General features: G+C 39.4%; 2 protein-coding genes across 5 annotated transcripts; both read right to left on the bottom strand.

Moving 5' to 3' along the window:
• Window positions 1-13,595: 13,595 nt before the first annotated feature.
• Window positions 13,596-77,154, bottom strand: PTPRB (protein tyrosine phosphatase receptor type B). 4 transcript variants are annotated; one of them, XM_021528962.4, is made up of 34 exons: window positions 76,987-77,143; window positions 75,322-75,711; window positions 66,159-66,397; window positions 60,763-61,039; window positions 53,539-53,817; window positions 52,934-53,191; window positions 51,885-52,148; window positions 49,243-49,512; window positions 47,209-47,469; window positions 44,803-45,069; window positions 43,219-43,482; window positions 41,638-41,901; window positions 40,434-40,697; window positions 39,523-39,786; window positions 38,425-38,694; window positions 37,539-37,802; window positions 36,437-36,700; window positions 35,785-36,066; window positions 34,346-34,624; window positions 32,316-32,465; window positions 30,864-31,107; window positions 29,583-29,689; window positions 28,983-29,082; window positions 27,500-27,583; window positions 27,379-27,396; window positions 27,191-27,272; window positions 26,642-26,732; window positions 25,418-25,494; window positions 24,475-24,609; window positions 23,286-23,408; window positions 22,920-23,083; window positions 21,678-21,813; window positions 19,160-19,280; window positions 13,596-18,282 (listed from the first exon to the last, which is right to left on the bottom strand). In XM_021528962.4, exons 1-34 carry the CDS (start codon window positions 77,039-77,041, stop codon window positions 18,260-18,262), a joined length of 6,630 nt encoding a protein of 2,209 aa, XP_021384637.3. In that variant the 5' UTR covers window positions 77,042-77,143; the 3' UTR covers window positions 13,596-18,259. The 4 variants fall into 4 exon arrangements, with proteins under 4 accessions (XP_021384637.3, XP_021384636.3, XP_085425942.1 ...); XM_021528961.4 differs by having other exon boundaries at window positions 13,596-19,280; XM_085569816.1 differs by lacking the exon at window positions 34,346-34,624 and having other exon boundaries at window positions 13,596-19,280; window positions 76,987-77,154.
• A 623-nt stretch (window positions 77,155-77,777) lies between these two features.
• On the bottom strand, window positions 77,778-222,203 carry PTPRR (protein tyrosine phosphatase receptor type R). The gene is made up of 14 exons (XM_021528964.4): window positions 222,008-222,203; window positions 207,791-208,095; window positions 146,519-146,632; window positions 143,317-143,472; window positions 134,970-135,080; window positions 130,619-130,881; window positions 106,542-106,728; window positions 101,075-101,159; window positions 95,208-95,287; window positions 93,766-93,903; window positions 87,493-87,603; window positions 86,145-86,302; window positions 84,025-84,138; window positions 77,778-78,992 (listed from the first exon to the last, which is right to left on the bottom strand). Exons 1-14 carry the CDS (start codon window positions 222,069-222,071, stop codon window positions 78,899-78,901), a joined length of 1,980 nt encoding a protein of 659 aa, XP_021384639.3. The 5' UTR covers window positions 222,072-222,203; the 3' UTR covers window positions 77,778-78,898.
• Window positions 222,204-288,358: the final 66,155 nt, after the last annotated feature.

Here is a 288,358-nt window from a genome sequence, read left to right on the forward strand (position 1 = left end):
TGCCAGAGAAGGAGTCAACTCCTTGTAGGGCTGTGGGTGTTTGCTGCTGAACTGCCCATCCCAGTCACACCAGCTCCATAAAGGCCACCTCCGAGGGGATGCTCCAGAAACCACAAGCAGTGTGACCATGCAGTCTTTCTGGGTCTGCTTTCTCTGCTTGCCCCACCTCCTTGCTGTGTGTGATGGGAGTACCAGCTCTAGCCCCCTTGCTCAATATGGAGAACTCCATATTTCTGGCAGCCTCCCAGAGCACATTTTTGTGTGCCATAGTCAGGGGCTGGGGCCAGAGCAGTTTCATGGCATTTGTCATTGCCCCCGCAGGGCTGTCCCCCCCAGGACCAGCTGTGCAGCTTGGCAGCGCTGGAGTGCAGCAAAATGGAAAAGCCATGTGGCTAGGTCAGGAAAGTGAGTGATTACTGGCAAAGCACTTTAATCTACATTAACGATTCCGCAATTCTAAACATACCGTGTGTTGTACTAATCTCTGATATTCTTAGTGTTATGTGTAAATACCTTGGGGTTCATTGTGATTTTAACACATAGGAGAAATATTTCCTGAGGGTGAGAAAAGTGCTAGATTTGAAAGCCTGAAAGCTTAGTTGGCACAAGGCATGATGACAAACCTGTTTCTATTGCCCAGGGTCCTTTTCAGATTAATTGTATTGTGAGTTTTAGAATTGATTTCCATAAGACCTCTTGTAGACACTGTGGTGCCCAGTGATGAGGCTGATGCAGGGCAAGGGCAGCAGAGTTACTGGAGGTCATTTGCTGCTTTCTCTTCTCACTTGCTATGTGACTTTTGAAGTGTCCTCTGGTCCCAGTCCACATTGGGGTAGCTGTTCCTTCAAAGCAAGTTAAGGAGATATGTTTGTAAGGGTAGGAACTTGATGCTTCTTGGCACATTACTCTGTATGAAAGATCGAGTTGGCATGCGTTCAAGGACCTCCAGTCCTGTAGATGAAAAATATCTCTTGTAAGAAAAATTTCCATTGCCTTGTGTTAAGCATCACCATTTTGAAGGTGCCTGCTGTCCAGCTCGCACTGGTACCTCTGTCTCAGCCTACAGAAAAGAATAGTGCTGGGTATCTTGGGTGCAGAGAGGCTGAGAGCTCTCAGCCTCTCAGAAGAAAGCCTGCAAGCTTCTGAAAGAGCTGTCCTGCAAAGGACACTGAGTTTTGTTTCACTTGTGTCTCACTGCTGTGGCCTTGTTTGCATCCACTGTGATTCTCTTGCCTCAACAACCCACAGAAACACTGCACTGTGTGTCTGATTTGGGGGTTTGGTTGCTATTTTTTAATATATATTACTTACTCTCACTCTGCAAATCACGTAAAGCTGAAGTCGTAGGGTGGTTTGGTTATCTGGGTAAGGTAATGCCAAATTCTCTTCATTTATTTCTCTTTGCTAGCTTCTTACAGTTAAGAGGAATAAGCCTGATTTCCTACATACATTTGTCCTTTGTTTTCCCAAGGGAGAAGGAAATACACAGTGACACAGATTCATCATGAAATTTTAAACCAGTAACTTGGGGCTCACAAATCCAGATTAACAAAATCCTCTCTTTCTTTGCTTCTGAAGCTTTTGTGAGTGAATCTTACAGCTGGTTCTCTGAGCAAAAGGCAAGAAGAAAATTGAATGAATGCAGCTCACTTGATTGGCAATCATATATTTGAATCTGTTGGAAATGCCTTTTGCAAAGGCCTCTGGAAGAAAGTAATGGCTACAGAGATGATATTTTGCTGAGAGATTAACACCCCAAGTTAAATATCAAAATTGGTACCCAAAGACCAGCAGTAGGTCTATGCCTGGCATAGCAGTATCTGATTCTAAGGGGAAAACTCAAAATCCTAACATTTAGTCTTCTGTCTCATCCCATCCCTCACTGATTTAGAAATGTCTTTGTAATCCCTGTACTTGATTGTGGAAGCTGGGGATTTCCCTCTAGCAGATTATTCACTGATTTCCTCTTTGGCTTTGCAGATTTCCAGGTTTTGTAGGGTTCTCTGAAACATACTTGCAGCCAGAGTGGCTGCTTTTCCCAAAGCCATCTGCAGAGTTGGCTTTTGTATTTTATTCAATATTTATATGCCATTGCTTTGAGGAATTTTGTTCTGTCATGCTGTCTACTGCTCCACTTCAGTAAAACCTGCCTGCTCTTTCACGTAGTGCAATTAAATTAATTTGTTTATACAGTATCTCTCTCTGTTAGTTTCTTACCCTCATTTTAAAAGTTGTAGTAATAGAAGCATTTTTTGTCGCCTTTTTTCCTGCTTATGTGTTTCTGTGTTGTCAGGAACAGATAAGATTTCACAAAGTTAGAAAATGTAGGTGTTGAATGAACAGCTTAATTCAAACTCGGAGCAGATGAGGGATGTCATGGGAGAATCCAGGGGCATTTTAGATCTTTATCCATAATCTCTGCTATAAATGTAGCCCTTTGACAGGGGTCCAGCACAGACTGCTGAATTTGAAGGACTGTTTTCAACTCAGTAGGCGCTGCAGGATGAAGGTTGGGAAGTGCAGCGGGGAGGTAGCCCAGGTCTCAGTTTCCAGACTTCCACTTCCAAGTGTGTTTTGAGGGATTTGAACAGAACAAAGACATCTGCGAGGTGTGAGAGTGCAGAGCTCTCCATGCATCTGCTGTGCCCACCCAGCCCCGGTGCTGCCATCTGGGTTTCCCTGTCTGCAGTTTGCTTCTGGGAATGCTCCTCACTGGGTCAGCTGTGGTGCCATGCCCACAGGAGCAGGTATGTCTACAGAGGGCTGCCACACAGCTCAGCTCATTCCTCACACAGCACAAAAGCATCCATCAAATGTGTGTTATCACGTCAGAGTCCAGCTGGGAAATGTGGAAGGGGAAACACTGGTCAATGTTTAAAACCTTTTAATAGATAAAGTGGTAGAGCTTCAGTATTCTTGAAGAAGTGTCTAATTGAAAAATGAAAACTATTTAAAATTGGCAATGGGTATGATCTTACAGATCAACAGTGTGGATTGCCTGTGAGCAGAGGGGAAGTGCTGTGCAAGAATCTTTGCTCAGCACTGCAAATACGGGAGCTGCCTGTCAAATCAGGGCTTCTGCAAACTTTAGTCTAAATGGCCAAAGTATCAAGAGCAAGCACATGGAAGAGGAGACACCTAAACCAGTGTTTAATCAGAAAAGAAAAACACTCCTGCCATGGCTTATATTTCAATAATCAGATGAGAGACAGCACAACTGAATTTCTAATTATGACACCTATTATATCATGCAAATACGGTCTTTCAATCCCTGATAGAAATCCCATAGCCAGGGTTATCAAAAAATCAGCTTATTCCCATGTGTGGCTTTCCCTGAGAATCAAAGCCTGTTTGGTTTGGGGTTTTTTTGCCCCTCAGCGTGGAACAGCTGCTGTTCCTCCATTAACTTTCAATCAGAAACCAACCGCTTCCCTTTCTGGCATCTTAAGAGGCTGCTGTGCTGATCTGTCAAGCTAACAATCTTTGCTGCAGAAAGCATGAGCAGGAAAACCTCTGAGGGAATATGTGTGCAATTAATCATACTGCCTTGTCAGGTCACAGACCCACTGAATGAATCAGCCCCAAAGTTTGGTATTTGAGAGGCTGCACAATTGCCCTTCTGGTTTGATAGGTGAGCCCAAATGCTTAATTCACAGCTCTTTGGTGGTCTAATGGTTTGAAGTCTGGTAAGCCAAAAAATCACTCTGTCTGCATTGGATACATGACTAGAGATGCTATAAAAAGAAAAGAGAATAGCTTATTACACTGTATAGCTGCAATTTGCATGTAAAATTAAATTATAAAATGTGTTAGCGTGGCTGTAAAATTGCATACACACCTACAGTACACAGTCTCCAAACAGCACATACAGCAATCAATCAAAAATAACTCTTCCAGAAATTCAATAATACTTCTGACACTGCAAAGCAAATGCTGTAATTTAATTTAATGAGCTAATGGAGCTCAAACCTTACTTTTAATAATATAACTTGTTCCTAATGTTTCAGCTAGCATAAGTTCTATCCTTGTTTTTATTTGCATGCCAATTGCCATCTACTAAAAGCAGTTGGAAAAAAATCAACCCATAAGCTCCTTCACATAACTGCTTGCTCAGCAACTGAGGGTTTCTGGACAAAAAACTTCAAATATTTGGACCCCATACAGCAGAATCAGTTCCTTTCCCCTCTTGCAGCAGGCTGGTTTGTTTTGTGGTACCCACAGGAGAGGGAGCAGGGCAGCCACCCTCTCTCCACTGCTGAGTCCATCCAACAGCATCTCTAGGATGTAACATCTGGCATTTGCCAGGGGCCTGGATATCAGGAGCACTGCTGGGGTGTCGACAGTGGGGAGGGAGCATGACCCAGGGGCATCAGGGAGAGAGCTCCTGCCTAAGGCAAATGGGAAATTTTGAAGGGGCATGGGTTTGGCAAAGAATGAAATCTTCCATGGAATCCAAAGGGCTGAACTATATTTTCCTGCTCTATTCCTCTGAAGAATTGTTTGATATTATTTAAAATTACTGTGAAATTTTCAGGAAATCTGTTCATAGGTAAGGGGAGAGTACTTCAGAAGGACCAAATACACAACAGTTAGCACACCTAAAGAGCAGGAAGTCTAGAGGCTTACTATTTTTTTTCTGAAAAATCATTAAAAATGGGTCTGATACAAAAGGAAAAAATATATGGAGATTATGGAGTTAGCTAGTGTCTCTTCCTTTTGCTGGAATAATTTTAAATCCTTATAAAAAATACAGAGCATATGTTATGAATCTGCAAGTATCTGGAAAAGTGAATCTCAGGCAGTAAATGATTCTGCTTTATTAAGCATAAATAGTGTCCTCTGAACTTCCCTGCTTTTTTGCTAATGGGACATGTACGAGAAGCAATAAATCATGAGAAGCATTTAAAATATTATCTCAAGATCTTATTGATAAAGTTAATTTAGTTCAGGCTGGCAACAACAGAGCAGACACTGAAAATGGGCTGCAGAATTGTCAACAGAAAGCAATAATGAAGAGCGAGCTGCCAAGCACAGGTGTGGGATGAGGTGTCTCAGTAACTATTTTTCATGATATCAAATGGCAAGATAAAGGGCAAATTAATTGCATTTTTAAAAATATGCCAGATCAGGACATTTATGAGCTCCAGTTTGATGGGCAGGTGATTCAATAACAAATATAAGGAGCTAAGAATACTAGCAGAATAATAAAATGTCTTGTCTATTCTTGGAAAATATAAGGTAATAAATAAAGATAAAAGGTACAGAGCAAATGTTTTGGTGGGAGGAAACATCTCAGCAAGCGAAACTGTGACTGTAAAACCTTCAGATAGCTGCTAAAAACCACACTGGTGCTAGCTCACCCTGGGGTTTGATGGTATTTAGCTGATGTTTTGGGGCTGGAACTGTAGCCTTTTCTCCAGTAGCTGTCACTAGGTGACATTTTGGGGACATGTGCGGGTGCCATGTTTTTTAACCTATTTCAACCTGCTTTTTGACCTCTTTTGCTTAGAGAAATATATTTCCCATTCTTTTTTGTGTTGAAGTTTCTGGTAAGTTGAGAGCAGTGTTGCATATTTTGCAGCAATTTGGATGTTTTTTGGTGCCTGAGGAAGGATGTGAAACAGATAGAACGCAATGGAAATAGCCTCATCCTGTCTGGGTTCAGGTAAAGCAGAGTAGCAACTTCTACTACCAGCTTCAAGCTCTGCCAATGCAGCATCAGAACCACCACACTGATTTTTGTTTCCAAAAAGCAACACAATTCTGCTGCAAACCCATGCATGGCCAGAGGACCCCTGCCTAAACTCTTGCCAGGGTAAGGAAGCTTCCACAACTGGATGCAGCAAGCAGGATCTTGCTGGGGGTGAACATCTCATTGTTCACTGGTGTCAGTGTCAACAGGTTTGGTGCTAGGTGGGGTTTTCCTCCCAACTTATTTTGGGCATAAGCCATATATTCATGCACACAAGCTACTCAACAGTAACCTGTCTTCCTCACTGACAGGACATGCATGTGTGCCCACAGAATTCTTGCTATGCCAATCAAAACAAAATTGAAAATGATTTAGGCAATACTCCATGTTTCAAGTCAGTTTCTAAATTATGCCTTGACCTATACTGAAACTTTGTGGGAATTATTTGTTTCTGTTTATAGTACCTATATATACAGCCCATTTTATAGGAATAGAGCAACTAATGCACAGTGGAAGCTCATTGCAGGGCTAACTGTGCCTCAAAGTAAGATGGATTGGAAGTTCTTCCTTCCCTGCATCCTGCTTTTGGAGTGAGACACACATGCTTTACTTTCCCTCCATTGCTTCCTTGTTAAGCACCCTCTCTCCAGGCACACAAATACATATGTATTGTGCAGTAAGTGTTTACCAGACTCATCATTATTCTGCATTCATGCACACTGAGCTGTCTTTCTCAATAATTAGCTTTGTAATGATCAAAGACATTCTGTGCCGACTAGCATTCCTCCTTGTTTTATTGTTCCTCCATCGCTCCTCTCTAACTCTTCTTATGTTACATTTTCAAGGTTGCTTTTATTGATAGCCAAAACAAAATGGCAAAATTAAAAATGAAAAGCCAGATTGATTACCTTTATATTTATTTTGCAAAGACATATTAAAATGAACTTTTTTTTTTTGGATGTACATTCTGTGCTTTGCTAAATAACCTTGAAGACTGTGCTGCCAAGTCAAGAATCAAGAATGGCTATTAGCAATACTCATTATGTGGTTCAAAAGTGTTTTGATAATTTGTCCCTCTACATTTTTGAGGAAAAAACTACATAAGAGCTGCAGTCTTGTTGACCATGAAGCATTCACTTCCTCTTTCACAAGAGTAAATTTCTGGCAAATGTATCATATTAAAATGTGCTCTGTCCTTGTATGAGTAAGAGGGCTGGTAGTAGAGTTATTAATTAGAGTTGGGTCTCCTCACAACCCCAAGAAGCCAGAATTTTTTACAGGAAGTTGAATTGCTACATGCAGAGGTTAGATTTTATATGCAAGTCTGGACACTGAAACAGACAGATATGAACTGCAGGGATCCTGATTCCTCAACCTCTGCCTCAGAGACTAGCCCAGTTCGTGTCCCTTGCTGGAGATATCTGTGGGAAGACGCAGGTTTTGTGGAGCAATTCAGTGTTTCTGCACATCAGCAGCCCAGTTAGGTGCCTAAAGTGCTCTGGGGAAACCAGCTGTGCAGGCCAGGGTGTGAGGCTGTGAGTGGCAGGGCTTGCTGCTACTTCCACTGGATGCTAGCTTGACAATGCAGATGTGGTTCTCCATGTTGGCAGGGGTTGGTGCTCACACATCTGAGGGAAGGGAGACAGCTTTTCCTCCCTTTCCATCCCTCCCCCCCTTGCTTTACCCCTTACTGTTCCTCTGAACAATATCCTCGCAGTTTGAACTAATTTTCTTTGAACTGCAGGCACTGCATAACTCATGCTTCTGCCTGTTATTCCATCCCTAAACATCTGCCATTATTTATCTGGATGGTTTAAACTCTTTATGTTCAATTTATTAATCTCTCTGAGAATTACCTCCAGCTTTGTGTGGAAATATGTTCAGCAGTGGAAACAGCTGCAGGGCTCCCTAGCTCCTCTTGTGAGGGATTCCATTATGAGGAGACCTCCACCATTCAGAGGGTGGGATTTGATGACTGTGCCATTTTCCTGGACAGAGGCCATAGCCCCATCCAACACAAGCTAGAGCAACCTCTTTTACCACCTACGTGTTGAGTAAAGATGCTCTTAAAGCAGATCCAGAGGCAAATGTTATTGGTGAACACCTTTCCTCAGTTATGTTGGAAAAAGAGCTCCTGTTCTGTCCTGCTGGACGTGCTGCAGTGGGCTCCCACTGCACAGAGCTCCTCCAGCATGTCTGGGGACATGGCATTTGTGCTGCCAGCAGCTGTGGCAGCTTGTCCTCACCCAGCCTTGCCCACCGTGGTCTTAAATGTAAGTGAGATGGGGAGAAGGGGCTTAGAGCCTCACACAGATTAATGATCTCTTGTTTTCGGTGTCTTTTCCCTTTACATTTCAGACTTGTGCCAGGCTGAAATGCTTGCTTCAGGGCTCCATCTTGTACAGATCCCATATTTCCTACCATTGTCAGTTACCAAGGACCAGGTTAGGTCACACTATATTCTGCGGCAGATTAGACCAGCTACAATGGTCATGGAATAACTTGATTTGGATACTTAATTGTGAGTATCAAGTTGAGGGCTGGAGGGCCATTCATTCCTTCTGCTTAAAGGTCATTGCAGAAGCAGCCTTTGAAGTTCAATTACTTCAGAGCCCATATACCACCCAAATCTGTCTGTGTCTCTGCTGTAAGGTTTAAAATGCACCACTGTTTTCTCTAGCATCTTGCATGCCATCTGTTTTCCAAATCACTTTCCTAAGCTGTATAATTTAATTACTGAAGATAAGAACTAGGGGGGGGGGGGGAGGATATGGAGAAAAATGGGAAATTTGTTTGTGAATCCTCTGCATTCAATTCTCCCTTTCAGTGTGTGGGTACTAGAAGATGTAAAGTAGCACTTCAGGAACAAAGGGGACTTGGTCACACTAACAAGGCTCTCAGCTTCCCCAGAAGGTTGATGCAGGGAACAAAGTCTCACCATGCCAGGATTTCATGTGCCTGGCATAATACAGGGCATGAACCAGTATCCATTCTCCTCCTTCGATCCAGAGCTTTTCCTTCACTTTCGCTGGTCCTTTCCTCTTCGAGGCTGGTCATACTGTGACCAATGGGAAAGTCAGTGTTAAACTAGCCTTTTTCAAGCCCATCATTCCTGTTCCTCATGGGGATAGGTGACAGTCTGGAGGCTGAGGTGGGCTGGAGTCTCATTTTCCGGGGACAGCCTGGAGGGACTTGTGAATGGAGATCATGTTTGGCCAGAGCAGCTGGACTAATGGAGTGGGAAATGATCTCAGAAATGAAGAGAGTGATATCTGACAACTCATGTCCTGTGAGCCCATGGCTGCGTAAAAACATCTGACTCTCTCCCAGAGCAAACTGGGGAGATTAAAAATAGCTATTTGTTTTTGTTGATGACAAGGTAATTTAACACAGGTCACTTACCCAGTCTGTTGCACTGAGTGGCAACACACAGAGAGATGTGGGAACAAGTGGGCAGCACAAGGGCTGCAAAGGAAGAGGTGGGAGAGAGCCACTTCCTTGGGGACAGCAGCTTCCCACACAGAGAATTCCAGTGCAGCTTTCCCTGGAGGCTGAGCAAGGAAGGAGAAATGGGCCTCCCCTTGGTGCAAGGATCTCATGGGAGAGGTGAGTGTGCTCCTGCACTGTGTGAGCTTGTCAGCTGAGTCCCCCACTCAGAGCACAACAGAGACTGTCCCCTGTGATCAACCATATGGTCCTTCACAGGCTTTTCTTTTCAGAGAAGAGGAAATAAATAAAAGATGTCACCACAATACTGCTGGAGGTCTTTGGTGGCTTTATCCTTCTTCTTAGCTGCCTTCCTATCCCAGCATGGATACATGTGTGTTTTCCCCCACTGAAATGGATCAATCTTCCCTAGACAAGAACAGAAAAATTCACACACCATCTTTTCTGTCTTCTCTTTTTTTTTTCTGTCATGGACTCAGTGCAATAAGATGGCTAGATCTAATCCCAGCAAAGAAAACACAAATCCATGGTGAAGAATATTGCCAGGTCAAGGATCTGAATACATACTTGACACTACCACTTCTTTTTGGTTTTTCCCTTTTCCAGTTTTGTAATTGAAAGCTATGGCATTTTAGAGGCAAGATTTCACCCTGGGAACTGCTGGAGGATGCTGGGGGAGTTTCTTGTTCATCAGAATGTTTACAGAAAATTTGTCACAGCCTGACCAGATCTAATTGGCTTGATGTGTAAAGAAACAGGCTCCTTGGATATTTTTAGTACTCTTCAACCTTTCTAGCACAGAACTGTTGGGCGTTAATTAATTCCAGTTGTCTGACAGTTCATTCTTTCAAAGTTGAATTCTGACAAATAATTTAGCTCCAGGTGTCTTTCAGATCCAATGATAAGACAACAGGATGCTGGCATTTATCATGTGCAGTGTCTTGAGCATACATTTTCTCATGTTTGATACTTTGGACATTATATATCTCTTTATTGCCTTTGCAACTATCCATCTTTTTCTCCTAGTTGTTTCATTACTGGAGCTTTAGTCATTGACAGGCAGGAGAAATGCCCCCAATTAACACATGGACCTTTTGGTAGCTGTCTTTTATTTGTACATTTTTTCCCTAGCTAAGATGCATGGAGCATTCTGAACATCTTCACTTTGCTTTCTGCATCCAATTATTTTTACTCTGTGTTTTTACAGTGTAGCTCCATTCATACCAAACCTATTTGGGTAGCTTTACTACAGGCCATATGGTCTCTATTTGATTTTCCAGGACGTCTGGATGTTCTTATCCAGAATGCCCCATGTCTCTTCTTTAATTTCAAGATTCTTTACCCTCTGTGGTATGGAAAACAGAATTGGAGGGCCTTCTTCCTATGCTGGCCACACTACAGCCTCAAGCTCAATTTGGGCAAAAACTAGATACATTTATCTTATGTATCCAACAAGACTCAGATTTTGTGATTATAGTGGAAAGAGTTAATTTTTAAAAATTCTATTACTAAGTTTTCAAAGTAAAAATTTCTGAGCTGGAACAGGAGACAAGGATTTAAAAAGAAAGAAAGAAGTACCAGATCAAAGCCAAATTTATGCTCCTGATAACTCACCAAAGGGTGTTTTTTTTATGATGTTGTTACAGTAGCCTCATATTCAGCTTTGTTTAGCCCAAGTTTTGGACCTATGAATGAGGATGCACTTGGGCATTGCTTAGTAAAACATAGATAGTTTTAATGCTTTGTGCAAACCAGCTCAGCCTAGACAGATACATAGAAAAACATCCATGAGATCCAACCTTTGAAAAAGGGCTGCTGGGATACATGGACCCCCAGGAGGGGTTCACCCCTTTATGCCTGCCCTGTCCTTTGGAAAGAACAGTTCCTCTTATTGAAAAAAAGGTTAAGATTTGTACGGGCAGAAATACCCAGGTTCGGGACCCTTCCTGTCCTGAGAGGACTAAAATTGCAGGTCTCAGGTGTCCCCTGTGAACAAGGTTTTGTGGCCTCATGGATGTTGGGAAATCTCTGTCTTTATCCTTGGTAAGAAGCAGCTGCTCCACCTGCTACTGGTTTGGTTTGGCACATCAGCAAACAACCACCAAAGGCAAGCAAGGACACTGTGTGATTTGGCAGGGATTTTGGCATGAGTGTGCAAAAAGCTGTGTGTACAATGATGTCTGGCCAAGCTGCCACAGCACTTGCCAGCGGTGCTTGGAGCCTGGCATTCGGCTGCTGCACAAGGCCATGGCTGTTGTCTTCTTGGCCTGGCTCTTGGCACTGAGCACGTGCTTTGGGCCTCCGGAGCGTAAGATCCCTATGAGCCTTGGGATGGGGACACTGTAGAGCTGGTGTGTCCCCACCACGCGCCTCTGCAGTCCCCACCATGCGCTGCAGCCGCACAGCTCAGTCACTGAAGGTCTCAGCATGGAGGGAGGAACACACCAGTGCTGAATGCCAGCTGGGCTACCTCAGTTTCCTCTCTCCTTGAGCCCTGAAATTATGTGCACCAACCTGGAGCACTCTGTTGGCCAGGACATACTTCTGCCACCCTTTCTGACTGGGAATTTGAGTCAGGAAGGGTGGGGAGGGCATCATCCAATTGGGCTTGGAGCATACTCTCCCTATGCTGACAGTGGGGACCCTTCCTGGTCAGTGAGAGCCCTCAGGGGAATTTTAGCCTCTTTGGGAGGCCTTGGGACCTCTGCAACAGCAAAGCTGTGGGTGCTGAGGTGATGCTTTCCCTGGAGACTTAAAGGCTTTGAGGTTCACAAAATACTTTGCCCTCTTGGACCAAGGTGCCTTTGTGCCTGCTCCATGCTGCTGACTACTACTCCAGATCTCTGCAAGCTGGGACCACCTCTCATCCCAAGAAAAGCTGCTCATTGTAGCGAGGTTCTACACAATGCAGTAAGCACCCAGCTGGGGTATAAAGAGGATGCCAGGCACCTGCAGGAGCCAGACCCCAAGAAGCTGCAGCTTTGGCCTGAGGAGAACCAACAGCTGGTCAGTTCCAGGTGGAGGCCATGGGTGGCTCAGTGACCAATCCAACCCAGCCACGCCATGGCTGCCTCCCGACCTGCCCACGGCCTGTGCAGCCACTGCAAAGCATCCCCCAGCCCCACAGAGCACTGACCCTGGCAACAGGAGTTCCTGCTTTGGAACATCTCCACAAATTGACTGAAATGCTTTTTCCCCTCTTTTTCTCCTGTGGTGTTTTTGTTGCTGTTGATGTTGTTGTTGTAGTTTTTACCACTCCAGGTTGGGAGTGGTATTGTACCAGAGTGATGTGCAAAGCCTTGGCTAGTAACATTGGAAATTTTCACTTGTGGCATTTGCTGACATTCCAGCACTGCTATGTCCTGCCTGCCATAAGCAGCTAAGCATCCTGCCTAAGCAGCTATTTCTAGGGCTTAATAAAGCAACTGATAGTGAAGACAAGCAGGGACAGAAAACTGAGATTAGGGTACAGGAGATGACTTTATCAGACTAAACCACCAGCTCATAGGTATGAAGCCCAGGTACAAATCAAGTGCATGTAAAAATATCAAAGTTAAAAATTAGATTCTGGGGATATTTAAACAGGAATCAACCATGCTCTTGTTGAACTAGAAGAGACTATTTAGTTTCCTTTCTGTACCTCGTCAAAACATTCTTATCTATCCTTGTCTGCAATGTTGGCCTTGCTTTTCTTGTGTGGAGATAGTAACTGTACATTATTTTATCTTTATCACTTCTCTTTTGTGTCTACATCGGTTTCACGACAGAGCAGAATTCAGAGATAAACTTTTATATCACAAAGAAAATATCTCACAACTGCCTCCGCCTTCACTACACATCCCTTCAGCAAATAGTTCACAGTACAAGTCAATAAATCATCCCTTCTTTTAAGTAAACTTGACTTAAACACTTCTGTGACCAATAAGGAGTAACTGAGACAGAGCATTAGCAGTAAACACGCTACTGCCAAGCACCCTGACCCCACAAGGATGGTTATGCTAGTGGTTAAGATCTGTGGAGAGCAGGAGGAGAAGAAATACATTTGTTAAAAAGCATGGCTCAGATCCTCGAGGGGCAGGCAGTGATGGAGCTGCAGTGTGGTGCTAATTGGTACAACTGCCTGGAAAAATGTCTCTAAAACAACAGGCACTCAAGTTCAAGACCCACTGTGGTTTCAAATATCCACTGTGTAACCAAGACAGTACCTGGCTTATTAAAGGAGGGCACAAAACCAGAGAGGAGAAGAGAACAACGGTATCTTTCCACATGGACACTAATCTGGCCAGTGGGCAAAAAGAGGCCAGAGCCTCTTTTTCCCCAACAGGCTGAGGCTTCTGATGAATTTAATGTTCTCTGAAGACTGTCTAATTTGAAATCAAACTCACTTATGACCTTTTCTCTGAGCAGCAGGACAACAAAATCCATAATGAAAAGCCAGTCAAACAGAAGACAAGAATGTGATTTTTTAAATGAATGTTTTATTCATGAAGTATTTATAAAAATGTGTAAAATACACTCAAATATTTGATTTTTTGACTGTAGCTAAAAATATAAAAATATACTTAAATGCATAAATTAAACTGACAATAGTAGCACAGTTTTGTGCTCACCCAGTGTTTGTTAGGAACACAATTATAAGTAATTATATTGCATATGAGCAAGGAATAAATACTGAAAATGTTTTTCAGACACTTTACTCCAGGCACTGGCAAAGAATTTATGGCTAGCCACATTTCAAAATGGTGGGGTTTTCTTTATAGTGTACTGTCCTGCTCTAGAACAATATATATTTAACTTCCTAATGTTACTTACAGTATTTCTCTAGCTTTCAAATAAACCAACAAAAAATTAAACTGTCATGGATATTAGACTACTGGCATTGCTGACACTTTCTGTGTCCCGATTCCACAGTTTTTTCTCAATTAGCTAGTCCCTAGTCTCCAGTATTTCCTGCTAGCCTTAAAAAAAAACAAAACAAAATCCCAGTTTGAACCAGCTGTTGATCTGTGAGGTCACTGATAACAAATCAGTTTGCTTTGCCCATAGAAGTGCTACCAACAGGTTGAGAGTTTGATTTTATCAGTGTGAGGGAGAGAGTTGAGGGCATGGGTTCTACAGAAAGTTGCCCAAGTGCCCAGCTAGGGTGAGCACTCATTTCAATTGAGAGTTATGGCATCCTGGGGTTACAGGTCCCAGAGCTCACAGCTCCAGAGCCCAGACATCTGTGACAAGGCCATGAAGGAGTGGTGGTCATTCTGTATTGCATTTTATTTACATAAACTGTACGTCTGAAGTACTGAAAGAAATCTGAATAAATGTTAGGCACCTGCCAAGGCACACCTTGGAGCTGTGGCTGTGGTAGGCTGTATCTCTGACCATCAGATGCATTTCTTGGAGAGAGATGCTGACAGAGTGATTTGATGGCTATTGTTCTCATCCCTCTAGTCCACATATTAAATTCCAGGCTGAGGAGCACAGCTAAGTGCTCATGCTCTATCTAGTGTTTAAGTTTGTGCTTTCAAAGTCAAAGTGTAAATAACCATATACAATACATAATATAAACTTAAAGCTCACACATTTTCTTTTCTCTGTTCTACAATTGGAAGGAAATTCATAGCATATTATGGCACAAAATAATATTTATGGTATTTTAGGCATTATTTATTGCTAAATAACTATAGCAGCAGAGAAAAATGTATAAAGTTGCACTTTTTGACATCTTCACAGTATGCCTATTTCTCTCACCCACTTTTCTGTTCCATTAGTAATAAAAAATATCATTTATCAACTCCAGCTATGTAAAATCTATTTTTTCCCTACAATCACTAGTGGATCTTGTAATTTTATTGCACAGATTAAAAAATACTTATTACGATTTTTTCATTATTAAATAACTTTCAATACAAAAATTTGAATTAACCTAAAAGCCCAACCCTGCAAGTGCTTCAGAAGTGGAATGGTATTTTCTTGAGGCAAGCATTCCAGTTGACTTTCATGAAAGTACTCAGGTAGCTTTGTGGACAATGCAAAAATTCAAAGGATGGGCTTCAAGTGTGCAAATCTTAGCTTATGGATCAGCAACAACATTAGCCTTGCTTTCTAACATTATTATTGGGAAACATCAAGAAAGGGAATTCTGAACATCATCAAGGACATTCAAAAGATGTCTTTTTCCTTAAGAGCTGTCTTTGTTCAGCACACAAACTCCCTCAAATGTATTCTTGTTACATTAACAATTTCCCATCAGTCCTGTCATTCAGCTTAGAGGCACAGTAAATACAACTACTTATACTGATAAGTAGGTGTTGAATATTAACAAAATGCTACATAGATACTTTTTTACTTTTTCTCATTGGATTTACACTGGTTTCATATGAGCAGAATTGGCTAGAGAGCAGAACCAGAGCAATAATGTGTGTATAGTCTCACGTGTGACCTACTTGGGCAGAAATGTAAAGCTGCTCAAGAACATTGTGCCAGAGTGTTTAAGGTCATCTGTCATGTTATGAAGTGATGAGGAGGAAGAGGCTTATGAACTGTGTCCATTATTAGCTGAAAGAAAAGATTAAACTAGCTGTCTGCTATGAGATAATTTTGGGTATGCACTATAAACTCTGTAGCTGCAGACAAGGGAGCTGAGAATGATAAAATAAACCGTAGAATGATGTGTGTCTTTCTGAAAATGAGGAACAACATGCATACAGAGCATACAATCAGACTTTTGCCCTCAGATCATATAGTATTGAGTGAGCTCCATTTCCCTCAGCATTAAAAAATGACACAGTGATATAGAGTGTGAGGTAATTTATAGGGTACACTTGGTGTGTGTTAACAGTGTAATTGTACTGCTGGTAACTAACATGGTGATCTTCGTTCCTTGGCTACCCCTGCAAAAAATAAAGGACCAAATGCAGTGCATGTAACACAACAGCAGTTTTCACAGTGCCTTAAGGGCACAAGTTATTAGCCTGATCAAGAGTTGATCTAAAGCTGCCATGCTTGTTTGTCCTTGCTTGCTAACCTAGCCATCTAGCAAAAGGAAATAGAGAAAAGAAAGCATCTAAAGAAAATGTTCACATTTTTTTGTGGTTTTGCTTAGACTTTCCTCTTTGAAAATGTCTTCCACTCCAACACTAGTTCTCTTCTTCTTCAGTTTCCATTAACGGTGGTGAATTTAAGGTTTGTGTGGTACCAACGAGCATGTGCAGGAGGGAATGAGCAGTATTTTTATTCAGAAACACCTAAAAAGAATAAACAAGTTTACATGTTCTAAGCAGCTGTAACAGCTGATTTGAAGGGTGGCTTCTGAGGCATGTGAGGGTATTTGGTCAAGAAAGGATGAGATCCCAGATGGAGTAGGAAGAGTGATTATCAGGCTGTTACCTTCTCTAGGAAAACTAGAATAACATGGATATGCACAGTCCTGCTGTGGCACTGGAGTTCCTCAGTTAGGCACTCAGGCACTCAGTTTGCTACTTACTGATTCTCAGAAGGCCTTCAGAAATATTTATCTTTCTCCAAAACAGAAGTGGAATTTAAGTACTTATCTTCAGCAATAAGCTAAGTTTTCTCTATGAAGAGTATGGGTAGATATATGAGAAAAGAACTATGAAGCCCTTCCTTCATGGTGTAGACAAACTATGTATTGTCTCTTCACTATTTATTTGAGGAGCATTTTATAAAGATAAGTAATAGCTCAACAGTGTTTAGACCCTTGAATAAGATGCCTCTATGCAGAGGAGAGAGAGGCTGCGCATAATCCACTTGGCTGGGGCTAGGCAGGATACCTGGTAAGAGCTCTTTGACTGTACTTCTTGCTATCATTCAGTTCTTTTATTCATACAAAATTAAGTTGATATGTTTTGAATTTTAAACATGTTTTCAGTAATAAGCCCCTGCCTGGGGGCATGGGGGTTGGAACTAGATGATTTTTAATGTCTCTTCCAACCCAAAACACTGGGTGATTCTATGATCAGGACAGCCCTGCCAGCCTACATTCCTTGATGAGCCTTCTTCCATTTCAACTGCCCCTGTGGTGGTGACATCAGGTAACATTCCACATGCTGGGGCCAAGCTGTCCCTTTATGAAAGCAAGTGGCATTTGAAGGATACCACCACTTGGGGCAAAGTGCAGCTTTACTCCAGGTAAGTATACTGTGGGATATATACATTTACATGTCTTTGTTTCAATGTTTGCGATCTCTCTATTTTTTTTGGCTGTCATGGTACGGCATTGTTTCTGATGAGCTATGGAAGCTGCCATACTTCACATCTTCACAGGCCTGTTAACAAAAATGTCTCAGGAGCATTTTTGAACACCTCTCTTAATTAAAATTTTACACATGTTAAAGTGCATAGACACAAGTTGTGGTCTGATTCTGCTCTCTTAAACCAGTGTAAAGAAATCATGATGCGACCTGTCTCCCCTCAAAGTATTTGGTCAGAGAAAGATTTGCTAGACTTCACCGCAGCGTGAAGTTGTTTGCTATTTTTCTACTATGTCACACTAAACTGAAACAGTTGCTTCTAGTGAGGTGAACCCTGTTTGACTCAGTTGTTAATGAGTTCTGTAAAAGGTATGCCACTGTGATATGGGTTACTCCCATTTTTGTCAGATGAAAAGCAGTAAGTTTAAAGTGTAGAGTAGCATTGTAATTCCTACACAGGACTACTGTTCCCTTGCTTAATAGTAGCTTATTTCATCTCACAAACAAAGAAATATTTTTTAAAAATGAGGTTCTCTGTATAGGACTTTTTCCGTGTCATGCCAATAGCGCCCCAAATGCAGCAGTCCTGTTAGCCATACAATTTAAAATAGTTTATGTAGAATAGTTTTTTATAAACTGTGATAAGAAAAAATAGTATTATCTGAAGCATAATATTAATATAAACAACATAGAAAAAATACATATTTACATAATGCCAAAATACAATTATATACATTAATATCTATTACATTTAAATTATATATATTTAAAAAAATTTACCAGACCAATAAATTATACAGTGTCAACCAAAAGGTCTGGCACCTTTCTGGTGCATGAAATACATACATAAAAAAACCAAAACAAGATCCCTAGTTAACAAATGTGTTCATAAAAGCAGGTATCTCTAACATTCTTAGTGTCTTGAATAAACAGCATCTGAAAGCAAGGAAAAATGAGATTAGAAAAAGTAAACCAACACAGATTCAGCAGTGCTCTGAAAGGTAGCTGTGTGGCAGCAGCACTGGCTAGTGATGGATATGACAGCTAAATTCAGATCCCACATCTGCTTTGTCTCCTCCAAGCCTGTTCTACCTGTATATGACAAATCCTACAGGCTAGATCAAGAAAATTATTCGTATTTCTTACTATATAATCCTAATTCCTAACATCCAAATTTGTAGAATTACTGAGATCCTTCTGTCTGGACCCTAAAAATTTCTACATCCCTTAAGAATCAGCTCTACAAGGCACAAGGTCACCACTGCTTACAGCTTCTCCACACTGGTCCTCTGGCCATGGGCCCAGGAAGTGAAGGGCAGTGCTGGTGCCAGGTTTGCTACTCCTGCCACTCTCATCAGCAAGGGACTGGATGTAGGCTAGGAAAAGGAGCCTACAAGAATGGGGAGTCTGGGGATAAAGAAAGAGCACAGCTTAGGGCACCTATATTTTCTAGTCAAAGCAGATAGGAAATCTTCCAAGGCTGCCTGTATTGTCAACAGCAGATGAGGGTGATGCAGACAGAAATTGAACTCCATGCATGACAGAAAAGCCCAGTAAGTGCTGTCAGTGTTCTCAGTTGCTTATGGATAGTGAGAGCATAAAGGTAAGGTGGGAGCAGGAAGTGATGTTGTAATAACTATTAATGGAGAAAATAAAGACACAACTGCAAGAATGAAAAGAGCAGAGGGAACAAATGAAGGTCCAGGAAGTAAAGAAATATCAATAGTTAAAGACAGAAAAATTCCCCCTCGATTATACTGTCAGTGAGCTACTACATTTGACACATTTTACAATTTGATAAACTTGCAGTTACCTCTGTGATACTCTGGATTCACATTTTCATATATTGGAAATAAGGGATTTTCTTGTTCACTGCGAAGTTTTCTGGCTCTTAGCACATCTCTCACACATTGATGTAGATACACATATTGACACTGCAAAAAATTTGTTTTTAAGATACTGAGGAATTTTGTAATTTAATTTTCTGTACTGCAAAAATCGTTACAAGCTAGCTCCCTCAAAAAATTAAGGGTGGTGCTAAAAATTAAAATATCATTCTAAAATCAATCTCCTTTTCACTCTAGTAATACAGTAAACTTTTGTGATCACCTCTTGTTAGAAATAACACAAGTAAAACATAAATAACACAGTATGTTTTGACAAATCATGCCATTAGTGAAAGCTTTAACAACTGTAAAGTACAATTTCACATGGTGCTGTGTTGGATAGATACTATTTCTGAATGCCTTGGTATAAAGTATATGTAGAAGAATTAATATGCACAGGGAAGCATGCAGGAAAAACAGACTATCTCCTCATTTTTCTTTTTGTTCTGAAAATAAATATTTTCCACAGAATTTTATAATAACATAAATATTTCAGACAACAGTGAGAAACCTAAATCTCAGAAAAAATCAGAAAAATCTCTGAAAAAGCTATTTTTTTCAGATCCAGCATAAGTTTTAAGATTGTTTCTGATTATATGGCAAATGACAGTCTTTTCTGAAGATTGCCTTTCATAGCATGGAGCTAAGATGACATTCACAACCAAAGTAAGGAGGGTCAGCATGTTATTGACTGCTGATTAGTCACCAAACTATCTTGACAGAATAGATTATTAAACTTTCATGCTTTGCTACTCTTTGTGTTTTGTGACATAGGTCATAATAATCTTTTGATTAGTTAACATGGTACCCAAAAGTCAGGCCAAGCATGTTTATATATCAAGGTGTACCTTTTTAACATTATCTCAAATACATAGTTTCTCCAATAAGTAGATGTATTTTCTCCCCTCATATCTTTGGCCATTGCTCTGTGTCTTTCAGTGTTCTGGCTCTGGGAAAATGAGGATATCTGCCTTTATGCACATGCAGCTGCTCTCTCTGCAGAGCAGAATCCTGCACCCCACCCACCAATACGCTGGAAAGTTGGCCAAGCATGGAGACTTTCTTTGGCACAGACATTTTCAACTGGAATGGTTACAGCTGCTGTAGCGTACTGTCTTTTGAGCTGATGCACAGTTTTCCCTTGCCTGTCTTCACTTCCAATCCCTTGCCTTAAACAATGTTGAGCCAAGTCTGAAGCAGAGGCATTGTTTTATTGCTGCTGTTTTTCTGTGACTGAATAATGTCACAGAAAATATTGTCACAGTATGATGGTACTCTGTGGCCTTTGACTTTTGTGTGGATCTGGCTGCCTTTTAGACATCATGTCAAGCTCAAAGCATGCCAAAGTAAGGTTTTGTACCACACAACTTTACTTGTTCCTAAGTCAAATTTAGGCTCTTGAGGTAGTTGCCTCTTTTTTCCAGATAGGGAAAAAGAGCCATCCTCCTGAGATGTCTGTCTGCCTTTGCAGACTATGGATGATGGGAATGTAGGTGAAAATGCAAAGACTAGGCTGGGAACCTGTCTCCCCTCCAACAGAAGGTCTTCTGTGATTAAAATATTTCCAGGAGCCCCTTAGTTTTGTGTTCCCAGCTGGGCCTCTCTTTATACCCATATTAGACTTTTACATCTATCAGAAAACGCTGTCACTGACATATTGGTTTCCAAATTGCAGCAAAGAGCTCCATTAGTATCAAGCTACAGGCAGATGCATCAAACTTGTTCTCATTCTTCCATTAATGGTTCACAGGGAAAATGTACAGAGTAACTCCACAAAACTTTATTAAATCAGCTCCTAAATATTTACCTCCTATCAGTATAACATTATTTTCTTACCATTTAAAAGCACGGAAAGAAATATAAAATTTTTATTTTACAAATGTACTTGCTTTTCCATAGCATGTTAGAAGAATGCCAATCAACTTTCCAAAATCATTGTAATGAAAATGACAGAGCAGCTCAATAAAACATAAACTGCAAAGGCACAAGGTCACAGTGGCCAGAGTTTTAAAATCACATACATCTAATTTTCTGTCCTGCATTCCTCTTTCCCATTATGTCAACCTATCTGTCTGGTTTAGGCTTGTCTTCCAAACCCATCCCTGAAGGACTTACCTTCACTTAAAGCTCATTTACTGGGCTCTGCAGTGAAGCAACTGTGAGCCGTTCTGTGCCTGATGCATAATGCTGCTGGGATGATTATAGGCCAGGGCACAAAAAGAGGAGAAATCTACAGGAAGCATAACTGCAACTTGCTATGGTTTGGACCTTTCTAAGAGAGCCAATGGAAAAAATCCTGAACTGGAAGTTCTCACAGAGCTAAAATACATCTAGCTCATATTTCACAGTGGAGTAAGTGCAAAGTGCTTTGAGAGCCTTTAAGATAAGACTGATTATTACATACTGTAGCTGTTGTTGCTGCATAGCAGGCTATCCAAACCTTACCTCTGTCTGAACCATGTGAATGCGGTGAAGCCTTAGATCATGGACTGCTGCATAAATGTCAACAGTGTCCTTCGAATCCAGCTGTTGCAGGATTCGGTCCAGTGCAATGAATGTGCCAGTCCTGCCAACACCAGCACTGGAAAAAAAAACAACCCAAGAGATTTAAAAGCATATGAATCAAAACATTCACTATCTTCATGTGATACTTCACTATCTTCATGTGTAAATTTCAGATCTCCAGGGTGAGAAGCAAATTGTTCAAATGGCACCTTTGGGCCTTTATAATACTTTATAATAGAATTTATTTAGGAAGGAGGAAAGAATAGTAATGGTAGAGGGATCTCTGCTACTTCCTGCTTTGCTTTCTGCTTTGGATTAACCCAGTCATTGAGATACATTGAAAGACTGCATCTGACTCTAACTTTGAAACCTCTTCTCTCCAGAGATGCAGCTGTGGGACACAGGAGACATCTGACATGCTGCAGCACATGCTGTACAGGCAGACACAGGCAGAGTCATGTAAGACACAAGCCTCAGCCCATATAATGGTGGAGGTGTCAGATACTACATTCAGGTACTTCCAGTGAACATATGGGTTTATCAGAATACACAGTACCGACTGCACTCTTTCCCTCTCTGTAGCCCTATACTCTGCTGTAACTGGCCAGTGGATAAGACAACAGGCAGTTCAATTTTATCATTTTTTATGCAGGTGTAGGGTTGGACGACAGAACTGATGGAAAACTGCAGCCCTGTGACTGCCAAAGATGGAAAAAGCAGAAGAGCATGAAAAGGAAGTAAGAAAAGGGAGTCTCAGTCAGAATGAGGGAAGGATGGATCCATCAGCTAGTCTCAACATCCACATATAGTCAGATTCACCCGTGTCTTACCTCTGAAATGCCCCTTTGTGATTCAAATGTTGGGCCACAACAGCAGCACATGGGCATTTAAGAATGCAAATGTTAATGAGCAGTGGTAGCTGCTGACACTTTCGTGCTCTGCAGTGGTACCAAAGAGACACAGTGGCTCCCTAAGAATAATTTTCAAGCCATCTCCAGGGTGAAGTTGTGGGTGAATGCATGTGCCTTAGCACTACTGCTCTGATGTATCTGGAAACTTAAGACCATCAACTATCTCCCTGAAACTGTGGCTGCCCATAATCTAACAGTGATGAAGATTTGGGATCTTCCCAAGGGCAAGCACGAAGGCTCTGTGTCACTGACCTTTTGCTGCTGCACATACCTGCAGTGTACAATACTTGGTCCTGTATCTGGGGTCCTGTTGATATAATCTCTTACAGTTCTGACAAACTGGATCAGGGACTGGGTGGTCTCTGGCACACCATGATCTGGCCATACAGTGTAGTGGAAGTGACGAATGAGCCTCGTTGAGTCAAGCTGCTCTTCCTGTTGGGATTCAAAAGTATGGGTCATCAGGACAAAAGAGAAAGGGACACATAGAACAGGTACCTTCAGAGAAAATGCTATAACTTCGACCAGCAGGGAGTCAGGCATGATGCAACTGTAGTACAGCAAAAAAAACCTTCCTAACTTAGCCTTGCAAGTGTTTTAAGCCAATTAATCAGGAAATAAAAAAATGCAAACATACACTGCAGATTTTAAACTCTCGTATTGTCCACTCTGGGAGCACTGATTCAGACAGCATCTCAACAATCAGGTCTCCATAGTACAAGGAATCCTGGTCATGGGGCCAGTACTGATCACACTTTACCTACAGGGACACAAGGAAAGACAGATTTAGTGGTCAAAACAGCTACAAACAATGCCACCATCCTGCACTGGCAGAAGCAGGTTTCAGACCTCTTGTGCCTGAGGATGAAGGAAGAAAGGCAGCAGCTGAATTCAGAGAGAGATGCCACTCTCTGCCATATCAACAAACAGGGTCTGGCATGGGAATGGGTTAGCATAGGGATGGGAAGTGGAAGTTCCCATAATTCATTTGTGATGGGGGGAATGGGAAGCACTTCACTGATACCTTCTTATAGGGCATATCTTCTGTGCCAACTCTTCTCAAATCTCTGCTGGAATGAGAGCTGTGCCTCCAGTGCCCCTTGCTCACCTCTTGCTGAGACATTGCAGTAGGGTCCCACTTGGAACCAATGAGATGCAGAAGGATACAGATCCTATCCTGTGTCAGCTTTCACCCTCTCCTCAGGAAAAAATGGTAAGCTGAGAGGAAGTGACCCTGTATGAGCCACTAGAGGATCACTACTTCAAGTTTGTTTAATCTTCTTACAGATCTAGTTGCTGTCTTATGAAGGGACAGGACATGGTCATACCTGGGGAGGTATGCTACACCTGCACTTAGGAAGAGTGTAAGTGCATGAGTGGTCTCTTTGCTAACTACATCACGGCTTATATATCAGAGATAATTTGGTTTATTTACTGATCAACATTTGCTCTCCAGAGCTTATATTTAAAGTAGAAGTTGATCAGACTTGATGTGATAAACAGGCAGTTTTTTTTGGTGGATGTCCTTCTGCGTGCTGAAGAGAATTGTCTAATGAACAAAGTCCTGGATTAGAGACAAGAATCACTCTGTTCCTAATTCTAGCCTTGACATGCTGCATGAGGATACACAGCCTGTGTATCCTCACTTCACAGCCTTAATCTATCTCCAGTCTTTATATTATACCTTTTCCTTCATGCTGTGTATCTCCATGACTGGGCTCTTTTTGGCTTTAGTGTGATGAAAGTAAGAAGCAAGTAAGTTTTAACAGATGTTAAAATAGACATTTGACAGACATTAAAACAGACAAAGAAGAGTCACCACTTACCCGGCCCTTCTCAACACACTGGGTTACCATGACAATATTGTGAACGTTTTGCTCCCATGCCATCTTCCAGAACTCATCTTTGGTTCCAGGTAAAGGGCCCTGAGTTGCTATGTATTCCCTGCGGAAATTATTGCCCTGCAAATAAAAGAACTCTATTAGTTTCCAAAAAGGCAGAAAAAAAATCTTCTAACAACTGAAAAAGCCTTGGGGTTGCAGACAGGGCACTGCAGCAACCCTTGCTGGGACAATAGTTTTGAAAGCTAAATTGTTACCTTAGACCTGAAAGCAAATTACTGATTGGAACAGAGAGAAGGAAGAGAATGTGGCAGTTTACCTAAATACTGCTCCTTTTGTGACAGTCAAAGCTTTCCATTGTTCTTTTACGTTCAGCATATTCTCAAGCAATTTTAAAACTGCTAGGGGTTTTCATTTTATTTATCATTTTTAATAAACTAGCTGAGTTCTGGCTTGAAATCTGTATTGCTAAAGCCACTGCTATTATCGATCATAACTCTTTGGCAAAAGGGCATTATTTTAATTTCAGCCAGTTTTATCACCCCGCAAGGTGCCAATGCTGTCAGGATGAGCTACAGCTCCACAGTGAGGATGCCACCTGCAATGATAGCTACAGTTGTTGTGGACACTGTATAAAATCAGAGACCTTTAAAAATATGTCCTTGGCCAATTAGACTTGCTATCATACATAACTACAGCAATGCAAGAAGGAGTCCTTAAGTGCTGGGTAAATCACTCACAGTTAACTTAATGGTAGTCAGACAGAGTCTTTCAGCACACCCACAAAATGAGTTCTTAGTTTTTTAGCTCAAGTGAATCAAGGAAGGGGGAAGGGAGCCTTGACCATCCAGCTTTATATTCAGTTTTAGATGAAGGAAAAATTATGACTGGAAGGAGGACTGTAAAACACCACCTTTGAGTCACTTACTGGTATGTAGCTTGCATTAATGTAGTCTGAGCAAGGGTCATCATCCACATTGGAAAGCTTCACTCTTGATGTATCATCTAGCAAGAAATTGATTACAAGAGGCTTAGGGCTAGGTCTTTATTTTCAGTCCCTCTCAGCACTTACAGAAATGCGTTTGTGAAAGGACTGCCAGCACTATTACAAGATTTTATATGAAGAGTTAATTTATAAGGAGTAACTGCTGGTTTTATTGCCTCTTTAATCTGTGAGTCCTATGGAGTGTTCCAGGGTCTAGGAGACAGATGGGAAAGAAGGATGCAGTAAATATACTGAATTTCCTCTGCTGAGCTGTGTAGGATTTGTTATGACAACAAAAGGGCCAAAACAGCATCCTCCTTTGATCCTAACAGCAGTATGCTGTACTGGAAAGCAGAGCCCATCTCTGCCCTTGAAAGAACAGTTGCACTTCAGTGATATTATGAACTAATGCTGAGCAGGCCAAACATCTTCTGTAGGTGAAGGGCCCGCTGTATAGAAACACAGAGTGCCTGAGCTGCCAGGACAGTGATTTGTGAGATAATGCCATGTTGGATCTCAGTCAGGTGTCATTGCTGGCATGAGCAGCCAGGACACAGGAGAGGATGGGCTGCCAGCACATGCCACATGCATTAGTGGGGATGTGGAGCAGTGAGTTATGTGGTATTCCTTATCAATGTTCTACCTCCAAAATGACAGGAAGGAGATTAAAGGGGGAATCTCAATGAGAGACAGGTCTTGCCTGAGAAGAACAGGGTTAACTTGACACATGTGTCTTACCATACAGAATCACACAAGCTCAACATTGTATAGTAGGTTTGATGTGTACTCTGAAGAACAAAGATTTGGCAAGGTTGTCAAAGAGCACTGAATGGATGATACCATGTATGTAAAAAACTCTACTGTTATTTCTACTATCCTTGTTATCAGCAGTGACTGAATGCCCCTAATAGCTGGAGCTTTTTCTCCCTGGACTGAATGCTAGTCATTACACCTCTAGTGTGAAATTAAATTACTGGGCTGTGTGAAGCCATTCAGGGCCATGCATCATCTACCTTCTAGCACAAGAACCTGAGCTGGCAGAGATATTTCATCTAGGACGGACAGGAGGGAAGGGATTGGCTGCACTCTTTTCCACTAGGCTTGATGAAAGCAAAGTGAAAAATAGCTGGTGTGATGCAATATTACACAACCAAAGCTAAAACTCACAGGGCAATATATTATTGTATCGATTTTTCCCCCTGTTCTCTGGCAGAAGTGCTATGTCACATGTCTGGTTTCGACCCACATCTTTCAAGTCCTGCAAAAAAGGAATAGGAATAAAATGTGAGGTTAAAATAATTAAAGGACAAAACAACACAAAGGGAAATAGTGCCCATCAGCTCTCAAAGGCCATGGACAAAAAACAGGTACTTCTTTATAAAAAAATCAAACTGAAATTACATAAGTAATCATACTGTTCTAAAGCAAGTGCATGGCTGTCAGGTACCTTCCATACTTTATCACACAGATGTGCCATACAAACAAATGCTCCTAATCTCAGCCAGACATGTATCAGGCAGAGGCTGCCAAACAGAAGATGCCAAATGAAGAGCTGGTTTCTAAACAAAGACAAGTGGAGTTCAAATTAAATGCTCCACCTTTTTGGATTTGTGAGAATAAGACAAACAAATGCAGGCCTTTCTAATACATTAACCAGTTGACTCAGTCAGCCCACCCCTTCACAAGGCAAGTCCTTTGCCTAGGTTAGGATCCCACCTCATACTCCTTGGACAGAAGGTAGTTGGAGTCTGCTTGAAGTTTGGTGAAGTGTGCTTCAAAGTGGCTGACTTTGATCGGACTGAAATATTCAATAGGAGGAAGAAAATCACAGGATGAATCACGGTCATAATTTATCCAGTTGGTTACTAAGAAGTTTTTTTAGGTATTAATTTTTTCTTTTTTACCTGGAAGTTTTCCGGTACCTGGAAATTATTTCAAAAGAAAAATAAACACTTCATCAGTAAGTGATCAGATGGGTCTGTTGTACCATAATGCTATGTTAAAAAATCAAACTTTTTACATTACCCTTTCTGCCCCAAGTTCAAATGGACTGACAGTGGCCTGTCTCGGCGAATGTTCAGCCTTGCTGTAGGTCTCTCATGGCCATTGCTGGAACAAAAAGGAAGGTATTCTGTTATATCATTAAGTTTTGAAAATGGTAAGAGTTGGCACTAAGTTATACTTTCTTAAATTTATTTCTCACAGTTTTGCTGTATTTTAGCTTGGCAATAGTGATGTGGGGTGCATGCATGGCACAGGTAGTAAGACATTTTTCTTGTTCTGAAACACACGCAGCCTGATCCATCACTAAGGAGGGTGGCCTGTGCTAAGACGGACCCTAAATCTATTGATTTTCTACATGCAGAGGAACACAGAGATAGATTTTCAGAGCTGTAAAATGTCTACAGCTTCCAGCACATTCACTCTGCAGACCAGGCCTGTAGCAGATGACCACATTCATGGCAGGAATAAGTGGCATAACCACAGCAGGCTTTGGGAAAGCCACAGAAGTGGTACTTACTCCACACAGCTAGTGTTGCCTTTCATCTTTTTACTGCCATCTCCTCCTTAAAGACATCTCTCTTAGAGAACACTTTTTCTTTATGTCTGATGTGGGAAAACCATACCAGTATGACTGTCATCCTTCTGGGTGTATAACTTACAACGAGAAACCATATTCTATAATGAAGTTTATACATTTTGTCTAAAAGCTGTGACTAGTCAGAAAACAGGGTTTTTTCAATCTGAAATTCTGGCATATGAAAAGCAAATTCAAAAACATATCAGCTTAATTGTATCAGTAAAAGATCTGAATTTCAGACTTGCAGTGTTTCTCATGCACTGGAAATGTTGAGGTTTTTTTTCTAATTTCAGAAACTACAAAGAATTTCACATCTCTCAGTCATGCAAAATAGTTTAAGTGGATAAAGATCTTTTCAGTTGATATACTGTTTAATTTTTGAAAAAGATGCAAGTTCACTATTTAAGATTCATCTGTAATGTGAAATATACAACTATAACTGACAAAAAATCAGAAGCAAAGTTTGAGCTAATCTTTTGGACAGTGAGGTAATGCTACATCTCAGTATTTTTGAATTGAAATGATAAAGTCTAAATGATCAGCTTCCCATATACAATGCAGATGCAATTAATCTGAAACACTTCATTTTTTGATAAAAGACATTTTTTTCCCAGAAGATAAAAGTTTGAATGATAAACCATTTGTTATTCAGAACTATTCAGATTTCTACTGCAAACTAAAAGTTACAAGGATACTCTATGACATAATTTTGACCCCATTTGAATTAAGTATATATTGATTTCTTAATATGCAAGACATTAGTTTTATACTTAGTGTGTACAATATTTGGGGAAACATATATTTTATCTGTTGAACAATTCAGTGCATCCATCCAATTTTTAGCTATGCCTAATCAATTTTATTACTTAAATGAATATGATTTGACATGCCTTCAATAACAGAGACTGACAAAAGGAGTCAGCTTACCCAACTTTTTGTCTGCAGACAAATAAAGCAGTAACAGCCACCAACATCACAATCAGAAACAAGCCAGCACTCACACCTTCAATAACTCCAAAGAGAGGCTCTAAAAACAAAACAGTGTATTTATATATCTTGAGGAAAGAATCAAAAGAATCAGAGAATCAATAACTTTCAGGGATTATGTTATTATCAGCTGAAGAAAATGGCAATACAAGGAAATGTAAGGCATTAAAACACTTAGCTAAAACCTGGCCTTGATCTTCTGTCCTCATTTTTTCAAACCATTAAAATTTTTCACCCTCAACCACAGTAAAAGAAAGTAAAAACATCATATGGGAGTGGTTCTCTTGCTTTTAGAAGCTTTCTTGGTGGTAGCCTCACTAAGCATTTTTCCTGTTCTCTACTTTCAGCAGCTCTGTCAAACAGTCCTCTGAATTTTCCAGTAAAGGTAGATAAGCCAAGTCAGCTTCCTCTCAGAGCAGCCCTCAGGAAATCCACAACAAGTTTTGTTCCACTCCTTACAAATAGCTCTAGATGCCAGAATATTCTTAGGCACAATATATAATCACACGACACAGTCACTGACAACAGCCTGCAACTAACCTGCCTCTGTAGTGATCGGTAAGGAGAAGAAGGTGTCTGCAAAGAGCGGTTTAGGGAGTTCCTTTGGGTCTTCACTGAAAAGCTGAGTAAAAGCTCGTATGCTGATTCTAAAAAATACAGTAAAAAAAATGGCTCTTCAAATGTTCAGAACCAACAGCAGAAAAGTAAAAACTCATTTGCCCCTTTGAGACAACAAAAACCTTTCTACTGACCACAGATAATTCTTAGACACCTGAGTTAATCGATCTTCTACTTAATTAATAATACTCATCCCTGAGTTAGATACAGGGGAGCCCAGCTAGTGCAGGTGGAGGGCTCTGAGGTACCCTGGCAGAGGTAACAGATGGGGCTGTGGCTGCTGGCACACACAGCCTGACCGTGTCTAAAGGCAGGACTAGCAGAAGCTGCACAGGAGAGAGGACTCAGAAATGCTTCTCAGAGGGGACAATGCTTCTCTTCATTTGGCAGGGCACGACTGTGATAATGGATAAATGTTATCGCCCTCTTTGTTCTCCTGGTAACGTGGGTATTTTCCAGACTGTTGTTTTGGGAAATGTGCCCTAATGAGAACAGTAGTAGCCTATAGTAGGCTAGCACTGTTTTATTGATGACGAAGAAGCTGAGAAGCACAATGGGCGCTCCTTGGCATGTGCCTTCTGTTCATGTGGCTTTTCAGTGAGCAGCTTGCAGATCTCTTGGGACAGTATTTGCCTGTGGGAGGGGGTGTCACTGAACCATACTGGAGCTCATGTTTGGTCTCACAGCCAGTGTAACTGCAGAGGCTGGTCTTGGCAACCATCCTCTTCTATACCCTACAGATAACCTGGACCTAGCTCTGGAGCCTGAAAATGGTGCTACAGGATAAAATGGTCTCCAGGTTTTTCTAGCTCGTTCCAAAAGAACAAGTGGGGTAATTCTGCCAGACTGAGTGAAGCATGCTTGTCTTCTTCTGTTAAGTACTCTTCTAACTTAGCCAATCATCTTCAGTCTTTCCAAAGAAATGTTGAGCAGTGATAGGAGAGCTTCCCATCAAGTTGAGGTAAATAAATAAACCTATTCACTGCACAGAGTTTTGTTCATAATTAAGCATATCATTCCCATGTTAGTGAATGACTGGTTCTTACCTATGGAACAGGGGTATGGATGAAGCTTTTATAAATTTGCAGTGAAACACAAAGAACATTATACAGTGCAGTTACTAATCTATTGATGCTCAAGTGGATCAGGCACCCAGATGACACCAATAATGCGACAGAACACAACTACCAGTATAAGTCTAACCTATACGCAGTTCGAGGCTTTAGAGGTCCATCGCAGAATTTCTGGTGATCTGGATCACACTTTCCTCCCAGATTTTCCATTTCTCCTCCAAGCTTAATGTCAAAGCTTTTATAGTCACTGTCAGGGTTTTCAGCACAGCTACTGGCAAAATAATTTGTCTGGTAGATGCGTATAGAGTCATTGTGTTTGTACTCCAGGTAGGAAGGTAATGGGTGCTGCTCATCAGGCTTTGGTCCTTCACTACCTATGTCATGTGCAGAGAAAGACAGACGGTTTAGATGCCACAGCAATTAATGTGATGAGGTTTACAGGCTCAAGCTCTTGACAGACATGTTCTTATCCAACTTTCTATTACATGGAGGCTACCTCATGAATACAAAGCTACAATGGTTAGGGTACCTTGTTTCTCATACCAACTTTTCCATTATTTTTTAGGCAGATTTCCTCACAAGTCCTCAGTGCAGCTTCTGCTGCAATAGGCATGCACACATCAAATGTGATGACATTTTTTCCTGTGCTGTTGGTGGGAGTTTTTGTGATCCAGACCCCTGGATCCTACCACTAGCTATATCAAAAAGCAAGTAAAGAACCCCCATAAACTGACAATTCTACTGTATATAGAGAAAAACGACAGGAAATTACAGGGGCCCCTGAATGTAAATTCACAATATTGGAAGAGACTCAGCTAGGAAACGCTATGGCAATGAGTAGTGTCTTTCTCAAGGAGCTTTATAGTTTGCCCAAACATCACAAAGCAGACAGGGGAAATATTATCTGTTTTTTTTTCTAAGGGCTGATGGACAGAGAGATTAAGAAACTTTCAAAAAGGTCACAAAATATATCCTGGTATGCCAGTGAATGAAGCCACTTCTAAAAACACAAACTATAAATTCTTGAGACATGTATCTTATTTGCCAGACACGTCTCAACAACAGGTCAGCTGCAGAAAGGGAGCATGTCCATGCATGTCACAAGGACTATTTCTGTTCTGTTTCATAGTACTGCATGCAAAGTCATTTTCTTCAGTTAGCAAACATCACCTGGCAGACCTGTGGCTTCTCAGCATGGCTGAGACTTTCCAAAGTGGTTGCCTTTTAGTGTTTCCACCTAACATTTAAACTACCTTTAGAAATCTGTGCACAGCGAGGCACAGGTCTCTGTTCACTGGCACTGGCAATCAACATAAGCCTTCGACTACAAAAATTGTCTGAACATACATGACAGTGTAATCTAGAGTACTGCTTCTGTCTGAGCTCTGTAGTTGCTACAGACTCTATGAGAATAGGACTCCCTACATCCTCCAGCTAGGGAGGAAGTAGGGATCCAAAACCTGTGCGACACTCAGCCATTAGACGAGGAGGAACTCTTTGCTGTGCAGTGATAAGGGATGTACTTCCCCATGTAAATTTTATTGGCTACATAGAGAGAATAGCATTAAATCATGACACTTACCATCAGCCTCCCTCACAACCACGGTAAAATACTTCACAGCTCCATTAGTATCACTAAACCAGCTGCAGTTAAAAGTAAAGTTGATGGAGGATTTGGTAATCAGCACCTCTTTTTTGTTCACTCGTACATCTGGAGGTGGCTGAGGAGGACCTGAGTAATTAAACAAATAGAAAATAAATACAAAATAAAGAAAAAACACCTATGTATTTGCTGTGAGCTAGAAATAATAAGGAAAATGCAATTTGTAATAAATCTCAGTTGCCTGGACCCAAGTCTCTGATTCCATTCTCTTTGCAATCAAAAAAGTGTCTTCACCTCGCACAGTGAAACTGCCAGAACATGAAACAAGCCAGCAGTGTGTTCACCATAATAAGAATGACACCTCCTCAGTATGAATTCCTGCAGAAGCCCACATGGAAATGCATTAAAGTCATGTCAAGCCTATGAAAATAGAAACTGTAGCTGCTGAAAACAACACAGGTTTAAGCCAAGTATGTGAAGGCCACTTAACACCCTCACTACAGAAGTTACCTATCTTAAGCATCTATATTTCTGCTTTCTTTTCCAGAGGAACAGCCAAGGTTAGCAGACAAGCACTCAACTACAGAGTACCATTTTCTAGACTGACTGCAAAATTTCCATAGAAACATCCTTTGTATGATACAAAACCATACCTTGAACAGTGACACAGTAGAAGTAAACTGGAAAGTGAAGTACACAGGTAAGAAAGTGCAGCAAAAGTGGGGATTTTAAGGATCTACATTGCAGATTCTTTTAAAAATCTGTAGTACTGAAACTATATTGCACATACAGGAAACATAAAAACCGTAAGCAGGTGGCTAAATTTCAAAAGCTTTTAGAATGCCAAAAGAACCAAAAATTCATACATTTATATGATTTTTAGCTTGACCTCTTACATCTACAAAGTCTAGCTGCAATTTTTTGTGTTCCCTTGAGGTGGGGCATCCAGTGTTAAACAGGGAGAGCAGCAGTGTCCAAAACAAGTAAGTGACAATAAACAAACATTAACATAAACCGAGTAAGAATAAACATGATCAGCAAACCTTCAAACAGGACTCAGTCTCACTTCTTGTGACATGAATAACTAGGTCTTACATCTGGATTTGTAGTGTCCTTTGTGATAGATGAAAGAGATTAAAAGGCAACTGATGGGCAAAGGAGAAGGTAGTTTGGTGACTGAACTCTAGCTTAGCTCAATAGCTCCCAACGCAAGCATAATTTTTATGATCTAGCATTTCACACAAACATGGCTTTTAATAAGCAGCTACAGAAGCATCCCTGAATATAGGACTCCTGGCCATCCTCTAATTTTTCAGTTTACCCCTGGAACAGTGCAGGCCTCTGTATTGTGCTGTGTCACTGAATCCTGAGGTAGTGCAAAATCTGGGGCACCTCTAGGGTCAGCAATGGCAGGCTATTGACTGCAGTGATGCCTGGCAGTGCAGAGATACCAGCAGATGCTACTGATACACTCCAGTCAGAGAAACTGAAAAATTTGTTTCAAAGCACATGCTATAGAAATCTGGATCCTCCCTCAGGTAAAAGTCCTACAGGTGATTCGGTCAGGTAGCACCTCAGAAGAGTCTATAGACACTAAAAGAGAATGCAGTACTATAATCCAATATCCTTACTGATGGATATTTGTGCTGAGGATGGCTACCACCAATGAGGGGAAACAACCAGATACAGAAAGCCAAGCAGTGAGCATGAAGACAACTGAGGAAGACAAGGCATGTGATGATGAGGACAAAGTATTTATGTTTCTCAGCCTATATTTCATGAATGAGCCAAATAATTGGGTCTGGCAATGTAATGAGAGGCAATGTAGTTAAAATCCTGCATTGTCTGTCACAATGGGGACAAAAGGATGGCTTCAAAGTCTACTTTGGCCACCACTCCATACATTGGCAATTGTGGAGTTCAGAATTCCTTTTACTGTCTAAGCAACATGAGCAATTGCTTATTGCTGCTCAATGCCTGTCTTCAGGGCAACTCTGAATTCCACTTACGATCAATCATTGTGATGGTGCTGTCTTCAACCACTTCACTTGTCATGTCTGCAGAATGCACCTTGATGGATACCAGATATCGCTTGTGGGGAACAAGGGTCATAATATTAAGTAGAGATTTGTCTTTTTCTATCCTTTTAGAAAATTCCACTTCACGGGTGTCCATCTTCTTGCACTCAACGCTATACCCATCAAAGTCAGAATCGGGAGGAGTCCAGGAACACGCGATGGCAGTAGAGGTCTGGGGCCGACAGTGAAGGCTTTGTATCTTGTCTGGCTCTAGAGAAATGTTTAGAAGTTGAAACTCAGTGGGAAAAGGGACAGGTGTCATACACTCTCTGCTCCCACTACAGCTCCTAGATTCTACATCAACCATCAGATTAGAGCGGAGGCTGGGAGTCAGAATTCCCAGTTATCCTGCAAATGTGTACTGCCTGATTATTATGTAAGGCTGTCTAACTCATTTTAGCCATCTGAAATCAGATCTAGTGACTTCCGCCCCATCAGCATTGTGAAGCTCCAGTAATTAATTGTGAAAAGAAGGAAAAAACTCCTAATTGATGAAGTCTTAACATGAACAGCAATACCACAAAGAAATGGATTTCTAGAAAGTTGTTACAACTTATTTGAGGGCTCCATGTGGTCGCTTCTATCAGTCAGTACTGATATTGTCATCTCAGGATTGGTTTCCTGGGCAGCATGCGATGTGTCCATATTACTAAAACATAGCATAGAAATATGCTTCTTCCATGTAATACGGGAGCACCTTTTATATTATACAACATGTAACAAAGACAGGATTTCACTCTCAGATGGCAGGCATCTACAATTAAGTGATTAAATACAGGTGAAATTTTAATTTTTATGCTCTATTAAAGAGTACATAGCTTACTAAACATAGATGTCAATTTAGAGTTGAATCCCATCCAAATGACATGAGGATTTGCCACAACTCAGTTATCATGTCACTTTTTCAATTCAGCCTGTTACTGAAGTTACTAGAGACAGCTAGAGATGAAACAGATCCACAGATAAGGGCAGAAATGCAGAGCAGTGAAACACTGATTCCAGTTCCAAATCTAGTACAGCACAGTTTCTTTCATCCTTCCTGTCTTATCATTCAGAAACATGATTATTTCAATATACTACCATCAAAGAAGTTTGGATATTCAGCCTTATCTTACCCCTGAAACTGATTCATTCAGGCTCTGCAACCAAACAGCTTGACTCTGGATGTGAAGATTATAAATGTATGTCCATTATCAGTCTTTAAACAGCTGACCTTGCACACAGCAAGGGCTTAGAATCTAGCTGAATTCATCATTGTCATTCACAAATTTATTAATAGAAATTACTGATTGCATAAGGAATTGGTAATATTTTACAGATTTGCATCTTCTTCAGCTGAGTGCTAGGGTGCAACAGAAATTTTTACTTACTTGTTCTCACACTTGCAGACTGTGACTGACTGTATGTCTTCCAGCTGTCGCCACTGACAGTTCTGACACTGAACTCATAGAGTCTCCCTGGTCGCAGGCCATAGATGATGCGTACTTTAGATCTGCTGCTGCTGTAGGGATTGAATACTGTGAGGGGATCCTTTGGAAGCCACTGCACCTCAAAATCATCATAGTCTGTCCAGTCTGGAGGACCCAGCCAAGTGATTGATAAAGAAGTGTTTGCAACATCAGTAAATGACACAGTGTTAGGAGGGCTGGGTGCTATGCAGAAAGTGGGGAAAAAAGGAGAGAAAAAAAAATTCTTACCAAATTTTTACAGAAGACAAATAAAATGAAACATGGATAATTTTCTTCATGCATCACAAAGTAGTTTGCATTATCTTGTATACACAGCCAGTTAATGCACCTTTGCTGATGATGGTGACTTTCACAGTTGTAACATATTCCTGAGCCTTTGAAAGAAAAACAGTGCTGACTGCTTTTCTTTCATATTCCATTGTTTTAATGCACTTAAGATTATCTTTCATCTTTATACCTTCAATGACTCTTACAATAAATCCTCCCTTAAAACAAGTCTGTTACATAGTTGTGAACTAATTAATTCAAACAGATGGGACAAAAAATCCCATACCTGTTCTTCCTTCAGCATTTGCTGTGTTGGTCAGGTCACCACTGTGAGTCACAACAACTAAAGTATACTTTCTGCCAGGAATGAGCCCCTGGAAATGCCACTCTTCCAGGTCTTTCCTTTGCTCAGTTTCTTTCTGTGTCCCATTTGGGTTGTAAAGATTCAGCTCATAGAAGTCAACATCTCCTGCTGCTGGACCCCAAGTGAACCACAGACTGTCCGTCATGTTTCGGTTGGATGCCTTGAGACCAACAACTGGGGCTGGTACTGAAAAAAGGAGGAATGAATATTACTTTATGTAGAACATCCTTTGGGTGAGAAGAAGCAAAAAGGTCAAGCAGACCTTGTACTTGTCCTGTAATGATAGTCATTTTATAAACTAGACAGCCACCACAGCTGGCTGAAAAGCAGAAAGCATATCTCAGTAGCTTCCTTTATTATTCTGAACTGCCACTGTTACCAAAAGAGGTTGCAATGTTTATAATTGATAGTTTTGCAAATGTTAAACAGCTTTTTTCTAGTCAGTTTTTGGAAACCCATTTCTGAGGTAGCTGAAAAAGTGCACCACTGTGCAGATGTAATCCCACAGATGGGATCCTATATGGTGCCACAGGGGAATAAAGAAAGTTTTCACAGTGTCAGAGCTGCTGGAGCTTCTTAGAAAACTCTGCTTCCCACATGTGGCTGAACAAACACAGAGCTGCAGCCATAGCTTCCCATGGGAAACAAGTTTTATTTCACTGGTAGACTGCCTATCCCATTATCCCTACTTGCTTTGCTTTTCTGCTTTTTCCACTCAGGCCAATATTGCTTTTAGAACAGGAGACAGCCATTTTTCTGCTTAAGGAGCATACACTGGGATGTCTTTCTTCTGACATGAGCTCCTGGGAACTGTTGTAGGGTTCTTCACTTTATGTTTCCTGCTGTAACTGCATCATTCAGAATTTATCTTTTTATATATCTAATGCTTTTTACATATTAAGAGCTGATTCTGATACTTCTAGCAGTTGCTCTAATCTAGTATGAGCATCAGACTCAGACCAGCTCACTGGTGTCCCCCATGAGTACCACACTGGAGACAGATGGTTTTCTTAGATGTTCTTGCCTGTTCTTCCATAGACAGATGACTCGTTAGTGAGGTCTCCACTGTGTGTAACAATCACCATTCGATACATCCTGCCTTGACGCAGGTTCTGGAATGAACACTGCTGGAGATGCTGCCCTCCTGAAATCCTGTCATGAAGGGACTTGTCTGGATTGTATAGGAAGATGTCATACGAATCAAGCTCCCCTTGAGAGGTGGTCCAACTGAAGGACAGTCGGTCAGTGGTGTTCTCTGTGACTTTCAGATTTGTAACAGCTGCTGGAACTGAAAAGAAGGATAAATGTAAGAGTAAATATCAGAGTCTAGGCACTAAGCTGAACCTTTAATAAACTCATGGCTGTTACACATTTCAATTAAGCCACAAGTAGCTAAGTAATATCAACAGCAACTGTCAGAAACGGAGGAAAGTATTTATGAAATGACACTGAGTCTCTCCAATACAATATTTTAATGAATGCCTGATCCTTTAAACTGTGCTCACACAGAGCTGTCCTCTAGCTTCTACATGAAACTATAAATCAGTAAAGACTACAAGCAAGACTTGGCCTTGAGTTTCGAAGTGTGTATTCGCATCAAATTCTGCACCAAGAACCTTGAGACTGTGAATTAAAAACTTGGTGACAATAAAGCATTCAGATATTTCCACAAAAGACAGAGGGAAGCATTCAGCATTTTGGTTTAATTTCCTTATTATGAACCATGGTCACATTATTATTATAATAACTTTCAGATTCACATGCAAAGCATGCATCAGGAAAAATGATGCATAAACATCCAGAGTTTGTACCTTACTAGAATTTTTGTAGAATCAAAATATACAGATGGTTCATGTATTTAATGATATCTGACTGAGGGAAGTATAAGTAAGCCAAGATGTTCTAATTACCCGTTCGGCCAACAGTTTCTGCACGCTTACTGAAGAGTCCACCACTGACTGTCAAAACTTGTATTTTATACTTCTTGCCAGCTAGTAAATCTTCAAATTTGTGCTGTTTGGCAGTAGCTGGCTCTGATTTGTTACTCAGGAGGATTCCTTGCTCATTCAAGAGCAGAATGTCATATCTTTCGGCTACACCAGGAGCTTTCTGCCAGGTTACTAACAAGGAATGACTGCTGTAAGCATGATGGGCTAATAATTCCTGGACAGAGGCTGGAACTGGAAGCAACAATTAAAGGCAGAATATTACCAGGTGAAACACAGATCATTCAATACACAAATCTGAATAAAGTAATTAACAGAAAAGAACTCTAAATCTTTTCAGGTTCACTTGCCGGAAAATAAATATCTATGCATATGTTTATGCAAACAACTAATTCCTGGACATAAATACAAACAGATGAAGTTGTAGAGCACCATGGATATCTGAACTGGGAATGGAGAAGCAACATATATATATATACAGACTACCATGAAAAGATGGAGAAGGAGAGTGCAATGAACTAACTGAAACAGTTAAGAAAGGAATATGAAAAATAAAGGAGGGGTAAATTGGTGCAAAACAGTAGCCCAGAATAGAAAATGTTAGCCAGCTGCTGCTGCACAAAAGTCAAGGCCATAGATAACAAATGCAGGTGCTAAAGAGAGAGGATACATTAAAAACAAGGCATTGCATTGTTTCATTCTGACACCCTGGATACTGGGGTTCTGCTAGAACACAATACTTGCCTACATGGAGTGGATGTATGTGTCAGATGGGTACAGGCATAGGAAATGAGAGGGATGGGAACTGCATTCATCCTATGAAGGAAGACACTGGGCTGGACTAGAATTCCATGCACATTCACCCAGGTAAAGCTACTGAAATGACACATCTCACTGGTATTAACAGACCCATGCTGACATCATGACACGTGCTTCGAGATAAAAACTTCCCATGAGTGTGAATTTCCCCATGCCCTATGGTACATTATTAAGCAATATTAAAACAGGGTAAGTCTCTGGAAGATATAATGCAACTTTCTTGTTGTCTCAAGAAAAACATACTTGTTCTCCCAAAAGCTGCTAAACTGTTGTGCAAGGTGCCACTGTTAGATTGCACCACCACCTGGTACTGCTCCCCAGCTTCCAACTTGTGAAACATGTGCTCAGAGATGTGTTTGGAGACACTCTGAGAATCCAGCTGATGGTTTTGTTGAAATATAGTCACTGTATAGGAATCAACATCTCCACCTCCAGGGGTCCAGCTCACTTTCAGACTGTTTGTCATGCCATTAGGTGACACATGAATGTTTCGGACCTTGCTTGGAACTGGAAAAAAAACAGGGAACAAAGAGACACCTGTTCACTAATTTCCTGTTCGACTCAGGCTTCCTAATTTCTACCTATTTTATGGCCACAGAAAAATGATTCAAAAGAGAAAGATCATTTACAGGTACTAGTCATGTCATTTGTGGGTAAACACAAGTAAAGTAAACATTTGTGTGGGATTATTAGAAACACAATTCTATGTATTACCTCCCTCTTGTCTACATGATGCACTAAAAACACCTCAAAATATGAAAGCTTTTTAGGTACCCTCAGTTAGTTAGCCATTTTTCCATTAATAACTCAATCATTCACTTCAGGTAGGTAAACAGAGGTGTAAAAAAGGTAAATTATTTAACTAGAGACACTAAGCAAACAACTGGCATGCATGGGAATAACAGAAACCTAAATGCTGATATCTCAATACAGTTCCCATGCAACAAACCAGATTTTCTGCCAAAAATCAGGTATTAGTAAATATTTTTATTAAGCATGGGTGTTGGCTAAGTACTAGTGTGATTTCCAATGAAATCTGCTGTCTCTGAGCCACTGTTACATAAGCCTTGAATATAATAACAGCTCACACTTGATCTTCAGTGGTTCATTCTAGAAAAGCCTAAACACATTTTAAATACCACATTATATCTTACTTGTCAGGCCTTCTATGAAAGTAGCCCGCTGTGCATCTCCACTGATGGTCAAAACAAGAATTTTGTATAGACGTCCTGGAGTCAGAGCTGTGAACCAATATTCCTCTATGGTGTTCCCAAGGAAAATGGGTGGGAAGATCTTCATATCGTTGAAGAGGAGCTGAATCTCATACTTATCAACATCCCCCTCAGCTTTTGACCAAGTTACCTGCAGATCTTCTGTGCTCCTGTTACTAAGAGTCAGTTCCTTTACTGACTCTGGCACTGAAGAAGTGAGAAGAAAGATGGGAAACTTCTCAGTACTTACTAAGAGATCACAGCAAAAAGCTAGCAGCTCTTAAGTCATGCTTCTGAGCTACAATTTTTCATTCAGTTCCCCTGAGAAAGCAGTAGATAGCACTTATTTGGGTAGTTTACACCTGAATCTAACACTGGAAGGTCCTATTTCAGAACAGATGTTCACAATTTATCAGCATAAAAATAACAAAATAATAATGGAGCCTGCAGGGAGTTTATCTAGCCAACAAAAACTGAGTAAGATCTGCATGTACAACAAATAGAGAAAAAAGAGGCCTGAGCTAGTGTCAAATCAAGGCAATCCAGCTGCATGATGTAGCACCACAATGCAGTTTCCAACTTGTGCCAGACACAGGTGAGTTATTTTTGCCCCATGCTACATCTTTGTTAATAAACTGCTGAGTTTCTCAGCATGAGTCCTTAACTTACATACGGTGCTAGGTGAAAATTGCACCCAGATCCCTGCTGGTTCCCAACTAGCCACCTTACCACTCTTGCCCCATGCTCTCCAACTCCAGTGCATGAGGTAATGTGAATAGAGGGAGGTCTAGCCTATCTTCTGTCCTATATATTTCCATGACCAGAAAAAAACTGTTCAGTACATTCTGGCATAATTTAATGATAAATACTAAACTCCTGTGGAAAACTGCACAACTGTTTCTTTGGCTTTCTGTGTTTCAAGATCTGCTTTCCAATTTAATAGCACAGGTCTCTCACTTTTTGCTTGTTTGTAACTTAAACAGTGGTCTTAAACGAAATACTGTTTTCTCTATTTTAAATAATACACATTCAAAGAGTCAGAGTCAACATTCAACATTAAAAATCATATGAGATTTTTGTTCCTGGGTATGATAAATAAAAAAAATACCCTGGGTTGTCTTAGAATGTTTCCAGGGTGCTTACTTACTTGTTCTGCCATAGACTCTTTCACTAGTTTCATATTTCCCACTCCTTGTGCTGACTGTGACACTGTACTGCCTCCCAGGGACCAGACGGGTGAACACACATTCATTTTCATCCTTTGGGACACTTTTTGTTTGGATGAAATCATTATTGTTACTGATGATCACTTCATAATTATCAAAATATCCAGATGCATGTAACCAGGATACCTTCAAGTAGTCACTTCTGGCTGAATTGCTGACAGTAAGTCCCTGGACACTTGAAGGGACTGAAAGAATAAAAGATGCAGAAACTTCCTGAAGTAACCAGAGTTGTGGCAGAGAACTGTATTTCTGGTAGTTACCAGAGTTTCGTGAGGAAGTTGCAAAAAGACAACAGTGTGGATTTAAGTAATAAAGTAGTATCTGCAGTTTCCAGGCTGCTTTACATCTTATGACAATACAATGGTTTGCCTTTCTAATTTTTGGAACTTGCTCGGTAAGAGTAGTGAGTGCCACAGACAAACACTGATCCAAAATTTGGTTCTTGTTCTTTCATGGCTGTCCCTTGGATTTTCACATAGATAATGAAAAGACTAAAACCGCACTAACTTGATACTCTTTGTTACTTTTTTAACACCCCATACAATCTTTCTTTTGTTCTACTGGTTTACCAAGTGTAAAGTCTCAGTTTTTGCCAGTTTTGAGAAAGTTTTAAAAGGTTCTCCTCATTATTGCCATCCCTTTCTGAGATTTCTCCATTCCTCTTATAATATCCCTGAAAATTGCATGACCAAAACCACAGATGTGTGTTACATTACCAAAACCAACTGACATGGGTGTTACTCATCATTGTGACACCTCACTAATATTTTACTAATTAGCCTATCTGATGTTCCCCCCCCACCTCAGCCCCCTGAATTATCAGGCTAGCCCAGAGATCCAAGGCTTTGAGGGCAGGAATATCAGGAGATGGCAAAGATTTTCAAAAGAGGCTCTTACCCCGATATATGTTGGTTCAGCTTTCTTTATTCTGTGGTGTCCATGTGGAGAGCGGGCCAAAAGAGAGTGAACAGGAAATGTCAGGGGTCTATATAGACTTTGGACAGGGAGGGCTTCCCTGGTCTCCGCCAACCCCGTTGGGGCAGGAAGGAGGGGTCCAGGGTTATCTTGACCAGAGACACAGGGTCCCGGGGAAGGGGGCACAGAGTGCCCATGAGCTCATTTTAACACCTATCCTTTTCTGTTCTTTCAGTGCCTGAGTAACTTTCTGAGGAGATGCTCTGCAGGATGTACTTGAAGGGCCACATAGAGGCATTAAGGGCAGGACAATACATTTGAGCCAAAACTGATACATAATTTCTGTTCACTCATAAGGACTGACATGACTTTTATTCATGCTAAAGCATTTTTTGCATGAAATAAAGCAGCAACAAGGGCATAAGAGTAAAACTAATAAAGCTGTAATTTTATGGTTTGATCCTCCAACCTCTACTTTCATCCCAGTTTGGTCAGATATTGATAAATCATTGGTAATGGTTATACATTAGCCATTACCAACACAACAATGGTTACAGTGACTGTACTTGCCCAGAGCCACTCTTTACCTGTTCGTTCCTGGCTGAGGGAATAGTTTTCATACTTTCCACTCTTTGTGGTTATCATCACATCGTAAAGCGTCCCAGGAGTAAGGCTGCTGAAGGAGCATTCACTGAATGATTTGGAAATGGTGAGAGTCTGAACAATCTTGTCATCATGAGAGAGTGTTACCAAATAACTGTCTACATCTCCAGAAGCTGGCAGCCAAGAAACACTGAGGTAGTCACTCCGACCTGAGTTATTTACTGTTACTCCAGTTACACTGGAAGGAACTGTGCAATAAAGAGGAAAAAAACAAAAAAAACATTAACTAGCTAATTCTTATTTTTGTGAGTATCCCTATAATGCCATCCCCTGCAATAAGCAGTCTCCTCCAACTCCTGAGAAGTTCTGCACTGACTGCCTCTCAGCAACATTCACCTGCTTTTTTAAATACAGTGAAGGAAATTTTCCTTGGTGGCCTGATCCCAGCTCTTCTAAAATCCTAGAAGCTGAGTTATCCTCTCAAATTGCCATTCCCAGTAACAACAATAACTGGTGAGGCTGGTAAGAGACTGAGGCCCACAGCTGCATCTTTCATTTCCAGCGGGTTCTCTGACGCCTAGTGGACAAAACATGAATGCCTCTTGTTTTTCAAGCCAGCAAGGTGAACTCAAAGGCTCTGCATTGCCAGAATTGTCATCACTCAGGTACAAAACTCAGTTGTTACAGGGGCAGAATTTAGGCATAATGAACTTCCAAATGTTCACTGGACTCTGCTGCACTAAATTTATTTATCTCAACAGAGAGGCTGGTAAACAGCTGTCAGAATCAAACCTGCCCCCCCCCCGGGATTTTACAAAATACACTTATATACTTTAAGCCTTTTAGTATTATTCTTCTCCTTTTTTTTTTTTTTTTTTCCCCAGGTTTGTTTTGCTTTTTCACCTTGAAAATAGTGGTTTTCAAGGAGAACATTGCAGAAAACTGCAGAATGCCTGGCACTTGCCAAATTCACATAATGGGTGAAATTGCACTATATCGCCAAATTTCTCCTTTAAATATCCACTTAGCTAGTATTACATTTCATGACTCTTTAAATCTAAAGAATTTGATGTAACAGTAAATCTTGCTCTATGAAGTACAGAAGGACCTCATAATAACTAATTAGCCCTGGTGGACATTCTTTGATGCTGGATTAAAGAAAAAGAATGGGTTGTGAGAGGCTGAGACACAAATTCACCCCACTACCTTTAGGCAGGTTCTTGACACACATAAGTAAGGAGCAATCACACTACACCACCACTACATAGCCAGTGGAACAAGAAAGTCCCTTCCAAGGAGTGATTTGCCCAGACAGTTGTTCATTACTCTCAGGGCATATTTTTGTCTTTGTTCTAGAGTGATCCTGCTGTAGAGTTCCCACTGTAGTTAGAGCAGTTAGCTCTCTAAAGCTATATTTACACAAATCTGGACAGACAGTGTGCACATATGGAGCTATATGGACGAAACTCTCATTTTTCTGAATTTTCAGTGCAGTGGCTTAAACACAAGACCATTCTTTCAGATAAATTCAACTACTAAAAAGCATTCTGGAGTGCTTTCCTTTTTACCTGTTCTTTCCTCTGCAATTGTTTGCCTTGAAGATATCCCTCCACTGACAGTGGTGACAACAACTGAATAGAGTCCTCCAGGTTTCAGGGGATAGAAGTGATATCTGTTAGTTTCACTGGGAACAGTTTCATTTTTAATGACAACATTCTCATGAATCAGTAGCACTTGGTATGAGTCTACATCTCCCAGTGCTCTTGTCCAGTTGGTGAACAAGCTGTTGGTTGATCCCTGACTTGACACAGTCAGACCTGTCACTTGGGCTGGCACTGAAAAGGAAATTGTCACACTGTTACTGAGGAGAAACAAAATTAAACAAAACAGAATCCCCCAAAGAACACAAGTTTAGTCACACTGAGGAAGTGCATCAAAAGAACATTCCAATTTGCAGCCAGACTCAACAGGACTAAAAATACTTTAACTGGGGACTGCTTCCTGTCTGGGATGTGGTCTATGGGAAACTAAGGCTCAGAAAGGTCTTTCAGCCTTTAGCACAACTTTTCCCAGTCAGATGAAAATGATTCAAGATGAGGGAACTGAAAGAGATGGCATTTTATAAATACCATCAAATAAAAGCCATCAATTAAGGAAATAATTCAGGGTTTTTGATGACTACTTCAAATATAGTCTGTGTCTTTAATTTTCCCTTTCCTCTCCCATTCCCAATCTTTAATTTCTAATAAATGGCAAACTTGTTTGAAGAATACCTCAGGCACAGTAATCTCTACTATGCCAGACTCTTTAATTTTGGGGATAACTGAGATGCATGGTTATAGTTTAACTTTTTATGTAAGAACATCTGCAGCATACCAACTTTTATAGCATCAAAAGATGAATTGTTAAACATAACATTTATCTAAGCATAAGCTCATGAACTTAGCAAGAGCAAAAAGGATAAAGAAATAACAAAGGAATGCAATATGGAGCACAAAGTTTACTCCAAATCCTCTTTTTAAATTTGGTTTGACAATATTTGGTCACAGCAAGGAAATACAATTACTTCTAAAGATTTCTGTTTACATGACCAAGTACAAACTGAAATAAAGAAGACTAACTTCATAAAATGTGAATGCACTCTTCTGTTGTTTTTTATCAGCCTTTTTGCACACATAGTACTGGTTTAGTAATCATTAACAAAAGCTTTAAAGTTAGGCACAAAGCTGAAGAAAATACAAAGTTGACAATAAACTCGATCAGAAATCCTTCCTGTTTTATAATGTTCTCATAACATAGTTAGCTCAAACAAGACACTAAAGTGCCACATTTCTGTTCTAAATGCTCATTTCAGTGCTCTTTGCAGGTTTCACTGGATGCTGACCAGTCTGGGATGGAAGTAAGACCTACTTCTGTCATGTTTACAGCAATATTTTTCAAGCTTAGTAAGCTGTCCTGCTTCAGGGAAGATTCAGAGGTTTGGAACACTTATTAAAACCTATGTTCTAGTTAAATGTTTGTTCTTTATAACTCAATTTCAATGTAATATTGACACAGAAACAGTGCCTAATGTGTTTTCAAGTGAAACTAGTGAAATGGGACCTTTATGCCTGAATAGGTCCCCTAAAGGGGTGTAAGTCAGATGGAAGTGAAATTCCAGCTATCTAAAAACATAACAGGGAAATCAAAGTACAAGCTAAACTTCTTAGGTCTTGGAAGGAGTTACAAAATTTAAATAAGGACCAACATCAGCCCTAAGCATGCTTTGATTCAGACACAAGCAGCTTGTTTTTCCCTGTGCTGTGCAAGGCCAGAGCTGCATTTGAAAACTTTGCTTGCACTGGAGATGTTTAAGTCAGTACTTAAACAGAGTAAAGCAACCTGTATGGTTTAAAACTTGCACATGTGCACAAATCACAGCCTGCAGGGGGTAAGAATGGGACCTTCCTTTTGACAGTCATCATCCTCAGTAACAAACACATATTCTGGAATCAGAAGAGCAAAAAGATTCAAAACACATCTTTCAGGTCACATATGTGACCTTGTGCCTGTTAACCTTGAAATGTTTCCCCTAAAGTAACATTTTCCTGTGTGGTGATGTTTCTCTTTTTCCCAGATGATGAATGCTTTGCATCAAGGAAGTGACCCTCCTGAAAATACACAATGAAAATTATTCTTCTTATATGGAATCTTGTGCTAATGTAGACTGATTAGATATGACATAATACTTCAGAAAACTGTTTTGCCAGGAATTACACATCTATTTCCCAAAAATCTTAAATAAATACAGCAAGATAACTGACAGTCAGAAATGAGATTCAGACATATAACTTTTTTACTGAGGAAACAAACTTAAGATCAAGACTTTCAAGACTTAGACACTGAGTTAATTAAGTTCACTACAAAGCAAAAAAAAAGTTGTTAATAAAAAAGTTGACAGAAGTGAAGATTAAAACAGTTTGACAAGATGATACCTGTTCTTCCTTCTACTGAAGTCCAGTTGCTTAAAGTCCCACTAATAGTAGTGATAGTAGCTGTATATTTCCTTCCAGGTATCAAGTCAGTGAAAGTAAATTCCTTAGCTTCTTTTGCAAGTCCCTTTTTTACAATAGGGAGCTCACTGACTTCCAGAGAAACCACATAGCTGTCCCATTCTGCAGCAGGGGTCATCCACATGACACTAAGTGAAGATTCATTAGCATGCTTCACACGGAGCTGGAGAACAGGCTCTGGAGCTGGAAAAACACACAGATATCACAACAAAAACAGGACTGTGTAGTGAGCACACGTCCTATCAAGCTGTTGTAAGAAATGTATTCTGTAAGACATAAATGTGACAGCAACAGAGTATCTGCAATCAAGAAGAGATTTGTTACCTTTCTCTAAGAAGTCATTCTTACAAACCTAGTATTTGTGCCCCTCTTCCAGTAAAGGACTATTAGCAGCAGACTTTAGCAATGCACTATGGCTGTAATGCTTAGGTTTAAACTTACATCAGGATATATATTTTAGTGCAAATGGAAAGCAGGGAAGGCGGTGAACTTCCTCTTGAACTCTGGGTGCTGAACAGGGATATAAGACATTTGTACCATAAATCAGATCTACAGCAATGCACTTCTAACAAACAAGGATGCAAATTAGAATCAGAGTGACATTGATTTTGCATTGATTTATACCTAAGTCATGCTAAGAGACACTTCAAACTTACAGGGGCATAAAAGAAAGAATCCAATCAGTGAATTTCTCTGTGTGTTTGTGTGTGTGTGCCTGCATACCCAGCAAGGATGTCTTGCCTAATATAGTCCCTGATCTGATTTTGTCCCTGTCACATTGAAATACAACTTATTTTCCAAGTCGGTGAGTTAATGCAAGAGAAAACTGAGTCACAACGAGATCTAATACCTACACTTCATAACAGACACATTATTCACCTCACTGTGGGTCAAACACAGTCATGATACACCCACTGCTGAATATTATTAAATGGACCATGTTCTAATCACAGAATCATAGAATCACTTAGGTTGGAAAAGACCTCTAAAATAATTGGGTTCAACTATTAATCGCTTAGCTGAGTCAATTAAAAGTAACACCATAAAGTTAGATTACTTGCAACATATGTCAAAGTAAGGAAGATGAGAATGTATCTTGCTCTGATCAAGTTTGCTACAAGTCAGAGAAAGCTTCAGTTCTGTAGATTCTACTGGTCTTGCTGTTGTGCAAAATTAACAAAATTAAGTCCTCAGGGAATGACAGAGAAGGGTATAGTAGAAAAGGCAGGACCCAGGAAGGGTGAGGATAAAGTAGAATGGCATTATCCTGTCTCAAGGTAGACTTGAGTATTGCCTGTTATTCCTACTCCAAGTCTTCCTTTCCTCTGAATTGCACTTATTCTGCATTCACTGAGCAGAAATTCTAACAATTATATGAGAATTATTTTTTAAAATTTGAAGTAAATCAGATGTGGTTTTAACTAACACACTGCAAAAGAATTCCACTCAGGTCCCTGCAGTATATATGGATTTCCTTTGGAAACAGACTTGGAACAGACTAACCCATTTTCTTTATGGAGCACAAAAACAAGAACTGGGATGTTAAAGGGCAGCCATACTAAGATACACCTTAGCCATATGGCTAATATTCTTTACACAGACTGGCAAGGAAACATACTGATGAACAATACAGGAAAGTCTATAGTGCTTTCTTTAAGACCTTAACAGGGTGCCCTACAATCAGCTACAAAATATAGCAGTGAAATGAACATGTAATGTAACACCTGAGTTGTGACAGAATCATGATATAGTTCCCAAAGCCTTCACTAACAAAACATTTACTACTAAAGTAATCCCGAAAGCTCTCACAGAACTGCTAAAATTATTTCTGTAGTTTACAAAGGGAGCTCCTTTTTACTGTATTAATAGTGAAATTAATTTGTGGATTCTCAAGTTCTCTTCCACTGTTCACGGGGCTGAACACTTTGCACTCTCACAGTACCTAGGCAAGCATACCTGTTCTCCCCGCACAACTAGTCTTGCTCTGCAAATCGCCGCTCTCCACAATGACTTCCACGCCGTACTCCCTCCCTGGGATGAGGCCCGCATCACGGATGAGGTACTCGGTGGTGTCCTTCTCGAGGGTGGTGTTGAGCACCAGGGCTGAGCGGTTCCACAGGAGCAGGTGGTACCTCTCCCAGTCTCCCGCAGGGGGCACCCAGGTCACTCGCAGAGACCGCACCCAGCCACTAGCACCCGCCTGCAGCTCCGAAACTTTCTGGGGAACTGGACAAAGTGAAAAAGCAGTTCTGAAGTGCGGTATTTCTGGTGAGATGTAAATGTACTGGCAAAACCTGTCCCGCAGCACAGCTATTGTACGTGTGCTTGGATGCTTGGACCAGCTAGAGCAATGTGAGCTATCTTGTTGCAAAGGTCGGCTTTCATTTTAAAGACAATTTTTACTCTTTCCCACACAAACCACTCACTTATTTTCCTGCTGGTTTCTGACATCATAAATGGGCAACCCCTCTAAGGGCAGGCAAAATCTCCCCTGTACACTTCCTGGATGCATCTTGCAGTTTTCAGTCAGGTTCCCTGTTGTTTCCTGCACTTAAGCTCACTTAGAAACTGTCTATCAATTTTTCACTGCTAAGGTTGAAACTTCAGTCTCCATAGTCCCAATTCTGGTATCAGCAGCAGAAATGCAAAACCTAATGGCTTCTTTCACAGAAACAGCTTCGACTTTGTATGCCCTAATTCCTCCCAGCTGTAAAAGGCACTGAGTTTAAGACAGAGTCCATTCAAGCATCCACTTGATCCTGTCCTGCACTTCAAGGATCCTGAATTTACATACCTAACCTTCTCCTCCCTAACCCTTTACTCCTGCAGGTCACATTGGACCACTGAAGCTTTTCTGATTTTCATGGAATAATTTAATATTAGCCAGGCCAAGCAGAGACTAGAAGACAGATGCAGACCCTTAGGAGAGTATACATGTAATTCATATTGTAGATACTCAAGAGGTCAGCACTGGAGCCCTGAGACATCCACAAGTATTAGCTGATAACTTAAAGGATAGCATCATGTTCTTATCTAGCTTAGTTAATACTTAATTGATCAGTATCTAGTAGAGGATTGAAACCTCTTTACCAGCACCATAAAATACTCATCGGTTTCACTTCCCAGAGGCATAGCTGGCTACCAGACCTAGAACTCCCATATGCCAGTGAATATGGAAAATGTGTTTAAATTTCTGAGTGGATAAAAGCACACAGTGCATTGTTAGGAAGTACAGATTAACTTACATCATAACAAATAAAGATCAGCCTCGTCAGGCTGACTGGACATCATTACAACTTAATGGCATGAAGTTTCAGTCTCTGAGATGTCCACACTTCTTACCACAACATTTCTTGGCTGGTTCTGCTGCACCCTCTCAAAACACAGTAATGTGCATTATGTTCTTGGGCACCTGGCTCTCTCTGTGAGTTACAGAGGGACCCTAAGAGTCTAATCCCTTCAGCATCTGTAGACCTGACAGTCTGGACTTATGAATTTATCTTTACTCCACAGAGCTTCTGCTGAAGTGAATGTTTTCAAAGCTCTTGATGTCTGTGGTAAAGGAAGGAATTGCTTATGATTAGCATCCTTGGAAATAGGACTTGTAATCCCCAACTTTAAAAGCACTGGGTCTAGGTCACAAAGCTGGGGATCGGTGGTGTTTAGTGAGGGCCTGAAGTCCTCCCTTTAGATTGAAATGGTAATCTTAAAGGACTTTAATAGTAGGCTAAACAAACAAAACAGACATGTATGTAAACCAGCCCAGTTTTGTACTTTCTGGACATGAAAGACTTCTACGGCTCTTCCAGCCTGCACTGAGAATGGGGTATCAGCTAGGTATGTCAAGGATGTGACTTTCACAAGAGATGTTTAATTGTAGACAATAAATATTTTCTAAAACAAATACTCTGATCTCTTACACAAACATTTTCTACCATTTGGTTCTGAGTCTGCTAATAATTTATGTATGCATTCTTCACCAAGTTAGAGATTTTTTTACCATCTAACTTTTGCTCAGGCTAGGCTGGTGTGGAAAAGATGGCACACCTCTAAGGCATTATCACTTCTGAAAGAAGATAAACTCATAGCTCTATCCCAGCTGCCACATGCTTTTATTAATCCATGCTGTTTATAGTAAAAAAATCTGAGATGTCAGCTTTTCTGGTTTGCAGATTTGTGTCTGGAAGAAGGAATAAGACTAGACCTTGCAAAATTACTTTAAAGACTATTAATAATTTGACTACATGCACACTTTCCCATACTGTAACTCAATTTATGTAGTATGCTGAGCTGAATTTAAGACAACAAAGTTGGTCAGAAGTGCAGCAGTATGGAACAGCGCTGTAACAGACTAATTCAACTATAAGATCCAAAAGAAATTCACGACTGTTGCCTGATCACAAGATAAACTGGAGCTGCTTTTGGCTGTCAAATTAACTGTTGCCAGAGAGTCAGCAGGGGGTATTCCTGAAACAGTATTGTGCTCTTAATCTCATTTTGTCTGGAATCCAAACAACTTTGTCTCTTACAATGATTTGCTACAAGGCCAGTGTAGGCAAAAATTAATTACAATGTTCTTACTGAAGCAGAAGACTTACATGTCCTGCCAGTTGCCATCCGATCGGTGAACAGTTCACCACTGACGGTGCGGGCAGTAATCTCATAAAGACGTCCTGGAGTTAGCTTGTCAAACTGCGTCTCTGTGACTGGTGGCTGCAAAGTTTTGACTTCTTTAACTGATCCAAGATGAGACAGAGTGATATTATAGAAATTGAAGTTTCCTGAAGGTCTTCTCCACCTAACTTTTAAAGCATCTAAGCTGCCATCGTTAGTCACCATCAAATCTAAGACTTCAGCTGGAGCTAAAAAAAAAAATTAGAAAGAGAATAAAATACATCCACCACAAAACATACAAGACTTGCTGCCTCCCAAACTCCCATAGTTAAGTTTTGATTTTGAATAATTATATGAGATGGAGTATGATTGATTTTGCCTGAACAGTGAAGTCTAGTCACAGTGCACATCACTTCCCTAAATTACTTCCATTCCCTAAATCACTTCCCTAAATGCCTCCCATGCAAAACCACCACATTTTATAAGATTTCTCTAGAAGAAATTGTATATTACTCTTCCCAGAAGTTAAGGAGTGAAGGCATGACCCCCTTTTTTCCCTACATAAGTGTTTTAACCATTGGACCCTAGGAGGATGCCATCTTATCATTATCTCTATGACCACAGAACTCCAGCCCAAAAAATATTCCTGAAAAAAAAAAAAATTCTATAACTCTAGTTCTGTGAATCAGTATTTCTTCGTGAAAAAACAAAACAAAACAAAACATCCATAAAAACCCATACCAAACCAACCAAACAGACAAAAAAAAAACAACCAAAAACTGAAACAACCCAAACCACCATTTAATTTTAAAATTCTTAAGCTACTTTACATTTATTTCCACTTCCCTTTCACACTTTTTCTACTTTCATTTTAGCCTCTAAGTTTGCTGCAGTGGTAACTTAGGGAATTAAATAAGCTTATGGTGTCTCTAACTTGGAACACAAATAACTTATTATTCTGAAATATGTCCTATAATACTATTAGATTGTGGTCTTATCTTCTTGTTTGTTGTGATGAATTCTGAAATCATACCTGTCCTGACTGTCTGAAAACTGCTGCTCTCCAATCCTGCAGCCTGGGTTATGATAGAGAGGTTATATAGATGGCCTGCTGTAAGTCCTGAAAAGGTGTAGGAGGTCAGGGAACCTTCCTGGTGAATCTCGTGAACTGGTACATGATTATCCAGCAACAGCAGCCTGTAACGTTCCACATGTCCAGAGCCAGAAGACCACGAAACGTGGATAATGTCTGTCTTGACACTGACCTGAACATTTTTCACAGGAGATGGCACTGTTGGTATAAAAAGAACATATGCTCAAGGCCTAATGGTTATCTCCTTCATTTCTGCAATTTTGAATTACTCTTGGAATATGCTGGGTTTCTTTAGGGTTACTGAAAACCCAATCCCAAATACAAAATAAAAATGAGACTCTATTCTTAGCAAACAATTTTTTATGTCAGTAAGGGATTAATATTTAATTTCTACTTATAATCAATAGATACTTCATATATATCTATATATCTATATATATATAGTAATGTAGAAGAATTGTACCAATTTGCTAATTTCACAATGCAGAAGTACAGAATACTGTAAGTGGTTTTACTTAAATGAACTACAGGAAAAGAAGTCTTACCAGTGGATCCACTTATGTGAAGTTCTGGTGTAGTCTTATTTCCAGCAACAGCACTGAGGACAATGTTGTACTTATTCCCAGGAATGAGACTGGAAAATGTATTTTCTGTTTTTGAAATTCTTCCTGGTATGGAGACTTCTTGTATCTTTTTATTATCACGATCAAGTAATACTAGGTTATACACGTCCACCTTTCCTGAGGAAGGATTCCATTGAACATGCAAGCTTGTGAGTGTAGTTTTTTCCTTATTAATTTCCAAATGAGATGGTGGCAAGGGATCTGTAGTTCGGAAAAAACCCAGAAAACATAAACCACTTCTTGCTTTGGGATCGTCTGAAATTTTACACAGCAGCACGAGAAATTTTCCAAAACTCTCATTTTATCATCATGCTGCCAATACTTTTCAAAAAGTTTTTTCTTTTTATTTATAAACACTGTGCATTGAAGCCATTCTACAAGAGAGCCTGGAAGAACTCAGAAATATTACTTTTATGTATTTGCACACACTCACACACACAGACATATATATAGCAAAACACTTCCACTGTGGGTGTATATTGCAAGCTTGGAAATTTGCTGATAATAAAACTGTAACAACTTTAACAAGAAACAGCAAACATGTAAACCCAGTGCTTCAGTGTAATGTAGCTTTATAGATGGCAGCAACAGCTTTCATTTACTAGCACTCACCCTAAACATTTTATTAGTTATGGGCATGAGCATTTATACAATTTAAAGGGCAATGATCTTTTGTCTTTAGTATTAGCTTCAACAACTTCAAATTCTGATAGAATATGCTTCTGCTTTGTTGTTGTTCTGTTCATAAAAATTTTAAAAAATCCAAACAGTACATTAGATAAACCTTAAGGAAACAACATTGGGATTACTTCTCTGAAACTCTCAGCACTCATTATGTTGCTTTTTAAGAAGCTCTCCAGTAAAATCACCTGTGAAATTAAGATACACTCTAAAGGAAAGGCAAAGTGACCAAACCTATAGAATCTGGTTGATTTTATACTCCAGGTGCATTTCATCACTCACAAGACTTCATGCATACCACACAAAATATAGATGTACTAAGGTATTGACATTTATGTCTTCTAATAAGGTTAAGAAAATCCTTATTAAGAAGGTTATCATGAAATAACCCAAAGCAGTGCAATCAAGCCTTCCTAAGTTGGGACATAAAGTTTCCCAACAATTTAGGAATAAATTTGCCTACCACAGAGTACACTCTATGCTACTCTTTCCTAGCATTAGACCAAGAGTATAAAGTGCATCCAGACTGAGAACTGTGGTCTCTGTAGGAACAGCACCTCAGCACACAAAAGAATAAGATTTTTCCAATACAGTCATTGCTGCTTGGTTCCCTGAACAAAGAAGATGAAAAAGTGTCAACCACATAATTAAAATATGCAATGTAAAGGCTGAAAGGATGAAGCTGAACCTACCCCCCACATACAAATACATAAGTAGGAGGGTCTTAGGAGCCCTTATGCTGCTTTTTCTTCAAATTCTGGATGGTTTAATCAATTCCTACAAAGCTCTGCTGAGAACAGAGTAGTGCCAAGTTTTGGTGGTATACTTTGTCAATCAAATACATTAGGAATGTCAAGGAAGCATCTCCTTCCTTGGAAACATTCAAAAACTGACTAGAGATGGTCCTGGGCAACCAGATCCAGGTGGCCCTGCCTGAGCCAGGCGCTTGGACCAGATGACCTCCAGAGGTCCCTTCCAACCTCAACCTTTCAGTATTCTGAAAAATACTGTGTCCCTTTGAACCTATGTCTCTGCTTAAATTCAAGTTCTTTATTTGGACTACAAAGATGTTAGTGCTCTTCAGAAAAAGAAATGAAAATTAAACAAATTGATTTACATAATCAATCAATAAAACTATATTTTCGTGACTGCTTTCTTAAAGGCCAAACTAAGTCTGCTTAAATATGAAAAAAAATCTGAAAAAAAAAAAAAGTACTATTAAAAATCAATTAAAAGACCAAGCACATCAAACTTCAGGCCAAATAGTTAAAACTTCACCCAGTTACAGCAACTGAACCATGAGGTTTTAATGAAAAGTGTCAGGAAATCTTAACAATAGGCTTGACTACCAGCTCCACCTAAAATATATACTAAGCCACTAAAGACTATTATCTTGGCAAAAGTGAATAGTGGGGGTATAATCTTGTTCCTTGAAGGCAATTGTTCTAATCTGAAAGGTCAGACTTTGGAAGTCAGAAATAAATTCCAGCACTATATATGGTCAGATGCACAGCCAGCTGAAAAAGTTTTATTTGACTGACATTGAGAGAACAGTCATGATAACTATCAAGAAGTTTAACCCTCTTTCTGACTAAGTTAGAACAAAGTCGACTGTTCTTTAGTCCTGTAAAAGTAATCACCATTGTCATCTGTATTATTTGCCAATTTTGACAAAAAAAGATAGCTGCATTTTTAGAAGCGCTTTTACTGTCCTGGGTAATCTGTCTTCTAAGGTGCATGAGCAAAGAAGAAAGTTGCGTGCCTAGAAGGTGAAGTTCAGAAATTCAGACTTTATCTAATCTATCTGGTCCAGAAAACAAAACACTCAGTGCTTTTTACATCCGCTAGAACAAAGGAACAATGAGACTGGGAAGTGCCTGGGCTGAAAGAGCCCTGGATGGAAACAAACACTTAAAAAACCATTTACATTGTTATACAAGTCTCTGTTGGCAATGATACAACACCGATATATCACAGAAATAAAATATTTTCATCAAGATATTTTTATACCATTTGACACTATACAAATTAATGTCCCCTGGTTTACAAAGGCATCTTCCAGAGACTTAATGATCTTTGAATTCTATTGCAACTCTATTTTCACTTTTGGGGAAGATGATATGCTTTCTCTGCACAGCTGCTGCAGATCCAATTTATAGATATGGCTATGTCAAACTGCAGTTTGACATGACTCCCAGATACAGACTGTAAGCACAGAAACACACCTGCCTTATACAGGAGAAAACAAAAACAACTGGGAGATATGAGCCCAGGACTTAATAATGTGCCAGTCTCAGTTACCTTCCTACCATATTATCCATTTTTCCTAGCTTTCCCTCTTCATAAAACAGTAACCTACTTCATAAAGATTTTTCTGAAGATTAAGTAAAGAGGTTGATTTCATTGTCTTTACTAAACACAAATATGCATTTCTTTGGGATGATATGCAACTTAGAGAATCTTTAAAATACGGTTATTTATTTTCTTCTTGTACTATGTCTTTGAAATGATGACCATAACCATTACATGATTACGGATGATAGGTTTATACAGCCTACAGTTAGAGCCATGTCACGTGTTGTTCCAACAGATGGCTAATAAATCAAATTTGTCCTAAATAACTTAAAATTTACAGGAGTGAACACATAGCCTGGGTATGCTTCTGCCATTTAGAGAGTTACATATTAGAATAAAAAAACACTCCAACAGTCTGTGTCTTGGAAGATGAAGTTCTATCTTCTTTTCATTCAAATATTTAATGGATTTTCTAACAAAAAATTATTTACTTGTAGTTCTCTCAGTACAGGAGCTTGGATTGGGTAGCAACATAACATAGTACTGCAATATTTTTATTTGTTTGTAGAGAAAGATTTTGAAAATGGCATTTATAAGTCTATTTTAGAAGATATAATTGAAAGTGGGGTAATTGCCAAATTGTTTTCCATGGCTCTCTAGACCAGCATCTCTAATCTGCATTTCAATTCTGAATTGAAATTCATAAATTTAACTGTATTTTAGGATCTATTAATATACTACTGTTTTTAACTAGACTTAGTCATTCGTTGAAATAGTTATAGCAATGCATAGACATTTGGAGGTTTGAGAACTTAAAATGTATCTTACTTGTAACTGGGAAAGACAAAAACCTACCTCTTTTGCCATACATCAATTCTTAATAACAGAAATAGTTTTACTGAGAAAATGAAGAATATAACGTGAAATGACTGACAGGTGCATAGCCCAGCTTTACAATGTCTGCAGCATGCTGACTAGTATGGTTTTATGTGCTGTTTAATGTACATATGTATATCTATATCTATATATGTGTGTATCTTAGAAAAACCCCAACAAATTGTAAATATTAATATGAAGCAAATATGCATTCTTGGGCCTACTAACATCTGTAATCTCAGTTTTGCAGTGGAGAATTTCTCTGTAACTCCAAGCTGATAAATGATGTTATCATATTTTTCTTCCTTTCCTATTCCACCAAAATAGCACAAATGTCCCCACTGTGTGTGTTTCCATGTCTATGCATACATGGCTTATGAAGTGCATATGTGACAGTATTTTCCATTTTTGATTACCTATTTTAATTCTGCTCTACTAGATAAAATACTTGCTGTTTTAAATTTACAATCCACAGATCACAACTTCTTGAGTAAAGAGAGTCACTTTAGAGAACTAGTCTGGATTCTTGTACCACTATTTCATACATCATTAGACTTTAGATCTAGGTATCCACGAGTGAAATAGAAGCTGCTTCTCCATGAAAGATTCACAAGGGTGAATCTGGTGTTACTTGAGAGTTTATGGAATCTTCACAAGCTGCACAGTTATTCTATTGGAAATATCAAACTTGCAAACAATAGATCATTATTTTAACGTGACATTATATACCTAAAAGGCTAATATGGTCCTCTCCAAGCTTTTACATTACCACTGCAACTGTGGCATGCATTATTCCTTGCTTTCACCATGAGTTCCTAGTCAGAAAAGATCACATTCAAAATTTAACCAAATGTTTTGGATTTTAAGTGCTTAGCTACTCAAGTACTTTGTATAAGAAACTTGATGAAACCTGAACTCAGAACTGGCACACAAAAATTTTTACAGGATTGAGTATGAGCAAAAAGCTAGTTTCTGAACTAGGTATATAAACAAACCTGTAACTTTCTCACACTTTCTCATGTGTATTTATTGCATCAAGATGATACAGATACTCAAACATCGTTTTGCAAAAATAAAACACATGAGATGGGATTCCTTTCCCTTCAACCAACTACACTTCAGCTTCCTGGTCTAACCTAGTCTCCTCTGATAGCCAGTGGAGAAAGCACCTTCAATGACCATCTTAGCCCATCTTCCTTAGGAAGGGAGCCTCACTGACCAAGGTCAGACTTCATGGTTTTAGATAGTCCATGATAAATCAGTTCCAATACCATTGAAATTGGTGGAAATTCTGTTTACAATATGGCTGGAAAGACTGCTTATACTTCCATATTCACAGGACAATTTCCAGGAATGCATGCCTATGGACATTCAGCCTTAGTAGATAGTAAACTAAAACTACTGTCATCAAGTTACAAAGGAACAGGTGAAAAAGAGCTTGCATGAAATTGGTTTAAAATGCTGCCCCTAGTGGAAACATAAGAGGAATATCCTCCCTCATTCTGCATTGAAAAGCTTAGAATAGACAATACAATACTGGTTGTTCACAGGCATAATGTAGAAAAATTCTTTAAAAAAAATGTTAGGGCTAATTGTGTATTTTGAACACCATCAAGCAGTTCAACTCAAGGAAAGCAAGGAACCACAGAGCAATCCGAGTAGCTCTCTGCAGGAAACATTCATGGCTCCTCTATTCTTATTTCGTGCTTTTGACTGACCTCTGCTATCCAAAATCTAAATGTAAACCTCACTTCAACTATGGTATACCAATTATCAGTATTTCAACTTAAACTTCAATCAGACTTTTCACATTGATGTCAGCTTCATAATATGACTCTAATGATCAGCTGTTTTCAATCACTTTAATCATATAGCCTTGAAAAAAATCTATTTAGTGATAAAAAAGTCAAAAATGGTATGTAAAAGCTTCTGTGTTAATGGTTATGCATTAATCAAAATGTGCTCTAAAGTGGTATCTTCTCACCTTCTATGCATGTGTTCAATAATAGAACTATACAGAAACGATGATGATTTATACCTGTCTCTCCAATAACGGCTAATCTATTATTTCAATGTTCACATTACAAGTCATCAGTATCAATATTAAAAACAATCAGCATGATGCACAACAAATTTAAATCACTGTCTACACAGAAACTATTACTCAAGGACGTGGTATAAGAAACTTGATGAAACCTGAACTCAGAACTGACACACAAAAATTTTTACTAATTGACATGACTTGTACTTAGTGTATAGATATGACACCAGCAGACTTGTCAATAGATTTTTTTAAACTTGAGTTACCACAGCAAATTAATGGAGAGTATTTAGTGCATTTGTATGGTTAATGCAGGAAACAGGCTCTGACAGAAAGCAACATCTCTAAACAGGTAATTGTGAATTACTTGGCTGCTGTAATCCTCAATACTAATATTAAGTACCTCTCTAAAATTAACACCTTAGGAGCAAATCAGAGAGATATTTCATGATGGACTTTATTTAAGATATCTTTGTTTTGGGTCTTGAACTACTATCATTAAGAGGTTGAACAGTATTATATTTTATCATCTTCAAAAAAGCACAAATACAGGTAGAAAGAGGCCAGTTGTACCACTGCAGCTGTTGTCACTCAATGTTGTCCATTGCTTCACAGCTGAATTGTTCACATGCCCACACAAACACGAATGCAGAAAGGGGCTTTCCTTGGCAGTCCTCTGTCAGGCTCCTGGACCATTCCCTACAGCCAGCCATGGATGTGTCACTGTAAGTGCTCTGTACACAACTGTGTATCATAACACCTCACTGGTGATATCCAAGGAAAATATATAAGAGTGACGTTTCAGCCTTACTTTCCGACTTTCAGACTCTGGTTAGAGAGAATAAAAGTATGGAAATGGGCTGAAAGTTATCCTTAAAGTAGATTTACCTGCTATGAAATAGATTGTATTTTAAACACAGTAAATAAACTGCCAGCTGAGGAAGTATGAATACAATGCATTTACATGAGCACAAAGGATGTTATGGGCTACTACTCAAAAAAACTTTTTTTTTTTATCTTAATATCCTCACAGCCCCTCTTTTTTCAAGCCTGCTGAGTCAACTGTCGGTAGGACTTACTTCTGGCAGCGGGCTAAAGAGAACTCAAGCGCAGGGCTGCTATGTTCAGCAAACAGTGTCTACTTTCAGTAGCTGTAAATGCACCGCTCTCCTCCTCCTCTCGGAGCCGGCCGGAGCAAGGGGAAGAAAGAGAAAAGCCGGGCGTCCCTCCCCGCGCACCTGCCGCGCCCGTACCTGTCTGCAGGGAGATGTTGAGAGCCTCGCCGCCGGCGAGGGGCTGGATGCGCAGGTGGTACCAGGTCCCGGCCTCCAGCCCCCGCAGGGTGCAGCCGTAGGTGCGGTTGCCCGCGGGGAAGGGCTGGCAGCCGGCCGCCTCCCCGTCCTCCGAGCGCCCGCTCAGGCTGAAGTTGCAGGCGCGGCCCGCGGCGCCCCAGCGCAGCCGAACGCTCTGCCCGGCGACGCTCCGCTCCGTCAGGTTGGCGCTGCATCCCGCTGCCTGCTCCGGCGCGGCCTGCGGAGAGCGGGAGAGATCTGAGCGCCCCACCAGTGCCCCCGAGCTCCGCTCCCAGCCCGTCCCCGCTGTGCCGCTGCGGGGCGAACCTGCCCGTGTCCCCCCGGCTCGCCTGCGACCTGCGAGGGACCCTACACCGCCCCCCTCCTCCCGGCCGCTCACCTTGGTCAGGGCCAGCGCGGTCCACAGGGCGAATCCTGCCCCATAGCTCAGCATCGCCGACAGTTTTTAACGCCAAAAGCCCTCGCGGGGAGGGGAAAAGGGGAAGGCACGGCGGCGCTGGGGGGATCCGAAGAAGCGAAGTGGCGGCGGCGGGCCCCGGGGGCCCCCGCTCCCCGCCGGGCTGCGAGCCCTGTGCCGGGCCGCCCGCCTGCTGCATGCGCTCGGGGCTGCCCGGCCGCCGAGCCGCCTCCCTGACACCGGCGTGGGGTGGGGGGGCTGCCCGCCCGCGGCTGAGGAGGAGCGGAGGAGGCGGGGGAGGCGGCCGCCGCTTCCCACGCTGCCATTCTGACCCGAGCTGACTTTCCCGCAGCCCTTCCCGCCGACTTCCGCAATCAAGAGGCGATTTCCTCGCGTCCCGCTGCGGGGGCGAAGCTCGGCGGCTCGGGACCTGCCGCCCACCGGGCAGGCCACCGGCCCCGGGGTGCCGCCCCTCTCTCCTTAAGGATCCCACCTTCCTCCCGGCTCCTCTCCCACCCCACCTCCTTTCCTTCCTCGCTGCTGCTTCCTCATGTCGTTTTCCCCGTGTCTCGTCTTCCCCAGCGCTCCCCCCGGCGCACGGGGCCCTTCGGCGGTGCCGCTGTTGGGGGCGGCGCTCTTGTCTGCTGGCTGCGCCTCACCTAGCGCTGCCTTGCCTTGGCTCACGGCTGCACCGCCTCGCAGTGTCTTCTTGCCTCTGCCTCAACCTCGCGGCTGCCTTGTCTCATGCTGGTCTTGCCTCATTCCCACCGTGCCTGCCTTACCTCACGGCCCTTTGCCTCCTGTGGTTCTTTCTCCTCCTACCTACCACTGCTCTTGAGCACCTTGCCTCACGCTTTCTTCATGCCATGGCCTCCATTCACCTCGCACCTGCCACCCTTCACAGCCGTCCCACCACCCGGCCCACCCTCCTCTTGGCCTCAGCTGTCAGTAACCCACCAGTCCAGCTCCCGTGTCCCAAACTGATGTTTTTAAAGGTTATCTTCAGACCACCAAGGCCTCCATTCTCTCACTGGCCATGTGGCACTGCAACCAGAGGCCTTGCATCCAGGAGAGTCCAGCAGAGCCCAGCTGAGCTCCTGCCTGCAGCAGCAGTCTGTCTGTGAGCGGCCAAGTCATCTCTGTTTTCTGTTTCAACTTGTGTCCTTGAAACTATTCCTTCCCACATCCCCTGAATAACTCCCAAGCTAAAATTACACATGCCATGGAAAGTGAGAAAGTCTCCCTGTTTTCAGACTGCACCACTAAAGCTGTGTGCAACTACAAGTTGGCTACTGCCAAAATGAAAACTTTCCATTTCTGTCATGCATACCCATTTCCTTCTTGCTTACATTTCAGCCTCTGAGAACTCACATGTCAGTGTGTACATGGGGAGACAGAGAAGAAGTGTAGACAGAAGCATTTTTGCACCTCAGATATTAAAATACACAATAGCAGCCATGGAGTGAATTTGGGGGTGCACAAAAGAGAAATGGACATTTAATTTCTTCAAAGGGAATGGTATTTTTCTGCAACTTTCTTTGCTGCATTATGCGTGTGGGGTTTTAACTTTTAAAAACAGTACCTCAACCAAATTCAACACCATCTCTGTATCACTTTTGCCTTCTTTGAGGGAGAAAAAGGTTCTAGGTTCTACAAACTTTAGTCTGCCTTTTAGGGGAGCTGCTGCTCTAGGATTTTTCTGGGCACTAGCCTGTCAAACAAGATGCAAATATCTGTAAAACCTTAGCTGTCCTTCTGTTATGAAACCAAAAGTCTGAGCGCTCAAGGGTGTTACCTGCACCTACAGAAAACTTAATCTGTCCCAGTGGAGCTCCACGCTTGGTCCTAGGGACATGGTACTCAAAGTGTTGTGCTGTACTTTGCAAAACTGAGGGTAGTTAATAACTTTATGATCATTACCTTAAGTGGCAATAAAAATCTGTGTTGGTTATTACGCCACAGAAGAAAATCTCCTTAGGAAGAGATGCTTTACATACTTCAGACAGAAGGAGGAACCAAACCTCAAAGATAATTATGCCATTGATAGGAAACACAAGGTGTGTTTCTTAGAGCTAAACTGGGACTAAAATGACATAGATGTTTTGTAATCATTTAAGGTAAGAATTTTACAGTGTGATTTCTTCTTTTGGTGATAGTGATTTGAGCTTAACAGCATAAACCACACCAATACTTTTCCACCACTGGAAAAGTGCAAATCTGAAGGCTTATTGGGATGTTTGGATTACTTCAAAACCCTCTCTGAAGATTAAAACATTCAGGGTAATCTGCTTTTTCTTGAAAAGTAGCTCACATTATTCTAAGTATTTTTTAAAATATCAATGACCTGAACTTCCAGGGAAGATATGATTTGGATATTTAGAAGTAAGTTGTTTAAGTAGATATAATAAGTAAAAGGAAAGAGAAGCATAATCAACACCGCAAACATAAAATTCAGGACAAAAAGTGGAACCTACCACAAAGAAAACTAAGATTTTTGGAAATAAATACGTGTTTATCTCTCCTAGCTAGCATAAGATAATTTGTGCTGGAAAATTATATTACTGCTTCTTAGAAGTGCTTATAATTCAGAAGTTCCTGCTTTATTACTCTTATTCTTGCTATCATAAAATCTTTAATTTTCTGTATTAGTAGGAAAGTACTGGTTTATTACAGGTTTTGAGACCTCCTTCTGTATGTTATCCTGCAAAAGTTGCTACATGGTTAAGGTCTGACACAGATGTCTATGCCAACACTGGAATAAAACATGAGGGGTCCAGCATTCACTGGGGGCAATGTATTTATATAGAATAGTCAACATAATGCAAGTAATTATTTCCAGACTGTTATTGAATAAATGGGCTTTTAGTAAGTCAGCAGTTACACAGCCTTTAACACTTACTGACCTGTGTGGCAAGCCAAGAAATTAATTAAACTGAAAAAAGAACTGGAAGTGAGTTTTGGGAGTTACCGGACATGTCTCTAATAGCAGGCTCCAAAGTCCCTTTCAGACACTTTCCCAAGGTTTCCTGACTTTTTTTTTTTTAACACCAACCTCTCTGTCTCTCTAATCAAGAGGAAATGGGCTTTGCATAGCTTTTGTCATGGATTCAAAGTGCAAGCTGCAGTTATACTTGAAATCCATGGCAGCTCTAAACCAAACATTTTGTTCAATTGAAATGTCACTATTGTCCCCCCCAAAATGGGTATGTGCACAGCCAAATAACAACATGGCTTTACTTCTGCAAACAAGAGGCCCCAGCCTGGGCAAATGGAGTTCATAGGAGGTATTGTCTTCCTCACAACAATATTCAGCACTTAGTCTATGTATTTTCAAAGTATTGTGTTAAATCCAGTTAATACTTTAAACATCCCTGAAATTTGAAAAAAAAATGTTTTTAATTCTATTCTAAAGACTGGGAAACAGAGAGGGAGGCCAAAGATTTTAAGTTTGTGTGTCTAAATTGGTATATCTAGATTCAAATGTCCAGAGCCAGTTGGAAGCTACAAGAGAAAGTTATTACTGATTTTTTTTTCATAAATATGCTTAGAAAGCTTATCATCACAATTCTGTTTTGAAAGTTTTGACCTAAGCAGCTTGTTCAGTGCAGATGATGCTATTCAGGAGGTGAAGTGGGGTAGAAACACAAATGGCAGTAGTTTCTGTTAAAATGGTGACATTTGTCTTGCTTTGGCAGGATTATGTGGTAGTGTTGGAGGCAGTTTGGGGAATACCTCTTTTTATAGGACATTTCCATTTGGAAGGAAAAGTATTCTGTGGGGAGGTATGCAAATGAACAGAGGCCATGAGGAAACAAGCTCAGCCTGCATGCACTGAGCCAGAAAGATCACATTTAAAAAGATCTGCATCAGTTGTGGAATGGGGTGCAGTGTGCCATCCTTGGCTCAGTCCCTTGCCCTCATCAGCATCAGAACAGCAGTGTTGGGGTCCATAAACCATCACCTTTGTGGACTCTGACATTCTATCCACAGCCTTCCTAAACATAAAACACATTTCTTAGTCTTATCCACTTCAACACACAGTAGTTACTGAAGCATATTTGCCTGCCCCAATACATTGAGTGTAGCGTGGTCCTCTGCAAGATAAGCTCACAGGGGATTTAGGGATTTTCAGTTCTAAACCACTATGTGATAACAGTGATACAGGGACCAATAATGTCCTGCATGCTTTAGTTCTAACTGCCTGTACACATTTTGCCAGTCATGATTCCAGATTTGCTCTCACATTACTGAACTGAGTCTTGCAGAAAAGGAAGACTGGAAATTGATTTGGAGCAAATGGCCTGCCAGGTGCTCCTTCTACAGCTGGGGCTGGTAGCCTTATTCACCTTCTCTGCCAGGACAGTTAGAGCAGAGACCAAGTGTCTGTGTGTTTCCACTCTGCCTATGAGCCAGTAAATAAGCTCACCATGGCCAAGTCTAGGGTTCCTTTTGAGGCCAGTTAAAACATTTGTATTTCTCTTGCTTTGATCTGTAAACAATGTATATAATTATCTGTAAATAAGGTCATTGCATGCTGTAATTCTTAGCATGTAATTAAAGCTAAACTATCACATCATGCAACAAATAATACCAGAGCCTAAGTCCCTGAGAGCAGATACCCAGGCTCCTGTGAGTCCTGCCACATCCAGGAACTTTCCATTGCTTCTCACATATCCTGCTAATACTTCTCCCAGTGCAACATGTGCACCAGGATTGGGCTGTACAGAAGAAGCAGAATTTTTCTGCAGCTGTGCTTCTAGCAAAGGACACTGTCAGCATGAACATCAAAGCAAAGCATCCCACCAAAAAAAGAACAAAGCTTAGTCTTTTAACTGATTTTTTTCAGATTTGGTTTGTTGTTTTCTTAAGCCCACTTGTAATAGCTATCAGGCTCCACAGAGTGGAGCAGGCTTTGTAAAAATCAGTAGTTCTGTCCTACCTCTTCTGTAGTGCTAGAGTATTGAAGAGTGGTTGTTGGAATCCAGGCTTTCTCTGTTACTGCAGATTTCAAGACTAAGTAGAGGTTTTCGACGGAATTTTTACTGAAGTGTTCAGTCACATTTTTGATGAACATCTCTGTGCTACTTTTCAACACATTTTCAGGCCTAGAAGTTACAGCATTTGAAGAGGGGGATGTAGTTATAGTACTCCGCACAGAAGTGTCTGCATCTTGGAGATCTAAAACAAACAAAGGAATATGATTAAATTCACCTCAACATTTTTATAAAGAATTCATTAACTTCAATAAACGTGGGTGATACAATTTCCAAGTAGTTGAAGTGCACCTGTCAATTCTATAAATTTTTTGTTTTCAGTGCAAATGTGTTCTTGCATTAATACCAAAACCTACAAAACACAACCAAAAAAAAAAAATAATGTCCCCAAACACTCCCATACCATTAATTTTACATGTAGTCTCTCAGTGATTCTGAAGGGAAGAGAAAGGTTGTACTTTGTCATTAATGGCACAAGTTTTTTCATTTGCAACTTTTTCACTTGCTTGTATTTATCAAATGGCACACAGTACCAGCTTTATGACCCTCTCCCCTCCTTTCTAAGTGCATTGGCCAGATTCAGATCTGCATTTTTTTGGTGTAAGTTTAAAACATGGCTTTGTTCAGTATAATTTTTCAAGATTTTTTTTGTCTCAACATAAGCGCTCAAGTTAAGTTTCTTGTGCCCACATGAACATTTCTCTTGCTCTCTAAAATCAGTCCTATGCTGACCCCATGCTAATCCCTGACTGCTGCCTTCCCAAGGCTCAGCTAATGATCTGTCACTTAACTGAAGTATCTGTAAATATGGCAATGGGTTCGCTTTTTTAGTCACGTATCCTTCAGAGAAAGCCAAAGTTGCAATTAGAGCTCAGGAAAGATTTTACTACACATTTTTCCTCCACATTTTCATGGCTCTTCCTCCCCATTGGTATGTATTTAATATCCTTTCTTTGTGGCAGTGAGGGCAGGGTTCAAGCTGTGGTGGCCTCTACATCTGGTAGCATCACATTTCAGCTAAACTATTGGAATTACTCACTGGCCCCTTCTCACAAAAAGCTGCCCTGCCATTGCTGTAACACAGCTAATGTGTATTGGCCCGATGCCCAAGATTCTTTGTCTGTCCTTGAACTGGGATCTCCAGCATGACAGAACCTTGTTTGGCTGCTGAGCCACTGGGCTGGTTGCCATTTATAACAATTTTAGCCCACAAATCCTTTAAAAACAAAATAGTGACTGGGTTAAATTGCAGCAGAAGCTTTCAAATGCAATTACTTGGTGTGCAATTATGATGTCGTAGCTGAGCAATGTGTGATTACTTCTTACCCAAAGGAGCAGTGGGTGAGCTTCCACAAAATCAACATTATCAGTTTTTTCTGTATATGTGTAAATATATGTGTTAACATGTTTATGGAAAAAAAATTGCAGCACTTTGATTTGCACAGAAAAAGTGAGATTGTAAATCCTAGTAGGAGGCATTTCCATGCAAATGTTTGCTGTGCTTGACAGCACAGCGCATTCACCTGGGACATGGTTCTGGAACTTTTTGAAAAGTAGTGGTTTACTGGAATAGGTTGGTATCCAGAGTAGAGATTTTCCTTCCTTTTATCTAATTGTGCTTCTCTGGAAATAAAAATTCCAAGTCTCCATTAAATTACAAAAATAGTTGACTAAATATTTTTTCAAATCAAGGCAGTGAAAGCAATACTACAGATCTAATTCTTCTCTCACACTTGTGCAAATGGTTTCATCGAAACCTCAGGTCTTGTCCAATTCTGCACAATCATCTTCATGCTGCTGCCTCTGCATAAACTCCCTGTAGAGAGCCTGAGGTGCAGACTCTGCTGTGGTCTCATGTCACATACCTTCATGGTTCCCAACAGAAGGACAGGAACCTTGTGCTCAGCTGCTGCAACAAACCCATTAGCTGACAAAAGTCCAGACAGTCTAGATTCCATGACAGTCATTGCTCCTGGAGATCTCCTATTTGTTGATGGTCTCTGAAAGTCTATGGTAGGCAACTAGAAATCCTAGCCCCAAGGACTTGGAAAGAGATCTATGCCTTTCAGATATCTCTGAGATATCTCTCTCCTACTTCAGCAGGAAGTAGAACTTACTGACAGAAAACAAAAAACGGGTATATCTGCAGTCAGCAATCTCTTAGAAAAAAGGCCATACAGTTGGGCTTCTAAATATATATTTACACACCCAACATGAAAACACACTAAAAAAAATCTTAGCTTAATTTACAGAAAAATAGCAGTGATTCCAGCAGGAAGGCATTTGCATACCAGTGCAATTGTGCTTTAGGAAAGCTGCTCCTCCATAAAAAGAACGCTTGTGCTGCCAGTGACATTTGTGCAATTCAGCAGCCAGGGAATAACTGGCATTCTTGGTGCAGGAGCTGAGGAGGGAGCTCAACAGTCCTGGAAGCAAAACACTTGGTCCTCAGAAAAGTTCCACCATCCCACAAAGGTTCCATGAACAAGGATTTGGTCACTGCATCACCCAACCTTTCATGTTAATAAGCTTCAGGCTATTCTGGCTTTCCATCTAAAAGATCTTTCCCAGAAAATACTGGTTACAATCTGTTGCCTGTAACCTGTGGATAGAAGTGACTTGTGTGCAGAACTATGCCATAGTGGAACTTAGATATATGTACTAGTGTTTTCTATATATCCTACAGTGGACTGACTAATGGGGTTCATATCTGTTACCCATTTTAAGAAAGTCAGAATCCATGTTTATCTTCAAAGTAAAGCCACTATTGTGATCCTAGCATAAGGACCCTCATAGCCCTTCTTCAGTAGCAGGCACTTAAAAAAGAAAACTGCATATTATAAGGCCCATGTAGCAGTTTTCTACACAACTTGAGTTCCAAATTTTTTTAACCAGAAAAAACTCACCTCTTATCTGGACATTTGTGAAGTACACAGAAATCTCAACAGTGGTATTTTTCAGATGTGTTTAGCATTGTTCCAGCAGCCTCTTTGGAAATCAGTCATAAAACTGTTCTTGGGAACAGGACAGCAGCACAGACACTGATGTTGATCACTAGTGGCTGCATGATACACAGTGTGTGAACATAATATTGTAATAATCAGTAGCGCACCCAGGAGAAATGATGATGTTCTAAGTGCATATTTCATCCACAGAGTGTACTGCAAACCACATCCATCTGCACAGCAGCAGACAGCTTACAAGGAAGGGACTTCCAGACTTTTGCATGTATGAATACCAAAAGTTCTGGTTAGTTGTCAAGAACTGAGAACCCTACAGTGGTGCTTTCAGCCTTAGCAGAGCTGGCACAGTGCAGCTTTCTGAAATAGTTCACATTGTACTGATCTGCCTACCCTATTAGAGCACAGCTTCAGAAAACTAAGGCTGAACTGCTAGTGAAACATAATTGAATCAGATATTTAGTGTGTAAGATACAAAATACTCCATAAAACTGCATCTAATTCTCTGCAAGACTTTAAACAAGAAGGGGTTGCTTTAAGATCTCTTAATGTGCAGGACAAAATGAATTTCTTTTACCTAACTACTTGTAAATAAAAAAAACATAATTCAGATTCCTGTTGTATGTTGAAGTATGACAGAGAAACAAAATCCTCTGAATGTCCTTTCTTTTCCCTTCAACGTGACTTTTAAAACCTGCAAAATCGGTGCTGCTTGAAAATGTTTTCTTTCTTTATTTGAATGTTGTAGAAGTTAGAATAATTTATATCTTATGTCAGAGAAGTCGAATGTCTCCAAACTCCAGTCTAATCCTGAATTGCTCTTATACTTGCTTGTTTTTGAAATGCTGAAGTAGCCACTGAAAGGTTATTTCAGCATCAGTTTTAGCAGAACATCTATATAACTATGATGATAACATCATTGGTGTACCAGCCCTATTTCTGACTCTGTGGGTAGTTCCAGCACACCCTGAAGTGAATTTTTGGTCACTGTAAGGGGCATCTGGATTCCACTAACTCTATAGATCTACTGAAGAGAGCTCAGATACTCAGGAATTACAGAGACACCTAGGTGTGGGCATCCAGGGCACAGGGAATATTTCTCTGTCTGCTTTGAGGGGTTCTGACCCCCAGAGAAATACTGTCTTTATCCTTTGCCCATAGAGAGAACTTCCCAAGACTTTGAGATAGACTAGAGTCTACAAAAGTGTGAAATGGGTAATAGAGAGTAGTATAGCATATCACTTGTGTGAGAAATTTAGGTTTTGGGATTTTTAGTATGGTGTAGATAGGAAGCAAGATGGGGGAATTTGGGTGTAGTCCCTGTCTTCTTCTACTACTCCATTTTCTGCAGTGTTGGTGGCACAGGGTGATTGGTCAAGGAAAGCACAGTGTAGAGGTTACATGGACAGTCAAGGAATGAATTATTGGTAGATAAGAAATAATTTACCTTTTAAGAGTTAATTGGATAAAACCACTTTAAAAGACCTTGAAACTGTACATTTCAGGGCCATTTTGAAGTGCTATTCTAGCGTGCTGAGCCTGTAGTGGACAGCTTGCAAAACTTTAGATAAGATAACAATAAACAAGAAGCTGAAGACTGAAGAAGTCCCATGAGTCTCCTTCTTCCTGGCACAGAACTATTACAGGAGGTTTCCCCCGCCATTTGGGGAGACCCCCAGAAAGGCCCAACATAAAACAAACATCAGTACCTAGGTCTTGGTTCAGTTGCCTAAACCTAGTGGACTCTGAACTGCCCTAGGGCATCTGAAGCGTCTGCTCAGGCTGTCATAACACATACAGGAGACCTATGTCTTTCTGGGCTGGCAGCCAGAGATCAGGTGGAATATTGTGGAGCATCTTAAATGACAAAAAGCACTTTGTTGAGATAAGTGAAAGAATCACTTCAGATACCTACATTTAGACACATGGAAGTTCAAACCCACTCCAGCTTCTACATGAAGGTCCACACAAAATAAAGGGGGAGAATATAATAATGAAAAACACCAGTATAATTGTTTGGAATTGTTATCTTTGTTAGCACTAGCAGAAGATGAAGTCATAAAGCAGGACATGCCTGATTGCTCTGGGAAGCTGTGCATATTGTTCCATTTTTTTCCCTATGAAGGTAGCTGAGCTGGTTTTGTTCTATATTCTTTGTGCTGTGACTCATTAAGACTTTGAAAATTTACAAAACCCAAAGACCTAGGCTACACTTCAGATTTTTCCCTTTCTTTTTAGAAAACCTAAACCCACATTTATCGTTGAGCTTCTATCAGTATGCTATTGGACTTTGTACAAGGTCTTGTAATTATGTCCAAGGATCTGACATTGATGCCTCTCTTTGTCAAGGTGGAGCTCAGCAAAAGTGGTCAGCCAAAGAAAGAAAACTCAAGAAATTTTTGATATTTCATGGGTTCACATAAATGTTAGCAAACTCTTAAACTTACAACACCCTTTAAAGTAACTTGAGGAGATTAAAATTAATTTCAGTGGATGTATTTTTGGAAAAATATTTTGGGTCAACTTAAGGGTAGAAAGAAAATATTGTTTCTCACTGTTCTAATTTATGCTGAAGAAATTAGTAAAAATTATACGCACAAAAAGCTACAACCGGTAGTGAACTTATGTATCATTATTGCAGCATCTACAAACACTAAAGGTGTAGAAAGCTTAAAGCCTAAAGATACTTAATTTACATTATTTCAAAAATAAGTAAGAGTTTCTGCCTTTTCTGTGCTTCTGCCACCTTTTTCCTGTGCTTTTCCACCTTCCCCAGAGTCCCAAGAAGATGCATTTGTCTTCCCTCCCTATGTTCTGCAGTTGCTACTGCTGCTCCAGTGGTTCAGAGCATGCTTGGAGTGTGCACTGCTCTGGTCTCTTCTGTGCTCCATCTCAGCCACTGAAGCATCAGCAGTGGGATGTGAACTTAGCTGAAGTTCTGATTATGAAGCAGCTAAACTGAAAGGGGGATAAGGGGAAAAGAGAAGCTTATGTGAGAGAAATGACCCCAGACAAGAACCAAGGCTAGGAAGGAACAGCATAAACGTCAGATGGCACATCAGACTTCAGCTCATACCTGGTATCTGGTATTTTGTCTATTTCAGGCTGGAAACAAACAAGAGATAGAAAGATGTTCTAGTTGTTATTCAAATTCCTTGTTCAACATGTTTTGTATCTTTGTAGATCCCACTATGGTTCTTCAGTGCTTGGCACACAACTGTAAGTACACCCTCCATAAAATCAGCTACTCTTTTTGAATGTCTTGGTATCCTTGGATCTGGCTTGTCCCTACCATGTATGATATGATATAAGAGAAATGCAATGAAGAACATCATATTACAAAACAGGTAGTGTCACCTGCTGTATCCAGACTGCTCTACAGCCTGTGTGACAGTCTCTAGAGCTCAGTGCATAGCTGCAGCATACAGCTTGGCCTTGTGTCTACTCATTTGAAGTAATTCCCTACTTAGTGAATAATCTTTGCCCAGCAGTGGTTTTGAGGTTTGCTGGTAATATTCAAGGTGCCACATAGCATTGCATCTGTTCTTAGTTGGATATTTTATTGAAATTAACCTACCCAGAACAAAAGCTTGTAAGAATTGCTTATGCACTTTAGGAGTGACATCAGTGTTAGTCTGTCAGCATTAATGGTGGGTATTTGTTCCACAAGTGTTATTTACATGCAACATTCTTTGTTCTTTTCAGTCATCCTGACTCTATCTCTTCACCTGCCCCATCTTTTCCTCTTGCCTGTTTCTATTCCTGGTTTCTGAGCTTAGAAGTTCTGAACCCAACAGTGGGCTGGTGAAAAGCAGGCTTTAGCATTACAGAGATTTTTCTCTCTCTGCCCAGAATGTCTTCATGAATTTGGTGGGAAATGAAGTCTCACTTTCTCTGTTGCTTTATGACCATTCTTCATTTTAGCTGTTTCAATTAGAGAGTGATTCAAACTTGATTTTGTGTGAGAAGGACTGTTTCCTGCTAGATTTGGAATTACCTCTGAGTGAGCAGAGATGGGCTACATTCCCAAATTGATCCTGGTTTCCACAAACAGTCATTTAGATCAGGACTGTTACAAAACATGTAAATCCAAACACATCTCAGATGGCTGATTTGAAATCCAAATCCAAGCTCAGACTTTCCCCAGGCTCAGAAAAATAATGTTTGATATTTGAGTAAGGTCCAGAATAAAAGGTACTTGCAGCTATTGGGTTTGGAGCTTGTACTCTATCTGGGTGATGTTTGAGATGCAATTCAGTAAGCTAGTCCTATGCCAAAATAAAACTCTTTTTATGAGTACTGTGAAAATAGAGGGTAAATTATAACAAAATGTGGTCTTAGTCAGGAGTAGAAAAACTCCAAAGATTTTGTTCATTTTTTTCTATACTAGATAAATATAGACCAAATATGTTATTTTAGGCAGATCCACTTCTGCTTGTATTGAAAGCAGATAGATGTTCTTGGAAGACTAACGTTACACATTTAGCATTGAAGATTTTGACATGCATATGGATGCTATGATCAGAATTGGGGGTATTAGATATTGCTCTCATAGTACTTACTACTATTTGAAAAATTAATCTCTTTGCACTGCTTCCACTTTATATTCCTATATTCCTAAAATTCTTAGTTAGGTATTGAGGATTACAGTGTTTTGTTGATTTTTCAGCAGAACTTCCCAGACCTGTCAAAAATAAGGCAAGTAACACTCTTAGAAAGGATTTGCAGGCCTGAATATGGAGAGAATTTCAGGAAAATCAAGGTAAATTAATTTAAGAACTGAGAACAGTAAACAGATGAGAAGGTGCTTTAATATGCCATGACAATTGTCTTAGTGCTTATTGGTCTTAAATTGCTTCTTCTCTTAGGATGATTAAGAAAAGTGTGTAAGGTTACTTTAACTTGGTTAGGCCACACTCCATCCAGCACACTACCTGTGCACCTCATCTGAACTGTTCCTAGTGTCTTTGAATATGCAAGCCATACACACCCCCAGGGACTTAAAATGATTTTGCCTGTTTAATTTCTAACATATATGGGAGGGCTGGGATGGCATCATGGACACTTTTTCATTTCCCGATTCTGCAAGCTATCCTTTCATACATCCACTCAGATGAGTAGTCCTGGTCCTATGAATAGAGTTCTTCAAGTGCAAATTTGCTGAAAAAAATTATACTCTGCCTTACAATAACTAGGAGTTCAGAAAGGATGAGGATTTGTTTTAAACATTCTTAAAACTTGAACATATGCAACAGTTTTAAGTCACAAAACTGATTTTTAACCCTGTAAAGACAAGAATTGACAGTAAAAAGATGCCTGTAGGTTGTTCTTATTTACTATGAAGAATTACTTAGTAGTGCACAAGAACAGTATTAACAAGTTTGCCAGGAGGGATTGACAATGGGACATTGAAGAAAGCATTATCAAGCAATATTCAAACCACTGTACCTTCCATTTTGCCATGGATATAGTAACCCACAACTACACAGATATACTGCTACATGTCTGTAGATATGTGCACAGACCTTTGCATTTCAAGGTACTATTCCAAGAATTTCTGAGACTTTTTGTTCAACTCATTAATCTCAAGATTTTGAGTGTTCTCATATATATGGCATCTAAGAGCAAAATTACACTGAATAAACATGCAAATGTGCTAGCCATGACTGTTCGAATTATGCATTTAGGTTAATCAGAGAAATAATTGTGCATGTGTTGGATTTTCAGATGTCTTCTTGCCCTTGACAGATTGAATCTGGATTTGTATGATAAAATGAATGGGGAGGAGAACTTCTTTGCATCCACATTTTTGAAAAGTACTAGGAATCAGCACCCATAGTTTAGAAATGGAAAAAGGAAATGACACAATGTTAGTGACCTGAGGTTACATATATAAGCACATTGATCCAAAGATTGGGAGTAGACAAAAGGAGAGACATCCTAAAAATATAAAGTGGATTAAAAACAACAGTTGTGAGAAAGACAGCACTAGTCTCAGCTGTTCTTTAATAGTTCTCAAAATGTTTTTCAACTGTGAAAAACATTCTTCTGTATGAATAAAATATCATAATTTTTCACATTTGAGTTAGCATAACAGACATTTTTGTTACCAAAACTCCCAGGATATTTTCTTGAAGGAAAAACTCACCTTGCTTTGAGCACAGATTTACATAAACAGGTTTTCCTGTCTCGCTGGCTTTTAGCTGCATCCACGTATGAAGGTATTTTTTACTCCGCTTGGCCATTACCTTCTGACCTTGTTTTGTGAGGAAAAGGGAGCTGTTGGCCACCTTCAGGAGCCCATCCTCGTGGCAATTCCACCTGACTGCCTGGGGACAATCAATGATGACACTGCGAGATGACAGAGCAGGGCGTGTAGAGATGCTCAGGCACTGGGCAGACTTCACATGGAGGAGCCTGTCATCTGCCATCCACTGCCACTTCTGATTCAGGCTGGTCATATTGCACTTTTCCATAATGACTCCTCTCTTTTCTGAAAGACACTGCTGTTTCTGGACATGGATAATCAGAAACCCTTCTGGAAAAAGAAAATTCCAGAAAAATATGATTGATTTACACTTTTACTTGACAAAAAGCAAATTCTCAATGATTTAAAATAACTGAGCAAATAAATCTTTCTTCCCATTTTCTGTGTGTTGAACATTTAATGAAATTTCCCATAAGTTGAACCTATTTTAAAAAACCTTCCAAACACAACACTTATGTGATGCATGTGCTGGTAATGTAAATAAGAAAAATGCAAAACCCCAAGCTATTGTGGCAAGGTTCTCTTGACATGCATTATATATAAAAATAAGAAAAAATTAAACTGGATATAAAAGAAGTCCAAGAATTATTAACTTCAAACATCAGTTCCTCATTTCCCCTGCTGGAAAGCAAACAGATCTACATGCATTCTCAGTCTCTGTTTCAGTTTTACAACACAGACTTTTAAAAATATAATTTCCTGCCTAAAAGTTGTTTTAGTAAAGTTCATAATGTTTCTAAGGGAAACATATAGGAGGATATTCACAGATCTATGTGTCTCTCAATGTCTGTGTTACAGGAATGGGGGTTCTTTACTGATAGGAAGCACATCTGTTTTACTGGATTTATTCCAATGTCTCTAGCTGTTAGCTTTGTGACGATTCCAATTCACGTAAGATTAGCTCTCTGTGTCACCACACTTAAAGATCAACACCAGCTACTCAAATGAAGAAAATTACAGAGCATTAATCAAAACCCCACAAAGCTACCAATGCAAAACACATACTTGTAACAGAATGCAGAATTGGTTATTTCAAATGCAGCTTCCTTGCCATATTGTGTTTAGGTTGTTCGTTGTTTTTAGTCGCAGTTACTCAGACATTTCCAGCCCCATTAGTTACAAAGTGCTAAACCAAATGTGCATTTATTTCCCTCAATTGATGTTGTCATTCCCCTGTTTTTACAGACCTGGTAATTTTCTAGCTAAGCATTACAGAAAGTTCTTGTATCTGAAATTTAATGAAGTATGAATAAAAGATAGGAATCTCCTGTCTGAAGCATTTATCCCAAAAACTCAGCTCCTGGATTGTCTATCAGGAGATCTTAAAAAAAGAAGATGTATCTCCAGCATAGAAGAAGACAGTTTATTTTCCTTTGGAAAGGAATCTAAACAGAATGGGCTGTGTTGGCCCTGCCCCTCATTCCTCTGGTACGAAGCCCAGAGTAGAGGTGACTTGGTTTCTGTAAGTCACTGGCTGTGCCGGAGGGCTCTGCTCAGTGGCAGAAAGAGCAATTTGGCAGAGGGGAAGTGGGGAGAGACACTTACCTGAGAATGCCAAGGCAAGACAGGTAGAAACCAGGACGTGAAATAAAGAATCCATTTTCCCTCTAACAACTCCCCATGCTTCTCTTAAAAAAACCCACCTCAGATAAGTGAAGCGAAGGCTAGGAAGGAAATGTGCCTTCACGGGGGAAAAAGTCAGTGACGAGCACTTCCTTCTATTCAATTGTTTAGGGGGGTTTTACAGTACTTTGTCCTTTTAATATGATTCTTCACTTTACTAGTTGGTTTATTTTGGAAAAATACAAGCAAAAGAGAAGTTTTCAAACACCTGGGAAATTAAAAGAGATTTTGTTGAATTTCTTTAGACTAAAAGAAAGGGGATCATACTTTTGTGTTATTTGTTGCATGTGAACTATTACAAATCTACAGGTGCTGACTAAGTATATTCTATATTATTCAGGGAAAAACATGTATTTTTTGTAACTCTACACAATCAAGCAAAATCTCAGTATATTTCTAACTCCACAAGTTCTAAAAGCCAAGTGGAGGGTGGGGAGGAAGGGAAAGAGGAGGAGGCAAAGCTCTGCCATCTGTAGCAAGTCTTACAGAAACTCCCCCTGAGGAATCAAGTGATGCTGGGTTTGCCTTCCCATCAGGTGGTACACCTTGCTCCATGTCAGCTGGGGATTGCCTGTGCCCTCTGGATTGGTTCCCAAGTGGTCAGAAGCCATGGTGCAGGCTGACCAAATTGTGCTGGGCTGAGCCTGTTTATAGGGGTACAAGAGTGTATGTGCATTAATTACTCTAGGCAAGAACAGACACTTCAGTTAATATTTTATATTTAGGGTTGTTTATTAGCAGTATGAAGCGAAGTCAACATCACTGCATTAAAAATCATTACACCCTGTAAACAGATCTCCCAGTGCTGTAAGCCATAATGCCAACTTCGTGTATCTCTTAAAAACAAACTTTTACTGAGCAATAAAGGAAACAGTCATAGCAGCATTTTCTTTCTTGTATAACCTGTCATGGAAGAGTCCATATCACTAAAGGTATCTATCTCTTACTGAAAGAAATAGACCAGATAAACAACATATGCAAAAATTTCTGTATTAACAAAAGACAGACAAATATTTAAAATCCTTACCATTTAATATATGCTACAAAGTTTCTTTTAAAAGTAGAATGACTTACACAATTTACAAATACACTGGATTCAGGTCTGTAGCAGAAGCGTGTTCTAAGACAATCAACAGTTTAGGGTAAATACATATACACTGAATAACAGACATTGTGCTCTGCAGCTGCTCTGTAAGACCTACAGTAAGTACACATTTAATAGTTAATAGGATGAAGAACATATATTTCCATATAAAATATTAACTGCTTTTGAATATTTTCAAAAGCAAGATTAAAAAAAAAATTATTATCTCCTTTTTTAAATCCATAGTTGAACACTTGCAATTTTAGCAGCAAGAATATTATGTGGCCAAGGAACAAGCTCACCACATAATCAGTAATAGCACTTTACAGTACAGTTGACAGTCCATTCACAAGACAGTTTGCAAAACGTCAAAGCTTTTATACACTTGTTAAATATTTCTTCTGTAGAAGTCCCAATGTCCATCTGACTGTAGCAGGAGCACATACATACATTCCATATGGCAGATATCAGCATTACAGAATTAAACCCACCTTTAGATACATAGACAAAATCCATGTGTAGTTTCAGTACAGTACCTTCTTTATAAATCATTTTTGGGAAGCTCACGATACATTCATACATAGTAAGGGTCCAGCAATCTCTGTACTTTTGCCAAACCGTCCACAATCTTTTCAGAAGCTGGCCTCAAAGCCGTCTTTCCTACTGCAGTAAACGCCTTGAAGAAGCTGCTGGTAGGTAATGAAATAAATTACCTCAAGAGACTGACATTTGGTTTTACCCTCCTCAGCTTCACTGGACAGCTTCTGCAGAAAGTCTTCTTTCATACAGACTCAGTGCATGGTGCACAAATTCATACTGCTCGCTGGTCTGAACCATTCCACCCCTGGAAAGGAAAAAAACTGCACTGAAATCTTATTTCTTAAGACTGCAATACCCTCTAGCTCCTGCCAGCCCCATGACCACCAGATGACACAAGCCCTTTCTTAGTTTTTGACTTACAGTTTGCTTGAGTAAGTGGAAGATATTTGTCAGAGAAGAATTACATTCCTCATAACTTATGCCATACAGCACATGCCCCACATGAAAAATTCCCAGTTCCATCAGAGTAAGAATTAGAGAAGAAAGCATCTGGCATCTACAGTGTTAAAACCTACATTTCAAATTCAGTATGTTAAAAGAGAATTTTGCTCAATCACATGGGCATGGAAGGCCAGAGACATGGATGCAGCATTACCACTGATGGAGCAAGGAAGTATACAGAATCTGGCCTTTCATTTCTGTCCTTTACTAAAAATGTAACCTTCTGTGACCTGCAGATGGCCTGTGCAGAGAACAGCTCTTCCTGTCCTCTTTCTAACGCCTACAATGCATCCTGTCTGAACAGCCACCACCTACAAAATTTTACAGTGGTGAATCATTTCACCACCAACAATGCAAAAGAGTTTAACCTAACCATACAAAGAACTAGTTGCAGCCAGCTTGGATGAAATGCTTACTTTTTATACATTCACCTGATAACAATCAATTTTTCAGGTCTAAGTATGAGGATCAAGTCTCACATCTCCAGTACCAGTTACAGTGTGGAAGGAAGGGGATGTCTTACAGGAGGCAGATGTGATAGGAGTGTTATCATTAAGCTCTGAAATTAAACTGAGTCTTTCTGTCAATACTGAGGTACTTGAGGTCTCCCTTCTCATGAAGCAAGGCCTCAAGTTTACTTAATTCCACTCCTGTTATCTCATCTGCCAGGGTATTCAAAGCTATCTACTCTGCTTCTAGAAACAAGCCCTTAGTTCATCCTCAGTGTACCATGGAGCAGCCAGCAGCTAGCTAGCATCCCTTTGGGATGATGAAAGACTAAATGGCTTTAGTGAGAATGAAGACATTAAGATACATGTCACATCTAGCTTCAGTTAGATCTTAATTGAAACATTTAAATTTGCAAGGTATTTGGATCCAGAGCACTGTTGGAGCCAGATATCTTGCAGGAGCAGGTCTGAAAATCTCATGAGATCCCTAACAACAAATATAGTACTGATACACTAAGCTATTTGAAAAATGGTAAGTAAAACTTCCTCAACAAGCATTGTCCTTCAGAATTAGAGAAGGTCATCTACAACCACAAGGCCCTTTAATTTTCTTCAGTGCTTCTGGATGGCTAAATGGCTATGGCAGGAAAATAATAATTAAAATAGTATCTACTTCTTTAAGCAAGTGACAGTGGTCTGCGTTCCTCCATTGAGCTCATGCAAATATAGAACATCTTCTGGTGAGCCTATTTTGCTATTCCTAGGAATAAAGTCACAGGTCCTTAAATGGTCCCACCCAACCCAAAATGAAACACTCATAGCTTTGCCAACAAAGGCATCCACAAATTTACAACTCTTGGCTGCCTTTTGCCTTCAGCTGCTTTCCTCTGTGCTTGTCCCCTGCCTGGAGATGAAGCGAGATATTAAAGGTGATGGGAGGGCTTTGCTCTAGTCTTCTGTGCTGCCTAGTCTCCTTCCTTCCTCCTTGCTGCTGCATCCTGCTCTGCCCACGCAGCTCCTTCGCAAACAGCTTCCCTCCCTGCCTTCCTCATCAATGTTCCCCCAAGATGTTCTCTAAGGGAGTGCACTTCCCAGGTTAGATGTGCTGTGTAGAAGGGTGGGGGAAGGGAACATATCCAGGGAGAAGAACTTTCTACAAAGGGCAGGTTAAAACAATTCTGGCTGCACTAGGCTGTTTGTGATGGTGATCCTTGCTCCTTCTTCTTCAGTGCTGAAGCAACACACAAAACCCCAGGAAAGTGTGTGTAAGACTATGGGGGCTGAACCCAGCATCATGGCATCTGACCTGTGTTAGCAATTCAGAGGTTATGATGCTTCTGAACCTTGTATGGACTAACAGTCCATATGTCTGTCAGCTTAAGGGCATATGAGTCTTATTCAGTGGTTTTGACAACTTAGCCTTGTCAGTGCCATTATACATGGGATTTACTGAGCCATAGTACCACAAAATGGTTTGGATTGGTAGGGATCTTAAAGACCACCTAGTTCCAAACCCCTGCCATGGACAGGGATACCTTCCCTTAAGATGAGGTTGTTCAGAACCCCATCCAACCTGGCTTTAAATACTTCTAGGGATAGGAAGGTAAAGAATTTCTTCCTAATATCTAATCTCTATTTACTCTTTGTAAGTTTAAAGTCATTATCTCTTGTCCTATCATTGCAGACCCTGGCAGAAAGGCTTTCTCTGTCTTTCCCATAAGCCTCTTTCATACTGAAAGGCAGCAAAAACATATCCCCAGATCCTTTTTCAGGATGAACAATCTCACCTCTCAGACTTTCTTCATAGGAGAGGTGTTCTGTCCCTCTAACCATTTTCATGTCCCTTCTCTGGATCCACTGTAGCAGGCCCATGCCTTTTTTCTCCTGGGGAGCCCAGCGCTGGATGCAGCTCTCCAGGCAGGGTTTCACCAGAGCAAAGCAGAGGGGCACAGTCCCCTCCATGGACCTGCTGGCCACACGGCTTTAGATGCAGTCCAAGGTACACTTGGCTTTCTGGGCTGTAAGTGTACACTGCCAGCTCATGCCCAATTTTTCATTTACCTATCCCAAGTCCTTCTTAACTTCATTCTTATGCAAGGCTCACATTTCATAGCAGGGAATTATCTGTGATCCCAAGACATTGGTTTGTGGAAATGTTTGTGTGGAAGAGCATTTCAGGAGGAAATTTGCTCAAGGAGGGAGGTTTCCTCTCCTGTGTCCCTAGTGCCTAGAAGGGATGTAGCCACAGCTACAGCACCTGTGAATGTGCAGCCTTTGTCTATTTGCTAGTCCTCACTGCCAGCTACTCTGTGAGCTACTGGGCTCTCTGCTTCTTTGAGACTCTTTGGGCTAGTGCTTGGAAGAAACAGAACCTGGTATCCTGAGGGCTCAGGGACTGTGACCATCTTTGCTTGGGTAGCAGTGAGTGTATAAAAGGTCCTTTACCCTGCCCTCTGGCTTGCTGCTAGTGCAGCTGCATGCAGTCTGCTCCAGAATGAATGTGATGCAGGGTTTGGGATTATTTTTTTTTAACCTGAGGCCATTAGTCAAAACACTTAAACAATGAATTGACGCACACTGGAAACTCTTTTCATCCTGTCTGAGGAGCCAAGAGCAAAGTTATCGGATGTCATTCCAAGAATGTGCCTTTAAGGTTAAGAATGTGCAAAGTTTCTCGATGTCACAGTAAGTCTTGAAGATGCCTCACATCAAATATTTCCTGTTTCTGTTGCAAAATATAAAAAACGAACTGGGAATGAAAGCAAGCTGAGTAGACCTGTGAGTCTGTCTTTTTACAAACTCATGCAGACCATGGCTGTATTTACATCCTGGACCGATATTTTGAGTAGATAGCCAGATTTCCATTCTCTTTCCAAATTTATCTAGGATACTAATATGTAAAAGAAAGTTCATTAGGCAGATCCTCTCAACAAAATTGTGTTCTCAGTCAATAATGCTGAAAATCTGGATTGTTTTTTATGTCTGAAATAGGGATATTAAAAGAGGCAGCTAAGACCAGAGTTTGCTTTAAAAGCAATGATAAAAAGATTCTTTCATAATAGAAATACTAAAATGGAGAAGAACTCTTCATACCTTTCTCAATAAGACAGCTATTCAGAAAAGAGGTTTGGAAATTTGTAGTTGGTAATTTAAAACAGAGTAAGCATTTTTCCCTCAGCTATTCCTTCTTATTTTTTTGCTGAGATTTTTAGGTCAATAACTCCCCTTGGAGAATTTTACACTCCAAGTGGCTCATGTTGCCCTGTAAAGATCATATTACAATGTTGAGTATGATGCAGCCATACGGGAGGGGAAGGCAGGGGAGATGACCCATAAACACAGTCAACTGTATGGATTCTGGTCTTTCTGTACTTCACAGTTCCAGTACCTTTCAGAGCTCTTCACAACACAAAAAATTCTGTATTAAACCTTTGACCTAAGATCCTTTTCAGCATTTGCACCCTATGTATTTTTTTTTTCATTTAAAGAAGACATGCATGTCAGAAGCAGTTAGGATACTTGCAATGAGAATAAACAATTTATGACCTGTACCTACAGCAGGAGAGGAGACTCTTCTATTCTTGGTGCAATCCTGTCTATTTGCTTTATACAAAATCCTGTTTTTCCAAGCAGAATAAGAAAGAAAAGTACAACCCAACCAACAGTTTCCATTGTGCACAATACCCACATCCTCCTGTAAAACACAAATCCCTCTTCAGCCATGGTTTCACAAAACAAAGCACTCTGCAACAATATTGGCTTACACTGTTCCTGCTCCCAAGCTGTGAATTCAGTCAGGGAATTGATCTGACTTCAGAAAAGTCTGGAACAAATCCCTTGGTATTTTCTTAGGCTGGGTAAATTTGCCAACTCAATTCAAACGGACCCCCAGCACAGCTGAGGAAATAGCAACAGCACCAGATTTGTCTTTCTCCAGTGCTCAAAGAAGCTACACATTCAGTGAGCCTGGATTTCTTTGTCAACCCAGGCTCAAAGAAAATCCCTTGTCTCCAGATTGCCTCACCTCTCTTGTGTCCCAATGGGATGATGCAGACAGCAAACAGAAAATTTTAGTGGAGGAAAATAGAAGTGGCAAGTGCCCAGCAACTACATGGTTGTCATTTCAGGGGAATTTCATTCAATGGAAGTTTCACCCAGAAAACAATATGATTCCTTATTCAGGACCTAAATACATATGTTACCTTGATTATTCAGTTAATGTGATCATAAAAGTCATCACAAGCAATGGCAGCCATTTAATGTAAAGTAACATTCAACTGTGGAAATGTTTTCAGAATCATTACAGAATAATTTCTGATCATTACCAAATCATTTTGGTAATGATTTCAGAATCATTGACTGATTTGTTGTTCTTTTGGAACTCACCGATCCACTCGTAGCTGGCAGACAATGCTCAATGCATCTACAACTCCCTCTTCCTTTAACTGCTGACAACCAATGGATGTGGCAATAAAACATCCAGTTCTTCCTATACCAGCACTGAAAAGAAGGCAAAGTTTAATAGTGGAATGAAGTTCACAGAAGCAGGAATAACACGGAAAACACTAAATATTATGAAAATAGAAAAAAAAAAAAAAAGAAACTTGGAATTGCTAGAACCTACAGTTCCTGGATGCATGTCCAGCAAGGCTGACTCCTCAGCTCACTTTTATAGAGAGAAATGAAAGTGTGCACTGTTCCAGCAGTCCAGTTGTGGGTAATTGTGAGGCATACATTTTTTTCAGATTGCATACAAGTGTATGGTAAGAAAACCAAGCTTCATTAACACTACAAAATCTGAGCATTCTCTGGCCCAGTCCGAGCAAATGATGAAGGTATGTACTGAAAAGGAGAAGCCAACCTAAAACTAAAATTCAGTAGGTCTTTATGTTTAAAGTCCTGAAAGTATACAGGGGTTCTGCTAACCATACCTCTAACCTCATGAAGGCAAAAAGGACCTAGATCCATGCTGATGAAGTTAACTCTCCTGTGATTCTGCAGGATGGTGAAGGACTTGGTGCTATAGCTCCCCAGGATTTCTTGATGCCTACTGGGAAACAGCCAGTTTGGCTTTTTTTTTTTAATTGTTTATTCTCAACAATTTTGAGAATCTCTGCCCCACTCTGTTTCTTGCTTAAGTAATGTGGAATGCAGTGCACCTCATGGCTTTCATGCTGAATGGCAGGAAAATTGGGGGAAAATGTTAAAACATGAATTTGGGGTCCAGGTCTTTATAGCCCTCTCATTCAGACAAAAAAGAGAAGAAACTGACTGGAAAATGGAGTGTGAGATTGCAGACTTTTAGAGTGAATGTATAGACAGCTGAGTTGTGACTGAAGAACTATGAATTTTAACCACAACTGGGATGATATCTTAATCATAATTGAGCTGATATCTCTCTTAAATCACTAATAAATTCCTGCCCATGCTTACAGACCTTACTGTTATATCATTCATCTCAGAAGACATCCCATTCTTCTGAAGAGCTTTATTGCTGAAGAGCCATACTAGAAAAAGGACAATCTCAATAGCTATCCACAGATTTCTGCATTGCTAGGGAAACTACAATCTCTGATAAATACAGCTGCATAAAATTGGGAAAGCTGCTTATTAATCACATTCTAGTTTTCAAAAATTATGGGTGGTTCAAATCTATCTTCCATTTCTCTAAATCTCCTAAATATAGAACTGGAAAGAAGTTGTTCAATATGAAAAGTCCTCATTTAATGTACTTCTAGGAAAAAAAAAAAAAAAAAAAAAAAAGTATTATCCCAGCTGTAAGAGAGGTATCATCACCATTATGAGACAAACCAAGTAAGAAAACCCTGATTTTATTTTTACTTTCTGTTTTGCTTCATCTATTTCTTCCCACCAATATAACAAATCCAGTGCTACTTCCTATTATTTAAATTGCAACATGGGGTAATGAACCAATATAATGCAATAAAATAGAATTAAACTAGAACTATTAGAAGGTCATTCTCTGGTGCATTATAATTTGTATAAATAAAGCTCTATTCTTGAGTTCTGAAGAACACTTTGTTCTTAATATTCAACCAACTGCTTTTGTGAAATTGTTCATAAATTCTATTACTGATGTGTTTTGATCTCCAAATTTGTACCTGATTCTTGCTCCTCAAAACTGACTTGCTTTGCAATATGGTTTGCCTACTGGTCACCAGGCACTGCATCTGAATTAGGCATGTAATCATGGAACAAGACAAAAAAGTAAGCAAATCATAAATAAGAAACAAAAGGAAAATAATTTTTCCAGCTGGTCTTTCAAAAGAAGAGTTCACTAGCAGAAATAAAGAACAGCTCAAAAGTGATCTGCTAACAACAAGGGAACTCTTTCCAAAACTCATATCCTCAAATATGAACTTAAAAAGTCAATTAACATGAAGAATTTTGCTTTTCCCCAAACACATTTTTTAGGAGGACTATTTGATGCAATTTGCTGTAGCCTTGCTTTTGGCAGTCACTCGAGAGAAACACTGGCTAATTACCTGCAGTGCACAACAACAGGCCCTCTGCCCAGTGATTGCAGCCTGTCCTTTTCCACATCCAGAATGAGCTGCAGCAGAGGCTGAGCGCTGTCGGGGGTTTTGTGGTCTGGCCAGGATGTGTACCAGTAGTGCTTCACACTGTGGGACTGACTCCCTTGCTGGAAACAACACCAAGATTTTGTATGAACACTTGTATTTGCATTTCTTACATTGTTATGGTAAAAAGACAGTAAAAATATTAAGAGAGATTAAACAACTTTTTATATTAGACTTGGAGGATGCAACTGTGGATGGAACTGATGTGCTTCCAGACACCCAATTATAAGAAGGGTTTGTGCACCTGAAAACTTGGCTATTTCTTAAGTTAAGTTCAGTTTTCTGACTACTGACTTTTCCAGCTGTGTAAGTTCAGTTCATCTGACTACTGACTTCATGACTGTATTGTCAGTCAGGAATTGTCAGATGCCTGTGTTATATCAGCAACAACATCTAGAGATAACAGCTTGATGTGGGCTTCTGAATTTCTAAATTATCATGTATTTCTACCTTTTAAGGTCACGATAAGGTTCTGATACTAAAATTACAAGGGTATTGAAGTTCAAGATGCAGAAGAACTGCCCTTCTAGATTAACAAGATATCCCAGTTTGTTCAGTTATTCTCTCCAAAAGAGTCTGCTACTGCTTACTTCAACAAGGGGCTAAATATGGGCTGGGGTAATTTGTATTGGATGATATAATTCTGCTCACTTCTCAGTGCTGGGGCTGAAACACTAAATGTTCCCAATAATAACTAAATGTTCCCAATACATTATTTATTGTAATGCTCTTCAGGAGTAGCAGGTCAATCTGATAGAATGAGAGCGTAATATGGGGAATGTAATTAACTCAGAAGAGGGGCATCTGTCTTATTTTGCACAATTAAAGTTTAGTGAGAACCAGGAAAGTATGGAGATTTCTTTATATACTTCTTTTTAGCTTCTCAGATAGGTTATAATTGCACTCAACACACAACATGAGCAGCATATCTTTTTTTAGAACAATGCTATGCTAGTTTTGTCATTAAGTAAAATCCCTTTATTTTGCCTTGACAATGCTAAAAGGGCCCCAAAACAAATGCAATTCAAGAGAGTGAAACTTGCACTCTTTTTTGAAGCCTTTTCTATTGCCAGAGTCCTACAAAGTGGCAATACAATAAGTATTCCGGTACTTTGGTCTCGACCCTACCTTGCAGCTTCATTGCTCCTCCTGTATAAATTTATACCCTTAAAAAAAGCCAACACTTTAACTGCATTTTACAATAAGGATAAGAGAGCATTGTGAATGATACTTCTCAGATGCAGATGATTACCTTTATTGTAAGCTGACGGACAGTGTAGTTTTTGCATTCTTGCACACTGTTAACAAGGACTTCAACCTTCCCATAGATTCCTCTTTTCTCCGGCCAATAAAGCACACATTTCTGGAAAGCAAGCATCAGTGTCATCAACAAACTGAATTCTGGAGCAATATTCATATCTAATTTTTACACAGAATGTATTTTTCTGCAAAATTCAGATGAGTTCAACTGAAGTGCTATTCATATCAGAAGTATTCCTAGATAAGATTTTGCAGTTTTTACTGTATGACTTAGGCCTGGTTTTCAAGATCTGAGTTTTACAGTATAGAACAATTTGCACAGCTGTTTTTATTCTTAAAAGCTCAGTGAAGTTCAGCTATAAGAATTATTTTCCACATTCAAAATTAAAGAGGTTTTTCTTCTAGAAAACTCTAAAGTCCAACTTTTGAAGTTTCGTGTTTCCAAATGGGATTTCCTTCTGAGCAAGAGATTCAGAATTTGTCCCCTGATCACAAGGCTTTTTATTCTATTTACTCTCCTTGGCCCTGATACAAGAAAGCATATAAATGTGTCCTTAGATCTTACTAAACTCAATTTGACTTAATGTGCATGTTAAAGTATTTTGAAGAACCTGAGTTGTTTTACTATATAACTTCCTGGAAATTAGTGTTAGAAAAATTCTTCAGTCTTGCTAGAGCTACACAAAATTGCATGCAAAATTCTCAATTAATCAATAGTTTTACACTATTTCGGCAATTTATCTGACAAACTTCTACTAAAAAGGAGATGAAGAACTAGTATGTACAAGACAAATAATTTTATTTTCTCCTTGCAATAGTTTGCTTATATTCAAGTCTTCAGTATTCATTTCAATTAGAGTATCTCCACAGGCTATATGAAAACAAATATCTCTGTTGTATAAATACTCCTCTAGAAATGGATGCTTATTCCCTTAAGAATGTAAGGTGTATGAAAGCCACATTTTCTGAAATAATGCTGCCCAACTCATTCATTAAATAAAAAGACTCCCCAACATTTAAAGGAAACCTTCTATTTCAATATCCAATACACATGTATAAAAACCAAACCAACTAACCAAATAAACAAACAAAAAAACCCCAAACCCCAAGAGAACAGTTCTACAATAATAGGAATCCTTGAAAGACCTTGCTTGTATTTCCTCACAAACTCTTGCTGAAGCAACTGGTATACATGTAGATAGACAGTAGCCTACATTATGCAGCAAAATGAAACCATGCCTTTAATATAATTAATTTCTATAAAGCATAACTTCCAGTAAATACTGCTAAAAATGACCCAGAAAAACAATCAGTGGAATGCGAGGCTTTACCACCAGATGTGATATTTGAGTTGCTACTCGATAACCCAATAGTGAATTGAACTGAATCACCTCAGTTGTATAAATACTTTCCTAAAAATAGATGCTCGTTACCTTAATAGTGTAAAGTGTGTGAAAGCCACATTTCCTGAAATAATGCTGGCCATTCTCACTGGTTTCGTTCAAATCCTGTCTTTTGCAGAACTACTCGAACATCCTAAATTTGCTGTCTCCCCGAAGAGATCGAGAATGGCAATAAAATACTCAGAAATTTGTATGAAAAAGTGAGTTCACAAGTTCCACAGTCGACCCATGTGACACATATAGTTACTATCATCTGCCAGATCTGCAATTCATGCCCCTCCCTGGGAGTGTAGTTTTCAGTGCTAATATGGGAAAAAGAAAAGTCTAAATACACAATTGTGCCCTGACAATCAACAATAGTTGAGTAAACTCCTGAGACTTCTTGATAAATGTGAGCATGCAACGCTCACTACAAAACCTTTAGGCACTCCAGAAGAGTGTTTTTCTTGACTCTTTCCCAGAACTAGAATTGGCAACTTGTGTTGGGTGGACAATGAACTGTGGCTGTTCATTAAAATAACTTTCATTTAACATTCTGTCCACTTTTAGTGAGATACAATGGATTATTTTTAACACTGTTGCTGTGCATCCTTTAAAAATACTGTTTGTTGCTGTTTTAAAAATAGCCTTGAAAATACAGGTGGAATAACCTCAGGCAAGCACTTCCAAGGAGTGGAGAATTAACATGTTTTTAAAAGTTAACTGAAAAAAGGGAAAAAGATGGTGGTAGGAGGGATAAAGATATCGGGTATATAGAAAATAATATACAAAATCTCAGGACCATAACAAAAAAAAGTAAACTGCTTCAAGATGTTATTTGTACATAAAAGAAAATTCCTCTCTGGTAGGCACATTTTAAACCCATTCAAACATCTGATATAGTGTATGAAGGGTCTGGTGTCCAGCCTAATGTATGCAAGTAGTAAAATCTCACTGTACACAGTATTTATCAGAAACAACCAAACATGGCCCCTCCCTAACCCGAACTAAACATTCCCTGACAAACAGGAAGTTTTTACAAAAAACATTCTCTCGCATGGCTTTTAATTGATTTCAGCCTTTGTCCTTCCCCCTGCGACAGGGCTGCAGGCCTGGGCTTCCTTCCATTGCCTCTCCTGCCTCCTGGCATGCCCCATCCCTGCCACTGGGTGCCAAGCTTCATGGGACTGCCCCTGAGGTGGATTTCCATAACTGAGTGGGATCTGGCCCTGCTGTGCTCTGGGGCTGGTGCCTGTGGTTTATCACAGTCAATGTTTTCAACTAGCCAGAACTCTGCCTACTGCAGCCTGGTCCCCAGTTCTGCCAAATGGAGGAAGGCTGCCCCAGGTGACATGATGTTTACTGCTTTACATTCTCTGGATTTGGACCCCAAACAAAATTAATTTTAAAATTCTCAAATATTCATGCAGTTGTTTAACTCCAACTCTTCTTCTGGGATATTTCTCCACATAGAAATTTACACGTTAAAGGTCCCAATAACACAGCAGTAAAGAATAATAACAGCAACGATTCAATTCCAGAATCCCTTTTTACTCCTGCCCTCTATTTACTGTCACTACTATCTCAAGTATGAGAGGTACACTTTAAGAGGGCTTGCAGGATTTGGCTTCATATGCTGAAATCCTCACAGCACCAAATCTTCCTAAGTTCTTCTAAAACCTATCTATGGTACCAATACTCAACTTAGCTAATAAGTAATCTTCAGAGAGGCTTATATGAAGTATGTAAAAGGTAGGATTCCTGAATTCCAAAATCTACTTGGCTGTACATACATAAGGGTAGGCCATATATAGATCAACCAGGAAAATGTTACATGAGACATGAACTTTAAAGAGTGAGTTAACAAGGTTGTTCTAGATAAGTCCTGACAACAGGATTTGCATTATCTGAGTAATAATGCAAAAGGAGTATTAGTTCTTTCTTCTTGCAGAATGCTGTACAAGGTTATCTACTTATGCTTCCCAAAATATTTTTCCTGTTTAATAGCTAATGTTGCTAGTATGTTTTGAAGGCAGAATAAATGCTTATTATTGATGTAGTAAATAGATCAATGACAAAATCAGCTGATACAACAGAAGTGTATAAATTTCTCTATGAAATAATATATATATGTCTGTGACATTCTTACACCCTATGTATTATCTAAATTTCACTGCTCAGTTGTTCTGACTAAACTCAGTAATATATGAAAATTGTATGTGCCCTGTGTGTAAAGGTTTGGAGGATTGTGTCCTGAATATTAGTACAGAATTAGAGAGTCTTAAGAGATCACCTTCAGTTAGTGATTTATCTCATTCTCTCAAAGTGATATGATCACCCTCTGGAGCTGACTACTGCTCTTCAGTGACCTCAAAGGGTACCTAGATCACTAGATGAGATGTGATTTTCCTCATACTAATCCCAAAATCATGGCCTAGTTTCCAAGTTTCTCACCAGCTATTCAAGCAGAAGCTCCTTTGCTGTGGACTCTCCTTGCACAGGTAGATTTTCAATTTGTTCAAACATTCTGCAGTTTTAAGGACAGGTTTTACAAATACTGCATGTTTCCTTTGTACAGCTGAAACAAATATTTTTCTCAGCACTCTACACTCATATCTTCATCCATCTTGCAAAAGCTCATACTTACCACAGCAAGTCTACACCATTTTTTCATCTGATACATAGAAATAACCCTATAGTAACCTTTATACACCATAATTTCACACAATTCCCATCAATAATGCAAATTTGTTACATCAATATCTTGAACTAGGACACTAATGTCTCAAATAATTTTTCTTTTGCAAAATAAATTAATTTATTATTGAGATTAAGGTTTTTTATGTGTCTCTCCTTTGAGAGCTCCTACATTATACATTACTTCATACATTACAGCATATCATAGCTCAAATGAAGGCTGACTGCTGTTATAATAACTGAGGAATACAGCCTATACACAAGAGTCAAGTATGGAGGTTTGTTTGTTCAGGGGTGAATGTGGATGAGTGGATAAATATGCTTGCAGATATGTCTGTATGTCTGTATGCTGCAGATATACCTCCCTGAAAATGATGGAAATAAAGCAGACCACAGAAAAGAAAAACTACCAAGAGGTACTATGCTAAATAAAATCTGCTTTCGCCTTCTCTATAGAGAGCAAATATTTTAGCAGTGAAGATCATATGCTGAGCATGGCCACTAAGAGTTTGCTTTCTTTTCAATGGCAAGCAAGGTATCAGGAGGAACCTGCTGACAGTGGGAGAGCTCCTAAGGTTTCTAGACAGGACAGCTTGCACAAACACAGCCTCTCTATATAGCCTGGGAACAACTTGAGATTCCTCACCCTTTCTATGTGGAGGAAATTGCCACTGGCAGGCACAACAATGCCTATAAACACCAATGCCTAGAGCCTGCGTAACTCAGGTAAACACAGAGCTTCCTGACATGATGAAAACCACTGGGCACTTCTTTCAAGTCATTCTTCTTACACAGTGTCAGATGTGAGTGTTTAAACAGTCAGCATTTCCTCAGTGAAATATTTACTCTTTTGTTCTATTAGCCTGGTCAATTGCTATGCTTTCATGATTAATCTTAAATGTAGGATTGTGAACACCTCTTTGAACAGTCTAGTGCAAAATGGCACCTAATTTGGGAATTGGTCTTGGGACATTTTACAGGACCAACCTACTTTTCATATACAGTTTCTTAAAAATCCCCTGGATTTTAGGCTCACATTAGAAGTCCAAACTCATGCTGAGGAAGAGTGAAGCAACAGTTAAGGGCTGAAGAAAGAAGAATATGTCTACTGAGTGCACATTTAAATGGGGCAGTGAGTTTGAGCCCTGGGAATGCACTCAGACTCTTGGTCCTTGACCACTCAGACTAGAAACTTTGCCTGAATAAATTCTATTGCTCTACCATCATGCATCTGAGTTTGAACAGCAGGGGTGTGAGTGTAGCAGGGGAAATACAGCCCTGGTGCTTACATGGATTTGTGCTGAGATTTGATTGAGGCACCGACCTGGAGCTGGGAATCCTTACTAAGTCTGGACTCAAGAAAAAAGTCCATCTCCTTTATTTCTGACTCTCTCTTGTCCACAGGCCCTGTAAACCACTTATTTAACATTCAGTCTTCCATAATAGGTTCTGTATTGACCTTCTACATGGGAGAGTGAAATTTGTTCCTAATTTTTGGTAGTCAGAAATATGGGTGCTGGCACTATCAAGGAAAGCCTGACAAAAATTTACATGATTACTAAATAAAGATATTGAAGATATAGTTCGGAATTGATGCAAAAGTCATGGAATGTATAACAGGCAGTTAGTTGGCCATTTGCCACTAAAATACAATTGTCAAGTCTAATTGATACCAAGGTAAAAAGTATTATTTCCATTCTGTCTAAGTTCCTCTGTGGTGTTGGCATCTGCGACCCCAAACTGTATTTCTGGGATGGTCCAGATTTGTAACATTGGGAATGTTTTGAATCCCTGACATTATAGCAAAGTGCAAACTTCAGCCACGTCAGGCAACTGGTAATCATAACATTAACCATCTAGTCTTTATATACCAGAAAGTAAAAAGAAGTGACCAACATTGAAAGTAATAAAAAGGTGACCAACAGAAAAATGAGGTGTTTCTTATAATGTTAGGAACCCAAAACCACAGATCTAGAAAATGGAATTCTTTTTTGTAATACATAATGTCTTACAGTGGCTATGCTGTTGCACTTGATGTATTTAGCTACCCCTCATTATTTTTCACATATCTTATTAACAGATCATTTAAGAACTAATTATCTGCTAGCTTCCTTCCGTATCTTCTAAAGTCCCTTCTATAGTATGCAGCCATAGGAATAATTTATCAGTTTTGTTACTTGTCATACCTCATTTTTTTCTTTCAGCTTTGTGATCATAACAATGACAGGGCTGTCTTCTTGCCAAACCATCTGCCAGAAATCATTCACGGTATTAATCATGGGTCCCTGAGTTGCAATGAAAGCCTTCTCTTTACCTCCATATCCCTAGTTTAGAAACAGACACAAAAGCATTTACTTTTAATTCATGTGATCAATAAATATTGCAGGTCAATGAAAGAGCAGAAAGGGCAAAAAATTAGTCTGAAGTTAATAAAAAATTTGAACTGAAAGAAGTTACAACTAAACGTAGAGAAGATCAGAATTTTTTCAGTAAAACAGTTTTTCAGTTTTTTCTCTGGAAACTTATTTGATGAACTTAAATGGTCCTGAGAATACAATCATTCCTCTCAAATTTCTCTGCTTACTTGGCTTCTTTTAACTAACTCCATTCTTCAAGTTATTGGGACTTTCCTCATCCAGTGGTACTTTAATCTATAATTTAAATTGTAGCAGTGTTTTCAAGCTAGTTTATAGTCAATAAGCCACAGGAGAGAAAAGAAGAACTATAAAACTGGTATCTACAAAGTTTCATGACAGGAAAATCTTTAAAATACATGATTGCTTGTGAAGTCAAAGACAGCTATGCATGTTTTCTGAGGGAGAAGTGCCTTTATGAGACTTTATAGGAAGGACAACATATATAGGGAGCATAGGGAGTTCCAAGACACATTTGAACATTCAGGATTTCAAAGAAAGGTCAGGCAAACAGTGGAGAAGCAGAAGAGAGGGCAACACCGCATTTTTAGGGAAAGACAAAAAGAAATGGAAAAAACAAGACACTCCTTCCTATTTTTTTCTGTAAAAAGAAAAAGTTATGATTTTGTGCAGTGATAGCGTGCCCAACAGTAATGAAGGAGAGAGCCTGGCAATGTCTGAAGCGAATGAGTGAACGGAAAGCAGCATAAGGTGGTGTGTCAACCTCTCGCCTTGGGTCTTCCTTTTGGGAGCTTTTCTCCATGACAGCTGTTACTCATTGCAGGAACCAGTGGCACAAACTGTCTTCCAGCCACTCACCAATCTGCCTGAACATACTTTGTTCAAGACAGGTCTGTGAGGACCCGAGCAAGCCCAATGATTTTGTATACATGGATGTGAAATTTCATTTCATTGCTGGGTTGCATTTTTTTCCACAGTTGTTGACAGTTCAGCTGGTGTAATGCATGTGTTTCTTAATTTTTTTAATAAATTATTATTTTTTTTTATTACAACCATTTCTGTACATTCATGACTATGTGGTCTTTGTTAGAAATGGCTTATGAACTATCTCTATCACACATATGTAAACAAAAGGATTTGGAATTATCAATGAAGATGGGTAACAGTAAAACAAGTGACACCTTGGCAAAGCCAGCTATTCACACGGCACATAAAGTATTTTCTCAAAAGTACATGAAGAGTACATTACTTACCCTAATGTAGTTAGCATTTATGTAGGTACTCAAGGAGTCAGACGGATTTTTTGGTTTCAAATACACTCTGCTTAGGGGATCTAAGAGCACAAGGAAGATAGAAATTAATAAGAAAACCCATGTTAGAAGATTTCAAAAGAGAATCAAAGACTTTCTGAAGGGAAAAAACCTATTGTTATTTGTGGCTGTCAAGCAGTAAAGAATTACACACTAAATTCTTCTCTCTGCAAAGGATCATCACATGTAACTAAGGCACCCCTGTGCTGCACAGTGCTGGGCTGTGCAGAACCATCTCAGTGAGCTGTGGGCACTGAAGCAACACTGCCAGACACAGGCAAAGCTCAGCGAGGTCGAGTCTGCCCATGCTGCCTTCGAACTGACCTGCCTACGCTGTCACTGAAACCTGTGTCAATGGCTCATAATTACACCATGTGACAATGGCTCATAATTACACCAAGCACTTTGAACTTGGCTCTGGTACTTTGGCCTGAAGCTGTAGCGTTCAGTGACTGGACAGTTGGATTTAAACTAAGAAAATATTCCTCTGCCTGGGATGAAATAACATATACTGTTTTATACCAATTCATGTTGACTGTAAGGGGCTAGACTAGGTAATCCATAGTGTCCCCTTCAGGCCTGTGTCCTCATCTGACACAATTTGTGACCTTTCATGTGTACTGGAGTAGAGACACAATGCCAAAATAGAGGAACATTTTTTTGTCACACTCTTCTTTCCTTCAGTCTTGGATGTTCTAGAATGGAGTGGGGGCCAGTTCTATTGAGTAAAGAATTGGGAGTTATTAAATCCCTCCTGGAAAGGAAGGTTTTGCTTCTTCATTTGTGATGATGAGACCTCCCCACTCCTCACCCCCACCCCCCTGCCATGTGTTACCATTTTGGAATTAAAGCAGCATATTCTCAAGTATGCACTGTAAGGGGGAATCAGGCAGGGAGCAAGATGCCCATGTTGTGGCTTTCTAGTGACACACTTTGACACACTTTTTCTGAAAAAAATATTCTGCTACTAACAACATGATACAGAAATATTTCTATACTGAAAAAATCTTTTCTTCTGGCAATTTGCTTAAATACTTAGTTATAATCAGCAGGGTTTTTTGACAGTATACAGACACCTATTGGTTTGGAAATAGTGTCTGGATAGCTCCTTTGCTGAGTGCAATCTAGGCAATGTGTTTAAAGATACATAGGTAGGCACTGAGCTGGAAAGAGATAAAAAACACTGCTTAGTGTGTAGCCCTGCCATTTACACAAAAAATATAGAACTGATATATACACATATGCTACAGCAAAACCTAGTATGTTCAGAGTTGCTTCTGGATTTGTTTTGTGACTTTTCATCTTCTTCCTAAGAACATGATAAAAACTTTGCAAATCAAAGGAAGAGGAGGGATGATCCCAAACATACTTTATGTCCTTTTCCCACTGGAGGTCACAGGAGCACCTCAGATACGAGTGGAGCCTTTGTAGAACCCAGGATAATGTTTTGAAAGTATGTTTCTTAAAATATGCAAATGACTGCATAAAAGTCTGTACATGGAAGTCTTATCTACTGTGGTTAATAGCACTAGCGAACCTTAATTAACTTGTGCTAAAATATCTTTGTACTAGCTTTCCAAACTTTTTTCAATTAGAGGTTTGTTTTTTTTTTTCCCCTTAACAATATGAGGACAGGAAACCTCTCATTTCTTTTCAGCACAGAGTGGTTATTAGCCATTTCCACAAATGCCTCAGGCTATGTGGCCTTGAAAAAAACACCCGCTTCCTCTAGCTCACACAATGCCTCTGATTCTGGTGTTGCTTGACCCCTACCTTAAAAAACCTCTTACAAGCAGACCCAACATCCAGTTTAATTACTATGTCTTGAGATAAATCCCTCTGTTACTAGGGAGCAGATAAATTGGCTCCACAATTTCTGAGACCTCCTTCCAACTCCAATCAATGAAACAAACACTGCTTCCGAACAGGAATCTTTTCTAAATTAACAGTCATGATCAGTTATGAAATAGGCAAGTGCTATAAAGTGAACTCTGAGAAGAGGAAAACCTGAGCAATGCTAAAGATCCAAACCCACTAGGCAATAATCAGACACAAATGGAAGTCATTAGCTTCCTCTTGAATGACGAATACCTTGCACATAATAATCTTATCCTTAAGGATGGCAAAGTCTTGGAGTCTGAAGCTACAGCAGGACAGATGTTGACTGCAAGGCTGAATTCATCAATGTCTATAAAACATCTGAAAATGCACTGGTGCTGCTAAGCACTTATAATTATTAATAAAATACAGTTTTAACTGAGGCAAAATGACTGCTGTTTTTTCCCATGTATCTAAGAAGTCTGGAATAGTTCTTTCAGTAGACTAGAAGGTGCCTCTTGTAACTCCTGTTAATGTTGTCCTGAATTTATAATGTTGGAGGAATAGGAGGGTATTAAAGGGACTGTAACTTGCCTCCATGAGAGTGCCTGGTGCAGGGAACAAGCAGGGTTATATGGTACTGGACAACCTCCTGCCATGCCATGACTACTGGAGAATCATTCACTCTGTGAACTCCACTGGTGCTTTCATTAGGGAGTTGCAGTCAGGACTAGGGAGTGAAAGGCAGCTCAAAAATTTCAGCATCAAAACAATGTTTCTTCCAGCATCTGTTTATATGCTTTCACAATAAAGTGCTTTGATCATATAACTTAACTTTCCCCTTGTCTTTAGTGGACTGTCAGAGCCAGTGTTAGCACAAGTACTTCAAGCAATAGATTGTGGAATTCTGGGTCTGACCCCCTAAGTTGTTTCCATCTTCATGTTAGTGTGAACCTGCTGTTCTGCCCAGGATGTTTTCATGCATACTTTTGACTTAAGGTTAGTCTTCAGAGAGGGATAGGGAATGGTAAACTAATGGATGTGTTGCACATACAAAGATACCCACAGAATAGTGATAAACCACTTGCTCCTTTATAAGCAGAAGTCCATGCATACTCTGAAATACCATAGGAATTCTGCTTCTGGTTTGAGATGGAGAAGTGAGACAGGAAGTAGGAAATATATAGACCCAAAGAAGTAGTGGGAGATATATAAGAAGAAGTAGGAAGCTGAGGTCCTGCCGCAGTGACATGTAGTGGGGGGCTGCAGGAGACAAGCAGGCAAAGGTGAAGATGTGGAGTAAGAGGATGAGGAATGAGTAGCAGGGCTGCTATTCTGCCACAGGAATATGGCTGTGGTGAGAGACTGGGAAATTTGTGTGCAGGATTGGAAACCTGCTCAGAGGGTGTGAGAAATACTGTAGACTGGTAGCAGAAGTGATGCAGCTGAAGATACAGAGCAGGGTTTAACAGGAACTATGGTGGGTGGGTGGGGTCACAGAAGGAAGGATGGAGAAACACTGATCTTAAGGAATTTAGCCACTCAACTCTGATCTCACACTGGCCCCTCAGTAGTTGAATTAGAATATTATTGTAATGCAAATAACACTTAGAGAACTTAAAGCGACAGCCTGGTGTTTGCATAAGAGTGTTGGCTATGTTATACTGCAACTAAAACATCTGTCATAGAAATGTAACATCTCCTGTACTTTGTAGTTTTCCATACAGAATAATTTTCAATAGGCATTAGTTGTATTTCACATGAGTGTGTCTGGCTGGGTGATATCTGCTAACATAAACCTGCCCTCATGCAATTATCTGTTGGAATGGATAAGGTCATGGAATTTATCTCTTAGAAAATGAGAATATCCACTGTAGCATAGAGGGTGGAGCTGGCAGGACTGGGCATTTTTAGGACGTGACTTGTCATCACAGGTGCCCCGATTCAGGAGACGCACCCAGTACTGGGAATGGAAAAGCTGATGCGGGTGACAAAGCAGCGGGTGGATATCATCTGAGCAGGAAACCAGGAAAGCTGTTCTATTTAATCACTCAAATAATTTCCAAACCCTCTCAGACTGGGAGTGGGGTGTGCAAATGTTTATTATGAGCATGTGTCTCAATCCTCAAAATATTTTCTTTGAAAAAACCTGGCGCAAACACACAACAAACCTCCTGATTTCTGCCAAGGACAGTTACAAAGCGCCTGTCAGTGGGCAGCGGTGGTGCACACCAGCAGCATGCTTGGATTGAAAATGTGCCATGGAGCTAGCAGCACATCCCAGCTACTGGAGGTGAGGATGCACAGGCACACTGGTTCTCAAAGCTCATCAGCATTGAGCATGGCCTGGCTGTTGTGTCCCAATTCAAAACACTTGCTACAGTGAAACTGGACTCATGACATTTGCAAGGCTTTGCTGGAGGTGAACCTGATGGTGGCTGGGGCAGTCTGGACATGAAATGCTATGGGAAGGGAGAACTCCTTACAAAATCTGCCAGTCAGGCAGAGAGGGGCTGGTGATATCTTGTCTCTCCTGCAGCTGATGGCAAAAGTCCTGCTGTCATCAAAGGGGTCAGGATTTCACTTCTGTGTACATCCTGTTGGCACTGGGCCAGAGTCTAAGGGATGCTGAATTGTCTGATTGTTGGCATCTAACTTGTATTACAGTTACCTTCTGTCTTTAATTTCCTTCAATATTTCTTGACTGAACTCGGGTTCACACAGCTATTGGTTACGATAGATAAACCAACCTTGAACACGGTGAAAATTTTACTGGAAACTAAAGAGAAGCAAGGACTCCACACAAGCTTCTTTCCCAGATAAATACCACATTTCTGAGATTAATCTAGAGGTTGAAGGCCATCAGCTTTCATTAGTTTGACTGCAAGGCATTGGTGTGATAAGAACAAACCATAATGTTTTCAGGTTTGGTGAGAGAAACCTCATAATTGAAGATTTGTGAATTTGAATGACTAACATATAACACAGACCCGCAAGGATATTCTAGAGATGTTTAGAAAGCAAACTTCTAGTTGATAGGATATGCTGTCATTTTAAAAGTATTCTTCATTCCAAACCTAAGCAAGGGATTTACATTTTTCTGTGGGAATGTTCTGTAATATTTTGAATCACTGAACTTTTTCACTTTAGTGATGCCAAAAATTATGAAACTCAACTATTCATGTCTATATTTAGTGTAATGTTAAAACTTCTGCAACCTATTTTGAAACGGAACACAAAACAAAATGTTTAATAAAAGAGAAATGGAATATCTCATTATCCACTAACAAATGTTATGAAAATAGCTGCATTTCAAAGAAACATGTATTTTAAAGGAAAACTATTCCACTGAGAAGTTTTCAATCGCCTCCAATTGTATCAAAGCAATTGTATATGAAAATATATACAATGAAAATACAGAACCAGTATAGCAAGGCAGCAACAAGTTAAGAGCAATGAAGAGGCAGCATCAGGAATGTAAACAGATTCCTGCAAAGAGAGTTTAGTGCATGGAGAAGAAAAAAAGCAATCACCAGAGGACCTTTTAAGACAGAAGCCCACTACAAGACAAGATAGGTTACACCTGCTTTTTGTAGTCTGGGTGTTTTCAGTCCCAAGTATCTTGAATCAACCAGAAGGAATTCAGTGACTGCAAGATGGTTTGGGCTATGATGAGGAGCTACTGCAAAGTATGGCAGACCTCACTGTCCCCATCCACCTGAGCTGCCTTTTAGAGAAAATCAGCATAAGCCAGGCTTGCCCTTCAGCACGTGGCTGGGATGCTGCCAACCTGTGTACCTACTAAGGCATTGAGTGAGAGTTCTGCATTTGCCAGTCCTACAGCACTGGGCTTCTGTTAATTTCTACATGGATTACAAATACAAGTATGAATGAGTACACAACAAGCAAATATAAAGACAGATTTTCACAGCAATACATTCTCAAAGCAGGACTAAATGTCATAGTAGGAAACCATGGGCTAGCTCACTTACTTGGCAAAATTGTTTTATAGCGGTTTTTAGTTCCATGACTTGGGATGTCAATTTCTTTGGGATCCACAAAATTCATTGGTATTTCCTATAAAAAATAAATTAAATCAGACTGATGTTCAAAGGAGACATGCAGGAAATTATCACCAGAAGACCATCTGCTGTTACACAACTGTCTCTTAACATCAAAGTTATTAAGCAAAAAAGTGGTTCCCACCTCAAGCCTGTCAACACCCTTCCTTTAATAAACACAGGGAGATCCATATTGAAGGGGTGACTTCCAAGGAACACTTCTGATGAATTATTTAAAAAAAAAGTTTTTATGGGATTAAGACCAAGGTAAAAATTCACTAAAATTCACTTCAGAAAAATGGAGTTCAAAAGTAAAGTCCTGTGGCAAAAAAGAGCAATACTTTACATAATTGGGGCAGGAACTTTAAAAATAGTGAAATTTTAATATATGGCAAACCTTAAGAAAATTTTGTGTTAAGCCCTTATCAATGAAATTCAAAGACCTCACTTGCCTTTTATTTAAACTACTAGAATGAAGTGCCTTAGTGTTTTGCATTCAGACTCAAAAGTAATAAAATTCTGAAGCTATTTTTTTTCTTAATTTTTCATGTTTTAGTGACTGATTTATATTGCAGATGTGCAAGTAACTAATGTGACAGTTTCCTTTAAGTTTCAAAAATATGCAAATTATAAACTCCTCATAACTTAAAATGACTGGTTTTGAAAGTTTTTGTCATCATGAAAAGTAAAAATCTGCAAAAATTGCAATGAACAAAATATTTAACTTGGTTTAAGGGGGAGTAAGAACAATTTTGATTTTGAGGTCCTGAAAAAATGTTTCTACAGTTGAAAAAAACCAAACCTTTTAAAAAGGCAGGATGAAACATGCAGGGGTTGGTGGGGTTTTTTTCATGATTGTGGGGGATGTTTTACCAACTAAAATAACCTGGCAAAATCACATTAAAAATGCTTCAGTTTACCCAAATCTTCATTACTATGCTGATTTTTTTTTTGTTTGGCCACCATTATTCAAATTGTCTTATAGTCAGCTGGAATTCAATCTTCAATAAATTAATACTTCTACTTAAAAGAACTAGAAACTTGGAAACATCATGCTAGCCTGGGACATTTAGCCTAAGAGACAGTGACATATTATGTAATTGCCTCTTAGAGACACATAGGAGCACGAGGACGCTCTGTTGGCTTGCATCACTGGAAAATTTACTTAAGGATTTTCCTCCGAAATAATTTGGTTTCTATTCTAGAGGTGCAGGCCTACCCAATACTTTGGTACAGCAGAGATACATGGTCCCTGTCCTTCAGACACAGGCTGTGGTCCTGCCCAGCATGACTGACCTCTGCAGGGATTTTTTTTAAAGGACCAGGGATGAGGACTCTAACAGCTTGTCAAGCAGGCACCCAACAGCGGACTTTTACATGGGTTCACCAAGCAGGGGAAGTTACACTTTCACTTTACTGATTGAAGAGATGGCCAAGTTAAGTAAAATTTAGATGGTTCATATTGAAATGCTGTGATTTTTCTCCACTTCCCAACTTGGCTTCCAAACATCTTACTATGTGAGGTTTCATCTGTGTTGATTTTTATTTTTCTACCTTCTCTGCCTTATGCCCATGCATTTCATGGACCTTCCTTATTCTTCCCCTCTCCCTCACTCAGTTTCTTCCTTGATCTCTTCTTGGTCTTCAGCTGGCTCCTCAAAAGAATGACTTGCTGTGACAGGCCAACCAAAGTGTTGCTGCTAAGACACACCTTCCTTGCAGGTACTTCACCCAGTCCTTTTTCAGATCGCTGTACTGCCATCCATATGATGGCTGTCCTAAATTCAGGATCTTCTCACTTCTAAGACTTCATTCTTACATAATGAAGACTTTATTCTTACTTCATCCCCACTACCTCAGGCCAAACCATCTCACCTCTGGCCTGCGTCTAATGCTGCTTCCTCATCCACAAAACTACAACATGAGCTCCCATACTCACCTTATATTCACCTCTGACTTCTACTGCTTCCCAACGGTGACCTCTGTCTGAGATTTACCCTTGGCCCTTGGGCTCCCAAATGTTCTAACTGGATGACCCAGAGCTTCCCTAGCTCAGTTCTGGCTTAGTACAAACACCACCAATACATGGCCTCTGAAGGCTTTTGGTGCTAAACTATGCATCAAGTGAGAGAGAGCAAGACACTAAGCTTGTGCTCAATGGGATCTCTGTCTGTCAGCTACAGAGACTGGAAAAAGACGCGTGAGGAAGAGTCCTCTGCCTGCCCAAGTGATGGTGGTTGGTGAGGGTCTTACAGATGAGTGGCTGCCTCCCTTACTATGCCTGCTGAAGTTTTTTAATAGCTCATCATTTGGCGAGTTACTAACAGATGCAAATGCCACCAAGTTGAAAACAGAAACACATTTCTTTGGGCCAACCAGGACCATTAATAACATTAATCACTTACATCCTGTAAACACTTTCTAATCAGTGGTCTCCTCCCAGTAGTAAGTAGTTGTGAGTCCAAGGGCACAGACAGAAATCTGACAATACACCGTGGATCACAGCCACAGACAAGTCACTTATTCTGAAACTGGCTGTGAGAAAAAAGAGATTATTCCAGAAAAAAAGATCAGGATAGTATGGTGATAAGATTCCTGCTAACAGGGAAGCAAATAAGCCCAGCACACTGCAAATAGCAGGAACGTGCAAACTAGTATACAAACTCTGTAGATGTATATAGGCAATATATATATATATATATATATATATATATAATTATTTTATTAAACATATATATTTAATTAAATAATTGCAAATAATGCACAAACTGGACACATTCCCGTGCTCAGTCACTTGCATGCAATTATAGATGCATATGCATATTGTTCGTGGGCTGGTTTCCCTCTCTGAGTGATACCTTCTAATAGCAGCTATTCTAGCCACATTAGGTTTTACGTGCTATTCATACACTTGAAAAAGTATGATTTGGATCTCTGAAAGCATTCAAGAAAATGTAGTAAAATTTAGGAAAATTCAGGCAGGTAGTCATTATACTCATCCCTCCTATTTTTGAGGACCTTATTTTATAGATTTAATGATCATGGCAGTGTCTCATGCAGGACTGTATTTTTTGATATTTGGGTGTTTTGGGAATGAATTTTATCTTCTATCACCAACTTCCGATATTCTGTCCTTTGAAGAGTAGCAACTCAGGCTACTAAGGAAAACATATATGCTGGGCAAATTATCTTTCTTTCTCCTTGCAAAACAGGTATATTCTCCCAGCCAAATATACCCTTTAATGAAGTAATATCTCTTCAGTTGTTAATTTAAAAAATAAATTAAGAACTAAAAATAACCTGAAACTATTCATATTTTAATTTTCCACTGAAAACTTCGACTGTTTCTCTACTCTTTTCATATTTGGAAGCTTTTCATGAGAGCTAAAACTCTAGTCTTCAGAAGACTGCCTTACTGTCTTTCTTTAGCTAGTTAAAATGAGCTGTGTGACCACAATGGCTGAGGGTTATGTACTGCATTCTTTGCATGCCTCAAGTTCCTACTTGAGCTATTATCTGTGGCAAGGAACATAGCAAACAGATACTGTTCAAGAGCGTCATCTTAAAACACATTTCTAAAAATGGTTTAAAAACAGAATAGATGAGTCATGACCTTTTCAATAAAATTCTGTGGAAACACTGAATGGCCAAAGCCATGTTGTGCCCCCCTGAGGGACAAATAAAATGTGACTCTGTCTCCCCAGAGCTGTGCACAACTGCTATGTGAGACGATTCGAGTAAACAGGATTCTATGAGGTGCCAATTTGTCTGTACAACCTGTCTCTTAACATGGGGGCTTAGGCATGATGAAGTTATTTCTTCTGACTTTCCTGCCTAAGCAGAAGAACCTATGGCATAACTGGTGAGAAAAGTATGTTGGATGATTGTAATTTTTTTCTGTGTAGACTGTCTGTCCATGTTTTGGTAAAAGAATTGAGGGATTTACTTTTCTTAAGCAAATGACTTTTACAATAAACCTTGGATTTTAAAGGCAATTGAAGGGGCTGCTCCATAGGATGCAATTATTTATAATGAAAAACTATTTCTAGAGTAAGATGGAAAACGTCATTGGTTGATTCACATGCACAAATTGGAAACAAAAAGAAACCTAAGGAGTCATGTGCTCTGGCCTGTTTAATTTTAATTCCTTCCAGTTTCTCTGATTTAGACATCAGATTTCTAGACATACATGTCTCTGGATCAATTCTGGAACACTTCTGAAAAACTGCTACTTCTGGCCCTCTGTGTCCTCAGCTGCTGCATCACACCTCTCCAGTTAATACATCAGAAAGTGCATATATGGACTCCTTTAGGATTCCTGGATGACTACTAGCTTACTTTTATTAATTTTATTGATTTGTTATAGCATCCTTTCCACTAATGCTTCACTCTCAGACAGAACTTCTAGTGATCTGCTTGAACCTATCCCTGCTATAGATGTAGGAAATTGCTTAAGTTCTTCTAGGGTCAATGCAGATACAAATAATGAAGTCACTTCTCATCTACTGGTTCAATTTCCTCAAATCACTTTTCTAGCATTTTGATCATCAATTGATGATGATTCTTTAGTAAGCGTCGTGCTTTTGATCTGTTTAAACATGAAGTTATGATTTTTTAAATTCAAAATTTTTTGTCCTGCCTTACTTAGCTTTCACATTCAACTGGCATCAGTTTATGCTCTTTTCTATTTCCCTTGTAAAATATGTCTCCTTTTTTCTGACAGCTTCTTTCATCTGAGTGTTTTGGAATACCAGACTTTTTCGGGTCTTCTTAAAGTAATGTGTTATAATGTGTTTTCCCTGACTGAGTTTTTCTGCTCTGACTTTTTTCCACCCGGCTACTTTCTTTATTTTAGATTCTTACCCTTTTTACTAATAAATACACTTGTAAAACACTTAAGGGATTTTTTTCTTGAGTATATTAGGCTGCTGTATGGCCTGCTTATTAAAGGTATTTTGGACCTTGGGAAAAAAGTGTGGATGTCCCTATCTGCTCCAAAAAATAATTTACAGTGACTAAAAATTTAGTGCTCAAATTGCAAACATACATGGTGTTTACCTGGGAATAAACAAAATCTTCAATTATGACTGTGTTTTCATCATAGTCTTTATGATCTTGTTGAAACTGTCACAGTGTTACAGTTCTGACTGTTTGCACTGTAGCTCTATTATAATGCTTAGCCCATCTATGATGGGACTTCAAAGCAAGAGGAATCTATATTATCCACGGATAAAACTGATGCCTCTGTCTTTAGTGCACCACCTTGAATCTCTCTAATCTGCCCTTTGGAAACAATTTGTACCTTGGCATTAAAGTGCCACCCGATTATTTTTTCGTAACAGTTTCTGTTGTGCCACAATGTCAAAAATCCTCGTTTCAAGCATGTTGTTAAACTCACCATGAACTCTGTTTGAAGTAAATGAGAACATGCAACTGTGTCTCGGAGCTGCTGCCGTGTCAGGATGCGGCCAGCTGACTGCAGGTATTCCATCGCTACTTTTTCTCGTGGTGTTGGCACAGTGACGAAAGGTTCAACACTTCCCAAGCTGCTCATATCCAAAGTTAGTGAGACATTGGATCCTCGTCTGCATTAGAAAATAATTCAAATGGTTATAGGAGATCTGTGTTACTGTAGATCCCATACTCATGAAGCTGATCCTGAGTTTTTTATGCACCATGACTTTCTCTATAGTCACTGATGGATTTGGGCATGCAAAGACTCCAAGACTAGTTTCACTGGAACCACTGAGCAGACAGAAAACCAAGTATATTCTACTTCTTCAGTCTAACAACCAATGCTGCAAAAATGTGTGCTGGTGGCAACTATTTGAATTCTTCTTAGAAGCAGAAACAGCTCCCTATATGCTCTTTATTATTATGAATGTCAAATGCAAAAATGTTATTTTGGTAAGGAAGAAATATTTCACAGAGAAAAGTACAGGGGATATATTTCTAACTGAAACACTTAACAGTGTGAAATAACTTCACAGTTATGTCAGGTGCATGTTGAAGAATTTATTGATATTAAACATACATAATGGAGCAGGAAAATTTTATAAAAACAGCAGAAATAAGTGAAAGGCAGAGTAAACAGTGGGACTACCAACACAGTAGACAATGTCTCAATGTAGAAGGGAAGGGAGAGGCAATAAACCACAGTAAATTATCTGTGTCTGAGGAAAAGGAATGGTCACAGACTTAAAAGGGGCTTTTGAAATGCCAAACATCTCTTACATGACTATAAAATTTGTAACATTTCCATTTCTACAGGAAAATAAAGTTGGATTCAGTAACAACCTTCAGCCATGAAAATACAAATAGACCACACTTGTATGGGGCTTGGTATGAGCCCTATTCTTTTTAGAGCTTTCTTAAAACACCACTTAAGACAACTGGCTTTTTTTTTTGTATTTTCAACCCATCAATCAAATATTATCTACTTGACTCTTAACTTTAGGCATATTGATTGCAAAAAATCCATGGTCTGCAAACTGTGATGACTAAACACAAATTTATAGGCATTTATCAAAGCTTTGGTGTTTACTAAGCAGCAATCAGTCTGGCAAGACTGACAGATTCAGCTTGCTGAGCTGGACTACAGATGCTCAGCTCAGTTAGCATTTACCAAGCAGCTATGCACATATAGAGATATGGGAGCACCAGTTTGATTCCTAACTCTGCACATTATTGGCTCTCCATTAAGGTGTGCTTACAAGGAAGTTCTTTGAACTCTTGGTTACTCTACCATGCTTGGTACATTACATGTGATTGTCTCAAGTCTCTCCTAATAGTCATCCTGCCAGATCAGTGTATAACTCTACACCTTGCCCATTTGTAAAATCCCCTATGCCAATGATTAACCATTTACTGTATAATCTATTATCCAGTGATTCTAGTTTTTCTGCTGAAACTCTGCTTGGTTGTGTGCATTTCTCATCTGTAGGAGAACTGCTGGGAGAGTGTGACTACACACCCCTCTGAACACTGGATGTTAAGACACAACTGTCCCTTTTACAGTAATAATACAGACATAATCTGATAGTATCTGTGAGGCAAATGCTAATGTTGGGGGAATGCTTTCCTCTACAGAAGCATGGAACTATTAGGGTTGGAAAGACCTCCAAGACTGGTGAGTCCAACCTTTGATTGAGCACCACCATGCCAATTAAATCACAGCATTAAGTGCCATGTCCAATTGTTTCTTGAACAGGGATGGTGACTCCACCACGTCCCTGGAAAGCCCATTCCAATTCTTGACAAGCCTTTCAGTAAAACAGTTCTCCCTAACTTTCACCCGGAATCTCCCTTGGTGCAGCTTGAAGCCATTTTCTATTGTCTGTTCCTAACGGTGTAGGAGAAGAGGTTGATGCCCTCTCAGGTTGTTGTAGAGAGTAATAAAGTTTCCCCTGAGTCTCCTTTTCTCCAGGCTATAGATCCCCAGCTCCCTCATCAGCCTTCCAAAGGACTTGTGCTCCTTCCTCAGCCCCATTGCCTGTCTCTGGACATGCTCCAGCACCTCTATGTCCTTCTTGTAGTGCAGGGCCCAGAAGTGCACACAGGACTCAAGGTGTGGCGTCACCAGTGCTGAGTGAAGGGGCACAGTCACTGCCCTGATCCTGCCGGCCACACTATTCCTGACACAGTCCAGCATGCCATTGGCCTTCTTGGCCAGCTGGGCACATGCTGGATCATGTTCAGCTCACGTTGACCAGCACCTCTATGTCCTTTTCCACTGGGCAGATTCCTAGCCACTTTGCCCTAGCCTGTGGAGCTGCAAGGAGGTTTTGTGGCCCAAGGGCAGGACCTGGCATTTCACCTCATTGAACTTCATACATTTCAGTAGATGTTTCAGTAATTTTATCTTAAATTGAGCGATTTCTATCATGTCAGTCTACATTAATAGAAATTACTCCAGTCACTCCCCTGTCACTTAGCAAAGCACAAAGCAATAATGTCCAAGAGACAAGACCACCTGGTGGGATAGGTGAATCTCACATCATGTCATTTTGTTCACAAGCCTATTTCAGCTTAGGTGATGAGTGGGTGGGAGCAAGAGCTTTGCTGCCCAGGCCTGCAGATGGGAACAGTGAGTCAGCAGTGGGTGTCTGGCTGCCTCCAGGGGCAGATGGGGACAATTTCTGTTGGTACAGGGAAGTGGGTGGGGTATGAGTCTGTTAACTGTGCTAGAAGGTAGGCAGAAGTGAAGTAGCATCCTGAGCAAAAAATGATGGGAAAGTGGTACATGCACAGACTACCAGTAGTGCTCTGTGCCTTGTGGCACAGCCTGCATGGCACTGGAGCCCCAGCCAGCAATACCAGCACTCACACCCAGATCCAGAGCTGTGATAGTCTGGGAAGTGGGCACACCATGGTGGCTGCTCTCAGCTGGACCCTACAGGAGGGTGCTGGCTCATATGCCTATCCCGTTTCCCTGGGGACTGTGCCAGACTGGGGGAAACTCAGTTCTCAGCTCCACACCACCTCTCAAGGAAAACATCCTGTTAGACCTCTCTGTCACAAAACCCCTCCTCTGACCATGACTAGCAACTTATTCCACAGAATTTCTGACCAAAGCACCTCTTCTGACCATGACTAGCAATTTATTCCACGAAAAAAGGCAGTGCTTAAACAGGTGTCTCTGAGTATGTATATTGCAAATCCAGTCTTTTGAAAACCATTCAGAAATCCACAGAAGAGCTGTGCAATGAATCCCTACAAAACTTCTTAAACTACCTATGTTTGAGAAATGGGTAGCAATTCAGATTCAGACATACTTCTGGGAGAACCTACTGGGATTTCCTAATATAGAAGAAAAGTATTCCCATTGTCCAGTAACAAAGTACAGTGAAAATGTTAATATTTTCTTTGGCTTTTACATTGTTATAACTGACAGTCTTGGCAACATGGCAATTTCCTTTCTAACAACAACAAAAAATATACCTGATCTAATTATAACTGTGAGTTTACAGCTTTTACCATTTATGGGGATTATTGATGAACACTGATCTTTCTTACTTTGCTTTTAGGATCTTACTTACTCTGGAAAGAAGAACCAGTTCTTAGGTGCATATTTAATGCATGAAAAGGTACACATTGAATTAAAACTGAATACAAAGCAATCTTCTTAGAAGTTCATGAGAGGACAAACAATAGATCACAGTTCTAGAGGTAATTCTTCCATAAATATGGGTACCAAAAGAACCTTTCTGAAGAAAATCAATTAATAAATTCTTTAAATAATGTTTACATACATTAGAAATTATATAACCAATATTAGCATTGATCACACAGACTTCTTTATCGCATTCTTTATACTGAGGAACAGGGCTGAAAACAGAACATTTTGCATTGTCTTGAAAGATGAAGAAGGGCCTGAACTTGATGATGTGTTTGTATGTTCTAAAAGAAGATGCTTATAGTCTCAGGTCCTCCTCTAGACTCTTTGGATTCTCAATGCTCCTCTAACAGTTAAATTCCTCACTCTCTGTTAAAGAATCAAAAGCAATAATTCTCTTCTCTTTTGCTACCTGGATGGAAAGAGGTTACCTATTGAGCTCACCTGTTTCCACCTTACTAGGAGGGACTGCACAAGGCTGGCAACAAGGAAGTACCACCTAAAACAAACCCTATTTTTGGTAACTAGCGCTTGCCTACATCAAATTTTGAATAAGGAAATCACAATCAGACCAGTGGCACTTCAAATCAGACAGTTCATTTTACTTGGAGATACACACATACATACATACATATAAATATATGTGTGTATATATATATATATATATACATATATATTTTTATATATATATATATAAAATTTATCTCCTGACTGGTATTTTTCCACTTCAAATTAGAGTAAGGGACCCATACACATGGGTTTTCCCTTACTTCTCCAAGCCAAGCTTTTTTTTTCTCTTTTAAATAATTTCATATTCTTTACGTTCCCCACGTGAATCATCTAGGCCAAATAAGAGAAGGTTTTGTTATGATACACCTACCCCAGCATCCTCTCAAGGTTGTGTCTTGATGGGGAAGAGTACCATGTGAGGAATCTGAGGAATTGTAAACATTTGTGACAACACTATATTAAAATTGTCAGGAGACTAATTCTTCTGAAATTCCACCAGCTGGGACAGCCACCTCATTGCTGGGTATGTGAATAAGTGCAATCAGGAAACCACTTGTGTCTGTGTATTGTCTGGAATCCCAGAGGGGGGTCTTACTGCATACCCACAAATCTCTTTTCACTTGGATAATAGGAACAAGTCCACTGATGAGAATTCACCAGAGTATTTAAAATAATACATTTATAGAAGTAGATTTTATTACAAGGCATGCTAAAATAAAAATTTTAAAAAGCAATGTTTGTTTGAAAATTCTTAAAAGGAAGCTCCACCTGTCCACTTTGGAGGGCCACCAGGTTACTAAAGCCCTATTAAATTAGTGAGGTCATTTCCAGGCCTTCTCTGACCCTAAAATTAAGACGTAGATTTGATTATGAAAGCCCAATTGCCCTACAAAGCCCAATTTTCCCAGTTGTTTATTTGAACTGAATAATTTATTTAAATACACATGTTTATTCAGCACTCATGGAAAATGCAACACCCAGATTCCTGAGCCTCGGCCTCTCATTGTCTCTCCAGCGGTGATGGCTGCTGCCCTCTAGGATCCCTGCCCTCTGACCCCAGAACTGAGGACAGGAGTGCTTCCTCCTGTGCCACCACCTGGCCAAGCTGCTGTGCAGCTAGGAGAGAGCTGTGTGGGTAAAGAAAGCCATCAATTAGCATGACGAGCACAGCTGGGTGCAGCTGCTGGGGAGAGTTTGCTTTGGGTCCTCAGATCCTGCCTGTACTGGGAACATCCCACAGGGCTACTCTCCTGGGATTTACTGAAGGGAAAAACACCACAATTCCCCCGTGCCTTTTGTTGCTCTGGTGCTCACAGAGTGGGCCTAGACACGGGTCCCGAGTGTCTCACCTTGTGGCTCCATCTCATCAGCAAGTGCACTGCGTGCAGGTGGGGTTTGCTCTGCTGCGCTTGCACTGGGAGAGCACAGACAGCTAGGCACAGCCTTTCCAGCACTTACTCCCTTCCTGCTGCTAGACTTCACATGCATATCTAGTTTTATGTTTCAGTAGAGAAATTCAAAAGGGAAAAAAATGTATATTTGGAAAAAAGAATAATGGAAAAAATACAGTTCTTGGCTTTCTTTCTGCTTTTAGCAAAATAGCTAAGAGAAGACATGCTGATATAGATGAATGAAAGTAATATGTAAAACACCAGTGAAGTGTGAAAAGTACAGTAAATTATAAAAGGATTTAGTATTGTTATTAATCCTCTATACCTATGGAAAATAAATAAAAACAGGAAACTCTGACTTCAACAAAAATCAGTGTTGAAAAAAAAAGGAAAAGTAGGTTAAAATATTTTTTTCAAATGACTGAAAAGATTGCTGTTTTCTTCCTGCCTTGGGCAAATAGTAATATAGATCATCTAATAAACAACTGGGACGTCTTTTCACAAATGAAGATTTATAATATCCATTACAGACAGTCCTGAGAAGGTCAAGAGATGACTTTCATTTGAAGCTATAAATTAATAAGTTTTAAAGTAACATTCACAGTACTATCAAATAATTACTTCTAATGCATAAGGACAATTTATATATTTTTCCAAATCCATATATATATCATTCTGCTCTGTACTTGCTAGCCTGAAATATATATTCACCATGTGCTGCTGATATTACTGGATATCTTGGGAAAGCAGGGGTGAATGAGAGCATGGTTACATTAATGGGTGTGATAATCTCTCGATTTTCTTCTGAGCATCAGCATACTATCTGAAACAAGTCTTCTAAGAATACAATACAAGTCCATTATTGACCAATTTGAAATATGAAGATTCATTTTCCTTATATCTACATTCTTTCCTTGGAAATGTAGAGGTAATAAATTTCAATTTTCTGTTATGCTACAGCACATATTAAAGAATATTCTGATACAAAAACCCATGAGTTCTGATAATATACTGATAATAATATATATTAATATAATTATCCTCCTATTTACTCTTGCTTTCCACAAAGGTTAATCAATATCATCAGTATGAGAAAATAATGAATTAAAAATTTCTAGGTATGTGTATGTCATCCTAACATATTAATATTTGCACACAGTATTTATTGCACTTTTAATTTTTACACTCCCAGGTGCCCTATGAAACACTGAAGTACAGGTGCTTGGCATACCCAAAATGAAAACTCAGCCTTCCAAATGCTCTCTGCTTTACCTGCTAACAATTCTGATTTCACTTGAACAAGAGCTGTGGCTTGTATGAACCACTCCAACCTGAGGTAATTGACATTTTCAACAAACCAAACCTGTATCACACCACAGACTGAAGTACTCAAAAATCAGAAGTTGAGATCAACCAACTAACAAGGCCAAACAAGAATTTACTTTGCATTATGACCAGTCTAAATTGATAGAATCTGATACCTTGAAGGATCTATTCTGCTCAGTTCATGTCTGGTTATTTTGCCGCTATTTTATTATGCATAAAAGTAAAAAATTCAGGACCTTAATTCCACCTTCAGCACTTGGGTGAGCAGTAGGTCAAAATTTGACCTTCTCCACTCTCCTGCTATCCCCTGACATACCAATGCTATTTAAACCACCAGAAATTACCTACTGATTTCTTACCATGCACAGGAACAGTAAACCTCTCTTTTTCCATGGATTTCTGGCCTCATTTCCAAAACCTTATTCCTCTCAGAGATCAACATTCCTCTGACTCTGACTTTTCCTCTCAAGAAGAGATCCTGGACAAGATGGTTCCATAAACATGCTTTACAATTAAATGATTAATATCACTGATATTTATATTGCTTCTACTCTGCCTTGCAGGTTTCTGTACCTGAGACAAATCCTGTAGCCATTGGTGTGAGCAGCCCCATCTCACCAAACCAAAGACCTAATATACAGAGACTAATTGGGTGTAACACTGAAGTTAATACCTATCACCTGAAAGCCATAGATGGAATATATTTAAGCTCAGGACTCTAAAAAAGGCAATAATATGAAGTATGCATCTTCTTGAGAAGAATGCCTGCTATTTCTGTTCATGTTTGCTCTGTCACAGCTCTCCTCACAGTATTCCAGTATTGTATTCTTATTTTTTTCTATTTGTCACTCTTAACAGTGGTGTTTTCTGACTCTGAGGAAGAGGTCTGGAAATGATGACATTAAGATGTGTACCTACTGAAAGAAGAGGGATATATGGCTGCTGTGAAGCAAGACTTCCAATCCTCTGTAGCATCCTAGCTATAAGCAATCTCCTGGCAGCATATTCCATGTCTCTCTGAGTCCACAGAAACAGACCTGGAGCCTCAGCTATGAAGTTTAAATAGTTTTTTCAAGACTTGGAGGCATTTTATGTTCTCTCCAGAGGGTCTGATCTTGTTCCCACAGCTAGTAGTGAGAGGAGGCCAATATATCTAGCACTAAATTGGAAACAATTCTCAGGATCTACTCACAGCTCAGCAGGTCAAAATGAGCTGAGGAAACGGTCTTGACAAGTACTTCTGGATTAAGTTTTAAGCAATCAGTATCTGGTTAGGACAGGAATGGCTCAATATCCTGTAGAGGAAAACAGCTGACATGAGTGTAGTTTTAACTTTCCCTCTTTTAATCAGGCTTTCTAATGTTCTGCCAATTCACTCCTGTTCTGCCCTCGATAAGGCTATGCTGCTCAGCTGCGGGAACTGACTGTTCAAAAATGCAAAACTTAAACAGCCTCCAATCTTTTCCTGTAGATTATTTCTACAGTCAAATTGCATTTTGTCACGCAAACTTACATCTTCAATAAAATTTGAATGGCAACATAAAGCTCTGTTTCTGCTTCATAGTCACATATAAGTGTCTGCAGCATGAGTGAAAATTGAGGTAATGTTCAGAAGTAAAAATAAATAAAGATGCAAATTTGTTGTGCTTATTTGAGCTGTTTATTCCAAGAGCTGAACAAACATTTACCAATTAGTGGTTAATTTTCTTTATATGGTAGATCTTTAATTGAATGCAGTCTTGTTTATTACGATTCTTATCTGCCTGCATTTCATTTCTATTTCATACAGGTGGCTTCATTGCACAAACTTACTGGATGACCTGTTCTCTCTCTGATTAATGCACATGCTAATTTAAGCTACAATGAGTATAAGCAAAAGGAGTTAAAAGAAGAGGAAAAAACGAAAAGAGAATGGGGAGTAATAATAATTGACTGCTAGGGCTGCACATATTAAATAAATACAAAACTTAAGGAGCTCAGATAATGTGTTTATTTAGAGTGATCCAGCAAGGACTGTTAAAAAAAAAACCCACATATTTTGTCTGCTGTATATTTTGCTTAAAATTGAAGAAAAAAAAGCTATTTGCAAAATATTTTTGTCATACATGTATAAGTTTCCCCTCTATGCTTCTAATTCATAAGTACCTCTGTGAGACCTTGGAGAAGCTGTAGCTATGTACCACCATTGCCAATTTAGATATCTTACCCAAGAGCAAAGCCAAATTACTTTTCCCAGAACATGCAAGGCTCACTTCTTCACTGAGCACTACATCATCCCCAGAGGGTGCTTGTCTGCATTATACAGAGAACAGCCTATCTGGGAAAACTGATCTAATCAGTGAGGATGGAGAGGTGCAACAGTACAGCAATAGCTTCAAGGAAGTGTTTTTTTAAGACTACTTAACTGACATTTTCTGCTATTCAGTTGGTCTATAATTAAATAAATGAAAAATTGATCTTAGATTTTTCATCTTTTAGATAAAAAAAAAGTTGGTTTGTTTTTTTTCATAGGAGGAGCCTTAGGTAAGTGAATTTAGCTTTATGTATGCCATAATAATTAATCTCTTAAGCACAAATTCTACTTCCATCCTACAACTGCTGCTCATTTAAGGAATGTAATTTAAGGAATATAATCTACAACCCTTACATCCAAACAAGTAAATATATAATCTATTTGCACATTAATGTCCATCAATATTTTTTTGAGACTTTAACCAAAACCAGCTGACCTGGAAAAAGAATGGGTGGGAATATTCATAATGTAAATGGGCAGTATCTTCAGACAGTATCAGTAGGAGAAAATTATTTTTTATTGTGACTTAAAGGCTAATCAGTACAATGAGTTCTTTCCTGGTGAGTTCGCCATTTGGGAAAGACAGGAAGGAACATCTGGGAAAAAAGGCGTTTACTACACCCTGTCAACCTTAAGATAATAAAAAAGCACATTCCTTGTTTATTTGACTTGATCCTCATTATCTTTAAACTACTGCAAGTGTCACACGGAAGATTTCTAAGCAGACAAATGAATTATTAGTGCACTTTGAAGAAATTACTGAACAGCAGCAGTTTCTGAGGAATGCAAAACCTCCAGACGCGCAACATTGCTCAGCAGAGCTGCGCTGCCTATGGACGTGTCCAAAGGGAGACGGTGGAGCAGCTCCGCTCGGTCACACAGCGGGAAAAGCACCCAGGGCTGCTGTACAGAGCCCAAATCCTGCAGCACATCCACTTTGGAACACAGTTCCATTTCCAGGGTGACTAATGAGCCTAAGCTGTGCAATGAATTGACGGGTTTACGCTCTCAGGGACAGGAGCCATATATGTGCTCCTAGATCTGCCCTTTCTTTAACTGCTTCTAAAGTCTCCAGACCTGATGACCTGACACCTAAGACCTAAGCTTTGTATATAAACCTTTCTCTTTCCAGCTTTTTTTTTTTTTTTTTTGATCCACTGTCATAGTCTGGCTTTCCAGCCTTGCTTTCTATGGGAGGGCTTGCTCAAACAAGTATATTAATGTGAAAAGTGCCTGCATTACCTTTGAAAAGAAAGTTTAGGAAATACACTTAGGCTTGCAATTTGAAACAGCAATGTTTAAATGCTTTTAAGAGAGCTGCAAATGTCTGCATGCCAAGGTGTACTTTATCTGGCACTTCAGAGGTTAGGTAGACCTTTAAAAGAGATATTGCCAAGCTGTGCAGTCCCATTTAGGGCTGAAAAGCTGATGAGGAAATGACAGGTACGTGATCTGGAGCTCTTTTATACAGACCTCAGCAGATCCCTTAAAGTTCATGGCCTTGGACTGCCTGCCATGATCAGAGACATTCCTATAGGGGGCTGCATAGGCAGGACTCTAAAACAGGGAAATGTATCTGTACCTGTCCGAGAGATGAAGGCCAGAGCAAAGGCTTTCTGATCTACTCTTTCTCATAGGCACCATCAATGAGTCCAAACAGACTAAAAATTTTGGAGTGACATAATAACAATTGCTTCAGATTCACAGTCCTCTATTAGCGAAGGATTCATGGCATTTAGAAACTTAAACAGCTTGATTTAAATTTACTTCTATGACTTTGAATAAAGGAGGGAAAAGGGAGGAACCTGACAAAAGTAGTATTCCTCTAAATGCACGTTGCATTATGAAATAAAGAGAAAGGAGAGAAGTCATATCTGAAAGATGAACTGAAGTCACTCCCAACCTGACCTGTGGATATTCTTAGTTCAGTCAGAAAGAAAAAGAGAAAGATTTTTCCCAGGCTTAGCCTGGCAGAAATCTTTCTCTTTTTCTCTCTGACCCAACTGAGAATATCCACACTGACCTCCACTCCATCTATCTCAGCACAAATGCTTCCAACACACAGGGCTTCATATAGCTAATGATGTAATATAGGTCAGGCTAACATACATTGAAGTAAAGTAGAAATATGAACATAAATTTGGTGTACTCTGTAAAGCCAAAGGTTGACCAGTATCCTGTTTTCAATAGAAAGAGGAGGTTTAGGGAAAGAACGCAAGAACAAAGCAAGAAGGACTTACTGATTACTTAACACTGTTACTTATTTTCAGTATGTTCTCCTTCTTCTGCCAATCTGTACTTTAGAATGTTCTGAACCAAAGGGTGCCTTCCCATCCTTGTGCCTGGTGTTTCCCTTCCCTTTCCTTCAGACAGCATTCTTAACCCATCTTATGACCTCTGCACTGACCCTAGATGATGAGCTCTGTAGCTGGGAGCCAGGCAATATTGAGTATTATACATGGGGATTAGAGGGTTATTTAAACCATCTACCTTTCTGAAAATCCTTATGATGAAGGAGAAAAAAATATTTCATTATAATCTTATCAGTAAATTGCAAATGCACTCTCTGTAGCTACAGGATTAACTTGAGGATTAATTACAATACCAGCTTTCTGCTTTTCACAATGCTGCCTTCTTTTGCAAACCTATTCAGTATTGTGCTCTGTGGGCCAAACTCTCTTCCCAGATATGTCTACAAATCCACTGAGACCAAACAAGCAAAACAGTCTGGAGTGAAACAAGCTCATGCAAATTGCATTTTTTAACCTTTGTGTACTTTTCTGCCATTCTAATTGTTTTCCTTCTCTTCTTGTAAGACTGTGCTTTTAGATCCACTATCAAATCCAGGGAAAGGAACTGAAAACCTCTGGACTACCCAGCAGTCTCCCAGGGGAATTTTTTACGACTCAGGAAGGATTTGAGACATCTCAAAAACAGGAGATCCTGCTTTCAGGGGATGGTGGGAAGCAGAAGAGTCAGACCTGGCAGAGGGGAAAACCCAGCTGCCTCCTGCTCAGCACCAGCCCCATCTCTTGCTGGCAGCAGTTTTCCAGGGAGCTGCCATTGGTCATCCTGAAGCACTGGGACTGAAGTCCCTAGAGAAACATTGTACTTAACGACATTTTTTGTGTGGGAATTATATACACTACTTCCCTTTCTGATGCCTATCGCATATTTGAGCGGTCATTTGAAGTAGCTGTGTTCTGTTTTGCTCCTGTTATCAAATCACAATATTAACATAACAAGGATAATTATAGATACCATAAATTAATAACAATACTTTCTGTTTGTTACACATCAAAGTACATTCTTTGATAGAGAACATAAGGAAAAGCCCCTGTCCCAGAAAGAAATATTTTTGTAGCTCCCCGGTTAGAGGAATGAATGGAGTGTTCAAAGGCAAGGTATTTCATGAAGATAGGCACTGATTTGCAATACCATATTGGACCACTTAACCAATAAATGTCCCACTTATCTTAGTAGGAAAATCACAAAAAAGTGTTCCTGAAATATCTTGGAAACTCAGCTAAGGTTCAAAGCCTAACCAAATGGGTGCATCAGCTTGGATGTGATGGTATCAAAGCAGACAGCTCTAGCAAGAGCCTGGCTGGAATGTCAGAATTGCATGGAATCAGCTCTGCCTCTGGGCACTATTTCTTTGGCTGAGCCATTCTCATGGTATACTTTGGGCATCCTCATCTCTGCCATGATGCTATTGCTTCTCTGTTTGCTGAGGCACGTCTGGTTGCCCGTATGCATTTACTACTTTGTCTAATGTCTAGAATGTAAGTCACTTGGTTAGAGGAACTTTGCATTTTTGTGTACATACGGAGTCTTGCACAGAGGGATCCTGATCTGTGACCAAGGCTCTCATGTATAGAGAGAATGCTAAAGAGAATTTCCAGCCAGAGCTGAGAAATACTCTGTCCCATAGATTTACATGCAATATTCCTTGAGCAAAGGTGTATGTGCACACAGGAGACATTTCTGCTAGCTAACAGTGTTAAGCTTTCTGTACATACTAGCTTTAACTATGCAAGAGATCTCTGCTAAATATCCAGAACTGGATTTTTGAAAAAAGAAGTAGTATAATTAGCTGACTCTCATAATTTTGAAGAATTCTCCTAGCACTGCATAGAAGTAAAATTAATTATGATTACACTCAAAGAAGAGATTCATGGCCTGGACTGTTAACTGATGGCTACAAGATAAGCTGGATGCAAGCACTGCCCAGCACATGGCTTCTTGCAATTCAAATAAATACTTGGATATCTTACATTGCAGTTTTGGAGGCACTTTGATTTTTTCTTTCATTTCTTTAACTGTTTTCTTTGTCCGTTCCTAGCATTTTAAATTAAAGGTAATTGAACATAGTTCAGCTTTAGGCTGCCCTGTAAAATAAATATCTTGAACAGAGATAAATGCATTCCAAAACAAAAGGAAAGGTGAATATTTTTGTTTTAACTTGAAGCACTAGTCTTTTTCAGACATTAAAAAGTGTACCCTTGAGTGGGGACACTCAAGGAAACTTTTCTATACAAACCCCAAATGTGAAAAATCAACCTTCCTTCTAAATATCAGAACTCTGTACATCTGATATGGATGCTTCCTTCTACATTGTTTGGCAGAAAGCAGTACTTGTGGGTACTAGTCAAGGGCTCAGGAGATACTTCCTGCTTACAATCCAATCTCATAGACACTGGTGCCTTTGTCCCTTAGCACAGCACTTCCAACCTACCATTGAGAAAAGGTGATATATTAGGTTGCAAATGTCACAGATGGACACATCCTGCTAAGGGCTGAGACAAGATGCTCAGAGCATTCAAGTCCAGCTAATGTGCATTTCCTTAATTTCCCAGATGTCCCACTCTGCTTGCACATTAGGACAGCTGGTGAAGCAGTCACAGAAACCATGCCTGGATGGTCAATCACAGAAACAAATTAGAGGCAGAGAGGAGCTGGGGAAATCAGTCATTGGAAAGCTGCATCAGAGTTTAACTCTCTGATTTCCAAACAGCACTTAAAGAGCCAAAACTGCTGCTGAAAAATACAAGGGGATTACTCACATAACTCAAAATATGCATGTGCTCAGGGCAACAGTGGTCCCTGTAAATTCCAGGCTCAAGAAGCACTTAAATTTAACATGGATATGTCCATTTTTTTCAAAAAGGGACTCCTGTGACTTTTCAAAAGATCAGTTGGACAAATCCCTGAAAACCCACCAAAACTGTCTACCAGATGGCAGCCACTGATTAATTTGTCTTAACTTAAGCCAAAAAGGAAGAAAATGTGATGGGTGGAGCCGAAAAGACAAGCACAATCAACATCCGACCAAATAGGGTTTCCTGTCACCTTGGGAACGACACTGATTGGCACTGTGGTTTCCTGTGTACAAGCTAAAACCAGTAGCAACTGGAGTAACAAGAATAAACGCCAGATGAGAGACCTGGGAATACAATAAAATGATTATAAAATTCCTGACTAAACCCCAGAGGACAGTAAAGGCAAAACCAAGGGTAAGCATAGACTGTATATGCTAAGCAGAACATTCCTCTGTACATGAGAGCAGAGGGACATGAAGCTGCATCAGAAGAATTTCTCTAAACAAGGGTAGGTTAATTTGCCTGAATTAACCACTCCCAAAAATGAGAGTCATGTGCTTTGGAAAGCTTATGTCTTTGCAAGGGAAGAAAAAAGGGATGTAGGACAATTGAAAACAGAGATGGAAATAGGAGTGAAAACCTACCATCCACCCACACTTATCTGAAGTAATTTTAAGATGTGCCACAGACATGGGAAAATGGACTGTGGGTGTAAGTTTGGGCAATGGTACACAGTTATTTGCATTTATTTATTTAGATTACAATTCCCACAGAAATTTGCTTCAAAGAGCTCTAAACACAACCAAAACAGCTTCTCAACCAGCCAGGAGTCAAATAGTTAAACCATGGGTTTTAGAGGGTCTTTGTTAGGCTGGTGACTGAGTTCACTTCCTCTCCAGAGAAAGGGGACAATTCACATTCCTGCCCTCTTCCTACACTGCAGATAAGCAAAGACGTCTGTAATGGGTTGGACAGAACAGACATTCATGCAACTCAAAGATCTGGCACTTGCAGAAAGTTTTTAGAGTTACTATGCACTCACAAAAATACTCCACAAATGCAGGCTGGAGGCACAGCATTATTCTCTTTCTACAGCACTGAGCAGGAGACTAGTGAAGCTGGATCCCATCTCCTGCTCCCCATTATAATATTTTCTCCCACCTCAGTAGCCCAGATAGCCCAAGGTCCTTGCCTTTACTCTTCATCCAGACTGCAGGTGCCAGAAATCAGTGTGGCCAAGATTACTCCCCTTGTATCAGCTGCTGCAGTCACTGCACACTTCATGTACAAGGTACATCTTGGAAAAAAAAAAATCACAGTGCCAGGAAAACAATCCCAGGCACTGAATGACAGTGCTACATATCAATCATTGCAGCCCTGGTTTGTTTTTAGCCGTTGACAACAAAAGCACTCCAAAGCAATTTACTGTTTGGGAATGATCAGAGGCACAAACCATTCCCAGGAGGAAATCTGTATCCAGGCCCTGCTTCTCTGGAGGCAAAGAGAGCTTAGCAGTAAGGACACAAACCAATCTCTGCTACACAGCCTTAGTGCTGTAAGTGTATCTGGGTATACTGAATCTGTAAGTGTGTGCCCCACCCCTGGAGGTGTTCATGGTCAGGTTGGAAGGGATTTTAAGCAACCTAAGTGGAAGGTGACCCTGCTCTTGGCAGTCAGGCTGGAACTAGATCTCTTTCAAAGACCCTTCCAACCCAATCCATTCCATGAGTCTATGATCTTAGAGACCAGAATGGAATATAGGTGCCAAATGAGAGAAATGTATCTTTAGGTCTTTCAGAAAGTATCTGTGTGGGGTTGTAATTGTATTCTCTCATTCTTAAATTATGTGAACAAATTTTAGCAAGTAGGACTTTTAGTGCATCTCAGGTTAAGGTTCTTGTCTTTGCTACATCTCTTCAGATGGACACAACATCCAGCCATCCTCAATCCAGTGGTTAGGAATATGTCTGGAGATTGATTTGACATGCCCAAAGTGCTCTATAGAGCTGGTAGAGGAGACAGATCAGAGCACAGAAATTCCTGCCCCCGCCTCAAACTCAGTTTACTGATCCCTGGTGCTTTGCAAATTCCTTCTGATAGGATATCACCATAAAACTATTCCACAGCTTGTACTTTCGTGTTGGCACATATCTTTGCTTCAAACAATTACACTGACATTTTCCTACAACAATCCCTACAATTTAAATTAAGAATGCAGAAAGCATATTCAGCACGACACAATAGGGAAAATTTATCCTCCAAATCTGTGCAAAGCTACTTTATTTTAGCCAGGAAATCCAAGGCCCCTTCCTGGAAATATATTAAGTTCCCATATTTGTGCAATAAACTATGAAATCTGGCATGTTTACAGTAGCCCAAGTGCAAGGTGCTAACCTCTGAGCATTACTTGATATTATTACTCACAATGGATGGTTTTGTAAAATGATAATGATCAGCAACACCATCACTGTATTTGCAGCAACTGTGCTCTGTGGTCTGGAAATCAGAACAGAGACAGAGGGAATTGTTGGAAATTTTTCTCATCTATTAAAGCAGAGATGTGGTTGAACAGTGATATCATGAGGTGCAGCTGAGGTAATATTAATGAAGAAAAGAGCACATTAGGTTCTTTTCCCTGGCTCTAATGTTTCTTATGAGGTTTTATTCAGTATACTGTATTGTTAAGATGATTCATTTTAATGAATACAGCCTTTCTAAAATAAGGAAAACAGGTATTCGAGTTAGTTTTTGCAGTATTGTCATCCACAGTATTTGTCATCCAGATGGCAATTTACAGTGTACAGAAATTGTGTAAGAGGCTGAAGCTATAGTTTAATAATTTGTGTCTATGCAGAATGACTAATAAAAGAGAATACTTTTCAGTATTAAGAGCAATTTTTTTCCACCTCCAAACATGAAGCCAAATTATACATTATTTTCTTTGTAAAGGTGTAAAATACAGGATGTTTCTAAGGAATGATGCTGAAAACAGAAAGCGAGTAATAATTGCTCTTATTATTTGTCTGTGCACCTTTTGCTAATACATTCCTGTTTAAAAATTTACCTTTTGGCACTGAATTCCATAGATTTCTATGGGTTATCTGAATAATTTTTTAGATTATAAAGAAACATATTGTCTTTCTTTCCCACTAGAATATCTCTTTTTCTCATGTTACAAGGAAGTGGACAGAGATCAGCACTTAGCATTATAATGCATGTTATATTAACTTTTCTTTCATTGTACTTACAGGGAGCTGTACTCACTGCTTGTCTACTGAACAATTCTTAGAGCTGCAGAGAGAATTCTGCTGCCAGTTTACAGGGATCTTCAGGACAGTAAGAGAAATCTCACTGGGGAGAGTCTGTCAACTGTGGCATAAGATTTTTACAGTATTGCTCTGCTTTGTGGGGAAAAGTAGCATCACACAGAGTTCTCACAGTCAGAGTCCAAGCCAAATTTCATTCGTCTGCTATGTTTGTAGAGAGCAATAATTGATTTATTCAGGTGATTGTCTCCATACTGTTTTCTATTCTGATGCCTACTGATTTTCTGTAGAGGTTGTAGAATTGGTTGCACGTTCTCCTGAATGATGCCTGTGAGCAGCCCTCATCCCTCCAAGTTTTGCTCTTGCTGGCTCTTCCCTTTCACAGAGTGTCTTCTATTTTCCTGTGCCACAGCTGTGCCTCCATACCATTGCATAATTATTTTATTTCCCATTTAAAAATGGCTTATTATTTCACTTATCTGATGGCTTTTTGCTTTATTTGCCAAACTGTTTTTCTATTATCATCTCCATTCTCTTGTGCATATTTGCAGATAAGAAAAAAAATCAGCACAAGGCAAATACTATCTGTTCTGAATAAGAGTCCTGCAAACCCCTGGCATCCTGATAATGAACATGAGGAGCTCGTCCTTTAGACAGAATGATTTTCTGATGAATAAGTAATAGACTAAGAAAACACAGAGCTGTGATTTTTCCCTCTGATTATTAAAATACAATAGTCAGTGTTAGGACTTTGTGGCTAGAATGGAATATAAATGCTTGAGAAATTTTTCCAAACCAGTTTGTTTTCAACACACAGTAGAGGAGACATTTCCACATTTTCTTTTCTTCCATATATCTTTGCACAGTAACTAATTTGAACAAAACATCATATTGTCCACTAGTTAGTGGAAATGCAGTTGTCTTAGTCACAAACAACTCACAGCTGCAGTGGCCACAGAAAATGTAAATCCTGTTGTAATACTGTGCTGGTGTAGCAACATTTACATTTATATCTACCATGCTTGTGACTTAACAACTCACTGCTTATACTATGAATTTTAAATGCTTGATATGTCAGAATGAAATTTAAAATACCACATTCCACTTCACCAGATTCTGCTTTTGGCTGGGACCATTCATATCAAGATGAATTTTGGGCCAAGTAACAGAATAAAAGGAAACCTTACTCTGCTGAAGGAAGAGTATATATTATTCATATAAACCTATAAAAGACTAAGTAGAAAAGTAAACACTGATGCAATATTCATAGATGCGCTCACGGAAGAGAAAACAATTATTTGTATCCAAAAGTCAGGCGTCAGCTCTGTGATATTGTGACAGCTCACCACTGAAGACACCCACAGGAGAACAGCAGCTCTCCTGCTCCTTTGGTCCATAACAGAACAATGTGGGTTGCCAGTGGAGAAGGTCTTGGCTGCAAAGGAGCAGCAGTTGTGAGCACACGAAAAGTGGGCAACCTCAAAGCATTCTGCACTGAATGATCCAGAGGATGCACAGAAATTGTGAAGAAATAGCCTTTCACTGGCCTGTCTCAGTAATTGTAATAGAAAGGGGTAAGTGCCTCTGTTCTGACAACCCTGTCACCTCCTCACTTTCAGTCTACCCTCTGCTCTTGGCCCCCACTGTTCCACCCCTTTCCAAACTATATGCTGCATGTGAGCACACATCCCTGAGCAGCATGTAGGAAAATCATAGAATCAGAGAATAGTTTGAATTGGGAAAAACCCTTAAAAGTCATCTAGTCCCACTCACTTTCCATGAATAAAGCTTCAATTAGAACAGGTTGTTTAGAGACTCATTCAACGTCACCTCAAATGCTCAAAAACTACTTTCTGATATCTAATCTAAACCTAGCCTCCTTCAGTTTGAAGCCATTACCCCTTATCCCATAGCAACATGCCCTAAAAGAAAGTTTGCCCCCATCGTTTTTACAGGCCTCCTTCAAGTATCAAAAGGCTGCAATAAGGTCTTCCCAGAGCCTTCTCTTCTCCAGCCTGAACAACCCCAACTCTCTCAGCCTGTCCTCATAGGAGAGGTGCTGCATACATCTGGTAATTTCACGGCCTTCCTCGCTCCAAAAGGCCGACATCCTTCTCAGGCTGGGGACGCTGGAGGCGGTGCTCGCGGCGCAGTCTCCCGGGAGCGGAGCGCGGAGCAGAGCCGGCTCCCGCGGGCGCCGGGCCGCTCACTCCGGGAGCGGAGCGCGGAGCAGAGCCGGCTCGGCGGGCGCCGGGCCGCTCACTCCGGGAGCGGAGCGCGGAGCAGAGCCGGCTCCCGCGGGCGCCGGGCCGCTCACTCCGGGAGCGGAGCGCGGAGCAGAGCCGGCTCCCGCGGGCGCCGGGCCGCTCACTCCGGGAGCGGAGCGCGGAGCAGAGCCGGCTCGGCGGGCGCCGGGCCGCTCACTCCGGGAGCGGAGCGCGGAGCAGAGCCGGCTCCAGCAGGCGCCGGGCCGCTCACTCCGGGAGCGGAGCGCGGAGCAGAGCCGGCTCCCGCGGGCGCCGGGCCGCTCACTCCGGGAGCGGAGCGCGGAGCAGAGCCGGCTCCCGCGGGCGCCGGGCCGCTCACTCCGGGAGCGGAGCGCGGAGCAGAGCCGGCTCGGCGGGCGCCGGGCCGCTCACTCCGGGAGCGGAGTGCGGAGCAGAGCCGGCTCGGCGGGCGCCGGGCCGCTCACTCCGGGAGCGGAGCGCCGCTCACTCCGGGAGCGGAGCGCGGAGCAGAGCCGGCTCCCGCGGGCGCCGGGCCGCTCACTCCGGGAGCGGAGCGCGGAGCAGAGCCGGCTCCCGCGGGCGCCGGGCCGCTCACCCCGGAGCGCGGGGCTGCGGGCGGGGCAGCAGCGCCGCCTGCCGGCTGCGGGCGGCAGCGTCCCGCGCTCCGCCCGCCCGGAGCCGGCGCCGCCGCCCCCGCGGCATCCCGCGCACTGCACAGCGCGAGTTACCGCCGGGAAGCTGGGCTTGTAGAAATAGATGAGTAAGAGCATTTCCAGACACACAGAAAACATGTTCATGGACTTGTCTCTAGTATTCAGAAGCACAATACGTTTTAAGAAGCTGGAAAAACTCCCAGAAATATTTTTATCCATGCACAGTAGTCCATTAACAATTTGTTTACCTCTGCACTGGCCGATGCTATTCCAAATAAAAATGGAAAAGTTCGGAGAGCCAGAGGCTGGTGTGGTGCTTTGTGAAAACTCGTTTCCACTATATTTTTGCATTTAGATCATAGAATCATAAAATATTTTGGGACGGAAAGGGCCTTTAAGGTCACATAGTCCCATTCCCGTGCCACAAGCAGAGACAGCTTCAATTAGATCAGGTTGCTCAGAGCCCTCTCCAACCTGACCATGAATGTTTCCAGGGATGGGGCCCTGGAAACCTTCAGCCACCTCCCTGGACACACTGTGCCAGTGTTTCATTCTCATTGCAAAAAAAAAAAAAAAGGTCTTCCTTATATCTAATCTAAATCTACCCTCCTTTAATTTAAAATAATTACCCCTTGTCCTGTCAAGGCTATGTTTGTCAAAGCATCACCTAGTGTGCAAAGCAAAGAGAACTTGAGAGGCAGGCACAGAATCATGGAATAGTTTGATCTACAAGGTATCTTTTAAGGTCATCTAATCAAACCTCCCTGCAATGAACAGGAACATCTTCAGCTAGATCAGGTTGCATTATTCAATTTTACTGTCCCATCCTTCAGAGAGATTGTCACAAACTTCCTACCTAGATGGCTATGCACAGCTCACTATCTGCTCAAAGAGAAATCAATGGACCATGGCCCAAACCAGGGACAGTTTGATCTGGATCATGCTAGGCATTTCATGACTATGAATCACTTAAGGAATCAAACCAGGGAGTAGTTTGGATACTTAGAAAATATTGCTCAGGAACCACTGTCAAGCCATATGACCAAAGGAAACCCCATGCTAAATTTGTCAAGGAGCCCCCGTATCCAGTCTAGCCTGCCAAGAGCTTCTTCCTGTGGGAGAAACCAAAATCAGCATAGCAGAAATTATTGAAAGGGTGCCCCAAAGCTGTGCTATGAGCAGGATGGGACCTTCGGGCTTGATTGACTCCAAAAGAAGGGCTGCCAGTAGACTGTTTTGAGCATGGTTTGCTTCTCCTTGCAGTGGGCAGATCCATGCCGTAAGGTCCACTTCTCCCACATGTAATGAGGCTAGCCTGAGGCTGCCTACTGCAAGGGTTTTTTGGGGCAGAAAGGTGGAGAGGAGTTTTAAACTGACCACTTACCTAGTCACTAGATTATATCTGGGGCAGAATGTGTCAGCGCATTATTACTTTTTGCTTCCAACACTGCTGAGTGTTAGAATACATACAAATTTGTTCATAGTAAAGGTTATAGCAAATAAATAAGAAATAGACATAATAATAGCTGCTTATGTCAGAAAATAAATTATTCCCTAAAGTTCTCTCCCTCATATTCCCAGACCTTTGTACACTGAGCTTGAAATAAATTTAAACCACCATTTCTTAGGAATGGACTTGGGCTGATGGAGTCTGTGTTAAACATGGCAAAAAAGAACTGCACAATGGGATGTTATCACAATGGTTTTTTTCACTTTTTCACAACAGTGTTCTTTTACAGTGGAAACTAAAGCACTCAATTCCTTCAAGTTCTTTTTCCTTAGTAATAACCTAAATGTCTGGTTTATTTGGTCAAACATCAGGTTTAGTTTTCTCTTTGCATCTCAGCTGCACATTTTGTCATATCTGACTCAGAACTTTGTCCTTCCCAAGGATGCAATTAGGTTTAGGAGAACTGAATGCAAAGTTCCTTTCTGTGGTGGAAATTAATATCCTAAATAAATTGTTTTTACTTTCTTTGTTTGAGAAATGGAAAAGTTTCTTCTCCTTATGTACAAAAAGTTTCTTGTCCATAAGTACAAAATCCTTCTACAAATTCCTTTCCTGTCGCTACAGAACACGTGAAAGCACGACACAAGCCACCTGCTATTTGCAAGGTAAAGAAGAAAGTTTATTTCTCTGACTCCAATTTTATGCTTTCCCAAAGGTGACATTGGATTGGAGAGTGAATGGGCCACCTCTCCAAAGACATTGGACAAACCACTAGTACATCAAGTTTCTCCACCCCCATAAAGGAATGCAAAACAATATGTTGTTTATAGAAATTGTGTGGGAAAGTTCTCCAACAGAATGTAAACTCAGAAGGCTTTAGAAAATCTTAAGAATCAGGGTGACACTTTCCCTTAATTCCTCTCAACTATTGCATATACTATGTTAGGTACTAAGTATAAATTAGCTGTGTGATTCCCATGCTTGTGGGCTTTATTTTTAGGGTCTTGTGGAATGACAGAAACTATCAAAATGTATTTACTTGCTTCCTCCATTCCTTTTTTTTTTTTTCTGCAGTGATATCACTACATTTTTTATGACATCTCTGCCTTTAAGCCTCTTTTATTCACAGAAGAATCAATCCCCCTCCCTGAGCTCTGTCTGTCAAAAATCCATTGATAAAATCTGTGCCATTGAAATCCCCATGGCTGAAGCTGAATCAGGGTTACAGCTCAGCTGAGTCCTCACAGATGAGGCTCTTCTTGGTCTCCACATGGCGTCTGTTCTTTCATTTATCATCTGTGCCGGGGCAGGAGAGTTCAGTTGCACAGCTGCATGCTATGTGAGCTATTCAAAACACTGATGCTTTATGAAAGCAGCCTGCAGCCATCAGACAAGAAATTATACAGGTTTCTAACACAGGGGAGACAGATGTCAGTGTGCATTCTCTTGTGGGAAGAATAACTAGTTTTATAAAAAGAGCGCTGGCCTAGTTTTTGAAAGGTACAATGAATGACAGGGTTTGGTGCCCAAGTATTTCTGAGGAACTGCACACAAGAGTTGGTTTCATTACTCATCACTTCTTCCTTTTGGTAAAGCCTGTTGACTTTGCACTATATCCTGACCATCATGGAAAGATGCATTTAAGAAAAAAAGGTATCTAAAGGTGATAATGGAAACACTGTATGAGATTGCTAAATACACTCGGTGTAAATATTTCTTCTAAGTTTTTCAGGTGCTAGGGACTCCCTGAGAATGAGAATGTCCTTTTTTGACAATACATAACCAGCCCCTGAACTCTCTTCCATTATCTCCAGGATCAAAACAGGCAAAAATCAATGAAAAATGAAAAAAATATTTATTTGGAGTATGGGAAAAATATAAACAGCAAAAAGAATGCTACTAATGCAGTTAATCTCAGCCTAAAGCAGAACATTTTCATACGACCGGAATCTTTGGTCATATGTAAAGAAAAGGAAAGGAGAGAATACCTGTGAGACAGATGTTAACGCAGCAAAATCCCACTTCTCAGATGTCTGTATGGCAAAGTCTCCCATTCATTGACAGAAGAGAAACATATGAAATCATGAAGCATAAGTATAAAAAAGCAGAATAAATCCTGAGCATACCAGGCACCATCCTACCTTTCCTGGAGTCCCACAGGTTTCATTCTGAAAGGAGATGGACTGGCACACAGGGGAGGTTTGAGCTCAGGAACACATTGGCCTTGAGAGTCCACTACAACATTGATAACCTTTGGAGCCTGTTGAGGCTGGACCATGCTGTTGGTGGTCTTATACTCAGTCTGAGATGTCTGCAGGGGAAGGGGTGAGAGGTGGATCTCCTGCTTCTTTTCCTTCTCTTGCCTTAGTGACAACTGGATCTTCTCCTTTAATCTGTACAGAACCTACAAAAATAAAGAGAACAGATCAACCTCAATTACCTGGTAAACAAGGCAAGGAAGATATCACAGATGCTGGATAAGATTGTTATACGTGGCTTTCATTCATAGAAGGTAAGTCACAAGTTGTGCTACACAGCATTTCCCACAACAAGATAAATACATAAACTGCATTACATAAACTGCAGAGTGTACACAGTAGAGATTTTCACAGTTCTTACTGTGAGTCAGTAGTTATTTGTAATACCTGCAGTAGTATTATTAAAAGAGCAAATAACACACAATGGAAATTAGTTACAGAAGATGTTGTGAGGAAAGAAATAATGATAGAGTAACTGTAGAATAAATTTTAAGCATTTTAACACAAGAAAGACAATGGCACAAAATAAAATAGATGTTTATGACTTAGCCAGATACAAGTCTCTAATTACAATAGCCTCAATTTTTTTTAGAGCAGATGTTCCTAAAAGCCCTTACTCATCTGGCATGGAGCTGATAGTTGAACAGACTAACATTACTAGGTCACTTTGGTAACAGAAGGCTCCTATTGCTCTGAAATACTCCTCCAGGTAGTGATAGGCTTCAATATCCTCAGAGAAACATTAACTATTCTGAAATAAAGCTGAAGTGATGAGTGGCCAATGAAGTTGCTTAACCATCTGTTCAGAAAAGTGTGCTTTATAATCACCAAGAAATTGACTTCTGAGCACACTGTAATACCAGGATTATCTGCCCACATATTGCTTATGAACGTGGACATCGAGTATGTGCAACAAAAGCAGAAGTTGTACTGACCTTCTTCCATCAAACTCTACTGATGCTGCTGAACCCTAGCTTGGTGAGGGCAGACAGGTAGCTTGTGCTCAGTAATGTCACTCCAGAGGTACCCATGTTACACCTGTTTAACACATCTTATTTCTTTGGAGGGCAATGTGAAAAAACAGTTTCTGAGCCATAGCTGTTCAATTTTCAAAACATGCCTTACAAGTTATGAAATTTATGAGAATTGTAAATATTGTGTGTGGAGATGGAAGGCACTTACACAGTTTTTTTGGAGGTGTCTGCAGATACCCTTGTACTTTCCATTTTGTTTTATCTGTTCCTGTAAAGCATTTGATTTGGATCCTTGAGTAAGACAAAACCTAGACCAGAGCATTTTTATCTCTGAAAGTCAGAAGCTCTTTGACAGCTGTTGCCCCTGCTAGCACCACATAAAGATCTATCACTCCCTAGCTTTCCAGTGATGACTAGATATATTTGATAGGTTTGTTTGTTCAAGGATTAGCAACAGAGGTTTAGCTGGGAACTGATATAATGTCATTAGCAATACACACATTAAACAAGACTTAGCTAGGCAAACCATCTGTTCATTCTGAAGGGTTTAGAATTACTAGGATAAGATCTCTTCCTCATAATTTTGCAGAAAAACAAGCCCTCTTGGGGGTACCTGTGAAGCAAGGGCACTGGTACCAATAAAGATAAAAGAGGGACTTGAAATATTTTAACTGTCTTTTTCTCCAGTGAGTGCTTTCAGCTAATTTTTTTCTGATAACCAGCAGATAAACAGCTCAGAGATTCATGGCCATGACAATGCTCACCATACCTTCTTGTCACTAATGTTTTGACATAGTTTTTCTCCCTGGGGAGCCAAGGAATTATGGTTTTGACTTCTAAAATGTGGACAAGTATTATTTATTATACTGTTTAATAATCTATTATTAAGACCCTAGGGAAAAAAGACAGCTTGACCCTAGGAGAAACTGAAAAAAAATCTAACCAACAACTTTTGTTCTAAGCACTTATACTTTTCCTCAGATAGTGTTACAGGGCTATAACAGTTTTAATTAAAGTAAAGTAAAATAAAAAACAGAACTGGCCAAAAATATAGTGACCAACCCAACCTGCCACTCTGACACACATTAAATGGGATAAAAACCAACATGAGCTGTTTGTTAGCTTTATAGATTGCACATACCCATATATTATCAGATCCTGACAAAATCTGAGACCGTGTCCATTTGCACAGTCTAAACAGTAGCACATGCAAAGATACAAGTTGGACCTGGGAGGAACAGAAAGGGGAATACCTGCAGAAAAGACCACAGCATAATAGCAATTTCATCTGGAAGGAATTCAAGGAGTCTACTAGTATTGACCTCTGCCCTAACTTCAGATCAGCTACACCCAAACTATTTCTGACAGATGTTTGTCTAAAATCTTAATGGGTGAAAACTTCCTCAAGCTTCCCAAGCTTCCTCAAGCAATGCAATCCAGGATCTAGTGACACATAGGATAGCTAAGATCTTTCTAATGAGTCAACCAAATCACCCTGTGAAAATTTTTCTTTTTTTCCAGTCCCCAATGGAAAAAGTATTATCTTCTTCCTTACAATAGCCTTTGAAATCTTTCCATATTTGAGAACTATCATGTTTCTGCTTCCCCCTTTTCCCTGTCATAAATAAACCAAATTATTTCATGTCATCTGTGTCTCTGATCACTCTTGCATCTCCTTCCTCCTATAATTGCCCGAAATTTTTCACAAATGTGGTAGAGACAATAGAAAATGAGTAAGACATGACAGGCAAATTACCATAGCAGAGATAAATTCAGATCTTAGAGATCATATCCTCATTTATATACACCAGGCTAAGAAGTGTATTTTTGCAACATTTTTGTTGCTTATCTCCGTATCTACTTCTGTGATACTGTTCTGTGATACTGCTGGAACTGTTTCCTACAGAACTGTTGTTTTGCCACATATTTCCTACATTGTATTAATGCACATGATTAGTTCTTGTCCCTGCCAAGCAGAATTCTTGTTCTTTCCCATATTTTCTCTGGAACCCTAAGAATATTTGAAGTTCTGATACTGTTATACAGAATGCTTACAATTTCCAATATTGTCAATGCATTCCAGATCATGAATGAAAATATTGTGTGGTACCAGGACAAGGATAGACAGCATTTTTTATACTCTTCCAGTTAAATAGTCAGTAATGACCAAAATATCTGTTCTCCAAAACAAAGGGTAGAGAAGAGATTTCTAGAGTTATACTCCTCTTTTTGAGTGAAATGGCATGGCAAGATGGAGACAAGAAGAAAGTAGTAATTGAATAAAGCAACAATTTCCTGTGAGAAATTGCTTTTCAAGTGCTTTTCAAATCTTAGGGAGCCCTTAAAGATTAAATAACATTTTGTTACAAATTTTTTGTGAACATTTGTATAATTGTGAACATATTTAATATCTTCAGATTAAACACACTTTCCATCTTAAGGCTTTAAGTGGTTTAAGAAAATTAAATGTGTTTGAGAGAAAAATATCTTAACAGATCTCAAGATACTGTGTGTTCATAAATGCTTATAATTGTCAGAGATAATTCAGTTAACAATTTTATGTGTGCACTTAAGAAGTATCACACAATTTAAAGAAGGAAAACATATAAGATACAACATCGGACAAAAATAATAAAACTACCCTGAAAAAGTCAGTAGTGGTATAATGATCTTCATCTTCTCTGTGACCATTGCACTTTTCATATTCAGCATATTAGAATTGTGCCTAGTGCTCCGAAACCTGGCCACAGGGCTCATACAATGTGAATAGCAAAGTTGCTCAAAAATATGATTATTCCTTCATGTACTTACTAGTTATTTCAATTTAATATTTGTGTATTTGATACACAAATACACCTTAACAACTCTCCACTGACAACATTCTATCAATGTGGTGCTGCTTTTACTATTGAATCAAACTGAAATAAAGGCAGGCAAGAGGATTTCAGGGATCCTGGGACCTCAGAAGGTTGAGAAGTCATCACTCATATCCCTACACAGCCACCCTGTAGATTTAAGAACCTATTTATTTTTTCACCTTCCTTCTAGTTACATTCTTCATTCAACTCAAAATACATCAAGAAATGTGACTCTTCAAACTTTGGTTTCCCAGCACTATGAGAGTGACCAATTCTTACCTTGGAGTTGAGTTTTTACTGGCCTTGAGAAAACACCTGTCAGGTAAAGAATGTGCAATCCTATCCTTCAGACTAAGAAAAGTATGAAATTAAAAACAAAATAAAGGTAAAAGGAAAACTTACCATTAAACAAGTCACTAGAATGACAAAGATGCTGAGGAATATGACAACAGCATAAAATCCTTCTTTGCTCCAGATTTTGTCTGTTTCACGCTGGCCTTGCAAAACATTTTTCTTTTTTAAGCAATGAAACAGAAACAGAAAGAGAAAAAAAGTTATAAGAGTGGCATGTGCAGGTTAAATAGCTCTCACTGGGCATTAATCACTCTCCTCAGCTTTGTCAGCATTGAAATTCCACAGCACATGGCATGACTTTGAACACTGCTATTGGCACCCCTGCCCACGCCCAGCCCGTGGAGCAGAGCCGCCCCGCGCTCCCGGCACTGCGTGGGGATCTACAGGATTCTCCACCAGCCGCCACACCGCCTGAATGTAACACAAACAAGACCCAGCACCTTTCCTGGAAACCACCTGCCTGCTCAGGTCCGAGGGCTGAGCTCCCACACGGCCTTTGGGAAGCGCTGGCCCGGCCTCTTTCTTCCCAGTGCTTATCTCCAGCCCCAGTACCCACACCCAGCCTTCCCAGTGTTTACACCTGACACGGAGCAAAGAGCAGGCAACTTGGTTTGCCTTCATGAGCTGGGAAGCTCCCACACTGTCACCTCTAGATTACACACACAAATACGTAAAAAATATTCGTTTTGCTGAAAATAATATCATTATCTGTCTATCTATAATTCTGATTATGCTTAATCTCATTATCTTTGGCTTCCTACCGATAGAACATTTCTGAAACAGCTGTGCACGCTAAAATTTCCAGAACTCCTGGGGATTACGAAATAATAATGATTGTAAAAGCACTTATTTTTGTCTTTATTGCAGCACTGGGACTTGGTTGGAGTATTAAATCACCAGAATTTCACTATGTTTTCAAATACTGATTTTGTAGCAGAAACAAAGTATATGTACCCTTAGCCTAAATGCAATATATTATTTAGAATAAAGTATGTTGTCTGACGTTTCTGGGACCACAGTAGACATTGCCCTTCCAATTTTCAGCTACTTGCCTTTATTTTCTTAATTGTGTCTTTTCAGTAGAATTCTCAGACTGAGTAAAACCAACTCTTCAAAATTCTGGTTTCCATCGTAAATTGTCAAGGTCTTTGTGTTTCCCTCTTGCTGAAATTCTCTAAAGGTTTTGAATGAACCTCTAGTTTAAATACTGAGCTGTCTTCCTATCCCAGTGTGGCCCTTTTTCCTCTCTGGGGATGTCGTGTTCATCACTGAGTTTATCACAAAGGAAAGAGTTTCTCCATACAAAGATGAGTGGCTGCTCAATAGGCATGCAAAACTCTAGGGACTCTAACACTTTTGCTCAGCCACCCATTAGTCTGCTCTTTTGCACAGCTAATGTATCAAGGCAACTTTGTCTTCCAAAAAGGCAAAGCCTCCCAAAACCAAGCTTCTTCAGCCTCGCAGAAATAGAAAGTCTGGGTGATGGTGAATTCATGTGGGAAAGCTTCCTGAGGAGTGGGAGATGATGGCCTGAGAAAGGGAACAAGCTGACAAAAAATGCTGGGTTCTGGATCCCGATATAGTTTTCATGGTCCTCTTTTCATCACAGGATTAGGCAATGCTTGTTTTTAAACTAGTCAGGACAATGCAAGACAATTCACAGATACAATTACCACAAAATGCAAACATTTAGAGAGGAATTTGGTAGCATGGCTAATTTAAAGAGACTTGCTTGCTTGAAGAAATGTCTGTATTTAACTGGGAGTCAGCAGCTTTAGAACTCAAAGCAAAATAAAGAAGAGTTTTCTTTGGAAGTAATAGTCCTGGGGACCAGAATGGAAATCCTTCAACAAAACTACAGAAACCAATCTTGTAAAATTAGTATATTTGTGTGTGTGTGTGTAATTATGTATCGTTTCATGGTCTCAGCTTTAAAATGTTGCAGCTATTGACATTTTAAAAAGACTCATAAAGTGTCAGTTTGATGTTTAATGAGCAACTTAAAACCCAGGGCTTTCAAAGAGAAGCTGTAAATCTTGCCTGCAAGATTTATATTTCTGCAAAAATTGTTCCTAGACATATTTAAACACTGCTGCTACTGTAGTGGGGTACAGCTCTCTCTGCAATCTGCTACCTCAGCACAGCAAGGTCATTCTGCTGTGCTCACGGCACAGGATTTGGGTCCCAGTACTGGCTCAGAGCCCAAACCTGCAGCTGCTCCACATCCAAGACTGCTCCCGTTGAGCTCCATGGGAATCCCATGGTGACAGCAGCAGCTGCAGCTGTGGCCTATTAGCTGCAAACCCAATGTTTGACCCTGAGTGGGTTACCTGATGGCTTTCCGGTGTTTCATATCTCTCAGGAGGAAATTTAGATAAAAAGCAGGAGCTAAAGGAGACTGTGCTGACCTTCTCTAAGTGAGTAAATGGGATGGTTTAATACCTCTTTACTGAAAGGACAAATACACTAAAAAGTAAATGAAGAGTTAGTAGGATTTTTTGTCACAATGGATGAGAGACTTATATAAACTTTAATTCAATGGTGTTACAAAACTTTAAAAATATTTTATAATAGACTTCATAGATATAACAGACTGAAGAGAATAAAAGAAGAGAAGATTTTAAGAGAATTAATCTCCGTGATGTCTGTCTAGTGCTATGTGTGTTCAGGATATGTCTTTGCCTGATTTGTCTTTTTAACAATAATGTTCAAAGAATATTAACAAAGGCTATAAAAAGGGTAAAAAAGTATACCACAACTTAAAGTTACTTGACATACCATTTTGAAGCACTTTAGTAGTACATTCACCTACTCAAGACAATCTCTCTCCCATATCTAATTGGTGGAGAGCAAAATCATTGGTGAAGCTGCTTCCTAATGACAGAAGAAGCTGTGACCTCCAGTAACTGAGTCATCTCACACCCACGATAAGGAATTGCTTTTTGAAATGTCAATGCAGATCATTCAGAACTTTGCTCCTTTGTCTGGGAAAACTGATAAGAGGGATAGCAACTGCCATGCTCACTACAAATTGCTGACGCCCAGGAAAGAAGCTAATAGGATGGCCAAATGCAAGGCAGAAAGGAGAGGATTCTTGTCCTTCAGATAGTTTTTGAGCAATAAGCTTGCAGATGCTCAGACTAATTTGCAAAGATCTGCAGCTAATAAAAGTGGGGGAATATCAGAGCAGATGGAGTGGCAAGGGAATTTCAGTCTCTCAGGGAGCACCAGATCCTAGAGCAAACAGTGAGGAAGGTGTCATTTCCTAGTATTTCCTTTACCTAATGAGTCTCCAATAAGGCAAGTTTTTCAGGCAGAATGAGCCAGGTTAATTTAAACTGTTTGAATTCAGCATAATTCAATGTGTGGAAGAATCAAATGTATTCTTACAATGTTATTCAATCATTAACTTTACTGAAGAGTGCCTGCACACAAGGGTATCTGCTAAACTGGAACAAATGTGATTTTTCGGAACAATTTTTATAAACATTTTTTTAAAGACACTAAAAATCCACTATGGCTTTTATTGTCTTATTATTATGGGGAAAATAGCGGAGTATTTCTACAAGCAAGTAAAATAAGCAGCCAGTTTTTGATAATAACAAGAGAGACATTGACCTGAAGTAGTCAGTGTAAAATCTGTGACTGAAAGATTCTGCTGCAGTATCAGGACCTTCCAGAAAAGGTAAATTTTCAGTGGAAACCAGGTGAATTTGCAAATTGGGTCAGTTAACTCCAATTAGTCTCTTAGGCTGGAACACTAATGAGAGCATAGAAAACTATCGTTTTGAGCTCAGAGGAAAGCTTACAGGGTGCTGGGGGTAGAATTCAAGATCAAAAAGGGTTCATGGAAGTTCACACTGAATAGCTTTGGGTTTTTTCTGCTATTTTAACTATGTTAGCTGAGGCACATTAGGAAAGGCTGCCACGAAATCACTTCCACCCCCAATGAAAACATATAGGAATGTGTGTGACCTCTCAGGCTCACAGGACACTGGATAATAGCCACTTAATTGTGTCTCTCATGACACAGTCACCCCAAAAGTTCTAGCTTAGCTTAGCTCTAGCACATGTATGATGAAGTGCTGTGATTCCACATCCACACTGGCAGTCAGAAGGGCTCCTGTTTCTGTTGGGTGCTCTGGGTGCAGCCATGCAGGTTTTACACTACAGCTGCCTTGCCTGATCACTGGAGCATGTCCTTGTGCTCTGCTTTGTTCCCAGGTACCTCTGTCAGTCCAGGCCGTTGTAATTTCTAAGATCCTGGTTTTGATCACTTGCCCTTTACAACAACTTACAGTTTCTGTGTACTTTAAGTATGTGATTGCCTCCTTTTATTTCTGCTCTAGTATGTTATTATCACATACTTCAAAGGTAACCGCTTTGTGCAAGGAGGCTATAATGCTACATTTTGGGATTGCATAATATTGGTATGAACTCTGCAAATTTCATCTTCAGTGACACATTTCTAGCTGGCAGTTGGCTTAGCTCTCAAAACATAGCAACCCTAACTTTATTTACTGTATCTTCATTTATTTTTGTCACTCAAAACCACTTCAAGTTCTCTTCCAATAAATTCTGAAATCCAGTAGTGTTTTATTTTAATCCAAGCAATTTAAAGACATTAGAAAGCCAGGATTCCCACACCATAACACAGACTTCCTAAGTCACTGAATTTTGTCCTACCACTAAGAACCAATTTGGTTCTTTGTTCTGGAGAAGCCTGCTCCTGACTGTGGTACATCCCATGGAGCAGAACTCAGTCTGAAATCCCACTTCAGATATAAACTTTAGACCATAATAAAAGAGCAAGTGCTACAACTACGATAAGCCATTGGAAAATCAAAGACATATGAAAGGTATAGACATTGCCTTCAAATGGCAAGGACTCCTTTAAATTTACACATTCCCACTGGTACACATCTCATTGTATACCAGGCAGTAAAGTACTCTCGTGCTTCCTACAATAAGGACATATAGGGAAACTGCTCTTTCAGCAACTGCAGAATAAGAAATAATATAATTTTGAGATAGGCAATATACTTGAAAATAGATCAAGAAGTGATCAATGCATCAGCAGATGTGAACAAGCAAATTATTTCTGTAATGAATGGAAATGTAGTTCCAGATACTGATAGCCACTGGGATTTTTGCTGTTTATGGTACAGTATGGGCTGAGACTTTGAGCTGAGCAGTTTTCCATGTGGATTTTCCTACATAAACTTAGTAAAATTTCTTTGGACAGGCTAATCTCCCACAGCATTAACCCTCTGGGGATCTAGTTTACACTAAACCTTTTTAAAAAGGGTCAACCAAACAATCTCAGGAGAGGTGTCCTACAGATGTGATGAACTGCCTGTCAAACATATCTCTTTTTGTCAGCCACAAGATTTTCAAGCCTTAGGCAGCTCATACTGAAAATAGCTGAAAAAGGAGACAAATTCCAACCCTAACACCTCTGTGTCTGCCACCCACCTGGAAAGATGAGAGTAATGCTTCCTTTATGCACAGATACACTGATAATGTACATACAATACTGGTTGTGAAGCATTCATACTTTTGATAGAAGAGTGTACAATTTTAGCTCATGATTTAATCAGGATTGATAGCTCAGGAGTACACACACAGATCATTTTACAATGGGTAAAATAATGCATCAAAGCTATGTAAGGCTTTGTATAACAATACCTTCCTTCAAAGTTTGCCTGTTTTGTTTGGGTTCACTGTTACTTTGTTTGGAGCAATTTGTTCTTAGAGCAAGTTGAGGGAAAAATATGTGGTTGGCAGCTGACCAAGTAAAGATTGTATGTTGCTGTTTCTTAGATGATGTTTTCTGGGTGATCTTAAACATGTAAACTATTTATTGAGATCCATAAGGAATACCTATTAGTGTAAAGCTGCATTATTTTTCAGGATCAATGCCTTAGCTGTACAATCTGCTATCAATTAAAATATTAAAATAATCTCTTGTGTCCCCAACAGTATTAGGTGTTAAGAGACTGCACAGCTTTCATTCTAATTTATTCTAAGAATAATCCTGTTCTAAATTATTATCTACATTTTTTTACAGAAAGAAAATACAAATATCTGAACACTCTAGATTATTTAAATGTATCTAGCTCAAGATGAGCTCTTGAGTTCAAGGTTTGGCTTTTTTCCATCATCTCTTCACAACTTGATGACATTTCTCTGTTCATATATTATTCAGATAAGTTCTTGCCCCATGTCTACCTGAAGTGTTATTTGTAACTGAAGTACTAGCAATAGATAATTGCCTCTATCCCAACTGTCAGACTCATGTGCTTCAGATACAAAGGAAATTCTGACCTAAGGGAAGCTTCACTCAGGTTGCTGATGGGTGATATAAAGACTTGATTTGACATTTGGAAACCACTGCTTTGTTATGTTTTGTATTAGAACAGCTAAAACTTGAGAATCTGAATTTTGATAGTGGCAGGTTGCTGTAGTAGAACATGAACTGGCATTGTTTTATATTTCTTTTTTTTTTTTTTTATAACAAAGACATCTAGATTCTTAGAATACTTAAAGTTAGCAAAACATTTTCTAATCAGTAGAAATACAGGTAGGCATAACAGCCCAATGGCTCAAACACCAGTGTCTCAAACACAGATTTGGAAACAGGAACACAGGAACTTTTTTATCCATAGAGGGAAACATAGCTCATCAGAATAATTAAATTTTTTTCCCATTTTTTTGGACACGGATGCCTCCTCTGCCAAACTGGGAGATTCCACTGAAAATCTTGATTCTTGACAACATGATTGAAGAGGTTTGCCCCCAAACTGTATCCTGTGGGTTTTTATACATATGTAAGGGCTTCAGGTAAGACACAAAATAAAAAGTAGTGTGATATGACCATGTCCATGAGCTCCCTGGCTTTTTACCCTTAAGGCTTTTTTGCTTTCTTTCATTTTCTGGGTACAGTTTAAATGGTTGGCCCAGAATTAGATGTCCATCACACTGATAATGTCTCAGACAAGCTGTGGAGATGACAGTGTTATCTCTGCTTTGAAATGGATTTTTTTTTCCAAAAAATGGATGAAGTCATACAAATAATAGCTACAAGTTTTATTTTTACCCTCTTTTTGGAACACATAAAGAAAATAAATCTCTTGCTAATGCTAAAAATAGAAAGAAGCATAGGTGTAATGTATAGATTCAGTTTTTCAAAATCATGTCAGACAAAAGTTACATGGGTAGTAATGGTGACACCCAGCATCTGCGTTCTGTTTATTTCTCTATTGAAATTGTTATGTCTTCCTACCCTGGTTAATAGACTGGAATTCTTTATGTCCATTTCCTTTAAGGCAATTAGCGCATGCTTAGGATCTAATCTCTGATTTCAATGGTAGCTCATCTGTGCGATGAAGACATGGATGTTAAAGAGTAAATAGCCTAATAAAGCACTATTAAGGTAATTTAACAGAGCTAGTTGGATGGGGCTCTGAGCAATCCAGACTAGTGAAAGGTACAACAGACCATGGCAGAAGGGTTGTAACTAGGTGATCTTTAAAATCCTTTCCAAGTCAGACTATTTGAGGATTCTATGATAATTGCCTTATGTCGAAGACCACCCTAGGTTGCGGGGTGGCTTCGTGTGGTGGAAAAACTTCTCCTCCAACCCATGCTTCCAAAGAAAGGCTCAGCAGTCTCTTGTTCGGTCTCATGGCTGTTTATTGCAAGTTATCTAAAGGATTGTCTTCTCAGGGTGCTGCGGTTTGCTCAGCAGCTCAGGCAGAGGCACACACACACCCTGATATCCTCTCTGTCTGCTGTCTTCTTCTTTCTCCCCGCCCAGGGCTGCTCTATTTTTATATGATAGATTACGTGATACATGTTCGCAGTTTTTCCCCAATGCCTACTACCTATATTAAATGGTGCTTTTCTACTCTAAACCAACCTGTGAGTGCCAACATCACCAAAAACATGGACGTCAGGAAGAAGAAAGAGGGAGGACAGGGGAGGCCCAAATCCCTCCATCTTAAAACCTCTGACCCCCATGTACAAAACTAAAACCCCCCTGTACAGCACTAAAAAACTTTTCCCTCTACTTTGTGACTACTTCTACTATAATATCTGAACTTTTGTGACTTCTTGTTCCACCCTCAAAGTTGGTAAATCATTCCATGGCTCAAACTCAAAATCACAGCTGTTTCCAGCTGCCTGCCGGGGTCTAAAATGCTTCTGACCAGGGCCTGGAACCTCCAAAAATGTCTGAGGGACATTTTTTTGTTCCCACAGCCTTACACTAGTGATGCTCTCTAAGCCCACACATTTTCTGCCTCATGCTTGAGAACCTCAGCCGGAATACTACCAAGAATGTAAGTGCCTAATCTGTATCAAAATAATACAGGTTAGAAAATTGATAACCAACCTCAGGGGAGACTTCTGTTATTCCAAACTGGGATAAACTCTGATGCAAAATGTTGATATTAAGGGAACGCAGTACTTCTTCAGATGGGAGCGCCTCAGAAATTCCTGGCTTTGTGTTCAGTGGGGACACAAACAGTTCCACACAGTTCTTCTTCCCCTAGGGAAAAAAAAATAAATACTAAAATCATAGGAGGTGTCTGGCATTAATCTCTGCTGTCTGTAGATCGCAACTACAATTCCAAAGAAAAAACCATGGAATATAAAGGTTCCAACCTGCTCTGTGAGCATAGCATACATTTTGCCTGTCTCTGTAAATCCCAGCAGACTACGGAAGAAAATGAAAATCCTATATGTGGGCATAAGTGCTTTGTCTTAATCAATATCGACAAGGTAGACTTTTCCTGAGTCTAGTATCATTAAACAATCAATATAACATAGTGATAGGAGGAGCCACATGATGGGGTCAATGCAAATGTGTCAGCAGGGATTTTAGCAAATAGTTCATCTGAGCTGAACTGAAATAGGAATGCTTAGCATAATGCTGTGATATTTGGAAATTACTTTCTAGTCCCTTCTCAATGCAATGCAAACATACCACAATAAAGTCCTCTTAGCTGACTGCAGTGCAACTTAATATGGTCCAATGATATCAAAGCACCAGGAGTTTTTTTAGCACTTAATGGGTAACCTGAGAATGTCCACTCCCTTATCTATTAATTCTTGTCCTGGTGTCTTTGATGCAGTCCTGGCAGCCTAAGAGGTTCTTTATTAGAAATGTCAGCGATGCCCACTCTGTTTCAAGGTAGAAAAAGGAAAGAGTTTCTCTGTTGTGATAGACTTGAACTGCTCATGAGACAACTCTGATGTCCAAAGAGGATGTGGGAACCCTATCTCCCCAAGGCTCCACACACATGAGGTAGGCATGGAGCTGCTCCCTGCATTGCTGCCTGAGCAGGCAAGAACCTCACCAACCTGGTTATTTGCTATTCATCATTATGGGATAGGAGACATCAGCTCAAACTGGGATAATCCTGATTTCCCCCATCTCCTTTCCATCACCATGAATGTGCATCATTATCTCTACTGAAGTGAACAAAAATATATCTTTTGCTATTCTTAAAATACCTTTGCATAAAATATTCCTTGCATTCAAAATAGATCTGCAAAGAAAGGGACTCCTTCAAACATGTTTGCCCTAAATCCATCCTCTGTGCTCTCACATGTGCTGCTGGTCCATCCGCTCAGCCAGAATGGTAAGGACACTGGCTCCTGGTAGGAGCTGAAGAAAGTGATTTGAGGCTGGGGTTGTACTCAGTCTCTGACATGGGAAGGGGACTGCTGCTGTGTGCAGGTCACAGGCATCAGGCAAGGCTTGGTGGGTATGCAGCATTCCCAGTGTTTTGTACCTCCTCTGTTTATGAGTTTCTCGATCCCATTAAAGGACCTTTATAGGAGGAGGATTTACTGGAAAGGTCAAGCAGACAGTGGAAATACAGAGTTAATATTTCCTGGCTCACTGTGTGTTGTTACATGTAAGAGGTTAGCAGGCTGTCTGCTCCCTCTGTGCCCATCCAAATCCTGGCTCACCTCGCCTCACTTCAGTCAGCAGAGAGGGACTGGCATCTCTTAATCCATCCTAATATAATCGGGACAGGTCTCAGTGCCTCTTCTCCTACAGTTACCATTCTCTCTGCTGCTTTTACAGGGAGCCTAGATGAGTAGGTTAGAAACAATGCACTGAAACAAGGCAAGATGAATTTTAATGTTCTCTGCTTGCTTGCCTGCTCTCTGTCTGAGAGGAACTGTCTCATGTTAGAAAGATGAAAAGTGGGAATAATGTCTCATAAGGTGTCTTTTTCTTCATTGTGAATTTTGACTGTGTGATTTTTAGAGCAAATAGGAGAAAAGTTTGCTTTCTTTCTTACATAGCTGAAATATTGACTCAAAGAACTTTTACAGATGTTGAAAAGACTAATTAAATAATAGTACTTGCTGTATTCTGGGCTATATGCAGGTGCAAAATGACATTATCTCTTCCCTTAAATCATAAATGTGAGGAGAAAGCAAAAAGTGGAACCAGTGGGAAAATAAACAGCATATTTCTTCTGTTTATTTACATAATTTCCAAGGAGCTTAGTAAGAAAGCTACTAGATAATTCAGTATATTGAAATACACATCTCAGACTTCAAAACATTTCTCATTTAATTGTGCTTTTCTTTGCATATGTCTTTAAACCTTTCATTCTGGTCAATGCAGGGGACAAATGAAATATAGCATCACTTGTCAAGAATGAGTGAGATTCCTGAAGAACATGGAAAGGGCTGCAGTGCATTCCTATTGATCCTTCTTGCTGCATTATTTGTGAGATCTTTTCTGACAGAGACATTTCTTGAAGGAATTTTATAATCCTTTTTGATGTATACAATCCTATCAAGCTTTCAAGGCAGAAAATACTTTTTTGCTGAACCTGTCAGTTTTCTTCCCTAATATTCAACCTGCACATAGAATAAAAAGCCTCTTCTTCCCTCTGCAATGTGAATGAAAGGCTAGCAATACATACATGATATTGGTTTTTTTTGCTTCATGGTAAAATTGTCATAAAAAGACAAATGTGTTATTAAGTATGCATACCCCAAAAAAACCCCATACAATGGCAGTTGATTAAAAAAAGTATTTTTTGCTAGAAGCAAATTTATTGCCATCTTTTGCCAATAGGATACCGTAGTCTACAAGATAATTTCTGAGGACAGATTATTATAGCAGAATAACAAATCATGAATATTAATATTGTAGATGACATTTAATTTACTAATTGAAAGTCTGAGGATAAATTATGAAGATGCCTTTGAAAGGATGAATCACGCGGTTTTTTGAGCAATATTCATCCTTTGAGAAACAAAACGTGGATAAGGTGTGAACATGAAAAGAACTGCATTGGAATGAAAACTAAGGGATAAGCAATCTGCTTATGAATAGGACAAAAAAGAGATTTATCTGGCTTAGCTGAGAATGGTGTATTTTCAAAGGAAAATTTAAATAATTTTGTAATGGGAATCTATTTTTCTGTAGTGCAGTTGAAGAAATGGAATAATAAGTATTTTTCTGTCCCATTTAATTGCACTCTTCCATAGTGACAGGAAAATTAATTTAAGAGAACTTACATAAACAGGTACACTTTAATACACAGACTTTTGGCACTTACAATGAGTCTGTTGATATGAACTTGCTGAGGTAACAGTCCCAGTGCTGCTGCCACTCCTTGGCGAAATATACGAAGCAATGTGATATTCAGCTTGTTTACATCCATTTGCAGTGTCTGAAAAACAAAATCAGTTCAAATGAACTCCTTGTCCAAGACATTTAATTCTAAAGATGACTTATCTTTTCACTAACTGTTGTTGGTTTTTTTCTCCTGTAACAATAATCTGTGTAATCTATGTGCATCACAATATACAATAGGTCCAAAGGTACATTTCAGTACCTTAAATGCTATACATTCGCAAAGTGCCACCTTTGCCCAAGTACACTCAGAATGGGTTCTAGATAGTTTTGGCTTAATTCCTTGGGCAAGTCACAGTGTTAAAGATAATACAATTACTATATTAGAAATTAAAGTTAAGCATTAAACATCAATGCATCCTTAAAGAATGAGATGTTGAATTTGCACAAGATTCTTTTGGAATATTGTCTTAGCATGTCTCCCTGAAGGTGAAGAATGAATCAGACATAGTGAAATCATACAATTTTAATTTTGATTAGCAGTTTCTGAGATCAGAAATGAAACATTCTGAAAACATTCCCCATGCTTCCTCATCCAAGTCAGGATGAGACAATCTGTAGAACTGAAGTATTTTTCTTTCCCTTAGTTAGAATTATAGTGAAATTTAGAAGTTTCCTCAAGTTCAAATCATTTTTGTGAAGTCAGTGGTATTTTATCCAAGAAACTATTTAGGCTCAAATCTTGTGTCCAAGAAGACCCAGATATTGGGTTTTCAAAGGATGCCTGATAGACAGTACTTCCCTGTGGTACTTTGGGGTCTGCTTCTTTGCTTTCATACCCCTTCTGCAGACAATGTATTTTGGAGAAGAGAGGAAAGATGGCTATATCAGACAGCCACAGAATTCCAATGCTTCTGGCAACTTCTGACATAGGAAGTTACTAAGTTCAACTTGAGCCAGTTGACTCAAGATAAAAAAGATTTTTATTTTAAATTTCCTATTTAGAGCCATGGGCCAGCTTCCTGCTCTGAGGATCCAAACAGGTATTCTTCCTTCCTAATCAGAGTTGCATAAAGAGAATTAAATATCCATGGGTCAGATATCACACTGGGAATATAGTTATGGTTCAAAAAGGAAACATTTATCTCAAAGAAAAGCAACACCACACATTTTGACTGCTGTTCTTTATCAGTGTTTATAGGTTATAATGTAAAACCATAAAACATTGCTTTCCTTTTGCAATATTGATTTGATTTTTCTGTCATTACTGTTTTTCTTTCTTTTCCTCCCTTTTTCTCATTTTTTTTTACACTACTGGGATTGTCAGGTCTTGATGCATGAGATCTTCTCTTACCACACAACTGAGCTTTAATTCAATTGGAAATGTTACAGTATTATTCCACTTAAAATACCCTTTCTACCCTGACAGTTTCAAAATATTCTTTTTGCTTCTTCTTGAATTTGACAGACATCCTCAATGGTTACAAAACTGCTCGAACTTTAGCACTGAAGTAGAGAGATGTCTTGATAGGGGACATGTGGAGGTCCAACATATGTGAGCACTTTTTCTTCTGTGCCACAGACTGATACATGGAACACCAGACAAGAATTGGTTTGGAGTTTTGAAGCTGTCACTACACTGGGACAGCCTGGTCTGAAGGTCTTGAGTAAATGAGAAAGGGAGTTACTCCTGAAATAGCAAGACTGCCATGAGGTTCCCTGGAGGTACATTAGGATGGCATAAAGAGTGTCCAGGCTGGTGACCCTGAGTTATGGGGTTAATAATAACTGTTGTTACTGAGCAAAAATAGCAGGCATAAAATCAAAATACATTCATTTAAACATACTTGAGCCAGGTATCATAACACATTAATAGAGATATTGTTAAACAGTGTGTAAAAACCTCACTGATAAAGATATGGAAATGAAACAGCCAGAAGAATATCTAGCTTCAGAGAAAATAGAGGACCTTGAAGAGGCTATAAAAAGATAATAAATTCTCATCAATTTAGTATTCTGGGATTGTGGTTCATCATACCAGGCACAGTAAAATGTGGTGAAACTCCATTATTTTCAGGAGAATCACATTTCCGCCTACCAGGTCTGAATTCTGTCCACTGTGCTCTTTTACAAATATTCATCCACAGCTGCAGTGTGTGTGTCTCTGTAACAGCTACGTTGTCCTTCATGGCCCTGGGGGAAGACTGAAGACTCCATCTTTCTGTCAGTCTGGCATCAGCCTGCTTAAAAATCTCACCTGCACTTGCACAGAGATTACAGGATCCTTTTAGAAAACTTCTTAAGAAATTTGACCTTAAGCTTTATTTCAGGATGTATCTTCTGCAGCCGTAAAGATTTTTTCTTCTTTTTTTTTTTTTTTTTTTTTTTACTTTTCATCCCAAAAAATGTCCAAGAAATATCTAAGAAGAATCTCACAATGATTATAAGAACCTTGCTGCTGCTCACTGAAGGGATCTGCTTCTCCTTTTCTGCTGTCAGTGTGAATCTTAGCTCCTTGGCAATTATAGCAAAAAATTAAGTAAGAGAATTACAGGTCGCCTTTTTCTACTTCAGACAACTCAAGGGAGTTCATTTGACTCTTCCTGTCAAAAGGAAAGTAAGCAATCCAGAATCTGTCACTTTAGGAATGGAATTTCTAACTCAATCAGTGAAAGGTAATTTACAAAAATGCTTGCTGGAATCCCAAGAGCACCAACTTTAGAATGAGGAGAACATCACAAATATGCTCTGTGCTCTCTATTATCCCTTTTTTCATATTGTATTCATAAAAGCATAAAGCAGAAGTGGACTAGATTGAAGATGTATCAGTTCATTACACTGTGGAGAACTCTGGGCGCTTACAGTAAATGACAGGAATAGGGCAGGATTACACTCGTTTCCCAAGCTCCTTCTGACAAGATCACAGCTAATTTATATTTATTCAGCATAGGCATTGGGTTTTCTCAATAACAACAACGTTATCAGACTGGTCTGGGATGAAGGCAGCACTTAGGGGCATTATATTCTTGACTCTGACATGTGCCTCCTGGAAGTGACTGAAATTTAAGTCTGACCTGAGGGTCTGGTGTAAAATTGCCTTTCTGCAAATTCTTAAGTACAACAATTTTTTGTTGAGAAAAGTTAGTCAGAGAAAAAAAATAAAAAGAAAACAAAGAACATAGAAAAGAGAAAGGGGAAAAAAGCCTTAAGTGCTACTATCAGAAAATGATCAAAATGTTATTAATATTTAAATATTTTAATATTATTGTGCCATTCTGATGGGATGCTTAGATATCTTTTTGACTGTAGTCCATGAAGGTAAGAGATGCTAATGGATGAAGTACAAAAGCAATAATACCTGTACTTAGACAAACAGTATGACGTGTCATTATTAAGAGACTCACTTTTACAATGGAAACCTGACAAGTTATTTACAGGTTATAACTACAAAAATGAAATCCTTGAGTTCTAATACCACCTGCAAAAAACCTTGAAATTAACATCTGTAAAGTAATTCATCTAAATAAATAAAACGTTAACATAGATACACAAGTTATGTCTTACTGTGTTCCTCTAGCTGCTCCTTTTGCTTTGGAAAAGAAAAGGCTGAAACATCCCAGTAAAGCAGCACTAATCCTTTCCCTTCGCTCATCTGCAGTGTTTATCATGGATTGCAACCACCTCCCCAGGGAGGTTATAATTTTGAATCTGCTGCCTCTGTTGGCAATAGTGACTTGTTGAGCCCAGAGGCAAACACCCTGGACGGCTCATTTCCCTCAGCAATTACCCACCTGGATATTGCAACTGTGGCGACGGTTTCTAGGTTCCTCTGATCCAAGTAAAAAAAGGTAGTTTGAAGTGAAGGAGTTTTCTGTTTGTAGTGGAAAACTTGGGAAGACAGAGTTCCAGAAAGGGAAACTCAGCACAGAAGTCCACCAAAGATCATTCACAACTGACATCCTACAGCGGCTTTTTAATAAAGATCTTCATGTTAAAGGGACAAGAAAATCTCTAACATGAAAGGGAATGTGTCACACAGTCTGAAATAGTATTTTTAGGATATTACAATAAAACTTAATTTGCCAGGTCAGGTTCTGCTTCTCAAGAAAAAATCAGAGAAGCACCTCTTTCTTACACTTTCCTTATCATCAATTTTCTTACATTTTCCTTATCATCAATTATATGCTTTCTGCAATGAGTTTCAAATATATGATTCCATTTCTATGCATTGTTGCTCCCCGCAAAAACTCCTTCTGATCCTACCACCACAGATGTTTTCTCAAACCTCCAGCTAAACTGATTATGCAGAACAAAAATAATCAAAGACAGGAAGATTAAAGATGAAAGTATACATCTTAACAACACTTTTATGAAAAAAAGATGAAAACTAAATCAACAAATTATACATGCTAAGAATTTTACATACTTAAGGGCCACTGGGTAGTGGTTCTATTTTATGCTAAAAAAAAAAACCAAACAAACAAAAAACACACTTATTTAGTTGAGCCAAGCAAATGAGAGCACCCAGAAAAGTTTTTTTACCTGCCTGTGCTCCAGTTATTTATATATGGTTTTAAAAATTCAATAAAAATGCTATAAAATGGGAGGGTTTACTGCACTAAACCAAATACTGCACTATGGCCAAGCTGTGGTTTCCTCTATCTGAGCACCCTGATCTGCTGCCTGCACAGTGAGTGTCTACAGTTCATCAGTGCCACAGTGCTTCATACTGTCACCCTCATCAGAAAGCCTCAGTGTATAACCAAAATAAGGATGAATTTATCAGGAAGGAAGTTGAAAGTGTTAAAAATTTATTTGAACAGCTTTGGTGCAGGACTACAACAAATATGGCAAAAAATCATGAAAATACCTTCATTTCTTTCTTTTTCTCCCCCTAAACACATTAGATTTTCCTTCCTGTCACTGTTCAATATTTGAGATTGCAGCTGCACTGGGCATCAGGTGAGCCCCTTTGTCTGGCTCAGGTGCCTGATACATACCCAAAGAAGATTTTGGCTAAAATTATGTGAGTCGTGTCACATCAACTTCAGTGTCTCAGGTAGTCCATGAATCACATGGGAGGCAGTATATCCCTAGCCAGAATTATGCAACTACAACAATGTATTTTGCCAAGTGCCATTCCAAACAGACTTTGCCCTAAGCCAAAGAGGCATCTGGGGTGCATTCACTCTTCTCCCATTTACCTCTCCCACTACCATATGATTTTCTCCAAGAGGAAAGACCTGCCCTGTTATGAGGTCCACATTAAACTCTGAATTATGTCTGTAAACCAAGATAAAATTCTCGTGAGTATAATATCAATTATTCTTAGTGATTAATTAACGTAGCTTTGCATTTCTGTGAATCAGTGGTTGTCTGCAGTGACCTACTCAAACTTTCATACATAATATATTTGTGCTAAAACACAATATGACTAGAAATATCAGTCTTGGGACATTTAAATACTTCCAATGTCAGGGAGCACTTATTGAATAAAGTGTAGTGAAAATCACCAGAAATAGCAGAAAAATTACAGGTATACACTTGAGTTTATAAGAATCAGTGAAAAGCAATGAGAAACACTCGACATATAACATGCTTCTGTTTAAGTCATCCATTTTCTAACGAGGAGACACTGAGGCTGCAGAATATGCAAATCTGCCAAACAATCCCAAATGTCATATGTAAACTGCAAAAATATAAGAGATTGTCCAAATAGCATTTGGGTGATAAGAAAATAGAACTCTAAGTTGGGTCTGTATAAAAAAGTGATAGGAATAGGTTACTTTGCTTCAAGTCCTGATTAGTCCAGGAAAGTTTAATATATTTGTATGTTGCTTTTCAAGATGTGACAATATAAAAATTCACTCATATTTTTGCTAGGAAAAAAACCCAACTCACATCTATTTTATTAAAAGATTTTATGAAAAATCTTTGTTTTAAGTAAGCATACTATTTCCTGGAATTATGCATTTCTCATATAGTATTAAATAACAATTTTGGCTCTTGATCAATTTTTCATGAAAGCATATGCATTCAAATATTTATTCATGTTATGAGCTCTGTGGAATAAATCAAAGACTGAAGTAACAATGATGGGGTAATATGGGGTTAATCCAATTAGTCCAAATAGCTGTATGGCCTCCCCTCAAAGTGATTTTCAAGTGAATGTTAATTAAAATATGAGAAAGTGAAAATGTATGGATCAAAGCAGTTTATTCCACACTGTGATTAATCCAGACTCCATCACAGGAAGTTGCAGAGGCCAAAGACTGAATATGAGATAGGAATAGGGCTGAAAGTCACAAATGACCCTGGAAACTGTACAGAAGACATACTACACACTTTGTACAGTTGACTATCATACTCTAACTATCAGAAACTAAGATGAACCCCAGTGCAACAACAGAAGAATGTTCTCAGTCTGCTGTTGCAAGGTTTGAGTGCTGCCCACCATCCTGGGCTAGAAACTGGGCTTCACTCTAGTTATGTTTGCACAGGTAGCTACCAGCTGAAGACAATCCTAGAGACTGCTGCATCACAGAGGTTGAAGACACCACACCAGCTCTTGAGGTGATGCCAGGGCACTCCACTGGCATCCACTGCTCAGACTAGCAAAACTTTCCTGGAGGTGGGTGTATGATATGACTAAACTGGTTTGCCTCAGCTGTGTGACAGATTTACATTTCTTTTTCTAGAGAGAAAAAGTAATTTCTCAAATGAGATCAGCTGATTTGGGGCTGATTTGATCAATTCAGTAGGAAGCATCAACATAAGAGTGAGAAACATTCCATCTGTGAGGTCTGGCTCTTGGCCATGATTCCCTAAATTCCCTCACTGAGCTTCCTTGCACTTGCACAGTGAGTCAGACAGCTATAGCAAGACTTTATGACCTTCACTGATGCTTGAAGTGTACAAGAATGAAATTCAGCCCAGGATAAGTTTTGTTAATGTTAATGCCTGTCTTCAAGACGTGCACATTGATTTCTATCAGTTCTATGTTTGCATTAGCATCTGGGCTTGCAGTGTCTAAGAAAAGCTAAAAGCCAGCTCTTCCAGTGTGGAGCCACAAAGTAACGTGGATTGACTGATTACATCTAATGAGAAGACTCAGAATAGTCTTCTTTATTCCAAAGGAAATCTCAGAAGGTATTTCATTATTTCATTCTCCTGGCTTCTGAGTTGTGTGGGTCGTTCCTGTACCACAATGTGAGGCAGTTAGTGGGGCGAGTCTGAAACCATATATTACTGTCCTCACAATGCTCAGTGTACTCAGTTCCCTTTACCTCTTTCCTGTGGTGTCATTAATGCATCAATCATTAACCACATATTGGAAATCAGAAAGTGTGTACAGGTTCCAAGCACCAAATGAACTTCAGATTTTAAGAAACTACCATTCCATAGCCCCTACAACTCAGTAGAGGAATAACCTTATTTAGAGCCCAGTAAAGTTAATATGACCTGTCCTGAGTAAGAGCGTTGCAGAATTTCATTTCCTAAATGCCCATGGGATGCATGCTTGTCATTGTTGAGGGGCTGTAGGAGAGGAAAAGTTATCTACTGTCCATGGGACACCAGTTTGATACAGTCTCACTATTAAATTATACCAATACCAGCAGGTCTCTGTATGCTGGGAGCCCTTTGGAAGGGAAAGGAGAGGAGCAGGAGGCTACAGTAGTTCTCTTGTTCTACATGGCTATTTTTAAAAACAATGACAACTATTTTTAAAAATATTAAACTGGGAGCACTTGCAATTACTGGCAATTTATTGCTAGTATGGATGAGAGGCTGAAATGTTGCTATGCCTCTCACCTTAGTTATACTGCTTCAGTTCTATGCCTATAAATGGGAATAAGAGATTTTGACTCTTCATAGAATTTTTTATATTTTAGTAAGATATTTTAGTCAGGTATATAGAATACAACTTTTCACCCTCTTCCACAGACAACTTTAATGTAGCCCCCAACAGTTACTTACCATTTTCTTAATCACAAACTATTTCAGTTTTCTTAAAATAACAGTTGAAGTTCATTTCAAAGCTCTGATAGTTTTCTAGGCTTTTTTCTGCATTCATCCACGTCTCCCTGCCCTCCTCGCTCATAGGAGACATTTGCAAAGGACATGATGATGGAAAAGCACAAGACAATGCAGAGATTTGGAAACACAAAGAGAGCTGGGAGAGCTCAGCTGAACACTATTTCAACCTTTTGTTCTTTGAGAGGCATGTATAATGAGCTCCATGAAACTGTCCTATCTGTCCTTATTCAATATTGGCAAAAAAAAAAAAAAATGTATTCCTTGCATTGCAAAAGAAATTCATGGTGCTATTATGTCCAGTAAAACTTTTATGCACAGCATGACTGTACCAGACCCATCCTATTTCATCATTCCAAAGCCAGCTGTAATCCTTAGAGCAAACAGATCTTTTTGAGCCTCTTCAGCACAGCACTTTAGAATATGTTTGGCTCTTTCTGTCCAATTATTAAACTTCTAGGTAAAGACAGTGTAAAGTTCTAAATGCCAGAAAGCCAGTATTGTTTCTTCTTGCTCTTTTTGTAGAACCGTCATTTCAGCTATTTTTTTCTAAATAATTTTTAGTTACTGAAGTTTGAATTCCCATTACAATTTTGTATAATGGTCCTTATTACAAAAGACAATCAAAATGCCTTCTAGAAAAAAATGTCAGACATAAAACCCCATCCCAAAATTATCCTTTTCTTTTTATCTTCAGATTTTTAGATTTCATTTGTAGCAGGCATGGATATAAACATATATATAAGCTTACAAACTAAAGAAAAACAAAAGTAGAAACATATGATAAACAGCAACTTTGACATCTTTCAGGAACTAATGTGGCCAAAAGACTCCCACTGACTTACTCTTCTTCATAAACTTTCTCTCTGCTTTGAAAATCAAAGTAAGATTTCAATACTGCTGACATCCTAGCTTTCTCATGCATTTATTTTCAGAGACAATTTTTATTGCTAGTTTCCCATGAACACAATCTACCTGAACTCAGACATAATGAGAATGTTATAAAAATAGGCAAATGCTTTCCCTTTCTTTTCAGAATCATAGTTCACTGCAGATCCTGGGCCCAGGAAGAAGAAAATTTGAAATATATCTAGAGGGGGAAAAAAAAAAGTCTTAAAATACATTGACTCAACTGGAATTGAGGTATTTACATAACAAGGCTGTTCTTGTGAGATTCCTGAATAAGGCTCATGTCCCAGGGCAGGCTGGATTAATGGTCTAGCAGAGCCAAGACTTTTAAAGCAAAAAGTGATTCTTAGCCTTCAATTCTTGGGAGATCAGAATCCCATTTTCAAGAAAGAAACATTCAATAATAAGGGCTGTTTAGCATGATGCAATTCATTGGTACGTTTTGGATCCTTATCAGTTTTCAGCCTTTTAGTCTTAAGAAGTCTGTTTATAGAATTATCACCACCATAATCACAAATTATTGAAATAAAGATTGTATTACTGATTTTACCCTTCCTACTTTAGCATTCCAAAGCAACATGAACCAAGGACAGACAATACAAGACAACCTTGTCATTCTGGACTTATGTCCCTTTTACCATTTTGCACTTTTTTTAAAAGAAAGTTTAAGCAAAATGAAGCAAAACGCTTAGGGGACTGCAACATTTTTCTTCGATAAAACCTGAATTACTTTGGGTTTTATTATGTCATGGAATCACATGACTGATGGACTCATAAAACTGAACATGTCACTTTGTCCCAAGTTTTAGCAAAATTATCACTGTAAGTTCAGAAATAAGAAAGCAGATGAAAAGACAATCTCATCATTTTGGCAACTGTCTCAGGAACTTTGACCTTCTGAAGATGCTAATACTGAATGTATTTCAGAAGATTTTAATTCTCTTCCCCATGATCAGCTGAGCAGACTGGATTTTCCTCTTCTGTCTAGTGCTAAAGAGAAGAGATACAGGTGAAGGGAAAACATTAACACCAAATCCTCAATGATTTAAGGAAAGTTTTACCTCAACAATTCCTATTAATATTAATAACAATATTGTATTTTTGACTAGCAGATTTCTGGCTTTGATAATACTATCCATTCACTATGAATACAGTCCTAATGCAGGACAAGATTTCTGACTCAACTAGTAAAGAAAAAGTTTTCTAAAATGGCTTTCAGGCTAATTTGGGGGAACTTTTCTTTAAAGGGGACTCCACTTGTGAGGTCAAAATGAGGAAATTAGGTCAATTATGAAGAAGCTGTGCTGCCCTGTACTACTGGATGTTACGTCTCTAAAATGACAGGGGAGACAGGGCCTAATTCATGGATCTTTAATCTCTTTCCTTTATACTCAGATCAGAAGATCATTCTGTGTTCATTTTTTTTTTTAAAGCAACACATCTGTCAAAGCCAAACTCAGATGTTTAGAATAAGAAAAATGCATGTTTTTTCCTTTTATTCTTAGAATTGATTACCCTTAAAAGAGAATATTGAAAAGTATTTGCATATAGTCCTCTCATTCTCATACATATACAAAGTAAAACAATTTATAATTCTTTCAGTGAGAAATAGCAGTTAAGGATTTGGAGCTCCTTTTTTTTTCCTTTTTTTTTCCTTTTTTCTCTTTTCTTTTCTTTCTTTTCTTTTCTTTTCTTTTCTTTTCTTTTCTTTTCTTTTCTTTTCTTTTCTTTTCTTTTCTTTTCTTTTCTTTTCTTTTCTTTTCTTTTCTTTTCTTTTCTTTTTCTTTCTTTTCTTCTTTTCTATTTGTTTTTTTTTTTGCTTTTCTTTTCTATATTATTTCTTTCTAATATTCTTCAAACATACAAGAAGCAATCTCCCAAATTCCTGCAAGTGATCACAACCAATGCCATTTTTGTTTGAGAGGTTCTGCTCCCCTATATGAATGCCACAAGTGTTCCTTTATGTACACTTCCTGCCTCTTTCCTGCACTCAGGAAACCCGGGAGGTTCTCAGTGGTTCTGTGGCTGCTGTTGTGTGTGAGCAGGAAGAGATGCCTGTGAACAAACACTCAGCTTCTCAGACACTGAGTGTATGGCTCTGATCCAGAGAATATCTGTTTTATATCTGTCATCTCAAAGCAAAAGTCCTGCACATGATGGCAAGAGGACTTCTATATTTCATTAAAAACCCCAGCAAACAGGACATCTACCTTATATCCAAAGAAAGAGACAACAATAGCATCTATGCTTGTTAATAAAAGGCTGTATTGTTTCTTTCTTGGTTGTATACAGATAAAATTTACGGCCTAACCTACCAGTGGAGTTGTGTTACTTTAACAAGTCCAGAAGTTAATTGGAAAAACAAAATTAAAAGAAAAGCTACAAAGCCTTAGGAAAAGTGGAAGAGCATTACTTAAATTTGTATATTCCTGTTACACTTTTTTACACAGTATCATGCAGACAAAGAAAGGAATTTCATTGGAGCCTATGGTTACTGTTGTCTGTGTTTTATACATAATGTCTAACTGATCTTTAGCTTGTTTGGAAAAAAATATCTCAATCCTTTAAAGATCTTGTTCCCATTAGCTACAATAAGATAGAAAACCATTTTGCAAATGGTCCTAATCAGCAAAGGTTTCTGGGAAGAAAATCCACTGACATTATCCCACTGAAACTCAGCAGAACACAGACATGCCAGGTCTGCACAGCCTTGGGTCAGTGCACAGGAGTAAACTCAGTGGATCCAATCCATGTTAGATTAAACATGTACTGTATTTTCAAAGCTGTAGATGTGAATTTACTGGAGAACTTTAAAGAGCTTTATTTCCTGCATTATCCTCACTTCCCACTTCCCTGCTGTGTTTTATTTTCTCACACCATGCTGGCAAATTGTATATTTTGGACAGTTTATGTGTCCCATCTTTTACTCCTTCAAAAGAAAGAAATATCACAGTGTTGTGCAGCAGTCTAAATGTATATATTATATCCATTCATCCCCTCTCTTGTCAGCCCTGCACAGCAGAGCCCTTATCATACAACTCAGTATGTTGAGGGTGCAGTCCCACTTCACCACCTAACAGAATGGTAAGACAGAGTACCAGAGGTATACATACAGCAATGGGCTCAGCCCCATCTCTAGCATAATTTTACTATCATGGCTTTGCATACAGCAAATTGCCCTACATCCAGAAACCATTGTTACACTACAAAGCAGCAGGGTATCATGTTAACTCAATGAAAAATGTGGTAGGTTACTGCACATGGAGTACCTGATTGCCAATGCCATTAGGGTTGGCAGGGTTCATCCTCAGCTTGCCAACTAATCCCTCTTTCACCCTTTTTTCGAGATAGAACTAAAACCAACAAACCTGCCTACCAGTCTCATTGTTATACTGTGTCTGCAGTAGTGGAGGAATGTTCATTTCACTATCCAAAACAATGCTGAACAAAAAATAATGGACCATCAAAGGAATACCTCCATGCTGGGATGAACAAAGAAACAAAAGACTAACTAAACGGCTCTTCCAGCTTCTCATTTCTACAACCTTTTCCCCATTAAATATAAAATTCCCAGAAAAACTTCCAGAAATTGCCTGATTCAATGTGTGAAGGGGAAAGAGTAGGACCTGTGTTCAGCAAGAGCTCACTTAGCCCCATGAGGACTGACGAAACTTGTGCTGAATTCCTTGGAATGTATTTCTTCAGAGGTATTTTGGACAGCTGCTACACTACATAACCAACAACATGGGTTTCTAAAATTCAGAATTGCTATTATTTATAGAATCATCTCTTGACCATCCATATGGTGATTTTATTTCTTCCTTTACTACTGCATACATCGTATTTATTGGTTGGGTCTTTTTTGCCAGGCAGGTACAACATGGTCCAGGATGCTGCTGTCTCATCTGTTAAAGGTAGAGCTCCTTCTGTTTTTTCTAAACAATTTCAACAACATGGTGAAGGTTTATGTCATGCTGGGTGACAGAGAATGCATGGACAAGGAAAACTTTAGCAAAAAATAGTAATTCTCAGTTTACATTTGTAGTTCTTTTCACATGGACATATAGTTATTTTCATGGGTCTACTAACAGGGGACTGTGGCTTTCGGGGGTCACTCGCCGCTGTCCCCCGTCCCTCCCCGGCCCCCCGGGACCCTCCGGCTAGCTGTCCCCTCTCGGGGCCGGGGTTTTCCTTGGTCCTGCTGCCCCGGGCTCACCAGGCAGCGCTGGGTTGGCACGGTCCGAGCTGCGGCGCTGCCTCAGTCGCCGCTAGGATTCGAGATAAAGAGACCAAGAGAGACCAATGGTATGCTTGTCCAGAGAGATTGTATTGCCTGAACGGTTGCAGGGACAAAAGACCCTGGGCTACTGCCCAGATACAGTTTTATACAGCAAAATGAAGAGATAAGGTCTAAACAATGGGGATACTGTTCAGCTAAGGCACATCAGAACCACCCCAGGGGCCGAGTCCAATGGGAACTGCTCAGGGGTGGGGAGAAGGGGGTTCACAGAGAAATACTGAAGCGAAACTTTCCTGAAACAATGGGGCATACAGAAATGTATCTTTTCGTCAGTTTCCCATTCCCAAGGTCTTTCTAAAACCCTTCCTCCACACTATCATGCCAGCATGATAGTAACATCGGACTACAAATATTCATTAGGTCTGAATAACCAAAAGTGCACCAAGGCCAAGTGCTGCTTATCTTAGAAACACGAAAAAGTATATAATATCATTGCTGTAAGTAAAAATATTTGGACACCCAACACAGAATTTTGGCCAACATGCCTCACTATCTCTTTTTCTGTGTTTTTGGAGATATTCTTTATATTTATGTCAGAAAATCTTAGTGTTCTAACCCTAACAAAGTTTGGGTTGTCAAAGTTCTTTTTATGTAATATCTTATGAGTTCATCAAGTCATGGAATATAAAATCTTAGAATAGCTTGAGTTGGAAGAGAAAACAGAATCAATTAATACAGAATCAACACCCTGCCCTAGGCAGGGACACTTCCCCCTAGGGTGCTTAGTCTCATCCAATCTCTCCTTGAACATTTCCAAGGAGGGGATATCCACAATTTCTCTGGCAATGTTTTCCTGTGCCTCACAGAGAAGAATTTTTATTTTGATATCTAATTTAAAGCTACTCTCTTTCAGCTTGAAGTTATCACCCTTTATCCTGCCACTACATGGCCTTGTAAAAAAAGTTTGTCTCCATCCTTTTTGTGGGCTCCCTTCAGGTACTAGAAGGTCACCCCAAAACCTTATCTTTTTCAGGCTGAACAATCCCAGTTCTCTCAGCCTTCCCTCATAGTAGAGAAGCTTGGAGAAGACTCAGAATCAGGGATTGGGGAGTAATTAGGTAGGTCAGACACATGGGGTAATTCAGGTGAAGTTCACCTGAACATCATATACTTAATATGACTAAACTCATAATAATAAAAATTTTAGGACAGCATATGGGTTTAACTTCAAAGAAATGTATTTTTAAAATGAGTGATTGATTAAGTGAATCAGGGTTCATATCCAAAAAACAAATGAACAGATACATCCAGGAAAACATGGAGGAGTTATGTAAATACAATCCCTATTTAACCTCTGAACTGACTGAATGATGTACAGCCACATCAGGGAGGTGGTAAAATTCAGTTATTGTATCTTTTATCTTGGTAATCAACAGAAAGAATTACAAGCATGATGTCATTTTCTACCACTTTTCAATTCATTAATGTCTTGCTCATGGTGGTGATCAGGAGCAGGACCATGACCACGACTGCACACATTCACAACACACAGCTTTTATGTGATGTAATGATTTTCTAATTCTCCAGCTGCTTCCAGTTCTGTAAACACTTATTGACTTTGTTTCTGCTAATGAGCTGAGACTCACCCGGTGACACAAAACACCTGAGGGGCAACCTGCGCAGACTGCAATTAACTCCTGGTTCCTGTTTCTGTTATTTAATTAGTAACATCAATTTTGAACACTACACATACTGGTCCCAGAACATACAGGCAATTACCAACAGCCATTAAATCCTATTTTCTAAATTACATGCCAAGGATAAATTATTTCAAAATATAAAAATAATGTAACCAAAACATTTTTACACCGTGTCTCTGCTAGATAAGCTTAATAGTTCCTCACATTACATGATTATTCCTACTTCTGTCTAGTATCAGTGGACCCAGGATAGAATGTTTCACAGGAGTTGTTCTGCTCTGCAGAAGTCTCAGAACATGTTCTCCTACAGAATGATGCAAAGATGTAGAGTGTGCTCAGAAGTGAGTTCAGTCCTGGAGTATCATGTACCTTTTCCTACTCTACACAGATGTACACTGAAGAGGGTTAAGTGTTCAGTGGCTACTCAGGGTTTCAATGTCTCTGTTTTATTTTGGATCCTGTTTCATCCACCTGCAGCTAATGTGCATAACCCTGAAGTGAGTATCTATGCCAGGAAAAGCTCTACTTTCAATCCTATGATTATATAACATGGGAAGCCTGGGAACCAGGTGTATGCCTACAGGACTATACTGCCTTCCTTCTATGTCACCAAGATGAAGAAAACTAGGTTTCTCAGGTTAGCTCTAGCCCTTACACCCTATAGAGGCTAGCCACTGTAAATCAGCAATTGCTCCAGGTTTCTGTTGAGCCTGAAATAAGCCATACCTGAGGAAGAAATACAGATGCCTTTAGCAGTGGCGGAGGTTGGATTTGGGCAAAAGCTTGAGGCTTCTGCTGAACTGAGACTATGATGGTATTCCCAATGAAGTTCAAATAGACAGAGACCTGTGATCACTGCTGCTCATACAAGCTCCAAAGTAAACATCACCACTGTGAAGACAGTGGCTCCAAAGCAGTTGCTGGAATTTGATGTGGAATTGCTTAGACTGGAGAAGAGAAGGTACAGGTGCATAAATATCTGATGGGACGGGAGCAGAGAAGAAAGACAGCTCCAGGCTCCTCTCAGCCCAGTGACAGGACAGGGAGGCAATATGCAAATTATGTGAGTTTGCAGATACTGACCTCAGTAGCAGAGCCCCCAGCAGCTTCTGTAGTACAGGCTTCTACCCTGAACCTTGCTTCATCCATGAGGAATAGCAGGAGAGCATATGGAAGATAGAGGAAGGGTTCCTCTTTAAGTATAGTTATTTTTTTTAAAAAAACCTTTTTCCCCCCATAGAATTTGCTAGCCATCAAAGCACTCTTGCAGAAGCTGTCAGATTTGGATACGTTTTTAAGTCTAAATATGGTTTAAACTTTACTCAGTGTTTCTGGGTGCCTTCTCACCTGCCTAGTGTTTCTCTATGGCAGGGTCATAAAGGTGCCATGCAAGCATATGGTTTCAGAGTTTTCCTGCTTGATTTTTTCTGATGAAGTCCTTTCCCTTTATAGTTCACGAAATATGAAATTGAACCTAGTCCCGGAATATTAAAGACAATTGCCTATGCTGATGCTTGTTCTAATTCAAGCATTACACTAAGTCTGCTTTGTTGCAGCAGAGTTACTATCATTGCAAGGCAGAACACAAACATTTTTTTTCCTTCTGGAAAGGACACAATTAGGCACACAGAACTTTTAGACAAAGGATGAAGAGTCCTACAGGATGTGGTTTGAAGGAAAGAATTCTGCACATGTGATAAAAGCTATCCCCTTATTTTGGTAGCTTCATCTTACTCTTCCTTGCCTCCTCACCAGCTGTTATTTTTCTGTATGTGAAATGCATCCAAACCATTTCACACATAGAAAACCAAAAATACCTCCAAATCAAGTTAAGAATACAGTAATTCAAATATATGACAACATGATATCTAAAAAAACAGTCACTTTAGTCATTCAACTTGGTAAGTTAAATACCACATTATTAGAATTTAATTAGCAGCCATTGCAGAGATTGACAAATGGCACAATGGAGTGGAAAATCTTGGCTGGGAGATGATAACAGAGCTGTAGTGTCTGATGTTGTCTATCCTCTCTCTCCACATCCACAATTTGTTAGGGTAATGCAGATTACTGTGGGAAATCACTCATGCTTTAAATGCAGAGAAAATTATTCACAACTATAGCAACATCTTTGCAAAAATCATAAAATGGACTGGATAAGATGTGTATTATCTTACTCTAAATAAGCTGAAGTAATGATAAAAAATAGTTTTGGTTTGATGGTGTTTGATAACAGCACTCCATCATTAGCATGTATATTTGTTATGGACCTATTATCACTTAACTCCTACTGCTCAGCTGTCTCTCTGTATGAGGTACATGGAACACATACTAACAAATTAATCTCCATAACAAATGGAGTTTTTTCCTTCTGTCAGTATCGTGGAGGGAAAACCACATGGTTTGAGAGAGATAATCTTCAAAAATTAGTTGATTGAATCATAAAATATGAATTGAACAGGGAGAAGAGTTGAGACATTCTCTTTTTTAGCAGTGGTACAGACCTTCCAGCATTTAAATTAACATAACATGCAGGGTGAGGAAAAGAAAGACAAGGAAAATTATTAAAAGAGTGAGAAGTTTAATTATAGAAGGTTTTGATTTAATGATATAGAAATTAAATAGAACTCCTGAGATGCCTTGTTTTTCTAAAAGTGCAAGGTGTGGGAGGAAAGTGATTTATGGCAAAAAGTTTCTGTCTCACTGTGACAGAAGCCTGTTATTCACAGAGATAATGGTGAGTACCTTTCATCTAAAACGATGTTTAAGTACATTACAAACTGATTCACAAACTATACACAGCATTATATACACATATACAAAATCCTGCCATTTTACACAGAAATTTAGCTATCAGGAGGAGACAGAACAAATAAAGAAGGCAGGAAATTCAAACCACATGTTCTCTCACCTCTGTTGTCACAAACCCACCCTCTAGGTTTTCCAGTGAATCTTTCTCTTTTTATAATGGTCATGGTGAATAATGCCTGCAGGATATTTAAGTTCTGCAAAACAGAGCTCAGCAGGCGTACAAGATGCCCTCTTTTCTGACACATTGCAAGTAACAAATGACAAACTGTTTGCCACATCCCCCCAGTTTGCTTTCTGCCACCAAATAATGGATGCCTGCTGTTATTGATACCATGACAGCAGTTATCCTTCCTGCTCAGGTGGGAGAGATATATTTTGGAGGACAGTATTTCTTTTCCAGCCCTTACTTACTGTAGGGCTGCAGAAATACTCAAATCTTTCATCTCTCTGACAAACTGCATCTATGAAGCAAAGCTATAAGTTTTGACTTCCCATTAAAATGAAGATCCAAAAAAAAAAAAAAAAAAAATCAGTTGATACTAACCAACATTTTCCACTTGGCATTTCACATTTGGGCACATACAGAAAAAGTAAAGACTATGAAAATGTAGATTTGGTCAATGTTTCCACCTCTGCAGAAAGAGCATGGCAGTCAGAAGCCTCTGTGGAAATTACAGGATGTAAGGTCTGCTACTCTGCTCCCCTTGTGACTGGGGGAACTAATTGCCATCCCCAGGCCTGCAGGAGGAAGAGACCCCACAGGGTCAATTGGCACCCTTAGCAAAGGAAATCCTAATTTCTCTTTCAGAAATACTTCTATTTTATATAAAACACATCCAGTCAGTAAAAGGTAGAGAAACACAATCTAGCCTAGTGGTTAGGATGCTACAGATGCTATTCTAGCAAATTGCTAATTAGCTCAGATTGGGTAAAAATTTGTCAAGGTAAGGCAATGAAAACAACCAATGCAGAAACCCAGAAAAACAGGCACTAACTTAAATATTCAATTCTAGAACACAAATCAGTTTCATATTAGAAGGATTGAACATGCACAAAAGAAAAAAAAAAGAAATATCTGTATTAAAAAAAACTAGCTTTTTCTACAAAATTTCTATTTCATTTCAAGATAGTGCTGCTAACTTGAATACTCCCTTCAGGTGAATTATAAAACGTCTCTGAATAGGACCTGAATCTAGAATATATTGACTTCTCTTTTGTTACTTAACTCCTACATTATTATCTCAGAAAGATATGTCCCTTTACATTTGCATGCTACTTTTATCTATTATCTTTAATTGCCTGGCTCATTTAAATTATTAGCCTGGGAAATTCTGGTGATATTGAAGAAGACTCTCTTAAAACAGTACCTGTGCTAAAAAACCCAAGGTTTCATTAGCTGTCAGTTCATTAAAACCACTTCCTGCAATTATTTAATCCCTTTTGACTTTGTTTTTAAAAACATACTTTTTGGACTTACAAGGTCAAGAACAATTCCCCTCAAACATGAAAGAATTTCAAATCTTTCAGAGTTGTCTTCTTGCATCTTGCAAATATTACTATTTCTTTGGGAAACATGAACTGCTATATTTATCTTTTCTAGAACTGAATAGTCATTACCAATATCATTAAGTACTGCTAAAATTTTATTTTCTTGCTAATATATTGAAGTCAACATGCCCATGTTCCTGCATGTATTTTAGATACCAAAACCCATTCTTCTCTCTAGCTGTTCCATAAATTCTGAGATAAGTCTACACAATATTCTTAAACTTCTTTATATAAAGAATGAGAATGACTTAAACAGAAAGAAATGGCAAATGAAAACAACAGAGATGATGTTGTGATGATCATTTTACCCCTCCTGAAGAAAAATGAATATTAAAAAATCTGAGGGTACAGTTCCAGAGTTATCTGCTTGCTTTCATGTGATGCAGAATCTGGCCTTGCTACTGGCTTTCCACACATTATCTGCCACTTTGGCTACACTGAGCTTGAAAGATGAGACTGAAAAAAACAAAACGATCCTTTCCTCCATGACTTATTAAATCTGCTCAGATCACTTGGCCCCATCTTTGGATAATAAAAATTGACATGGAATCATTGATCAGAGCTTGCTGATTTACACTGGGAAATTCTTTTTCTTCAGTTATGCTAAAGCACAGACCATCTCAGTGCCCCACATGGCTTCTCTACCTCATCTAGACTCCAAAAGCTAGTTCTAGGCCAGTGTGCAAAGCACTTTTTTCCTTCATTCTAGACATCTTCAGAATTATATCTACCAGTGTCGACTTAATAAAAGATATTAAAATGAAGATCTGCCAGTATTCTGAAGGAAAATGTAAAAAATTTGTCAAGTATGGTAAGCTCAAACATGTATCCCTGAGTAACTGGTTTATTTTTTTCAAAGTTCTTCACTGTGCATTTCCTCTCTGGTCTTACCCCATAACTTCACACATATCTTCTTTTTCCTCTGTAAGTGCCTGTCTCAAGCTGCCATTCTGTGTGCTACTTTGTGGGCAATGTGTGGGGTTGTTTTGTGACAGCTCTAATTTAGAATTTAAATCACTTTTGCGTAGACCTCCTGTAGTCTACTGGTTCATGAGCTAAGGAATAAGCAATAGGCTGTTGGTGGATGATGTTATGCTACATGTCCTCATGTAGCCTAATGGGGCAGAATCTGTGTAGGGGTGACATATATAATATAAAAAATAGTATCTAAATATAGATTTTAGAGAAATGGTTTTTCTTTAATACCCTTTAATAACAGAGACTTAATAAAAGCAGTGTCCCTGAGAATAAAAGGACAGTTTTACTTATAAGAGAGCAAGCAGAAACTCAGAACATCTTGCTAGATTCAATTAAAACCCCACAGAGGATGCTATTATGAAAGAGTTATATACCAGATGAGCTCAATTTCTTCATAAACTGAGAGGTAAAAAACAGAGCAGTGATTTTTCAATTAGTTTCAGAATCATTTTGGAAGCTCTCTAGGAGCAGAAAAGAACCCCTCAACTGCACTGATATAACAGTGAACCATAATGAAATGATAAACAAGTACAAATAGGTGTCTGAAAATAGATATACCTCTTAGGCCACTGGGCTTGTTTTGTTGCTAGTACAATTTCTCTGAAGTCAATAGTGCTGTACAGACATGTAATTCATTCATCATATTTTACCATCTACACTTCATTTTTTTTGAATGCTCAGACATATTGTGCGTGGTGGGCATATGGGGTAGTTGCAAACCAGAAGATCCACCCTGAAACTATTTTTGGTTATTTCCCTATTTCCTGTCACAAAATCAGAAATCTGTAACAACAAATACTTCACTGAAAGGCTATGTCTACTGCTGTAGCAATTATGCTGAAGTAGCCAGGAATATTAATTCAGTACACACACTAAAAATCCTGTTTAGTATTTGTCACAACACTAGATGGTAGTGGCAATTCATAAAAAATGGTTCTATCTATTGTGCTCAATAGGAAAACACAAGACTGGCAAATGAGCAGGGACAGTCATCTAGCTCTTACTTACCACTGGCAAATAATAGAACAGTAGATTTTTTTAACCCCTTTCTAGCTTAAAGCAGTAAACTATCCCAATTAATTATTGAAATGTGTCAGAAGAAAAGCTTTCCATGAATCCTTAGTGTATCTTTTTAAATTTTTGTGTTTAAGAAGGATAATATAAAAATTCTTTTAACGTGACAATTAAACAAGTATACTATTACCAGCTACTCATTGGTAAAACCAGTTTCCAATAAACCAGATTGTATCATAGCACTGATCTTCTGCATAAGTCAGGGTGTTTTAAATTTTGAGGTTGTTTTATGAACCATAAAACCACACCCCTGTTAGAGAGAAATTTAACTATTCCCTCCCCTTATGTCCAGCTATGATCATCCCTGCTCTTCCAGATTTATCTAATATTTAACAACACCTTTGCCCTGTGCATTCCCTATCCCATCTGCTGCTTAATTGTATTTTTTCCTTGTAACAGGGAGATAAAAGCACCTCTGTGCCAAATAGTTTTGCAGGCCTTTTTTGGTAAGGGAATCAAGGCTAATCACTCTGACAGCTGGCTTGCAGCCAGTAATGTCAACACTAAGAAGGGGGAGAGGTAACAGATCAGTCCTTACTGAATAGGCAGAGGCACTCTAATAATCACTCTAATAATCTAATAGTATCCCTGTGTAGCATCTCATCACAGTTCTTCATAGTTTGGTGAAGTAACTATTTTTTGCTAGAAATGGAAATGTATGTTAGAATGTTTATCCATATTATTTATTTTAATAAAGAACCCTAGAAAATAAAGTATTCACATACAAATAATCTTTCCACTGCTAGGGAAGGATCACTGATAAAAGTTCCTTGTTTCCTTACAACTCTTGACTTCTTCGAATTTGGGAAGTTCTTGGAAAGGCTTAAACCCCTTATAATCTCAGAAGAAACCAGGTTTAGAAATGGTTATAATATAAATCAAATAAGCTGTTGAAGGAGAGGCAGTTCAAGGCTACTGTCTCCGAGCTGGAAGATGTTGTGAAGGGTAATCAGAATCTCTGTTTCCCATCAACATGTCTTTTTTTGCTCGTCATCATAATCTCAAACATGATACAATTACAGCTGAGTGCCTGATGTTTTCTTCTGCATGGGATCACCTTTCCCATTACTGACAGCAGCCTAACCAGCAACTTCCAGACAAGTTCAGACTAGTTCATTTGTATTATCCTCTGATTTTTGAAGCTGTCAGTTCAGGAAAAGCTGGAAAGCCACAAGCAAGTCAGGAAATGGGCATCTGCCTTTAAAGGAATTTTTCTTTCTTTCTGTCTCAGGCACTTTCAGGCACAGCATGAACTATGTGCCAAAGCAGAAAAGCTGATGACTTCTTCACATTCCATTTTATCCAGGATCATCAGAGATGTTCCTATTATTTATTGAAGGATCAGGTATGCAAGACTAGAATAACTGATCATTTGCTAACAAGAAGAGCTCATTTCATTTACTTCATTCTCTGATAATACCTGTGCCCTTCTCATTATCACCCACATTGTCCGAAGGCTGGTGGGAGGATTGCACCAGTCAGATGGGAGATACTGACCTATATCTCATCGTTAATAGACTTGATCTGCCACAAGAGAAAAGAGAACTCATTCACTGATGCAGGAAGCATTTGCATGTGGCATTATATCATCTATAGAGAATGAACTTCATCAACACAACCAATACACAATCAAAACCCAAGATGTTTAAAATGTTTCTAAATATCCAATCTCCTTTTTTTTTTTAATGAAACATTATAATTGATTTAATTTCCTAGATATACATATTCTTTGTCAAAGTCTTATGGCCATCTTTAGTGTTTTACAGTAAGAAGAAAAAATTTAAGTTTTATTTCTTAGAGGACTACATTTATTGGCACATTTTTTCCCAGGATTTTTCCTTTTTCTCCAATAATTCCAGCACATGTCATAAAGAATAATATCTGTCCAATAATAATATATGAAATGCCTTATAAGTAAGACATTATTCGGTTAACAATTAACTATCAATGGAAGTGAAGATTCAACGTTTATTTACTCTTTTTATTTCTGCTTCAGTGCAGTCATGCTAAATTCAGTAATAAGTGAGAACAGCTCAGCTTGTGCTGGGAGGGTAAGACAACTTCTTATCCAGGTTTTTATGAAAAATATATCAAGAGAACACAGTGATAAGTGCACAACTACAATTTTTCATAGTATGACACACAAAATGTGATGGAAACAACAGACAGTCCAATCATGACACAATCTGGAATGATAACGGAAGCTTTTTTCACAGGGGTAAATGGGGAAGACTGAAGACTGGATTTCTCAAATATGTCCTCCTGTGATGTCAGCAAAGGAAGAAGTAAATTTCCTCAGAAAAGGTCTTCTGTAGAGAAGAAAGAAGGGACAAAATGAATCACTTTTGGAAACGGAGAACGTGGATGGACTGACTACCTCCACTCATTTACTTTCAGCTGTCAATCTGTGTGGTAAAGTGGAAGATCTAGAAATTTAGCATTAATCATTAGGGAAACAGTATAAATGAGTCACATGAATAAATCTAAAGTCAAGGAGAAATACTACTAGAAATAACCACTATTCCCTTTCCCCTCCACCATGACCTATGAAATGAGTAAAAAAGAGGAATGAAATGAGGCAGTAAGAAAACCCATAAGATAAAATGTAACATGGGAGAGAGATGATAGAAAAGGACTAGAAAGAAGTGATCTTTAATCAACAATGAGTAACACAAAACCAACTAAACTCCTACTACCTTATATTCAGTGAAGAAGCCAAACAAGAAATCTCACACTCCCAAAGTGACAGTTTTTGGATGCTGTCTGTTATTTTTTCCTTCTGTTACTTCCTTCCCAGCACTGTCACACAGCTTCTTTCCTGCCATACCTGCCTCAACACCAGTTCACACTTACACGTAACTACTCCTGCCAGCCTTGGAACCCTGAGACACCTCCATGAGGATATGACCTCCTCAAACATCAGTGGAGTGATGAATTGCTAAATAAAATCCCAAAGGCACAGGAGATCACCACACCTTGCAGGACACCTTGCAGTATTGTATGCCACTAATGCCATCAGGACATTTCCCACTGAATTCAGAGAGTAATGAAACAAATCCTATAAAAATGAGATTCGTAAATGCACTTTTTACAGAAGTTTGTCCCATATCAGGGAGAAGATACATTTCTGGCAGATGTACAGTAATTAAATTTTTCCATGACCTTTTACTCTGTCTCTTTACATTACAAATAAATGTTAACATCCTACTAATTTGTATCAGTCTGGACTTCCTAGCCAATATTACAGCCAATATATTTAAAGTTTCTATGATGACACAGCCTGGGTGGTTTTCTTTGTTCTGAAGCAGTCTATTTTCCAAATAATTATTCACTCTGACTCATCATCCTACCAATGAGAGAAGCAGATACTGCCTGTAGCTGTTTATTTAGCTTTATTACAGGTGAAACAACCAGCAATAAGTGAACTAATATTTGCTGAGGCTGTTATGGTTACTGTGTAAGTGTTCGTGATCACAACCACGAAGACATATGAACTTTAACCACATAAAGGCATGGGAATGGAGATTATATATTAATAGAACTAAATTACCCATGAGGCTGTTAATTTCATTCAGAGTATGCTAGGAAAGTTCTACACATGTGTTCCATAAAAGTATTTGCAATACATATACAAATGTTTTTTAAAAATTCAAAGAAATTATTTGTCTCCTAAGAAAGATTTTCACCAGAATTTTCAGTTTTCTCTCAATTTTCTGTAAAGAACTTGTGGAAGAATAGTTTGACTCATCTTGGAGGATAGGAAGTGCATGCCAACAGATTTAGAGCTAGTTTAGCTACTGGCCAAAAGATTTTGCTACATTTTTGTCCTAGTTTCAGTCAAAAAGAACCTAAAAATTTTGTCAAAACTCTCTGACATAACAAGTCATGATTATAAAAGGCTGTTTCTGTAAAATACATTGCTTTAGTAGATTCCCCTCCTTTCCCCCCGCTGCAATTATCTACAACCCTTAATACTATAGAGACATAATTCTTTATTCAGAGTGACAATTTCATGCTTCCACCAGCTTTAGGGTTGAAGATTAATGATTTTATCTTTAATGACCTATTTGGAGACCTCAATTATCAATACCTTTTATCTATGCCCAGATAAAAGGCCTTGTTTCCAGTTTTTCTGCAACTTACCAATTATATCTACAACAGCAGAGCATTCCATTGTCCCTCACTGCCTTCAAGAAGGCGAGAAAAATATCTGTATGCTTTTGAGAGAGGGGCTTTTTCTAGATCAGCTCTACTGCTGCCACTGCTGTCCTCTGAAATTATTGCAGCATGGATAACACAATTCAATAGCCCTAGATCAAAAGCATTCATATTTTCGGATTATTTTGTTTCACTCCACATGATTTAATGCATGAAGGATAACATAAAGGCCTTGGGGAACACTCCTATCTCCTTGGTGCTTGTGTGATACTTGCTGTAAGGGTAGTGAGAGTTACATATGTGCACCCAGTGAAGAATACACCATGGTTTTTAATAAGATAAACAAGCAGTAACCTAGAAATAACTCAGTTTTTACCTCAGTGCAATTCTGCAGTGTATATTTGAAGCACATACACAGCAATAGGTTTTTAAAACAATCACTACTCATTGAGAATTGTGGCTGCAAAATTCTCTACCCCTAAATAATTAGGCAGCATAAAATCTGACGTGACAGACTTGTTTTATGAAAATTAAGTTTATTAATTATTTTTAAATTTTTATTTTAGATATTTGTACCATAACAACCATTCCTAGCTATAAAAACATTTACATATGAGATAGATTTTATAAATATATATCTATAAATATAAAAAAGGTGCATAGCTATATATACATACATGTGTATCCGGGGATCTACACGGGGCAGGACAATTAGGTGCTATTTTCTGCATGAAGACTTTATGCTACTTTGAAGAAAACATGCTGTCAAACCATACATATGGGAAACTTTGGAGAATGGTTTCAAAATGGGTTATACCACTGAACTATACCATGTGCAAGTATGTATGCATAGTAGAGAAAGAACATATAAAATATTGCCTGAATTGCTTTGAATGATGAACTCTTTTCCCTAAAATGCTGGAAACTCTATTTTTATTATTCCAGCATGCCTGGTTTTCAGGCATGCTGACATTTTCTAATTATAATCTTCCAACTTGAAGCGACTATACTGTAACTCAGATACACTCACATGCACAGGTAAAACTAGAAAGCAACTGTATGCTTTGAAAATATTAAATATATTGAGTATAATTTATATGACAGAAAAAATCTAAAGTAAAAAATACACTGTGGGAGACTAGCTTTGATTCAAATTTTTTCATCCAGTTACCAAAGCAAGGTCAAGGGTTAACAAGATAATGTGACTTCCTCTGCTTCTGAGAGAATTATTTTCTCTGAAAGATACAACTACTTTTAATTTAATCCATTGTTAAGTTCTTACCATTCTGTTAGAGAATTAGAAATAGGATCACAAGGCTATTAACAACAACAAAATAAAAATATTAATGAGAATGTCTACTAATCTAAAACATAAATGTGTGCATTCTTTTAAAAAAATCAAAACTGCCTTTTCACTACAAATTTTTTGCTCAAGAGACATTGACCTGAATCATTCCTGTGAAGATAACCTGCAGAGCAATAGCCTAAGTACACAACCTGCAAGTGCACATTCCTCAGTGGCCACACACAGTCTGTAACTTCACAGTGCTGCCTTTTCACTCGTGAAATCTCACCCTTGCACTGCCCTTCTTCACCATCATATTGTTAGATAATGTAGAGTTGACTACATAGTTGGTAGATACAATTAATAAATCTTGGGAAAGGTAGAAACGTCCAGAGCTGCTGGGAGACTTAGAACTTCACTGGTTTCTCCACAACAGACTCAGCAAGATAAGCTACACTTTAAAGTGTGTTTTCTTGTAGGATGCTTCTTTCTTTCATATGAGACAGCATACAAAGTCTAATATTTCTAAGTTTGATATAGATGAGAATATTTTCTTACCAACAGAGATTTAATTTTTAGTCCCGAACAATGCATCATCTACATACAATATCATTATGTCAAATAGGGTGCAATGCACAACAATGTAAATCACACACAGAATCGCAAGGTTGGAAGGGAACTTCAAAATCATCAAGTCTAATCCAACCCTAACACCTTAAATAAACCATGGCATCAAGTGCCAAATCCAGTCTTTTTTTAAACACGTTCAGGGATGGTGACTCCACCACCTCCCTGGGCAGATCATTCCAGTACTTTATCACTCTTTCCATACCAAACTTTTTCCTAATATGCAACCTATATTTTCCTTGGCACAGCTTAAGACTGTGTCCTCTCATGAAATGAAACCTGGAAATTCCTTTTGCACAGCTGATTCAGCTGATGATCAATGGACTGCTGGCACTGATGTTTGTAAATTCTCAGAACTGCAACTTGATCCTTGGCAGTTTGGGGGTGCTTCTGAGATCACTGCAAAGAGAACAGTTTGTAAACTTTTCCATATCATGACTGTAATTCACAGGAGTAAAAGAGCTGTCAGCCCCAGAAGGACTGAATGACATATTCTGTCTAAAAATTTACCCACTGCAAAATAACATTGTCTTATTTTTTATCAAAGAAAGTAACATTTGAATGTTCTTAATATGAAATTTATAAGTAACACCCACCCAACAAACATATTGGCAAATTTGACATTATTCCTGTTGGAATTCCTACATCAATTCCATTTTGGAATACAAAAAGTATGATACATCTTTTTTCTCCTCTAATTCTTCATCCCTGATCCAAGTTTTTTTTGCCATCTACTGGAATAGAATAAATTATTTCCAGCTTTTTTATTTATTTTCATTTCCTTTCCAGTTTTCCTATTTTTTGTGTGTGTGCTATTTTCTTTTGTCACTGTTTATTTAACTTACCCAACATCAAGTTTTTAAGAATTACAGAATGCAAAATGAAAAAAAAAAAGATTAATAAAAAACAACCATAAAAAAGCAAGGTACAATTAACTTAATGAAAAACAAAACAGCAAAAGAGAAAAATAAGAAGATATGTAAAACTGGAAGGGGTGTTGAAAACGAAGAAAAATTAATTTTGACCTAATGAATTAATGTAATTTTTTATAGAATATAGAAAATATTACAGTGTTGGACAAAAATGCAAGGAATAAATTTCCATCTATTTTCCTTTAAATAGGAAAAAAAATTGAAAAAGAAAAATGTAAATATGTACAGGAGTTTAAAAGTATGCCTCATTACCTTTAGAACTAATATTCTTTGCAAAGGAATTATTGTCATTCATTACCACTATGGCTTCCAGTTTCTACAGTTTAGGATGACTACCTGCAGCGTTAACAACCAACATCTGCAAAATACTGAAAGACATCTAATAACACAAATAGAGCCTTACCAATCATCCCTTTCTCACAGCCTTCTCTTTCCAAAGAAAATATATTGGATGATGCAAGTTTTCTGAAATCAAGGTACTAAGAATGAGGAGAAGGATTTCCCTGCTTGTGTAGGGCTACAAAAGATAAACTTTGACCTACCTGATCTGCCTTGTTTGCTGAAGTAGAATTCAGTGCTGAACAGTTTGTCATTCAACAGTTCACACTGAGCACCACACATTAATCCTGACTTTTAAATTTTGATTTCAGAACTAAAAATTTGTTAAAATGCAAACCTGTAATTACTTGCACTACTTTTGCATTACCTGCTATATCTGCAAATTAGGTCTTTCACTCAAAATCCCAAAACATATTTATAGACTGATTCACAGTTTTACTGATAGTTTCACTAAAATTATTTCTTTGCATTGTCATAGAAGTAAATGTAGATTTATTTCTACTAGATACATATCCCCCTATCACATCATGTCAGGTTCTTTATGATTGTATAAATGCCATGAGGGTTTTTGTAAGAGATGGATTAGTAAGAAATTAGTAAGAAATTATCCATGTTTAGTAGATAAAGCCAGATCAAAACTAGTGAATGTGTAACCTGTGACATAATACCAACAAGCTTGTATTTTGATTTTTTGTGTTTTCATTGTTGCAGCTTTAAGGAGATATCCCATGTATAATGAATGTATATTTGTAGCCATCTTGGTATGTGTCAAAATCAAATAATACTTTACCTAAAAAGAAGGGAAACCAAGGCATAGACATGCACAAAGCCCGTGCTGGAGGTGATGACTAAACCAAGATCACTGTTGACAGTGAGTGGTCTAACTCCTAGTCCAGAGGTCTGGGGCAGAACTCTGTTTACTTACACTTAGCCACTTTCTTACTCAAGATAATACAAGACTTCTCATACCCTTTCTCCCTCCTTCTAGTAATTTTGAGATTAGGGAGGTAATTCAAAGTAAAAAATATATGGTTCAAATGTTCTCCATTTTAAAAGGAGACTTCAAACCAGGTTTCCCAAGAATGAGTGTTGTCTAACAAGCCTGAGGTCATCCTAGGACTTCCAGCATTCTCCATCTACCCTATTGAAGCCAGTTAAGTGTAGAAAAGTTCAGACTTGTGAGGCAAGAGTGACTATGACTCTGGAATTTAGTGACTGCTTTAGGTACAGGAGGATGCAAGTCCCGTCTTCTGTTCCCTGATGTTTATCTAGCAAATATTTAATTATACCAGTATTTGATAATTTTTACTTAGCTACCAACAATTAGTAATTATTTTAGAAAATTACAACCAAACACATTAAAAAGTACTCATTTTCATTTAAAACAAGAAACCATCTCCCACTGAGTACCTCATCTCATTTTATGCTGAAGTTCCTAAAGAGAATTTCATTCCATCTTTCAATTTCAGAGAATTAAGAATTAATTTAACTCTCGTTCATGATATTAATAAACATATACCATTTAGCATATATATAATGCACCAAATTTGACATACTGTTTATGACAGAGGCCTTATTTTATCAACTATTTTATGATCTTGCATTTCAGAGGACATTTGCTGGACACCATTCACACTTGGGTTAAGGAACCAGAAGAAAAGTGTTTTATGGCTACATGGTCCCTGTTCATCAAATGTCTACCGATGCCACCTCCTAAGTCATGGCATTTTGAGATGCAGTGTAGAGAAATCCAAATAGCTTCCTGAAGCTTACAAGTTGACCATGATTATGGCTACTATGTAATGATGACACACTGTTTCCAACACCTGATATGGCTCATTTACAGCCAATTCTTAATGATATGTGCTTATATCATGATATATCTTACATATTTAGATGTATGATATATCCTTATTTGCATCTCTAGTTTCCAAGAGGCCTATGTGATCAACACAGAAATCAGCCACTCATGAGAATGCTCTTTATAGAGGCTGAAAATATGGAAATTTCTAAGAGTGTGGTAGTTTCTTAAAGATGAGTGCACCTTAGCATATCTGTGGCTGTGGTCAGAAAAAAATGTGCGTTGGGAAGCTGCCTTGCTCCAAAGGCAGAAGATTCCAGCACAGATCTTCAACCTCTCCAAAGATCATTTTTCCCTCAGGCTGAATCAAACAAGCAGTTTGACATGGCCAAGTTTATCTAGAAAAACTACTGTTCTTCCTCTCTTTCCTGCCAACCTCTTTGGTACTACCTCTGTCACAAGTATTCCACCTCTATTATTCTAGCAAGAGAAGTACAATCAAAAGGAAAAGGTTAAAATTGAAGTACGTGGGAGTTAAGCTTGAATGAGTATTACAAGATCAGACAGATGTACTTTTGTTGTATTTGACATTATATGTGATATTTCAAGTCATAGAAAGAAAAGCAATTAAAGAATCAGAAACATTTTTGTTCATTTATGCTACTCTGCTGAAGGAAAGTTTTTTTCCTGGATCTTTGCCTTTGTGAATATATTACATCTATCTTGGACTGCAATCCAAATGCTTAGAGAAATAACTAATATGCTAAGTTTGGAGAATTGCCTTTTTCCTTGTGTAAACAACCTTCAAGCACTGTTTTGTAGAACTTATGCACAAATGCTCTAAAATACCAGAGTACCATTTAATAGACTTAATATTGTTTGTCATTGATGGAGCCAAGCCAAATGTAAACAGATTAGTTCTCTGAAAATCTCTTAGGAGTTAGGTTTGTCCTCAAAAAAAAAAAAAAAAAAAAAAAAAGATATCATGAGCACTATAAACCCTCATGGGAACAAACAAAGGACAAGATGTGAAACAAAATATAGTTACATTCTGGGCAGCTCTAGTGGCCTGAGTATCAGTCAGGGAGGTCTTAGGCAGAGCTTAGTGTCAAAATGACTAAGCAAGTGCAGTAACTATCAGAAAAATATTCTGGAACCACAGATGTACAGATGAACCCGACAGCTATTCAAAACAAAAATGTAGCTGTCCATGCTTGCTGAGATCTGAAAGCTTCAAGATGACATACTCATGGTCATTTTAATAAGACTCAAGATGACAAGGTATAACCAGACAGGACTCATTCAGTCCCTTCTACATTCCTCATGCATTTGCTGTGCTGTAATAGTGCCCTGCTGGATGGTAGCTGTCATTCTCCTACATCCTGAGATGTCAATCCTCTCCAGGCAGAAATCTACACTGAACTTGACCCTTTTCTTTTCTCATGAAAGTAGAAATTAACACAGTGCGATGTCCTGTGAAGCAGTTTATCTAAGGCATGTTCAGTTTGAGAAAGTGACCATAGGTTCCTTTGCCCATAGGGACCTTTGGCTCCCTTCTTTCAGTGAGAGAGGCAGAGATGCCAAACATTTCAGCAGATCCCCACAGACACAGAGCAGATCTGGGTACAACCTAGAACAGAAACACAACAAGCTCAAGGAACACACAGGTATTTTTCACACACCTACCGAGGAAATAGAAAAACATAATCCACACCAAGGGACTAGGAAAACATACAGTCATGGAAGTACACTAAGCATGAAAAAAAGGGTAGTAATAGTTTAAACATTATCTAAGATCTTTTTTCCATTTTACAAATATCTTACAGATAATACTTCAGAGCTGCTGAATTGTTTCACAATCTTCTAGCCATGGTTTGACTTTAAAATAGTACATAAAATAGTGTTGAGCAAATGCATATATATGTACATACATATACATACAGACACACATATATATATTTATAGACAGGTGTTACTGTCACTAAACACAATTCATAGAAATCATAATAGGATTTTGACTTCTCTAAAAAGAGTATTAATGAAGAAATTTTATTTTAAAAGGCCATCGCTCAACAAAACTCATCCATATTTGTATGAAATATACTTTATAGAACTTCAGCACAAGTACTGTAATATTTCATGACTATCACAGTAGAAATAATCAGTGCTACATTGTCTGTAAACTGAAATTTAGGTAATTAAAAGTACAAGATGTAATGAGCAGTCAAACATCATTCTATTGCAGCATTAACAACATATTTCTAAAATAGAGCTAAGTCACACTTTGGTTACTATAGCTTTGTCTATTTTATACCATTCATTATGGTTTCAAGCATAAAATTTCAAGCATAAAATCTATTTAACAATTTAACAATTTAACAATTACAAGTATTTACATAATCACACTTCATTACTGCCTTTACAGTAGGGGGTGTACATTCCTACATTCAAATTAATAAAGTTGTGCAAGAAGACATCTCTATTTCTTTTTCAGCCAATGCTTTCCTGAACATATGCAAGCAGTTTTATTAACTACAATATTTCATGAGATTAAAGAGCTAGAGATTAATCCAGGAAGCTGCAAAAAAAGAAAAACAAGATTAAGTTATAGTTAGCCCAGTGGAAGAGAATTTAGCTCACTCTGTTGGGCTGAAATGCATGTAAGAGCTTTTACTTTCACTAAACCTTATTCCTTAAAGCTTCTTTACATTAATATCATAGTATATCACAAATTGAAAATATGTTAATAAAAATAAATATATCTAGGATGGAAAAATGGATTTAAAAAATAAATTACATTTTGATTGGCCTATGGAGTTGGTAATCAGAGTAGCATTTTCTAATACTCAGACTTGGAATAATCTTTAATGCCATGTTTACTGGGCTATTGTACTTTTTATTGTTCGTTTGTTTGATAGCAGTTCATCAGAGACAATAATGCTGCACAGAAACAGAAAGCTTTGCAACCAGGAAGTCAAAAGAAAATACTTTAATTTCCATGCAATACACTATCTTGACATACATATGCACAAATATACATAAATATAAGATATATTTTCAAGTAATAAATATGAACTGTTAGTTGATGTCTTAATACAGGAAAGCCAAACTCTTGGCACATCCACCAAGATAAGGATGCATGCTTCTTTCAAAAGTGCATTGTTTTCTCCAAATTAATTAGAATTGTGTTCTGTGATGTTCCCTTCCTGCCTCTTTGGCTCCTACTGATTTTGCTTTACTTTGTAAAGCTTACAGTGCTTAGGCACCAGACAGCAGACCTTTCCTTAAGACAATTCCTACTGATTAATCAGTTGTCAGAGACTGACATGGTTGATGCTTTAAAGATGGTTATGAATGGTTTCGTCCATTGTAGCAAAATAGCCCACCCCTCCCTGAAGATGCCTCTGGACTGTGAGTTAAGCTGCCTGGATAAGATAAAGGAGACACCATCATTCAATCCTCTCAGGTCTAGGGAGAACTCAACAAGGCTGAGGGAGAAGAATGCATCCACAAGAAAGCCAAACCCCTCAGAAAATCGTCCCTGGCTGGGTTTGGGGTGTGGAGGCCATAGACCACAGAGGCCAGGTTTGCACAGACTTCCCCCAAAGCCCCAACAAAGCAGGGAAGAGGAGAGTTTGGGGTGTGTGGTGTAACCTCTGCTCAGAGGCAGTGAACACCCATCCTCCCACCCAGATGTGATACCCCAGCCCTGGGAAGACCACATCCATGGGACATTCATGTGAGAGGCAGCTGGGTGGATGTCAGAATCCATCAAAGATGCCCCTGAGGGAGGTACCTGGGCATTCCCACCTGGCCTGGACATGCCTTAATCCACTGGATTCTGTGTTTTTCAAGGGTACCTTCATCACCAAGAAGACCAGACGGAGAGGATCATTGGGATGCCGGTGGGATCCATGGAGTGGTAACATTTTCTTTTATCTGTCTCTGTCACTCTCTTTCTGTCCCCCCACTTCTTTTCCTTCCCCCCCTCCCCCCCCGCCCTTTGTCTCTCTCACATTTACTGTTAAATAAAACCCTTACTTTGTGGGAGGGGACTTGGGAAACTGTCCCCCCGAATTACCCTGGGAGGTGACAGGTGTGTAGTTCCCTGCCTCCCCTGTTATCAATCAGTATGTCTGTCATCCCTTGGTGCTAGAAAATTCTTTGTTCTTTATACCTCCATTGGTTCCTTCCCTGAAACCGCTCTTTCCCTTTACCCTCATTGGTTATAACCCTGCCACTCGACCCTGACTCTGCCCCCGAAGCCTTCCTTCACTGAACGCTTCATGCCTGGACCCTCCCTCTCTTGTCCCAGTTATAATCCCGATTCCGCCCCCCCTGTTCCGCGCTCTCAGAGCGAGCTCCCTCCCGGAGTGGTTGTTTTCCCTTCGCTCCCTGAATTGCTGTTCCTCAATAAACGCTCCTGGAAAAAAGCCGCCTGTGAGCCGTCCCGCCTTCATAGAGGAAGATTTCATTACGCTATCCGGCTTTCGAGGACTCGGCTCTCTGACAAGCAGAGTGGTCAGAGACCCAGAAGCCTCAACTGGCGCCCGAACAGACTGGCCCCTCTCAGGAGTCAGCCGCAGAGCGTCTCCTCGGCTGCCTCGGCTCTGTGATCCGGCTGCCCGAGGACGAAAAGCGCCGTTCGCCGCCAGTTCCACGAGCGGCTGCTCTTCGTTGAAGAAGATCGCCTACCTCGCGGGCTGCAGACACCTCGTCCTGGTTCGACTTCGAGTTTGGGAGCAGACTCCGAACGGGACGAGATCTGCAGCGCTTCCTCTCCCCCTCAGAGCCTTTTTCGTTTTGACAGCGGTCTTTTTTGTGGTGAGTTCCTGGTGCCCTGTCTGGCACCCGACCCTGTCTCTTTTCCTTTTCGTTTCTCTCTTTGTCTCTTTGGGGATTTCCTTTTTTCTGCAGTGAGAATGGGCAATCGCTTGTCTCCTGCCCGGCGGGATTTTTACCTCCACGTTAAATCCTCCCTTGTTTCGGGGAACATTTCTTTTAAAAAGAGGGACCTTAAAGCTTTTGTTAATCTTATTTTCGATAACTTCCCTGACACCTCCAGGGATGATTTTTCTTCTCTTATTTTCTGGGGAACTATTGGGAAACTGTTATACGCATTACAAGTAAAGGGGAATTTTTCTGTGGGGCATTTTTTTCCACTTTTTCATTCTATTTACACTTTATTTAAACAAAAGGGTGAGAGTTGGGTTCCCGGTTCTCCTAACCCTCATTCCGCCCCCCCCACTCCTAACTCGGTTTCCCCTAAGGGTGGGTCAGGCAGCAGATCCTGCCATAACCAGGCACAGGGCTGCCACCGTCTCCCTGCTGCTCCCCGCCCCACTCTGTCCTCTCCTCGTCCTGGGACTGGCCATCCCAGTGCGACTCTTTCCTCTCCCCAAAGCCCTCAAACCCCTGTACCCAGTTTAAAACCATGTTATTCGATTCCTGATCTCTGTCACCACACCTCACAAAATGGCGCCGGCCACATGGCCGAGCAGCCCGCCACCGAGGGACAAAATGGCGCCTCCTCTCCACCTCCTCACTCCCTTCGGGCCCCTGCCAGTCCCCCTCAGGCTCCACCTCCGTCGAGTGCCGCCCCTGCGTCGGGTCCCGCCCCTACCACCGCGTCGATTGTTACGTCGTCGGGACCCGCCCCTCCAGCCCCCATGGCCACACCCCTGGGTGGGCCCCCGGTGGGAGGGACCGGCCTGCAGGAAGGCCACGCCCCGGTGGGAGGGACCGGCCTGCAGGAAGGCCACGCCCCGGTGGGAGGGAACCCCCTGCCGGAAGGCCACGCCCCGGTGGGAGGGACCGGCCTGCAGGAAGGCCACGCCCCGGTGGGAGGGAACCCCCTGCAGGAAGGCCACGCCCCGGTGGGTGAGCCTGGCCACGCCTCCCCTCAGGCCTCTTCTGGTTCCCACGCCACCGGAACCGGAAGTCGGCCTGGCCGGAAGCAGGCCATCTTGGCCTGCCGGGCTTCATGCCACCGAAGCCCACCGGCCAAGGGGAAGGTCCGAGCCCTTGCTCGTCCTGCCTCATCCTCCGATGAGGATGAGGACAGCGACAGCCCCCGGCCCACACCTAGGCCGGGAGGTGGGTGGGCCCGGATCAGGGCAGAGGCAATTAAGGATGGGGATTTAGAATTCGCAAAAGATCTGGGGCCGTTCGCAGCACCTGTGGTGAGGACCAGGGGGCAGCGGCCACACTGGGAGCAACTCCCATATGTGGAGATTAAAGAACTGAGGAAGGCTGCCAAAGACTATGGTCGAGACTCTCCTTTCTTTAAGAATGTATTGGACCTCACTTTCTCGGGCCATACATTGGTCCAGCATGACGTTAAATATATTGCCAAGTCCCTGCTCACTCCCACCGAGCTTTTATTGTGGGACATTCAATGGAGAAAGCTCCTCAAGCCTCTTCTGAAAAAACACAATTTAGCAGAGGCAATTGGAGAGGGAGAGGAAGCCATAGAAGCCCTGGCAGGGGAGGGGGAGTTCAGCCAGCCAGAGGACCAAATACTGTTACCCACGGAGGTCCTAGATGACATCAAGGAGGCTGGCCGAGCGGCACTGTTAAAAATCCCCGATGGGAAAACCCCGCTCCAGAACTTTTCAGCTATTACCCAGGGCCCAGAGGAATCTTTCATAAAATTCGTGGACCGGCTGAGGGAGGCCATCGACCGGCAGATAGACCATCCTGCAGCGAGGGAAGAGCTCCTGAGAAAGATGGCCATGACCAACGCGACAGCCGAGACAAAGAAGATATTAAGGACTTTACCTCAAGACCCCGAACCCACCATCGCACAGATGGTGGAGGCCTGCACGAAAGCCGCCTCCACCGAGACCACTGTCGCCCTTGCAGTAAGTAAGGGGATTGGGGAGGCGATGTTGACGATGAACACCATCCGGTGCTTCGGGTGTGGCCAGATGGGCCACATACAAGCCAACTGCCCATACTGGCCCCCGAAGCAACCACACTACTCGTACACACCCTCCCCAAGACCAATACCCAGGAACCCGATGCCCTACCATCAGCAGGCGGGAAACGGGTCGCGGAGCGCGGGGAGGGGCCGCGCAAGGACAACAAGTGGCCCCTCACAGCGCCCAGGCCTCCCCACCATCCGGGAGGACCGGTGGCCCAGCGGACAGTTCCGGAGGGTTGGCGGAGCCACGACGACGGGCTCCGCCTCTTCCGTAGAATCCGCAACTTAGATTCAGACACTCACCGGGTCCTCAAAAGCTCCATCACTGTGACTCTCCAGGATGAGGACCTGGTGAGAGTTCCCGCTGGGTTCCTGGAACCCCCTTACCGTAATTGTGAAGTAACAGTATTAATACTCGGAGATTGCAGGCTCACACCAGACCGTGTTACCGTCGTTCCTGAAGTGGTGTGTTTTCAGCCGGGGTCTGAGGTCACCGTCTCAGTCGTCTGCCATCAACCACCTTGCACCATCACCAAGGGGCTCCCCTTCGCTGCCATGTACCTCCTCGACGTGACCGACCTCACCGATCCACCAGCACAGGACTATTTCGCTGGACATGACTCCGGGGAAGACAATTTTGTCTTCCTCACACAAAATGTTTGCAAATCCAGACCAATGATTGAGACTGTTTTATCGCTTCAGGGAAAGTCCATCAAACTGGACCTGATGGCAGACACCGGGGCAGACGTCACCATCATACCCCGGTCAAAGTGGCCCCGCGACTGGGAGTTGGTGCCTCCTTGTGGCACAATCTCCGGAGTGGGAGGAGCTGTCAACTCCATGCGCAGCAAACACCTGGTAAGTGTGGAGGGCCCTGAGGGACAGATTGCCACCATTCGGCCTTTTGTTGTTTCATCTAACATCATGTTATTAGGCAGGGACGTTTTGTCCCAATGGGGTGCCCGCCTCGATATCCCTAGCCCTGCATGGGATTTTTAGTATGGGCCACTGCGGAGCGCACCTCCCCACCGCTGAATTGGAAGACCGATGTTCCCGTGTGGGTGGATCAGTGGCCCCTTGTGGAGGAGAAATTAAAAGCGCTCCATGAATTAGTAGAGGAGCAGGTCCGCCTGGGGCATTTAATACCCTCCACCAGCCCCTGGAACACTCCTGTCTTTGTTATTAAAAAACCTGGCAAAGACAAATGGCGCCTGCTCCAAGACCTGCGCAGGGTCAATGAGGTAATCGAGGACATGGGCCCCCTGCAGCCTGGCCTTCCCTCACCCTCCATGCTTCCCCGGGATTGGCAGCTCGCAGTCATTGACATCAAGGACTGCTTTTTCAACATCCCATTGTATCCCGGAGATGCCCCCAGATTCGCGTTCTCCGTCCCTTCCATCAATAGGGCGGAGCCTTATAAGAGATACCAATGGGCCACTTTGCCCCAGGGAATAAAAAATTCTCCAGTGCTCTGCCAAACTTTTGTGGCCCAGGTGCTTTCGCCGATCAGGAAGCTGTTCCCTGAAGCGATCATCCTGCATTATATGGTTGATGTCTTGATCTGCGCTGAAACACAAGCTTATCTGCAGATCACACTTTCCAAAACTGTTAAGGCCATTAAGGCTGCAGGGTTTGAAATTGCTGAAGAAAAGATCCAGCTGTCAGCGCCATGGAAGTATTTGGACTTTCACATTACGGGAAGGACTGTCGCGCCCCAATCTGTCACCGTCAAAGACGACCCACGGACCCTGCGGGATCTCCAGCAGATCTGCGGTACCATCACGTGGATCCGACCTCTCCTGGGACTCACCACGGAGGAGCTGGCGCCGCTCTTCAACCTGCTACGAGGAGATGGCGACCTAGCTTCCCCTCGCGAGCTAACACCTGCCGCCAAAGGAGCCCTGGAGAGAGTCGCTGAGGCCATACGATCCCGTCAGGCCCACCGTGTGGATCGGCTCCTTCCCGTCACCCTTGCCATACTGGGTAAGTGCCCAAACTTCCATGGTCTGCTTTTTCAATGGGACGCTGGGCGGAAGGACCCACTCCTTATCATTGAGTGGCTGTTTCTCCCGCACCAGCCAGCGAAAACTATTTCAACTCCTGCAGAGTTAATGGCTAGGATAATAATAAAGGCCAGACAACGCCTCCGGACCCTCGCAGGGTGTGACCCGGCGTGCATTTACTTACCTCTTAATTTGGAACAATTGAAATCCCTGCTTCAGACAAACGAAAGTTTGCAAATTGCTTTAGACAGTTACCCTGGACAGGTTTCCATTCATTACCCTAAACATAAAATATTCAAAGACACGTTATATTTGGCCCCAAAGTCATTCAAAAATAAAACACCTATTAAAGGTGCTCTCACGGTGTTCACCGATGGGTCGGGAAAATCCCACAAATCGGTGATCACTTGGAAGGACCCGGAGAGTCAGAAGTGGGAGTCTGACATCCAACTGGTTGAGGGTTCCCCCCAGATCGCAGAACTTGCTGCGGTCGTGAGAGCATTCAAAAAATTTCAGCAACCTTTCAATCTGGTAACAGATTCGGCTTATGTTGCCGGGGTAGCAGAACGGGCAGAACACGCCCTGCTCAAAGAAGTTCAAAACAAACAGTTATTCGATTTGCTCACAGAATTAATCTGGCTGATCTCCCACCGAGAGCAACTCTATTATATTATGCACGTCCGGGCTCACACAGACCTGCCAGGAGCTATTGCAGAGGGGAACCGGATGGCCGACCTCCTTGCAATGACATCTCATTACTCTGCACCTGCACTTTCATTAACCTTACCAGACATCTTTGCACAGGCAAGGCTCAGCCATGCGTTTTTCCATCAAAATGCACCTGCCCTTGCCCGACAATTTAAAATATCAAAAGAACAAGCCAAAGCCATACTAGCCACATGCCCAAGCTGTCAGTCCTTCGCCCTTCCACCGCTGCCAACGGGGATAAACCCCCGAGGGTTGGCAGCATTGGAGCTGTGGCAAACAGACATCACTCACTATAATCCTTTTGGCCGCCTGAAATACCTGCATGTGTCCATAGACACATTTTCTGGGGCCGTGTTCGCGTCACTCCACACTGGTGAAAAAACAAAAGATATCATCAAACATCTATTCATGGCATTTGCCACATTAGGAGTCCCAAAAGCCATCAAAACGGACAATGGGCCTGGATTCACCTCGACAACATTCGCACAATTTCTACAACAATGGGGAATTGCCCATTCCACCGGCATTCCCCATAACCCCACAGGACAGGCAATAGTGGAACGCTCCCACAAAGAGTTAAAAAGGCTGCTAAAACAACAACACGATTCGGCTCTGGCCATGACACCAGTTGAAAGATTATGCAAGGCACTTTATGTTCTTAATTTCTTAAATTGTTCTGACCGAGAGCCGAATCCCCCTGCACTCAGACACTTTTGCAATAACACCAGGGCAGTTTTGAAAGAGCGTCCGCCAGTCCTCATCAGAGACCCAGAATCAAAAATCATCTCAGGGCCGTACCCTCTGATAACGTGGGGGAGAGGGTACGCTTGTGTTTCCACAGCCCAGGGTCCCAAATGGATTCCTGGAAAATACGTCAAACCGTACCTGGAGAGCACTACCACGGACCCCCCAGCGAAGAGCAACCCAGCAACCCCATCACAATCACCACCAGATAATGCAGTGGCGTGGCGACGGAGAAAAAAGAAGAGGACCGGAAGACCACCCAACATCGTCTCCCGGGTCCTCATCACAAGGACATACCTACCTCTGCAAGACTTAACAACTTCCGCCACCCCATCCCCTCCTGTGCCGTTCCCCCTACCCTCATACCTAACCCGTCATCCCTTTACCCCTCCGTCCTGAAATTTATTTTTATTTTAACCCAAAAGGGGGAGCTGGGGGAGGGGAGGGAACCAAATGTATGTTGGTAATATTGTTTTGTTTAATTTTAGTACTAGGATGGCTGCCAGAACATCATTCACCCAAAAGAAACAACAGAAGATGTCCCACTGCGCCCAGCTGGTTGCAGCCACGCTTTCCATCCTCCTGTGGCTGCATGTAGCAGATGGCTGGGTGGTACCACAGCCGAAAGAAAACGTCTGGATCACGCTGGCAAAGTCCTTGCAGCAGGATAACCTATGTCTGGCCATGGGCAACGTGGACAATCCCCTGTCCACTTGCCTGACCAGCAAACCACCAGGCAAGCCACATTACAAAACAGAGCGGCTATTGATTTCCTGCTGCTCGCCCATGGCCACAGCTGCGAGGACTTCGAAGGATTGTGTTGCTTCAATTTAACATCACGGAGCACTTCCATCCAAGCCAACATCCAGCGGATCCGGACCGAAGTACAGGACATCAAAACGGAAACTTCGGCTGTGGACCCCGTCCACAAACTATTGATGCAGTGGGGCATTCCCGGGTGGGCAGCCTCCATTTTAAAAGGACTCTTTTGGATTTTCATAATTATCCTTCTGATTTCAGTTGCCTTAACCATCTTCAAAAAGACGCTTACCAAGACTTTGGCAAATATTTATTTAATTAACAAGAACGGGGGAGATGTGGGAGGGGACTTGGGAAACTGTCCCCCCGAATTACCCTGGGAGGTGACAGGTGTGTAGTTCCCTGCCTCCCCTGTTATCAATCAGTATGTCTGTCATCCCTTGGTGCTAGAAAATTCTTTGTTCTTTATACCTCCATTGGTTCCTTCCCTGAAACCGCTCTTTCCCTTTACCCTCATTGGTTATAACCCTGCCACTCGACCCTGACTCTGCCCCCGAAGCCTTCCTTCACTGAACGCTTCATGCCTGGACCCTCCCTCTCTTGTCCCCGTTATAATCCCGATTCCGCCCCCTGTTCGAGGCTCTCAGAGCGAGCTCCCTCCCGGAGTGGTTGTTTTCCCTTCGCTCCCTGAATTGCTGTTCCTCAATAAACGCTCCTGGAAAAAAGCCGCCTGTGAGCCGTCCCGCCTTCATAGAGGAAGATTTCATTACGCTATCCGGCTTTCGAGGACTCGGCTCTCTGACAAGCAGAGTGGTCAGAGACCCAGAAGCCGCATTACTTGGCATCTGGTCTCATTTACACCTTAATTTGGGCAGAGCCATTTCTCATAATTTTAAGAACAGGACCATAACATCAATCTATGTTATCTTGTAGGAAAACTCACATAACTTCTCACTGATCAGGAGAGTCACATGCATATAATAAAAGAAGGAATCACGAACACATTGAAAAATAAAGAAACTGTATCATTTGCTCTATAATCATTATCAGAAGGCACTGAGACACTAAGAGGCAATCCAAATTTACCTAGTTTTGATAAGGAATTTTTAGATACCATTTTTTTAAAGAAGCAAACATTAACAACAGAAATACCCATAAACACATTTATGCACATTCAACAGAAATCTTAAAGGCTATGCATCTTGCAAAACTTTCTGACTACAGTTGAAAAGCAGAAGATTGGTTATTGGACCATCATTAAAATTAAACATTCTAATTGAGTAATATGTTGCCAAACTCAGAAATATCTGATGGGTCACAATTACAACTATAAATAATTTTGTAAAATTTAATCTCTATAATTTGAGTTAACTTAAAACAGAGAAAACAAAAGGAAGATTTGGATATAGGTTCTGCCAGCAATGTTTGATGCCTCTCTGTCCAAGTATTTCTCCCCATGTAGACCTGACAAAGTGAGTGTCTGGGGTGGGATCTCTCAGTCATGCCAGGGCCTTGTTCCCAGCATGGATTCAGCTGCCCTTCTGGCAGCATAGTTATGCCAGGGAGAAAGTGGACAAGGTGTCCTTTCCATGCTGTGGCTTCACCAAAAATTCAAGTTGTCTTCAAATTGGCCATGATGCTTATGTGCACAGGCATTGGCAGACCCACCCAGGCCCCACCGTGGGTATGGTCAGGTATATGGTTATTTACAAATTTGAGGGCAGCAGCCTAAGTCCCCACTAGTGAAGGGATACCTTCAGCTGCTGTAGCCACTGAACATGCATGGACAGCTGGTAGCCAAGCATTTGGCTGGAACACGCTGCTCAGCAAGCCAAGGGAGCAGCTGACAGAAATGAAACACATGGCATGAATACAGGTGCCATGATCAAAGTCTGCTCCAATAGCTAGCAAAGTTAAAAAAAATCTCCACAAAATCCACAACCCTTCAACTCACTAGTTCTTCAGTTCTAGTTACTTAAGTCTTTTATTGATAGGCAGATAGATGAAAACCTATTCCTTGGTAATATTTATATGACTAGTGTATTTAAATGGATAAATTTATATCAATGACAAATATAAGAGATCAATAGTTATTACTTTTACCATGCAATACATGATAAAGGTAGACTGTTTTCCAAGAGAAGAAAAGCACACAAACCTGAGCGGCAAGTAGAAACTTCACAGTGAATTTCTGTAATTTATTTTCATAACTACAGCTCTCAAATACTGCTAATAAAATTTCCAGTTATTCATGGTCTTATTATACAGGGTTAACAGAGACTTGGGAAATGCATACACTATGTGCAACTTGCCTTTAATAAAAGCAATTAGATAGTTGAATGACTATTAGGTCCATTACCACCTATGAGTACAGGGACATCTGGTGGACAGTATTGTTACTTGAAGTACATTTTTCCTCCAAAACTCTACAGAGTACAAATTCAACCTATTAAATGACTACATTTAAGAAATGTGGAATACTTTTATGTTGATAAGTGACCTTTGACATGTACACCATATAACAAAGTGAAAATATATTTATTCTGTAACATTTTGTCAAGACCAGCAAAATTTTATCTTGGACTTCAAGGTATATTTTGGTCATGTGTTTAAATAGGATCTTTCAGGAATCAGTTATAACATAATTTAATTTAAAGGCTGTAAGTACTTGACTGTAAGTGCTTCACAATAATCCCTATAGGTACTGGAATCCAGAAGTCCATGCAACACTGCAATAGCAAAGCAACGCTATATCAAATACCGAGAATACTCTATAGTTCTTGTATTCCAGCTTAACACAAATAAGAAAATAGGTGCACTTACAGTGAACCAAAGCAGTTATTTGCCATAAACAAGATAAATTAAAAAAAAACCCAAAAACTCAATTACAAAACCACAAACAAACCAACCAACAAGAAAACCAAAACAACACCAGATCAAAAAAACCTAATTAAAATCAGACTTGAGAACACCTGCCATATTGTCTTAGTATAGGGTGAGAAAATGGATATTACATTTCAGGAAGCCAAGTTCAGGAAAATTTCCAGTACCTACAGCATTGTCAGAGATCTAGTAAAAGAACAGCTCTGGGCAAAAAGGAGCATTCAAGGTAAAGAGGAAGACTATCAAGGGAACTGTTTTGGTTTAGGAAAAATTTAGGATTAAATGTGTTGAAAAAGTTGTTTTTTTAAACAAAGAGTAGGTTTTTATAGATTTAATTTAAATAGGTTTTTTTAAACAATTTTTGACATATATTACTGGGAGAACAGAGAGAAGTGTGGGCTACAAAACATGTAAAAATTGAGAGGAAGACAGTAAAGTGGTTTGAGACTTCAAGACTAAAGGAAGGACCAAAAGACAAAAGTGAAAAGACAGACAGAAGTAGAAGGTGATTAAGAAGCAAATGCAAGCCAAGACCCTGGTAATAGCCTGAGGAAAGCTGCCACACTTACGGAAGTTAAAAGAGTAGAGCATGAGAAGAATGAGAATGTGTGAGAAAAAGGGATGAGTTCACAGGCAGAAGTGTGCAGAAGAGCAATAAGGCATTCCAAGGAGGAAAGAAGAGCTAAACTTCCAATGGCTTTATGGGGGCCTGACCAAGGAAGATGTGCTATTTAAGGCATTTTTCCAAGTTTGAATCTATTATGAAAGATTTTGGATAAGATTAGATATTTGCCCTATCATAGCCTGAAACACAAACACATTAGAAAAAAAAAGACAGAAGTGTTGGCTGAGAAAAGGATATGACTTGCACACAGCAGTTAGAGAGAGAGTAGATGAAGGAACAGAATCATTGGGGATTCGTTGAATGGATGGTGAGACAAATGTTTTAAGTAGGCACTACAGACTAGATAGTATGGGGACAAGAACTCCAGCAAACCTATTACAGGAATGTAAAAGAATTGTAAAAAGGGGTAGAGAATACTGCATGGGAAGCACCAAAGGGTTGGCTAAAACAGAAAAGAATGAAATAAAGAAGGATGTATGAAAAATGCAGCAATGTTCTGAACCATTGCTTTTGAATACATTACATGCCTGATTAACTAGAAATATAAAAAAAAAATACAGGTTTTATGCTGGGCAACACAAAGCAGTTTCAAGCAGTTAGGATTTTTATTCTCATAAGTTTCATAGCAATTCACATCAGAAGTATTACATTGTAAGTCCCAGTAGAAAATATCATTCAGGAAAGAATGAACAATGCAGAATTAATGCAATGCAAGTTTGGCTGAAATGATTGTCTAGTTGACAATGAAATAACTCCTGAATATACATTCAATTTTTAAAAGACAGAGAATAACAGAGTGTACAAAATTAAAAACAGTAAAGTTTTATTCATTCCCTTCTGTTTATGTAATTTATCTGTGTTGCCTCTGAAAAACAACTTCTGCCTTTCCTCTTCACCAGAGAAAGCACATGGACTGCATGTGGTCTTGCCTCCCTGTACAAAAACACATGCCTGAATTTTTACTTTACAGTGTTTCCTTAATTTTGTTTTTTCTCTAGCAATTGTGCAGAAACTCCTTACTATCAGTATCTTGCATGAGCAGCTCAGTATAAATTTATCAAGATAATCTGTGTTGAGACTTGTGCTGATACACTGCCTCCTGATTTTGTACACACTGTTAGCAAAAGAACAGCTAAGAATAGCTTCTTTCTCCTGTTCCTGTCCCCAGAATTTGTCAGATATTTAGTTTTATACTGCTGAGAGATAATACATTGCTGATAATCCTACTGAGGGACAACATACTGAAGACCTTAACAAGACCGATTTACTTCAGAATAAGCAACAGATATGTGGCAGAGCTTTATATTGCATGTGGCCGACCCCAGCTCAGGTCCTGATCTGTATATGCTTCAGGATGAAGAGTTAGTGCTTTGTCCTCATATGCCACATGATAAATGGAATGACTAGACTTCCAGACAAACCTTTTTCCAACAACACTACAGATTCCACTCAGCTGAACTAATTAAATAAAATCTAATCTGGAAAGAAAATCAAAACATTTCAGTGTCTAAAAGAGACTTGGCCTTGCAAAGGCAAGACCAATCTCAAATGCACTGAAAATACCCCTTCCTTAAGTCCATCTCACCTCCATCCTACAATGTAAATAAAAGACACCAAATAACCTGACTTGGATGATTTAACCAATTTCCCCTGTGACTCTCAGCTCCAACCAGGATGTGACAAAAGAGGTGCTGGAAACTGAGCACCCATTGTAACCTTGAGCATTGGGATTTTTGTGATACATGACTTACATTTCCTCCTTACCTCCCAGTTAAAGGGTTTAAATGGCTTCATTTTATCCAAGTGATTTTTTTTTTTTACCTCAAAATTCTCTAAAAAGGGAATTAATTCTCAACCTCTGCCTTAAGTTTTTTAACTCAGAAGACTTCATTCATTTCAGTGGCTCTTGATCAGCAGCTCATACAGCTCAATTGCTACAAGGAATGTGTTATCCACTCTATTACTAATGAGCTGTTAGAGAGTTGTTTTACGGTTGATGTGATATGAAAGTGAAGGTATTTTTGTCTTGCAACACCATCAAAGTAATTTTAAAAGAAATACACAATTACAGAAAAGGGCAAGAAAAATAAAGAGTCAGCTAGCCTCCAGGCAGAATAATATTTAGGAAAGCAAAGATGTAGTGCCTATGTTAAAGTAGACAAGCCAAGAAAAGAAATTGCTATGTATTGGAGCCAAAGATTATAGAAAATTCCTTTCTATTACAACTGAAGAAACTACAATAGTAGTAATGTGGCCAAAAGAGCAAAGATCAATAGCAGAAGACTATTGGATGGTGAGGGTTATAACAATATTATGACAAAGAAAAGCTAGCAGCATTTGCCAAACTTTGCTTGACAAAGGCTAGGATCACTGGGACTGGCAACACATAAGACATTAATGAGGCCACAGTAATTCAACAGTCCTTTTAAGCATCACATATGACTTTCTGAAGCATTTAATCTCTTCAGTGATTGATCAGAAAATATTAATATGCACTGGATTTTTTGTTTCGGCATAGGTTGGACTTGATGATCTTAAAGGTCTCTTCCAACCTCATTATTCTGTGATTCTGTGATTCTGTTTAAAGTCTCTTACCTTTCATGAAATTAATTTATAGGGCTGTGCTCATAACAGAGGACTGGACAAGTGGCAGACCTTGAGTCAAACAGGGCATGCAAGGAAATTCTGACTAGCCCCTGGAACATCCTGCTGCTTTATGCTAAGCCAATTTTACAACCCACTATAAACTAATGGTGGAAAGCAAAAGTTAATTTGATGTAAGCCAAAAAAAAGCATTGAGAAACATTGAACAAACTTGGCTGGCCAGCCAAATGAACTGGTGGCATTGCAGAAGAAGAAAGATAAATTACATGAGAACAAGAGAAAGGGCTTGACTGCGGCATGGACAGTTGGGAACATTCAAGTCTGGCCTGGAAATACAGTCAGTGTTCAAGTTGTCCTTGTTCATCAGTTTAATAGCACATGAATATGGAAATGCCAAAGTTGCCCTTAGGTACTAGTAGCTCAGATCAGAGGATTACAATAACTCAGCATTGATCTTGATATTCCTCACACTCTGCAATATGTTCCTCAGCACTGGAACTCTAAGGGATTTTTTTGTTAGAGGCGGCCTGCTTTGCGTATTTGTGCTATGCCTTAGATAGCAAGCCCTGAAAGATGCAAGCTAACTCAGTGCCCAGGACAGCTGCTTCATGTGCCTTACTCTCTACACCTACTTGACAGGAGGCTGCAGCCAGGTGGGTGTTGGTCTCTTCTCCCAGGCAACCAGCAACAGGACAAGAGGATACAGCCTTAAGCTGCACCAGGGCAAGATTAGGAAAAAGTTCATCACAGAAAGAGTGACTGGGCACTGGAATATCCTGTCAAGGGAGGTGGTGGACTCACTGTCCCTGGAAGTGTTTAAGGAAAGACTGGATGTGGCACTCAGTGTCATGGTCTGGTTGACAAGGTGGTGTTATGTCATAGGTTGGACTCGATGATCTCAAAGCTCCTTTCCAACCTAGCTAATTCTGTGATAGTCTTAATATGTTCTATCATAGTTTTACATGACATTAGAAGAGTTTTTTCATTATCTACAACATTCTTTAGTCCTTTACTTTGAATAAAGAAAAACTGAATATAAAAACATCCTACTTGTAGCACATGAACAGAAATAAATATGGCACTTGAAAATAAACTGCCTCTCTCTACTTTTTCTTATCATATTTATCACCACAACAAAGATGCACTGTTCTAACTACATAATATTATTGTCAGACTGAGTCTTGTATATTTTGAGAACCGATAGTGTAAATTCATTTCCTGGTTAAAATTTTTCCTGAAGTATTTTATTAAAAAAACCCTCATCATTTTGCCATAGGTGTACCTCTTTGGCAGAATAAGTTTATAGCTCAAGTCTCACATTAATTTCAGAATTTATAAAATGCTCTCATTTTGTAATGCAAAAATTTATTATGGCCATCTTAGTAATGAAATAGATCACTATTAAAGACTATAAAATGCAAATACAAATTATTAGGTTTAAATGCAAGAAAAGTGGAAAAAACCCTTCAGTGTTCCCTTGCTCCTACCTGACATGAAGGACTGGGCATAGAATGAACTGCCTAAAAAAGGTCCACAGAATCTCTGCCTTTGAAAGAGGAAACAGGATCACTGACAGTCACTGTAAATAACAGACTACCTTATTTTTGTAACTACCATACAGCCATTTTAAGCATTTGGAATTGTCTGGGAAATTCAATAGTTAATTCTATAAACGCCATAGTATTCCATCATGCTTACTGAGCAAGCTGAAGTAGAACACAACTTGCATTGACCAGAGGAAGAAAGTAATTAAAATAGAAAAAAACCCCAAACATTACTAAAGTAGCACTGTTCTGCAAGTATTTTTAATGGATCAGGCCCTCAGTCTTCTAAAATTAATTAATGCTTTAATGAAAGTTGTCTATTATCAAATCTAGTTTTTCTAATATCCAGCTAACCTGTATTTCAATTAAGACTCAAAGAGCCAAGAACTGATGAAGAGCACATCATAAATGATTTATGATGTCCTACTTTTGTGTATGGTACATTAATTATTCTGCTTAATTCAGCCATATGCTTTTTTAATTCATTCATTACCAAAAGCCTCACATTATAGTTATTTAATTAAATTTTATATCTATTTTCAGGCAGATTCTTACAAAGTATATTTAAAAATTAAAGCCACAATCAGATTTTTTATTCAGTCTATGGATTTCAAATCATATATCTACCTATTCAATTATTGCCCTATTACGTATTTCTTGAGGAGTCAGTTACTGTTATTTTGTTGGGTTTTTTTAAATTAATATATTGATTAGCATTCTAGAGATTTCTTGCTATTTCATTATTTATGTGGTCTTTTACATATGCAGTTTATCTTTCCCTCTTTGCCCAACTCCAGCCATTTGTGCCCAACCACAAATGTATACAGCATGCCAGAGGGGTGTTCCTACAGCTATTAGCCATCTTCCCTTCTCCCACAACAGCCCTCCTTTAGCAGAGATTCTACCAGGGTCAGAAATTAAGCATATGTCAGAGTAGCCAAGGGAGGAAGGGGAGAGATCTTTAACTAATGTAGCTACATTTTAAACAGAAAGGAGGGGGGAAAGGGGAGTATTTCTAATTTTCAATTTAGTTTCCATTGCAGGTACACACTCTTATTGTAGCTAATTAGGCAGAGCCATGGCATCCTGTAACCCCATTTTAGAGAAAGCTTTTGAGAAAGGTTTTGGGGACAATGTCTGCTTATTTTTCAATCATCAGCTTAAAACAAGGAATATAATTTCTACACTGTTGCAGCTTTACTTGGCCTAAAGAATAGAAAGGCTCTAAGAGTGCAGTATTTAAGGTCATTCTTCCACTCACTCAAAACATCCATGTTTTAAAGGACTCACAGCTCAGAAAACTGCACTACTATAAGACTATGTGTTACAGTACTGGAAAATAAACTGTTATAACATGAAATTACTTTTCTACAAGAAATTGAAATATCATATACATTTGTAAAGAGTAGCCTCCAGAGCAGTGTTCTTAGTTAGACAGCATACCATGTGTCACACAAAGAAAGCATACCAGCAACAATTTGGCTAAACAAAGCAGAAAGCTGTAAGTGGTGTCAGAACAACACAGGACCATAAAAGAAGTGATCCTTACTTCCCTGAGTGTGTTTTTAAAAAGAAAAGAAGATTACTAGTACAATTACTACCAGCAAAAAGATAACATTTATTCACACACAGAATCACTAGGTTGGAAAAGAACTTCAAGATCATCGAATCCAACCCAGCCCTAACACCTCAACTAGATCATGGCACTGAGTGCAATATCCAGTCTTTTTTTAAACACATCCAGGGATGGTGACTCTACCACCTACTCAGGCAGACAGTTCTAGTACTTTATCACCCTTTCTGTAAAAAAAGTTTTTCCTAATATCCAAACTATATTTCCCTTGGTGCAGCTTGAGACTGTGTCCTCTTGTTCTGTCAGTTGTTGCCTGGTGAATGAGACCAATCCCACCTGACTACAGCCAGGGACTACTCCTTTCAGGGAGCTGTAGAGAGTGATTAGGTTACCTCTAAGTCTCCTTTTCTCCCAGCTCCTTTAGTTGTTCCCCATAGGGTTTGTGTTCCAATCCCCTCCCCAGCCTTGTTGCCCTCCTCTGGACATACTCAAGGTACTTCTGAAAGTACCAACAGAAAAATGGGCAAAAAAATGAAATAAATGATATTAAATTCAATCATTGATATTGTAGAAATTTAGTGTAGCATATTTTAAATGTGAAAAAAAAATTTACATTGTCATTGATTTCTAAGCTACAGTTTACTAACAATGACTATTCCCAAGGAGAACACGTGATCTCAGCCAGATTTGTACAAAGCAGACGTTCCACTATTATTCTCCAACAGCTAAAAAAGGTTGAAATGTAAATCTGTTAAAATTAATGTTTAAATAAATATTGACATAATATACAGTCAACCACCTTTCTACACTATTAAACACTATTATTTTAGCAGTCTTGATATATAGCAGTCTTGATACATACCCCTGACACTCTTCATGATGCAACTATCCTATACTCAATTTAAAGCACTGTATCCACTAAAGGTATTTTCCACCAGTTTATTGTGGTGCAGAGAAAAGCAAGAATTAGCTCCATTACAAATCATGAGTCATGGCTGACCTTCAAAGGAAGGACAGTGAAACACCACTTAAATGCTTTCAGCAACAAGACAAAAGACAGACAAGAATTTGTACCTCTCTGCTTACTTCCCTGGATTATTCCCCTTTCCATTAACCATTTTGATTTTGAGGTGACTGAAAAAACAAACATGATTAACCTGAGAGCTATGCTATCACATTTAAACCCCAGTATCATCTGAGCCTGTGGATTTAATTTAAGAATCCATTATTTATTCTTCACAAAAGATATGCCAAAGTGCAGAAACACCAAATCTAAGAAGCATTTTAAAAGGTAAATTCAGATTATAATCTTCTCCTCCAAGATATTGTTTGGCTGATTCAAATACTGATTGGCTTATTCAAAATTTTAAAACTGTGTTTTAAAAATTACATATTAATGTCATGATGATATAAAAATAATGTGGCTTTTAATTTTTCAAAAGCAGTTTTTAGAAGGCTTAATATTTAAGGGGTTACATACAAGAACACATTATGAACCATCTATTAAGGAACTTTATAGAAACTGTCACTTTTCCTGACAACAAAGTCAGAAGTGAAGAACCAGAAGGATTATTCCAGAGGCTGAATGGCCAGATCCAAAAAAACATTGACTGATAAGGAAACATATACTGTCTTGCTGTCTTTTATCTGAGTGCCCTTTATCTGCCTTTTAAATGTTTCTGTAGGGGACTTGGTTTTCACAAACACAGGTTCTGAGGGTGCTAAAAGAATTTTTAAGTGTTTCTGGATTCTTTATTCCTGAACATTATCAACACAATGCACAGATTTATTGTGGAAGTTGTCACTGATTTTCTATTCAGGTGTCTCATGCTCCCAATAGGGCCATCTAGATTATTTATGATTTTGAACATAAAGCATGTGTGATTCTAGTGATGGCACCTGTAACTCTGCATGCCAGGAATTTTTTGCTTTCCTTAGTCCAATTTAGACAGTCATAGGTTTCCACTCACTTGTAAGAGGAAAAGAGAACATTGATAGAGGTAGAGCAATCTCCTGAACTTCTGAAGTACAAGCCTGTCTGTACTGCTCTAGGTAATGAAGTCAGTGCAATTCCAACCAGTGAGGAGTCCTCTGAACTCAAACACCAAAACAACCAAAGTGCAGTTTGGATATTGTCATTAAAAAGCAAAAGACTTTACACTACTGTCTAAATCTCTGTGTCTTTTCTTCTTTTTTTCTGGAATTCAATACAACATGGCGTAGAAACAGTATAGAAACATTCTCCAATCAGAGGAATAAATGGGACCATGTAAGAAATAAGGGCGGGGGGGGGGTGAGTGTCTCTGGGGGTTTTGTTGTTTGTTTGTGGGGTGGGGGGGGAATCCCTCTTTTGGACAACAAAACACATACAAGACATTTGTACTGGATCAGCCCAAGAACAACACTTCTTTGAATTTTCAGTTACTCGAAACAATGTCATTTGGGTCAAACTAATAATTTCATCTGCGAGTTTGAGAAAAGTGATGCTTTCTACCCCTTAGTTCAGCAACTAGATCACATGAAATGAGAAAAAGCTCAAATTCAGTTTTCTCCCCTACCTCCTTTAGAGCAAGGCTTTGAGCCAGATCTCCCACACCTGGGTATACAGCTTAAGTAACACTGAAGACCTTTGCTTTGTCTGCAACTGTATCTGAATTTGATTTCATGGAAATGCTTTAAAAAATTTAAAATTATCAATTAATAAAGATTTTTCCTAGAAGACAAAATTCACATATTTGAAAAATAGGACAACATAAGTAGATTCTGTTCTGCTACACACAGGTATTTAATTTATAGTTGGGATTGGCCACTAACATGAATACAGAGTTGAAAGAAATACGGAACAGCTGGCACCTCCTTTTGAGATAAACTGTTCAAGGCTAACTGTCAATAAAACCTTAGGCTTTAGCTTAAAAACATATAACATGCCTGCTCCTGAAATCCTGTTTTCATTTAAACAGTGTAGCTTATGAAAAAAATTAAATTACTTCAAGAAGTATCTTCACTAAAAATGCAGGAAAAGGAACTCTGTGATTAAAGAGGATATGGGCAATTTGTGAAAGATATGACCAGCTTTTGTGCAAGTGTAACATCCCACTGAATGTTATAAAAGCACCCCCTAAGTTGCCATCAGTAAGATAATCAATCAAAGCACTATGTTGAATATCCTACTAACATTCTTTTAGCATTTTGAAAATGAGATGAAAAGAAGTGCCCTAAGGAGATTTTAGTGCATGTTACAACCAACCTAATGCAATCATTCCTGTTTTCCACAAAGACTGACAGCAAACACAATACCATGCTAATGGTTCAGTATGCAATTATCCCTGCTGAAGTGCACAGAAGGAAGCAGAAAGCAAATGAGGCCAACTAATGCAGACTCTCTAGATTTCTTTGTGCAAACAAAATCCAGAATGACAGAGCTGCAGGCTACTAGGTCTATTTGGAGGGCTTGCTGCAGATATGTTATGTCAAGTATAATAACTTAAGGAGTAATGGTGAGCATCAATCTCTTACTAGAAGGTGGATTTGAGTCTAGAAGCCAAATACTGTGAAGACCTGATATTTGAGGTCACAATGTAAAATGTAAAAAGACAAAACGGAGATTAGAACTATCACACTAAGTGTATTGACTGATACTGCCTACTCTTGAAATGTGTGACTAACATTTAGAGCTTGTTAACAATTCAGCACTGTTATTATAATAAGATCTTAAAATTTCACTAACAGCATGGCACTAGTCCTCTGCTATTCCAAGCATTGCACAAATACATGACCTGGAAATGGAGATGGATACAGTTTATACTTCACTAAGTTCTAAGATCTTTCACCTCAGAAAGCTCCTTTGAGAAGTCACTGCAGAGATATGATTTTCTATTTATGCCTTCTTGTCCTGGGCTAGTGCCAACCCCTTTCTTTGGCCAGCAATAACAGATGTTCAGTGACAAAACATGACATTTGACTTTTTGTTATATTTCATAGATAGTTAACTTGGATGTTTGCCCCAGCACTGTTTGATTGACCTGTCATTTGTGGACTACTTTTTCTCCTCACTCATATTTTTTGCCTTATTTTAATAGTTTTATCTTAATATACTTTCAAAAGTATTTTGACCATGTCTTCACAAGGTCTACAGAGGGAGTGAGCTTAGGGTACTCTTACCAGCCAGGAGGAGTAAGATGCAAAGAGCCCTCTGAGTTGCAGCACTAAACTGTGTATGATCTTCCCACACACACAGGTAAATGAGGGTTTTTTTGAGTCAGAATTGACAGACTCGGGGCTGTGCCCTGGGTCAGGCACAGTATTCAAAAAAGCATCTCCTTAGTCACTTCTATGATTGAAATATAGCATAATTACATCTAGAAATACATAGAACTACATATACATGCATCTACACCTATCCCAGTGAAAATCAGGGCATTGCTGTACAGGGTGTGATGGGATGATAAACATATCATTTTGAATAACTTTTAAATTGACCATAGTATAATATATCATGCAACACATGATGCAAAGCATCAAGTCACTTGGTTCAGAAACTGTGCCTCTTCTTTTTTAAGAACATCCCCAATCCTTTCTACTTTTCTAGGTCCCAAAGAAAATTACTTTTATTCTGTGGTCTCCTGAAAGTAATCCTAAATTTCTGTCTAGTGGATCATGCTTAGCTATCAACACTTCTCACAGACTTCTATGCATATTTATCAGACTGAGACGGTAACATTGCAAGATACCTTTACTGATTGTTCAGCATGGCCTTACTGGGCCACTTAACTGGGTGGATGCTGAGCCAGAAGAGGCTGACACAAGGATTTGAGAGATGAAAAAGTTCCTAACGAAGAGAACTGAAGAAAGGAAGGGATTTCATCTTATGTATTCAGCATCAGGAAAAAGAATAATTAGAGATTCTGGAAAAACAGTCAGTCAAGTGGACAGCTGGGGGAAAAGTGAAAAAGGCTATAAGTGAAAAAACATTATCAGAGCATCTTCTTGTCTTGCAAGGGATTCTTAGAAGGTCATTTACCTTCTGGCATGCAGAAAGATCACACACAACTTGATGCTGTGACTCAGACTCTCTCTGTCCTACTCCTCTCATTCAGTAAGACTCAGTGACTTACCCTTGAAAAAGAAGACATCTTGTATTTACCAAATTGCCAGTGAGAAGAAACATCCATTTTTAATTTAAAGAAAAGTAAAATATAAATTCTACAAAACTTAGAAAATTACCTAGTGCTCTTTGTTCATGAAGGGAAATCTACATTAAATGTCTTCACAAAAGAGGCAGCTATAGGGAAAACATTTTTTGGACTAAAAATAATTGTAAGCATTGGATGCCCCCACCTTTTTATCAGAATCTTTTCATAGAGTTCTTCTTATGGCCCCCCAACAAAACTAGTCAGTGGAGAGAACTGCAACACTCAGAAGACAGGGTATATGGTAGACCGGCTCCCATTGTTTCACTGGTCTTTTCAAGGAAGAAGCAAGTGGATGTCTTGTGTGCTCCTAGAGGAACTTAGAGACAACATTTCACATGGAAGCCATGACTTCATAAAGCATACAAAGAATCAGAAAAATAGACATTTCCAGCAGAAAAGGGGTGTGGGAAGGTAAAATAAAATTTAGTAACAAATAATTTAGACATATTCTGCTTTTTGATGCTGGAAATTAAACCTGGCACATCAGGATATGGGGAATTAAAGGAGAAATAAACTTATACATCTAAGGCCATGTCATCAAGTGAGCAAAAGATGTGTCTTTTCTGAGTATGTAGTATGAAGAAAGTTATATAAGAGAATACAGCAGTACTTATGAGATGAATCTAACATAAGTGCAAAAGCAGTTCTGCTGTGGTTTCACAGCCACATGGTTTTCAGCTACCCAAACCCAAGAAGCCCACTTATTTGAACTGTGCCTAGATTTGGAAAGGATTTACACATTATTTCAACATAAAATATGTTGTTTAAGCTGGGATCAGATCCAGATTAAGATGTCACTAAATGTACATGTCTGTGTGTGAGTATGAGTATATATAAATAGGTAGTCAGTGTGCAGTTGTGCCAAAGCACCCATTATCATCAATATGAATCTTGTCATTATGGCCATTTGGAATTAGGGAACTCACCCTGAAGCAGATATCAAGGCTGTATTATGCTAGGAGATTAAATGCATCTGGAACTATTTTCTGGCTTGTGAGAAAACTGATGTGGAAATGGTCTATGTCAGTAGTAATCTCCAAATCAGGATGATCACATCTAGTCTGCTTATTGGATATGATCTCTGATTACTATATTAACGCCCTAGTAATCCAGAAAGCACTTAGAAACATGCTAGATATCTTAATAGAACCAGCTTGAATATCTCGTTCCCACATGAATACCTACTTATAGATACATATATTGTTGTGCTTTATTCTTCCACTGAATCCTCTCTCAAAGTAGTAGCACCTGAAGTTCCTCCTTGTGCTCTTCAGCATGCTTGAAAGTAAATAGTTGAAATATTGGAGACAAAATAGACGTGATATTATGGGAAAGCTATAACTCTGAGGGTTACAGCCCTACACAAAATGCCATGGAAAAGGCAAAGAAAGCTCTATGTGGCTGTCGGTGAATCATATGTCCCATTGACATTAGCTGAAGGAGACTAATTAAATAAATTCAGTTCAGTAACACTCATGTAAATCAAACAAAAATTAAGAGATGAGCTTAATTTTAGGCTACAAAACAGCACTGTGAAATTTCTAAGCAACAGAAAAAGGAACAGATTTCATGTTTATATAAGAAGGTGTATAGTAAGAGTGAGGTGTGAAAGGGAAAATTTTGATATATTGAGCAAGTTTATTACCTTTATATCCCTGAAACACTTCACAGGATGGAAGTGAAAGTGCCTCGGTCCAATCTTGGTAGAATACACTTTTGTGCCTGCGGGAGGCTTTGGACAGACCAAACTACATCAGGTTACAAGGGATGATGTTTTAGCATATCCAAGAGGTGATAATTTAGACCTAGTCTGAGCTGTAACCTTTACTACAAGTCCTTCTGCTTTTCACTCAAGTTCAGCCACACTTATATATGTTTGTATGTGTTTTGGTTTTTTTATTAGACAATATTTTCTATCATAAGTAATTATCCACATTCTCTTCCCACTTTCCACGTACTGTCTTGACCTTTGTGGTTCTTACATTCAGAATTGGAAAGACTTGGAATAAAGACAAATAAACATTTTGAGAACTTGTTCACTGCACTACTAATTCTCTAAAACCTTCAAAGAGTATATGGTTTCTGAAATGCAAGATAAAAGCTTACAAATAGAAAACCCAAGTATTACAAAAAATTATGTAATTCTATATGTTATCCAAGCAATTTTCAGATGATTTAGTCTCACATCATCTAGGGAGACAGCTAAACATAACATATGGGTAAGCACTAAGGCATTTTTAGAACAGTCAAAATGTCTCTAAGAGCTCTGAATTATCCTCACTTCCTTCAATAAACAAGGTGAACTGAAAACACACACACACACACACACACCTCAACAACAGGAACTTAATATCAGGTAACGTGATTGCCTTTAATTATATAAAACTCCCTCCCAGAAAATAAATACCTCCTCTTCCTCACTTAGGCAAACAAGCACAACAGTATCCCATTTCAGTAAAATTATTCTTAATGTGTTCTTTATTGTTAGAGTCACAAAACATCACTTTTTGACATAATACCTGCAGAATTCTTGGCTTCATAGCACTCTGCTGTGCATTGGCAATATTTTCCTTGTCAGATGGTTTAGTCCTTAGCATGAAATGTAATCTTGTATTAGTTCTGCATTAGGCATCCATTCACCTTACCTTTCCACCTTAATCATTAATAAAATGGACCTTAAGTCACTGAAATTAGCTTGAATTCAGTTTCCTCTCCTCTGCAGAGCCAACAGAGCATAGATTTATTAAAAAAAAAAAATGTCGCTGGCTTTCACACTAAATCACAATGTGCACCCGTCATGTAACTGGATTATAGGAAGCACTAACAGTAGCACCTGCCCTTTCAAGTTGAGCAACCAACAACATTGCTAAAGGCTGGAACAAAAAGGGTCAGCCAGGGCAAAACAACAAACATTGACACTTGGTCTATATATTAAAAACCAGAAAGCAACAACAGGCAGTAAGTGCTAATTCAAAACAAAGAGGGAGGAATATACATGCAATTCAAAACAAACCAGCTTCCCTTGGTAATTACATTAACACTACAATCCACTTCTGGTGATATTCAAGAGGGAGAAACAGTATGTTGAAATGCAGAAGCCTGGAAAGAGCAGAGTGTGCTTGGATGATGGCAACCACCCTGTTGAGGGACAGCTGCCCTTTTAAAGGAGGCATCTTCAAAATTTTGATGGCGGGATTAGTCCAATGAACTGTCTGACTCACAGCATTTTGGCTTCAAACATACACTTCCCCAAAGGCTTTTTCTGAAAGGATGACATTAGAAATAAACCAAAACCACTGTCCTTCAGCACATCCAGAGACAGCTGAAGAACCTAAGCAATAAAGATCTTTCATGTCATGATTAGCTCATGCAGTTATATCTCCCTTTAAAACACATATGGTTCTCAGCCAGAACAGAAGGATTCAGAGCAGCAGCTCCATCCTAGAAATGCAGTAGCAAAGCCTCAGACCAAAGTCACTTAATGAGAACTTAATATAGATTTAATGGACCTTTTTTTAATGTGAATTTATCTGCCAATTGAAAATCTGCCTCATTTAGCTTTTAATGCAGGCACAGAGGCAGTCAGCTAAAATAAGGGCAGCCCTAGAATATTTTGCAGGATTCTTCCATTATTAGTTGAGAACCAGGTCTCCAAAACTGTGCAAAACCCTACTAAAATAACAATTCATAGGTAACAGTGTCATCTAATTAAAAAAAAGCAAGGTCATGCCTATTCTGAGTTCCCTTCCTAATAGAAAGGTTTCACCTTAAGCAGAAGTGAAATAATGCTTGCAATGGAAAGAAGAGAGCAGGTACCTTCACTACAGAGTTGGCCCTGCTGGCTTAGGCTAGCTTTGAGGATAGATACACCCAGCTTGCTTGGCATCTCCTTCCCTTGATCAATAGCATTCAGTATTGGGACTCTGTTTGCAGTTGACGTGTCCCCAGTAAAGCAAGACTGACAGTCCCTTAATTTGCTCTGATATGGGTACTTCCACATAGCTAGTTCACTAACAATGCTAGCCATCAGATAAGGAGGTCTTGTTTGTATGGGATGCAACAAGTCCAGAGCACAGCTTTTTGAGCCTAGTTCCCTGACAGTACTTTTTATCTGCTCAAATTAATAATGGGCAAATAAAACTTCTACTGTCTCTTTTTTACCCTGATTATTCTTTTCATTGTCACTACTCTATTGCATTTGGTGCATTTATGAGGGCAGATCTCTAGAGTACCATACAGGGAACTCGTATGGTATTCTGAAACACTTGGTGTGCTAACATGCTCTTGTGTTCTGTGCTCTATTTTCCTTGTTTGTAAGGTCCATTCTCCTTTAATCTATCATCTTCCTCTGAAATGAGCAATTTGAAGATTTCACTTTAATCTTTATTAGTTCACTGTAATAAGTGCACAAGTCATTATAAGTGGCTCTTCTTCCCTCCAAGAATCAAGGAGAGCTGCCTACATGTGGGGGTGAGGAAAGCGGTGTTTGTGCAGAACACATACAGACTGTACCATACACCCCACCAAGGACAGCTCTCCTGACAGCAGTCTGCTCCACTGGCACAAAGGGTGAGGATGCAGCAGAGCAGCATCAGTATATGGTTAAACTGACATGCCCTTCAGTGCAGGAAGGAGCACTGCCTTCACCATCTTCAGAATGGGAAAGGTCACACACTGAGTTAACTGACAGTGGAGGGTCCCCAGTCCATATGTCCCAGAAGACGTGCATACACCAACAAAAACAAAGTTCTTGTTCTTTGCAAGAAACAGGATTTTTTTTCCAAACAGCTAAGTAAGCATAATGGTGGATTTACCAGAGGAACAGAAGTGAATGAAACCATTATGTTACCCTTTAAAATCTCACTGCCTCTGTAGAATAGTACCCTGAAGTACATTTTCTTGTGACCTATGCAGAATACATTTAAAGCTTACCCAGTATAAACTGTGCAAACATCAGTCAAGACAAGAGGATCAACAGTATCTGAGGCAAAGGCAAGGTCTTTACCTGCAGAGAGACTATATTCTGTACTGGTTCACCAGATTGTTTATTAATCCGGGTGTGATTATATGAATGTAAATTCCACCAAAGTGAAGAAATTCAAGACAAGTGGTCATTATTTAGATTTAGATGATCAGTCAGGCTACCCAAAGTTGCAACCCATCTTTATTTAAATACAGGCTATTCTAAGAAATAAAAGTTTATTCTAAAAAAAATTATTCTTAAAAAAAGCTTTCCAAAACCCAGAAAAAGTCACTTACCACAATAATCACATTCGTTGTAGGAATGGGAAGATTCTCCACTTCCAAATCTTGACCAGTCATTGCTAAGAGATTGAGGGATGGGTCATAAACAGACCTAGGGAAGGCTGATTTAACAATTATTGCAGGGTGCAACTTGCTTATTTTGGTGTGGGAAGAAGAACGGAAATTTTGTTTGGAATCCTTATAGCTGTCTGTATCCAAACTTTTCTCCACACTCTCCACATGGTGATAAATAAACACAGGTTTTCCACTCTTTCGCTGATGAATTGCCAAAAAGTGATCACTATCTCCAGAAAAGCAGCCTGTAGAAAGAGAAGAGTAAGTTTAGAACGTCTCTCTTGGCTATTCTGTAGATGGCACTGGAATTTCAATGAGATCTTTGCCTTCTGAGAAATTTGGAAAAATACTTTTTGAATACAAGAATTCACTTTAAATCTTACAATGTGTTTTCAATAGCAATAGATTAACAGGACTACAGAGTCTACTAAGCATGTGAAGTGTACCACATTCTTAAGCTCATTTTCACAGGGCTTTAAAAATGTTATTTATATTTCCAGCCATGGCTACATTTAAAAAAATTATATGCAAAAGCAGAACACATGCTGAGTCAAGTTCAACTTCTGTATTGATATCAACTTCAGTCGGAAAACTTATGCAGTCAACTTCCTGATGCATTTTATCACCCAGTAATATCAAAGATGATAATAGCAGTGATCATCTGTTATAAATGGGCCCTTAAGGAGAAAAGGTAAAGAACCTGATCAAAAAATCAGATTTAAACATGTGAGAAAATTCAGATGAGTCCATAATCCAAATTCTGCAGTCCTTGTTCAGCTGCTTGTATCAGGAGACCTTTTAGCCCCTTATGCCAACTCTTATTATGACCCAAACTTCACTCAAGGACTGTCTGGCTAGCCAATGGATCATCTGGCCCTCTGCAAAGGAGATACTGGTGTGTGGCCATACCTTGCATACCTTGGTGCTGGGCACAAAGAACTCTCTTAGATTAGGGAACTGGAGACAGGGGACTCAAGCATTGCTAATGAGGAGTTAGAGTTGCGCTTGTTCAGCCTCAAGAAAAGATGGCTGAGAGGGGACCTCATCAATGTCTATCAGTATCTGAAGACAAGGTGTAAAGAGGGTGAATCCAGGCTCTTCTCAGTGGTGACCAGCAACAGGTCAAGAGGCAATGGGCAGAAACTGAAGCATAGGAAGTTCCACCTGAATATCAGGAAGAACATCTTTACTGTGTAAGTGACTGAGCATCGGAACAGATTGCCCAGAGAGGTTGTGGAGTCTCCCTCACTGGAGACACTCAAGAAAGATCTGGATGAAATCTGAAAGTGTTTTCAGATGACCCTGCTTAAGCAGGGAGGTTGGACCATGTGGGATGGGACCCACTGGTCCCTTCCAATCATACCCATTATGTGGTTCTGTAATTACATGGGTTTAACTAATTATGTGTTAGTAAAAAAAAATGCTATCTTTTGAAAGACAAAATACTTTCTGATGATGCTTTTATAGGAGGAACTAACACTAAATTTTTATTTGGTTTTCAGTTTTGTTTTCTTTTTTGGTTTTTTTGTTTTTGGGGGTTTTTTTGTGGATGAAAAATAGTGAATCTTCAGTGCCTTTATGCTGAACAGAATAGCTACAGTTCAGCTCCCAGTCTGGAAGGCAGTCTATCTGACCAGAAAAATAGTCAAGGATCAGCTGCCTCACAGATACTGAAGCTCACAGTAACTGAAGCTGCATTAGCCACCTCCAGAAAAAAACTCTAAGAAACCTGTTATGGTAGAAAAGGGACTTTGTGTTCTGAGAGAAGTGAACCCAGAGAGCTCAGTCTGATCAGCCTGAAATTTCCTCTTCAGATGCTGCTGGAGTTAATGGCAGTGTTAAATTTCAGAGCTTTATTTTTAGTTAAAAAAATATAAAATAAATCTTATTTTAATTCTCATAATGAGCTATGAAGACCAGCTTAGCACCAACATTTCAATTCAGGGTGAACAAGAAATCAATTTGTTCTATTCAAACTGAATTTTTCTTCTGATTTTTTTTTTTTTTTTTTTTGCTCCTGTAAGCAAATCAAAATAATCAGTCATTTGCAGAGCTCTACCCAGTGCCCTTAGGAGGTTTCAGTGTAGGTAATTACATTCTGTTGACCTAATTTCCTCATGAAATTTCAGTCAGGGAAATCAAGGACAATACCTTATCTGTGCTATCGTATTGCTTTGCATCATTGAAAAATGCATTCTCTGTCAGTAGGCAGTGAAGCAATTTATAATATACATGAACAGAAAATCAATAGTAAAAAGACAGAACACAGATCATCTATTATAAAGTAAAATGCTAAACCTAAGACTACTCTTTCAAATGGCTGAAACAAACACAATCTCCTAGATGACCACGGAGGTCACATGCTTTCAGCTCTTGTCAGGTTTTTGACTGGGAAGACATCTGAAAGCAGGAGACAAAAAAGAGAAATTGCAGATTATAGTCTTAAGGACAGCTGAATTTCAAAACTTTTTAAACTTGCTGGGTTCTCATTAAGCTTTGTGGGTGTTGGCTTCATTGATAAAATCCTGAGGGCTGGTCTTAACTAGCAATTTAGAGAGTTGTGTCAGTGACAAAATAAAAATAAGGAAGCATCAGCACTTCTCATCATCACCTACTTCTCACAGTCATCTCTTTGCGATATTTATTTTCAAGTCTCCTTCACAGAAAACCAGTATTTCAAAACTGATCATACATAAGACAAAGGAATGTATCCACCAACACATTTGGTGAATCTTCTTTGCTTCCTTCATTCCTGCTCCCTTCTGAGGGTATCAAAGAAACTGTGATTCTCCTTGAATTCTTCGTATTGCATTTTCTACCCACTTCAATATTCCAACTTTTCCTCTTATTTCATTATTTTCACTGAATAAAGCAGGAAGTATTACAATTAACTACCAGCTTAAATTCTTCCCTGAATATTTTGGATTGAAAAAATAGTTAAAGGAACTACAGAAAAAGCTCATTTGTCCTTGAATCGCAATACTTTTTAATGGCAGAATCACCATTTGCTTCTAAATGCCAGACTTGCTTGTATTAGAATGCTAAATATCACATCAGTAGCACCAGTCCCTGCATTGGTCCAAACAACGTCCATTGTAGTAGATTTTCAACATGGACAACAAAATATATTGTCTAACCTGCAGTAATGATAAATTAAAAGTCTAATTACATAACATCACACTTTATACTCACACAAATTCTTTTTCATCAGCTAAGCACTCAGATGTTCAAATATGTTCCAAGAAAATTACTACACTGAATTTATCTGAGAAGCCCACACAGCCCAGGTATCTTAAGTAGGTTACAAACATCCACAGTGCTCCATGTGAAAAACTTCACTAAATTGTGTATAAATCCCTAACTACTACCAGACTTTGGCTCCCAGATTGCCATGGATGCCTCAGGTGACCCTCACGAAAGGGCCACCCTTGATACTACCAGGGAACCTAAACTTCCTCTCAATCTGATGAAGTGATAATGTATTCCTTCTTGACCCTCCAGACTTCAGCTCCAAACACAAGCAGTTAGGCACCAACCAGACACTTGGAGAATTAATGGTTAGAAATACCAGCACTTCTGCTACATAACACCTTCAAATATTTCCACTCTCTAACCCTCAAGGGAGAGAAGACTGTGATTCCTATATCAAACTCTCTACTTGTACAAAAAAGGAATATGCTTCTCTGCAGACACCAGGGAAACTGTCAGAAGCTATGAATAACTGATTTTGGTACCTTTTAAGCTTCAGATATTCCAACATACACAAAAATTCAGTAAATATGGTTTACGAAAAGGCTCCAAAAATATCATTCCTAGAGGTTTCTCTTCAATAAGCTTAGCAAGCTTTAGCCACAATTATGTTCTGATATTCTCTTCACACTACTCTGTTTGAACTCTACTTCAGGATGTAGAGTTATTTATGACTCACTTGAAATATTCACTCACTTGAAGTATAGTGCTGCTATTATCCATTAACTATAATAATTTTATTCCTTCTCCTAAAATTGTCTCCCCTCAAGTGTATTTACAAAGAATTATGTTTTATTCTGCCTCAGCACTGAGAACAGACTAGATGTTAGATTGTGATTTCATGCTGTTTCTTTTATACAAAAAAATGCTGAGTCCTCACCTACCTCTCAGCTAAATGTAGCTATCTTCATGTCAAGATAAATTTTATTTGTTCCAAAGTGAACAATAATCAATGGTTAATTTCAAACCCACGTCAGAACTTCTCTGAGCAGCAGGTTTGTTTTGTTCCTAGAAAACAACCAGTCCTATCTTCATGCAGATCACCTGAAGTAATAACCATTCCAGCTTCCTTTAGTAACAGAATCTGCACTATGATTCTCTACTAATCTGAACTGTTCATTCCACCCTCCAGTTTTTCTGTCTGTACAATGTAGTGACTGGTCACTACTCTTTAAGAGATTTCAGCTCCTGATGAATATTGCTCTTTCTTCCTCTGCTCTTTACCCATAGGTTAACTTTTCCTTCCTTGAAACTCCTCCGTGTCGCTGCTTTTCCTTAGATTTTTTTTTAACATGCTTCCAGCTTCCATGTTTATCCACTGTAAGCCCCTTCTTTAATTTAGCTGCTCTTGTACAAGAGTATTCTCTTTCCAGATATTCTCAAATTTAGTTGCATTTCCAATCCCTGGAGCTGTGCTTCTAGAACCTTTACCAAGTGTAACACTACATATTAAAGTGCAACAAGATGCTCTGGAGTGATGTAGAATGCATACTTTCTAAATCTGAACATCTTCACCACTTGTACTAGTTTCAGTATTTCTGTCATTGCCACCATTTGCCATCTCCTGAAAGGAAAATTGGACATGAAATTCCCTGTTCTGCAGAATCCAGCTGTTCTGCTTAATAGTCCAAAATATGTGTTCACGTCGTCTTAGTTATCTGCATAAACATACAAGATAAAACTATTTGTCATAAACTAAAAAGAGAAAAAATAATCTAATCTACAGAAGACTGATGGAGAATGGGACAGTAGAATTCCATATCAAATACACACACCATCCCAGTATATGGAAAGTATAAAATTTCCTCATGAAAAGAGATGGGTAAATCACAAGGATCCTTCTGAGCATTCTGAGCTCATGCTTCTGAGCCTGTCTCACACTACAAAGTTGCATTATATATGCAGAAAGGAAAGCCCATAATAAATAGTAAATCTGATGTGCTTGATATTCTGGGCACTTTTGACTGTTCCAGCTGGCCTCTGCTTGATAGAGAAAAACCTAAGGTTTCTTTAGACTGTCTTCACTCTCTAAATAGTTTCAGACAATTGACATTTTATCTCAAAGCAACCTGTCAGAAAATTATTAGACTCCTAATTCCCAAACACCTTCACTTTCACTAAAACAGACAGATAAAAAACTTCAAAGATAGTCAAGATCCATAAATCAGCCAGTAACACAGCAGCATGGTTTTTATCTCCTTAAAACATAAAAATATCAGAGGTTTACAGATATTTTATCTCTCATCCTCATTAAGGAAATGATGACTTGACTCCCTATTCACTCCACTCTCAGTCAGACAAGTTTTCTTTGCCAGCTCAGACCCAGGTTTCCCATAGCAGAGTCTCAGACCTCTGGTTCCTTTAAGTTTAACATGATACTTCAACACAAAACCACTCAAGCTGGGTGCTTCCCCTTTGACATCCTCTACAGCCAGAAACTAGAAATTTATTTGACTGGAAAACAAAAAAGAAAAGTCCCACTGGGACAACATAAACCTGACAGGGCCACGATAATGGTGTCTAAAGCAATGATGTGTGTCTGGAAAAACAACTTGAGGTAATTTCTTAAGTCTTATTATTTATCTTAATATGAATAAATCTGGTAACAAGTAATGCTCCTGAACAGTCATATTTTTCTATAATGAGATACATACTGTATATTTGTAAGCAGCGCAACCACCCCAAATCCACTGACAAAAGTGCTGTGCTGTATCTGACTAGTAAGTAAAATGCACAAATGAATATAGACACTGAATGCATTTATTTTAAACACCAAAATAGTACTTAATACTCTAGCACTATAATAACACTGAAGTCTTTTTATAGTTAAAAAAAAAACTTGGTATATTACACAGCTTGAGGTTTTTATGCTAAAAGCTGGAAATTGAAGGAAAAGAACCATAAAATGCAAATTCATTTCATAAGGGAACAACATGCTGAAACTTGATGGATTGCTTTCAAAGATAAATTTAATTTAAATGCAATTTGAGTTACAGTACTTAATGCTGTTGCCAACTTCTCATTTTCAGTAACAAAAATACTTACCAAATTTTGGTAATTAAATTTCGTACCCTGAGCTCCCCATGCTTTTTTCCTTTCTGTTTTGCACACCACTCTGAAAGAAGCTCTTTGTCCCATACAAACTTCCTTCAAACCTATAAATCAGCCCCAGACTGGACAGGCTTGGCTTTACCATCTCTTGCACGGTGGTTTATTATCTCTTGAGCAGCTACCCTAGTCACTGTGAGATGCAGGTCAATGTACTTATGCAGACCAATAATCAATCCTCTCCAATAACACCAAAGTTCTCACAGCTGGGAGATTCATTCCCTGCCTCTTTTTAGAACATCGAGATAGAAATGGATTCCCATTCAGAGCAGAGTTTGCAGCTCTCTCTTGTCTATACAAGGGCCAAGGAAGTGTTGGCCCACAGAAAGGAAAAAAATAATTGCTTAAATTCCAAAATGCTTACTATCATGCTGGTCATTTATAAGAATGATTCTAACTCTCAGGAGTTAAAACAGCAATGATACTAAAGGGAATGCTAACTGCTGATAATTCTAGACATAGCACAAACACTGCTGTAGGTTTAGAAGACTTCTGTTCTGGACTGTGAAAGTTGTCTCTTCTGGTGCATGGAACAAGACCTTCCTTTGGTTTTGCCTTCAAAAGACAAAATCTATTGCTTTATCCCTATTTCATCTACATTATCAAGGGAAAAGAAAAAAAAGCTAAGAAAAAAACCCAAGCAAACCAACAAACATATTAAAAGGAGTCAACATATCTGGTGGAAAATATAAAGGTTTTAAATGCTGTTGAAAGCAAAAATGAAAACAAAAGCTGTCTGGAGGCAATATGCTTTGCATCTGTACCATCTAGCTAACAATATATCTTACTGTCAGCAAAATAGTACATCAATCAAATCTAAATCTCATATGGATAAATTTATGCACTTTTAGCCAAACATAAACTGCTGTTGAACTTTAGCATGGTGCACCAAAAATTGTTGCCAATAAAATGCAGTTAAAACAGTGACTAAAATATGACTTGAACATTAGCTGGGCAACAGAATATATTTTGTGGTTTTGTGAGGTACACCAGGGAAAACTGAAAAGGAAAAAATACAAATCCACTTGCTGCTTTGGTCATACATGAAGTTTTGAATTGACAAAATAATTCACTTAGGAAACTACTTTGCATAAATAACAGAGAGACTTTCAGGCTATGACTGTTCTCGTCGTTCAGAGACTTATGCCAAAACACAGGCACTCACATCAATACTTTGTCTTTAGCCAAAACCTGTTAGAGCAATACAAATGAAGCTATTCTTTACTCAGAGTAGACTGCTACACCTAATGATCAGGCATGCTGCTGTATAGCTTCTCACAGCGTCCTTCAGGCAGATGAATTCCTCCTTTACTTTCAAAGCCTTGTTTATAAACAAAGACGAAGCACATCTTATACATGTGAAGCCAAGAGTTTAATGTTAGCATAGTGAAAATCTTAACAAACTAATTCAAGACGTGTTGTTAGTCTAAATCAAACTTTTATAGAAAAACAAGGAATAAAGAAAAAGCCACAATTATAGAAACAGTACAATTAAATTGTCTATCCTTTCCCTGGTATTACTCTAACTCCATGCTTCCCTGGGTCCTCGGGTCAATTGTTTCCCGCTGCTGTTAGTGATGGGCATTGTTATGAGGAGTTGTCAGCACCTGGAATCCTTCATCAGGAGGGATATGATGTTAATGCTGATGGATTTTTCTTCCTCCTCTGTTCCTCCTTCCTCTTACGAAGCTACATTTACCTGTGTTTTCTAACATGCATTTATACTTCCTCTTTTTTCAGTTAGTGTGCAGCTCCAGGTTATATTTGAACTTACTATAAACAGTGCCACATATGTATGTTAGATACAATCTCTGTTTTGTTCATTAATGCCTAAAATCAGTTTCTCAAGCTCCAGGTCTACATTTTTACCTTTTACTGAGCTTTTTCTAGCATGGAGTATTCAATGCCAAGACTGTGCCCCATCTCTTATCATCCCACACCTGCACTCCTCTAATGAAACACCCTGTGTCTCCACTCTTCAAGCCTCTGCTGTTCTACCAAGCCTTTGTTACTGCTCCTGTGTGTATACTATAGTTGTACCACACATTAAAAATAGATTAAAACAGATATAAATGTTTGCTTAAGTAGAAAAACTGCTGTCAGAGCTAACCCAAGCAAAACAGGCAGGTCAGGGGAAGTTTGGACAGAGCAGGTGTCCCGAACAAGCGTGCTTGAGATTGGTCCAAAAATCACCAGCAAAGGTATGAGCACAAGTCAGATGTAATATTAAATATGTCAGATCCTAATCATCAGGCCTTGCAAAATCAGGGCAAAACTTACAGCTTTGCTATTAGCAGTGGCTACATCCCATTACAGGACTAGTAGGTCACATTCCTCCATAGGAAGGGTTCTGTGCTTTCCTAGCTAGGTCCAGTAACCAAATGCCAGGCCTTTTCCAGCAGAGGAACAGTACCCATGATGAGTCAAAATTCAGAGCACAAAAACTACATCAGAGCTAAGCAAAAACAGGATAGGACAATTGTAAATATTCAGAAAAATATTTTGGTTTGCCCCTAAAAACAATGTTCGGAACTTTTGACCAAATATTTCAGACAAAATCAAGTAGTACAAAATGTATGCATATATGTCAGCAGGTATATACATGATTCTTTATGCATGTATTTCTGGGAGCAAGGAAGCACATGCACACATGCATGTGTGGTGAGGGTGGAGCAGCAGGACTGAGGAAGGGTGGGAGTACACACAAGAGAGGGAGGAGGGGAGGGAGATGATTGCAAGGATTTTTCCCTTTCTAATAAGCAATCTGCTGAAAATAGACACAACTGGAAATTTATTTTTCTTAAATTTGTTCTTTTCTGTTGGAAAAAAAATGCCCTGGCCAAAAATATCCACAGCTACAGTGAATCAGGATTAAGCATGTGAGAGATATCTTTTTCAAAAAGATGCTTTGCATCTCATTTCATGGGCTTGTTGGCTGATACATCAATACTGAAACTAGATACCATAGACCATTGATTTCACTAGGTCTACTCATGTGAATTAAGAGATGAGCTAGTGGTCCCAAAGGCACTTAAGTATTCTGCCATACTTATGCCAGGGCACTAATGTACCACATAGACTCCTGTCAGATTTTTTTTTTTTCCCAGAAGGTACAAGAAATTGATGCAATGATTTTCCAATTTTGTGATTACTGTAATTTTTCCAATGAAGGTTGCAGATAAATTCTGCTCTGCATAAGATGGATGTAAATACATAGCATTTCAAGGAAATAAATTGTATCTCCATGAAAATCTATAGCTGTTGTGAAGCAAATTCAACTCCAGTCTTAAAGTTTTGGCTTTCTTTTATAGCAGTATTGTTCTAAAAAAATTCCACTAAGGATTTCTAAGCAGATCTTATTAACTTCTCCAAGTATTTATTCCGAAGCCATGCTGAAAATTGTACAGCACAATAACTGTGTTTTATGGAGTAAGAGCCCTATGCTTCCATGTAATTTCTCACAGCCATCATTGTGAGATCCCTGTGGAGGGAGGGCCACCACCAAAGAGAGCCCCACAGCTATGTCATTAGCCTCCTTCTAGTGAGACATAGTCCCACAAGAGCCTAGTTCATGGACTTTCAGCAACTCTCCTACTTTGCTCTCCAGAGAAGCTCAAACAAGCCTTCACTGTCTAAGATATTTCAGTCTTCTTTATAATACAACAAATGGAATTAGTCAGAGATTCCAAGACCACAAACCTCGATAATTTCCTAATGGATGTACTCAACATAAATCTCTCATGGAAGATGATGTCTTTTAAAATTATGAATAGCAAGAATTTCCACATGGAAAAATACGATGAGTCCCTTTTCGAACTAAATACTTCCCCAAAATGATGAAGTCAGATAGTGAATTATAAAACTGTTTTTCCCCCAACAGAACCTTTGAAGAGACAGATGACTACCCTCTGATTATCCATGAGTCCTACTTATAAAAGACAGTAAAGACTCTTCTAGTAAAAACACCCACTCATAGCCAGCAATGTGTTTTTAAAGAAGGCAATTATAAGAACCAGCTTCATTTAGATTATGTTAGTATAATGAAGCAGCACCCTTATTCATTTTTTAAATCAATAGCTCCTTCACTTTCACTCTAAATGTATTTGGAACCTAGAATTATTCATTCATTAGTATGAGTTTACTAAAATGGATCTGATGGCAAATGCATTTTGTGCAGATCTCACCTCAACCCTAAAAGTAGTCTCCAGACTCTTACTTTTGTGACAGAGCTTGTGCATTTTATAGAAAATAGGCCTGCCCAACATCTAAGTAGAAACTGCAGTGCACTCAATAAATTTCCAGCCATGAGAATATCACACAGTGCATGTTTGACCAGGAAAGCTGAACTCAGCAGAACTTAGTAAGGCTACCCTGTGAGCTGTGTGACAACCAGTCTAGCATATTTGTAACACACATTTCTACCTAGCAAATTCTACCCAAAGGAGTGTTAGTTTGTGGTCAAGGAAACTTCAGGTTTGATACAAGCAATCCTCCTGTTACTACAGCATTGCCCAAAAAAAGATAAAATGTGATTCCTCTGAGGGGCTGGAAGAATGGATCCATCAACAAGTTGAGACAAGGATCTACACACTTCCTCTCTGAAAAGGCTAGCAGGAAAGTACTGGTTCATATTGATTTAAGGCTGGTAATGCATGTCTTCACTGATGGAGAGAATAATAAAATGAGGTAATAGAAGCTCTTAGCAAGCTATTAAGGCCTTTCTCAAGAAATCATGACATAGATGACCTGACCAAATAATCAGTTGTTAACTTTTTGCCTTTTCAGGACCAGGATTTGTTTATTCTAAAAGCCAATTCTGCAAAAATGCTCTATTTAAGAGAGATTTTTTATGCAAGGCAGGTGATGAGTCAATACCATAATTGTTAACTGTGTAAGTTTTTTCCAGTCAGGTTGTTTTTCTTCTCTGTTTCACAGAATCACAGATGTACTGGTTTTCCCCACAATTCTCCAGTAACTGGATACTTAATTTATCATATATTTTAATTTCATTAACAAAATCTGCTAAAAAAGAAAATTAGGTGAAAGAGGTAATTAATTGAGTAATGTGCATGACTCAAATGGCTCTCTAATTACAAGTTAGTCAAATGCATCACTTTGTGTTTTTCCTACTACCTGCCATTCTTTTACAAGGAGACAGTGCCTCCTAGTCACCTTGGGATACACTAGGTTGTTATTGCAAGAACATGTGTATTAGATCATACATACTAAAAGAGAGTATAACCTACGCTGTCATGCACTCTCTCATGAAATGCATAATGTAAGTGGAAGGTTCATGCTGACCTGTAATCACTCACTACAAATTTAGGTCTTCCTGCAACAGCAAGCTCTATATAGGTTGATTACTTCACCTGCTGCACTCAGCAGAAGAGCCTAATTCTGTTTCAGAGATGCACACACAAGTGTCTTATTTTAGGTAGCACAATCATATTTAATTTTCTGATAACATTACTGTCATGCTATATTGGAATTGGTATCTAAGTCAACTCAGTAAAATGGTACCTTATTGAGCACATGAAAATCTCGGATCACATTTTTGACAAGAACATTGCCTTTTTTTGTAGAAAATTTTACTACAATGGTAGTAGAAGTGTAGTTCCAAAGGAAACTAGATTTGCTATATGAGCACTACGTAAACACATTAACTCTTTATGCTGTAGCATTAGCTGAAATAAATGTAGACTTACGTCTTCTCTAAAATCTATTACCACCAACTGATATCAAGGGAGATTTTCCTAATACCTTCAGCATTCTCTAGAAACATGTCTCATAAAAATTCTGCCTCAGAACAAAAACCCAAGCAGCTTCCAACACATTACATAAAAACTGACATTTGGGATATAATTTGTGACATAGCAAGCAGAATGCATCTTGTGATTTCACACGAATCAAAGCTTCAAAATCACCATAAATAATTCAAAAGTCTAGGCTATACATAAAAGATAGTGGTAGCCTGTGTAAGACCAAATTTTCTACTTCTATCAGATGAAACAGAGATATCTTAGGATGTTAAGATTCCTTTGTTATTTCACTGTTGTGTCATCTTCAATGACTTCCAGTAAGAACAAGTTGTATGCAGCCCTGCCTCAGGAAGCACAGCTCTTGTGCTCAGTGTAAACTGTGCCCAACTGTGCAAAGGTTGAATTCAGCTCCTGTACATCCTCCCCCTCTTCTTCTCTGAAATAATTATTTTCCATGATTACTCAGGCAAAACAGTAGCACCATATAAACATCTATTTTCCTCTCTTTTTCTTATGATTAGAGACATTTGCATAATGAAGACCAAGATCTCTTTCCAAGAATTCCCACTAACTTAATGAAACAAGCAGAACTTAGTAAGGAAAGTGAACATCTTACTGGCAGAATATATACCTAGTTTTCATTAGCAGGATAGAAAAATGAAGCAAAATAAAACTCATGTAAATTCCATTTTTAATAGAGGATATGCTGAGATTAGATGGCATGTTATGTCAAATAGAGGCTATACTCTAATTTTGTACAGATGGTCAATTTAATACATGTTGTAAAAGAACAATTTAAAAGCAGCTTAAGGCTTTTATTAAAACAGATCATGAAATGCTCCCATCTTTCAGTCAATAAGCTCTTGCACATATGAATATAAGGCAAAAGAGCATGAGCATCCTAACTATAGATTTATAGGAAAGATGTTCCATAAATTTTATGAAGTGTAGCCTAATATTACAAGGAATTAAAATACTAGTAACCGAGACAAAGTTATTTCTCCTGACAACTGTAAAAAAAAAACCAACCAAACAAAAAAAGCAGTTATTTTCATAATAGATCTTATTTGGGATGTTCATACAATTCTTCTGTATTAAGAAACATGATGTTCAATTGTTCCTTTCAATGATTCTGCAGTAAGACAATGCAAATTTGTTGCATCTTAAAAATCTCTCCTAAAAACAACATTCTCAGGACCAAAAGAATCAGTACCTGTGCATTTAATTGTAGTTCTTAGTTAAACTTCATAGAACTTGCAAGCATTTACTACTTGTGGCTAAGCTTGTCATAAATGACAAAACAAAGAAACTCTTCAACTTTACTAAGTGAGAACTTAATTAAATTATACAGCTACCCCAGATTTTATTTCCTTATTTAGATAATATATGCTGAAGTCTGCACAGGATAAACGGAGGCTCTGAACGATGAGCAGTTGTTCACGGCTTAAAGGAAGCCTGAGATTTATGCCAGAAATATAAGCTCTGACTACAGGAACGAAACCGGCAGTGGAATTTCACATATATACTAGGGTGCTCATCGCTCGCTGCATTTCTGAATGAGGCACACATTTTGCCAGCAAAGCAGAGAGAGGATTTATTATCACCGCTAACAGCCGAAATGCCTGCTGCTGTCGCAGCTGAAATTTCCCTTTCTAAAACCACTGCTGCCACGAGCACACACAAGTAGCGACGCCTCCTCACCAGTATCTAAAAATAAATAAATAAATAAAATAAGAAGAAGGACTATAGGGAGTCCCGATTTTCCCTCGCTGTCATAGCCCCGGCCAGGTCCTCGCGATGCGGGGCCGCAGCGCGGCCGCTCCGCGGGGCGCGCAGCGCGGGGCTCGCCCGCCCGGGGCCGCCGCTGTCCGCGGTGCTGACAGCGCTCCCGCCGCCCCGGGGCCGGCAGGCTTCGGAGCCGGGCGGCCGCCGCCGCGCCGGGCACCCGCCGCCTCCCGCCTCCCGCCACAACAGGTGCGCCGCCGGGTCCCCGCCGCCGTCCCGCCCGCCCCGCCGTCCGGCCGCGGCCGCCCCCGCTCACCTGCGGCGCGGAGGTGGAGCAGGAGGCAGAGCGCCCGGAGGCAGGCGGCCGCCCGCCGCCGCATGGTGCGAGCCGAGGGCAGCCGAGGGCAGCCGAGCGCAGGGAGCCGCGGGAGGCGAGGGCAGCCGCGGGAGCCGAGGGCAGCCGGGCAGCGCCGCGCACCGCGTCCCGCTCCCCCCGCCCCCGGCAGTGAGCATGCCTGGGAGCGCGCTGCGCATGCGCAACGCCGCGCGGGCAGGCGGCCGCCCTCACCTGCCCGCTCGCCTGGCGCGGGGTGAGGCGAGGGGCGAGCACGGGCGGCGGGATGCGGCGGGAGATGGGGCCGCGCAGTAGCCGCGGGAAGCCGCAAGGTCCAATAGGAGAGGCAAAAAGAGAGATATCTAGTCCCAGCGGCATGTTCTGGGAGGAGGCGAGAATGGGCGGCGGGGCTCCTCGGCTTCCAGCCGAGCAACATTCGGGGCTCCCGCTGCAGCGGAACGGTGGAGGTTGCGTCTCCCAGTCTTGCAGCGCCGAGGAGGCGATCTCAGGAGTTTGGGCATTTCTGGCAGGATTTTGAGGATATGTGGGTTTATGGTACAGGTAATCCTCCTCTTCAGTGTGTTGTGAAACACGTGTTGTAAAATAAGCAGTTTGCAGAAACTGCTTTGTGAAAAATCACGGCTGATACATAAATGAAAACAGAACCACTGAACTCCAGGCAGTGGTTCAGACCAGGCTGATGCAACACCTCCTCAAGAGACACTTCGGGAATTTGATTGCACGGCTATCAGAGCAATGCAAAGAGGCCAAACATGCAGCCTTGTAACAAGGTAATTTTCTGAAGTTGAGTTTAATTGATCAAAAGATTTTCTGGAGGGCAACCTTGAGAGCCAGTGGCAGATGTGTCACCCAACAAGTGATCCATCTACAGGAGTCTGTTACTGGATATGGCAAGCAATGTACATGCATGGTCAGGTCTGCAACTGAAGTGATGTGCCCAATGCAAAAAACAGCAAAGGAAATTGACAGAGCTTGCTTGGCTGTAACTGGCTTTGAATGAGCCTTTGTGCAGAAATTTTCTTCATCCAGAGATGGGAAGGACTGCGCAGGCCCTGATACCTAGATGCAATTGCATGTGTGACTGTACATATGCAAACGAGCTTCCTTTGCCAGCCCCCACACGGCTGTTCATGCACGTATAGGCAGTCAGGTCGTTCTCTTGACAGCAATATAAGTGAGAAAAGGCTTGGGCTGGAAGACAGCACTCAGTCGTGAGCTCTGCCAGAAACAGGGAATTAATATGATCAAGGATCCTTGAACAAGGAGTGGTATTTTAGCCCTGTCATTTCAGACAAATCTTTTGTAAGTATTGTGCCTCGGATGTCCTGCTAAACCATGAGATTTCTGCTGCTTTCTCTACTGTGATGATAATTTGCTGTGGGTATATACAAATTACAGCACATCCTGTTACACTTTAATCCTTTTAGCCCTGACTAGAAGAGGTGAAAGCTAAAATAAGTGAAAGAAATAAGTCTTGTCTGTATAGTGCACCACACTTGTGCCCCTATAACTTCAGTTCCTACATGCCCAGGCCTCAGAGCATGTAGCAAAAACAGGTAGAGGACTGTATTTGCTTCTCTCAGTGAGTTGTGCAATATCAATTACAATTTAGCCAACTCCTAGGAAGAGATTAAAAATTTACTTTCAGTCCTCTGATGTTTTGTATTTTTTGTCCACTAGTCCTCACCCTTGTGTGTTCTAAGTAAGGATTTAGGATCAAGTATGTCAAGAGGATAACCACTGAAGCTAATGGTATTGATTTTCCCCATGTGGTTACAGATGAGGCAACCGTGGTTTGAGTGCTGTAGCAATATGTACTTACCTTGCTTGCAGAGCCCTAAGGCACAAAGACCAGATGACTCACCACTACCCTGTTAAGGAAATTATTTTCCACTGGGGAAATCTCTTAAGATACTGTTCTGAGCCCACATCCAAGAAAACATTTAAACTTCATAAACATAAGACATCCAACTCATGCATAGGTTGAATTCAATGGGAAGCTAAGACTAGACTAAATAATTTGATGAATTTTTTATCAATGCATCCTTTTAAAAGGGCAGTCTTGTAAATGCAGGATGGAAGCATTACTAGGAGTGGGAAGCTGTTACACAGAAAGTAAGCTAAAACATGTTGCATCAGTTTGAATTCTCTAGTTTCACTGCTTTTTAAATTTATTTTGACGTGTAGAAAACTATATTCACAGAGTGGAGATCATTAGTGAATGACTTAGTTAAAGTGTATTCAAAGTGTAGAGTTGAAATAAATGTTCAGCTGAATATTGCCAATAATTTTAAGTGAGGTAAATGCTGTGGGATATGGCCAATTCTTTCCAATATTTTTCCATAGTACATTAATCTCTGATAAGACATGTTGAATGTGCTGCTACGAAGTCACGCTTAATGTTATCAAATTGGGTAGACCATCTTCCTTGTCTGGGAGTCATTTTACACTAGGCTTTCATTGACAAATTGCTTTAAGAGGAAGCTAAAACAATGTAAGCCAAATTCAAAACTGATCTTTAGTTTAAGAGGCAGCAATATGCAGATACTCAAACAGGGAATATATCTGAAGGAGAGAGAATCACACATTTCTCTGACGTGAATAATAAGGATCCTCATATCTCTTGTCCCTTGACAAGATTCAGAAAAACACTGAAGCAGTGTTTTTTAATAAATGAAAACAGGTTGGAGAAGGAGGAGGAGGGGTGAAGAGAAGGTTATATGTGTAGATCAAAGGATTCTTTTGAGATATTAATGAAAATCAGAAAAATTACTTCTTTTTGGTGAGTGCTTGTGTGAATATACAGCAATCTCAGCAGAGGAAAGCTCATGGCATGTACAATTAGGTCTCACACTAAATGATGTTGCCAGGATGGGAAGAAGGCTTATTTTTACACAGTGCAGAAAGGTAAATGCTACAGGAAATGCATCAGGGAATAGCATGTGTCCTGGGAGAGTGCCACTGGGCAAAGTCATAATTGCACCAATGCAAATGTATCATATTCCCCAATGAGTACTGTCAGTATAGGATTACAGCCTTCTAAAGTGGTCTGAGACCCTCCAAAGTATTTTTGGCACAATCTCTAATACAGACGTGCAAAACTGACATTGACTCAGCTGTGAGTACAAAAACCTTGATAGCGAGGAGGAGGAGGGAAGAGAGGATGCAAGGGTATTTTAATCTCTGAACTATTAATTTGTGACTATGTCTGTAGAACTGAAACTTCAAGACCATTATTCAGAATTTTGCAAGACCGTATTATTTTTATATTTTATATATAACTTCTAAAAAATTTTTACTTAAGATGTTGACTATAGCTCAGAAGGAAACAATTCAGTCCTGTTTGATGGAGCTGTTGGGAAAGAATCAAACAGATTCAGGCATACCTGACTAAAATCTGCCTGTTAAAGACACAAGGCTGACAAGTCTTAATCTGCAGCACGAGGAGCTAAGTACTAAATGAAACCTGTAAGGGGCTGGTATATTCCTAACCAGCACTGAGTATCTAACAAATACATGAGTACCTAGCAAATGGATTTAGCCGTGGCTCTCTGTGCAGGTCCGTTCAAAGCAAGTATGTGGAGCAGGCCAGGTACCATGTCATAATTTTCTCAGATTTCAAGTTTTTCTGTCTTTTATGCTTTTTGTACCATAGGGTAGTAATCATCCTCCAATAATCTACAAGGGGCATCAGGATTTATAAAGTCAGGTGCTTTAAATTACAACACAGCCAGAAAAGGATAGAAAGAAGTTTCAGATTATCCTTAAAAGACCTTTAGTCAAGGCTAGGAATATCTCTCTTGAAATATACTTATTTGTACAGTCAGTTATTTTATGTCAAAGTAATTTGATATGATATGGCTTTCTCATGAAATACTGGTAAAATACCCATATATGTGCCTGTGTGTACACTAATACGTATTTAAATATGGAAGCAAGTTATCCTTGGTTACTAATAACTATGTAGTACGCCTCTAAATGATGCAGTAACTAAAGTAAATTGTACAGTACTATTTATATGCTAAATGTAAACTTCTCAACACAGAAGTAACCAAATTTGTGAAAAGATAAGTGAATCAAAACTTGAGCAACTCTGATCAAACCCGTGGATGTCAGCTTTAGGTTAAAGTCAGCTTCAGGTTAAAGTCAGCTTCAGATAAAATGAGGGAATCTGGGAATTTGACTATTTTCAATATTAGCTTCAGATGGTTTACTTTGATGTTCTATTTCAAGAAGAGTAGCATGCCTTGAAATCAGTCAAAATCTTATTAATTGAATATGCAATTTTATGCAAAGTTGTCTTTCTCATCCTAGCTCAAGACCAAACTGCTAGTCATCTCTCTCAGACTGATTTAACATTCAGTTAAATCAAAAAGGTTTTACTGTTTTTTTACTGTTTTTTTTATTTGCCTGTTGTCTTTTCACTCAATGTTTCTAGAATATATTTGCAGCAGGAGAAGAGGTTTCAGTGCATCAGAAACTGAAGCACCTTGAACTGGAAGACACGAACATAAACAGGAAACTGTCATCTGTCAGTATCTAATTGATATTCACGGATTATTAAAGGACAGGAGTCATAGCAGTTGTCCTCAGCAAATAACAAGTAAACATCTTGTATAATTAATATTCAGCCTAACACTGTTCAGAGATTCAGTGGGTAGAAGATTTTTTCCATTAATTATTTTTCTTTAGGGTACAATTTGATTAATTTTTTTTTTTTAGGCACATGGCGTACTGTAATTGTAAGATCAAAGTAATTGCTCTAGCCGGAAAGTTTAGGTAATTGGTAGGATTTTGTTACCTGTTCATGTCCAGTGAAGTTATACATGCCTTTGCTAAGGGAGAAGGTACGTGATAACTCCAAGATTTCTCAAGTTGGGCCTGATTAAATCTCTGGATAAATTCCATCTACCTTTGGATATTTTTTAAAAGGTTGATAGTTGTTTTAAAGTATCAGATCTTCACCTTTCTACTCACACAGTTCCTTATACTCAGACAACCCCCTGAAGTTCATGGGTGCCTTAAAAACAGTCTTTTTCAGTAGCCAGTGAAAATCTTGGAATGAAATTCCACAGGGATTAAGAGACATTTTAGAGCAAAAGCTAATTTACTTTCATTACAAGTCTAAGACATATTTTTTCAACCTTCCTTTATCCAGGATAAACCCACAGAATAATACACATAATATTTGTTCTAAAATCTCTTTCAAACAATTTCCCTCTGGGAAAGAAGGTGGGTAAATGAATAATATCAGGAAGATGTTGCTTAATATGATTCTGGAAGAAAGACCAGTCTCACATCAGTGAATTCATATAAACTGAACAGTGTGCGTTTATGAACCTGCCTTAATATTTAATGAAGACACATATTTTCTTATTAAAAATGCTCTTTCTTAGGGGGTGGTTTGTTGGTTTGGGGTTTTTTGGGATTTGGGGGAACAGCAGAGGGGTTTGCCTGCTTTTTTTACAAGTATAAACTGGAAAGTAATAAATTAATATCTCACTTCAATAATACATATAAAATATTTATAATATAATATTTAAATTGTGTTTACAGTTAAATGTGCTTTTGAAGAGAGCAATAATGGAATCATCTAAGGGATAAAAATCTAGTGTGCACATTTTTTAAAAAATTAATTATTTATAGCAAAACATGACTCAGGTTTCCATCTACAGTTTTGGAAGTATTTTTATGAATTAAGAGGACTGTATGACAATTTCCTAGCAAGCCTTGATACCCAATTGCACATAGTTTTGTTGATAGTTGGAAGTGTTCTGATTCAGAAATAAAACACGATTTCTTCCTTAAGTAAGAGAGCACAAATAAAAATTTCAGAACATCTGCAATTTCTAAATGTCTAAGATTTCCTAGCATCCTCCACTAGAGAGTGCTTTTCTCCTCCAGCTTCTCCTAAGGCCTATAATTTTTAAAAATTTTATACTAAATTTTCCATGTTTCTTTTAAAGCATTTGTCTAATTTTATTGTAACAAAGTTGACTCTACCTAATAATGCCAAGTGGTACCCATTGAAATGATACTGTCTCTCATGTGTCCAAGTTTTCAATGGAATGTAAGAACCATTCTGATATCATCATGTATCTATTGTTATTACTGTAAAATGTTGATCCATATTTGACAAAGTTTTGGCTGTGTGTACTTGAGGGTTTATGGAGGCAGTAACTGCTGTTTGTTTTGAGTTGGAAGGAAAATTTTCTCAAAATTTCATCTGCTCTGAATATATTCTATTCTAGTTGCTGTCTAGAATGCTCATGGGCCATTCCATCCGATCAAAAATGTATGATTTATTGCAAAAGTAGGAGGGCATCCTTGGAACTTCCGTTCTTAGCAGCAGGGAGTCATAATGTGTCAGGATGGAACACAGGGAACTTCCTCTTCTACCTATTCCTGTTTAAAAGGGAAGCTCAAAAGGAAATACTGAAACAGGTATGAGTGAAAAGGAAAATACTAGTTACATGAGACAGAACAGGCATTAATACCCTGATTCAGTCTGACTGCGAAAGGAATAACTGAAGTACAGCAGTCAAAGGGGAAAAACATGAGACTAGACAAAAAGTGGTCAGGGAAACAGAAGGAGATGGCAGTAGAAGAATGAGGGTCTGTGGACAGTAAAGTAAACATTCTAGTTTGGAAAAGAATGTTAAATACTTTGTGGGTTGAAAAAAACATGTTCAATTTGCTGAGCAGCACGTAATTTAATTCAAACCAAGAAGTAAATTAAACTCCCCTCTGCAATTTATAATCTGGAGAAATAAAAATGAGAGGCCAACATTTAGTAATTGTTTCTCTTAATGCTACTTCAGGGACTCCAGTCCTTCTCTCCTAGTCACATGGAGTCCCTCACCAGCACCTAGGGGACACAATGATTAAAGGCAAGGAAAATAATTGTGCTAATTAACCATGACTTTTTAATTGATAAAAAAGAGGAAAAGACAAATCAAAAACAGAGCACAAACAAAAGGAATGGCTATTTCATTTTAATTGTTTTTATTTATCATTTTGTGGAAAGGATTTAGTAGAGACTTCATCACTGTGTGTGGTCTAACCATATGGAGAATATCTACTTCTGAGTGGGAACAAGTCTTTTCTTAGCATAAGTAACAAAGATGGCTTCTAGGTGGATCAGCAATTCCAGCTAAGGATTGATCAGGTCTGTCTAATGTATCACAGACACGCTAGCCTGTAGAATTATAGATTATTAATTGACAGAAACTTTAAGTCTTACAAAATCTGGAAAGTGGTTCTATAAAAACTATTTGGGTAGTTGTCAGTCTTGGTTTCAGCCAGAGTTAATTTGTCCACAGTTGCTCTGAAGAAGCAAACCTGGATCTGTGTGGGCATTCTAGGTAGTTATTCTATACCATCTCATGTAATTGCTGGGGAGCAGAAATGAGGGACTCTAGCTTCCAAGGAGTGTGGCTTGCAGTCGGGGAAAAGCGTGGTGTACAGAGGCCATGTCTGCCATTGTGTTTTACTGTTCTGGGCCTGGCGAGCATGTGTGCATGGAAATCACCCTCTCTTTGTACACTTCTGTTATTAGTATTGTTGCTGTTACTGTTTATTTTCCTGTCTCATGGCTGTTTCCATTAAATTGTTCTTATCTCAACACATAATCTCTGCCTTTTGTCTCCCACCGGAGGGAGGGAAGGGGAGCAGCTTGTGGTTTTCTTTTTAGTGGGAGTATGAAATTGGAGAGTGCCATTCCTAAAACATGACCTTGTCAAAAATAATAATCACATAGATACAGCTCACTAGTTCTATGAAAAAATTAGTCTCTCTAATGTTCTCACTTCCCCTTAATATTGACATTTAAATAGTAAATCAATATCCTGGTAAGTAATTTAAAATAGGTCTGTCAGTGGATAAGAAATTGTCAGGATTGTCAACTCAAGGAGCTGTGTCAATGGTTCAATATCCAAATGGAGATCAGAGGCAAGTGGCATTCCTGGTGGTTTGGTATCGGAATTTGTGCTGTTTAACATCATCAGTGGTGACATGGGCAGTGGGATTGAGTGCACCTTCAGTGAAGTTGCTGGTCACACTGAGCTGCATGGTGTGGTCACCATGCTGGAGGGATGGGATGCCATCCAGAGGAACCTTGACAGGATTGAGAGCCTGTTGGCCAGCTATGGCCAGCTTAAAGGTGCAGTTGACAAGAAGCCCATTGCAGCCCAGAAAGCCGGCCATATCCTGGGCTGCATCAAAAGAAGTGTGGTCATCAGGTCAGGGCAGGTGATTCTTCCCCTCTATTCTGCTCTGGTAGACTCCACATTGTGAGACACCCATCTGGAGTACTGTATCCTGCTCAGGAGAATATGGATCAGTTGGAGCAAGTCTAGAGGAAGGCTACAAAGATGATTACGGGGCTGGAGCACCTCTTCTATGAGCACATGTTAAGACACTTGAGGTTATTCAGCCTCGAGAACAGAAGGGTCCAGGGAGACTTTAGAGCAGCCTTTTAAGGGGCTACAAGAGAGCCAAAGAGGGACTTTTTACTAGGGTGATAGGACAAGGGGGAATGGCTTCAGACTGAAAAAAAATAGGTTTAGGTTAGATACAAAGAAATTGTTTGCTGTCTATATAGTGAGGTACTGGAACAGGTTGCCCAGAGAAATTGTGGTGACCCCATCCCTGGAGATGTTCCAGGCCAGTTTGTATGTGGCTCTGAGCAACCTAGTCTAGTCAAAGGTGTCCCTGCCCATGTCAGCAGGGTTGTAGCAAACAGATCTTTTTCTAAAAAATCAATTTTGCTCCCTTTGTCCTCCAAACATGGCTATGGCTGACCCCCATATCCTGGCTGTCACACAGTCTGACTCCTGTGTCATGTTTCCAGTGATGTGTAACAGCTCATTCTCTCCTTATAGCAAACTCTTCATCGGATCTCTGCAGAAAAACCCTTCTTCCAAGAGGAACTTGAGAGCCAGTGTCAGTGTTGGTGACAGTGTGGTTATGACAGTCAGCAGTCCTCTTCTAAGAAGTCCTGTTGTGCCTATCCAATAAGATGCAGATGCCTTGAGATGTCCACATACTGTGCTTTTCCTTGAGATAAGAAGAAGAGCTGTAACACAATGGGGTAGTGTTTAGATTCCATTCTTGACATTTGAGATATTTGCACAAGTTTTCCTCAAATGTGTGCGCTCTTCCAACATTTGCTGCGAGGAAAAAAAGAAAAAAACCAGCACTGTAAATGCCATGACACAGAAAATGGTCAAAAACTCATGTTGCAGTGGGAATTTTACTATTCAAGTAGCAACATTTATGTAAAATAAACTTCTCATCCTCCAGTTCTAGCAACTACATAGCAGATAAGGTAAAGATTTAATTACCTTTAGTTTTCCACCAGTCTAGGCCTTATCATACCTTTTTGAGTTTCTTCAGATGTTGGCAGGTAAATATATGGGATATAATAATCTAGATGTAAAAGGATTGTGCCTTTTTAAAGTAACATAGTTACAGAAAACCTGTTTCTTAGATTGCTTTAAGACAAACTGCTGAATCTGACCCAGTATCCTTCATAATACTAATAAAGTATATGTAATTTATGTAATAAAAGGGATGTTTCCAGACTGGACAGATAGGATTGGATATAATGGTCATTTATCACACAGGTGAAAGATCCCCTCTCTTGATACTAATGAAGTACTGAAAACTTCCAGTTTGGTGTATGCATATCACAAAACAATTTGTAAACCCCAAGATCATAGTGTGATTCACTGCAATCTTTGAGATATTTTCCTTCTCATTTCCAATTCCTTTTGACGCCCTTTCCTCTGTCTGCAGGTCCTTGGAGTATCATCCCTCTCCTCACTTATTCATAGTGCTACAATGTAAAATGAATGGAATTTTCAGTTCCAAAAACATTTTATTTCAAAGCTCTAACATCTTTGCTTCTTCATGGATGTGTCCACACGCTATCATAGTCTTGGGCTGAACCCCAGGATAGGAGACAGGCTTTACCTCATGGATGAATTCAGACTAGTGTCTGGGGAAGTCCACCTGGCTACAAGTGGAAGTGAGTATGACTACTTGCCCTGGGATCTCCAGCAGTTATGAACTCTGCTGTGAGCTTCCCAGGAGTCCAGGAACAGAAAATCTACAAGGGAAGTGCTGAACTAATGAACCACTCACACTTTGTGATTTCTGGCTGTTGTGATACCAGCTCCTGACCATTGACAGTTTGATGCTTGTTGCCTAGGCAACTCTGCTACCACCGTAATTCCTCTGCTGCAACAAATCTGTCCCAGGCCACATACCCACACATTCCTTGCCACGCTTCTCTTCAAAGTCACCCCACTTCCTCACCATACTGTGTCACAGCTACTTTGCTGTTTATGTTCATTAGACCTTGCCAGAGATGAGCAGCACATGCAGTTCTGATTCCAGGTACTGTGAAGTTCAAGTAGTAGAAAAAGAAGCTAAATCCAGGTAGAAGGCTCAGTCCTAAAGACCCCAGGGAATGCTCCGTTTCAGTCCAGATGCTCACTAGGTGTCACTGTTTTCCAGAAATAAACGTGTGAGCAGTTTTTCTGCCTGCAAATATAGTAGGTCTTTAGCCATGTGCAGCAACTCATATTTTCAGAAACTGAGCTCATCTAAAAAACTTCCATAGTTCAGCAAAAGGTTCCCAAACTCCTTACTTCACTTGCACTGTCTGATTTTCCAGTCACTAATATCAGAGTAAACAAAGAACAACTTCTCTTAAATTTGAATAGTGGTCCTGGTTCCTGGCAATAGAGGAATTCTGACATTTTTCAGTCTTTTACCTAACCATACTTTATAGTATATGACTTTAGAAATAGAATGATCTCAAAATGAACAATGCATCCTTTTATACTATATGGCTGCTTGTGTTCTTAACATTTTTTCACTCTGCAGATAAAGAAAATATTTGATGACACTTTTCTCCAAGTACTTAATTCTGGGCACTAAATTTCCTATGTATAAATTATAAGTTCATTTTCTTAGGCTTTTTATATGATGTTTAGGGAGTAGCTGTGTCACCTGCTGTGGTTCAGAAAGGAAGAACAATTCACACGCTTCTGGAAGAAGCTTTTCTTTTTCCTGTGAGTAGACCTACAGCTCAGAGGAAGCTGGTTTTCTATACCTGAGGACATAAATTTACGTGATTAAACTTTGCCAGTTTGAGTGCCCCTAGACATACTGGAGTATGTCGCATCCATGTATTTTAAATAAGAAATTATGCTATGAGCAAGAAAACAGGTATGAAGAAGAGACAGATTAGTTACTACAGAGGTAATCATCTGCGAAGAGGGTAATGTGGTGAATAATTCTGTTTTAAACTAGGCTTTTTGGAAAATATTTCAGAACATTGTATGTTTGCAAGCAGGCTACAGCATGGAGTCACTAATAATTGCCAGATTTGTCAGTCCTTTCTTCACATTTGCTAAATCAATAAACATTGCAGAAAAAAGCCCAACCCACCAACCCAAGTGTGTCCAAAACATCATTACTGCATAACAGCATATTTCAACGTGGGGGGTCAGGCTGCTGACTTGAAGCAGTTAGCTTAGGTGCTCCAACTTGCCTCATGCAGAGCCTACTGCTCTCTAGAGACTCCTTTATTTTTTATATAGAGAAACTAGGCTGTGAATTGTCCTCAAGAGTGCAGTTCAACAGCATTTTAAGCTGATCTAAATCAGTGGTGTGGCAAATCCCACCTCCACCTCCAGCTGTACGTTTCTGCTCTTTCTCCCTTGTGTCTGGTAGGTAGTGAATTGGCTCTGTAAAAAAATCAATCCAGAAGAAAAAAATCAGCGTAGTTTTCTGCCTTGGATAAGCTTCCTGAAGAGATGTGGTGTTTGACCACATTGTTAGTGAAGGGGTAACATGATAATGTGCCACCAGGATGACAGAAGATCCCAGTCATTGTGGCTTGTGTTTGCTCATGCTGCTGGGGTCCCTCCCCCTTAAGGAGATACTTGAATCAGTCTGTTCCAAGCCATGGGAGCTCCACTCTCACTCACAGAATCATAGAATGGTTCACATTGAAAAGGACCTTAAAGATCATCTAGTTCCAGGCCCCCTGCCACGGTCAGGGGCACCTTGCACTTGACCAGGTTGCTTAAAGACTCCTCCAACCTGGCCTTGCAGACTCCTCTCCTTGTAGTCCTTGTCCCAAACACACCTGAAAAGTAAAGCTTCCGGGGCAGATTCTGGCTCCTGGCTCTAATGAGGTAACAAGTCTTCCTTCAGCACAGCATGGAAAGGGTTTCTGTCAATGAAGAGAGGCTGGGAGGGGGTGGAGGGGACACTCATCTTCCCTTGTGAGTACAACATTGAAGAACAGCTAAGCTATAAGACAAGGAAAACTAAAAGAGCAGTGATGCATTTTTCTGAGTCGCTACAGCTTTCTCAGGGGTGTCTTGGTTTCCACTTTGGTTACAAACTAGGAAGATCACAAATGGCTTGGAGTAATCTTCTTTTTTTAAGCCCCACTTATAACCAAGTACATCTTGCACAGATCAAGGGAACTCTTTCTACATATTTTAAATTATGCAAAGCAATTAGTCTTCATTAACAGCTTGTCTAATTTAATTTCAAAAGATCAAACTGTTTCCCTGTTAGATTACCAAAGTGAAAAACAAAAACCCAAACAAAAAAAACAACCATCAAAAAAACCCCTTCAAACTTGTATGTGACTGCCAAGTGTATATAGCAACTAAACTCTGGAGTCATTACTATTACCTCAGCTTGTCATCTGCTCGCATTTTATCCACAAAATTTGTATCACTCTTGGCACCAAATCAGAACACTTAATGGATGGTCTTTTGCACTACAAAGTACCAAGTACTATGGGAGATTGATTCTTTATTTCCCTAGAAGCAACTAGGAAAAGGACAGAAATCAAAGCCTTTCCACTAGCCCATAGCATAAGCATCTTACATAAATTGAAATTCTTGTAATGTGGAATTTCTCAAAGAAATTCAGAGATTTCACTGAAATTCCTTAGGATGAAGCTAATACAGCCATCTTTAAATAAACCATTTGGATTGGTGGGTACCTTCACCTCTAGGTTTTGTCTGTGGGATGCTTGTTTCTAAGATCACATATTCACAGTAGCATTAATTGATAGGCTACAAACAATTCTCTACTCTTCTTATCAATGTCTGGGAGTTTATGCTACTTAAAGATATTCAGTCTAGGACTGTTTGTCTCCTTGGTTACCCTTCAATTGCTATGAGAATGAAGAGAGAGAGAAATAAATGCTAAATTCAGAGATTTTGAAGGCCTGCAAGCATTTGCCAGAGACTTACAATACTCTGTAGTCTGTGATGGAGGTATTTATCCTTGCCTGCATTTAAGAAGGCTAAAAATCAAATAAATGCTGGGAGGTTTTTTTCCAAGTAAGCCATTTCTGGTTTCCCTGCTCTGATATAACTGTATTCATATAAAACTATATCTAATGAAATGGAAGGCACTCAATAAATAGGCATAAGGAGGGGTGGAAGACAATATAGTTTCTGACTGTGGTTCACATTCAAAGGAAATGGATGATCTTTCTTTATTATCTTAATCTTATTTATTTTTAGAGAGGTGGAAACCTTCTCATATTCAGGGGGCTGGAGAGTGCAGGAAATTGATAGAAATGTAAATTTGGGTCAAGATTTGCCAGAGTTTATAAGACTGGAGAATCAGGAGAAAAGGAAGTAAGACAGAAAGCAGGGTGGTCTTGAAATGCCAGTTGGGATGTGAAGGTCATGATCTAAATCCCTTTGATTTTCATTCCCATCACGGATTTGATCCAAATTCTTCCATTTCTCTAGACAGTGCCCTGACCAAGGATATCTTTCCTCACTTTTGCTGAAATAGGTTCTTTCTGTAAAAATACTGCACTTTTCATGAGTGCATCTCTCCAGGCCCTCATTTGCAAACAGAATATTTGATGGGGTTTTAAAAATTCTTTTCCGTTCAACATAATAAAATACATAAATGATGTGTGAGCATTGCAATTATGTTCCTTACCCGAGTTTTCTGTCTGTTCTTAGACTGCATTTAGTCAGACTTTTGGTACACCTTGCTGTTTCAAAACTTTTTTTTTAAGAAAAGCTAAGTATTTAGTTGCTGTGTGAATAAGTAGCTGTTCAGCAGCCAAAGAGTTCCTGCTTGTTTTCAGCTTGTCATCTAAGGTGCGGTTCAGAAAGTTGAGAGGTTGTTACTGGCAGAACCTTGACAAAAATATTGCTTCAGACATCTCATAAAAAACATTTTAGGAAAAAAAGTACGGAGAGCATTGAATTTGTGAGAACTGTAGATACAGGGCCTTTAAGGCTTTGTGGTCTCCTTGTAGTCAGATGATGCCATGCATAAGACGTGTTTTTCTCTACACTAGTTCTTGGGAAACAGTCTAGCTATGGAGCTTGACCCATGAAACACAAAGAAAGAAGTTACCAACTCTTCTGGAGGAGGTCATATCAGCATGGGTGGTGAGGGGGAAGAGAGATAACTTTTTGGCCAACCAGGTATGCCAAATGGTGTATATGGAGTTTGGTCACTCTAAGTTTCCTCTGCTATGAATGCATGAAAACTGGTACCACTAAACGACCATTCTGGCCATAGCTGGATCACATTTAATGTCAAAGGAGCTTCTTATTCTCCTGCTCTGGCTATAGAGAGAGCTTGAAACAACCATTTTCCTCACTTGGATTCTCTGTCAGATGAGAATCTACACCACATTAGCTGCCCTTCAATAATTGCAAAACAACAAGTTCAAAGGGAGTATTTTCTTTCTGTATTGAAGTAAAGTGAGTATTGAAGTATTGAAGCAAAGTGAGATTTAATAACTCACCCAGGGTCACCCAAGGAGTCTGTGACTGAGACAGAAATTTAGGCAATACAAACCCTATTTCAGCACTTTAAATATAAAGAGATTTTACCTTTCCCTGTAAAGCTTTCTTGTTCTGTTCTATTTTTATATCACTTAAATGGAAGATTTTGAAAGTAGACTTATTTATTAGAACTCATCTGAAAATAATAAGTTTGACAAACTAAATTAATTTCTGAATATCAGTTTTGATGTTTCTTATGCATTTACCATCTTAAAATCATGGCACTACTTCACAATAGAACAAAGATTTCCTTTTTTCCCAGTAAATCAATGCAGATGATTGCTGAATATGTTTCATTGGCATTTCAATTTTATTTTAAAAATATTCATACTTTGGTCTTGTGGGAGAAGAAAGTTGTGACTGAGAGATTATTTGCTTGGCAAACCAGCAGATTCTCCATACTGCAATTTTTCCTTCTTAAAGCCCAGATGCTTTTAAGACTTTACAGTGCTGTCTCACGAATATGAAAAGGCATATTCTTTCGTTACAGACTCCTTGTGCTCCTCATCCATTGATCTAAGTACCCCTGCTCTTTACTCCAGACTGAAGGCTTCCTTTGACAGTGATTGATGGCCACCCTCTCACAGGAAGAATGACTAACTCCGACCTGTGAGTATTGGAGGCGCTACAGAATATATCTGCTGTGCTATTTATTTTGGGAGGCGGATGTGTGCCCACATTTTTATTCTTGGAATAAACATTCTGACATTTTCTGGCAGGTGTGAATGCTGTTACATACCAGCAGGCAGAAAAAAACCCTAAAATGACAGCTTCTAGCCTCTCTGATGGAAACAAACTGACTGTTACTAATGTGAAAATTTTACACCGTCACCAGATTTCATATGAATCGTATCACTTAGAAAGACAAATTTTGATCTTAAAGGTCCCCTGGCAGCCCAAAAGATATGAATATTTTTTAAATGGTGCCTACGTGCTCTTCAAAACCAAATCCAAACCAGAAGACAACTGCATAATGAATTATGTAAATTTTTAACCTCAACCTGATTGTGGCCAACTCGTTTTGCCAATTGTCTTAAAAGATTATCCCTAATGTGTAAGTGACAGCATGCAGAACCCTTCTGAAACCTCTTTCAGCTGTTGTCTCATCAAAAGTGCATTGGTGTAGCCGGCCTGATGCAAAGAGACAATATCACTTTCTATTTAGTTAAAGATCAGCAAAAATTAGTCTTAATTTTACATTGCTTTATTTCAACACTTGCGTAGAAATTTACATAACAATTTTTGAAATAAATATGTAAGAAAACCTGTTACAATAATAGTTCCTTCCACATTATTTAATAAGACATGTCTTGACTGTGCTGTCTTAGAAGCTAACAGTATATATATATATATATATATATATATATATATATATAAAATGTATATAATTTTCAAAATCAGTGATGGGACAGATCCCTTTTACCCTGAATCCCACATATGCATAATTGTATATTATAAACAGTAGCTATTTTGATTGTCATTGGTCCATTGAGAGATAATCTCAAATTTGGAATTAAATGAAATCTTGGTATAGCACAAATCTTCTGGTGTCAACCAGGACAACATAAAAGAAATAAGAACATATAGGAGTCAAAATGGGAAAATTATAATAAATTACAGTATATAGTACACAATAAAAAGAGTTCTGGATGTATTGCAAGAAACTCTTAGATAAATTAAAATTTTCCCTTAATGATATGTGCTGTAGTTATATCTACTTCGAAGAACATTTTGGTTGTGAAAAATTGCAGCTTAAAAATTAATCTATCCCATATGAGTCCAGCAATATAAGTCAATAGTTACCCATTTTGGACAAGTACACACAGAACCATTTGTCCAAGAAAATGTCCATTAAATCATCTCAGTGCTTTAACACTACCACAAGAACTGAGTATCCTGAGAAGCCAAGGTTGAGGTGTCTGGCTGAATGCATAAAAGACTCTGTCACTGACCTATTTCAGTGCTTCAGAAGTTGCTTCACTGCCCTGTGCCTCAGTTCCCATTTCTGTAATCATCATGCCTTTTTACTGTGCTAGTCTTCAAGACCTGAGTTATAGTTTTAATCAAACAAATATTTGAGGTTTAGTTTGGAGACGGGTGAAGTCCTGTTTATATAGCATTTCTGGAACAATACCATTTCCAGAATATGTTGCTATTCATATGTGACTAAATAATAAATAATCAAATGTGAATAACTATGGCTAAGAACAAATAGGCTCATCTCTGCACAGATGCCTTGCTCGTAAGCAAATTGTTCATATGCACAAATGTCTGAGAGCACAACTGAGATGAAAAATATTTAGCATTTGAATGAATGTAGGACTGCCAAACCACAGTGTCAGACCACCAACATTCATGGCATTGGTATAAAATCCAAATATTAAGAAATACTACATTTTTGTTTCTTTTTATTGGTCTTCTGGTTTTTGAGCCTGACATGATCTTTTTTTCCATCTTTCTTCAACAACTAGAGCTATTCATAAATGAAATTTTGATCCTCAATGCAAAAAACCATTAGATTATTAAAAAGTTCTTTGGAAAGAAAAAAATGAAAGTAGGTATGAAAACATAGGCATATTTCATTCTGATAACATTTAAATACTTAAATAATTTGAAGTCCAGATGAACTTTTTCAACTTCACTAAAATAGGAAAGTGCAAATTATTTTCTCTAAGCAATAATCATTAATCTTTGATGATGATGATGTGGAGAAAAACATATGGGTAAATATTTTCCTATCTATGTGTATGAGATTTTGAGGTGGATTTTTAAAAGTAAAACTGACATTTTCACTTTCATGATAACAGTCTGTGTAAACCAGAAGAATTTTCCATATTAGTGAGATCCGTAGCACTGCTGAACCTTCATATAATCCCTTACTGCACTTCAATATTGCTCTGAGAGTACAATTGCCACGAGGTCAGATGTAGATATGCAATGGAGAAGAGCAATACATTGTCCTCTTTCCTATTGCCATCATTTACACAAGTGGTGGGCACTGTCTCCCACATCATAGGATATGTCTACAGGCAGTGCAGCACCTGTCATTTAGGTCTGTGCTGGTTCTTGTTGGGACAACTATGCAGCCAGATATAGGTGATCACAGCACAGTTTTATGTCAGGTCACTCACTCAACTACATGATATTGAGCAATTTTGTGCACTGCCTCTGCAACAGTCAGCCACCTTAATAAGTCATCCTTTATTTTTCAAAGCTCCTGGGATGACTTCTTTCAGTACAGCAGCAAATGTGTGAAACTGTTTTCTCATCAACACTCTGAATCAGTGCTGCCTATGGAGCCAATGGAAGGAAACATCTACATCTAATTAGAAGGATTAAACTACAGGAGTTATAATGGCCTAGACTGTCTTGCCTTGCTGTGTTATCTCTCTCATCTCCCATTCCTCACTTGCATAGGGATCCAAATGTGATGCCCTGGAGAGTGGAAAGTTTGAGTTACTCTTTGTTCTCTTTAATGCAAAATCTATGTTATGGTAAGGTAAGATATGTGGTAAGTCAGGCATGAGGGCCATCTGCATACATCCTGCTAAGACTTCACTCTCTCAAAAAAAGTGGAAATAATACTCCTTTCCTTTCTTAAGAGTGAACATGCATGAGTACATTTTCTCTGTCTATATTCTGCATGTGCTGGAGTGGTACTCTGTTCTTAGAGATTATTGTCAAAGGAAGACATCCAGCCTGAAACACAGAAGGATGTGTGGCTAACACTGAAGACAGAGCTCAAGCAGTTTTCCCCAGGAACAAGTTATGCCTCTAGCAGTTCTTATTGAATACTGTAAAGCAAACATTTATACTGGCTTTTCTTTTGCATCTACATGGGTTGTGTATTCTCCCATGTGCACTACAGCCAGCTAATCTGAATGGAACAAAAACATTTGTTTTTCCTCACATTTCTCTATGTACCAAGTCCTTCCAAATGAATATTCAGCTGAAACCTCTTGTGCTATTAGGGAAAACAAATAAATCAAATTAATGAATTGATTTGAATGCCAAAAAGATCCATCATTTCTGTGTTCTAAGAATATCCTACAAACAATTAAACATTCGTGAAACAGAGGCAAGACTGATAAAATGATGAGTCTCTCTGGCGCCAGCAAAGGGCCTGGCTGAAAGCCAGCAACAGACTTAGCATTTCCAGCCCTACAGAAAGCATTAGTGACCCCAGAATGGATAAACTAAGAGCTTTCCTTAGCAGTTTACCATGCTTAATGTTCCTTTAGTCTTTGGCTTCGTTGCCTGGCTCAAACTTGCAGATTAATAACCAGACGTCTTTTGTGGGTCTTTACAACCCAGCAAAAATTAACCAGACATTTCAATTTTGATTTAATGATTTTTGGCTTTTGAGTCAGTGTTCATTGAACTGATAAAAAGTGATAAGGTGATGTAGAGGTGAACATTTTCAGTGCATCAGTAGAAATGATACTGGGCACTGTAAAATGTATTTCTTATGCCATCATTACCATTAGCCCTTTGGGTCCCAAAAATGGGCCATTCCACAATGAAGCAGGAGGCAGAAATGAGCTTCTGCCTTCACAGCCTGCTCCAAGTTGTGTTGTGATTTGGCCTGTGGTCAAGGGATCAAGAAACACAGGAGATTTTCAGAACAGAATGGATTTAAAAAATCATCTATCTTTTGGGATGTGCATCCCCCACTAAACCAATTTGATGTATTTTAAACTAGATTTACAGGCTTAAACTTTCTGATAACGTAAATTATAGTAAGCAATAGGATTGAAGAAGCTGTTTTTTTCCTTTAAGGCATTCTTAATTGCCCTCTGCTACCAATGGTACTATTATTAAGATAGTTGAAGTAAGCCAAGATTATTATACTGCTGTAAAAAGGAAAAAAAAAATTACCCAAAGAGGCTAAGAAAATTTCTTTTCACCCCTATTAAACAGGCATCACTTCTAAATATCCCCAGATTCACCCCTAGTAAACAGGCATCACTTCTAAATATCCCCAGACTGGTATAAAAAAAAAATCTTGAATCTATGACGTAAGCAAAACTGAATATTTTTAATATGTACAATGCATTAATTACACACCTGTCAATTTTAATTTAAAAAGAAAAATCTGTGCTCCAGTTACTGAACTGAAACTTTAAGCTCATTTGAAATGCTCTAGCTTTAGAGATTATACTCTTTCTTCTACCTTTTGACTTCCTTCCTAATTTATTTTATTTCAATGGAGCCATCTCCCTCTTTCTCTGGTTTTGCTCAGGAGAGACACCCTCTGAGTAATGGGCAGAGCAGAGCTTTTGCTGATGCATCCATGTGAGCTGGAAATACAGATGAAACCCTAGCATAGGATGCCACTGCAGTTTCCTTCTGTAATTCCATGGGGAAAAGAGTAAAATATCTAGGTTTGATGAAAGGATTGCATAACTACTGTAGTAGAAAATTTCTGAATAATGTCACCCTTTAATTGCACCCTTTAATTTTATGTGACTGGGGCAGCCATCACAAAATGTGTTAGAGCTGTGGACTGTTCAGTTCAAGCAGAGCAACGTGCAAGCAACTAGTGACTCTGTGGCTCCTACATACCCACACTCCCTGTAAGTATAGCTGGTCCTGCAGATCACAACTGAGTGACTAACACCTCTATGGAGCCCTGTTCTTGCAATTAATTTATCTTGTCTTGAGAATCCTGCCCTTTCTCCTTTCAAATATAGTGTAAACTCAGGGATAACTGCTGCTTCACTCATTGATAATCTGCACATAAGAGCAAGCACACAAGTGTTTGGGAGTTCTTCCATGCTGCAGAAGGTTGCTGTGTGTGATGGGACTACTTCATAATAAAATGCCTTGAAACAGTGTCTGATAAACAGAAATTATATTTTTTAATGTCCAAGTTTCTTATAAATCACATCAAATGTGTTTCAGGCACTTCACCTTCAGTCTGCCATGAACCCTAATGTTCAGACACAAATCAGAATTCTTGTGAGGATCCTACAGCAGAGATCATATGCCCTTTCCCTGAGGGACATGCCTCTTCAATGTGAAGAGGACATTCCAAATAAAAAAATAAAATAACTCATAATTGTGTTTGTGTATATTCTATCTGGAAACAATGGCTGGATCACAATCAGCACTTTCTTGTTTGGTACACCCTGTTGTCTGACAAGGTAGAACAGTGGTATTTTGGATCTTTGGAGTTAAGACCCAGTGCTTTTTTCTCTGAAAGTGGGAGAAATCTTACAATTCCATCAACACTTCCTTTTTTTTTTTTTTTTTTTTCTCAGATTATCAGTGTAGTTTACTTGGAATAATTATTGAAAACCTGGTTTCGGACATTTTGTGTTTACAAGTGCGTGACCAATTTGTGCAGTTTTTTATCTTAGCACATAGAAAGGTATCTGAAACACAGATAACACTCAGCAAATATAAATTGCTGTAAACCTGAGCATTAGACTCCTCAAAAGGAAAAAAAAAAAATCTGAATATTTTGTTAGCTTCAGAGATGAAAAATACATCCTATATGCTGCAACTTGCAGGACTACCATCCTATGGCTCAAGTAATACTTGCTTGTAAATACTGGTAATATTTCTTAGAGTCATATGCAGTTAGTGTAAATGATCACACACTAAGGAGACTTTTAAAGTAAGCTCTGTTGTTTTTTAACATCTGCCTGAAAATTATGAACTATGTTAGCTTTAGTTTACATTAAAGCAAAAAGAAGAGAATCAATTTAAACTGCTCACTGCAGGTAGCATCTTGGTTAGTGTGACATACTGTAGTAGCTGAAAGAAAATAGAGTTTTGGAGATGATGTAGTGCCCTCAGGAATTCTAAAAGAATGGATAAAGGTTCCAGTGTTGCACTGAGTGAGACAAATCCATAAATAGGTAAGATTTTTCATGACATAATACTGTAAGGTAGAACCCGTAATACTTCCAGTTACCTCAGTTTGCTGCTACATATACTGTACTTGTTTTTCCTTACTGCCCACAAATGTGGATATATTTTTCATGCAATATTTAACAAGTGATAGTGTTTTCACAAGAGAGTTGTACTTACTATAAAAACAAAGTGTAGTAATGCTGCATACTCTCAAATTTTAAAAAACCTAAAACATAATACTGCCTAACAGAATTGGTGCTGCTTTTTTTTTTTTTTTAATCAAGAGGGAAATATTGTTTGCAGTTACAACATTTCTTCAAGGTTATTTAAGTATTTGAGTGTTCTGTTTATTGTACTGATTATGACTTGCTTTGCCAAACCCAACAAATTTTAAGTCACTGCTTTGATAGCCTACCATTCCTTCTGTTGGACATGTGGTTTTTCTAGCATATGGATGTAATATTTCATATTCCACTTCATACGTCTTGTTAAAACTCCAGTTCTTCTGCAAATCTTGGTTCTTTTGCCTTCTATCTGTTCTGCTACATCAAATGCAGCCAATTTATGACATGCCCAAGGCTGTCATAATAGTCTGTTCGAAATCCTCCTGTTAAACCTTTATTCAGATCTGGTGAGATTTTCTGCATTTTTAAGAACTTAGCTATGTGTGTATCAACTTATTTCAAAAAGAGCTAGCATTAAAAAAAAAAAAGTTACGCTGGTGCTTTTCTGCCTAAATCTAGTAGGTACCAACAGTATGATATGCGATGTCTTCCAGATGTTTTGATTTTTTTGCGATTGTTGAGCCAATTCTATGACATCCCAAATGATAAAATCCAGAAATTCATATTCTGAATACTTCCTTGTGGCATTACTTAAGGGCCTGATCCTGCAACATATTGAGCATGTCATGACAGGTTATAAATGCCCTGAAATCCCACTGAACTCAGAACTTTAGAATTAAATTTTGAAACTGTATAAGATCTTTGAGCTTTAAGAAGTTAAACTCTGGAACATTGGTAATTGAGGATACTCTTGTTTGAAGACATATGTTACACATAGTCACAACAGTTGAGGAAATCTGTATATTTAGAACAGGAAATCCCTTTATTACATATGCCAATTAGATCAAAATTCTCACTGAGAAAAAACATAGCTAGTTTAAGAAACTTTGATTTCCAATGGTCTTGATTCTTGAGCAAAAGCATCTGCTAAGAATACTAATCATAGTAGAAAGAACATCCTAATTAAAAATGCATTTGACATCCAAAAGTTAAAACACAAAGTCAGATTCTGAAGGTTTTTTTAATCACTTGGAAGAAAAAGGCATTTATCCCTTACATGATGTCCTGATTCAAAACCAAAAGCCCATATAATTCTTTACCTTGACAAGGATACACACTTTTTTCCCCCAATAAAAGCAGAAATTAGTTGTGTGTATTAACCTAATAAATTAAATGAAACTCGTTGTGTAGTGGCAATTGCTCTCACTTTTTTTTGCCTGTGTAGCTTTCACATATAAGGTGCAATTTTCTTAACTGTCCAAATGGCTGCCTCTATGTGTATCTATTTTTGTGACACAAATTTAAGTAGGAATAGATGCTTCTGCCATTCTCAGAGATTGATTTTCTCAAGTGATCCATCAGAAACATGCTTTCCAATCTTTGGTCCCAGAGATAACTTGATAAAATTGATAGCAAATTTAGTCACTTTCTGACAGTTCACCCTGAAATATTTAGCAAGTGTTTATGCAGAGGAGAAAGTGGCAGATTTTTTATTCTTTAAACTGTTGTATGTTTGATCCATCTCATCATTTGCAATTTCTCAGGTGACTGCAAAATCATCAGGGCAATTTCACCTGTGAATTTTTACTCCTGTATATTCTTCTCTTAGATGTGCATCATAAATATTTCAGCATTTATTTAAATGATGGCTGATGTTCAACATTCTGAGTTTGCCCTGTTGATAATTCCCTTGGTCTTCATCCATGTAAAATACAAACAAAAAGTATGGTTGTATTCAGTCTTTAGTTACCTCCCAGTTTTCCTGTATGTATTTTATGTAACCTCATTCTTTTCTGAATTTCTAGAAATTAATATATTTCACTATTGGCTACTTCATTATACAAGCCTGTCAAGGTTTTCTCTAATTGCTATCTTACTATGATTAAATATTATTCTGCACTGTAAACCTTTCAAAAAAGTAGGAGCAAAAAAAGAGATTTTATTAGTTTATGAGATTCACAAGAACATAAGACTTCCTCTGGCAATTTCCATCTCAAAAATATGAGAGACTACATATACTTAATCATCCAAAGCTATAACCATAAATGGCTGGCTCTTTAAATTTGAGAAAAGTTTTACATTTCAGAAGTGTTTCATGCTGCATTTTCTAGAGTTTAAAATAATTTTGAAAGCTACAGGTGATCTGTAGTACTTCAATTTTATCCCTGAGTTTCTTTCTCCATGGCTTCCAAGCATGAGTGCCTGTCAACCTATTTGTACACACTCTCCTTGCTGCATTTTGGCAAGCAGGCAAGTAGATAAAATTTTTAAGTAGTTTCCATCATCCAACATTTGTATAGTTAGTAAAAGGAGGGAAAAGTACTTTCCCAGAAATACGACATTTTACATTCAGATCTTTACATTATCTGTGGTTTTTAAATGTAATATATTACCAAAACATGAAATTACTTTTGACATTAGCTTTGGACTGACTGTCCACAGAAAAGCATGAAGGAAAGTTGCATCATTACATTTTACCAGAACAAAATTAATCTACTCAAATGCCTGAAGCAGGCAAGCTGGGGGTGTATTATCTTACACTGGTAGAATGACCTTGTAGTATTGACAGAATAGTAGGAGCTCCTTCATAGCATCAAAGAGCTGTAACATTAACAAAGAATTTAACAAGGTGAGAAGTATAACTCCTAAAAAGGCAAAACCTCAAATCATTGATCCTGACTATCCCTCTGATAGGAGCAGAGCAGATCACCCATGCTGGTAACAGATGTGAGAAATATGATCTGCTTCCTACTAGACAAGGGACTACGCAGGGCTTCATCTGTTTTCATTTCTTCTGAGGATATGGGAAGGCTTCTCTGGCAACTCAATGAGAAATAGCTCTATGGTTTTTGTCTGCTAAATTATTGCTGCCTCCTCCCTTTGGGTTGCAATTTTTACATGTAAAATGCTACATTTATTTAAGTACTTGTTAGCATGTCAAAAGTAGTATAAAATTGGAAACAAACATGATTTTTTTTTTTTTTACATTAAAGACATGAAATTTTTGTATTTGCTGAGTGTTAGATATGGATCCTTCTTTTTTGGTCAACAGGATCCATTTTCACCTCTTAGTATTTTCTTTCCAGAGACTCAGTGTCCCACTTCAGAAACAGTGAACTGCAGAATTTTGATAGACAGTGGTTATGCTTATGAAGCACTATGAGAGGGATGCCTCCAGGAAGTTGAAGGACTGTATAGTAGGATTGATTACAGTGTTTTCCAGAAAAAGTCAAGAAAAAGAAAGGAAAACACAGGTCAGAGACCTTTACTTTTGACATTACTTGTTGTTTTCATAAGTAATGCAGGTTTTTTTCCCTACACTCAAATTTAAGAGGCAGCATTCAGTATTCACAGTCACATTCTTGAGTTTGCCTGTTGTTCACTATTCATGGTCTATCTGTGGTTCTTCCTAAATACTTTGGCCTTTCCAAACATAGCTAATATGACATGGCTGCTAGTGCTGTGCAGGAGTTCCTGGACTCTCTGGTGGATTGCCTTCTTTGACCACTGCTTACAGAAGCTATAACCCAGCAAGTCAAACACAGATTCAGTGAACAGCCTCACTTGACTAAAAAAAGGCATAGTGCTGTCTAGGTTGCTATAAAACAGTCACTTGGGCCTGTCAGTAGCTGTAGAAGATCCTTATTCACCTACACACTAAACAGGACATCCTTAAAGATTGAAATGAGCACAAGATGCCTATGTTTTGGCAACTGATTTTTTAAATATGTGCTTTCTCCTCTTCTGAAAATGTTGCAGTAAGAAGTAAAAAAGTATTTGCTCAAGATTTTAAACATCTAGCTTCTACTTATGAAGAAAAGATGACATCAACTCAAATACTAGAGAAGAAGGTGAACATAACTTTAGCCAAAGCCTTTGGACTGGATCTCTAACTCCTTACAGACTAACAGATGACCCTCCACTCTATATATGAATAGATTGCATGGACAGTCTAGAGGTGTGGTAGTCTGTTCTTCTGTAGTATGTTTTAATATTCCTTGTTATAAGTTTTTAATGCTTTGTTCTCTGTACCCCATTTGGCTTCCCTAATGGTTCAGTCCTGAGTTGTTTACCACAGTTTTCCCTGCCAAAATGTGTGTCAATCCACATGTATATCTCCCTTGTTCCTTTGTCTTACCCCGTCTGTCTGTCCTTTGGTTCTGGAGTGTTCCCTGTCTTTCACCCCTTCCTCCAAGCAGAACTGGATTGTGGGGTTTGCTCCCTCCTTGTGTTGGCTTCTATTGGGGAGCCCTTACCCTGCACCCCTCCCCTAATGCCCCCCTCTTGGTCACAGGTTGTGTCCTCCCTGTGTTCCCCTACCCTTTAAAGTAGCCCCTTCAGGTTCAGATGTGTCACTTGCTCTGCCCCACTTTGAGGTTAAATCTTTGGACAGTCGGACAAGTGTCCTTCCCTTATTGCTGTGCCTCAGTTTCCCCATGCTCTGTCCCTGCTGTGCTCCCCACGCCGCAGCGATCCCCCGCCCCCCGCACCCGGCTGGGCACAGACTCGGGGCAGCCGCTCGGTGTCTGCCCTGTGGCCAAGCGGGACAGCTGCTGGGAACCTCCATCCTGTGGCTGCTGAGGGCCAGGCGCATAGAGGGGTAGATAGGCTTTGAAATACATAATGCCCTTAAGAAAAGACACTTTTGAACTTGTTTCACTGAAGCAATATACTACTTGGCAGGGTTTTGGTGTCCAAGGACTACAGCTAAATGTTGAGCCTCTATCACTGATCCAACCCTTGAAAAGGCTTCTCAGTTCTGGAAAACAAACTTCCTCTGCTTGCTCTTCCAGTTTATGTCCAGCCTTGATGGACTCTGCTGGGTGGTTTCTTCAATGTCTCCTCCGTCTTTAGCACATCCATGCCTGGAAAGCTTTGGTAATTTGGGCACAGCAACAACTTGGGCTGATTCAACTCTCACAAGTGTCTCTTGTTCACTTGGTTCAGCACATGAAGTAATGCTGATCTGTAGGCGAGTCCAGTGCAGGAAGGCTCAAGTTGGTCCTGTGTGAACCAATTCAGGGCTGGAAAGTATTGCACTGCCTAGGTTTCTTGGTGCCAGAGTGCAGTAACACCCAGATTATCCTGGGAAACAGAGAGCTGATGTCAGTGATGTTATATTGACTTAAAACAGATGAAAATCTAGTTCTTCATGTGTGATGGCAGAATGAAAATATGGAATAAAGCTTCAGAAGAGATTAAATTAATCTAGAGTCTAACCACACTTTAGAAATTTTGCCAGCCCCATATATTTGATAGAGTACATTTTATCATAACCAGAACATCTCTTATTCTTTTCCTAAAGAACATTTCATGGCAAAGAAAGTTTTATAGAACAGAAAAAGGAGAAGATACAGAAAATCCATGAGGTCTGTCATAGATTTCACTGTTGCCCTCTAAGTTACACAGAAAGGGTTCAGGTAATACCGTGGCTGACAGCAACATTTCTAAAATAAGATTTATGCTATACTTCAATGGAGGAAAGGAGTTAGAGGTACAGATAACAGAAGTGCTAAACTTAGAAATCAAAAAACCAGCACAACAATCATCTTCCACAAATAATTACATGCTCTTGAAATGTTAGATTGATCACAGCACTGATGGGTCTCTTATGTAGCTAGTGTGCAATGCTCCAAATATAATAACAACACTACTGCTGTGATCTCCACCAGTGTCTTCACTGTCATTGATGCTTTCCTCTACTTCAGACTAAGGTCCTACTGCCATACTATTCCTTAAAAGTTATTTGTCCCTATCTCCTCTTCTGGATGCTTTCATTACCCAAGAACAAATCCCAAATTCTTATTCCTATCCAGTAAGATCACATTCATTGTTCTACATACTAAAAAAAGTGTTGGTGGGAAGAAAAGATTTGTCTGAAATGTTCCTGTTTCCAATGAGAATGTAATTTAATTTATTGAGAAGCAAATTAAATGAAAGAAAACAGTATGTGATGAGAAGCTTAAATAATGATAAAACATAAAAAGGGAAATTTCAATCCACCCCGCCCCCCTGTTGTTTTTCAGAAAAGCAGCTCCAGATCAGAGTTTGCATTCATCTCACCTAATCATCAATGCCTGTGTCAAAGCTTAATGTCTGAACTTGTTTTGTCACCAGTGGGGAAAAATAACAACCCAGCTCAATGCAGAAATATAGGCTGGAAGTTCTTTGCAGGAAATCTAGTTCAGGATTGGCAGCAGCACTAGTGCTGCCTTTGTCTTGAAAAATCCCAGGAATGGAAGGCTGAGTTGGATGGGACTTTGAGAAACTCATACTAGTGGCAGGTGTCCCTGCCCTTATCAGGGGATTGGAACTTGATCTTTAAGGCATCTTCTAATACAAACTCTTCCACAATTTTATGATTCTATGGAGATGTTGCAACCTTTCTAGGAAGATTTTTTCCAGAAAATGTAGCCTGTGTGGGTTTATGGAATTAGGTAGCTCCTCCAACCTCTTTTAAGTGATCATTGTGGAATAAAGGAATGGCACCTCACACTGGGAGCCTTCCAGGGATTTTGTCAGATGTGGGTGGCCAACATTTGACATTTGGCATTGCAGGCATATGGTAGCACATCATCTGTGAGTAAGACTCAGCTCTCCTCATTTTAGATATCGAAAAGTTGGAGTGTTGAGTTTAAGACCATCACACAGACTCCTTCCTTGATCAGTGGAGAAATGTTTCCAAACAGTAATTCATCCCATCCTAAAGCAGATGCTTCTGAGGTGGAATAAACTTCCTTCAGGAGATTTGCCCTTTTTTTCAGCTATGGTGGGAGAGTAGGTGAACAATTTTGACAATAGATATACACTCCAGATTGCAGATATTTAGGTATTTTCAAATCAGATAGCCTACAATTCAGGAATGAAAACTTCTCTTCCACCTACAGATATATATGCACACATATATAAATCTCCAACAAACATCTCAAATAAATTCTGGTTATAATATCATAAAAATTATTGCATTTTAACAATACTTTTCATCCACAGAAAGAATTCTTATGCTAAAATACTGCTCAGACCTCAATTTTCCAAAAATATCTCTCTAAAGAGACAATAATAAAAAATAAATTCTTTGAGGTTTAATTTATATTTTCTACTTTTTCCATTTATGGGAAAAATACCAAAGGCATAAATGGTTTTTCTCTATAATTATTTAGGATGATGCACAAATTTTTTATGGAATTATATTTCAGTGTGTGTAGAGTGTGTAGCTAAAAGAATCCAGTGTTCAATGAAACATAAACAATGCATGCTGAGATTCACAATTTTGTCTATATATAAACATATAATTTAACTTTTTAAAAATTCAGTCAGAGAAAGCAAATGCTTTTCTTGCAGCCTATGTCACTCAACTGGGAATAATCTAGTTAAAGAAAGTGCATTCAATATAGCTAGTGAAGATTTTTTAAAAGGGTCACCAAGCAAAAAGACAAATCATTACTTTTTAAAATAAAAATGTTACCATCCTCTTCATCTTAACTGCCCCATGACTGAATGGTGCTACTGCTATTTGTGACCTCTGTCTCTTTAAGTGAAGATAATGCAAAATATTTTAAGTAAAACAGGACCAGTTCATGACTTCAAGGAGTGGGGGAGAGAGAGAATTTAGATGGTTTTAAAAAGGATGCTGGTAAAACAAGCAACAGCAGCATAGCTGTGACACGTCTGCTGTAGGCTGGAAATACTGTGCAGTGTCTAAATGATAATGCTGTTTTAAGGAAGAAGCTCCCAACAGCATATATTTTATGACTGTAGTACTGCTTAGTGCTCCTTTCCCTTTATGCCCAACGTTTGTTCATATAAAATGAAGATGACTAGATCAAACATAATTTAAAAGATTTTAAATTCTTCCTAAAATATTTCTTCTGCCAATCGAGTACTATTTTTTTTTTCCAGCTAATATGGACAAATAGGTTGTGTGTAACCCTGGTCTTGGCTGGCAGTATGTACCCTTGGATTAATGACTCTTGATGGAAACAGGACATGCAGCAGCATCCCTATCACAAACCATAAAGATCTGCTACTCAGTGGAATGAGCAACAGAGTAAAACATTATTTCATGCAGTCATTTTAAAGGGATGTAGTGTTTTGGACGCTTATATGTGGTGAGCTGTTGCCTGTATATGGTGTGACAAGCTCAGTCACTGAGCAGAGGACAGATATGTGGTATATTCAGAATTACTTTGTAGAGAGATGTTAACTCCCTTGGGCCTCTCCTTAAGTACAGTGGTAGAATCCAAGTCACTAGAGTTTGGAAAGTTGAACTCTTGGTTCAGAAAAGTCTTCAGTGAACCCTTCACCTTTATCCTAGGCCTCTTTTGGCCTGTAAATTAGTACTGAAGATTTATCAGCCAGCCCTGCTGACCATGCACTGGCATAGAAAAACCTCAAAATATTATATTATTATATCCTTTTATTTACATTATTAAATAAATACATATCTTCTGTTTTTCATGGTCTGCTTAAGTATATATTTTTCTCTATTTTCTATGACTAGAGTAAACATCATAACTGCAATCTCAATCGTCTAGCTCTGAACAAGATATTAAAACAAGGAGAGCATTACTTTCTCTGTTGCTACTTTTATCTCCTCCCTACTAAACTTTCCTGGGGGTTTACCAGAAACCTATCAAACAATACCACAATAACCACCCCTGAGCATAGTAAAAACCAAAGGTCTGGCTGAAAAATAGTAATTCCATCTCATGAAACACATTGAGGTTTCAAAGCCTGTTCTAACAGGAACAAAACCACTACCTTCTTTTAAATCAGGAGGAAGGAAAGAAATCTAACCCAGGAGACAAGCTGGAATATGATCTATAACCTACAGATTGGTTACATGCCTTAGGCCAAAAAAGAGCTGAACTTGATGCTCAGCAAGGAACCAGGCAGTGAAGAAGTTTATTTTAAGCTTCCCTTCTTCCAGGCAGACACTTTTCTCTCTCTCTCCTGAACCTGAGAAATTTTCAGAGAATACCCATATGTTTTACAAAACATTTTGGTTTTAATGAAATCACTGTAATGGGAAAAAAGTGCTAATTGAATCTTTGAAGCAAATACAACTGCAGACAGCAGAATAAACTGCCCCTCAGAGCTTTGGCCTCCTATTCTGCATGTGGTTGTCCATGTCAAAAGAGTCATAGAGGGTTACTGGTTTCAGTCAGACAGGCATCAACATTTCAGAGCACACAGGATATGTGGGGCTTTTACAAGCATAAGTACTTTGGGATGCCAGCTCAGCCGTCTGTCTTTCCTTATTTCAGATTTATGGTCAGCAAACCTAGCCACAAATGAAGCCTCTTTCAGCCAGGCAAGTATTCACACCTGATGTCTCACTACTAAATACAGTACACTTCCAGGCTTTAATTTACTTTTGACCTTAACTACACAGGAGTTCCCAGCACTACAAATCATTGGCTTTTTTGACAAAGGCAGGCTTAGCATTTTCATGTTCTGTATCTCTGGCTTTTCCTTTTAAGAAGCTCTGGTAAAATGGGATGACAACTGAATATTTTAGAACGCGAAGAAGGAAGTGAGAATATGGGACTCAAATTACTCCACCACAAAACTTTATCATGTTAATAGAAATATAAAATTTACCTATCCTTAGCTGATATCCTAAAGGAGGCATTGTTTTCAGGTTCATTCAGTCTTCTTCTTTTCCTTTTGTAGAGTGTTCAAACCAGCTATAACCTAGTCTGATATTAAATAAAGATTTCAAAAGATACAAGAATATGTTGCCAGATGTAGGAAAAAAGATCATTGTATTCTAACTGATGATAGTCCATATGAATTCCCCAGTTCATAATAAAGTATAAGCTTTTTTTTCATGTAACTTATTGAAATATTTAGTCAGCTGTAAGAGTACTGTGATTGGAAACTGGGCTTTCAGAACTCTGGTAATAAAAAAACTGTGTAGATTTTTCATTAAAAAGATCAAGAAGCCATGCAGGTAAGGTGCTTCTACACTGAGAGTTTACAGACTATCTGCATAGGAATCTTTGATTAAATATAAATTCTTTAGCAGTAACACTTAATACACTCAAAATTTGCATGAAAGCAAATTTTACCCAAGAAAGCAGTGACAGCACTGAACTGCTTAGAGCTTTGTATGGCCTAATCACCCAATTTATAAGACATTATTTCTAAAAGGAAAAAAAAAAAAAAGCTATGTGATATTATTTATGCATATATTTATACCAGGGAAGCTGTGTGATTTCATTTTCTCTATATCTGAGAGTCTACATCTCCTGGAATGCAAGATAGTCCACCACCTCACCAGTCCTCCTGGCTGCAATGCAAGGCCAAAAGACAGCTCAGCTGGGGGAATGAACCATAGTCAGAAGTGGACAGTCACACTACTTTTCTCCTAATCCATTGTCTTATTTTAACTGATGTCCTGTGGTTCTGATCAACACTTTCCATACCATTCAATTTGGACGTTTTTTATCAAGCAAAAGTTCACATTTTTCTATTACACTTTTCATCAATAATATAGTTCAACACCAACTCCTGATTCTCATCTAAAATAATTCCAGCAGCAAACATAAAATCTGCTATGAAAATCAGATCCCTAAGTTTGGACTCTGAAATAAAATGAAATTCAGGATTTTGAGAAACAATTTTTCAAATGCAAATAATAATAATACAGAAATGGGGTACAAGAAATAGAAAATAGAGTATCTCTAGTAGAGTATGTTAAAATCCTCTGTTTTGTTTTTCTATAGTTTTGAACAATAATATTTGTCAGCAGAAATCTGTGAATAAATGTAATTAATCCAAACTGTACTTTTAATTGGTCTGCTAAACACCTTGTGCTTTTATAATTAAGGAAATTAAAGGTAGTAAATATTTTTCCAACATTTAAGGCACTCATAATGCTTTGTAACTCACAAAGACTGACAAGGATTTATGCAAATTTAATTTTTATTTAGTATTTAGCCATTTTTCCCCTTTCTCTTATAAGAATTGCATCCTCACATGCTTTTAACAGTTTTTAAATTATATCACATTCTAACATGAAGTCAAGTAAATTCTTGACCATTATAGTTGTAAACACAGAATTTTCATGACATGATGCATATTGTGGATTTGATTTTAGTATGTAAGAAAAACCACATTTGCTTCTTGGTCACTTTCTTAGACAAAGAAGTAGCCATTATGCAAGACTAGGTGTATTATGCCTCAGCCTAAAGATGATTTGAATTTATTTGTGTTCATAGTTTATCTAAAAAGCATATTTTGTTACTTTTTTGAATTTTTTGTTTGTTTTTGAAATGTCCTCCTGCTATCTATGTTATGCAATAGATTAGTTGCTAATAAAAATGAGTTTCATTCAGCCAAGAAGGTAGTGAGGTAGTTGCTGTTGAGCTTTCACTGAAAGTTTTAGTTCCCAGGCCTTCAGTCAACTCAGACTAAGCAGATTATATGGGTACATTGCTCAGTGTTGATGAAAGATGGGAAAAGGCCATAGTAATCTCTTCTTTCCTCTTTCTAACATAAACATGAAATTGATAGGTCTTCAAATGCCAAGAAATACAGCAACAGGATATCACAAAATCTCAGCTCCCTCCTAAACAGCCTTCATGACCTAGAACCAGGTTATGTGCAAGCTTCCACATTGAGAAGTTGCTCCCTTGTTTAGTGCACAGTATAATTGCATCAGTCCTACTTTGTAGGAGTGTGCAATGGTGAGGTGGAATTTCCAAACTCCAGCTGAATCTTTTCAAGCAGGAGGAACCCGTGCTTTTCTCAGTTGGCAGGTCTAGCACATCCTTGTGCATACTTGGGGAACACCATCGGTACAGCTGTGTTGGCTGCCAGCCATCAGCTGCCTAATTCACAGGAGAAGGTTGATGAACTCTCTTGGATTCTATCTGAACATTACTTTAATCCCAGTAAAGTCAGTGGTGCTTATACATATACAGAAAGCTAAGCATGTGTTGGAAAAACAAAGACGGTTACAGGAGAAGAACTTAATCTTTTCTTCTGCCTTCTGCTTTGGCTCCTCAACATTCAACCAGGTGGGTCCAACAAGAGCTTCCAAATTTTTGGCCAACTCTCCATTCCTCTCTTGGAGAAAGCTTGCATTTATTTTGTGTTCATTGCCAAATCAGAGTAGTTAAATTTGAAATGGCAAAGTACTACATGAAATGGAATTTCCTTTTTCTGCCCAGTTCTAATAACAATTTAGAGTTGAGTTTAAGTAAAAGATAATTATATTTTTATTAAACTAAGTCAAATTCGTTAGCAACACTAAAGAGTCAGACTAGAAATTGTGTTGCTCCATGATACCCAAATGGGTAATAAAATGCTATTATTTCCCTTTCAAAGTGCTGTGATTACTTTTTTCCATTCATTTATGTGGTATCCCATTATATGTTCCCTGAATGTGCACAGCAGGGTCATTCTGCTGAAATTCTTGCCAAGAGATTCCATGAAAATTCACACTTATCTATAACATAAATATTTCTTTCATTCATTGCTAAAAGTACAGTATTTAGTGCACTTCTCTGATGAAAGTAAAGAGGCCTTGTGACATGAGGAGAATATGTGGTTGCTGTTGGAAATATGTTGTCAGTTGAACTTTCCACCCTAATTAAGGAAATATATTTATGAATTAAGGCAGTAGAATAATATAACCACATTGCATTTTTCATCTTAACTGATTAGGTAAATAGTCTTCAAGACTGATTATAGAAAAAATGAATATATGTACATTGCTATCAGGCTGTTCTTGATCAGAATAATTTATTATAAGGTAATATCGACTACTGATCTTCATCTTTCATACCATTCAGAATGCGGTAGAATAGCTTGTGGATTGTAGCCTAATTCAACCCACCCTTTAGGTTGTATATGATGAGTCTTTAAATTAAGAAAAAGTTTGTTCAGATTACAGGATTTTTTTTTTCTTTTTTTTTTCTTTTTTTTTTTTTTTTTTTTTTTTGTGGTGGGTCTTTAATCCTTCTTTTGAAGGGAGGGGAGAGAAGAAAGTGGGAAAATTGCACAACACCTCTTTCCTACAACTCAGGCCTTCTCCCTGTCTTCTTCAGCCCCACTGCTGTGAGATACTTTCTACCCCCAGAGCTGAACTGTAGTTAACCCTTTGGGACAACACAAACCATCTCCTACTGAATGTACTGTCATCATCTTTCTTTGTCATCATCTTCAGAGAAAAACAAACAAAAAACTCCCCCTGCAACCAATCAACCAGAAATAACAAGACCTGTTGTTCCCAGACTTCATATATTCTCATTTTGCCTGATTTTCACACGTATGAAGCAGCTCAGCTCTGTCAAGTTTCTGATATTTCTTGGTGTGCATAAGCAGTTACTCCCTGTGATAGTACTGCTTAATTATTCATAAGTTTAAATAATTTCCCCCTTCTTCCTTCCATAAATGCCTTTCCTAAAGTCATTTCCTAACTTAAAAATCTATTTCAAAGTTTCAGTTGGTCACGTGCAATTGTCCTTCTAGTGATTTTTTGCATTGACTTTTGTTACATTTGCACTGAGTTATACATACAAATACACACATTTTGTGTTTTATTGTGTTTTATTTTAGTTATTAAAAAACCCCAACAAAAGGAAATAAAAATGGGACATCTATACTGGAGAATACCATCAGCTATATGCTACAGATTGGTAAGACCCTGATTTCTCTTGTGATACTTAGTACTTTACAGAAATCTTTGCTTTAACAGCAGCACAATCTCATATTAAATTCTTGCTTAATTTGTTGTGCAGGATTATCCCCCCATTCCCATTTCACCACTCTCAGCACACCCTTGCGTGTCCTGCCTTTAAGCAAGCATTGGTGTTGTCAGAGGTCTTTATTCTCAGTCCCTCCCCTGTGAAGCAGAGATCAGGCTGCTGGCTGGGAAAACACAGGAAAGACACAGCACTTGGTCAGATGGATCTATGGGAAGGAATGGAAAAGACCAGTTATGTCACCTGCCCGACTTTAGCATCCACAGCTGGAGCATCCTATTCAGCTAGGTTTCTTTCCTTTCAGGGAATATGTGCATCTAGCACAGGGTAAAAGCTAGTAGCCAGTTTTCTGACAGAGTGGATTTTACTTGGAAAATGCTGGCTCACCCAAAATACAGCTTTGTACAGTGTGTGCCAGATTCAATGAAACAGTGATTGGGAAAGTGTTTTCTGCCCAAGAATGAAATTTCTTCTCTTAACTACAGACAGAGGTCCTCCCCCAAGTAGCCAAAAATCTAGCTCTCAGAGTTGTCTCCTAAAATGTGGGAGGTCTGGGGCTAAAACACTTACTCCAGCCTAGGTTCTAGTCACCAAGCATGAAGATTTGCAGGTCCAAAAGCCAAAAAATTATATGATGTCTGAAATTCAAACATCTATTTTTCTATGCTTGTCATCATAGCCTACTGTGGAAATTTTTCACTCAAAAGGGTCCGATAATGACTTTCGCTTGACAATTTATGTAAAATTTAATTTGTGATAACTACACATGCACTTGGTTCATTTGAATTAATAGTTTATATATTGAAACTATGTATTGATGCTATAGTGCTAGAATGTGCTTCCTTGTTCAACACTGGAATGCATTGTTAAATATGAGAATATGAGAATATTTCTAAATAACTGGCATAAAAGCAACTATATTAAGCTACTCAAGCACTGATCCGTTTGTTTGCTTTAGAGTCTTTAAAGGGATGTGAAACACACTTTGATATAAAATAAAATCTGAAACCCCACTGTACTGCAATAACCCCACAGACATATCAAACACAGCCATTTCTGCTAAATGACTCCATGGCTCCTGTGCCTTCCAAGTTTGTCAAAAAGATTCTGGAGGATATTTTTGTGAGATTATAGCCCAGAATTACAGGCTCTAGGAAGGAAAATCTCTCTCTTGGTATGTCACTCCAGCAGTAGTCCCAGCCCTGTGCTCACACAGAAATTATACTGCAGTGTGAGTAAAAGGAAGAGAGACTGAGAACTCTTGGGGCAGCCTGCAAAAGCTTTTTGCTGCAAGTCTGGGGTTTGTTGCATATATTGTTATATACACTGAATTCATTTTATTGAGTTGTGGATAAACTTTCTTCTCTGTCTAGCAACTTCATGAACTAGAGATAGAAATAACATAATTTGTTACCTTGTGTTTGCCCATGAGCCTCACTCAAACTGAGATAGATTGGAGCATGTCTCTCAGTCAGTTTAGAAGAAAGACATTTTTGCAAAATATGGACCTTTGATGAGAATGGAGCAATCTGAATGGCTATGTCTTGTGTAGATGTTTTACCTAAATCTTGGTGGTTTCCATTTAGGCACTACTACCTAAAAGAAGATAAAATCTGACTCAGCCATAGAGCTAAAGATGTAAAACTGCACAGCAGTAATGATCTTTTGTGTATAGGCCACCTTTTATCCAGGGCAATTATATACACAAAACTGTGTTTGTGTTTACAAACTTCACCCATTACAAGGCTGCAAATCCCCCAGGAGTGGAGATCTGCAGTAGTTCAAAAATGCTCAGCAGTATCAAGCAGTTCAGATAGGAAGAGGTTTTCAGGCTGAGGTTGGAGCAGTAGTTTAGACCCAAGATATGTTAACCCTCCAGAAAGTTTGGTTGCAGAGGTGTAGCCAAGCGCCAGCTTCACAAAGGAACCTGAGTGGCAGCACCTTTATCATCTGACTTGACCTTTCTGTGTCCTGTCTCTGAAATGCAGTAAAGTGGTTCTTACAGATCTCTTGTGAGCTAGCTTCCTCAGAGCAGACTTAACATGGTAAAAATGGCTTTCTAATTTTACTCTCAAATACCTGGTTGCAGACTGCCAGGTTTGTGTACAGACAAGATAAAACACACCTGAGGATTAAGGGAATTGCTAACAAAGTATTCCTGCTATTCTACTATATACTACATCTCATGATTATACAAGTAGGACTAGACTGATGAAGTCATCAGAGGAAGGAAGAATGGGAGATTAATCCCTGGAGTTTATTCAAGCTAAGGTCCCAATTCTGCAAACAAACTCCCTAGAGCTTTTAGTGTTTCTGCTTGCACTTCTGTTAGCAAATGGGGGCTTAGTTATACACTTCTGTTAGAATGAAACAGAATTTGACAATGCAAACTTTTCCTTATGCTAGAAACCTAAAAATGTGTGCCATATATGCAAGATAAAATAATATAATAGAACTGACACAGTATAAAAATATTTTACAGTAAGCATACATTTTTGTAGCTACATATTTTTCCAATTGTTCCCACCCAGTCCATCTTTCTTCAAATAATCGTCATTAATCAAATACAAATATAGGCCCCGTGGGTCTAACGCAGATTTAAAGCTAAGCACATGTGTATTTGTTGGTCTGGACTCTTGGTTTTCCCTGTTATATTGAAAAACATTCTACAATAGGTTTTTTCCTTCCACATCCCACTCCTTCCACCCAACAAATCAAAGCACAGAGGAAGAAATTTAATTATTTTGAAAAATGTTTTCATTTAATAAAATATAGTCTCACTCTCTCCCCCCACCCCCCCAAAAAAAGCCAGAAAAAAAATCTGCTTTTTCCATTGTCCATAGTACCTGCAGTCAAGTCTTGCTGTAAATCTTGCAGGTGGACAGCAGCTTCAGTCCCATGCAGTGCAGCAATGGTTACAGAGAAAGCAAGTTCACAAAGCATCAGCTCACACAAGTCAGAGAAGGCAAAAGCAAAAGTTCAGGTACACTAGAGGTGCAGCAGCCTTCTGACAAACAGCAAGTGCCTGGATTTGAGCTTAGAAAAAAGAGTCAATCTGTACTCTCAGCTGTCAAAATGTACCCCAGGCATCTGCTATTGCTGGAAAAAAAGCTCATTGATTTCAGACATGAATATGTGGCTGTGCTTTTGCACAACTCAGTATACAAATGGCTTTATTCCTAAAGAAGTTTTCAGATGTATGTATGTTCATATCTTTAGATCTATACACATACTCTGGTTCTGTATATACATACATAAGCTACATTCACATGGATACATAGAGGAAAATTATTTCTCAAACCACAACTACAAAGGAACAAACAAAAAACCCAAAGCCTGATAACCCTTGGCACTCCAACAAACTCAACCTAAGAAAGCAGAAAGAAACAACAGAGCAGAATGTGGCCTCCCCCACCCATCATGAGAAGTCTGGAGTATACCATTACCAAGGTCCTAGACTGTAGTAGCACCCTCAAACACATCTTTTTGTGAAAGCCTCATTTCTACAACGGGCTCCAGCACTTCAAATTCCTCCTTTCCACAAAACAGCCTTTGGACATACAAAATCAACCAGCACTTGTCATTTTTCTTTCCATCTCAAACATCCTGTGGCATGTATTTTGTTCCCTGCTGCCCCATGACTGACTGTAGCAGGAAGATCTGCCACTTTTTAATATCCCTGTGATAAACCTTTCAGGGAACTGCATTTTGGACATTCTGTTTGTACTGAAGTAGGCTTTTAACACTTTGGGGGGAACAAGACACGTTCAATCACAGCCTTGAAGAAGGATTTGTGCAGGGAGCATTTCAGCATAGAGTAAACCCTCCACCTTTCCTTTTAGGGATGTAACATCAGATTGAGAGCAGGGATGTGGATTTCCAGACAAATAACAAGTGAGTTGGCAGGTTCATGTGATCTGTTTTCCACACACCTTGTGCAAACCTCAGACATTGCTGGAATGGAAGATTAATTACTCAGGTTCTGTGAGAGCAAGCAGCAAGGCCCTCCATAAGGAAAAATTGTATAGAGGCTAAGGGTCAAGGTATGCTTCAAATGTTCCCAGTTATCTATTTTACTATGAACAAAAGACAAGAGCAGAAAAGGATTTCTTAATTCCACTCTTCTTCCCCTTTCTTGTAGTAGGGGGATTTGCTTAATTCTTTACAGCTGACCCAGCCCTTCCTTTCTGACAGTCTTTGTGCAGAGTTTACAGCCTGCAGCTGCGGTCCTCCTGCTCAGGGCAGGAGTGTTAACCCTTCCCCTGACAATCCTTGAACTGGTTATTATATACAATTCAACACATGAATCTGATTTGAGACACTGCCAGATGGTTGTTATTTAGGTGAAAGCAGACCTAGAATAATTGTCAAAAACACAAACACTACAGGCTGATTTTCTAAACTACTAATTTGTGATCAGAAGTTGGAAGGAAGAAATATGTTGGCATGAAGAAGAGGCATGGATGAGAACTGTATGTTCTTTCAGCCCTTTGCCTTCCTCCTCTTGAAGAACTTTCAAACTGCAGTCAACAGCTTTTCCTTCCTTTAACTGTCTTGTTTTAGGTCTTGGGTGAGTTTGTTGGGGTTTGTTTGTTGGGGTTTTTCATGTTGAGGTCTTTTTGTTGACTATTTTTTAAATTAGTTGTTCTGAAATTCAAATCCTTTTTGGGAAATTTTGAACTTAATGTACAGTGAGCCAGAAAAAGAGAGCCAACCTCCTGCTGGCACTTCTGCAACAGAACAAAAATTGTCACCTAGAAATGCTGACATTCTGGAAAACAAATCTGATACATTTTGAGTATGAGGATGCTGGCAAACAAGAATACATTGAAGTAGGAAGAATGTAGGAAAACTTACAGAAAAAAAAACTGAGAGGAGTTTTTAAAAACAAATAAATAATAAGTGTGTTTAATTTGTATCATCATATTTCAGGTCATGGAAAGAGCCTGGTAGCCCCTGCTTAACCCTTCCCTCATAACAGCTGCAGAGATATTAACAGTAATGCCTGAAGTAGCCTAGTGAAACTGTTGGATTTATACTGGTATGCATCAAATCAGCATGACAATTCATGTCACAGTTTTGCAGCCAGTAGGCCTGGATGAAAAAGCCCAACACACTTCCTTCTCTGCATCTTAGCAGAGGATTCCTTTCAATGCTGGAATCCTTATACTCCCTTATATACCATTCTTCAGGTATGTTCTTTTTTAGGTTAGTTTATAACATGCTCAAGGACTGATTTTTAAGGGATAATGTGTTATAATAGATCCATGATACCTATACAAAAAAGATCTATTACAATGTTTGGAAAGAGGTGAATAAAAAGGCCCCAAACATTAGTGTATATTAGTTCAAGCAGAATAAAATTGGACTTAATTTAGTTCTTAAACTTTAGTATATCATAAATGTATATAAAAGGAATACTTGTAAAGCAAAAACAGTTTGCAAGGAAAAAAAAATTAAATAGGAACAAACCTGCAGCGCTCTGGTGCATGTATTTTAGTCTCAGGTCTCTAACCTTGGTTGTTAGTATTTGGTTTGGCTTTTTTTTAATTTTCTGTTTTACTGTACCTAATCTGTTCTTTTTAATAGAAAATTCAAGTAAGCACGGGTTGTAGGAGGTTTTCCTATTGTAGCAAACAACGAAGCATCATCACAATAATTTTGGGCCTGTCAGCTTAAATTTATGCTGGTTATTTTAAAATACACAGCCTTTTGTAAATAAAGTAATATACTGCTAAGGTTTTCAGTGTCTGATCTTTTATGGGTCATAACACAATAACAATCTTTCCCCTGAACCTGTTTTTCTCTATCAAGTTATTGGGTTTTCATCTAGCTATTTACTGAAAAAACAGCCAGAATCCTCCAAGACTGTCACTGGAGACCACTTTCCCAACTCAGCTGAAAGGTAGTTGTATCTGTGAGACTGAAACTTCTGCAAGGATAAAGGCTTTGGTTTGTTTCTTAAAAGATGGGATTATAGTGGAAAATAGTGTTAGACTAAAGTAATAGCATTGGTGGTATAATTTGGCAGAAAAATAAAGGCCATCCAAACAAAAGGGTTTGCATTTCTGGAAATATAATTTTAGTTTTGTGCCAACACAGTCTGGATGGAGCAAAAATATGATTTACACCTTTCTAAAACCTTGAACCCACTGCCAGATATATGTAAGAAAAGACAAAATCCTGAGGAGTAAATTTCTTGGTCTGACATTTCCAATGAGTAACTTTGATAAATAAAACTTCATTTTTACATCTGCCATAGATTCTGTGGTATGATTAATAGCTTGAACATTGTGGCCAGTAGCCAATACATGTATGTGATTACAGCAATCTTAAATATAGTACATTTTGAATAAATATGCCAAATAAAGAGTAGAAAAAACACTCCGTGCATGCTTGGAAAAAATCTTGTCATGGTGTCAAATATTAAATCCTTATGGAAGTTAAATACCACAGGCATCATTAGGCATAATCACAGAATCATGGGTTACCACTGGCATCAGCTCAGCTTTGGGAGCTCAGTCATAGAAACCCAATTTCTGTTCATCTTGTTTTCTACATTCAGTTTGTGCGGATTTGCTATGTATTGAAGTGGGGGGGGGAAATGGAGGGGAAAGGAAACCACCTGAACACCCCTGCTTTGCCTGAAGTACCATATTAAGCTGCTTGTCTTTCATTTACCTAAAAATAGTTTTTAATTTAAAAACTATACTCTGCTAACTCGGATTCACATTTTGTGATCAGCAGGTTTCCCTCTCCACTTCAAGGGTGTCAGAGACTGAAACGGTTCATACCTTACACATTGTTATGGAGGAGCTTGCCTTATACAGTAAAAATTGTATAAAGAGTTTGTGGCTACCAAAGCCCACCCCTCCCTGAAGATGCCTCTGGACTGTGAGTTAAGCTGCCTAGATAAGATAAAGGAGACACCATCATTCAGTCCTCTCAGGTCTAGGGAGAACTCAACAAGGCTGAGGGAGAAGAATGCATCCACAAGAAAGCCAAACCCCTCAGAAAATCGTCCCTGGCTGGGTTTGGGGTGTGGAGGCCATAGACCACAGAGGCCAGGTTTGCACAGACTTCCCCCAAAGCCCCAACAAAGCAGGGAAGAGGAGAGTTTGGGGTGTGTGGTGTAACCTCTGCTCAGAGGCAGTGAACACCCATCCTCCCACCCAGATGTGATACCTCAGCCCTGGGAAGGCCACATCCATGGGACATTCATGTGAGAGGCAGCTGGGTGGGTGTCAGAATCCATCAAAGATGCCCCTGAGGGAGGTGCCTGGACATACCTTAATCCACTGGATTCTGTGTTTTTCAAGGGTACCTTCATCACCAAGAAGACCAGACGGAGAGGATCATTGGGATGTTGATGGGATCCATAGAGTGGTGACATTTTCTTTTATCTGTCTCTGTCACTTTCTGTCGTTCCCCACCTCTTTTCTCTTTTTCTCATTCTCTCAAACACACACATTTACTGTGAAATAAAATCCATACTATTGAGTTTGACATATGGTCTCATTTGCACCTTAATTCAGGCAGAGGCATTTCTCATAATTTTAAGAACCAGACTGCAACAAAGGGGCATCATGTTCTCTTGTGCGCTGGCAGGAGGATCAAAGAGATCATTAAACTCCCCTATGCTTGCACCACTCATTTAATGGAATTTTTGCAGGGGAGCATTCACTGGGATTTCAAACAAATATAGGTTTTCCTCTAAATCTGTATATTGGCAGGACAGAGAATTTTTATTCCTTCTCTCTCCTTACCTTCATGCCATGGCCTGTCCTGCTTTTGCAGATGGTTCTTCCTTTAGCACTTCCACCCTCTTCTCTGCAGAGCAAAACTCTGCACCAGGGTTGGTTTTAGGTAGACACAAAAGCTATATAAAGCCTTGGAATTTCAAAGCTTAACTAAGACTTGTTCAAGCCAATCAGTAATTTTAGCCATGTGGTCTTAGAAATTTTTTCAATTAAAATTATTGAGCACCAGATTTCAAGTGCCTGAATTCTGTAGGTCTCTCTAAAAATTGGAAAATAATGTTGAACTGATTTTATTTAGAATACTTTATCTATATTTAGTAGAAATTTTATACACCAAGTTCCCAATTCTGGCAAACACTTCAGGGTAGAAAGCATCATCTATGTAATGGAAGTATAATTGCAAACTTTTCAGGAATAGGAGAAAGCAGTGCCTTTATAATTAAAGGTTGTCCTCTCCCTACCACCAAATGGGTGAGGCTCACTTGCTATAATTATATTCCTTACCTAATTTTGTTCTGTAACAATAATCACACCTAAAAAGACGGCTTGCTCTGCTCTAAGCAGTGAGTTTAGAGCCAACAATTGTATTACACAGTATTGACATCCAGTGGAGAGTTAGAATAATTACAGGCCTGCAGATAACCAAGTGCTACTGTCTGGTTTGAATCCTGAGTTCAGCTTGGACAGAGCAGTCTACTTGCCTTGATCTATCAATACTATCTTCTTATAAAATCTTCTATCTTCTTCTTCTTCATCTTAGTGTGTTCTCTTTTTTAAGAAAAATTGGAATAAAATATTACACAAAGACTCCTATTTCTCTGTGAAGAGATTTTCTTCTGAATAGAATTTTCTTCCACTTGTATATGCTAGCTCAGGCTCCAGTCATTTATTGAGCATCTTGTCCTGGTGTAACTGCTTAAAAGTGCAGAAGTATCCTGCAGCAGCAGATTTTGGGAAGTTGTATATTCTCTCCCAGTGTGTGCTTCAGAGAAAGAAAATGAGGAAAAACCAGCTATATGAAGAAGCTGTGCTCTCTAAAGGTGCTGATGGTTTCCACAGGCTCCTGCAACTCCAAGGCCTATGAGTACCTTAGTCTTGGACAATATCTTGTGGAATTCATAATAAAATGTGATTGCTGAGAAGGAAACCTCTGGTTCAGATGCTCAGGTACCCTCAAGGGTAAGGGTGTGATCCCTTACACCGTCCATGTGACTCCACCATTAGCAGCTGTCCCCAAGGACAACTTGAGTAAGGCTGTGTTTACCCCAAAGCTCAAGACATTCAGTGAGATTTTCTTTCCAAAGACTTGATAATACATGTGAAGCATGGAGCTATTGTGCTTTTGAGACTACTGCTATCAGGAGCACCTACCTCACACAAGAGAGTCTCATAGCAGGATCTCATCAAAGAAAATCTACCTGCAAAGAAGACTAGAGAGCTACTTCTGCTCTGCTGTAGGGGTACTATGTGACCTGATAGGTACAGCTCCAGGTAGACCATGGAGGTACATGAGAAAGGCTGCTCACAGCTAATGTCAAGCTGCTGGGCAGTGCTAGCAGGTAGCATAGGCAGCATTTCTCAAGTAGGTGAGGAAAGTAGTCAAAAGGGCATTTCAAAATACTGTGACTCTTGGGTGATGCACGTAATACATACAAGAGAGACTCTGAATGAATCACCAAGACTTAAAGTGCAGATTGCCATAGAAGATCCTTACTGGGGGAGTCTTTGAAAATAAACTAAGAGAATACTTCTTCATAACATGGTGATATGGCCCAAACCCACTATTCTTTGAAATAAGGCCAAGTCTGTGAGATCCTTTGCAGAACAGAGTGCAATATGTATCTGTATTTATAGGTGAGTGTGAAAGGTCACTCTTTTTGTGAAATTCAAGTAACACCACCAGATATTTTCACTTGTAAGGGTGTACATGCTGCTGTTTAGTTCTCATGCAGTCATCTGGTGGGTTAGATCATGACTTTCAGTTAACCATTTGCTTTGTTCCAAGATTTTGCAAATGAATTGCCTGCATAATTTAATTCTTCCATGTACCGTTTACCTCAGCATTTATTGTTGTAGCACTAATTGGTCCCTACTCTTAATTATGTCTACATTTTCTGCAAGAAAAAAAAAAAATTAACTGACTCTAATGTATTCATTATTTGTTGCATAATTGCTGTTGCTTTTCCCTGCTTGTCTTGTAACTGTTCTGACTGCTATTGACTTCTCCCAGTTAGCTGATTTCCCTGGGACACTTTGAAGTGCACATGACAGGAAATGCACTATAAAGACCTGTATTAATAGAATTTCAGGTCTCTGATTAATTTGTTGCATTTTGAAGGAAAAATTGCCACAAATTTCAGGATTTGTAAAACACAAAAGTAAAACTTGATGCAGCAAAGTTTTTAAAAACACAGAAATATTTGAGAAAGAATAGAAAGCCACAAATAATTTTTCTTTTCATTTCTAAAACCAAATATAACTGTTATAAGGTGTGTACAAAATGACAGCTAATTTTTGTGAAATACACACTAGTTAACTAGCAGAAACATACTGAGGTCTGACCACCACAAGAGGTCCGTATCGCTCATTGCAGACCCAGGCTGCAGTGCTGTCCACCAGAATGAATTGTCCTACGTGCTCTACTTATTTTTCTAATCCTTCCTTCTTCATCAGTCCTGCAATGTGCCAGAGATTCTGACTGAGAGCTTCTCAGTGGAAGAGACAATAACTGTTCGCATTATAAGAAATTTTTTTCTCACCCAGCATCTGCACTGATATTGCAGCAGCATGGCTGAAGAACAAAAGACATTGTCTGCTTCCTTACTTTGGGGAGCTGTTAGATATTAGCAGCACTGCAGTACTAAAAGGCCCTACGTCTGGTTTTGTGATGTTTCGAGTAGGAGAGGTCATATTCAGCTCTTTACCTCAAGCCATTGAAGAAATACATGCATTTTGTTTTGGTCTTGCTTTTTTAATAGCAAAATTATCCTATTGTCTTTGCAGTTAAATATATATCCAAGAAAAAACTATCTGCTTGAGTCTATGTAATAATTTTTTTCAAAATGCACGGATTGCCACAGTGAGAACTACCTCTTTGCTTTAAAGCCCATGCTTGTACAACCATTGGGACTGCATGCTTAGAATGGGTGGTTTATTCTGTAACCAATATTTATGTATTTCTTAACCTGTTGGCAGTTGTCAGAGATTTGCTTATAATCTAAATAAACCTAGGAACTCACCCATTTGTCCTTGTTGTAGACAATCATTATTATTATTAATAACTTACTGCTTTGAGTCAAATGTGAGAGCTGTAAGGAATCACAGGACTTCACTAAGTGAAGACAAAGTGTCACAAAATAACTTCCCAATTCTATGTACATAAATTTCACAGTGGATCCCTTTGGCAAATAAGAGACTTGTTCACAAAAGCTAAATTCTAAAATATCTCACAGTCATTCAGAAGTTCAGTTTAACCCTAGACACTGGGGAAGAGTATAATTTCTGGTTATAGTCCCTCTCTTGTGTCCATTCATCTTCTTTTCAAATCTTATGAGAATAAGTTAACTCCTGAGCACAATTCCCCTTGGATTCCTCAGAGCTAGAGAGAGTTTGTTCACAATGCTGCAGAGAGAGGTTTTGTTCACTGTACTTCATTATCCCCTTGAAACTGAGGTCCTCTGACCTGCCTTAGACCTCAGAATTTTAAAGCACTTCACCAAAAAGAAAGAATTGAAGATTGTATTCTTGACTTCTTTTAGTCTTATCATAAATCCTGATGTTTGATAAATGCTTAGCCTATTCTTTTCCTTCATGAGTCATACATTTAAAGTACCAGAAAAAAAAATTATTACTCTATTCCACTGCTTTCTTGCCAGACTGTTTGAAGTTTTCAGAGCATCTATGAAATATATGAGGCACCACCTCTACACACAGAGAAGGATTTGAGATACTGTCAGATAGCCTATCTGATATAGCTAAAATAATCAAAAGTCATTTGATCAGGCTTCACTTAGAGCCCATATGGGCAATGCAGCTTTTCCTCTGGGGACTTCTCTTAAAGAACAAATGAAATTAGATCCATAAACACAGGAAATTATCTGTAAGTCCTTCCAACATGAAAATACCACCTTATCCTACCTGTCAGTTTTGAGCCTCTGGTCTTTTGCTGCTAAAATAAGTGCTTTCACTATTAACTATGTTTTTAAGGATAAAGCCTCTTGACTGAGTCTATTCTAATAAACAAGAAGCAGGCAGGGCATGCCTCACACCCTGGCTCACAGCTATGATGAGACAAGCAGCACACTCTTGCCTGTTTCTGGCCAGTGCCTATTAGTGCTGCCCCAGGCGATGCTCCAGCCTGGTGCCTGACAGGGACCCATCCTGCAAAGCTGCCTGACATTTCTGTCTTGAGAGAGCATGGCATTCAGGTCTGTGGGCAGCATCAATGCCATGCCTTTAGTACAGAGGGTGATCTCTGGCAGCCTTTGGTTGTCTGAAAGGCACTGCCTTTCAGACAACACCAAAATATTTACTAAAAGTTACACAAGAATGCATTATGTTCTTCAGATGGGTGCACAGCCTGAATAAGTGGGACACTACAATACCAACCTCACCTGTTTTTTTTTCATAACAGACAGCATGGAAGATTGTTTTCAGTGGATTTGATTACAGCACTCAAATTGACTTATCCAAAACTCCTGAGTTTAGAAGAGGTGACCCACTCCCAATATGTAACAATTTCTCTGCATGCATAGGGGAAATAGCTTAGCTTTTGACACCAAGCTTGACACAGCTAGAATAGGATCTCTGGAATTTGAAGCTCCCTTTTGTTGAAGTAAGAAAGGAAATCCTAGCATTGATGTTGGTATAAATCTTTTGCAGCATTTAGCGATGGCACAACGGTTCACTCAGTGGGCCAAGACTTGATGGTTTTGTGATCTTGTTCTGCTTACTTGCTCAAAGCAGCCTCCTAATTTATTAGAATGAGTGGAGTGAGGAAAAGTCTCCTTACACACCCTGCTAGAGGTTGTTCAGAGCAAAGAGACTTTTGTACTTTTCATATGTCAGCCACCTTGTTAAAATTCTCTTCAAGAACTGCAACTATTACTAATTAACCTTCCTTAACATCAAAGTAGCTACATAAATCAGCCACACAATAAAGGTTCTATGAAAAATACTTTATCAAGCCTTCTGAGCACACTAATGCAGTGCAACTGAAGAGTAACAGATCAACAACTTTTTTCCTCTGGTCAAATACTAAGTTGAAAGCAACTTAAGTTGAAAGCAAATTATATTTTATACCTATTGCTTTAATTCAACCAACAATCTTGAATGACATAAGTATATGCAAATAGCCTTAACATCATTCTTATTTCTGTAAAAATCATATCTTGCTTTCAAATGCCACTCTCAGATGTGCAGAGTAGAAAGAACCTGCAATGCTAGTGTTGTATTAGGTGATTTTTTCATTCATATTACTTTTTATAATTTCTATTGGTTGTTATAGACCCCTTTCTTCATTCTCTTGGCTTTTATTTCTATTCACAATTTCTGCAGATCAAAACTATGAGTTTTCCGTAACACCCATGCCTGCAGAGTTTTGGATTCATAACTACTTAGAACTGATATACTATTTAAATTAAAATTAACTTTGGCTCTGACTCTTCTGTGGTTGGCCTGTGGCTCTCCTAGTCTTGAGCACCATCACTGTCCTAATGTAGATTCCCACTGCATGTCTCTCTTTCTGCCTGTTCTGTGCTATTGCATATTGCTGATATCTCTAATGAAAAGTGGGTATAAATTAAATTAATTAAATTCTGTTGAAAACAGAATAGTTTAAATACGCCCACAAGTGTTTTACTTACCTCTACTTAAGAGCCAGCTACTAGAATGAGCAAATGAAGACAACTGGGTTTTGGGTTTCTTTTCATTCTGATTAATGCACTTTCTCATTTGACAGAGATCAAGGCAGCTGATCTGGTTTCTTATCTGCAGATACATAAAGCATCTTAATCTTCTCTGTTACCTATTTTGTGTGGTTCCAGTGTCTGTATCTTCAGAGGATTCCCATATGCACAGTGGTACAGTGACAAAAGCAATACTGTCTTGAGTTAAGGCATCTAGACAAGTACCATTTAAATTAACAAGGAAACATCTATTCCCAGCTTGACACTGTGTAAGAAAGTAGAGGTTGAGAAACTCTCTAGTGAGAAAATTCTTTGAAGATCTACACTCTGGCATAATATTACTGAAGAAAAGCTTAGACTCTGTGAAGTACATGTCAACATAGTTGCTGATTTCCGTCAGCCCAGAGCTGCTTCCAATGTCTTCAATAGAACAAAGGATTTGGGGCCCGGGAGATTTTTTTTTTTAATAATAAAAATGGAATTTTGGCTGCCTCTTCTGCACAGAGACAGTCATACCAGCAGGTGAAAAGGAAGTCAGAGATGTTTAGCAAATGGAAAAATTATACACAGAAACTTTCACAACATTCAGAGATGTGCTAGATCTTTCTTGATATACACACAGGCTATGGAAAATTAACCTTCTTCCTGCCTTTGGATGCTATAGGTGTGTTTTGGCAAGAGAAGCACTGAATAGCACAGTATACTAGCTGATAGAACTGCTGAAATCAACACCAATAATTTCTGGAAAGCAGACAGACTTGTGGGATGACAGATATAACAGGGATTGCAATGATACTGATTTGATCTCCACCCATCCGGCCTCTGTAACTATAAAATAAACCAAAAGAGAAAACCAAAGCAAATTGGCTGCGAGAGCTGTGGGATTTCTTCTTTAGACCAGTGCCAGCTAACAGACCCCCACAAGAAAACAAAAGAATTTTTTATCGTTTTAAAAATAATTTCCATTGTTCAAATTACTTACAAATGAATTTTCTAAAAGGCAAAAAAAAGACAGAGAAGAACAGATTAGGCAAGCTAAACTTAAAGTAAAAATAAGAGCAAAACCTCCAGCTATAGTGAGATGAAAAAATATTCCCAGAAATGTAAGAGATTGTAACTTCAGATTTTTCTCTTGCAATAATTTCTGTAACAAGCCCATAGCCAAATCCATAGCATTTTCACCATCTAGCAATACTTTGCAGCCCTTGGGGCAAATTTGAACATATGTTTGAGGGACAGAGTAGCACCTACATCTCACTTTTCCCCCAGAAGCATACTCTGACATTCCACCCGGTTAACCAGTACTGAGCTGATGAAGATTTAAAGAGGCCACTCTTTGACAAGGCCCAAATAATTCTAGCTAATCTGAGACCCCAAATAGACCGTCCTGATTTACAGATGTCTTAAAAGCAACAACAACTTTGTAGCAGAGTCTCAAGTCTCTCCACCTTCCTGCTAGTTGAACTTTCAGTAGCCCATTTCCCTCTGAAGTTTCACACTTGAGGTATAAATGCCCACTTTCGCCACTTGAGCAATGACCAGAAGTAACACTATCCATTACTAAGGCCCCACACAGCTCATGAGAAATTCCTCCAGTTCTGTCCTGCGGGAAGTATGACGGAATGCACCAGAAGGAGTATTTAAATTAAAGGAGCATCTGAGCTCATGGATCCTCCTTCTGCTTGTGCCACACAATTGATTGGCTCCTGTGTTTATGAAGATGTGGGTTCTGCTGCAGCTTTTTACACACTCGGGGCAGTCTTAATTGTCTCTCTCTTTCTTTGTGAATTTTCAAAGATATGTAAGTCCTCAATAGCACTGAAATCAACCAAAATATTCAAAAGATAGGGAACAAACAATACCCAATGAGAAAGATTATGAACCCTGTTCTCTCCAAAAATTGGCTAAAAATGTTTCCCTTTGAATGAACTGAAAAGTACATTGAAAGAAGGACTTCATTCTCATTGCAACACTTCGTTCATTTGTACATCCATAGGCTGCAGGTTAGTGCACTACCCCACCTGGGTAGTGTACCCCACAGGCAATCACAAGTGATTTCAAGCTGTAGGCATCCAAGGGGCTGAAAGCCCCCTTCCTGCTGTGCAGCATGTGCTAAGCCTGGCACAACGGGAGACCTGCTGCCGCCACTGCCTGCACCCTGCTTCTAAAACGTTCTTGCAGTTTCTCAGATTTCTCTTCAATAGATCTGATTTTTTCCACTCCAAGGAACAGAGAATGATCAAGGGAATCATGTTTCTTTGAAAAGAGATGTGATTAGTCACTCAGAGAGGAAAAAACTCACATCAGGACTCATTCTTTGCAGAGAGAGAGACTGGGCTGAATGCCAGACTGCTATTAATTCTACCTGGAAACAGATTAAATCCTAGGTCACTGTTCTGGATATGGAAACCTTTTGCTTCTTCCATGTTTTCAGCAGGGCTCTGGAGCTTTTGGCAGTGTTTTGAGCATTGTGGTCTATAAAGCAGTGCTAAATACTGCACATTTATAGTCAGGAAACACCTCCAAATCCCCTAATGTCAATTAGCTACTTCCTCTGCAAAGCTGTAAGCAGATGCACAAGAGCAGCTCTACAGGAATATATTTGCTAACAGGTGCACCATCAGGAAGGAAAGAAGGTTGTTTCTATTAATGGGAAGGAAGTCCCCTTCAAAATTGCTCATCCAGTGTTTTCTGGCTGCTTCTGGCCCTGCTGTTGCCTCTCACTTTTCACCCACATGTGTTGGGTAATTAGGGGTTCAAATGATGCATGAAGAGCCTCTGCTTCTAGTGACTCATGGCTTCAGGGATTATCCATGATTTCTAAAAGGCTTAAGATTCCCTTATGATTCCCTTAGGTGTGCATAACACATTGGTCTTCTTAGGTGTTATAAGATTAAAATTACAGGAACTCCTGACAGTAATGATAAATTATACCAAGACAGGTCTTCCAGTGGTATAAAATGGGGCAACTTCACTGAAGGCAGCAGAGCTTTGCCAAACTAACCATGCTGATGAACTAGCCCATTGCAAACAACTGCTGCACAATGTTTTCTCTCCTTTCCACTACAATAATACTGTTTCTTTCTCACTGTTTATCTCTCAGCATACAGAGGGCCAGTTACAGTTTTATCCCCTGGTTTTAGATTACCAAATTCATAGATTTACACAAACCTAAGTCAGAATCCCCAGCTATATTGACTTGGATGCATTTTTTAGTGAGATCTGTTTTGGCATGGGACCAATAACCACGCATTTGTAATCAACCCATACATTTTAGTACACAAAGTCCATTGAGATCATAGATGATGTTCTCATGCCAAAAAAACATTCCTATTTCTAGCTCTGCCATCAATGGGTAATAAAGCACTCAAACAGTTAGAGATCCATTATAAACACTACACTTGAAAAAAAAAACCCTGGGTGAAAACCAGTGTTTGCAAGGATCTCTTTCTAAACTTGGAGTAAATTGGTGTGAAAAAAATGCAGCTTGCCTTGAGAAATACACTGACACAATCATCTGCTCTTCTGAGGAAGAGAGGGACATTCTGCCTTGGTCTCATTTCACAGAGGCAGTGAATTAAAACAAATGAAAATGCTTGTACTGGCTTCAAGTTACTTGTTGGTGATATCTATACACAAATTGCTATGCAAGCAATTTGAAGGTACATTTAGAATTAGAGAATGAGTTCATCTGCCAGCTCAGATGATCCAAAAGCCCTTTAAAGTGCCATGGGTGCACAAAACAAGTGCACAGGGACACGATTTGATCCTGTTACCACTTATGTGCTGTATTAAACATACTTTAGATCAGTATGGATGCTCTTTTTTTGGAAGAAGGCTACTTGGCCCTTTCCCTTTAGGGACAACAAATGCCTGATACAGCTTGTATCATATATATGATACAGCTCACCTCATTTGGAGTATCCTAACACATTGCATACTTAATGGAAAAGGCACAGTGTGTCAGAACCGTACCAGATGAGGGCTTTCCTTCAAGGGAAAACATTTGGCCCTCCTGTTTTCCATGCACATTTCGCAAATTTCCCATTAATTAAGGAGACTAGGTCTCATTTAAAAACCGACTCACAGTAGATCTACACCATGCAAGAACACACAGTATGCAGATAACAAAACCAGTACTCAAGCTACGATGCAGAAACATGTGTGGACACCAGCCCTAGTCTCCGGCATGCTGCAACCAGGTCAACAATGTGCAGCTGAGCTGAAATGCTCTGCCCTGAGCTGGGGTACAGCACAGATGAGATGCCCAGACTCCTGCTGCTGCTGAAGTGATGCGCTTTCCACCGTGTCAGGTGACTGCTCATCATTCTGTGTGGCATGACACAAGTGTAATTTTAGGTTTCTGAATTTCAGGGAAGAGGTCCTAGAATCACTGTCATGCTTTTGCAAATGTTGCTTTTCTGCCTTAATTAGGCAAGCTGTATCACTGCTTCAGCAACAGACATAGGGACTGAGTAAAGGAAGGAATATGGAATCTAGCCCAGAGCCCTTTTAAATGCACTTCTACGTGTAATTTAATAGCTGTATTATAAACATTAATGTTAGTATAAAAATCTGGGGAATTTCAGGCCCAAACCGGGTTAACTTTTTTCTTTTACCTTCTTTCCTCTTGAGAAGCTTGTTTTCTTTTTATTGCATTCCAATAACGAGAGACCATTTCACACAGGTACATCTGCAACATGTTACAGGCAGCATAGAATATTAAAAAAACCTGTGCTACTGCTAGTGAAACTAATAAGGGAGGTAAAACTTTTCTCAGGCTGAGAGGATAAAGGTGCCTATAGCAGGAACTCCATTAGAAAACTCCATTACTGAAGGGACTGCACTGAATGCTAAAGTCATTTTTAATTTAAAGTCCTGTTTCAAATGGCAACTCTAATACTCAAAGAGGGGAGCCAGGCTACAGTGAAGTGGTGGTGGTGGTGGTGGTGGCCAGGTAGTTCACATGAGGTTGTGTTTAGATATGGATCAGGGGTTTAAAACAAAATGGCACATTAAGATAATAAAACTGAGGAGACTATAAAGCAGAGAGAGAGGAAGTTTATACATTAACCTTGCTTTATAAAGAGGGGTAAACCTGTCTACCCTAATCCTCTGAATCCACACAAGTGTGAAAGTTCACCTCCAGTGTTACTGAGTTCATGCTCAGCAAAGGATCAGCTGTGAAATAGATTGCAAAGCCAGGAGAGAGAGAACAGTTCAGCTGAGAAATGGAACAGTGAAAGGAGAAAAATGAGCAGAAGGAACAAAAAAGGGGAACAGGAAGGGTAGCTGAGTAGGAGAAGCCAGAGAAACAGAGAGGAAGAGCCAAATGGAAAAACAAACAAATAGTTTATTCTTTGGTTAAGGCTTAGGAATTCCTGCTCCACAGAAAAAATACCATTTCCAGATTTGATTTATTTTTTATTTCAAATTGGAAGGGAAAGGCAGAAATACAAAAGAAATGCATAATGAAATATATATTGGGGTTCTGGCCACCCACCTGCTTACCAGACTGGCTCTCAGCACAAATTCTGACAGAATCAACACATTCCACCAAAATGTCACTGTCCATTGGACAGTGGCTCCACTGGAAATCCTCTGTCCAGCTATATATCCTGTCACTGCTTTTTTAAGCTGTATAGATACCCAAGGGGACCTTGGCTTCAAGGATAATAACACAATATGGTATGCTAGTGCACATAATTTTTCAGTTTAGATTTCAAAAGGGAAGTTACTAATGTGCAGTGGGTTTTTCCAAGGACAGAAAAAGAAAATCTGCTTTATTGTTGTATCTCTACTGGTAGAGGAAGAGGGAGGGAAATGTGGAGGAAGAGGACAAGACATTTTCATGTTCATGGAAATAATTTGTCTATGTGTGTGAGAGGAAATTCACTGAATTTATTCTGTGGCTCCACAAAAGACTTATAGCTCCATATTTGGTTCTCCCAACCACAGCTATCCTAGACATTGTCATATTAATTGTAAGTTTGGTAACAGCTTACTATTACCAATTTATTGTAAGTTTGATAAACAACTACTAGTTCTTTGACGGTGGACTCAAGTCTCGGATAACGCACATCCTTGTAACTGGCTCCTACTTCATGTTCCTCCCCCATGAAACTGGTACCTGACATGTTGGGAGAGCCATGACATTTTCCTAGTTTTTGATCCAAAGCAAAGTCATGTACCTCTATGACCTCTTGCACCCTCATGGTGCAGCTCTGGAAGGCTCTTCATAGCTGCAGACTGTCACCAGGTTCTTAAAGTTCCATGTTTCTCCAGGGGCAATCAGGGTATGGATTTGACCTAGCTAGGATGGAAGAGAAGTAGTGGATGTGGACAGAGGTGGGGATGGAACAAATCTAAGGGGAGGGATATCATCCAAAAAACAAGCTGGCTTTACAGAGGGGACATATGCATGGGCAGTAGGAGACCAGGCACAAGGAGGTCTGGAAATACAAGACTCCAGGATGGTTTGCAGATGGGGAGGAGCGAAAGGGGCTAGAGACCTGCAGATTTCTGGAGGGGTGAGGTTGAAAAGATGAGCAGAAGAGCACTGGATGAGAAGAGGTGGGAACTTGTGGTGGGCAGGACTGAGAAATATCTTGGGGCAGTTTACCACCATCTCACCATGTAAGACTTTTTGTTCTTTTTTCTTTGCTTCATTCCTTTTGAGTTTAATTTTCTGGTAATTAAATGTCAAATCTATCTGCTTGGCTTGATCTTAAATCTGCCAAATTTGCTACTCAGGCCTGAGGTCTCTTAGGGCAGGGGAAAGGCTGTGGACCAATACTGTAACCTGGACCCCATATTCAGAACCTGTGCCCTTATCATGTGGTTCATCAAAGTATATGTGCCTCCTCACATAACTCCATGCAGATGTAGCTGGCCTTGGGGAAATTTGTACTAGTGTATGTGAAACTCGGGGGGAAAAAAGTCTACAAAGAGGGTCACATTACTTTGACTTGGGAACCTATATGTCTACATCCCTGCCTCTGAAAGCAATCCAGGTTCTGTGAATTCATTATAGATATTTGGCAGATGCATCAGAGAAAAATATGTGACTCCATCATATATCATTAGTAGGTTAGTTTATCTAAGGTAAGGGACATAATACTGGCTAAGAGGGCCTTTCCATTCTGTATCAGTTCTTTGAAACAGATTTGAAAGCAATTCAGATCTTAATTCAGACTCAGTGTTCATTTCCAATAAATTTATTTTCAGTGCCCTTTGTATTTATGCTTCTTTCAGCCTGTTTTCTTTCCATTTGGCAATCTGAATATGCAAGTCTAGCTGTTAGTTTTTGGACCTGGTTGCTGCAATTGGAACTGGCTGAAGTCTTAAATTATGTTTGAGAGTTTGATCCCACTTGAATAAAATCATAGAGTGCTTTCCATTAAATTTAACATGAACAACAGAAATCAGAAATGAGGAATATTTTGCTTCTTAAAAATATCCAGGAAGTTCCACAGCTCAAAACTTCAGTAGATGTGTAGAAACAGGATGCAAAGATGGCATATAAAGTTGATTTATCAGAATCCAGGTTTTCAAATTAAATTAGTAGCTATATTACCATCAGTGGGACATATCTACTCTTTAACACATATTCTTCCTAGCAAGTCTATTGCACTCAAATTTTGCACTGTGTATCAGAACAAACTACTAGTTTGTTAGGTTTTGTCTTCTTATAATTCCCTCACAGTTCTAGAACTTCTCAGGTGCAAAATAGACATTTCTGCACAGATAACGGGTGTGTTCTGGGAAAATTGCCTTTCTGTACTAACAGAACAAGTCAGAGACATCCTAAGATACATGCTGGTGAAATGCTGTTCTGTGGCATCCTGCTGATTCGGACAAAAAATAAAACCTCAAACCTTGGCTGATTCCCTTTGGATTTTTTGACCTTCAGCTTGAAATCCCTGGAGGCAAGGACCCTCTCCTTTTAACTGCATGGAAACTCATTAGCCCAAAAGAAATGCTACTATGAGCAAAGGACAATTTTGAAACTTTGCGAAGCTGCAAATGTTAGGTGGCAAAACCTCTCCCTGTGGTGATGTGTGCTTTCTCACACAAATGGTCCCCCCAAAATTTGCCTGGACTCCTGCTAAGAATAAATGTGTACCGTTGAAAATAAAAACTGTGTTTGAGGCCTTACATCTTTATTGTTAGCCAGCCAGACAATAATTCATTTGTACTTGATTTTTCATTAACTCCTTTTTTGCTGTTTAAGGGAATCTTCCCAGGGCTTTTTCTAGCTGTAGTAACCCTAAGATCTTTATCTTCCATGTGCTTTTCTTCTATATGAATGGAAAAAATTAAACCACATGAAACCGGGCAATGCACCAGAAAACATTTATGAAATTTCTGGTGAAGTGTTTTGGCATAACTACATAACAATAACATACTATTTTCATTAACTTGAACAAACAAATCCAATAGATTATTAAAAAAACAAAACAAAGAAGAAAGTACAGATGCGGTGTAACTTTGCAATTTGACAATGCAGGAGACAGATTTACCAGTTTATTTACTGCTTCTCTTGACAAAGGAGAAGAGCTAACCCAAAAGCCATAGGCAGGATCTACAGCAAAGAACGTGGGGGAAATGCCAGATGATCTAGGTCTCACTGGTGACAGTAAGCCAGCAAGATTCACAGCACTGTTCAGAATACAACATTTGCATTCTTTTAACTGTCATTTAGTTAAGCTTAATGACCATAAAGGTAATGGATGCTTAGCAGAGCACTGTGTGCTTCCAAAGAGATAGGAATATATTCCCTGTTTATGCTCCTGCATGCACAGACTAATAATTGGTCTAGAAACATTCTTCTCTCATTTATTTCAGAAATTACATGGTTGCTTAATAGTATAAGAAGTATTTTGGTGTCATACAGCACACAAGACCATATGTTCTGTGCAGCATTTGGAGAAACTCACTTGAGTGACTGATCAATCCAAACATCCTCTACTGCTGAGCTGAATTTGAGTCATGTAGCTGGTGTCACACAAATCACTGCCATATGAACAATCCTTCTTGAACAGAAGCAAGCTAGCTTGGACAGTAGAAGTAGTTAAGCCCAATTAATATTGCAGTTCAGGGAGACCATTTTATTGTACTTTGAAAGATAAATTTATCTTCAGGGAAACACTGCAGGCTGATTTATTTTACAAAGACCTCTGTGCTGTGTTGCCTGTGCTTGGTAACACAAAGCTTTCTCAGGCCATCTTTTTGCAGGAACACACCGTGGGACACCACAGAAATATCCTAAATGTACATGCTCTCCTGGAGAAAGAACACAGCAAACAGGAGGCAGAAGAAAGAAGAATGGAGGAAGAAGCATCAGTGCCAGACAGCTCTGGCCCAAAGTCACAACAGGAGAGGAACTAGAAAGAAGGATAACTAGGAGTTCAAAACTGTTTAGATGAAGACTAATGCACCAATTAAATGACAATCAAACTGTTCAGAGATGAATGCCTCACAGTCGTGAATAAGGGGAGAAAAGAAACCCTGAGGGTTACAGCTCATCTGCTGTTATGTAAGGGGCAATGTACCCACCTCAACCCTCCCAGTAAATCCTTCTCAGAGTTTTGAAAGACATTTTTTTATGCTTGTTTCAGAGCACTGAGTCTCATGAGACAATTAAAAAAGTCTTACAGAGTGCTTCTAAAAGTCCAACAGCTATTTCAAATATGAGAGAACAAAGAGTAGGCTGGGATTCAGGGATCTCACAGAGTAAGAAAGCATTCACAGTGAAGGAAGAGCAAGTGGGCTGTGTTTCCTACATTAAAGCAGATTAGTTGTGAAAGAGTGAGGGGTTTTGTGCATTTTTTATTTCTTCTCTTGTGAACTTGTACATCTGTTAGGCGTCTGTGTACTAGTTTATAAGTAGTGGTGCTATTTAAGCTTGTAGGACATACAAATACCCCAAAGGGAACAAGTATGTTCCCATATACTGCTGTTATGAAACTGGGATTTTCTGTGCTAGGCCAAAGAATGACCATCTTTGTGGCATTTCCATAATTCAGAATTAATATAAATGTTGAAAATATTGTTTTATTTCTCTAACAATAGATTTTTTTTTCTTTTAAATATAGATGGTGTTAAGCTCACCATTGTGCTTCATCCCACTGGTTCCTCCTGAGTGAAGTCTTATATCTTGTGGAATACCCTGATTTAATCCAATTCCAAGGAATAATTTGCCATTCTTATGCATGGAGGTATTTTGGAAGAGGTTTTTGTTTTTCTTTTAAATGCAGTCCTGCTGTTCCAGCTCGTGTTTTATTTTCCCTATCTGCCCTTTAACTAATTACTGTGTTGCAGAGCCTGGTGATGCTTGACAAGGAGCTGAAGTGAGCTGACTATCGTGAAGGAAAAAAGGCTGACAACAGCAGACAATGTAAAAAATGGTAATGCATGAGGGTGAGAGGCAGAAAAAAGCCATGAGCAAATTTAATCACCAAGTCCAGCCCAGTGGGTCCTCTGACCTCTCCAACCCAAAGTGCATGCACTTTGCTCAGTGACCTTTAAGGAAGCCTTGCAATATTGTGAAAGAACAAGACCTGTCCCTTAAAACAGAGGTGTGCCTCTAGGCTCCTGAGTAGAGCTCTTAGACTCTGAACCCCATGTGTGCAAGCAGGATCCCTCTGCAGGGCCACGGTATCCCCTGCTATCCCACTAGGATACCACATGGGCTGTGGCCATCCATGCCCTTACAGCCCTCATGCTCCACTCAGGGTACAACTGACTGGGACCCCTGACATGGGTTTATGTATTGCTCTTCACCCCATACCCTGGCACAGCATCCTGATGCTCAGCCCATTGGGGTACATGTCCTAAAAAGAATTAGAAAACCTTTCCACAAGGGTGAGGTTCAGAGGCAGGTGTAGGAAGGCCTGCCTTTGCATTGTGCTGTCTGTGATGGTCTCCCACCCCAAAGGAAGAGGCTGCCAGCTGGTTATAGAGATGTGCAGAGAGGCTCATCCTGCTGAAGTTTTTAATCTCTCAGCATTCATTGTGTCACCAGCTCAAGACTTCCAGAGGAAAGCCCTGAGCTCCTGCCTTCCTCATTAATGGGAAAATACAGAAAATTCTGGAGAGAGATTTGGCTTACCTGAGGTTGGGATGGATCTGAGCTGAGCTGTTGCCAAAGCTCCTAGAGCCATGGTTTTCCTTCAGCCTTTGCTCCTAACAACTGGCAGGGAACAGGCAGCAGGGACCACAGGCCACAGGGTAATTGGCCCCTGCCAAACAAGTTGGAAGAAAGTGAGAGATTTTGTGATGGAAATTTTTCTGCTTCCCAGCCATTCCCCAAAAATTCAGGCCATCCATGTGGAAAGTTTTGTGAGCAGTCAATGAAGAAATATGTCATTGAGTATGTTTTGATCTGGCTTTATTTGCAGCTGTTGTCCTGAAATGCAGCTTTTTTTTTGAAAATTAATAGGAAAGCAGACTTATAAGTCTAATGTGACCAGTGGGAGTGAAAAATTTAACTGTCTGAGCTTGTCTTTATGACGTGTAGCTGTAACTTTGATAAGGTATTGTGACCCCCCCCCTTTTTCTATCTGTCTGCTTCTACCATCCCCCATTTCCATCTGTGGACTAACAGATTTCTGGAAGTGAGAGATACTCACCCTAACCAAAAAAGAGACATCAGAAAGAAACTGGATTAATACTGAGAAGGGGAGGTTTACTTTTTAGAAGATGCTTGTGCTTGTCACAGTGGAATTAAGAAATCTTATTCCTCTCACTTGATATATGGCATATTCCTATTCTTCCACATCTGTCCGGATACATGCCTAAGCAGCACACTTTCAAAGTGTCCTTAAGAATGGCTCATCTTTTTTTTCATGAGCTACAGGATGATAAAGTCTCTGTAATAATCATTTATTGTTTCCAATTTCCATCTGTATCCGGGTGTAATGTTCACAGATTCAAAAAGCTGGAACAGGCAGGTATTGGCTAAGTAGCCCACCTGGCTCCACTTATCCCCCTTTCAAATTAGAGGCAATGTAACCCAAAACCTCTATCTTCTGCTTTTTAACATTTCACACAAACTCATTTGGGAAATTTATTGTGACTTTAAAAAGATCTGACTTTTTTATTTGGTGTGTCACACTGCAGGAACAGTACAGTACCTGTTAGCCAGATGGTATAGGAAAAACATGCCAAAAGGTACCAGATTTCTTATTTAGAGTCTACTGTGAAACATGCATATCAGATTCAGGTGATATTGATGAAAAAAATAATGTTGGAAAAGTTACGAGCCATTATTCCATACAGAAATGGCATTTTTTCCCTTTTACAAGCACTCTCGAGTTAAATAAGCTTTGAACTTTCAGATCTTTCTGTTTGCAGGGGTTTGCTTATAACAGTCATGTAGCCAATATGACGACAAGTTTGGAACAGGCCCAGGTATTTTTAATCAGTGAAACCCTGCTGCAATGTATGAAACAGATTTAAACTGCTTTTGCCTTTACATGAGCAAAATTTTCTCTAACTTAATATAAAATCAATGTAACCAACTGACCAAATTCCCAGAAAATTTACTGCTCCTCAGCAGTCTTGGCTGCATTATAATTTTAATTGTCAATCCTAATATAATCTCACAAGGGTTTTATGAAAACCAATTTAGTTTTAGAGATTGTAAATGGTGTGGTGGTTCTGTCAGCGTGAGCACTATCAAACTGCTTTACTATCATATCAAAATTAATATCCAGTTTTCTTTCTTGGTATTGAACCAGACCAGATGTTTGCTCTGAGTCTGTAAACCCCTGGTAACAGTGACAAACAGGATGAAAGTCATAGGAGAAAACAAGGCCAGCACTGGCACTTGGAGCCAGTTGGTTCCCGCCCCACTTTGCTCCCACTGTGCTCGAATAAGCCATCCCTCCCACGGGGTTGTTTGTTTGTTTGGAGGGAACTGGGTTAGAGTAGCTCAACTTCAAATGAAAAACACATCCTAATCTAGTGGGACCTGCATTGGAAACTATGCATCAGAGCATCCTGGCTCTTTTTGAGTGCTGATCTGCACTAAAGCCTGACTGCTGGACCTGTGCGTCAGTTAGGAGTTTCCAGACTTGCTTACATAGTCATGCCAGCAGAGCCTTAGCTGTTTCCAAGGGTCTGCATGGAAACAGCTTGTCTTGGTCATCTTGTGTAGTTCTTTTGAGGAATGCTCTCTACTTTTCTACTTTCTTTTTTATGTGCCATAAGATCCTTCCAGGCCCAGGCAGCACCAAGGCTCACCATGTCCTCACCCACTCTGACCTTTCTCCCATTCCTATTCATGGTGGCAATCCCAAATGACATGACTGGATGCATGGAGTCATGTATTCTGATTGCAAGGTCGCACTGAACCCAGGCTATAAGGAGGTTTTCAGCCATGGCCACAGGGTCAATAAGAAAAGATTACAAAGGTGCAGGGAAATTTGAAACCATGAGCTTCCTCTTTAGGTAGATCTGCTCCAAGAGGTTTGATCCTCTCTCATGTCCCTCTCAAATAATCCAGCACAACATTTCATGCACAAGTATGTGAATATCTCCAAACTACTGCCACCATTTTTTCCTTCCTTTCTCCTACAGAAGACCTTTGGTATTCAGACCCCCAGTTCAGTATCACCAACAGGGACCTGACTCCCTGTTGGCGATACTGGGTACCTCAAAGCCTTCTTTCATTGGAACTTAAGCCCTTCATGGGCAGGTCCTTCTCACCACAGGGGCTGACTCTCAGGTTGTTTCCTTCTCTCACAAGCTTCACACAAACCTTGCTTGTTGGTCTTCAGTAACATTCACCTCCGGACTGAATTCACCACTGAGGAAGCATCCTGTTGTAGATGAAGCACACACGTGAAAGACTGGAATTTTTAGGGACACCGTAACACATACAGAATGAAATGAATGCACTGACCTACTTGATACCTCAATTACTAAAAAAGTTTTCTCTAGTGATGGCAGGGTTATGAAAAATAACTGCAAAACTTAGCACAGCAAGAGGAAGTCTGCAGCACTCCTGACTTCAGCTACCATTAAAGTCTGTGTAGGATGTTCTCACTATGAAACATGGAAAATTGTAATTCCTATGATTTTCCTGTTAATTTCAGTAAGGACAAAAGCATATCTCTAACTGTGAACTTATAGTGTTCTGCAAGTTTAAGAAAGGCCACTTTAAACATGACCAAAGAAAAAAAAATGAAAAGGGTGCTTTTCTAACTTAAAATAATATTGACATAATGTTCTTGGATTTTTGCATTATTTTGAGTAGGCTTTCAAAGCAGAACAGTTAAAATATTATTAATGAGATGTAAAATGTCTCACATGCTAACTTTCTTCACATTTCAAATTTAAAAGCGAGGAAAAAAAAGAAACTGTTTCAACAACATAAATTTAGCCTAAGTGCATTTTTATTTTTTCAGCAAAATGGGTCATTGGCGTAACCTTTGAACATTTCTCGGTTTGCCATGGTTTGATGAAAATTAGACATATTACATTAAATTCATGTGATGAATATGCAAAATAATCTGAAACAGAATTTAAAAAACACATCAGAGTGGGCTTTTTGCAACAAGATTTAAACTATACACAACTTCAGTCAGAAAACTTGGAAGGCAGCTTAATTTCTTTGAGCTATGAGACACAAGGGCAAAGCCCTCAGCTCAAGTAAATTGCTGTTGCTCCACCAAACATATTGAAGCCATGCTAATGGCAAAGGAATCATGCTGATTGACATCAGATGAGGATTTGGTCTTGTTTCGTCTCCTGGGTAAATGAATTTTTGGTGTTAAAGAGAGCACTATTACTCCACAAATGACACAGCACTGTTGCCCTAAACACTAACTTGCTTTTGTAATCTGTTGATTCCCAAAGATTCCTTAGTCTTAATCAGAGTAAATAGAACAAAACTGTTTTCTGTTCTCTAAGGTTTTGATGTGGTGCTCTTTGTTGCTAACTGTGAGATTGCACAAATTCACTGAATCTGCTTGAACATTGACTCCTGTTTGCAAATCTTGTCTGGTCACCAGCTTGATACTCTTCAAGTTTTGTTAGAAAAAATAGATATATTTTTCAGAAGCTTGGTGGTTTAGCAATTTAAGTGTTTATAGCTAATAAGTACCATCGTCTGCAGAATTCTGCAGTTTCAGCATAGAGTAATCAGGTGGTTTAAAATAACAACATGGTTTAAAAATCTGTAAAAGCATGCTGTTATCTTATTAGTTCACTGTTCTGCAAATCTGCTACCACCTCACCTACCCCCTCAGCGTCTCTAACTCTTAGTTCTGGTGTCTAACAAAATCATACAGAAAAGTTCAAATTATAAAGTAGAAACTGACTGTGAAGGCTTATTTTCCATACACTGCTAATCCATACTCCAGTGGGGTGGACATTTCTTGGCAGGCAAATGCTAAACTTCAAAGTGTAGCTCTGGTGCTGAGCTGTGTCTTGTGCTTGACAGCAGGTGCTGACACCGAAGCTGCTCTAACCTATATCCCTAGTCATGCCTTGCATGTTTTCATGCATCTGGGCCTTCATAACTGTACAGATTCTTGCTAGAATTTGTCCCGTGCTAGGCTATGTATGACCCCCAAGCCCTGCAAAGTGTGTAGCCACACATTGGGCAGAGCAATAAGACACATTAGCATACAAAATACAAGGTAAACATACTCCCTGGAGAGACAATTGAAGTTAGTATCCTGGGGCCACAATTTTTGTGTGTTCTGCAGTTCTAATGGCTGAGAAAACTGTCCCTAGCATGTGGACAAGCTGCAGGACAACCCATGAACCTTAATTAAAGTAGTGGTTGCTGCCTTGCTTTCTACTATCACCCCTGTTCAGACTGCCCAACATTTTCCATACCAATATAACTTTGCTCCTAGGTGCATGATGAAGTCTCAGAAGAGGAAGTGTAACTGAACTGCACTTTGCAGCCTTAAAACATTTTTGTTTTAAGATGTAACTAGATGTAATACAGGACAGAGACTATACATGCTCTCATCAAGCAGCAGTGGGAGCCCAAGCAGAAGTCTATAAGACACAAATTACATTGCTAGGTGACTGAATCACCCTTAATTTTCCAATCTTATTTCAATAAACAGAGCCACTGAAATTCAGAACAGATAACTTCTATATTTACTCTTTATGTAGACTTTAGCATATTTGTTATGTGATGGTCAGGTTCTGTAATATGCAGTATATGAAGTTTGCTACCCTGTGAAATACTCTAAATATTCAGCCTAGTGGCTTGTCATTTCTTGGGAAAAATGTCAATATTCATTTCTGTTTTCATTTCTTTGTGCACATTTTTAATTTCTGCTAACACAGTTCCAGGCTTTCTAATACATTTATATTCCAATATAACTCAAAGTGATAGCCATCAGACAACAGCCATAAATTCATATCATGAATCTACAAGAACAGAAGGCTTATACTAACTTTCTCACCTATCGTTTCAAGCTTCAGGAATGGCTGCCATATGACCAGAAATACCTTGAGTATCCCTCTTGGAAGATATAAAATCCACTTCACCTGCAAAAAAAAGTAAGAAGTTCATGGCAGTTGTTCCTTTCATATAATATTGTTGTGGTTATTGCAGTTAAAGCCACACATTATTAGAATTTACTTGCATTATTAGCATCAACTTATGGTCACTACTATCCAAAGAAAATTAGTCTTTCAAGAATACTTGAAGCAGAGCCAATTTCAGCTTGAAAAAACTGCCCTTGAAGTCTTTTGTCCACAACTTTTCTCATCTGTAGCACATCTCTTATGTTAAAGCCACAGGCAATTATTTTTCTCAGACGGTTTGTGTATTTCCTTGTGTATATGTTTTAAAAATTATGTTTAAACAAGTTAATCACAATGTATTCTAGAATGGCTTCTTTATTCTATTGATTCAAATCCTTTTTCCCCTGACTGAAAGAGTGAGG

This window comes from Lonchura striata, chromosome 1A (assembly GCF_050655825.1).
Source record: "Lonchura striata isolate lonStrDom1 chromosome 1A, ASM5065582v1, whole genome shotgun sequence".
In the NCBI taxonomy this organism is placed as follows: domain Eukaryota; kingdom Metazoa; phylum Chordata; class Aves; order Passeriformes; family Estrildidae; genus Lonchura; species Lonchura striata.

Coding starts and splice junctions, on each gene's coding strand:
- PTPRR (XM_021528964.4), bottom strand. CDS start 222,071: ATGCGGCGGCGGGCGGCCGCCTGCCTCCGGGCGCTCTGCCTCCTGCTC. Junction 101,160..106,541: donor TACTTCAAACAGAGTTCATG/GTGAGTTTAACA, acceptor TATTTTTTATAG/GAAATACCAATGAATTTTGT. Junction 86,303..87,492: donor TCCGTCAGCTTACAATAAAG/GTAATCATCTGC, acceptor TGTTGTTTCCAG/CAAGGGAGTCAGTCCCACAG.
- PTPRB (XM_021528961.4), bottom strand. CDS start 77,041: ATGGATTCTTTATTTCACGTCCTGGTTTCTACCTGTCTTGCCTTGGCA. Junction 61,040..66,158: donor ACTCTAGCACTACAGAAGAG/GTAGGACAGAAC, acceptor CGCTCTCCGCAG/GCCGCGCCGGAGCAGGCAGC. Junction 49,513..51,884: donor GATGGCAACTGGCAGGACAT/GTAAGTCTTCTG, acceptor CACTTTGTCCAG/TTCCCCAGAAAGTTTCGGAG.